Raw genomic sequence first — 287,133 nt, 5'->3', positions numbered from 1 at the left:
TAGAGCTGTGGCTCTGTGATAACTCACTGTTCTGATTGGGTAGATATAGGCCCATGGGGTTGATCTCAAGCCTTTGATTGTTTTCTGGAGGACAAGGGGACAAATCACTCTTGAATGACCATGGCTACTTTATCTCTAGGCACCATGGATGGCCCTCATTAAAAATTAGAAGTTTCTATTAATACTAAAATAAAAGAAAAGAAGATTCTAGGCTAGGAGAAATCGAAATGGAAAAGAAGGGAAGGCTCTCTGCCCTATCTCCACTTCTCCCCAGCCCTTGACCCCTGCCAGAAAAGAGATACTCAAACTATTTATCTGTTTATCGATTTATTCCTGGACTCCCACCCCCAGTTTACTGAGGTATAATTGACAGATAAAATTGTACAGTTGAACTTCTATTTTTATTATTATTATTATACTTTAAGTTCTAGGGTACATGTGTACAATGTGCAGGTTTGTTACATATGTATACATGTGCCATGTTGGTGTGCTGCACCTGTTAACTTGTCATTTACATTAGGTATATCTCCTAATGCTATCCCTCCCCCTTCCTCCAACCCCACAACAGGCCCCAGTGTGTGATGTTCCCCACCCTGTGTCCAAGTGTTCTCATTGTTCAATTCCCACCTATGAGTGAGAACATGTGGTGTTTGGTTTTCTGTCCTTGCGATAGTTTGCTCAGAATGATGGTTTCTAGCTTCATCCATGTCCCTACGAAGGGCATGAACTCATCCTTTTTTATGGCTGCATAGTATTCCATGGTGTATATGTGCCACATTTTCTTAATCCAGTCTTATCATTGATGGACATTTGGGTTGGTTCCAAGTCTTTGCTATTGTGAATAGTGCTGCAATAAACATACATGTGCATGTGTCTTTATAGCAGCATGATTTATAACCCTTTGGGTATATGCCCAGTAATGGGATGGCTGCAGTTGACCCTTTATTTCTGTGGGTTTTGCATCCATGGATTCAACCAACCACGGTTTGAAAATGTAGTTAGGCCTGTAATAGTTGCATCTGTGCTGAACTTGTAGGGACTTTTTTCCTTATCATTATTCCCTAAACAATACAGTATTACAACTATTTACATAGGATTTGCATTGTGTTAGGTATTATAAGTAATCTAGAGATAATGGGCATAGGTTACATGCAAATATGGACCATTTTATATAAGGGACTTGAGCATCCTCAGATTTGGTATCTGCAGGAGTTTCTAGAACCAATCCTCTGTGGATACTGAGGGACAATTTATGTATTTAAGGGATATAATATGATGCTTTCATATACATATATGTTGTGAAATTATTGTCACAATCATTAACACATCAGTCACCTTACATAGTTACCTTTGTGTGTGTGTGCTGAGGACATTTAAGACCTACTGTCTTAGCAAACTTCAGGTATACAATATGGTATTATTAACTCTAGTCACCATGTTGTACATTAGATCCCCAGAATGTGTTCCTTATAACTGAAAGTTTGCACTCTTTGGCCAACATCTTTTCATTTTTCTCAATTCCCAGCCCCTGGCAACCACCATTATTCTACTCTGTTTCTTTGAGTTTGACTTTTTTTTTTTTTTTTTTTTTTTTTGAGTCAGAGTCTTTCTCTGTCGCCCAGGCTGGAGTGCAGTGGTGCGATCTCGGCTCACTTCAACCTCTGCCTCCCAGATTCAAGCCATTCTCCTGCCTCAGCCTCCCAGGTAGCTGGGACTATAGGCATGCACCACCACGCCCAGCTAATTTTTTTTGTCTCTTTAAAAGTAGAGATGGGGTTTCACCATGCTGGCCAGGCTGGTTTCGAACACCTGACCTCAAGTGATCCTCCTGCCTCAGCCTCCCAAAGTGCTGGGTTTACAGACGTGAGTTACTGCACCTGGCTGAGTTTGTCTTCTTTAGATTCCACATATAAGTGAGCTTATACATTTCTCTTTCCTTGTCTGACTTGTTTCACTTATTAGCATAATGCTCTCAAGGTCCTTCCATGTTGTCACCAATGGTAGGATTTCCTCCTTTCCTTCTTTTTAATGACTGTACATGATGGCAAAAACTGCAGTTACTTTTGCACCAACCTGATACACACACACACACACACACACACAATTTCTTTATCCATTAATTCATCAATGGACATTTAAGTTGTTTCCATGTCCTGGCTATAGTGAATAATGGTGCAATGACCATAAGAGTGCAGATATATCTGAAGCTACTGTTTTTATTTCCTTAGGATATATACCCAGAGGTTGGGTTGCTGGATCATAAGATAGTTCTATTTTCAATATTTTGAGGAACCTTCATACTGTTTTCTATACTGGCCGTATCAAATTTCATTTTCACCAGTAGCATACAATGGTCCCTTTTCTCCACATCCTTGTCAATGCTTTTAATCTTGTCTTTTTGATAACAGCTTAACCTAACAGATGTGAGGTGATATCTCCTTGTGGTTTCGATCTGCATTTCCCTGATGACTAATGATGCTAAGCACGTTTCATATACCCGTTGGCCATTTATCTGCCTTTGGAACAATGTCTATTCAGGTCATTTGCCCCTTTTTAAATGAGGCTTTTTTTTTTTTTTTTTTTTGCTATTGAGTTGTATGAGGAGTTCCTGATATATTTTGGATATTAAATCCTAATGGGACATATGCTTTGTGAATATTTTCCCTACTTCGTAAGTTACCTTTTCATTTTTTTGATTGTTCCTTTGCTGTGAAGATTTTTAGTTTGATGCCATCCCATTTGTTTATTTTTGTTGTTGTTGTTGCCTCTGCTTTTGAGGTCATATCCAAAAAAATCATTTCCTAGACCAATGTCAAGGAGCTTTCTCCTAGGTTTTGTTCTACATGTTGACAGTTTCAGGTCTTACATAGAAGTCTTTAATCTATTTCAAGTTATTTTTTGTGAGTAGTGTAAGACGGAAGCTCAATTTCATTCTTTTGCATGTGGATATCCAGTTTTTCCTATGCCATTTATTGAAGAGGCTGTCCTTTCCCCATTGTGTATTCTTGGCACCTTTGTCAAAGATCAGTTTACTGCATTAAATATTTACTTATTTTGGAATATTTATTTTTGAATGGGACCTAATATTTCTCAAGTACATATTCTCTTCCAGAGGCTTGGCTAGGTCACAGGAGAGGTACAAAAACCCATGCCTTCTTCTCTCTGGAAACTTGCAGTCTACCTGATAACTCAGGGCTTGGTGATAGGTAGACAAATCCCCTTGAAATTGTCCATGAAAAGTGGTTAACAAGAGTCAGTAGTTATCTCCAAACGTCTTTCTTAAGTTAACATCTTTCTTAAGTTTTCTGAAGCATTCTTAAGATCAGCTAAACCAGGTTTCTTCCTCAGATGTCTTACTTTATTTACTTTTTATTTATTTTTGCTTTTCAAATATTTAAAAACATAAGTAATACTTGAACATGGTACAAAGGTAGACAGTCCAAGGGACCCTTTCTCTTATGTCTCTGTATTAAGTCATTCTTGCATTGCTATTAAGAAACACCTGAGGCTGGGTAATTTATAAAGAAAAGAGATTGAACTATTTACAACAGCAAAGACTTAGAACCAACCCAAATATCCATCAATGAGAGACTGGATAAAGAAAATGTGGCACATATACACCATGGAATACTATGCAGCCATCAAAAAGAATGAGTTCATGTCCTTTGCAGTGACATGGATGAAGCTGGAAGCCATCATTCTCGGCAAAATAACACAGGAACAGAAAACCGAACACCACATGTTCTCACTCATAAGTGGGAGTTGAACAATGATAACACAGGGAGGGGAACATCACACACTAGGGCCCGTTGGGGGATGGGGGGCGAGCGGAGGGAGAGCATTAGGACACATACCTAATGCATGTTGGGCTTAAAACCTAGATGACGGGTTGACAGGTATAGCAAACCACCATGGCACATGTATACCTATGTAACAAACCTGCATGTTCTGCACATGTATCCCAGAACTTAAAGTAAAATTTAAAAACTAAAAAAAAAAAAAAAAAAAAAAAAGATTTAATTGGCTCATGGTTCTGCAGGCTGTGCAAGCATGGAGCCCACATCTCTTTGCTTCTGGGGAGGCCTCAGGGAGCTTTCACTCTTGGCAGAAGGTGAAGCAGGAGCTTACGCATCACATGGCAAAAGCAGGAACAAGAGAGGGTGGGGAGGTGCCACACACTTGTAAACGACCTGATCTCGTGAGAACTCACTCACTGTCTTGAAGACAACACTAGGCCATGAAAGACCTGCCCCATTGGCCCAAACACCTCTCACCAGGTCCCACCTCTAGCACTGGGGATTAGAGTTCAACATGAGGTTTGGGCAGGGACAAATATCCAAACTATATCAGTCTCCCAGGCCACCAGTTGTCCTTTTTAAGGTGACTAAAGTTCAGTTTCTTCTATGTTCTTCTAAGTGCATATTTTTCTCCCATGTTTCTCCCTGTGGACATAGGTCTTATTTTTCTTCTCTGGGGGATTTTGGGGGAGTCTTAAGATTTGAATCCCTCAAGAGACAGATTTTTAAGACAGCATATTTACTTCTTGTCTGTGAGGTCTCAGGCAGAAGAGTGGATGCACAGGCTCAGAGTGAGACTTTGGTGAAGGTATGGTTGCGGAATCTCCTGCTGGGGCTGCAAAGTAAAAAATCTCCATGTCCAGATCTAGAAATCCTGCCAATTCCCCCCGACCCATGGCATAAATCGAAGCTCATATGAGGGGCAACCCAGGTACACAGCTGGTACTGAATTATGTTTTAGGTCTCAGGCTTATAGTTCTGAAGATAAGAGGACCCTTCCTTTCTTCCTGATACATCCTTGTGGATGCTCAGATGCCATTCTGCTTTATTTCCCAAAAATGCCTCCTAGCAGTGATGCCAGAGATGAAGTGGCACTGTCCAGGCACTGCCCATTATATGGACAAGTCTCAGGACAGTTGGACTAAGCCTGTGGGCCCCCAAGCTCCCTGATGCAAAAAGCATCAGAAATGATGTGATGGATCCTGGCTGGGATCACATCCAAAGTCATGTCTACCTGGGACCTCTGAAACATGGGGTCCACAGGCAGGGTCGCCTGCATCTGGAGTGCTGCTTTCTGGTTTGGGCTGCCAACCTTTCCATCTGGGGTCTGGGCCTCAGCTCAGCCCTTGGGGGATCTGAGGGTAGTGAGCCAGGGCATACACTGCCCTGGGGGCTGCATGGACAGGAGACTGATGTGGCCAAGGCACCCTGGGAGCATGGGTTTCAGAAATAATGGGGATGGGAGGCAGCCCATGGCTTCCTGCGCCACTCAGCTGTGGCCTTCTCCATATTTGCTGCAGGTATGGGTCTCAGCAACTTTTCTACCTGCACCCTGTTCCTACCTTTTATACAGGAATTTCTGTCTCTGCTCCTGAGCCTCTACACAACACTGCCCACCTCACCGAATTTGTCTTTTGGTTTTATTTGGGTTGGGGAAGAGTACTCAGATGAGGGGGAGAGAGTGCACATCAAAGGATATCGGGGGACTTGCCCTGATAATCACGTAGGTTCTTTTCTATTTTTCCTAAGTGTTGGCCAGCTTGAGAAATAAAGGGACAGAGTACAAAAGAGAGAAATTTTAAAGCTGGGCATCCGGGGGAGACATCACACGTTGGTAGGATCCGTGATGCCCCACAAGCCACAAAAACCAGCAAGTTTTTATTAGAGATTTTCAAAAGGGGAGGGAGTGTGCAAATAGGTGTGGGTGACAGACATCAAGTACTTAACAGGGTAATAGAATATCACAAGGCAAGTGGAGGCAGGGCGAGATCACAGGATCACAGGATCACAGGATGGAGGCAAAATTAAAATTGCTAATGAAGTTTCCAGCACCATTGTCATTGATAACATCTTATCAGGAGACAGGGTTTTGAGATCAACCCGTCTGACCAAAATTTATTAGGCGGGAATTTCCTCTTCCTAATAAGCCTGGGAGCACTATAGGAGACTGGAGTCTATTTCACCCCTGCAGCCTCAACCATAAGAGCCGACCACACCCCGGGGTGGGGGGCAGTTTAGAGACCCACCCCAAGGTGCGCATTCTCTTTCTCAGGGATGTTCCATGCTGAGAAAAAGAATTCAGCTTTATTTCTCCCATTTGCCTTTGAAAGAAGAGAAATATGGCTCTGTTCCGCCTGGCTCACCGGCGGTCAGAGTTTAAGGTTATCTCTCTTATTCCCTGAACAATTGCTGTTATCCTGTTCTTTTTTCAAAGTGCCCAGATTTCATATTGTTTAAACACACATGCTGTACAATTTGTGCAGTTATTGCAATTATTACAGGGTCCTGAGGTGATATACATCCTCCTCGGCTGACAGGATTAAGAGATTAAAGTAAAGACAGGCATAGGAAATCACAAGGGTATTGATTGGGGAAGTGATAAGTGTCCATGAAATCTTTGCAATTTATGTTTAGAGATTTCAGTAAAGACAGGCATAAGAAATTACAAGAGTATTAATTTGGGGAACTAATAAATGTCCATAAAATCTTCACAATCCATGTTCTTCTGCCATGGCTTCAGCCGGTCCCTCTGTTTGGGGTCCCTGACTTCCTACAACAAAGGAAGCTCAGTTATTCTTTGCTATCGCATAGGTTTATGCCTCCATCTTCTTCCTTCCTTCCTTCCTTCCTTCCTTCCTTCCTTCCTTCCTTTCTTCATTCCTTCCTTCCCTCCTTCCTTCCCTACTTCCTTCCTTCCCCTTACTAGGGCTCTTGGACACTTAAAGGTCCACTGTTAGGGCCCTTGGAAGATACTAAGGGTCTGAAATGTTGAATGTATGTGCATTTCTGTTGAAAAGATCCATCTTATGCTTTTTTCAGCAGGTTCTCAAAGGGATTTCCACTACTTAAGGTAGCTAATCATTTCATCTTCTTGCCTTTCCCTAGGCTCCCATTCTGTGTGTTTTTTTTTTTCTTTGAGACAGAGTCTCACTCTGTCACCCAGGCTGGAGTGCAGTGGTGCTCACTGCAACCTCCTCCTGGGTTCAAGTGATTCTGTTGCCTCAGCCTCCCGAGTAGCTGGGATGACAAGTGCATACCACCATGCCTGGCTAATTTTTGTATTTTTAGTAGAGATGGGGTTTTGCCATATTGGCCAGGCTGGTCTCGAACTCCTGACATCAGGTGATCTGCCCACCTCGGCCTCCCAAAGTGCTGGGATTACAGGCGTGAGCCATCGTGCCTGACCTTCCCAGGCCCCCATTCTTACCAGCCGAGCCCTAGTTCCTTTGTTATGTGCTCTGAGAAACTTCATTCCTCCCTTTACAGCAGAGATGAACAAGCTTTTTACATAAAGGGCCAGATTGTGAATATTTTAGATCGGTGAGCCAAGAGGCAAAATTATGTAAGTACTTACATTACAAGAGAAAACAAATTTCCACCACTTTTATTAATAAAATTCTAAATATTGTAATAATAATAATAATAATGGAGTACAATTTTTTTTTGTAGTACAGGCCTACCAGTGAGAATAATGGAGTTCTGTTTTAGGGGTTATAACATTTCTCTTAATTGGAAGTCAAATTTAGTGTTTGCTATAATCAAAACTGATCATAAATGTTCATCTATTAATGTTGGACAGTAATGAATTTTATATATTAAATTTTTAAAAATAAAATTTTTATGTGTCATCAAATATTCTTTGTTTATTTTTCTATTTTTTATTTATTTTTAAGTGTTTTTGGAGACAGGGGCTTGCTTTGTCACCCAGACTGGAGTTCAGTGGCATGATCATGGCTCACTGCAGATTTAACCTCCTGGGCTCAAGTGATCCTCCCATCTCCACCTTCTGAGTAGCTGAGACCACAGGCTTGCACCACCATGCCTGGTGAATTTTTTAGCATTGTTTGTAGAGACAGGGTTTTGCCATGTTGCCCAGGCTGATCTTGAACTCCTGAGCTCAAGCAATCTGCCTCCCTCTGCCTCCCAAAGTGCCCAGATTATAGGTGGGAGCCATCACACCTGGCCTCTTTGTTTTATTTTTATTGAAACATTTAAAAATGTAAAAATCATTCTTAGCTTATGGACTGCACAAAAATAGTCTGTGGGCTAAATTTGTTCTTAGGGCCATCATTTGCCAACCTTTGCTTTGTAGTACTCACCACAACTTATGCTATACTCATTTGTTTTCTCCTCTTCCTCTTGCTTTAAATATCAAATAATCCTAAATGGCTTTTAGCAAAAAACAGCAATTTCCTGCTCTACTTTTTTCCTGTTCCACTGCTCATCTCCAAAGGTAAGCACTGTAAATTCTTAGCTGTTTCTTCTGATATTTATCTACATATATCTAGAAAGAAATAAAGGAGGGAAGGAAGGGAAGAAACAAAGAAGAGAAAAGAAAAAGGAATGTAACACTGTTTCTTGACTTATCAGTTTGAGACACTATTCCTACTGATTTATTACTGTGAAATGAGGATTAATTCTCTTACACTCTTTCTTTTCTTCCCACTTCCTTTTTTACTATCCCCTTGATACAGTTATATCATAGTTTTTGGTTAAATTAATATGATTGTGATCATATAGTTATTACAGCAGAGCCATATAGTATACTATACTTCCTATCTTCTCCAATATTTGTTTTTCCTGAAAATAATAATTGCCTTTTACCCACTTTGGCTTAAGTATCTTTGTGCTTTTTGGCAGATCCTGTTCACAACCTCCCAGGCCATGTAATGCTGGAGATAACTGTGCCTAGTAATATTGCTACGATTTTGCCATACAACTATGCATGGGTGATGCCTGTTATTTTCAGTATAACTGGTAACAGTGTAGCAAGATGGAGCTGTGGTATGGTATGAAGTTGTACCCTTGACCTAGATGTTAGATTCTGCAACTTATGCAAGGTGGTTTTGCAATCATGTATAGTAATGATGTTGAAGTTTCAGGATGACCAGACTGGAAGCAGCAGAGACTTTGCAAATGCCCCTTTAGGCTTCCTGCAGGATGTTACTGTAGGCAAGTAGAAGGTCTTCACCACCTTGAGCATGCCTCCTGTGAGGACCTGGAAATTTGAGGAGCGACCCTCATCCCCTACCCCAAACAGCTGACATCTTTCTTTCCTTCATTCCTGGCAGCATATCCTTTCAGCTTGCTACAGTGAAATACTGTTTGTATTAGGTGTTGTTGTTGTTGTTGTTGTTGTTTTGACAGAGTCTCACTCTGTCACCAAGGCTGGAGTGCAGTGGTGAGATCTCAGCTCACTGCAACCTTGGTCTCCCGGGTTCAAGCAATCTGCCTGCTTTGGCCTTCCAAAGTGATGTGATTACAGGCATGAACCACTGCACCTGGCCCTAAATCATGCTCTTAAAGGCAAGAGGCATGTCTTTTCTTGTTGCCTGGAAGGAACATGGCTATAGTGGTGAGCTAGCCTCAACCATGCAGAAGAGAGTGGCATCCTGGAAAGGCTGAGCACCAAAAGGGAAGGATATGAGTTTCCAACATTTTAGGGTACCCTATTAGACTTGGCCTTTTTTTTTTAAGAGATAGGGTATTGCTATGTTGTCCAGGCTGGCCTAGACCTCCTGGCCTCAAGCAATTCTCCCACCTTGGCCTCCCAAAGTGCTGGGATTACAAGCGTGGACCACCGTGCCTGGCCATCTAGGCCTTCTAATGCTTCTTGTAATATGGAAGAGAAGTACAACTCCATTTTATTTCATTCATTATCAGTAGAATCTGCATCCTGACTAATCCATTACATGTGTTTAATCTGCCAAGTTGTACTGGAGGAGATCCTTCATTACATGTAGAATAAAGATTTCTTGTCTTTTTCACATAAAGGAAATAAAAACCTCAAAAATGTTAAACAGTGGAGGAAGAAGCGTATCTCTCAGCTGGATGAATAGATGAACTCTTGGCATGCTACCATACTTCCAATTTATTTTATTTTTATTTGCATGGTTCGTGGAAGGAAGAAGGAGCTTAGAAACTAAAGACTCAGTTCTAGTTTTAATTGTCTAGTTCTAGTATTAATTGCCTTGGGCAATTAATAGAATCTCTGAGTTTTATCATCTACAAAATGGTAATAGCTAACCACTATTATCCCTTTACCCGAGGGGGGCTGTATACCAGATTCTACTTTTGTAATGATGTCTTTAAATATTTGCTTTACAAATTCATTTATTTACAATGAATCTAAAATTAATCTTTAAAATGAATTATTTATTTATTTTACTTAAAATGAATGGCATTTAATACATAAACTTACATGTATTATAATATTATTGATGGGCTGGGGGCAGTGGCTCATGCCTGTAATCCCAGGACTTTGGGAAGCTGAGGTGAACAGATCACTTGAGCTCAGGAGTTTGAAATAAGCCTGGGCAAAATAGGGAAACCCCATCTCTATAAAAAAAGAAAAATAAACTTAAAAATCTTGATAGCTGTTATTTATTATACATTTTCCATATGTCAGGACCTGCAAAGCACTTTAATAATGGTAGTGATGTCGATAGTAATGAACTGTTATTGCATGCTTGCTATATGCTATATACTACACTAACTGCTTTACGTGTATTAGCTCATATACTGCTTACATCAACCCCTTATGATGTTCTGTTATTAAGCCCACTTTACAGGTGAGGAAAGTGAGACCGGCAGTGGTTATGTAACTTGTCTAAGACAAGGATACATATCCATGTGCAGGCTGACTTTAAAGCCTTTGCTCTTATGCTGCTATGTTGCTTTCTCTCTTTTTTTTTTTAAGAGACAGAGTCTTGTTCTGTTGCCCCATGATGGAGTATAGTGGTGCAATCATGGCTCACTGCAGCCTTGAACTCCTGGGCTCAAGCAATCCTCCCACCTCGGCCTCCCAAGTAGCTAGGCTGCAGCCTGTATTTCTTTTTAAATAAAAAATTTATCAAGAAAATGGGCAGGTAAGATTAGAGAATCATAAACTGAACCTTCAGCAAGATTTGCCTCTAACTTGAAACTTACTGTTTGGAACCCACGGCCATGACACAACTTAGAATCATGGAAGGGATGTAGGGTCATCCCTTGTAACCCCCACCCAGTGTGAAAATTCTGTCTGTGATAGCCTGGACAGATGGTCACCCTGCCTGTGTTTTAACACCTCACTGGCTGAGCTTCCACTGCTTTTTTATTGCCTGTGCCACTGTTGGGAAATCTCAACAATGTTGGTTTTCAGACTCAAGCCCCTGTGTTTCTTGCTGCCTTTGCAAAGCTAAAGCCATCAAGTGGCAGCAAATCTCTCCCTGGCTCTCATCCCTCTCCCTTTTCTGTCTCCCAGCCCCTTTGATAGAAAATTTCATAAAGAAGATGGCATTCGAGCTGAATGTGGAAGGCTGCATGGGATTTCAGTAGGTGGAGATGGGAGAAGGCAGGATTAGAGGCAGAGACTGGAAGTTGGCCAGGTGGGGGTGTGGCTGGTGTGCCAGCCTAGCAGTTCATTCAGTGCCTGAGAGCAGGTTCACAGGAAGGTATCTTTGGAATGGCAGGCTGAGGCCTTAATATGAGAAATTATCTTGAATAGACTCCAAAGTGATTCAACTAAGAATTTTTGCAAGTGTGCTTTATGTTGAGAAGTTAACACAGCCCGATTGCCTTATTTACACATGCTTATTTTCATAAAAAGATACTTGCTGTGGTCTGAATGTTTGTATCCCCCAGAATTCATATGTTGAAACCTAACCTCCAATGTAATAGTACTAAAAGAGGTGGGGTCTTTAGGAGGTGATTAGATCATGAGGACGGAGACCTCATGAATGGGATTAGTGTCCTTTTGAGAGGCTAGAGGAAGCTTGTCTTCTCTTCTGCCATGTGCGAATGTAGCAAGAAGGTGCCATCTCTGATGAGCAAGCCCTCACCAGATGCTGAAGTTGCTGGCACCTTGATCTTAGGTGTCTCAGCCTCCAGAACAGTGAACAATAAATTTCTATTGTTTATAAATTACCTAGTCTAAGGTACAGTCATCCCCCCATATCTGTGGATTCTGCATCTGTGGATTCAAGTAACCATGGATCAAAAATATTTGGAAAAATTATTGCATCTGTACTAAAAATGTACAGAATTTTATCTTGTCATTATTCCTTAAACAACACAGTATGATGATCATTTACCTAGCATTTAAATTGTATTAAGTTTTATAAGTAATCTACAGATGATTTTAGTTATATGAAAGGATGTACCTAGGTTATATGCAAATACTACACCATTTTTTAACAGGGACTTGAGCATCATCGAGTTTTTGTATCCACAGGAGGTTCTGGAACCAGTACCCCATGGATATCAAGGGACGAGTGCATTTTGTTATAGCCACTCAAAAGGACTAAGACAATACTCTTCAAAGAGGCGTGTTAAGTAGATTTACTGATGAGTTATCTGTACAAGGTTGCAGCAGCCTGTCCGTTGCATCAGGTTTTGTCAGGAGGCCCACTTCTCTTTCTAGTACATCATGCTGCCTGTCTCTCTGATTGTCCCTTTCTTCCAGCTTATTTGATAAGAGTATTCGCCACTTCATTTTGTGTTGCTGATCATGAAATTGAGTGCTCCTAATTATATGACAGGTGAGCAAGAAGAACCTTACTTAGAGCCAGAGGGGAAGGTCACAATTAAGATCTTTAAGAACTTTCAAAAAGACATCCCTGCAGAATGACTATGACAGCTGCTGCTCATTGAGATTAGGAACCATTGGCTTGAAACCAGCTAGTGCTGAACAGCAGGACTTCCTGCTCTGCTCCAAAGTGTTTATTTCATTCCACAGCGGCTGCCGAAATGCAGCCTCTAGGAATCCTGCTTTAAATGTGCCCCTGGAGACCCTGGGCTATTAAGGGTTATTGCTAGTGGTCCTCTGTCTAGGAAATGATTCCAGTTCTACGTTATACATCTTTGAGTTGGCTTAAAGCACTGCATATGTTACTACAAAGTGTTGCAGTGATGTATATGTTTGTTTTGGTAACCCATATAGTCATTTTTCAGGAAAATTATGTTGGGGACATTATGGCACATAACCCAAGGAAGCAAATGTTCACCCATCAGATTTTTTCTTTTTAGAATAAACCCTTAGAGTAACTCTCACGTGTACATGTTTCTATTTTCCAAACAGAATGAGTGTCCAGATAACCTTTAGCTCACACCGATACACCCTTAAAATGGTTATATCTATGCATGATTCAATTAAATTAATAGCCCCCAATGCCTCTTGTGGAACTAGTTTCAATTTTATTTTCTTAATTTATCATTTCTTTCTTCATTTGTAGAGATGGGGTCTTGCTTTGTTGCCCAGGCTAGTCTCAAACTCCTGGCTTCAAGAGATCCTCCTGCCTCAGCCTCCCAAAGTGCTGGGATTACAGGTGTGAGCCACTGCACCAGGCCTAAAATTTTCTTATATTGCTCAAAGGTTAGATAAAATCCTAATTTTTGAATTCTGTTACCATGAAACAGACCCTGCATTATATATACTTACAATACATGACATCCCATGTACCATACTATACTTCTTTTCACATTTGTAAATTAAAAGAAAATCAATAATCAAACGGGGCATCCTCACCCCCCCCCCCTTTTTAGTGTGCTGTAGTCCCTTTGCTAATCTTTAGAATGTGTGTGGTGTTCTCTTGGGAACTATAATAGGGCTGATATTCTATATGGCTAGCCTTACTTGACTCAACCCTAGCCATTCACAAACAATGGACATTAATGGTATATTTTTCACTTTCCTGCTTGCTCTCTGAGCAATTAACTGTGCAGTAGGATATGTCTTTATCAGGTCCTCCGATTTCTAGTTAAACCTAGTATTTTCCTTGTGCTGATACTCTCTCCCTTGAGATACAGCCTTTTGCTGATGCTAAAGGTTTGTGGCAGTCTTCATTTAGGCTTGTTCTTATTTTTGGATACAGCTAATATAGGCATAAGGTTTCTGTCAGATGAAATTTAGAGGCACTCTATATTTCTGTTTAGAGTATTAAAAACACAGAGCTGTTTCTACAGCATTTGTAAATGCAGCACCTCCTTGCTTACAAAACAATCACAAGATCCTCTGAACCATGCAAAGTCTCCCAAAGAAATCTCCAGGGTAGCAGATTGCAAACTGGCTTTGAGATAACTGTTCTTCCCCTCCCTTCTCTCAGCCAAACATTATTATCAGCTAGAACAAGAAGTTCTTTAAAAGTGTAATTGTAGCTGTTTTTATTTTGATTCTGTACATGAAAGTTTAATTATTTAATTTTTTTATTTTTTTAGAGATAAGATCTTGCTCTGTTTCCCAGGCTAGAGTGCAGTGGTGCAATCATAGCTCACTGCAACCTTGAGCTCCTGGGATCAAGTGATGTTCCTGCCTCAGCCTCCTGAGTAGCTGAGATTACAGGCATGCATTACTGCATCTGGCTAATATTTTTATTTTTTTATTTTTATTTTTTGAGATGGAGTCTCGCTGTGTCACCCAGGTTGGAGTTCAGTGGCGCAATCTCGGCTCACTGCAATCTCCATCTTCTGGGTTCAAGCAATTCTCCTGCCTCAGCCTCCCGAGTAGCTGGGATTACAGATGCATGCCACCACGCCCAGCTAATTTGTTGTTGTTGTTATTTTTTAGTGGAGATGGGGTTTTACCATGCTGGCCAGGCTGGTGTCGAACTCCTGACTTCAAGTGATACACCTCCCAGAGTGCTAGGATTACAGACGTGAGCCACTGTGCCCAGCCAATAATTTTATTTTTTGTAGAGGTAGGGTCTCACTTTGTTGTCCAGGCTGGTCTCAAAATTCTGGCTTCAAGTGATCCTCCCACCTTGGCTTCCTAAAGTGCTGGAATTAGAGGCATGAGCTACTGTGCCAAGACTGTACACAAAATTTTAAAAATGCCTGCCAGTTCCTTAATTCTGGTTGCTAGTACATACCACAGAGCAATGCAGATAGGGATGGACAGGACTGATGTAAAAATGAAAGCAAAGAAGCCAAGGTAGTGAAGTAAGCGCAAAGGTATAAATTTTGTTCCCAAGGAAACATATACAATGAAAGTATTTCCATTGAGAATATTTGTTTTTACTTATTTTTCCTCATTACAAAAGTAAATAATATTTATATAGGCATTTTGGAAAAAATAGAAAAGTAGTCCTCATCCTTAATCTCAATACCCATGTAATAACTACTATTAATCTTATTTCATATCCTTTCTGTACATCTATATAGTTCACAAAAATGAAATGATTCACTTTCAATTGCTCTTAAAGATTTTGTGTTATAAAACACACAAATGTATGGCTTAACATGAGTTATCACAAGGTGAACACATTTGTAACCAATACCCACATAAAGAAATAGAACCTTGTCAGCCATTCCAGGAATTCCTGAATCTGCCCTATCACCAGCTCAAACCACCTGGTTTCCCACATGAGTAGCCACTGCCTTGGCTTTTATCATAGGTTAATGTTTTATCATTTATAACTTCTACATATATGTTATAGGCCCCATCATACATTGTTATTATTTTTTCTTTAAACTGTCAGTGATCTCTTAAAGAGATTTTTTAAAAACCACTTTTATATTTACCCACATATTAACTGCTTCTGGTTCTCTTCATTTCTTTGTATTGACCAGATTTCTGTCTGTTATAATTGTCTTTGTTCCAGAAGGACTTTAACATTTCCTGAAGTGCAGGTCTACAGCTAGTAAATTCTTTCAGTTTTCTATGCCTGAAAAAGTCTTTATTTCACTTTTGTTTTTTAAGATATTTTTGCTGGGTATAAAACTATTGGATGACAGCTTTTTTTCCTTCTCTAGTACTTAAAAATTGTTGTTTCATTGTATTCTGGAATGTATTATTTTCAAGATATATTTATTATCAAGAAGTCAGCTGTATTCTTATCTTCGTTCCTCTTCTGTTTATAAGACTTCATCTTTTTCACCAGTGTTAAGCAATGTGGCTATGATATGCCTTGGTAGAGGTTCTTGTGCTTTGGGTTCATTGGGCTTCTTGGATCTCTGGGTTCAGTAATTTTAACCAAACTTGAAAAATTTTCAGCCCTTATTTCTTAAAGAAAATTTTTTTTTGGCCCTACTTCCTCCTGTTTTCTGTCCTTCAGGGACTCCATTTTTAGGCTGCTGGAAGTTATCCCACTGCTCAGTGATGCTTCATTTGTTTGTTTCAGTCTTTTTTTCCTGTGTGTTTCATTTTGCATAATTTCAATTGCTCCATCCTCAAGTTCATTACTCTTTTACAGTGTCTAATATGCTGTTCATTTGGTCCAATGTGTTTTAAAAATCTCTTATGTTGTAGTTTTCTAGAAATTCATTTGGATCTTTATAAAAAAATCTATCTTTCATATCTCTATATGTTCAATCTTCCTTCTGTATCATTGAATGTATGGACTATAATTATAATTGTTTTATGTTCTTATCTACTAATTCTATCATTTTTTGTGTCATTTCTCTATCTTCTCAGTATGGAAGCAGTTTAATTATTTTGATGCTTGTTTTTCAGTTTTGTTAGGTGGGATCAGAGCAGCTTTTGTTCTAGGGCTGATTTTGCCTCACTACTCAATGCCTCATGAATTTTGAGGTTGTCCACTCTGATAGATGAGACTATGGACTTTTTCTGGTTCTATGCAAGCTCCAAAAATGTTTATCTTACTTGTTTTGAGTGGTTCTTTTCCAAGCTTTGGGTAGTTGCCTCACACACATGTGCTGATGAATACACAAGGGGTGCCGCATGCACATCTCTGGAGCTCTCTCTGGGCACCTCTCTCACCAGTACTTTGCTCAGTGGACCCTAGCCACATGACTTCCATGAACTCCCAGTTTTGCCTTCTCAACTCAGGGAGACTGTTGGGTCCCCCTTCTCTGTGCTCTGGCCTGAATATTCTCTCTAGGGAGTAAGCTGGGGCCATTTTACCCCTCTCTCAGGGATCACTATTATTTGAAGCCAGATATCCAATGTGTGAAAACAGAGATTTGTTTCTTTCCATGTATTTGGTCTAGTATTTTAGTTCTTTTGAGCAGGAAAGTAATCTGGTCCCTGTATTGCATCCTAATTAGAAGCAGAAGTCCTTTTCCTGACTTTTTACAGTGATCACTTCCTTATGTTAGTTTGTAGTTTTATCACCTCAGTGTACATTTCTAGACACTGTAGTTTAGTCTCGCCTACTAAAAATTGTTATATATCTTTTAAATCTCTAACATACAGAATCCTTCTCCATCCCTTTCTTTTTCTTTCATTTTATCTATTGAAGACCTGTACCATTTGACCTATAGTTTCCCACTGTCTGGAATTTGCTGATGCACGTTTGCAGTGCAATTCAACACATTGTTGTAGTCTTTTGTATTTCTTGCAAATGAGCAGCTGAATCCAGAGGTTTGGTAAGACTGGGGTTCAATACCTTTGACGGGACTACAGGGCTGCTGTGCTCTTTCATCAGGAGGCACATAATTTCTGATTATCTCTCTTTTTGTAATACTAGCAGCCATTAATTCTACATACTTACATTTATTAATTCATTGGGGATGGAAAAATGGTGGTATTTGAATTCTTTAATTTTTTCACTTATTAGATAGAGTACCTTTATAAAGAGACACATATCCTCATTAGTATTTGATTACCCATGGTATGTTTTATACAGGAAGGCAGAATAAATGCTTCATTTAAGATAATGAATTGGTTTCATATCATTCTCTCAAGGTTACCCATTAGTTTTCAAAAAATCATTTTAAATATTATTAACTCACTGATTGATGGGTTTTAATCAATTGCAATTATTATCCTTTAGAAGCTCAAATTTTCCTATCTCTGGCTGATGGGAGCCCCTTCAAGTTGGCACTGAGTCCTTTTTACACCTTAGTAGCTTGGTAACTCCCTCTTTTCCAGTGTAAGAAAATGCCCCAGGCCCATCTTGCACATTTTCTGCCCCAAATCAGGAATCAACAATTTCCCCAAGAAGTCTTAGTTTTATTTAGTGGAAAATAGTATTTCAACCAATCTGGGTGCTAGGGATAATCAATGCTATTAGGTTGGTCATCATCTTCAGGCTCCTTTAGTGAACAGAGCTAAGATATTATATGTATGTGTACATTTTTTTTCCTTTTAAAAGATAAAATACATTTGGGAGGCCAAGGTGGGTGGATTGCCTGAGCTCAGGAGTTCCAGACCAGCCTGGGCAACGTAGTGAAACCCTGTCTCTACTAAAAATACAAAAACTTAGCTGGGCATGGTAGTGCACACTTGTAATCCCAGCTACTCAGGAGGCTGAGGTGGGAGAATCGCTGGGTCCTGGGAGGCGGAGGTTTCAGTGAGCCAAGATCGCGCCACTGTATTCCAGCCTGGGGGACAGAGCGAGACTCCATCTCAAAAAACAAACAAACAAACAATCAAACAAACAAACAAACAAACAAACAAAATCCAAACCAAAAAAGAGATAAAATACAATTAGTCATCTCTTAAACAATGGGGATACATTCTGAGAAATAAGTTGTTAGGCTATTTCATCACTGTGTGACTATCACAGAGTGTACTTACACAAACCTAGATGGTATAGCCTAGGTTTGGACATATCACATAGCTAGGCTATGTGAAATGGACACATGTCTAGGTTGTGTGGTATGTCTTAATACTCCTGAGCTATAAACCTATACAGCATGATACTATACTCAGTACTGTAGGCAGTTGTACCAGAGTGGTAAGTTTCTGTGTATCCAGACATAGAAAAAGTACAGTAGAAATATAATATGAAAGCTCCATTATAATCTCCTGGGACAATCATTATACACGTGGTCTATTGTTGACCAAAACATTGTTATGTAGTGCATGACTGTATCTTCTGAGTTCAGATTGATACATCTAATTCATTACTACAGAGTTATAAAATTCAACCTCTTCTATATCACATTTGTACCTCCTTTCTTTTACACGAAGAATCTTGTTTCTCAAGGACACAAGACATGATAGAGTTAGAATATGCCATAATCATTTACTTCACCCCATGTTTACACGAATTACCCTCAGAGTAATAGTAATACCACTGCCACCAATGTTATTACTGAGAGCAGTTAAAATACATTTTTGCAGCCGGGCACGGTGGCTCACGCCTGTAATCCCAGCACTTTGGGAGGCCAAGGTGGGCAGATCATGAGGTCAGGAGTTAGAGACCAGCCTGTCCAACATAGTGAAACCCTGTCTCTACTAAAAGTACAAAAAAATTAGCTGGGCGTGGTGGCGCACGCTTGTAGTCCCAGCTACTCAGGAGGCTGAGGCAGGAGAATCGTTTGAACCCAGGAGGCGGAGGTTGCAGTGAGCTGAGACCGCTCCATTGCACTCCAGCCTGGGCGACAGAGTGGGACTCCGTCTCAAAAAACAAAACAAAACAACAACAAAAAACCCCCAAAAAACAAAACAAACAAACAAACAAAACATTGTTGCATATTGTATCCTCATTCTACCCCTATTTAAGAATAATTATCTACATTGTTTGAACAGCCATTGTATACTATAATCTTCCCGTTTTAGCTCTCATTTAGTATTAGTTATATAACTAATACTGTAACTGCATGTTTATTACTCGTCACCAGTCATTATGTTAAAAGTTTCTTTAGTCATTTTGCATGGCTGAAGCTCATTCTGTAGTATATTTCTCAAAAAGAGTTCATGGGACCAATATTCCCTACTTTTTTTTTGCATATGTTGATAACAGTTTATGCCCTTTGCACTTGAATGTCAGTTTTGCTGCATATACAATCCTTGGCTTGCATTTTCTTTCTTTGAGTATCTTAAATATGTGCTCCATTTGCTTCTGGAGAAACACCGGTATAGAAATGCTTCAGGATAACCTAATTTTCTTTCTCATAACTTATTCACTGTTTGATTAGATGTCAAAGGATTTTTCTTTTTTCCTTTAAAGTCTAGTAATTTTATTTGAATATTTTGTGATATTGGTCATTCTGGGTCAGTATTCTCAGGTACATGGTGTTTTGTTTTGTTTTGTTTTTTGGGCATTTTTTTTGTTGTTTTTGAGACAGGGTCTTGCTCTGTCACCCAGGCTGAAGTATGGTGGCACAGTCTTGGCTCTCTGCAACCTCTGCGTCCAGGCTCAAGCAATCCTTCCTCCTCAGCCTCCTGAGTAGCTGGGACCACAGGCATGCACCACTATGTGTGGCTAATTTTTGTATTTTTTGTAGAGACGGGGTTTCACCATGTTGCCCAGGCTGGTCTTCAACTCCTGGACTCAAGTGATCCTCCCATCTCAGCCTCCCAAAGTGCTGGGATTGCAAGTGTCAGCCACCATGCCTGGCCTACATGGTGTGTTAATTTTTTTTTTTTTTAATTTTAAGGTCAGTGGCTCATGCCTGTAATCCCAGAACTTTGGGAGGCTGAGGCAGGCAGATCACTTGAGGTTGGGAGTTCGAGACCAGCCTGACCAACATGGAGAAACCCCATCTCTACTAAAAATACAAAATTAGCCAGGCATGGTGGTGCATGCCTGTAATCCTAGCTATTCGGGAGGCTGAGGCAGGAGAATTGCTTGAACCTGGGAAGTGGAGATTGCGGTGAGCCGAGATTGTGCCATTGTACTCCAGCCTGGGCAACAGGAGTGAAACTCCATCTCAAAAAAATTTTTTTTAATATTATGGTGCATAATAGGTGTATATGTTCATGGGGCACACATTATGTTCTGATAGAGGCATACATTGTGTAGTAATCACATCAGAGTAGTTGGGGTATCCATTACCTTAGCATTTATTGTTTCTTTGTGTTAGGAACATTTCAATTCCACTCTTTTAGTTATTTTTAAATACACAATAAATTATTATTGACTATAGTCACCCGTTGTACTATCAACAGCTAGATCTTGTTCATTTTATCTAACTATATTTTTGCAATCCAACATGGTGTGTTCTTTTAAAATATAGTTTCAGAGCTTTTATTTTTAATTTGAAGAAAGTTTTCTTAAATTACAGTATTTTGGCATTTGTTTTGTTCTCTTGTTTTAGTTTTCTTCTTTGGAGACTCCTATTACCCATATTTTGAATCTTCTTTGACTGTCTTCAATATTTGTTAGTTTCTCTCTCATCATTTAAATCATTTGAAAATTTCTTTTTAAAATAGACTTTATTTAAAAATTTTACTATTAGCCTGGGCGACAGAGCGAGACTCAGTCTCAAAAAAAAAAAAAAATTTCAGTAGGTTTTTCGGGGACAAGTGGTATTTGGTTACATGAATAAGTTCTTTAGTGATGATTTCTGAGATTTTGATCTGAGATTTTGGTGCACTCATCACCCGAGCAGTGTACACTGTACCCAGTGTGTAGTCGTTTATGTTTATCCCTTACCCTCCTCCCACCCTTCCCCACAAGAACCCAAAGTCCATTGTATCATTCTTATGCCTTTGAGTCTTCATAGCTTAGCTCCCACTTGTGAGTGAGAACATACAATCCTTGGTTTTCCATTCCTGAGTTACTTCACTTAGAATAATGGTCTCCAATTCCATCCAGGTTGCTGCAAATGCCATTATTTCATTCCTTCTCATGGCTGAGTAGTATTCCATGTTGTGTGTACACACACACACACACACACACAACATTTTCTTTATCCACTCATTGATTGATGGACATTTGGGCTGGTTCCATATTTTTGCAATTGCGAATTGTGCTGCTACAAACATGCGTGTGCAAGTATCTTTTTTGTATAATGACTTATTTTCCTTTGGGTGGGATTGCTGGATCAAATGGTAGATCTACTTTTGGTTCTTTAAGAAATCTCCACACTGTTTTCCACAGTGGTTATACTAGTTTACATTCCCACCCTTGTGTTCCCTTTTTACCACATCCATGCCAACATCTATTTTTTTTTTATTTTTTGATTATGGCCATTATTGCAGGAGTAAAGTAGTATTTCATTGTAGTTTTGATTTGCATTTCCCTGATCATTAGTGATATTGAACATTTTTTTTCATATGTTTGTTGGCCATTTGTATATCTTCTTTTGAGGATTGTCTATTCATATCCTTAGCCCACCTTTTGATGAGGTTCTTTTTTTTTCTTGCTGATTTGTTTGAGTTCCTTGTAGATTCTGAATCTACATCTGTCCTTTGTCAGATGTAAAAATTTAGCCCTTTGTCAGATGTATAGATTGTGAAGATTTTTCTCCTGCTCTGTGGGTTGTCTGTTTACCCTGCCGATTATTTCTTTTGCTGTGTGAAGTTTTTTGTTTAATTAAGTTCCATCTATTTACCTTTCTTTTTGTTGCGTTTGCTTTTGGGTTCTTGGTCATGAAATCTTTGCCTAAGTCAACGTCTAGAAGGGTTTTTTTGATGTTACCTTCTAGAATTTTTATGGTTTCATGTCTTAGATTTAAGTCTTTGCTCCATCTTGATGATTTTGTAAAGGTGAGAGATGAGATCCAGTTTTATTCTTCTAAATGGGTCTTGCCAATTATCCCAGCACCGTTTGTTGAATAGGGTGTCCTTTACCCACTTCATGTTTTTGTTTGCTTTGTCAAAGATCAGTTGGTTGTAAGTATTTGGCTTTATTCCTGGGTTCTCTATGATGTTCCGCTGGTCTATGTGCCTATTTTTATACCAGTACCATGCTGTTTTGGTGACTATGGCCTCACAATATAGTTTGAAGTTGGGTATTGTGATGCCTCCTGATTTGTTCTTTTTGCCAAGCCTTGCTTTGTATGGGTGCTCTTTTTTGGTTCCATATGAATTTTAGGATCATCTTTTCTGGTTCTGTGAAGAATGATGGTATTTCGATAAGAATTGCATTGAATTTGTACATTCAGTAGGCAGTATGGTCATTTTCACAATATTGATTCTACCTATGCATGAGCATGGGATGTGTTTCCATTTGTTTGTGTCATCTACAATTTCTTTCAGTAGTGTTTTGTAGTTTTCTTTGTAGATGTCTTTCACCTCCTTGGTTAGGTATATTCCTAAGTATTTTATCTTTTTGAGTCCTTGATTTGATTCTCACCTTGATTGCTGTTGGTGTATAGCAGTGCTATTGATTTGCATACAGTAATTTTGTATCCTGACACTTTACTAAATTCATTTATCTGTTCCAGGAGCTTTTTGAATGAGTCTTTAGGGTTTTCTAGATATGTAATCATATCATCAATGAACAGGAGCAGTTTGACTTCCTCTTTACTGATTTGGTTGCCCTTTGTTTCTTTCTCTTTCTGATTGCTCTGGCTAGGACTTCTAGTACTACGTTGAACAGAAGTGGTGAAAGTGGGCATCCTTGTCTTGTTCCAGTTCTCAGGGGGAATGCTTTTAACTTTTCCCCATTTAGTATAATGTTGGCTGTGGGTTTGTCACAGATGGCTTTTATTACCTTAAAGTACATCCCTTCTGTGTCCATTTTGCTGAAGATTTTAGTCATAAAGGATTTGATAGATTTTGTCAAAAGCTTTTTCTGTGTCTATGGAGATGATCATGTGATTTTTGTTTTTAATTCTGTTTATATGGTATATTACATTTATCGACTTGCATATGTTAAACCATCCCTGCATCCCTGGTATTAAACCCACTTGATCATGGTGGATAATCTTTTTGATATGCTGTTGATATGTTTGATATGATATGTTGGTTAGCTAGTATTTTGTTGAGGAGTTTTGTGTTCATCAGGGATATTGGTCTGTAGTTTTTTGTTGTCGTTGTTATGTCCTTTCCTGGTTTTCGTATTAGGGTGATACTGGCTTCATAGAATGATTTAGGGAGGATTCCCTCTTTCTCTGTCATTTGGAATAGTGTCAATAAGATTGGTCCCAATTCTTCTTTGAATATCTGATAGAATTCATCTGCGAATCTATCTGATCCTGGACTTTTTTGTTGGCAATTTTTGAAATTACCACTTCAATCTTGCTGCTTATTATTAGTCTGTTCAGTTTCGATTCTTTCCTGGTTTAATCTAGGATGATTGTATATCTCCAGGAATTTATCAATCTCATCTAGATTTTCTAGTTTTTGTGTATAAAGGTTTTCATAGTAGCCTTGAATGATCTTTTGTATTTCTGTGGTATGGGTTGTAATATTTCTTGTTTCATTGCTTTTTTTTTTTTTTTTTTGAGACAGAGTCTTACTCTGTTGCCCAGGCTGGAGTGCTGTGGTGCAATCTCGGCTCACTGCAAGTTCCGCCTCCTGGGTTCACCTCATTCTCCTGCCTCAGCCTCCCAAGTAGCTGGGACTACAGGTGCCTGCCACCATACCTGGATAATGTTTTGTATTTTTAGAGAGATGGGGTTTCACTGTGTTAGTCAGGATGGTCTTGATCTCCTGACCTTGTGATCCGCCTGCCTCAGCCTCCCAAAGTGCTGGGATTACAGGCATGAGCCACTGTGCCTGGCCTCCTGTTTAATTTCTAGTTGAGTTTATTTGATTCTTCTTTCTTCTTTTCTCGCTAATGGTCTATCAATTTTATTTATCTTTTCAAATAACCAACTTTTTGTTTTATTTGTCTTTTGTATTGTTTATTTTATTTCAATTTCATTTGGTTCTGCTCTGATCTTTGCTATTTCTTTTCTTCTGCTGGGTTTGGGTTTGGTTTGTTCTCGTTTCTCTAGTTCCTTGAGGTGTGACCTTAGATTGTCTATTTGTGCTCTTTCAGACTTTTTGATGTAGGCATGCAATGCTATGAACTTTCCTTTTAGCACTGCTTTTGCTGTATTTCAGAGGTTTTGATAGGTTGTGTCACTATTATTGTTCAGTCCAAAGAATTTTTAAATTTCCATCCTGATTTCATTGTTGACCCAACGATCATTTAATTTTCATGTATTTGCATGATTTTAAGGGTTCCTTTTGGAGTTGATTTCCAATTTTATTCTGCTGTGGTTTAAGAGAATTCTTGGTATAATTTTGATTTTCTTAAATTTATTGAGACTTGTTTTGTGGCCCATCATATGGTCTATCTTGGAGAATGTTTCATGTGCTGGTGAATAGTATGTATATTCTGCAGTTGTTGGGTAGAATGTTCCGTACATAACTGTTAAGTACATTTGTTTTAGGGTATAATTTAAGTCCATTTTTTCTCTGTTGACTTTTTTTTTTTGAGACGGAGTTTCACTCTTGTTGCTCAGGCTGGAGTGCAATGGCATAATCTTGGCTCACTGCAACCTCTGCCTCCTGGATTCAAGTGATTCTCCTGCCTCAGCCTCCTGAGTAGCTGGGATTACAGGCATGTGCCACCATGCCCAGCTAATTTTGTATTTTTTTTTTAGTAGAGATGGGGTTTGGTCAGGCTGGTCTTGAACTCCTGACCTCAGGTGATCCACCTACCTCCACCTCCCATAGTGCTGGGATTACAGGTGTGAGCCACTGAGCCTGACCTCTTTGTTGACTTTTTGTCTTGATAACCTGTCGTGCTGTCAGTGGAGTGTTGAAGTCCCCCCCTATTATTATGTTGCTGTCTATCTCATTTCTTAGGTCTAGTAGTAATTGTTTTATAAATTTGGGAGCTCCAGTGTTAGATGCATATATATTTAGGATAGTGGAATTTTCCTTTTGGACTAGTCCTTTTATCATTATATAATGTTACTCTTTATCTTTTTTAACCATTGTTGTTTTAAAGTCTGTTTTGTGTAATATAAAAATAGCTACTCTTGCTTGCTTTTGGTGTCCATTTGCATGGAATATCTTTTTCCACCCCTTCAGCTTAAGTTTATATGAGGCCTTATGTGTTAGGTGAGCCTCTTGAAGACAGCAGATACTTGGTTGGTGAATTCTTATCCATTCTGCCATTCTGTGTCTTTTAAGTGGACCATTTAGGCCATTTATATTCAAAAGTAGTATTGAGATATGAGGTACTATTCTAGTCTATTCATTGTACTGTTTGTTACCTGAATACCTTGTGTGTTTTTTTTTCACTGTGTTATTTTCTTATAGGTTCTGTGAAATTCATGCTTTAAAGAGTTTCTATTTTGGTGTATTTCAAGGATTTGTTTCAAGATTTAGAGTTCCTTTTAGCAGTTCTTGTAGTGCTGGCTTGGTAGTGACGAATTCTCTCAGCATTTGTTTGTCTGAAAAAGACTGTATCTTTCCTTCATTTATGAAGCTTAGTTTTGCTGGATACAAAATTCTTGGCTGATAATTATTTTGTTTAAGGAGGTTAAAGACAGGACCCCAATCCCTTCTAGCTTGTATGGTTTCTGCTGAGAAATCTGCTGTTAATCTGATAGGTTTTCCTTTATAGGTTACCTGATGCTTTTGCCTCACATCTCTTAAGATTCTTTTGTTTGTCTTGACTTTAGATAACCTGATGACTATGTGCCTAGATGATGATCTTTTTGTGATGAATTTTCCTGGTGTTCTTTGAGCTTCTTGTATTTGGATGTCTAGATCTCTAGCAAGGCCAGGGAAGTTTTCCTTGATTATTCCCTGAACTGTGTCTTCCAAACTTTTAGATTTCTCTTCTTCCTTGGGAACACCACTTGTTCTTAGGTTTGGTCATTTAACATATTCCCAAACTTCTTGGAGGCTTTGTTCATTGTTAAAATTCTTTTTTCTTTGTGTTTGTCAGATTGGGTTAATTTGAAAGCCTTATCTTTGAGCTCTGAAATTCTTTCTGCTATTTGTTTGAATTTATTGTTTGAGACTTTCCAGTGTATTTTGCATTTCTCTAAGTATGTCCTTCATTTCCAGAAGTTGTGATTGTTTTTTATTTATGTCATCTATTTCCCTGGAGATTTTTCTGTCCATATGATTTAACATTTTAAAAATTTCTTTAAGTTGGTATTCACCTTTCTCTGCTGCCTCCTTGAGTAGCTTAATAATTGACCTTCTGAATTCTTTTTCTGGCAATTTAAATATTTGTTTTTCTTTTGGATCCATTGTTGGTGAGCTTAGTGTGATCCATTGTTGGTGAGCTTAGTGTGATCTTTTGGGGGTGTTAAGGAACCTTGTTTTGTCATACTACCAGAATTGTTTTATGGTTTCTTCTCATTTGGGGAGACTATGTCATGGGGAAGACCTGGGGCTTAGGGGCTGCTGTTCAGGTTCTTTTGTCCCACAGGGTGCTCCCTTGATGTGGTACTCTCCCCGTTCCCCTAGGGAAGGGGTAGGGCTTTCTGAGAGCTGAACTGCGGTGATTGTCATTTCTGTGCTGGGCTCCAGGCTGGTACTGGGGAGTGTCTGCAAAGAGTCCTGCGATGTGTCTTCAGGTCTCTGAGCTGTGGATACCGGCACCTGCTCTGGTGGAGGTAGCAGGGGAGTGAAGTGGACTGTGTGAGGGTCCTTGGTTGCATTTTTGTTTGGTGTGCTGGTTTTGTGTTGGTTGACCTCTAGCCAGGAGGTGGTGCTTTCAAGAGAGCATCAGCTGTGGTACTATAGAGAGGATACAAGTTTGCCCTAGGGTTGCCTGGATAAGTATTCGGGTTTCTCAGGTGATGGGCAGGGCCATAGAGCTGCCAAGAGATTATGTCCTTTGTCTTCTGCTACCAGGGCAGATAGAGAAAGACCATCAGGTGGGGGCAGGGTTTGTTGTATCTGAGCTCAGACTCTTGTTGGGTGGGGCTTGCTGTGACTGCTGTAGGGGATAAGGGTGTGGTTCTCAGGCCAATGGAGTTGTGTTCCCAGGGGGATTATGGCTGCCTCTGCTGTGTCATACAGGTCGCCAGGGAAGTGGGGGAAAGCCGACAGTGACAGGTGTTACCCAGCTCCCACGCAGCTGGAAAGGCTGGTCTCACTGTCAGCATGCTCCCCCAACAGCATCAAGTTTATTTGCAGGCAGCAGGCAAGCAGGGCTGAGAACTTGTCCCAGGCTACAAGCCTCCCTGCTGAGAACACAAGCAGGGCTTTCAGGTTTTATGCCTCCCTGCCTGCCACAGCTTCTGTGCTTGTATTTGCACTACCCGTTTGACCCCTTCCCCAGATTCTGTCCAGGAAACTTCATGTTCGGTAGAAATTGTTATAAAATTCAACTGGAAGTTTTCTTCTCCTTCTGGTTTTTCCTCAATTCCACTGGCAGCCCTCCCCAAGGACTCCTGCAAGATAAAGACAGAAATGGCCTCCCTGAGGACTGAGAGCCCACAGGGCTCTTGCTGCTGCTTTCTCTACCCCTATATTTTGTGTGGCTCTCTGTATTTGTCTCAGCTCCAGGTAAGGTCAAATCCTTCTCTTATGATCTGGACCTTCAGGTTTCCCAGTGAAGGTATGTGTTTGGGGGCAGACATTCACCCTCTCATGCTTTGGCACTCACAGTTTATTGGCTGTCTCATGGAGCCTGCAGTGGCAAGCTGCTTCCTTCAAAGGGTCTGTGGATTCTCTTAGTTTTCCTGGTACATTCCTGCAGTAGTTCTTGGAGCAAAAGTTCATGTTAGTCTCCATATGCTGCTTTGTCTGTCCAAGTGGGAGCGGCAAGTTAGTCCTGCCTCTTATCTGCCATTTTCAAACTTTATTTTTTTTTAGAGCAGTTTTAGGGTCACAGAAAAATGGAGAGGAAAGTAGAGAGTTGCCACATATGCCCCTTCTTACCCCAGGTATCCTCCCTCACTAGGAACATTAGCCCAGAGTGGTACATTTGTTAGACTTGATGAAGCTACACTGACACTTTGTCATCACCTGTAGTCCATAGTAGGGTTCACTCTTGATGTTGTCCATTTATGGGTCCTAACAAATATATAATTACATATATCCACTATTGTAGCATCATGCAGAATATTTCACTGTTCCCAAAATCTGTACTATGCCTATTCATCCTTCCCTTCCTCCCTCCCCTCTAACTCCTGGTGACCACTGATCATTTTACTGTATTCATAGTGCTGTCTTTTCCAGAATGTCCTATATTTGGAATCATACAATATGTAGCCATTTCAGATTGGCTTCATTCAGTTAATAAGATACATTTAAGATTCTTTCATGTCTTTTCATGGCTTGATAGTTCATTTATTTTTATTGCTGAATAATATTCCCTTGTAAGGATGTGCCACAGTTTATCCATTCATCTACTGAAAGACATCTTGGTTGCTTCCCAGTTTTGACAATTATGCACAAAGCTGCTCTAAATATTCGTGTGTAGGTTTTTGTGTAGACATATGTTTTAAACTCATTTGAGTAAGTAACCAAGGAGTGTGATTGCTGGATTGTATGGTAAGAGTATCTTTAGTTTTGTAAAAAACTGCCACACTGTCTTCCAAAATAGCTGTGTCGTTTTGTGTTCCAAACAGCAATGAATGTTCCTGTTGCTCCATATCCTCGCCAGCATTTGGTGTTGTGTCTTGTTTTTTTGCCATTCCAATAGATGTGTAGTGGTATCTCTTTGTTGTTTTAATTTGCAATTCTCTAGTGACATATGATATGGAGCATCTTTTCATATGCTTATTTGCCATCTGTATATCTTCTTTGGTGAGGCATCTTCAGGTCTTTTGCCAATTTTTAAATTGAGTTCCTTCCTTCCTTCCTTCCTTCCTTCCTTCCTTCCTTCCTCTCTCTCTTTCTTTCCTTTCTTCCTCCCCCTCGCCCTCCTTTCCCCTCCGCTCCCCTCTCCTCCTCCCCTCCCCTCTCCTCCCCTCCCCTCTCCTCCCCTCCCCTCTCCTTTCTTTTCCTTTTCTTTCCTTTCCTTTCCTTTCTGAGATGAGGTCTTGCTATGTTGCCCAGGCTGGTTTTGAACTCCTGGGCTCAAGCAATCCTTTCACCTCCGCTTCCCAAAGAGCTGGAATTACAGGCATGAAACACCATGCCTTGCCCAATTGTTCATTTTCTTATTGTTGAGTTTTTCTCAATTTTAAAATTGTGTTAAAATACACAGAAGATAAAATTTGCCATCTGAACCATTTTAAGTGCATAGTTCAGTGGTATTAAATATATTCATATTGTTGTGCGACCACTAGCACCATCCATTCTAGAGCTTTTCCATCTTGCAAAACGAAAACTCTATATCCATTAAACAATAACTCCCTATTCCCCCCACTCCTCAATTTCTGGCAACCACTGTTCTACTTTCTGTCTCTATGAATTTGGCTACTCTAGATATCTCATATAAGTGGAATCATAGAATATTAGTATTTTTGTGATGTTAGTTCTTTTAGATATATACCCAGGAGTGGAATTGCTGGATCATATGGTAATTCTATTTTTAATTTTTTGAGGAAGTGCCATACCATTTTCTATGGTGGCTGTACCATATACATTTACATTTACATTTCCACCAATAGTCCACAAGGGTTCCAATTTCACTAACGCTTATTATTTTCAGGTTTTCTAAATAGTAGCCATCCTAATGGGTATGAGGTGGTATCTCGTAGTAGTTTTGATTTGCCTTTCCTTAGTGATTCATGATGTTGAACATCTTTCCATGTGGTTATTAGCCATTCTATACTTTCTTTGGAGAAATGTCTGTTCAACTCCTTTGTCCATTTGTGAATTGGGATGTTTGATTTTTGTTGTTAAGTTTTAGGAGTTCTCTAGATATTTTGGATATTAATCCTTTATCAGATATATGGTTTGCAAATATTGTCTCCTGCTTTGTGGGTTGCCTTCTTACTTTTTTGATAATGTGTTTAGATGCATAACATTAAAACATTTCGATAAAGTCTAATTTGTCTATTTTTTCTTTTGTTGCCTATGCCTTTGGTGTCATATCCAAGAAATCACTGTCAAATCTGATGTCATGAAGGTTTTGCCCTATGTTTTTTTCTAAGAGTTTTATAGTTTTATATGTTATGTTTAGATCTTAGATTCATCTTGAGTTAATTTTTTAAATGGTGTTAAGTAAATGTTAAACTTCATTCTTTTGCAAGTGGATAGCCAGGTTTCCCAGAACTATTTGTTGAAAAGATTGTTGCCTTCACAATTGAAAGATCTTGATATCCTTGTCAAAAATCATTTGACCATATACATGAGGGTTGACCATTATTTCTGGGTTCTCTATTCTATTTTATATATATATATATATATATATATATATATATATATATATATCTGTTTTTATGTTAATACCACATGATTTTGATTATTGTAGGTTGGTAGTAAGTTTTGAAATCACGAAGTGTGAGTTTTTTAACTTTGTTCTTTTTTTTTTAAGATTGTTTTCACTATTTGGGGGCCCTTAATATTCCATATACATTTTAGGGTGAGTTTTTCTATTTCCACAAAAACCAAATCACTAATTTTTTTTTTTTTTTTTTGAGATGGAGTCTTGCTCTGTCACCCAGGCCGGAGTGCAGTGGCACAATCTCAGCTCACTGCAACCTCTGCCTCCTGGGTTCAAATGATTTTTCTGCTTCAGTCTTCTGAGTAGCTGGGATTACAGGCTTGTGCCACCATGGCTGGCTAATTTTTGTATTTTTAGTAGAGACAGGGTTTTGCCATGTTGGCCAGGCTGGTCTTGAATTCCAGACCTCAAGTGATCCGCCCATCTTGGCCTCCCAAAGTGCTGGGATTACAGGCGTGAGCCACCGCATCCAGCCTGAAATTTTGATTACATTGAATCTGTAGATCACTTTGGGAAGCATTGACGTCTTAACAATATTGAGTCTTCCAACCCAAGAATATAGAATGCATTTCCATTTATTTATGTTTTAAAAATATTTTTCAGGCCAGGCGTGGTGGCTCACGCCTGTAATCCCAGCACTTTGGGAGGCCGAGGCGGGTGGATCACGAGGTCAGGAGATTGAGACCATCCTGGCTAACACAGTGAAACCCCATCTCTACTAAAAATACAAAAAATTAGCTGGGCGTGGTGGTGGGCACCTGTAGTCCCAGCTACTCGGGAGGCTGAGGCAGGAGAATGGCGTGAACCTGGGAGGCACTCCAGCCTGGGCAAAAGAACGAGACTCCGTCTCAAAAAAAAAAAAAATTTCAGCAATGTTTTATAGTTTTTATTGTACAAGTCTTTCACCTCTTTGGATAAGTTAATGCCTAAGTATTTTATTCTTTTTGATGCTATTATAAATTATTGTTGTGTTTTAAAAGGTTTTTGTAAATTTTGGATAACAGTTCTTTATCAGACATATCTTTTGCAAATGTTTTCTCCCCAGTCTGTGGCTTGTCTTCTCATTCTCTCAACAGTGTCTTGCAAAGCAGAAGATTTTAATTTTAATAAAGCACAGATTATCAGTTATTTCTTTCACAGATTGGGGCTTTGGCATTGTATCTAAAAATTATGAAACTCAAGGTCATCCAGATTTTTCCAGTTTATCTTCTAAGCATTTTATTGTTTTGCATCTTACATTTAGGTCTATGATCCATTTTGAGTTAACTTTTTTGAAGAATGTAAAGGCTGTGTCTAGATTCCTTTTTTTGTTTTGCACTTGGATGTCGAGTTGTTGCAGCACCATTTGTTAAGAAGACAATCTTTTCTCCATTGTATTGCCTTTGTTTCTTTGTCAAGGATCAGTTGACTATACTTGTGTGGGTCAATTTCTGGGCTCTATATTCCATTCCATTCCATTGATCTATGTATCTGTTCTTTTGCCAATATCACACTGTCCTGATTACTGTGGATTTATAATAAGTCTTGGACTTTGGTAGTGTCAGTTCTTCAACTCTATTCTTTGCTTTCAACATTGTGTTGGCTATTCTGGGTCTTTTGCTTCTCTGTGTAAACTTTAGAATCAGTTTGTCAAAATCCACAAAATAACTTGCTGGGATTTTGATTAGGATTCGTTTAACCTAAAGATCAAATTTGGAAGAACTGACATCTTGACAATATTGAGTCTTTCTATCCATGAACATGGAATGTATCTTAATTTATTTAGTTCTTTGATTTCTGTCATCACAGTTTTGTAGTTTTTCTCATATAGATCTTATACTTACTTTATGAGAGTTATACCTAAGTATTTCTTTTGGGGTGTTTCTAGTGTAAATGGTATTGTGTTTTTAATTTCAAATTCTACTTATGCATTGATGATATGTAAGAAAACAATTGACTTTTAAAATTTAGCCTTGTATGCTGCATTCTCTCTCTAACCACTTATTAGTTTCAAGAGTTTTTTTGGGTCAATTCTTTTGGATTTTCTACATAGACAACCATGCCATTTGTTAACAAAGAAGCTTCTATTTATTACTTCCCAATCTTTATATCTTTTATTTCCTTTTCTTGTCTTATTGCCTGAAGTGCAGTGGCATGAGGATGGCTGACTGCAGCATCACCTCTCAGGCTCAACTGACCCTCTTGCCTCAGCCTCCTGAGTAGCTGGGACCACAGATGCATACCAATATACCCAGCTAATTAAAATAAATTTTTTTTGTAAAGATAAGATTTTGCCATGTTGCCTAAGCTGGTCTCAAACTCATGGGCTCAAACAATCCTCCCATCTAAGCCTCCCAATGTGCTGGGATTACAGGCATGAGCCACCCTGCTTAGCTTTCAATTTCTTTAATAGATATAGCCCTATTCAAATTGTCTATTTCTTTTCATGTGAGTTTTGGCAGATTATGTCTTTCAGGGAATTATTGGTCTATTTCATCTAGGTTAGCATTTGTAGGCATAGATTTTTTTTTCATAGTATTCCTTTATTATCTTTAAATGTCCATGGGCTCTGTAGTGATGTCCCATCCTTCATTTCTGATATTAGTAATTTATGTCTTATCTCTATTTTTCTTAGAGGTTTATTAATTTATTGACCATTTCAGAGAACTAGCTTTTATTAGTAATTTATGTCTTATCTCTATTTTTCTTAGTTAGAGGTTTATCAATTTTATTGACCATTTCAGAGAACCAGGTTTTATTGATTTTTCTCTGTTGATTTCTTATTTTCAATTTCATTTATTTTTGCTCTAATTTTTATTATTTCTTTTCTTCTGCCTACAGTGGATTTAATTTGCTCTTCTTTTTCTAGTTTCCTAAGATGTAAGCTTAGATTATTGATTTTAGATATCTCTTTTTTTTCTAATATATGCATCAAATGCTATACATTTCTCTTTATACACTACTTTTGCTGCATCACACAAATTTTGATAAGTTGTATTTTCATTTAGTTCAAAATATTTTTAAATTTCTCTTGACATTTTTTCTTTGACCCATGTATTATTTAGAAATGTGTTGTTTGCTGGGCACAGTGGCTCACACCTGTAATCCCAGCACTTTGGAAGGCCAAGAGGGGAGGACAACTTGAGCCCAGAAGTTCAAGACCAGCTTGGGGAACATATGGAGACTACATTTCTAAAAAAAAAAAAAAAAAAAAAAAATTAGCTGCATGTGGTGGCACACACCTGTGGTCCCAGCTACTTAGGAGGGTGAGATGGGAGGATTGCAGTGAGTCGTGATTGTACCACCACACTCCAGCCTGGGTAACAGAATGAGGCCCTGGCCAAAAGAAAAAAAGTGTGTTGTTTAATGTACAAATATTTCTGTTATTGATTGCTAGTTCAATTTAATTGGGAGTATACAGTGTATGATTTTTATTCCTTTAAATTTGTTAAGGTATATTTTATTGTTCAGAATGTGGGTCTAAGTGAATGTTCCATGTGAGCTTGAGAATAGTGCATATTCTGGTATTGTTGGATAAAGTATTCTATAGATGTCAATTATATCCAGTTTATCAATGGTGTTGTTGAGTTCAACTATGTCCTTATGATTTTCTGCCTGCTGGATCTGTTCATTACTGGTAGAGGAATGTTAAATTCTCTAACTGTAATAGTGAATCCATCTATTTCTTCTTGAAGTTCTATCAGTTTTTGTTTTATGTACTTTGATATTGTGTAGTTAGGCTCTTATGCATTAAGAATTGTTATGTATTCTTGGAGAATTGACCCATTTATCATTATGTAATGCCCTTCTTTATCCCTGACCATTTTTCTTGCTCTGAAGTCTCCTCTGTCTGAAAATATAACTACTTCAGCTTTCTTTTGTTAATGTTAGCATTGTATATCTCTCTCCATTCTTTTACTTTAAAAAAAGTTTTTAACTTTGATAAAGAATACACATTGCCCAGCATGGTGGTGTGTACCTATAATCTCAGCTACTTGGAAGCTTGAGCTCAGGAGTTTGAGACCAGCCTGGGCAACATAGTGAGACCCTGTCTTTAAATAAATAAGTAAGTAAATAAATAAATAAATAAATAAATAAATAATGTATTAAATTATCCACATAACATAAAATTTACCATCTTAACCACTTTTAAGTTTACAGTTTATTTATTTATCCATTCACCCATTGATGGACATTTTAATTGCTTCCACCTCTTGGCTGCTATAAATAATGCTGCTATGAACATGGATGCATAAATATCTCTTCAGAATCTTGCTTTTAATTCTTTTGGATTTGGGCAATCCCAGAAGTGGATCATATGGTAATTCTATTTCTAATTTTTTGAGGACCCATCACACTGTTTTCAATAGTGACTGTACCATTTACATTCCCACCAACAGTGCACAAGGGTTCTAGTTTTTCCACATCCTCATGAACATTGATTATTTTCTGTTTCTTTTTTAAAAGTAGCCATCCTAGTGAATATGAGGTGGTATCTCATTGTAGCTGTGATTTTCATTACTGTAATAATTTACAAAGATGATATTCAAATGTCCAAGAAGCACATAAAAAGATGAACATTTGAATATCATGTAAAAATATGATCTTTTTTATATGCTTCTTGGACATTTGAATATCATTTTTGGAGCAATGTCTATTCACATCATTTGACCGTTTTAAGATCAGTTCTTTTTGTTGTTGTTGTTGTGGAGTAGTAGCTCTTTATACATTGTAGATATCAACCTCTTATCCATATATAATTTGCAGCTATTTTCTCCCATTCTCTAGATTGTGTCCTTTGAAATATGATATTTTCAAGCTGGATATAGCACCATTTATCTATTTTTGCCTTTGTTGAATGTGCTCTGGGTGTCATATCAAAGAAATCATTGCCAAACCCTTATATGCCTTTACTTTTAATTGATATGTATCTTTACATTTAAAACAGGTTTCTTGTAGACAACATATAGTTGTGTCTTGTTTTTTCATCCACTCTGACAATCTTTGTCTTTTAATTGGTGTATTTAGACCATTAAAATTTAATGTGATTATTGATATAGTTGGGCTCATATCTACCATAATTGTTACTGTGTGCTCTTTGTTGCCTTTGTTCTTTGTCCTTATTTTTGTTTTCCACTCTGTTCCTGCCTTTTGTGGTTTTAACAGAGCATTTTATATGATTCCATATTTTTCTTTCTCAGTGTATCAATTATACTTTTTTAAAAACTTTTTCAGTGGTTGCCCTAGAGTTTGTCATATACATTTACAACTAAGCCAAGTTCACTTTTAAATAACTCTATACCATTTCATGGATACTGCAAGTATTTTATAATAACTGAGTATTCTTATTTTCTCCTCCTGTATTATTGCTGTCATTCATTTCACTTATACATAAGCTATAATCATCAAATGCATTGTTACTATTACTATATTGAACAAACTGTTACATGTTAAATTAATAAAAGAGTTTTTAATTTTATCTTCACACTTATCTATTCTCTAATGCTCTTCCTTTCTGTGAGAAACATCTGAGTTTCTCACCTACATCATTTTTCTTTTCTTTGAAGAATTTCTTTTAACATTTCTCACAAGGCAGCTCTACTGCTAACAAATTCCTCCAATTTTGTTTGTCTGAGAAAGTATTTCTCCTTCACTTTTTAAAGATAATTTTGTAGAATACAGAATTCTAGGCTGTTGGCTTTCATTTCCTCAACTCTTTAAATATTTCACTCTACTACTCTACTCTCTTTTTGGCTGCATTGTTTCGCAAAGTTGAATACAATTCTCATCTTTGCTTCTTTATAGATAAAGTGTTCCCCCTGCAACCCTCCCAGCTTCTTCCTGCAGTTTGAATATAATATACCTACATGTCATTTTTGGAGGCTTTTATTCTGCTTGGTGTTTTCTGAACTTCCTGGATTTGTGGTTTGGTGTCTGAAATTAATTTGAGGGAAATCCTCAATAATTATTGTTTTAAATATTTTTTTCTGTTCCTTTCTCATTTTCTTCTCCTTCTGGAATTCCTATTCTGCATGTTATAACTTTTGTAGTTGTCCCACAGTTCTTGTAAACTCTGTTCCATTTTTCTCCCAGTCTTTTATCTCTTTGCTTTTCAGTTTCGAAAGTTTCTATTGTTATATTCTCAGGTGCAGAGAATTTCTTTTCCAGTCTACTAATGAACCCATCAAAGACACTCTTCATTTCTGTTTTTGATTGCTAGCATTTCTTTTATGCTGTTTCTCAGAAGTTCTATATCTCTGCTTACATTACCTATTTGTTCTTGCATGTTGTCTACTTTTGCCATTAGTTCCTTTAACATATTAATCATAGCTATTTTAATTAATGGTCTGATAATTCCAACATTCTTGACACTCCTGGGGGGTTTGATTCTGGTGTTTACTTTGTTTCTTCAAACTGTGTAGGTATTCTTTTAGTATGCCTTGTAATTTTTTGTTGAAAGTCAGACATAACGTGTTGGGTAAAAGGAACTGAGGTAAATAGGCCTTCAGTGATGTGGTGGTAAGGTGTTGGGGAGGGGAAGTGTTGTATAGTCCTGTGATTAAGTCTCAGTTTTTTTTTGTTTTTTTTTTTTTGAGGTGGAGTCTTGCTGTTGCACAGGCTGGAGTGCAGTGGCATGATATCAACTCACTGCAAGCTCCGCCTCCTGGGTTCACACCATTCTCCCGCCTCAGCCTCCCGAGTAGCTGGGACTACAGGTGCCCGCCACTACGCCCGGCTAATTTTATTTTTGTATTTTTAGTAGAGACGGGGTTTCACCGTGTTAGCCAGGATGGTCTCGATCTCCTGACCTTGTGATCCACCCGCCTTGGCCTCCCAAAGTGCTGGGATTACAGGCGTGAGCCACCGTGCCCAGCCAAGTCTCAGGTTTTTTTTTTTTTTTTTTTACCACTTTAGGTGGGACAGGATGGCAACAGGGGCCTGGATTTGGGTATTTGCCTTCCCTCAGGTTTGTTAGGCTCTGATAAGATCCTAGTAGGGTTAGGCTTTGGTAAAATAGTTTCTCTTGAGGACAGGCCTTGTTAAGAAGAACAGAATGTTCTGGAGTATTTCAAAATTACACCTTTACTTTACTATTGCTCTCCCTCTTACCATTACTTTTCCCTCTTCCTGCTGGAAGCCCAAGGAGATTTTTCTCTGATGTCCACTGTGAGAACTCAGAGGAACTCCTGGAGGTAAAGTGTAGGCATCCGCCTTGCAAGTGGGCCCTCCCGGAACTTTAACTCCCAGACTTGTCCACATGGAGCCTCCAGCAATTCACCAACTACAGTTCAGGTTTTTCTAGCCTGGTATTTGTTCCTGCACAGATTTCTTTTTATGAGTTTCTGCTCCTATAAGTTGATTCTCTGTATCCTCCTGTCTAGGACTACTGGTTTGCTCTGCAAATTTAATTTTCTAACAAATCCAAGAAGAGTTACTGATTTTTGTTTTGTCAAGTTTTAACTTGTTAGGACAGAGTGATGACTCCTAAGGTCCTTATGTGCTAGATGGGGCAAACTTCTATTTCAAAGGCTTTTCTAATTTTCTCTTAAGACATTATACATTGTGATTACTTGCTCTTGTGTTCCTTATAGTATAATATTTATTCTTGAATAATGTATTTTAAAATTTGAATTCTTTGCTGAATTGTGTCACTTCATTTTTTTTTTTTATCTTTTTGTTTTTCTTTTTTCTCATATAGGAAGTACTGTCATTCTGACAGCAGTTCACCCAAAGGGTACACCTTGACTTTGTAATAGTATCCAGGACTGTTCTATTAAATTTCAAAATGAGAAAACTCTTTTTCATCTATTGGCAGATAATGTGCACCCAAATTAAGTGTGAGTGGGGGTCTGACTGTATACCTAAAGTGTACAGGCAGAAGTGAATGTGCATGGCTTTAGCAGACCCACACTCATCCAGAGATAACTGGACCATGGAGGCAGGGTGGGAGTGGAGAGAAGTCAGGTGCTTGCAGGGAGAAGAGAAGGAAAAGCAGATGAGTGAACAGGGGCAGATGGTGTTGGAGAATTCCATCAAGTGGACATCAAGAAGGGACTGGAGGTTAAAACCTTTGGGATAAAGAAGAAGAAAAAAAGACAAGCTGGTAAAAAGTAAGGTCTGGGGGGTGGAGGCAAGAAGGGGAGTTGCTGAAAACTCTAGAATAAGCAGTAAGACATCTTTCAATAAAACTGCCCCTTCCCAGATGGCACCTGGGCACTGTTTGCTGGGCACAAACATGGCACTGTTTCCTAGGAGATGATTCCTCTAGTTCTTTAAGGTAGTAATGAATGACAACAAGAAGTTACTTCTCTATGCTAGACACGGTGTAGAATCCAGAGCCTGACTGGCTGTGATGCGCCCATGGTGACACCAAGGGGACTCTGCATGGGCACATCCCGGCCCTCCTCACTGCATGTTCTCCAAGCCAGGTCTTTGAAACCGCCAGTGATGGCAGGTGTTAACTCCTACGTGTAGGTGGTTGGCTAGTGACCCCAAAGAGCCTCTGAGAAACTTGGAATTCCCCTTCTCTTTCCAGGGAATGACAGAATCTGGGATGATTTTCTTCTGTTTCTTATCTAAAAAACAACAAAAAGCCCAGCATACACTGACTCACACAAACCTTTTGCTAGAGGCAGCTCTGTAGACTTAAGACGCTGTCATTTTTCAGAAGATCCCAGCTTGCTTTGGAACTACAGTCAGCCCTGCAACCCACCCTCACCTTGGACCCTGCCGCTGCTGTCTGTAAAGGTGAGTGAGATAATACCTGCTGCTCAGCTCAGGTCCCTCTGTCCAACAACCTGGGTCTGCTGTTGGGAACAAAGAACAGGAGAACAAAGAAAAACTCCCAGCAGCCTTACGGACCACATGGCTTTGCAGCAGACTCAGCCGAGCAGTTGTCGAAACACCTGTCACCAGTATGTGGATTTTAGTGATGAGCTGTGGCTGCATTTCTGAGTTGCTCTAGTTCTTACTTATGTTATTGCATGTGTTATATCATTTAAAAATGCCACTTAGTTCATTTTGAAATGGAAGATTACATTTTGATCAATTTTGGGACCTATTTTAGTGGCATATTTTCATGATCTGTAGGAATGTTATTTTGTTCCTGATCTTTTTTCTTATAATAACTTTATATGGACTTTGATGTACATGCTTTTCTGTTATTCGATTTCATGCAAAATTAATTTCTTAAACTTTTGGAAGAAGGTATGATGCAGAGTGGCTTTGCTAACTTGCTAGAGCTCCCTCTTCTGTTGTTTTGTGAAGTGTTAAAAAATATAGTGATGTCCTTGCTGAGATTTTGTGGCTCTGTTCATCTCCTCTATTTTCATATGGATCTTCTCTTTTCTTCACCTCCATTGTCCTGCAAGGTGGGGCCCTGTCCTTAGAGGGAGGCAGGTCAATTTTGAGAATTCATGAAGAGTTGACTGCCTCTGGTCCTTCAGATCTTACTGGGGACCCCTTGCACTCACTAGCCATTGGATTGCGTAAAGCACTCTCTTTCAGGTGCTAAATTAAAACTGACCTATATACTTTCCAACCAATGCCTACTGGATATTTTGGGGGTCTCCTGTTTTCAGGTTTATTGTGTGTCCCATTGTTTTTCTCTGCTCTCCTCTGCACCAATGCTAGTGCAGGTCTTGTGGCTACTAAAGTTTTGTCCCCAAGTGTATGTTGATGTTGTGGGGCTAGCTTACCACCCAACGTTTTTTTTCCAATTGAGGTATAATCTACAAACAACAAAATGCACAAATCTGAAGTGTTACGTTGAGTGAGTTTTGGCAATGTGTGCCCTCACCTTGTCACCTGATTTTGAGATAAATATTGTCCACAGTTTTTTTTTAAATAGTGATAAAATTCACATAGCAAAATTCACCATGTTAACCATTTAAAAGTGTATAATTCTGTGGTTATTAGTATATTCACAAATTTGTGCAATCATTACAACTATTTAAATCCAGAGCATTTCTATCATCCCGAAGAGAAAACCCATACTCCCTATTGCTCCCAGCCCCTGGCAACCACTAATCTGCTTTCTGTCTCTGTGGATTTGCCTAATGAGGACATTTCATGTAAATGGAATCACACAATACGTGGCCTTCTGTGTCTGGCTTCTTTCACTTAGCATAATGTTTTAAAAACTCATCCATGTTGTGGCATGTATCAGCACTACATTCCTTTACTTGGCTGAATAATATTCCATTGTAAACATATACCACATTTTATTTATCCATTCATCAGTTGATGGACATTTGTCCCCCCGCCCCCTCACTTTTGGGCTGTTATAAATAGTGCTGCTATGAATATTTGTGTGCACGTTTTTGTGGGAATGTATATTTCATCTCTCTTGAGTATATACCTAGGAGTGGAATTACTAGGTATATGGTAACTATATCCTCTTGAGAAACTATCAGACTGTTTTCTAAACTGGTGGCACTACATTACATTCCAATCAGCAGGATATGAAGGTTCCAGTTTCTCCTCATCATGCCAACCCTTGTAATTATCGATCTTTTAAGTTAGAGCCATTCTAGTGATATGAAACAGAGTATCATTGTGGCTTTGATTTGCATTTCCCTGGTGACTAATGATGTTGGGCATCTTGTCATGTGCTTACTGGCATTTGTATGCCTTTTTTGGAAAAATGTGTTTTGAGATCCTTTCGCTACCTTCTATTTGGTTTATATGTCTTTTTTTAATCATTGAGTTGTAAGAGTTCTTCATATATACTAGATAAAAGTCTCTGATTAGACATACAATTTGCAAATATTTTCTTTCACTCTCTGGTTTGTCTTTTTTCCTTCCTTCCTTCCTTCCTTCCTTCCTTCCTTCCTTCCTTCCTGCCTCCCTCCCTCCCTCCCTCCCTCTCTCTCTTCCTCTCCCCCCTCCCCTCCCTCCATTCCTTCCCTCCTTCCTTCCTCCCTCCCTCCTTCCCTTTCTCCCTCCCTTCCTCCCTCCCTCTCCCTGCCTCTCTCCCTTTCCTTCCTCTCTCTGTCTGTCTCTCTCTTTTCTTTCTCTTTCTGTCTTTCTCTTTTCCTTTTCAATTTCCATTTCCTTTTCCCTTTTCCCTTCCTCCCCTCCCCTCCCCTCCCCTTCCCTTCCTTTCCTTTCCTTCCCTTTCCTTTCTTGTCTCACTCTGTTGCCCAGGCTGAAGTACAGTGGTACCATCTTGGCTCACTCCAACCTCCACCTCCTGGGTTCAAGGAATTCTCCTGCCTCAACCTCCCAAGTAGCTGGGATTACAGACATGTAATCCCAGACCACACCCAGCTAATTTTTGTATTTTTAGTAGAGACAGGGTTTCACCATGTTGGCCAGGCTGGTCTCGAACTCCTGACCTCAAGTGATCTGCCTGCCTCAGCTTCCCAAGTGCTGAGATTACAGGTGTGAGCCACCATGCCCAGCTGTCTTTTTCACTTTCTTGATGGTATCTTTTGAAGCATGAAGTTTGGTATCCTTTGAAGGATGAAGTTTGGTATCCTTTGAAGGATGAAAGTTTTAAATTGTGATAAAATTCAACTTATTCTTCTTCTGTTGCTTGTGCTTTTAATGTTATATCTAAGAAGCCTTTGCCTAAATGAAGGTCATGAATACTTTTCCCTATATTTTCTTCTAAGATTTTATAGCTTTAGTTCTCACATTTCGTTTTATGGTCCATTTTGCATGTTTTTTGTATGTGTATTTTATGTGAGAGGAGTCCACATTTATTCTTTTGCATGTGGATATGCAGTTGTTGGAGCACCCGTTTTTGAAGACCATTCTTTCCCCCTTGAACTGTCTTTGCACCCTTGTCTAAAATCAATTGGCTTGCAGTTTTATTTTTGGACTCTCGATTCTATTCCACTGATCTATAGGCATATCCTTGTGCTAGTACCAAAGTATCTTAATTACTGTAGTAAGTTTTGAAATTGGGAAGTGTGAGTCTTCCAACTTTGTTTTTCTTTTTAAAGATAATTTTGGCTATTCTAGATTCTTTGAATTTGCATATGAATTTGAATTTGCTGTGTTTTTTGTAAATTTAAATACTTTTATGCTTCAAAGGATACCATCAAGAAAGTGAAAAAGACAAACCAGTGAGTGAAAGAAAATATCTGCAAATTTTATGTCTAATCAGAGACTTTCATCTAGAATACATGAAGAACTCTTACAACTCAATGATTAAAAAAAAGACACATAAACAAATTAAAAGGAGGTCAAAGGATCTCAATACACATTTTTTCAAAGAACACATACAAATGCCAGTAAGTGCATGACAAGATGCTCAACATAATTAGCCATCAGGAAAATGCAAATGAAAGCCACAATGAAACTCTGTTTCATACCACTAGAATGGCTGCAATTTAAAAGATGGATAATTATTAATACAAGAGCTCATGAGATAAGGAAAAATTAGAACCTTCACACACTGCTGATTGGAATGTAAAGTGGTGCAACCACTTTAGAAAACAATCTGATAATTTCTCAAGAGGATAAACATAAAGTTACCATATACCTGGTAACTCCACTGCTAGGTATACCTAAGAGAAATTAAATAGAATCCACACAAAAATTTGTATGCAAGTTTCCATAGTAGCATTATTTTATGGTAGCCAATTGTGCTATGAGATGTCTGGTTGTGGATCTCTGCATTTATTCTATTTGGAGTTCTTTGAACTTTTTGGAAATATAGAGTAATACTGGCTTTCATCAAATTTGGGAAGTTTTTGCCATTTTTTAAAGAATTTTTTTATACCATTTTCTCTCTCTTCTCTTGGTACTCTTATTTATCATATGTTGATGCAATTAAAGGAGTCCCAAATTCTTTGAGGCTTTGTTCATTTTTCTTCATAAGTTTTATCTGTTCTTGAGATTGCACAAGCTCTATTCATCTACTTAATGTTCTCTGATTCTTTATTCTGCTAGGTTAAATCTACTGTTATGCCTTTTCTGTGAATTTTAAATTTCAGTGATTGTACTTTTCAACTCAAAAATTTCCCTTTGGTTCTTTTTTGTACTTTGTATCTTTTCATTGGTATTCTCTATTTGATGAGACATTGTCATCATACTTCACTTCTTTATCATGCTTTCTTTAGTTCTCTAAACATATTTATAATGGCTGCATTTCAGTCTTTGTGTGTTAAGTGTAGCCTTGGGGCCCTCCCACAGGCAGTTTCTGTTGCTTGATTTTTCCCCTCAGGTATGGGTCACAACTTCCAGTTTCTTTGCCTGTCTCATAATTTCATGTTAAAAGCTGGGCATTTTATATTTTATTTTGCAGTAATTCTGCATACAGATCCTTCTTCTTGAGTTTGTTGTTGTTATTTTTCTTATTATTTATTACTCATTTGGCTGGACTATTTAGTAGTCCACAGCTGAAGTCTTTGGTGTCTCTCCTCAGAGGGTGCAGGCTTAGCCATGCTCATGGTCACCTTGGAATAAGTAGTTTTTTTTTTTTTTTTTTTTGAGACAGAGTCTTGCTCAGTTGCCCAGGCTGGAGTGCAGTGGCACGATCTCGCTCACTGCAAGCTCCGCTTCCTGGGTTCACGCCATTCTCCTGCCTCAGCCTCCTGAGTAGCTGGGACTACAGGTGCCCACCACCATGCCCGGCTAGTTTTTTTTTGTATTTTTAGTAGAGACGGGTTTCACCATGTTAGCCAGGATGGTCTCGATCTCCTGACCTCGTGATCCACCCGCCTCAGCCTCCCAAAGTGCTGGGATTACAGGTGTGAGCCACTGCACCCGGCCCTGGAATAAGTAGTTTTAGCAGGGCTATCTCTGTCTCTTTTCCTCATTTCTTTGTTATGCTGTCTGCCTCTGTTGGTATCACACCCAGATGTTGGGCTCCACTGTTAGCTAATTCCTCTATTTAGTTTTTGACAATGTCCTAGGGCATAAATTGCTCCACAGTTTTATTCAATTAAATTTAAACTCCTTGGCCGGGCATGGTAGCTCATGCCTGTAATCCCAACACTTTGGGAGGCCAAGGCAGGTGGATCACTTAAGGTCAATAGTTTCAGACCAGCCCGACCAACATGGTGAAACCCTGTCTCTACTGAAAATACAAAAATTAGCTGGGCATGGTGGCGTGGGCCTGTAATCCCAGCTACTTGGAAGTTGAGACAGGAGAATTGGTTGAACCTATGAGGTGGAGATTGCAGTGAGCCAAGATGGTGCCACTGGACTCCAGCCTCGGCAACAGAGTGAGACTCTGCCTCCAAAAAAAAAAAAAATTAAACTTCTTTGCAGGAGTAGTTTTTGAGGCCAATCTCTGAGGTTTGCTTTAATCTCAGGAGGACTCTTAGCTGTCTCCATTCATGACACTTTCTGGTAAATTAGCCGGACTGTAGTTTAGCTTGCTGCTCTCATGGAGCTGCCAACCTTTCCTTAATTGCTTGCCACCAAAACTTCCACGGTTTTTGAGAGAGCCCTTAGGTTGAACTTCCCTATATTCTTTTCCAAAAAGTCAGTTCCTTTGGAAAGTGCTTTGGAGCTCTCTATTCTTGTAATCTGCCTTGTCTGCTGGGCAGAATCTCTGAGCCACTATTCTGGAGCTGGAAGCAGTGATAGTAGCCCACTTCTTTTGCAGTTACAGTTTGGTTGAAGAGTAGGGCACTGGGCCAGGGCAGTGGTAGCCTCTGGTCTTCTTGGCTTCCCTTTCCTGGCATGGACCCTCTGAATGATGCCTTTCCTGGCATGGACGCTTTGAATGATCTGGAGCCTGGTGTTCTCAGCCTGCTGTTCCTGATGTTGAACCTCTGCTTTACATTTAGGGTGTGGAGGAAGGAAGGGAGCCTCCAGCTTGTCAGCTGTACTTGCCCAGAATTTAGCCTTTGCAACATGGAGCTGCAGGGATGGGAAATGTTGTCCACTTGCCTTCCCTAGGTATATACTGTGGCCCTTGAGTGGGAGCTGAGGGAATGGGGAGCTTGTCTTCTAGGCCACACCCACTCATAGTGGAGCTTCCATTACCCTGACCTGTGGGGCAAGGGTGGATAGAGGGTGGGTCATGGCTGAAGTGCCACAGACTTGCTATTTCTGCTATGATTTAGTAGAATTTCTTGAATAAAGCTCTCTACTTGATATATTCCATTAAGAACATTTCCAGATAATTTAAATGATTGTTTTTTTTCTTATAATTTTCACCAATTATAAAAAATTCTGTGGTGGTTTCACTGTGGGGCAGGTCTGTGAAGCTCCTCACAATACCATTTTCATTTAGAAGTGGAATCACTAGTTTGAGTTAAAGTTTGTGTCTAATAACTAAAATATTTGAATTTCCTGTTTGTTCGTTTCTGTTGTTTTTGCTTTTGTCTTGATTTTTAGTCAATATTTATACTTTTATCTGCTTGGTTATCTTTGGTGAAATGCCAAAGATCACACACAAACATTTTAGAGATAAATTGTGTCTCTAAATGATTTAATTTCCTTCCAAAGAGAATTTACTTTTGTTTCTGGCAAGCAGACTAGTGGCAGATAACCTTAGTTCAATTAGAAATTGAAGGCCAGGCATGGTGGCTCACACCTGTAATCCTAGCATTTTGGGAGGCTGAGGTGGGTGGATCATTTGAGGTCAGGTGTTCAAGACCAGCCTGGCCAACATGGTGAAACTCTGTCTCTACTTAAAATACAAAAATTAGCCAGGTGTGGTGGTAGGTACCTGTAATCCCACATACTGGGGAGGCTGAGGCAGGAGAATCGCTTGAACCTGGGAGACAGAAGTGTCGTAGTGAGTGGAGATCGCACCACAGCACTCCAGCCTGGGCAACAGAGTAAGACTCTGCCTCTAAATAAATAAATAAATAAATAAATAAATACAAATTTTTAAAAAATTTAAAAAATTAGAGATTGATATGATATGAAGGTAGTTGTGATGATTAATTGCATGTGTTAACTTGACTGGGCTAAGGGATGACCACGTAGCTGGCAAAACATTATTTCTAGGTATGTTTGTGAGGGTGTTTCCAGACTCAAATTGCAACTTGCACCATTGACCTCCCTGTTTCTCAGGCCTTTAGACTTGTCCTGAATTACACCATCAGATCTCCTAGTTCTTTGTCTTGCGGATGACAGATTATGGGAATTTTCAGCCTCTATAATCGTGTGAGCCAATTCCTATAATAAATCTCCATCTATCTGTCTGTCTGTCTATCTCTCTATCTCCTATTTGTTCTGTGGTTATTTTATTTTATTTTATTTTATTTTATTTTATTGAGACAGGGTCTTGATCTTAGGCTGGAGTATAGTGGTGTAAACACAGCTCACTGCAGTCTTGACTTCCTGGGCTCAAGTGATCTGCCTGCCTCAGCCTCCCTAGTAGCTGGGACCACAGATATACACCCTCAAGCCTCACTAATTTAAAAAGTTTTTTTTTGTAGAGACGGGGTCTCATCATGTTGCCCAGGCTCGTCTTGAACTCCTGGCCTCAAGTAACCCTCCCACCTCGGCCTCACAAAGTGCTAAGATTATAGGTGTAAGCCACCATGCCCAGCCTTAGTTCTGCTTCTCTGGAGAACACTAATACAGTAGGCTTCAATCCTTAGAAGGGCTGGTCTACTTTGGCTCACTCTTTCTTTCAGGGTATAACCCTTCAGGGTCTCATTTGAAATGTCTTACCTCCTTGGTGGCCTAACTCCGATTTTTAGGCTCCCAGTCAACTTGAAGTCAGTAAGTCAACTGAAAGATTGTTCAGCTCCTCAGCTATTGTTTTCAAATTGGCAAATACTTTAAGGGAGGAAGTTATGTTATAGTCCCCTTTCTGGAATTTCCTTTATTTTGGGTCTTTTGTTCTATAAATCCTAACTATTTTGATAGTTCTCCAATGCCTTCAAACAGGTTAAAAATATTTAGTCTAGCTTTTATAGCTGTTCTCAGTAGAACAAAACCAGCCAACCCACTTATTTCATCACTGAGTTTTAATTTTAATGAATATTTAAATATTTTCCAGAATTTTTTCTTTTTTCTTTCTTTCTTTTTTAGACAGAATTTTGCTCTGTTCCCCAGGCTGGAATGCACTGGTGCAATCACAGCTTATTGCACCCCTGATCTCCTGAGCTCAAGCAATCCTCCTATCTCAGCATCCTGAGTAGCCAGAACTATAGGCACACCACTACACCTAGCTTTTTCTTTTGCCAGGTTTAAAATTGTTTCCTTAAAAAATATTGCCCAATCTTTTCTTTTGCATAGTGTCTTGTCCACTTTGTATAGTTTCTACAGTAAAAAAACCTTTCTATTTTTTAAATTTTTTTATTTTTTGAGGCAGGGTCTCACTCTGTCACCCAGGTTGGAGGGCAGTGGCTTGATCTCGACTTACTGCAACCTCTGCCTCCTGTGTTCAAGCGATTCTCCTGCCTCAACCTCCCAAGTAGCTGAGACTACAGGTGTCTGCCACCATGCCTGGCTAATTTTTTTTTTTTTTTTTTTTTGAGACGGAGTCTTGCTCTGTCGCCCAGGCTGGAGTGCAGTGGTGCAATCTTGGCTCACTGCAACCTCCGCCTCCCGGGTTCACGCCATTCTCCTGCCTCAGCCTCCCGAGTAGCTGGGACTACAGGCGCCCGCCATCATGCCTGGCTAATTTTTTGTATTTTTAGTAGAGACGGAGTTTCACCGTGTTAGCCAGGATGGTCTCGATTTCCTGACCTCGTTATCCGCCCACCTCGGTCTCCCAGAGTGCTGGGATTACAGATGTGAGCCACAGCTCCCGGCCTAATTTTTGTATTTTTAGTAAAGATGGGTTTCACCATGTTGGTCAGGCCAGTCTTGAACTCCTGACCTCAAGTGATCCACTTGCCTCAGTCTCCCAAAGTGCCGGGATTCAGGCATGAGCCAGTGTGCCCGGCAAGAAAAAATCTCTTTAAACATTCTTTTTTTTTTTTTTTTTTTTTGAGACAGAGTTTTGCTGTGTTCCCCAGGCTGGAGCGCAGTGGTGCAATCTTGGCTCACTGCAACCTCTGCCTCCCGGGTTCAAGCAATTCTTGTGCCTCAACCTCCCAAGTAGATGGGATTACACGTGCCCGCCACCATGCCCAGCTAATTTTTGTATTTTTAGTAGAGATGGGTTTCACCATGTTGGTCAGGCTGTTCTTGAACTCCTGACCTCAAGTGATCCACCCGCCTTGGCCTCCTGAAATGCTGGGATTCAGGTGTGAGCCACTGTGCCTGGCCACATTCTTGTACATATGTTCTTATGGGCTAATTCTTTTAGTTCTTATAAAGGGGAGTCCTGTAAGTTGGACTGTTGTGTGAAATGTATGTGCATTTTGAAAGTCAAGAGCTATTGCCAGATAACTTTTTTAAAATGCTGTAGCATGTCGAACTTTCCTTAGCCATGTAGGAGAATGCCCATTTCCCTGAGTCCTTGCCAGTGCCATGGGAGCTGTTGTAGCCTTCTCTCAGCTTGGCATGAGAAAGAGCCCACAGCACTTTAACCTGGGTAAGCTTCCAAGAGGTCTGTAGGTAGTGGAGGTGGAGGAGGTGGAGAGAGGATACCTCAAGAGGGATATGTTGGACTACTTCTAATTGGGCAAGTCGTTCTCTGCATAATTAATTTTGAGAAGGGAAAGAAAATTTATAGTTTGTGAAGCAGGTGTCATCAGTTGTGGAAGATCTACTTCATACTAAAGTTTGGATCTATTCATCTTTTAAAGCGTATGCTTTTAAGTCGTGCACCAGGTGTCAATTTGTTCATAAAGATAATTCCAAGGCCCCCATTAAAGTGATTCTAGTAACTGTTTAATTGTTTTGGCATTGTTGGAGCTTTAACTCAGTTAATTCAGTTTTGGCCTTACTCTTTGAATCTACCTCTCAATTCTTATTCGATTGACTTTGGTAACTATGCTTGCTGGCTTAGGCTCAAGACTTTCCCCTTTCAGAATGCTGACCTTGTTCTTCTCTCCCAGTTTTTTACTCTTTTGGGCTGTGACCCTTGATTACACTATGTTGGCCACCCCTAAGTTCTATTCCTGGCCCACTTGTGATGACCTGGGGTTGGAGGAGAATAGCCATCTAGATGATGCAGGGCAGGTGAGCTCTAAAATTGGGGCTTAGCCTACCCCTTACCTGTTGAAACCTATGTTTCATTTGCTGTCATGAAAGATAGCTCAGGAAGTTAAGGAGAAGATATATTATAAAGATGAATGTTATCTTGAGAATATTCATATGTGAAATTAACATTGATGTTTTTGAATGAATGGTAAGGGAATGGAGAGAACTGGCTGATGACCAGTAAGATAATGAAACTGTGAGTTTCAAGCAGAGTGTTTAGCAGAAAAAAAAGTTATATTGGGCAACATTTTGCAGCTTATTTTGATAGGTTTTAAATTAGAGGAAATGCAGTAGATGTTATATGCGTAAATGTTAGCAACACATTTCAAACAGTGTTTGGAAATTTTACTAGTGAAATTTAAGATGGCTTGGAATTAGAAACAGTCACATGGTTTGCAATCTGCTTAAAAGACTGCAAATTGCAAATGGTATTGTTTAGTAGTTGGCTGAGAACCTTAACAGAGGTTGTAGAGTCTGAAAATTATCACTGGCATCTCTAATTCTTAAGAAAAATGTCTTGGAATTTCAGGAGTTTCTAAGCAGTATATTTGTAAGAAAACAAAATAATTTCTGTCCTCTGGGGAATCTCAAAGTGCTGAGAGCTGACTTCTTAACAAAGTGGTAGGAGTAGACAGTGCTTTATGAAGACGGACATTTTATGTTCAGCTGTGGCAACCAGCCTGGCCCTAAGAGATGCTCTGTAGCAATTAATTCTCTTTGTGGTGGCTGATGGCTTCATACTCTGTGTGTTGTAGGGATTTAGAAAGGTTTTCCTATAAAATAGAGTTGACTGTATTCCAAATCCTTGTGGGTTACTTTGTGTAAATTATTCCATTTATTTTCTTGAATAACTTTTGGTATTATTTGCGTGTTGTATTGATGTTATTTTCCATGATTAAAAACAACACAATTTCAGGCCAGGTGCAATGGCTCACACCTGTAATCCCAGCACTTTGGGAAGCTGAAGTGGGTGGATCACTTGAGGCCAGGAGTTTGAGACCAGCCTGAGCAACATGGTGAAACCCTGTTTCTACAAAAAATACAAACATAGCTGCGTATAGTGAGTACGCACCTGAAGTACCACCTATTTGTGGGGCTGAGACAGGAGAATTGCTTGAGCCCAGGAATTTGAGGTTGCAGTGAGCCATTATCGTGCCACCTAACTCCAGCCTGGGTGACAGACTCTGTCTCAAACCAAAAACAAACAAAAAATTCTGAACCATTGATCAGAATTTGTCTGTTTTATTGTATTCCAGGGAAATTGTTTCCCACTTATTTTCTGCCTGTTTCCCCTGCTCCATCATTGATTTTTATCTATCCTTAGAGCAATCTTAAAGGATATATTGACCAAAAAAACATTCATAATCCTATCACTCTACCTCAGAAACATTCAGGGAGCTACATTTTTTTTGAGTTACATGTGTTAACTTTGTCCATGTGTAATTAGCGTCTACAGTTTTGTTTCTTGCTTTTATTATTCTACTTAAACCCGTCAAGAACATTTCCTCCTATAGCTATAAAGTCTGTCATCATCATCTTTATCATCACCACATGGTTTTAAGATTAAATGATAATCTGAAAAGATGAAAGAGCAAATTTACTTAACCACTTTGTGGAAACCATCCTAAAATGCAGTAGAAAGGTCCTCATCCTTTTTCCCAAAGGTACATAGGTCTGTTGGTTTCTATTCAGAAGAGCGAGCCTACTTTTCAGGAAGTGAGTTGCAGAAATACCAGGCGCTCAGTCAGTTTACTGTCCAACTCAGAGACAAGTTAAAAAAAATTTTTTATTCTGAAAACAAATAAACTATTGCAGAAAATTTGGAGAGAAAAATCAGCTTTAATTTCAAGATTGATACTACCATTGTATTATATCTCTTCACTTTTTTTTTATTAGTACACCCTCCTTCCCCAATTTGGTTTCTTTTCATTCCCTGTCTTTTGTTTTTTTAAAAAGTGGAATACATGAAAACATTCTTACTGTAAAATATTAAAATAATTATCAAGTGGATAGAAAACAATAAAGTTTGCTTCTTTCTAGCACACTCATCTCCCTGCTCTAGGGATAAGTTATTGCTGTTTGGTGAGCATAATTCCCATTTTATTTCCATGTGGTTTCATATATACTAGTATATTCGTAGGACAATTATATATTGTCCTATGAATAGGATCATTTGTATATTATTGTGTATCTTGCTCTTCCAGTTTGCTGTATATCCTAGAGCTAGTTTCCTGTTAGTATTACATTATTCTCTTTTACAGCCATTTAGTAATCTATAGAAGGAATTATGTCAGAATTTAAGATTATTTCCTCTATTGATGGACATTTAAGTTTCTTTCTTTTTTTTTCCTGTAACAGACAATGCTGCGATGAATACAACAGTGCATTCTTTTTTAGAACAAGTGTAAGGATTCCTATGTGGTAAGTCTGTTTAAAGAGAATTTCAGATTCACGTGGTAGATGTGTTAAGTTTGAACGATGTTGCCAAACTGTCTTGAACTTATACCCTCTGTAATAGTATATTGGGATATTTGTTTCCTTTTATTCTTGTCAGTTTTCATACTATAAAACTTAAACATTTGACAATCTGACTGGAAATGGCTTTTTATTGTTTTAATTTACTTTTCTTTGCATTATGGTAGATATCTCTAACTGTCCTCTAGTATCGACCTTCTTCCTTTTAGTGGTTAAAGACTACATTTCCCAGCTGCCTTTGCAGCTTGCTGTGGTCATGTGACTTAGTTCAGGCCAATGGGATGAAAGCAAAGTGATGTATGGGCTTGCCTTGGTCTTCCCCTTTTCCTCTTTCCAGCAGCTGGAAAAGTGCTGACCAGCGCATTGTTGAAGGCCATATAGTAAGAATGGCAAAGCTTCCCTACCAGCCCAACTGACTGTTTTGTGGCGCAGAGCCCATCTATTACGTGAGAGGGCAATAAATATCTTTTTTTTTTCCTAAGAGACTGGAGTCTCACTATGTTGCCCAGGCTGGCCTTGAACTCCTGGCCTAAAGCAATCCTCCCACCTCAGTCTTCCAAGTAGCTGGGACTACAGGTGTGTGTCACCATGCCCAGCTCTATAAATGTCTATTTTTATTGAGTCCGTATGTGAGATCATTTTCTGGTAGCAGCTTACATTCTGTACTAAATTATACATGCATTTTCTCAAATGTATGGACATTTACACTTTTTCTTCCATGACTTGCTTGTTCAAACCATTTGCTTGTTTTCCAGTTAGGTTTTGCTTTTTACATATTTTAATGGGTATTCTTCAAATATTTTGGAAATTTCTCTACTGTTAAAATGTTACAATTTTTTTTTCTCTTTGTCTTCAACTTTGTGGTGTCTTTCCAGAGAGAACAGTTAAATTTTTTTTTAAATGAGCATGTATTAAATCTTATAGTTGATTAATTTTTTAAATGAAGGAAATGGTAAGATATTATAAGCAGTTGAAAGGATAATCCAACAGACATATTTATATATCAGAAATATTGAAATCAAAGTGCAAATGGAAAAATAACTGGCTTTCTGCACAACGGAAGATGAAAATCAATGGAACCTTCACTGAATATAATTTATTTTCATGTTTATACAAGAATTATTTTGCATTAATATCAGTTATCTACAACTTACAGAGTTGTAAAGTAGCTCAAAGGCAATGATAAAGTTAGATTTAGATTACCTGTAAGAGTGTGCACTAAAAATGCATAGCTTTTTATTAGAGACACCAAGTCCTCTTTTCTGCCTATTCCGAAGTTCCTTACATTGTCACATTCTGGTTGATAGGTTACCTCCATCTCTGATTACTTACTGTATATTTGTGAATCTTTTCCTCACAAGCTACAGATTGAGCATCTCTATCTGGTACTATTTTTGTCTCCCCATTTTTCCAAATATAGTATTAGAAGAAAAACTGGTGCTTCTTAACTATAATACTTAGTGTAATTAACTTACCAAAACTGCAAGTTATTGGTCAACCACAATGACTGTTTGATCTTCATGACATGTTCCAACAACATGAATGTATGTTTTACTATGCATTTTTTACTATGCATTCATAGTTAAAAAATGCCCTTGGAGGTCTGTGGAAAGTGAAATTTTAAATTTTAATGAAGCCAACTCTGTAAATCTTATACTTTATGACATCTACATTTTATATGTTCTTAGAAAAAATTATTCTACTCTAGAATTATAATCTTTTTCTTTCCCCTAGTAGATTTTTTTCAAAAAATTGTCTTAATCCCTTTGGAGTTCATTTTGGAAAAGATGAAATAAGGGCTAATTTTATTTTACTTTTACAAATGGATATTTATTGTAGCACTAGATATTGAATAGTTCATCCTTCACTGATTCAAAATGCCAACATTTTATATAGTAACCACTCACATTTACACATGGATCTGTTTCTGGATATCTCTTCTAGTCCATTACTTATTTATCTTAGGTTGAACCATCAATAGTCTGTTACTTAGATATTATTACTTATGAAAAATTTCAAGCATACATAAAATAAAGTAGTATCATAAATACAACATATCACTGTCTCAGTTTCAGAAATTATCAACATTTCCTTACAATTGCTTACTGTATCCCTTTTCTCTCTCTCTAGTTGCTGTACTGTTTTAAAGTACATCTCAGACATCATACCATTTGACCCCTGAATACTTCCATATATAGCTCTGAAATAAAAAATTATGGCATTTTCCTATATAACTGTAATACCATTATCACCTCTGAAAAATTAAGAGTAACTCCTTAATGTTATTGAAGTTCCTACCTACGTTCAGGTTTCTCTGGTATAACACACTATTTAAAATATCTCTGTATCAACATACGATGCTTTTATACCTTGCAGGGCAAGTCTCCCTTGCATTATTCTTTTAAAAACATTTCATTGCTCTTCTCGCATATTATTTTCTGTGCCAGAAAATTATTTCCAATCACTGTGTCAAATTTCATAACAAGTTCTGTAGAAATTTTGCTTTGAATTACATTAAATTTATAACTTCATTTGTGGGAGCTTTACAGTATTGACAGCTTTACAGTATTGATTCAATTCATTCAGAAACATAATGTCTCTCCATTTATTTAGGTCTTCTTTCATGGCTTCAGTAAAGAGTTAGAGTTATTTTTCATAGGCAGGTTACATTTACTTCTGTTTGCCTCCTCTGTGTTCTTCCATTTCTCTTGCTTTCTTTTGGATTGTATTAAAACTGTTTGGACTTCTATTTTAATTTATCTATCAACTTTTTAGCTACTCCTTTTTATATTACTTTTTATATTACTCCTTGTATTACTTTTTAAATAGTTCCTCTAGGGCTTACAACATGTTTCTTCAAATCTTCACAATTGGAGTATTGTACTACTACAACTAATGGGAGTTAGTATTGTGCTACTTTATGTGAACCCTAAAATCTTGCAACTGTATAGATCCAATTATGCCTTCTCATCCATTATGTATATAGTTGTCATATGTGTTGCCTTTACATATGTTATGGATCACATGTCATGATTTTTAAAACCGTTTTTTGTAGTTGAAAAAAAGAGAAAAATGTTATGTTATATTTACCTAGATACTTGCCATTTCCAATGCTTCTCACTAATTCCTGAAAATCTAAATTTTCATTTCATCTGGAATCATTTTTTTCTTTAGCATTTCTTATAACGTGATTTTGTTGGTTCTTAGCTTCTTTCTTTCTTTTGTTCTTTTCCTTTTCTTTTTTTTTTTTTTTTGAGACAGGGTTTTGCTCTGTTGTCCAAGCTGGAGTGGTGATGCAATCACGGCTCGCTGGAGTCTTGAACTTCTGGGCTCAGGCAATCCTCCCACCTCAGCCTGCTGAGTAGCTGGGGCCACAGGTGTGTGCCACCATGCCCACCTTTTTTTTTTTAATTTTTTGCAGAAACAGGGTCTCCCTGTGTTGCCTAGGCTGGTCTTGAACTTCTGGGCTCAAGCCCTCTTTTTGCCTGGGCATCCCAAAGTGCTGGGATTACAGGTGTGAGCTACTGTGTCCGACTGTTATCTAAAAATATCTGTTTTTCGCTTTCATTCTTGACATGATGAATATTATAGAATTCTTGGTTGATAGGTTTTTCTGAAACATTTTAAAGATATTGTTGCATTGTCTTTTGGCCTTAATGATTTATGATGTCAGCAGTCATTCAAATAATTGTTCACTGTATATATGTGTCACTTGTATCTGGTCACTTTAAAAATTTTATCTTTTTTTTGGTTTGCAGAAGGTTGATTATGATCTTCCTAGGTGTGGATTTTTTGTTCTTTTGGGGATGCATTGAGCTTCTCGAATATATAAATTTACTTCTTTTATCATATTAAGAAAATTTTGGTCATAATTTCTTAAAATATTTTTTCTGCTCCATTCTCTCTCCTTCTTTTGTGCAACTCCAATTACATGGATGTTAAACCTTTTGATATAGTCCCACATATCACTAAGTCTGTGTTCATGAAAAAATGTTTTTCTCTGTGCTCTTCAGATTGTATAATTCTATTGATCTATTTTTAAGCTCATTGCTGCTTTTGTCCATCTTCCTCAATTTGCTGTAATTGTTTTCCAGATATTGTATTGTTCAGTTTTAGTATTTCCATTTGGGTTTTTTTTTCTGTAGTTTTTATTTAACTGCTGAGATTTTCTATTTATCATTTATTGTGAGCACATTTTCCTTTATACCCTTAAGCATAGTTATGATAGCTGTTTTAAAATCCTTCTCTGCTAATTTAAACATCTGGGTCATCTTGGCGTTGCTTTGTATTTATCAACATTTTTCATGAGAGTGAGCCATATTTTCTGTTTATTTGAGTATCAAGTAATTTTTTATTGTCTATTGGGCATTATAAATGCTATGCTATGGAGATCTAGATTTTGTTATAGTCCTATGAAGAACCTTGATGTTATTGTTTTAGCATGAAATGTATTTGGTTTGACTCAAATTATAAACATCGTGTCCTTGTGTCTTTGGTGACAGATTAAATTTCAGTTTGGTTCTTTTAGCCTTAGCTGGCTGCTGAAGTCTGTCCACATATGTGTGGTCCAGGGGTTAGGAAGGGATTTAAGTAGAGTTTATACACGAAAGTTAGGGCACTACCTCTGTGACTCTCTCTTTTCTGGTATTACTGCCTCATTGTATAGTGGCTATATTTGTCCTGAACTCTGTCTTCTAGGTTTTTCAAGTCAGAAAGACTGCAATTTTGATGTTTTAGTCACCCTAAATGGCATAGACTGAAGCCTGCTGTCAGGCTTGAAGCCATGAAAATGTGAAACTCACCCAGTGTCATTCCTATATTTTAACTGTCAACTCCGCTCCAAAATCTACCTGCTTTTGGTCTTTTCCCAGTGCCCTCAAATATTTGTTTTTCTTTTTCATATTTTGTCCAAAGGTTATTGTTTTACCTGTGGAAGGGTTGGTTCATTTAGAGCTTACTTGGTCATTATCAGAAGAAGCTGGAATTCCATATTTCTTGTTTGGTTAATTGCTAGGCTACCCTTCCTTCCCTTCCTTCCCTTCCTTCCCTTCCCTTCCTTCCCTTCCTTCCCTTCCTTCCCTTCCTTCCTTTCTTCCCTTCCTTCCTTTCCTTCCCTTCCTTCTCTTCCCTTCCTTCCCTTCCTTCCCTTCCTACCCTTCCTTCCCTTCCTTCCCTTCCTTCCCTTCCTACCCTTCCTTCCCTTTCTTCCCTTCCTTCCCTACCCTTCCTTCTCTTCCTTCCCTTCCCTTCCTTCCCTTCCTTCCCTTTCCTTCCTTCCCTTCCTTCCTTTGTTTTAGGTTTGATAACCTTCTGAAGGGAATTTCCCCCCATACAATGTTTTGCCACTGGTTTTTACTGATATAGAAAAAATATTAAATTTTGTTCATAATATTGTATCTGGCTACTGTACTAAACCCTTTTATTAATTTTAATGATTCATTAATCTGTGCTCTTGGGATTTTTCTAGAAAAGTGTCATAATATTTACAACTGAAGATGTTTGTCTTGTTCTTTCTACAGTTTATACTTTTAATTTTTTAATTTGTTATTCCATTGACTAGGACTTTTAATACAATGTTACCTCTAATACTTCACCATTAAGAAGGATGTTTGTGTAAAATTCTTGTAGATATTCATTCTTGAATGAAGCTTTCATTTTTAAATTCATAAGATTATATTAGTTTTGATTTATGGGTATTGAAAAGTATCAAATACTTTTCCTTCATCTATTACAATGTTCATTTTTTCCTCATTAATCTATTAATATAGTCCTTGCATTCCTGGCATAAACCTCACTTGATTCTCATGGATTAATCATGAAATGCATTGTTGAGTTTCATTTCACAATGTATTATTAGGGATTTTTGTTTCTATGTTCATGAATAGAGTGGATCTACAGCCTAATTTGGGGGCTGTTCTTGTCTAGTCAAGTACAGGGTTATGTTAACTTCATAGTTTAAGTTCAAAAATTTTTCATCTATTTTTATATACTTTTATAGTTGATGTACCACGGCAATTATCTGTTTCTTAAAAATTTGGTAGAACTTGCCTTTAAAACCATTTGAGCCTGGAGTTACTTCTATTAATACATCTTTGACGCTTCTTACAGTTGTTTGTTTATTCAGGTTATCTACCCCTTAGTTGTGCTAATTCTAATATACTTTATTTTCCTTGAAAATCATCAATTTCATCATCATCAAATTTATTGGTATAAAGTTATATATAATAATATCTCGGCCAGGCACGATGGCTCATGCCTGTAATCCTAGCACTTTGGGAGGCCGAGGCGGGTGGATCACCTGAGGGTCAGGAATTCCAGACCAGCCTGGCCAACATGGCAAAACCCCGTTTCTACTAAAAATACAAAAATTAGCTGGGCGTAGTGGTGGGTGCCTGTAATCCCAGCTACTTGGAAGACTGAGGCAAGAGAATTGCTTGAACCTGGCGGGGTGGAGGTTGCAGTGAGCCGAGATCGTGCTACTTCACTCCAGCCTGGGCAAAAGAGCGAGACCCCCGTCTAAAAAAAAATCATATATAATAATGTCTCCTAAATTAAAAATTCTCCCCCAAATTTGTAATATACTTTCTCATTTCTAATATTCTTTATTTTTGTTTTGTTTTTCTCTTTTTTCCTAATTATATAAACTTATCAGAGTTTTGTCTATTTTATTGGTCATTACAAAGAACCAGATTTGGATATTACTAAATAACTACTCTTTTTCTTTCATTTGTTTATTATTAAATTGATTTCTGTTTTTTAATAATTATTTTCTTTTATTTTCATTGAATATTTTGGTTATTCTTTTTTGTAGCTTTTGGGTTATTTTTATCCTTTCTTGTTTTTTACTAATAAATTAATGTTTTAAATTTTCCTGTACTATTTTGTTTTCATGTACAAATTTTGTGTGTTCTTAGTGTCACATATTTTAAAGTAATTTATAATTTGTTTTGATTGCTTCTTTATCTAGTTACTAAAAATAGTGCTTAAAAATGTACACATGAATAAAAATACATGTATTCTTTAAATATCCTTGTTATTCATTTCTAAATCGATTGCATTTTGGACAGAGTGAATGAAACCTTCATGATTTCTGCTTTTTATAATAGATTGAATAAGGTTTTAAAAGAAAGTAATCTGTTTTGGCAGTGTGATGCCTATAACTAATAAAACGTATTGACTAATTTTAATCTGTATTGTTATCTCTTTTTGTTTACTTAGTCTGAGAGAAGTAGATGAAAACTATCCTATTATGACACAGTGTGGTGACTCACACCTGTAATCTCAGCACTTTGGGAGGCCAAGGCAGGAGAATCGCTTGAGCCTAGGAGTTCAAGACCAGCCCGGGCAACACAGTGAGATCTGTCTCTGCAAAAATTTAAACAAAATTAGCCAGGCGTGGTGTGAGCACACCTGTGGTCCTAGCTACTCTGGAGGCTGAGGTGGGAGAATTACCTGAGCTAGGGAGGTTGAGGCTGCAGTTACAGCCTGGGTGATTTAGCAAGATCCTGTCTCAAAAAAAAAAAATCGATGATGTAGCATGGATCAGGACTTCATTCCTTTTTTTTGGGTGAGTAATATTGTACTGTGTGGATATACTGTGTTTTGTTTATCCATTCATTAGTTGATAGGCATCTGGGTTGTTTATACTTTTTTTTTTTTTTTTGTGACAGAGACTTGCTGTGTTGCCCAGGCTGGAATGTAGTGGTGCAATCTCGGCTTGCTGCAACCTCCACCTCCTGGGTTCAAGCGATACTCCACCTCAGCCTCCCGAGTACCTGGGACTACAGACGCCCACCACCACACCTGGCTAACTTTTTTTGTATTTTTTAGTGGAGATGGGGTTTCACTATGTTGGCCAGGCTGGTCTCAAACTCCTGACCCCAGGTGATCCGCCTGCCTCAGCCTCCCAAAGTGCTGGGATTATAGGTGTGAGCCACGGTGCACGGCCTGTTTATATTTTTTAACTACTAAGTAATGCTTCTGTGAACATTAGTGTACAAGTTTTTTTTTGTTTTTTTTTTTTTTTTTTTTTTTTTTGAGGCGGAGTCTCACTCTGTCGCCCAGGCTCGAGTGCAGTGGCGCAATCTCGGCTCACTGCAAGCTCCGCCTCCCGGGTTCACGCCATTCTCCTGCCTCAGCCTCTCCGAGTAGCTGGGACTACAGGCGCCCGCCACCACGCCCGGCTAATTTTTTGTATTTTTAGTAGAGACGGAGTTTCACCGTGGTCTCGATCTCCTGACCTCGTGATCCGCCCACCTCGGCCTCCCAAAGTGCTGGGATTACAAGCGTGAGCCACCGCGCCCGGCCAGTGTACAAGTTTTTGTGTGAACATGTTTTCATTTCCATTTCACATATACCCAGGGGTGGAATTTCTGGGCCATCTGATAACTCTATGCATAACTTTTTTTTTTTTTTGAGACAAGGTCTCACTTTGTCACCTAGGCTGGAGTGCAGTGGCATAAACATGACTCATTGCAGCCTCGACCTCCTGTGCTCAAGTGCTTCTCCCACCTCAGCCTCCTGAGTAGCTGGGACTACAGGCATGCACAACCATGCTCAGCTAATTTTTAAAAACTTTTCTGTAGAGCTGTAGTCTCACCATGCTGCCCAGGCTGGTCTTGGACTCCTGGGCTCAAATGATCCTCCTGCCTTGGCCTCCCAAAGTGTATGCTTAACTTTTTGAGGAACTGCTAAACTGTTTTTTTAAAGTGGCTGCACCATTTCACATTCTCATTAGCAGTTTATTAGGGTTCCAGATGTTTTCATATCCTTGATTTTCATTTTTTTGTTCTGTCTTGTTTTTCCAGATTTTTTATTATAGCCATCCTAGTGGGTGTGGAGTGGTATCTCGCTGTGGTTTTGATTTGCATTTTCATAATGATTAGTGATGTTGAACATCTTTTAATGTGCTTATTGACCATTTGTATATCATCATTGGAGAAATGTCTATTACAATTCTTTACCAATTTTTCAATTCAGTTATTTGTTTTTTAGAAGAGGTCTTTAGTTCTTTTTTTTCAATATTGTTTTAGCTATTCTGTGTCCCTTGCATTTCCATATGCATTTTAGTATCAGCCTGTCAATTTCTACAATTTCTATAGCTTGGATTTTGACAAGAATTGCACCGAATATACAAATCAAGTTAGGGAATATTGCCATCATAACCAGATTAGTCTTCTAATCTGTGAACACAAACTATCTTTCCATTATTAGATCTTCTTTAATTTTTTTCAATAATGTTTTTCTGTTTTAAAGTGTATGAGTCTTGCTCTTTTTGTTTAATTTATTTCTAAGATTGTATTCTTCTTCTTCTTTTTTTTCTTTTTTTTTGAGACGTAGTCTTGCTCTGTTGCCAGGCTGGAGTGCAATGGCACAATCTCGCCTTACTGCAATCTCCACCTCCTGGATTCAAGTGATTCTCCTGCCTCAGCCTCCCAAGTAGCTGTGATTACAGACCTGTGCCACCACACCCAGCTAATTTTGTATTTTTAGTAGAGACGGGATTTCACCATGTTGGTCAGGCTGGTCTTGAACTCCCAACCTCAGGTGATCTGCCCACCTCAGCCTCCCAAAATGCTGGAATTACAGGCATGAGCCACTGCGCCTGGCTGATTGTATTATTTTTAAAGCTATTGTAAATGTAATTGATTTTCATATGTTAAGCCAATCTTACATTTCTATGATAAATCTCATTTTGTCATATTGTATAATTCTTTTTATATGTTGCTGGATTCAATTTGCTAGTATCATATTGAGGAGTTTTGCATCTATATTCATAAGGAATTTTGATCTACAGTTTCATTTTTCAGTAATATCTTTGGTTTTGGTACTAGGATACTACTAACCTCATAGAATAAGGTAAGAAGGGTTTCTTCTTTCTTCTTTTCCCTCTCTCCCTCTCTCTCTCTTTTCTTTTCTTTCCTTTCCTTTCCTCTTTCTTTCTTTCTCTTTCTTTCTTTCTTTCTCTCTCTCTCTCTCTCTCTCTCTCTTTCTTTCTTTCTTTCTCTTTCTTTCCTTCCTTCTCTCCTCTTCCTCCTCCTCCTCCTTCTTGCCATGTTGCATAGGTGTCTTGCCATGTTGCATAGGCTGCTCTTGGGCTCCTGACCTCAAGCAATCCTCCTGCTTCAGCCTTCTAAAGCATTAGGATCACAGGTGTGAGCTATTGTCTAAATTCAAGGTTATTATTGATTCGTAAGGACTTATTCTTGCCATTTTGTTAATTGTTTTCCAGTTGTTTTGTAGATCCTTTGTTTTTTTTTTCCTTTCTTGTTGTTTACCTCTGTGCTTTGGTGTTTTTTTTCCTGTGGTGTTGAGCTTTGTTTCCTTTTTCTTTCTCATTTTTGTATCTGCTGTAATTTCTTTCTTTGTGGTTACCATGGGGTAACATAAAGAGTCTTATAATAGACTATTTTAAGCTGATAACAACCTAACTTTGGTTGTTTACAAATACTCTAGACATCCCCCCTTCCCCTTACTTTTGTTGCCTTAATTTATATCTTTATCTATTGTGTGTTCTTTAGTCACTAATTGTAGTTGTTCTTTTTGACCATTTTGAATTCAAACTTTCATACCAGAGAATTGAAAGATTTACATAGCACCATTATAGCATTAGGGCATTCTGAGTTTATGAATTTACCTCTACTGGTGAATTTTATATTTTCATGTGTTTTCATAATTGTAATTATCATCCTTTGTTTCCAGTTGTAGCACTTTCTTAAGCATTTCTTTTAAGTTCAGTCTACTTGTTATGAATTCCCTCTGCTTTTGCCTGTCTGGGAAATACTTAATTTTTCCTTCATTTCAGAAGGATAGTTTTGCTGTATATAATAATCTTGGTTGGTGGACTTCTTTTTATTTTTCTTTTTTTTTTCTTAGGGTCTCACTCTGTCACCAGGCTGGAGTGCAGTGGTGAAATCTTGGCTCACTGCAACCTCTGCCTCCTGGGTTCAAGTGATTCTCCCACCTCAGCCTCCCAAGTAGCTGGGACTACAGGTGTGCACCACCACACTTGGCTAATTTTTGTATTTTTTGTAGAGATGGGGGTTTTATCATGTTGCCCAAGCTAGTCTCAAATTCCTGGCCTCAGCCTGCCTTGGCCTTCCAAAGTGCTGGGATTATAGGTGTGAGCCACTGCACCTGGCTGACAGTTTTTGTTTTTTTTCTTTGAGCACTTTGAAACATTATCTCCCGGCCCGCAAGGTTTCTGCTGAGAAGTCTGCTGATAGTCTAATGAGATGCTTTTCTCTCATAGCTTTTAGAATTTCCTCTTTGTGACTTTTTTTTTTTAGTTTAGAAGCAGAGGTTTAATAGGCAGAAGAAAGAGAAAGGAGAACAGCTTTCTCTCTACTGAAAGAGAGGGGCTTCCAAGAAGAAAAGGCCAGCCAGTGGCAGAATTCACTGGATTTTGTAGGCAGGCTTGAAGGGGCAGTGTCTGATTTATGTAGGGCTCAAAGATTAATTCCCTGAACTGTGAAACTTCCCGCACATTGCATACACAAGGAGGATAGGAGACATGGTGGTTGTTTACAGGAAAGGAAGAAATTATGATAGGAAAGTTGGAGATCCTGTGGCTGACACACCATTGGTTGGTCAGAGGCTGGGGTCAGTCCAGAAGTCTTTGGATAACACCAGCGGGTAGCCCCAGCCAGAAATCCTTAGTTGCTCCAGGACCTCTTCCAGCCCCACGTGACAGCTATGTCCTCCATGAAATGAAGCTGGTTCAAACATGGCCAATATGCCCAGCAACTTGTGGGTACTGGGGGATTCTCCATGTTCTCCTCAGCAAGCCTCACATCCAAGTCTGTAAGAATTGCAGCCATGCTAATTGTATTCTTTTTTTTTTTTTTTTTTAGCAATAAGATTTCAAATAAATTTTTTTTTTTTTTTTTTTTTTTTTTATACTTTAGGGTTTTAGGGTACATGTGCACAATGTGCAGGTTTGTTACATATGTATCCATGTGCCATGTTGATTTCCTGCACCCATTAACTCGTCATTTAGCATTAGGTGTATCTCCTAATGCTGTCCCTCCCCCCTCCCCCCACCCCACAACAGTCCCCGGAGTGTGATGTTCACCTTCCTGTGTCCATGAGTTCTCATTGTTCAATTCCCACCTATGAGTGAGAACATGCGGTGTTTGGTTTTTTGTCCTTGCGATAGTTTACTGAGAATGATGGTTTCCAGTTTCATCCATGTCCCTACAAAGGACACGAACTCATCATTTTTTATGGCTGCATAGTATTCCATGGTGTATATGTGCCACATTTTCTTAATCCAGTCTATCGTTGTTGGACATTTGGGTTGGTTCCAACTCTTTGCTATTGTGAATAGTGCCGCAATAAACATACGTGTGCATGTGTCTTTATAGCAGCATGATTTATAGTCCTTTGGGTATATACCCAGTAATGGGATGGCTGGGTCAAATGGTATTTCTAGTTCGAGATCCCTGAGGAATCGCCACACTGACTTCCACAATGGTTGAACTAGTTTACAGTCCCACCAACAGTGTAAAAGTGTTCCTATTTCTCCACATCCTCTCCAGCACCTGTTGTTTCCTGATTTTTTAATGATGGCCATTCTAACTGGTGTGAGATGGTATCTCACTGTGGTTTTGATTTGCATTTCTCTGATGGCCAGTGATGATGAGCATTTCTTCATGTGTTTTCTGGCTGCATAAATGTCTTCTTTTGAGAAGTGTCTGTTCATGTCCTCTGCCCACTTTTTGATGGGGTTGTTTGTTTTTTTCTTGTAAATTTGTTTGAGTTCATTATAGATTCTGGATATTAGCCCTTTGTCAGATGAGTAGGTTGCAAAAATTTTCTCCCATTCTGTAGGTTGCCTGTTAATTCTGATGATAGTTTCTTTTGCTGTGCAGAAGCTCTTTAGTTTAATGAGATCCCATTTGTCGATTTTGGCTTTTGTTGCCATTGCTTTTGGTGTTTTAGACATGAAGTCCTTGCCCACGCCTATGTCCTGAATGGTATTGCCTAGGTTTTCTTGTAGGATTTTAATGGTTTTAGGTCTAACATATAAGTCTTTAATCCATCTTGAATTAATTTTTGTATAAGGTGTAAGGAAGGGATCCAGTTGCAGCTTTCTACATATGGCTAGCCAGTTTTCCCAGCACCATTTATTAAATAGGGAATCCTTTCCCCATTTCTTGTTTTTGTCAGGTTTGTCAAAGATCAGATAGTTGTAGCTATGCGGCATCATTTCTGAGGGCTCTGTTCTGTTCCATTGATCTATGTCTCTGTTGTGGTACCAGTACCATGCTGTTTTGGTTACTGTAGCCTTGTAGTATAGTTTAAAGTCAGGTAGCGTGATGCCTCCAGCTTTGTTCTTTTGGCTTAGGATTGACTTGGCGATGCGGGCTCTTTTTTGGTTCCATATGAACTTTAAAGTAGTTTTTTCCAATTCTGTGAAGAAAGTCATTGGTAGCTTGATGGGGATGGCATTGAATCTATAAATTACCTTGGGCAGTATGGCCATTTTCACGATATTGATTCTTCCAACCCATGAGCATGGAATGTTCTTCCATTTGTTTGTATCCTCTTTTATTTCATTGAGCAGTGGTTTGTAGTTCTCCTTGAAGAGGTCCTTCACATCCCTTGTAAGTTGGATTCCTAGGTATTTTATTCTCTTTGAAGCAATTGTGAATGGGAGTTCACTCATGATTTGGCTCTCTGTTTGTCTGTTATTGGTGTACAAGAATGCTTGTGATTTTTGTACATTAATTTTGTATCCTGAGACTTCACTGAAGTTGCTAATCAGCTTAAGGAGATTTTGGGCTGAGACAGTGGGGTTTTCTAGATATACAATCATGTCATCTGCAAACAGGGACAATTTGACTTCCTCTTTTCCTAATTGAATACCTTTTATTTCCTTCTCCTGCCTGATTGCTCTGGCCAGAACTTCCAGCACTATGTTGAACAGGAGCGGTGAGAGAGGGCATCCCTGTCTTGTGCCAGTTTTCAGAGGGAATGCTTCCAGTTTTTGCCCATTCAGTATGATATTGGCTGTGGGTTTGTCGTAGATAGCTCTTATTATTTTGAGATACGTCCCATCAATACCTAATTTATTGAGAGTTTTTAGCATGAAGGGTTGTTGAATTTTGTCAAAGGCCTTTTCTGCATCTATTGAGATAATCATGTGGTTTTTGTCTTTGGTTCTGTTTATATGTTGGATTACATTTATTGATTTGCGTATGTTGAACCAGCCTTGCATCCCAGGGATGAAGCCCACTTGATCATGGTGGATAAGCTTTTTGATGTGCTGCTGGATTCGGTTTGCCAGTATTTTATTGAGGATTTTTGCATCAATGTTCATCAAGGATATTGGTCTGAAATTCTCTTTTTTGGTTGTGTCTCTGCCAGGTTTTGGTATCAGGACGATGCTGGCTTCATAAAATGTGTTAGGGAGGATTCCCTCTTTTTCTATCGATTGGAATAGTTTCAGAAGGAATGGTACCAGTTCCTCCTTGTACCTCTGGTAGAATTCGGCTGTGAATCCATCAGGTCCTGGACTCTTTTTGGTTGGTAAGCTATTGATTATTGCCACAATTTCAGAACCTGTTATTGGTCTATTCAGAGATTCAATTTCTTCCTGGTTTAGTCTTGGGAGGGTGTATTTGTCAAGGAATTTATCCATTTCTTCTAGATTTTCTAGTTTATTTGCATAGAGGTGTTTGTAGTATTCTCTGATGGTAGATTGTATTTCTGTGGGATCGGTGGTGATATCCCTTTTTCGTTTTTTATTGCATCTATTTGATTCTTCTCTCTTTTCTTCTTTATTAGTCTTGCTAGCGGTCCGTCAATTTTGTTGATCTTTTCAAAAAACCAGCTCCTGGATTCATTAATTTTTTGAAGGGTTTTTTGTGTCTCTATTTCCTTCAGTTCTGCTCTGATTTTAGTTATTTCTAGCCTTCTGCTAGCTTTTGAATGTGTTTGCTCTTGCTTTTCTAGTTCTTTTAATTGTGATGTTAGGGAGTCAATTTTGGATCTTTCCTGCTTTCTCTTGTGGGCATTTAGTGCTATAAATTTCCCTCTACACACTGCTTTGAATGTGTCCCAGAGATTCTGGTATGTTGTGTCTTTGTTCTCGTTGGTTTCAAAGAACATCTTTATTTCTGCCTTCATTTCATTATGTACCCAATAGTCATTCAGGAGCAGGTTGTTCAGTTTCCATGTAGTTGAGTGGTTTTGAGTGAGTTTCTTAATCCTGAGTTCTAGTTTGATTGCACTGTGGTCTGAGAGACAGTTTGGTATAATTTCTGTTCTTTTACATTTGCTGAGGAGAGCTTTACTTCCAACTATGTGGTCAATTTTGGAATAGGTGTGGTGTGGTGCTGAAAAAAATGTATATTCTGTTGACTTGGGGTGGAGAGTTCTGTAGATGTCTATTAGGTCCACTTTATGTAGAGCTGAGTTCAATTCCTGGATATCCTTGTTAACTTTCTGTCTCGTTGATCTGTCTAATGCTGACAGTGGGGTGTTAAAATCTCCCATTATTATTGTGTGGGAGTTTAAGTCCCTTAGTAGGTCACTCAGGACTTGCTTTATGAATCTGGGTGCTCCTGTGTTGGGTGCATATATATTTAGGATAGTTAGCTCTTCTTGATGAATTGATCCCTTTACCATTATGTAATGGCCTTCTTTGTCTCTTTTGATCTTTGTTGGTTTAAAGTCTATTTTATCAGAGACTAGGATTGCAACCCCTGCCTTTTTTTGTTTTCCAGTTGCTTGATAGATCTTCCTCCATCCCTTTATTTTGAGTCTATGTGTGTCTCTGCATGTGAGATGGGTTTCCTGAATACAGCACACTGATGGGTCCTGACTCCTTATCCAGTTTGCCAGTCTGTGTCTTTTGAATGGAGCATTTAGCCCATTTACATTTAACGTTAATATTGTTATGTGTGAATCTGATCCTGTCATTATGATGTTAGTTGGTTATTTTGCTCGTTAGTTGCTATAGTTTCTTCCTAGTCTCGATGGTCTTTACAATTTGGCATGTTTTTGCAGTGGCTGGTACCGGTTGTTCCTTTCCATGTTTAGTGCTTCCTTCAGGAGCTCTTTTAGGGCAGGCCTGGTGGTGACAAAATCACTCAGCGTTTGCTTGTCTGTAAAGTGTTTTATTTCTCCTTCACTTATGAAGCTTAGTTTGGTGGGATAGGAGATTCTGGGTTGAAAATTCTTTTCTTTAAGAATGTTGAATATCGGCCCCCACTCTCTTCTGGCTTGTAGAGTTTCTGCTGAGAGATCAGCTGTTAGTCTGATGGGCTTCCCTTTGTGGGTAACCCGACCTTTCTCTCTGGCTGCCCTTAACATTTTTTCTTTCATTTCAACTTTGGTGAATCTGACAATAATGTGTCTTGGAGTTGCTCTTCTCGAGGAGTATCTTTGTGGCGTTCTCTGTATTTCCTGAATCTGAATGCTGGCCTGCCTTGCTAGATTGGGGAAGTTCTCCTGGATAATATCTTGCAGAGTGTTTTCCAACTTGGTTCCATTCTCCCCATCATTTTCAGGTACACCAATCAGACGTAGGTTTGGTCTTTTCACATAGTCCCAAATTTCTTGGAGGCTTTGTTCATTTCTTTTTATCCTTTTTTCTCTAAACTTCCCTTCTCTTTTCATTTCATTCATTTCATCTTCCATCAGCGATACCCTTTCTTCCAGTTGATCGCATCTGCTACTGAGGCTTCTGCAATCTTCGCGTAGTTCTCGAAACTTGGCTTTCAGCTCCATCGGCTCCTTGAAGCCCTTCTCTCCATTGGTTATTCTAGTTATCCATTCTTCTAATTTTTTTTCAAAGTTTTTAACTTCTTTGCTGTTGTTTTGAATTTCCTCTCGTAGCTCAGAGTAGTTTGATCGTCTGAAGCCTTCTTCTCTCAACTCATCAAAGTCATCCTCCATCCAGCTTTGTTCCGTTGCTGGTGAGGAACTGCGTTCCTTTGGAGGAGGAGAGGTGCTCTGTTTTTTAGAGTTTCCAGTTTTTTTGGTCTGTTTTTTCCCCATCTTTGTGGTTTTATCTACTTTTTGTCTTTGATGATGGTGATGTACAGATGGGTTTTTGGTGTGGATGTCCTTTCTGTTTGTTAGTTTTCCTTCTACCAGACAGGACCCTCAGCTGCAGGTCTGTTGGAGTTTACTAGAGGTGCACTCCAGACCCTGTTTGGCTGGGTGTCAGCAGCGGTGGCTGCAGAACAGCAGATTTTCGTGAGACCACAAATTCAGCTGTCTGATAGTTCCTCTGAAAGTTTTGTCTCAGAGAAGTACCGGGTTGAATGAGGTGTCAGTCTGTCCCTACTGGGGGTGTGCCTCCCAGTTAGGCTGCTCAGGTGTGAGGGACCCACTTTAGGAGGCAGTCTGACTGTTCTCAGATCTCCAGCTGCGTGCTGGGAGAACCACTACTCTCTTCAAAGCTGTCAGTCAGACAGGGACATTTAAGTCTGTGGAAGTTCTTGCAGAGTTTTTGTTTGTCTGTGCCCTGCCCCCAGAGGTGGAGCCTACAGAGGCAGGGAGGCCTCCTTGAGCTGTGGTGGGCTCCACCCAGTTCGAGCTTCCTGGCTGCTTTGTTTACCTAAGCAAGCCTGGGCAATGGCGGGCGCCCCTCCCCCAGCCTCGCTGCCGCCTCGCAGCTTGATCTCAGACTGCTGTGCTAGCAATTAGCGAGACTCCGTGGGCATAGGACCCTCCGAGCCAGGTGCGGGACACAGTCTCCTAGTGTGCCGTTTTCCAGGCCCGTTGGAAAAGCGCAGTTAGGGTGGGACTGACCCGATATTCCAGGTGCCGTCTGCTTCCCCTTTCTTTGACTAGGAAAGGGAACTCCCTGACCCCTTGCGCTTCCCGAGTGAGTCAATGCCTCGCCCTGCTTCGGCTCGCGCACAGTGCGCTTCACCGACTGTCCTGCACCCACTGTTAGGCACTCCCTAGTGAGATGAAACCAGTACCTCAAGCAGAAATGCAGAAATCACCCGTCTTCTGTGTCGCTGGGGCTGGGAGCTGGAGACCGGAGCTGTTCCTATTCGGCCATCTTGGCTCCGCTAATTGTATTCTTAAATGGCTGAAGGATGCCTGTTGTTGATTTGATTTGGTTTAAAATGGAGGTTGAGAGCCCTAAAATGAAAGGACAGAGTTGGAGTTCTGTCCTCTTCTCACCGTTTTGATGAATGTTGTACTTTAGGATCCTGGATAATTCCCCCATTATGAAGCAGCTTTGTCATCTGGGGTAAATACCCAGGGTTCATCTTCTCATGCCAAGAAAATTTGGGACAGAGACATACACGAGGAGTTTAGGAGCAGAGGTTTAATAGGAAGAAGAAAGAGAAAGGAGAACAACTTTCTCTCTAGTGAGAGAGAGGGACTTCTGAGAGGAAAAGGTCCCTCTTTGTGACTTTTGACAGTTTGATTATAATGTGCCTTGGAGAGGATCTTTTTGGGCTGAATCTAACTGGTGTCTTTCAGCTTCCTGGTTCTGGATATCCGTATCTCTTCTAAGACTTGGGAAGTTTTTAGCTATTATTTTGTTAAATAGGTTTTCTGTGCCTTAATCTTTTCTCCTTCTGACACCTCTGTAATGTGAATATTTATATGCTTAATGGTGTCCTATAACTCCCATAGGGTTTCTTATTCTTTTTATTAGTTCTTTTTTTTTTTTCCCTCTCTCTCACTGGGTTGTTTTAAGAGACCTGTTTTCAAGTTCAGAAATTCTTATTTTCTGCCTGATCTAGTCTGTTGTTGAAGCTCTCAATTGTATTTTTTATTTCATTTATTGAGTTCTTCAGGTCCATGATTTCTGTTTTTTTTTCTTTTTTTTCTTTTCTTTTTTACGATAACTCTCCCTTTGTTGAATTTCTTATTCAGATCATGAATTGCTTTCCTGATTTTATTGAGTTGTCTGTATACTATTGTATCTCACTGATATTCCTGAAGATCATTATTTTGAATTCCTTTTTGGGTATTTTGTAAATATCCATTTCTTTAAGGTCTGTTACTGGAAACTTATATTGTTCTTTTGGGTTTTTTATGTTTCTTGTGTTCCTATGTTGATATCTGTGCATCTAGTGGAACAGTTGCTTTTTCCAATTCTCTAGACTTACTTTTATAGGGAGAGGCTTTCCTGTAGATGGGTTCTAGATTGATTGGGCACTGTGTTAGCTTTGGCTCTGGGTGGACTCAATACTGTGGTCTCTGTGTGTGTGTGTTTTTTTTTTTTTCAGCTATAATCTCACCAGTAATGTCTCTGATTGCCTCAGTGGTCTAAACTGCAGAAGTTTGTGATGGCAGTGGCATGGTTTTGCTGGAGGGTGGGGAGTCTGGGCAGGTTTTAGGTCAGGCATGTTTGGGCATGGTGGGGCAGCAGACTGTATGGTGGGCTTTCTAGTGGGGGCTTTTCATGCTGCCAGCCTTGCTGTCAAGCTGGGCACATACAGGTACAGCAGTCTAACCAGCTATGCAGTGGGCTCTCTGGGAAGGTAGGACCACTGCTATACTGGCTGTACAGCTGGGCATGAGTGCATGCTAGTGTGGCAGGCTGGTTGGTCTCTCTGTGAAGTTGGGCTGCTGCTTTGCTGGCTGTCAGGCTTCGCATGGGTGTGTGCAGGCACAGCAGGTTTGCCAGCTGTGCAGCACAACTCTGTGTAAGTGTGACAGGCTGGCTGCCTAATCAGTGGCATTCCTACTATATGGGTTCACCTGTTCCCTGGGATTCGGGTGGCAAGGAGTGCTCTGTGGGTTTGACCACCAGAGTCTCCATCATTCCATTGGTTCTAGGTTCCGTGCAGCTGGGGTTGTGGTGTTACAGTCACTTATGTGAACATGTTGGAATGATAACAGGGTCTCATGGATGGAGAAAGGCAGTGGCCACTAGCCCCTAGGGCAGGATGCACTCTAGCAGTGTGTCCAGCTTGAAGATGGTACCATGTCAGAGCAGCTCAGGTTGTGGGGATAGGTGGTGCACAACTTGGGCTCTTCCTCCCGGGCAATGCAGCCACAGAAACTTCCAGAACTCCCCAAACTGGATTCAGGGCCTGTGAGGACTGAGAGACTCTTTTCTAGCAATAACTGCTGGTGTCTGTAGTGGCTATGAGGACCACTAGGGATCTCCAACTTACCTTCTCCCTGTAAGAAAAAGTACCCCCTGACTCCTAGCCAATCCTGGTGGGAAAGACAGTGCTACAGATGCAGGGTGTGCCACTCCTCTCTCTATGATGCTATCCTGGCTTCCATGCTCCATGGGGTTTTCCTATCCTTAGGTGCTCTCCAACATACTTCCTTAGTCACTCCAGTTGTTTATTCATTGTTTTGGTCCCTTTTTGTCGGGAGAAAAAGTGCCAGGCAACTCTAGTTAACCATCTTGCTGACATCAGTGGTATAATGACCATATCTTCTTGATGGATTGACTCTTTTATTATTTTAAAATGTCCTTCTTTGCCCCTAGTAACAATTTTTGTCTTAAAGTTTGTTTTGTATAATGTGAGTATAGCCACTCCAGTTTTCTTTAGATTATCGTTTGTTCTATTTGTGTCTCTGAATTCAAAATATGTCTCTTGTAAATTACATATAGATAGATCATATTTTTATCCATTCTGATGATCTCTGTGTTTTGATTGGCATGTTTAATCCATTTACATATAATGTAATTGATAAAACACTATTTACATCTGCCTCTTTGCCATTACTTCTTTCTTTCTTTTTTTTTTTGAGACAGAGTCTCACTCTGTCGCCCAGGCTGGAGTGCAATGGCAAAATCTCGGCTCACTGTGACCTCTGCCTCCCAGGTTCAAGTAATTCTCCTGTCTCAGCCTCCCGAGTACCTGGGATTGCAGGCACCTGCCATCATGCCTGGCTAATTTTTATATTTTTCAACAGGGTTTCACCATGTTGGCCAGGCTGGTCTTGGCCATTATTTCTTTGTATATTCTTTCTGTCTGTTTCTCTTCCTTCTTCTCAGATTCCCAGTATGCATGTGTTGATATGCTTGATGATTTCCCTTATGTCCCTGAGGCTTGTTTAGTTTTATTCATTGCCTTTTCTTTCTGTTCCTCAGACTGAATAACCTCAATTGAACTATCTTCAAGTTTGCTGATTCCGTCTTCTGTATGCTCATATGTGCTGTTTAACCTCTTTAGTGAAATTTTCAATTCAGTTGTATTTTCTTTCTTTCTTTTTGAGACAGAGTCTTGCTCTGTCATCCAGGTTGGAGTGCAGTGGTGTGATCTTGGCTCACTGCAACCTCTGCCTCCCAGGTTCAAGTTATTCTCCTGCCTCAGTCATCCAAGTAGCTGGAACTACAGGCACCTGCCACCACTGTCAGCTAATTTTTGTATTTTTAGTAGAGATGGGGTTTCACCATGTTGGCCAGGCTGGTCTTGAACTAGCCTCAGGTGATCTGCCCACCTTGGCATCCCAAAGTGCTGGGATTACAGGTGTGAGCCACCACACCTGGTCCAGTTGTATTTTCTTAACCTTAGGATTTCTGGTTGTTCCATTTTATAATTTCTATCAATTTATTCATATTGTCTATACAGTGAGATATTATTCTCATATTTTCCTTTAGTTCTTTACCCATGGATTTTTTTTTTGAACATGTCTAAAATAGTGATTTTAATGTCTTTGTCTAGTAAGTCCAACATCTGGCTTCCACAAAGGTAGTTTCTATTACCTGCTTTTTTCTTGTATGTAGGTTTTCTTTCTTTTTGCATATTTTAAAATTTTAATTGAAACAGAACACCGTATAATATTAGGTGTCATCTCTGGGAATCAGATTCTTTCTTCCCCCTCCCCACTCCATGTTTTGCTGTCCTTGCTGTTTGTTGTTATTATTGTTTTCTTTTGATAGTGACTTTTTTGAGGTAATTCTATAATGTCTTTATTCATCATGTGTAGTCACTGATGTCTCTGCTCAGTTAACTTAGACATCAGCTAATGATTACACAGAGATTTCCTCAAATGACTAGAACAAGTAAGTCTCCCATTCTGTGCTAAGAGGCTCTGTATGCATATTGAGGCATGCCTTTAACACTCAGCCAGGGATGACAACTCTTGCTTAGTGTTCACTTACTGTTTGTGTAGGGCCTCAAGGTCAGCCAGAAGTGATAGCCTAGGGCTTTCTCAGATCTTTCCTGAGCATACCCACAGCCCTGTACATGCACATGTTTTTCTAGACTACTGTGAGTATGTTGGAGTTTTAAAAAAATCCCCATGGATATCTCATTTCTCAGATTTACCCTTTAAACATTTTGGTTGGAATATTGTTTGTCCCAGCTGTTAGCCACCACCCAGGCAGCCACCATATTAAATAGTCACTGCTGTTTTTTTCTGACAAATTCTCCTGGAGAAGAGGCTGTTTACACTGGGCTAACCCTGATCTGGGTCAAATAAGATAAGTGTTGTGAATAGGGTCTTCCAGGGAATGACCAGACAGGTTAAGTAATGATAATTCTCTGGAAGCATGGCCTTGAATGAGCTCCAAGCTGGTTCTGCCTCCCACATAACCACCTTCCCTCCTGCACCCCACTTCCTGCCCAACCCCAGGGCGTCTGGCTGCCAGGCTGCTGGTTTCGTATTTTCAAGGCTACTGCTGAGCTGAGGAGGGTCATGGAAATAGGCAAGTTAAAACTCCACAAAACTCCCTGTTCTTACCAAGTTTCAGCCAATTTTCTTGAATAAATGCTCCTGGATTGCTGTAAGCCTTTCATTAATTTTAGAGTCCTGAAGAAGTCGATTCTGAGAATTTTTGCCATTGTTTTAGTTGATTTTATGGAGGAGAGAATGTTCAGAACTCCTTACTCCTCCATTAGTACTGATGTCACCCTGAATGCCTTTAAATTTTAGCACATGGTATCTCCTCTGTATGACCACAATTAATCAGTATTTCTCTCTTCCTCTTATTCAGAATAAGGGATAAACTAGGTATGATTTTACTTTCTCCTTCCCCAGGTCTCTGCTACTTTCCTTGCTGAAACTACTTGGGATTTTTGTTTCTTCTAGATTCTATCAATAAAACAACAATTATTTAGGCTTAGTTACACATTTTACCAATTTCTATGGATATAATAGTTTCTCGTATCCCATGTCTTTTTATTTGCTCAAGTACATTTTCTAGCATTAATTTCAGTGAGAGTTTATGGCCAAAGAAATATTCTAAGTCCTGCAGTCTGAACATGTTTTTATTTTGTCATAATACTTAAATAATTGATTGCATATAGAATTTAGGTTCAAAATTATTTTGTCGTAGAATATTGAAATTATTTCTACACTGTCTTCTTTTTAATATATTTTTGTAAATAATTTCAAACACAAGAAATAGCTACAGCAGTGTAAAGAACTCCTGTATATCCTTCATTCAGATTTGTCCCCCTTTGTCTTATTTCCCACAATTGTTTTCTTATTTTCTTTTTCAGTTTTTTCAACTTATCTTTTTATCTTTTTTCAATTAAATTTTTTTTTCCTGAGTGATTTGAGAGTAAGTTGTAGACATCTTTCTCCTTTACAGCTAGATACTTTGGTGTGTATTTTCTAAGGACAAGAATATTCACTTATATATTTCAGTATGTATTTTCTAAGGACAAGAATATTCACTTATATATTTCAGTGTGTATTTTCTAAGCACAAGAATATTCACTTATATAATGTCACACCATATTCAAATGTTGCCAATTGCCCTATAATGAACTTTTTGTCCATTTTTTTTCTGGCCCTGAATGTATTTTCCATGTCTCTTTAATCTTTACTCTTTGTTATTCTGGATCAGTTCCTCATTGTTCTTTGTCTTTCATGACACTGATATTTTTGAAAAGTACAGGCCAACATTTTTGCTGAGTGTCTCTCCATTACATTGTATTTTTATATCCATTGTTGGCCGGGCACGGTGGCTCACGCCTGTAATCCCAACACTTTGGGAGGCCGAGGCGGGCGGATCACGAGGTCAGGAGATCGAGACCATCTTGGCTAACATGGTGAAACCCCGTTTCTACTAAAAATACAAAAAATTAGCCAGGCGCAGAGGCGGGCGCCTGTAGTCCCAGCTACTCGGGAGGCTGAGGCAGGAGAATGGCGTGAACCCAGGAGGCGGAGGTTGCGGTGAGCCGAGATTGCGCCACTGCACTCCAGCCTGGGCAACAGAGCGAGACTCCATCTCAAAAAAAAAAAAAATATATATATATATATATATATATCCATTGTTGCCAGTGAGAATGTGGAGGTAGAGGGGCTGAACAAGAATGTATTTAAGTCGGCATAACCCATCCTCACTCTTCAAAAGCCGTGGAGATAAACAATCTATTTTTGGAATATCCAGTACCTAAACTCCTGAAGGCCTGTTCAAGCTCAGAATCCTTGGAGATGCCATTTAATAGCTTGTTTTTGGGAATTTACTACTTTTCTCAAATGAGGCATGAGTTAGGAAAGAGATCTCTATATGATTGGAGTTATCCAAACCAATCTCTTTCCAATTCCCACATTAAAATCTTACTTCTGAGAGGGTACATTGCCGTTTTCCAATCACACATACAGGCTGTCAACAGCTACTATAGTCACAATATATTAAAGACACCAATGGCCACAATATATCACCAGCTATCACTGTAAACCATGATAGAATCAAAAAAGATTTAGAATTCAATGTCTTCACTTGTATGAAGAAGAGGCCTTGGGAGATGAAGGGCTGGTGAAGGCACATAACTTGTTAGTGCCACAGCCACATAACTTCTTAGGGTCACAGCCACATCTTGAATTAATATTCTGATTTATTATTTTAACGGGAAATGATCCATCAGTGCTAAGGAAATCACTGTATCCTTAGCAATGGCAAGAGTATAATGACCACATTAATTAATACTGAAAAAGTGGGGAGGGAGACATAGTTCATGTCTCCAGGACTAAGATACTATGATTCTGCCAGCCCAATTAAAAAGAGTGGGTGGATGATAAGCATGAAGTATCATTGGATGGACCTCTGTGAGGTCAGGAGGGAGACTGCATGGGGGTGTATGAGGTCAGGAGGGAGACTGCAATTTATTATTCTAAGAGCATCTTAGCTGTTGGCACATTGAATTAAGAGGCCAGTAACAAAGATGTTCTTCCCAGTGAGCAGCCACAAATGTGAAGGATTAGTGGTCTTTAATTCAGAGGAAAGACTCTAGCCATATAAACATAGAGATTTATTACTCTCCCAGTGATGGCTGCTATGAAATCCGGGGTCAACATCCTTCACTACATCTGCTTTTGATCAGCTCTGCAGAGTTAGTATTTATGTCAAGAGTTCTTAGCCCCAAGCTAAGTGGGGGTGGGGTATGGGGTGGAGACAGTGGATAGACAGAGGAAAAGGGCTCAGAGAATTCAGAGATCAGAAGCTTAACACTCAAATACAGGGCTCCATCAATATCTGCCCAGGGGTTTTTCTGATTACACATTTACCAGCCTAATATATGAGTTGAAAAGGATGATGTGTTTTAATGTCTGTGAAATAAGTCTAGGTATTAAATAAGGCAGAGCATTGCTTTACAGTTGTAGGAAAAAAATTCTGTGCTTTAATGGAAAATGATGCCACATCTATAGCATATCCTTCTGGGGTATCAGGTTCTATACTATTCATTGTCTTTAAGCTATTTTGCAGCCCCTTCTAATTTGTAGGTAACTGATAATTATATAAATTATATACTGTCTGATAGTGATAATTGACTTTGTTTCCATTTGCAGTTCATCTCAACCTTCCTTTACTGCATATAATTTGTGCTTGTTTGATTTTTCCTTTGGACCGGTGAAAACATCTGTCTGGTTCCCTCATCATATGAGTCACATAAAATCTTTAACATGTGTTCATTTTTGTATCAGTGTAAGAGTATGATATTACCTTTTCCTGAACATTATCTTTTAGCAAAAATCCTTCCAAATCCTGATTGTTTGTGGAAAGATTCAGCCACTTGTTTTTCCTGTCTTTCCAAGATTTGGTTACCCAGATCAATTTTCTGGAGACTTTTAAACTAGAACTTTTAAATATCAGTCATTTAAAACAAAACACAGCTGAAATTCTTTCTAATGCCATTTTCTGAATTGTTGGGTTAATTAATTGGAAATCACAGGACTGTGTATCTAAGATAACTTCCTGTTTTACAAATTCTGCATCAAGGGTCTAATAGAAGTTCAGGGCTGGCAGTGAGACAGGAAAAGCCAGGAAAGAGAAAGTGGAGAAGGTGCTTTTAAATGCTCAGTGCTAGCATTTCACAGAAGGAAGGGCTCATGATCATGCTTAATGGAAGACTCAGACCTGGAACCCACTTCTTCAGGGACTTCCCAGTCCCATCCTGCTTCTCACAAAAGGAGGAGAGATGGAAGCTTTTACTTTTATGACACAATTGTCCTCATCCACAGACAAGATCCCCAAACTGTACAGTGCAATATCTGTATTTCTGATGGTCTCAGGGGAAGATGGAGGGCCTGTACGTGGCTGAGAGATGAAAGCACAAGTTCCCCTCCACCTGCCTTCCATGTCCCTCATCCTGAGCTGAAGGTGGAGCAGGTGGAACCACAGCTGCTGAGAAGGACTATATTGTCTCTTTATCCCTAGCTGTTTTTCTCATGATCTGGATGGCCCATGATTTTGAATGACCCTGGATGGGTCACATAAATTCCAAGACTCTCATTTGTAAGATGCAAGGGGTGCAGATGATCTTCAAGGCTTCTTTCTACTCCGACATGGCAAGAATCCACGGTCAAGCCTTTTGGTCTGTTGAAGTGTGAAGTAAGCTGCTAATCATTGTGGCTTTCCTGTCGGTTGAATTGGTTCAGTTTGGTCATTTACAAAGGAAAAGAAGGCACTTCTCAGTTTGATGTATTTGTATATGTGAGTTCCTTGGATCCAAAGTAGAGTTTGCCTGGGACATTCCTTGGGATTCTTTCCCCCTTTGGATGGATTGCCAATTCCACATCATTTGATTACATTTCTGCCTCCAGAAAAGCCTTCCTCATGGAATGTTAGGCACTGATGAAGACATTTTGGTCAAACCAGGAACATTCAGACTTAAGAATTTTGTCAAAGATTGTTGAAACTTATTTCTTCCCCAGTGCTCTTAAAGGTCATAAGATGATTATGATTATTAATTATGGGCCTTTAGAAGTACCAGTAGAAGTTAACTTGACATTCAATTTCTGTTTGGTTTTGTCCCAAAATAGAATTCAAGCAAAATACAATAATTAAACAAATTTCCTATATATAAAATTTTCATCCCTCAACCAATGGACACAATGACAGTTAAGACTTAGTAATTCCATGCCTTTGAGTACAGCTTTTTACTTTCAAAGCATTTTGCATCTATTACCTTATTGAGTTTTAAAACAATGTTGGCAGCTGTTTTCAGTTTTAGATGAAGCTCCAAGAGGTTAACTGACTTAGTCAGGGCCCCACATCTGTTAATGAAAAAGTCAGAGCTAAAACCCACTCTCCTGACCCTTTATCTTTTCCTCTTATATGGCACCATCTTACTTCCATTAGTTAGGAATGAAGTTTCTCTTTAATCATGAAACTCTTTCTCTTCTGAAGGACAGTAAAGGTATATAAGTTCTAAACAAAAAAAAAAAAAAAGAACAAGATATAGATGATTTGTAATTTATTACTTGGATCAACTTCCATTTTAGAAAAGACAGAAACAAAAAATATAGTTAATATTTACATTTTTTACAATGAAAAGTATTTACATCATAGAGAAGTATAAAATGGCATATAAAACTCTAGGACAACACAAACAGCAAGGACTACAATTTCAGCAAAAAATTATCTGTCCATTTTTTTTCGTTGTAAGTTGGAGTGTGTCAGGCTAACTGTTGTCTAACCATTTTGCTAATTTAGCCAGTTCCTGCTTCATCTTTTTCATTTGATGGCTTTTTCAAAAGGGCCTTTATTTAGTGCAATTAGTAATTGATCTTCCCACATCACTCTTTTGGGTTCACCTTTGATCTTTAGGATACCTGTTACATTACTGTGGTTCAAGTCATTGGCCCCTGTGGTTCCCAGTGGGTAGGACCTCTTACTTAAAAGAGCAGTTGTGTTCATTTGCTAAAATCCTCCACATCTGGGCAGTAGCAAAGCTACATTTCAAAGAATAGGCTATTTTGTTCAGCTAAGTCTTTCCATACAGAATATTTGTGTTGCATTCAAAGTCTAGCCCTGTATTTTATAGGACCAAGGCCCAGAAAGGCTGTCATTGCACCAGTGACAGAATTGGAACCAGAACCTAGGTCTTCTGTCTCCCCATGCAGGGACCTCACCCTGGTGTCACACTGCCCAGGATGGATGTGTTCAGGTCAGGGAGAAAGGTCTCTTCTGAACTGAGACCACACTGCCTGTCTCTGTGTGTGCTGACTCACTGGTAAGCAGGGCCTGGGTCAACAAATATTTCTAGAATTCCAGGTTGAAGTCTACCTGGAGGTGGAGAAGTAGGAAGCAAGAAGTTTCAAACAGATGTGGCTATGGGCTAGCTGGATAGTCTGTCCCCCACTGCCAAAACACTTGAGGAGCCATTTGTGAAGCTGTCTGCTCAGTAGATTCTTAGCAAACCCTGGCCACTTGGGCTGTTTTTCTTGCTATTCACTCTCAGCCTGGAAGTTAGCAAAATGGAGAGAAGATGCCACTGTCAAGGGAAATATCTGTCTTTGATGTGGTATATTCAGGCATTGGCAAACCGAATCACAGGCAATTAAAAATTAAAGTCAGAAACAGAAAGGACAGAGTAGTTCAGCAGAGAAACAAGTTTTGTTGAAATAGCACCTGTTAATTGGAAGAAAACCATATAGGTAGCATTTAAGAGGACCAAATTTTAAGGTCAATATCTGTCTATCAGAGAGCTTACAGCTTAATTTAAGCACAGCACTTTCCTATGTCTACGTACACAAATAGCTAACATACTTTCAAAATATCCAAGGTGATTAAAAAAAGAGTGCACCAGAAAAAAAAATCCAACATTAAGAATGATAACAGAATCATGGTGATAATTGTCACAATAAAAGTAGAGACAGAATTTGAAACACCAAAGTATGTCAAAAAGTATTTACATATATGAAGTTAGAAACAGCACAACATATATAAAGTGGGTGCGAAGATTTGAACATTTCTGAATTATCTGAAGACTATGAGAAGGAAGAGAAACTCTGTTCTATAATTAATCTAATTATGGAGATAAAATACTGTACATTTAAATATTGTACACCAAATAACAAGAAAAAAAGTTTAAACAAAAGAGCTAAAGTATCAAATGTATAAAATCCAATTGCTTTAATAAACAGGCAAGATCATCCTGGGCTGCCGTGGAAGTTTGCAATGTTCAGTTGGGCAGAAAGGAAGTATTAAGAAGAAGGGAACCAGGCACCTCCCCTTAGTATTCTTTTCCCAGCAAAATGCTATTTTTACTAAATTGCTGAAATATGATATGAGATTCTATACTCTTTCTTATAAAGAAAACTCTCAAAATTATAGACTAATTAAAATTCCTTGGAACCCCCTTTTTAGATTATCAACCAAAGAGGCCACGGGATGATTTTGTGCTTGGTGGAGTCTGGCGTAACAGACTAAAGTAGTTATGGATTGTTGGAGAAAAACTGTGGTTGAAGGCACAGGTATTCTGCACAGGAGGGGTCCCTTTGGTCAGCACCAAGAGGCTGCATGTGTGGCCAGGGCCATGGGAGGCCCACAGAGACCACTATGCTCTGGGATTACTACCACCCAATGGAATGCTGCTCTGGGGTCGCCAGGTTCTGCAGAAGACTTCTCCCTCATACTATGGTCAGCAGCCTGGTGTGGACAGACTGGGGGCTGTGGGCACTGACGATCAACACCACGCGTATTTGGAGAACCCTATGTGAGTGCCTCAAGACCCGGAAGGACACCTACACAAGTGGCTATTTCAGAAAACAGCTGGAGAAATCAGACTTCCTTGAGGGCTCCTCTCCAAGTGGGGAGGGACATCTTTGGTTGATATTAAGTTAATATTTCGATAGGAAGACTGGAGGCTGTGTCTCAATATAGAAGCAGCCAGTTCCCGTGAGTTTGTGTGCCAGTTAACAGCGTATTTTCTTGCCAATTAATATAGTAGGACGTTGCTCTGTTCTGTCTCTACCCCTGCTGGGTGACAGCTCATGTGACACCTGTTTTAACATGGTCCCTGCACAACCATATTCCCAGAGACATCACTCCATTCTATATGAACCCTGCAGTAACACCACAGAAAACACAGGTGCTGATTTTCTCTTCAACACAATCTATAAACTCTTTTGGCAACAGAACCACTTAGAGATTGACATTTTTACACTGATCATTCCAGAGCGTATACACTGAACTCAAATGGCTTCGGTGATGGAAACTCTGTAGACCCCTGATCATTCATGGGAAATATTGGTGGGGGATCTTCTCTCAGGGTCTTGGATGGCCATGGAACTGGCTTGCTTACTTTTGGCTAAACCATAAACTGAAGAATTGGTTAAGAAAAAGATGAGTTATTCTATATTCTGCCATAAACACCAGGCACTCCGTTTCTCTGGGTGTCTCATCGCTTACTGGGGATCTAATCCCAGATTCCACCAAGCCATGCACTGAAGGGAAGCCAAATGGATTCCCTCTCCGAAAGGAAAGAGCATTTCTGGAAGCACTTGCTGGTCTTCTCAGCATGGGGGAATTGTAGCCCTTCTTTGTTCACTGTAACTTTCTGCCCGGGTTTGGTGGGGAAAGGGTGGGTATCAACTCAAGCCTGAGCCAGAACATCTCTTTAAATCAACAAAATCCAGTAGGCCTAAAGAAAAGTGTGTTTGACTTACTGAAATCAACAGAAAAGTTACTGAATTATAGAAGCACAAAGTAGGACACCTGGTCTTCCCCTTTGGTTTTAAAGACCGGGAAGCGGAGTCCATCCCTTTGCATTGTAGTTGGCTGCTGCCCTCTCCTGAGCTGAGTGTGTCACAGGCCTGTGCTGAGGAGTTTGCTGTGACATGTCAGACCTGAAACCAACAGGAAACCCTAGACACTTTGCTTATGACCATGAAGCCAAAAAACAAAAAAACCCAAAACATTTCTTTACCCGTAGGACCTAATAACGGTGTTTTATGAGACTTAGAACATAAATTAAAACTAAAAATTTTAAAAATGTACATTTTTTCCTCTGAAAGGGAACCTACTAAGATATATCTGTCAAAGAATCTATTTAAATGAAAGGCACCAGGAGTGTTTGACAGGAAAACAAAACTGTCACACAGGTTGACAATATTGTCGATGTTTTCTCCCTGGGTGTCGTTTTGCAGAGGTGAGCTGTGGTAGTGATCAGTGGGCTGCACTGAAAGAAGTGTCGGGAGGCCTTGGGGGCAGAAGGAACGGGCAAGGACATCGGAATGGAGACAAAAAGAGATGGAGACAGGAACAGGGGAGGGAGCCAAGGGGTCTGGGCATGAGGAGCCGATAAGAGAGTATTGAAAAATAAAGAAAACAGAGAACAAGGGAGGGGGATGCAAGAGAAAGGGGTGAGGAATCGTCAGGGGACACCACAAGGAAATGGGACTGTGCTAGGGAGAGCTATGGCCAAAGGAACCATCAGAGCTGAAGGGCTGGGGTCAGATTCCGTGAGGGGTCAGAGTTTGCTCTGGAGCTTTGGAGGCCATTTGGTAACATGCCAAAGAGCAGCAAGAAGGTAGAAGACTCTGAAGCTCTCCTACCATCTGCTTGGTACCATGAGGAGATGTGAGCCAGGGGCTCCGTAAGGATGTGAACATGGCACACACAGAGATGGTGACTGACCTGTCAGCCCAGGAAAGGCCCTGGGTTTGGGGAAATGACTTCTCTTTGGTAAGAGGCATGAGGGTGGACAGGGGGCTCTGGCAAGGGTCAGGTTGGGCATGTATGTGGTTGGGAAACCTTAGGTGAGGAGCCGGGAAGGCCTCACATTGGGGGCTTAGCACCAGATGGCCTCACCAGGGGCGCTTCTGTCCCAAAGGAGTGTTCAGGGGAAACAACTTTTTAAAAGTCATAGGAAATGTACAACAGTTAGCAAAATGAAGACCCTTGCCTTTACATTGAAACAGAAATGATTAAAAAAACTTCAGCAAACTATATGCAGATAAATGTTTTCTTCTTCCATACAAAATACCCACTGCCTGCAGTATGGACGGGTCCTTAACAAAAATAACTACCACAAGAAAAAAAGTAATGAGTTCGTGCTTTCATCATCTAGGGATTACTCTGGAAAATCTTTTTTTCCTAGTGCCTAATCCGTGGAACCAGTCGGTCAGCTGTGACCATCATTATGCAGTTCTGAAAATTAGGTTCTGCCTTACTTTCTTATATATATATATATATATATTTTTTTTTTAGGCGGAGTCTCGCTCTATTGCCCAGGCTACAGTACAGTGGTGCAATCTTGGCTCACTGCAACCTCCACCTCCTGTGTTCAAGCAATTCATCTGCCTCAGCCTCCTGAGTAGCTGAGACTCCAGGCACCCGCCACCACACTTGGCTAATTTTTTGTACTTTTAGTAGGGACGGTGTTTCACCATGTTGGCCAGGCTGGTTTCGAACTCCTGACCTGAAGTGATCCGCCCGTCTTGGCCTCCCAAAGTGCTGGGATTACAGGGGTGAGCCACTGCGCCCAGCCTGACTTACTTTTAAAAGTATACGAAACCCTCCATTAACCGAACTGAAGTTTGCCACAAGACACAATGAAATAGAACTTTTTCTACTGATATACTGAGGTAATGACGTTTAAACTTAAGACATCAGATTGATCACATGGGGAGTCTGCCCAGCGTGTCTCCAAGGGCACAGGGGGGCAGGAGAAAGAAGGAGGGAGGTGGGGGCAGGACCAGGATGGAGGAAACATCACAGGCTGGAGCCCTCTGAAGAGAAAAACCTCTTTTAACCAGCAATATGGGGAACTGGAATTTTAAAGCAAAAATAATTTGTTTTAAGTTGCTGACTTTTCTAGGAGAAAGGGAAAAAAATCCCTTGTGAACATTGATTGACTTCAGTTTGAAGAAGCAACTTCCTAGATCTATCCTCATGTCTTTCCCCAAGCTGGCCACCATTTCCACATCTTCATTACTCAGTGTCCACAATGTTTATCAGTAAGGCCTTCTTCATGCCTCCAAGAAGGGCCTCTTTGAACCTAATTGCACCAGAAATTTTAATGAACCATTCCTCAAGTGATTCCATTTAATTGAGGTTTGTCTATGAAAAGCAAGATTATTTTTTGTTTTTTGTTTTTCTGAACAGCAAACACTAGCAATCGCATTGTCTAGCCTTTGCATGGCTCTTTACCGTGTTCCAAGTGCTTCCACAGAGATAGCCCTCACATCACCTGGGAGGTAGGCAGTGCCTGCCCCAGGTCACACATGAGGGACTGAAGGCTCAGAGCATGGGCGGCACTTGCCTACGGTCACTCTGCTAGCACGCTGTGGCCGGAGCAAGCACCCGATATCCTTACTCTCATCCCAGCCCGAGTGCTTTCCCACTGGCTGGGGGAGTTGCAGGCACGTTTATTTTGGCAGACTTTGCAGTACAGTGCTTTGTCTTTGGAATGAGTGGAGTGCAAGAAAAATGTCTCTTAGCAAGCAGTTTCACTGCGTTTGTGATCTTACAGTGAGCCCTGGGACTGGGCTGTGTCTTCTTAGAAGGTGGTCGTGATAGGTTTGTCTTCCTCGACTGTTGTAGGTTTAGAGCGGGGTGGTTTGCTGGCAGGAGATGAAGACCATTTGACTATATACAAACGTACAGGATCCTGTGAGTCATTTGGAATCCTCAAACCCACTCAAACGTGTGTCATTTTAAGTAGGGATGCCTTTTATTTCTGCCATGCCCTGGGAAGGGCAGGAGGGTTGGGCGACTGGTTGACTTGGCTGTGAAACATCTCTAAGTACCCACTGAGCCTCACATCACATCTGGATCACCATCTGGGTGCATTAGCTATGACTTTTGCCACATCCAGTCATGCACATGTGCCCTTGACCCCAACGGGGCCGCAATGGACCTGTGCAATTTGTTTGCAGCCCTGGACATACTGCTCCTCCCCATGTAATGAGGCTGCTGTTCCTACTTTACAATAAGGACAAAAAGAGAGGAGAGAGCTGAGGTTATCAAATGAAGATCAGGAGTGTACTTTAACCCACAAGCCTTGTGGGCCAGATACTATGAATGGGAGAAAACACTAAATTTGCTCTAAAGCATTTTCTTTAGCCCACCAGGGCCGAGGAAAGATGTTATGAATTTAAAGTCAGAATCCCAGAATTTAAAGTCAAATCACCAGAATGGTCTGGTAACCCTGGCGACCCAGCCTCTCCATCTTAAAATAGTCTCGGGGAAAAATTCCCTCCAAATGTTTGTTTATTCAAGATCTTTCTTTCCTTTGAATGTCCCCTGCTCTTCATTTCTGCCTTCCGCTGGCCTGTGTGTCCTGCCTTCGGTGAGAGTTGTCATTTGTGTTCTGATCATATCCCACTCCCCTAGGTGCATGGAGGTGAGAACAGGGGCATATTCACCTTTGTTCTCCACAAAATGTCCACCTGGCCCTGTGGACACCTGAGGCCATCAGTGAATAGCTGCAGCTACAAGGCATCAGGAGGGGTTGAGCTGTTGCCAGAGCTTGGCTTGGAAGGGCTGGAGGATGACGTGGGTATTGGGTCATTGTTACTGTGACCACCTGCTGGTTTGCCAGGTTGACATCTGCGGTCACAGCCTAATGACTACCAGGGCCCTTCTTACTTGCAAAGTGTCCTGGATAGAACAAGAAAATATGATCATTCTATTCATTGAAGAAGCAGGCAGCAAGGTGGTTTGAGTGTCATGACAAAGGGAGATATAAGGTGGTTAATTTCCAGCCACTGTCCCTTCAACAATTTTGCTAAAAGAAGAGAGTTTAATTCAGACCCTCCTGAAACTACATAGACTGCTGCCTCCGTCCGTGTCAGTTTAGTACTGGCTGGGGCACCTCTGGGCACCGGACTAGATGTGTGAGGCTCCTGGTTCTGAGGACCAGCCCAGGCGCCCGGCATGGCCACCCAGTCTTACTCCTGGGCTTCTCTCCTCCATTATGTTGCGGTTCCATCCTTTCTAAGACAAACGCTCCTTGCTTTTCCAGCTTGGTACATTTGTCTGCTTATGACACTGGAAAGAGCCCAGGAAGTAACAGGGTTGATGGTGGCAGCACCAAAGGAAATTGAAGGAACTCTGTTGAGAAGAGGTGGGAGAGGTGACAGCTGCCTGGCCTGCCTCGGGAGGAGGCTTTCCAAGTCAGATCAGGATGGTGCTGACAGCCCCTTCTGCAGAGAGGTTGCTCACAGAACCACAATTCTTCATGAGCAAGAGGAGTCCGAGAGCCCTCAAAATTGCAGCAACAGCAGAGGGCCCTGGCTGGGGCTGCAGCAGACACCTCAGCAGGCCACGAGAGCTGGAGGTGTGTGGATGTGGGGGCCTCGGCTTTCCTGGCTGAGCTCTAGCCCTTGGAGAGGACAGAGGCCCATCCATGCACTCCTGAAGTCACAATACACTTTGATCATCCCCTCAAACCAGGTATCCCCTGGAAGGATTCGGCCGGCGACCCTCTGTCCAGGGGCAGCTTCTCCACCTCCTTCCTCCTCCAAGGCAAGGTGCTTTCCCCAAGGCTCTGGGCTTGCTGGCTTCACTTCTTGGCGACTAACCAAGGACTCTGGCCCTTGAGAAAGTATAGAGAAGGGGCATTTGAGAAGGAACTTCTCTGATGATAGGCACATTCGAGGGTGCCTCCCTGGCCAGTACATCCCCCCACCCCCAGCCACTGGCTGCCAGACTCCCAGCCCCTCAGAGTTGGGAGGTGCCCTCTCTACCCTCTTCCTTCCATCGCCATCCCACTTGTCCTCCCCTACCTGAGAAGCGAGCATGGCCCAGGCTTGAGCTCACTGGAAGATTCTATCGAGGAAAGGAGCTTGAGCCCAAGGTGGGGACTGCCTACGTGCAGGGCCAGCTTCTCCATCTCTGCTTTGTAACACCCCTCTCAGCTGACTCAGTCATCTGCTCATTCTGTCCACACTGGCCACCACAGGAGCTTCTGTCCTCAGCACCCCTGCCCTAGCTGGCTGTACCCCTCACTTAGCACTTAGCACACTTGTCCCTGATGGGTGTGCTCCTGGTGGTTCTGGTGAAGCTCCTGGAGGGTGGATGGGTGTGCTCTTGGGTGTGCTCTGGTGAAGCTCCTGGAGGAGCTGGGTCTTACACTCCTAGGGGCCTCTTCCCTCTCCTTCCCAGCCTGGCAGGAAGCACAGTGTCTGCACACAGCAGGTGCTTAACACAGCTGGCTGATAACTCAGCAGGTGGTATATGTATATGAGGCCCCGTGGATGGCTGGATTGTAGGGGAGACACTGCGCTAGGTCCCTCCTGAGCCTGGGAATAAGAAAGTCCTTGCCCTTTAAGAGTTCACCATCAAAAATGGAAGAGCCCCTTTGCACACTCTCACATAAAGTGGAGGAAGAAAAGAATACTGAGTTCCAGGCAGTTGCAGGGAGGAGAGACTCCACCAACTGAGGAGCCCAGAACCATCTCTCCAGGGCCATGGGATCTGAGCTGGGCCTGGAAAGGAGGCAGATAAAAAGAAATGGCATCTCCAGGTAAGGGCCTGGCTCAGGCAAGCATGTGGAGGGGCAGCAGAGTGTGTGCGCAGGGCGAGTGGCAGGCCCTGGAAAGGAGGTGGGCCTGCTGGGGAAGGCCCTGGGGTGCAGGGGGCCGTGGCCCTCTACCTCCCTCTAAGTCTCCTTCCACAGGTGCTTGGCTGTTTCTCAGAGACAAACTTTTCTAGCAGCCAGAGGCCACTTCGCATGTGGATTGCACCCAATTCTGCCTGAGTGGCTAAGACATGGCTCCCTTCCCTGCACCATCTTCCCATTTCCTTCACCACAGTGAGGGGCTTCCTGCTTCAGCGACCCCTTGGGAGTTCTGCTCCTTTGAGAGGTGAATGGCTGCTCCTGCCCTTGCTTTCCTTCTCTGCTCCACATCTTGATGTGGTGTCCTTTTTTCTGAACACTCACAGGGAGCCTGCTCTTTTCTTTTGAAATGATGTGGAGTCTTGGGTGCTTGACGTCTCAAGCTGGCTGAAAATGTGTCCAAGTCCAGGGCAAGGGGAGAGACGCGCTGGGGGAGTGTGTGGGGTGGTGAATGGGAGGGACACAGAGGGCCTGAGAGGAGGGAGGTGGGTGGGCCTCCCCATGCCAGTGCAATGTCCCTGAATGTTTATTGGGGCTTTGCAGGTGGCCAGTGCTGTATTGCTTTCTCTCTGATACATCCTCCATGTCGACACCAATGTGAGAAAGAACTCCTACAGCTGTTCTTGCCCTAAGGTAAGCTGACCCCGCTCACCCTACTCCTGGGTGGCACAAGCCTACTCCGAGTTTTGTTATTTGGGGTTACAAAGCACACACATGCCACACACAGTTTTGCAAAACCAGTGCCATGCATAATGTCACAGCCAAATAACTCTAGGTGGTGGGGGACATGGAGTACTCCAGTCTCCACGATCCTCCCAGGAGGTGACCTGCCTGTGGGGCCAGAGGGCCTCAGGGTGTCGGAGCTGGAAAGTTTTATGGAGGTCACCCATGTCCAGCTTCTTCACTTGACGCTTGGGGAAACTAAGACCTGGAGTAAGGTGCCCAAGCCACACAGTGAGGTAATGGTAGAGAAAGAACTAGAAGCTGAGTCTCTGGACTTGCTGGCCAGTGCCCTCCTCCTCTTATGGGCTAACGACAACCCTCCCCAGCTCCATCCTATCCCATTCTGCCAGGTGAAGGCAGGGCCGGGGAAGGGAGGCCAGCACTGGGTGGGGCTGAGATGGGGCGGGGTGGGCATGTGTGGAAGGAGCCTCCTCTTCCCTCGGCAAGGGAAGCAATGTGGCTTCCCTTGGCTCACATGACCACAACCACATAAGTCTCATCCTTGGGGAGAGGCACCATTCGGGCCCAGATGACCCGGTCACACTGTCACCCATGGGGTACTGGCTCATTCTTTGCAGGTGTCCAGGTGGACAATGCTAGGCATGTGTCCTGCTGTGCCAGAGCACACAGCCACAGGCACTGGAATGACAGAGGAACCACAGGAGACAAACGGCCTTAAGACCCAGTGCCTTACAATTTACAAAGAACTTTCACCAACATGCTCAGTGGGCAGGGCTCGGTGCACCTCTGGCTCCCTGGGCAGGCAGTTCTCACCAGGAGGTGCCGCAAGTCCCCCAAAACAGACAGCATGTCTTTCTCCTCTGCAAGCCCTCTGTGGCCCCTGTCCATAGGGCTGGCCTTTCCCTGGTCCCTCCTGCAACGTGCCTGCATCTCCCGTTCCATCACTGGATTGTTCCTTCTCGCCTGGTTGTCCTGGTCTGCTGGGCGTTAGTATGGACTCACAGCTACTGTGCAAACTCTTTGACCACGTGTCTTTTTACTTCTCTTCTCCCTGTACTGCATTTGACACACGGCCAAGATTCAAGTGGAGAGGCTTGGGGGCAGGGGCCTGAAGTCAGGAGCCTGGGGTGCAGTCCAGTGATAGGGTGGGGTCCTGGCTGAGTACTGTGGCAGCAACAACCGTGTGGGGAGACAATGTGTTTACACACACGGGGCTAAACCTCAGGGGGCTGCAATCCACTGGGCAGGGCAGTGTGGGCTCCGAAACCAGGCCGAGCCTTTTTTTTTCTGTGACCACTAGGTGGCCTGAAGTGATGTGTGTGACCCTGCCTCAGTTACGGCAAGGACCTTCCCCATCCCCTGGGCTTCCCAGCCACCACTGTCTCCTCTCTACTTGTTTTCCTTGACTCTGACTTTTAAACTTCTCTTTACACACATTTCTATTTTATTACATAGATTCTTGTGACTTTGAATCCTTTGTGGCAGTAGCTAAAGTGTCATAAGTAAATGAATAACCCCAGGACTGGAACAAAAGAGGTTTCTTTGCCCATTTACCCAGGATATTCAGCTAACACCGAATCTCCCCTTTCCGGGTTCCAGTGAATGTTCTACTCTATTCTGAGATTATCAGTGAGCTGTGATTGCCCTGGCCAGAGCCTGAAAGGGAGGGGGTTAGAAGAACAGGGTCACACCCTAATTGCTTGGGCCCTTGCCTGGGAGGGGAGAAGTGTGGCCTGGAGGTGGGGACACCCGCAGCTAGGGTGACTGTGAATTCTAAGGGGCAGAGGATGTGGGCTGGGCTGCATTATGACTTTTGGGGGCCCTGGGCAGTTTTGCCTTCCTCCATTAAAAAAATACAAAAAATTATATTTTACAATTGTGCTGGTAGAAAGACAAAAACAATCCTGGCTGGATTCATTGTTACATATTCACTTTTTTTTTCTAAATTTAAAAAGGTGAAAAATTAAGATATTTTTGTGGCTTCTAAAAGTACTCCATGGCTGCTGGAGAAGTTGTCCCTGGGCTACAGGGCCATGAGAACCCGACCCAGGGCAAGAAACATCCCTGGGTTCAGATGAGCCCTCTTTGTGCCCACAGAGATCAACTCTTGTTCACCACTGCATGGCTTCACTTTTCTTTTTTCTTTCTTTCCTTTTTTCTTTTTTTTTCTTTTAAGGCAGGGTCTCACTCTGTTGCCCAGGCTGGAGTGCAGTGGTGCGATCATAGCTCACTGCAGCCTGAAACTCCTGGGCTCAAGCAATCCTCCCACCTCAGCCTCCGGAGTAGCTGGGACTACAGGCGAGTGTCACCACACTCAGCTACATTTTGAAAAATGTTTTTGTAGAGATGAGCATCTCACTATGTTGCCCAGACTTGCTTCACTTTTCAAATGAGGAGCCCAAGACTTAGAAGAGGAAGTTGTCCAAGTTCTAAGCTAAGCTAGTGACATTTAGAGTAAGAATGTTGGTATAGACGTTTTGGGTCTGAGCTGCATGTAATTTCATTACCATGAGTGCTTGTGAGTGTGACCTCATCCCCACACATGGCAGGGTTCTGTCTAATGACTGTGAAGCCCACTAATTTAGAGTTTTGTGTGACAGCATGTGGACAGAGTCTGAGGTTAAATTTCCACTTGCATTGTCTAGGAAGAAAGGATGTGTAAAGAAAATGCAAAATGTAAACCAGATGGGGATGTATGTAAAGTACTGGAGTAATTTGTTGTTTTCAAGCTTTTAGAAGCATGAATTTATGTTGTCAAACAGCTAACAATAAACCTGTATGCTACACCATAGGTAAGACTTAACTGGTCATTAAAACCGGTTTCCTGAGACCTTTTCTAGGCAATGCTCTAAATATGGAAAGCAATATAACATTATTTCTTAAAAAAATAAAAACAACTTCAGATTGGCCCAGCCCAAGCCCAGATCTAGGCATGTTTCTGAATGCCCTTTGCTGGAGTGGAACATCAGATGAGGCAAAGCTCCTTCAACTGCTAGTTGTGAGTGAACCCACAAACTCATATCAAGTCAACAGCCATGATTAGCAATAGCTGGTACTAGGGACTGTAGCTCAAAACAAAACAAAGCAAAACAAACAAGCAAAAACCTACCATAACCCAACAGCAAGAGCAAATGGCTCCTCTGAAACCCTGGGGGCCCTTAGCACAACTGAACCTAAATGCTCACACAGCAAGCACTGTGATAAACTTGGGATCTGTAACAACATACATTGCTCAATAAAGTTCCCCTCCCTCCCTTTGTTGAACCTCACATTTCAAAACCTTACTCCATACTTCTGAGGACCCCTACTTCTGGGAATTGCTGCTTGCACAGGAGTGAATGTATTTAATATAATGATTAATCAGGATCATGAATTGCCATGTTTCATTTTTAATAATGAAAATCCATAAGGGTTTAAAATATTCTTAGACACACCTAGCTTAGCAAATATCATGGACCTCTACATTTATGTGAATTCACATGTGAGCTAGCCAGCACCTCAGTTCTGGCTGGCCCCCTTTGGCACCAGGACACAGTAATTTATTAAGCTTTGATACTTAATAAGTGTGCACAAATATCATGCAGACATTATGACCAAACAAAAAATGTATTAGAGACATGGGCTTATACAAAACATCTTGTAAACAAAAGGGAAGAGGTTGATATTTTCTGTACAAAATATGCAGGTTTTTCTTTCTTTTTTAATAATCTGTAAGATGCATCATACTTCTGGCATTTTCAAAAAGTGAAAACTGTATAAAAATAAATATTCTATGTACAAACACACACAGGCCAATCCAAGGTTAGAGGCATCACTGCAAAACAAAAACAAAACAATGTTCTGTTAGTTTCAGTGGGTCTGCAGAAGTTTATTTCCTTTGTAGGAAGGGAGGTAAATCTTGTCCTGGACAGGAGAACTGTGGGAACCCTGAGCCCCTAGGTGGAAGAAACTGGTGGCTACCTTAGCTCCCTGAAGGGAGGAAACCAAGTTCACCTCTCTGTGAATCCCCTTTGTGGTCACTAGAGGGCACTCTCTTTCTCTGCTGCCTTTGGAAGCCTGATTGTTGTAACCACTGCATTGTCCCAGATTGGACTTAAGGTGTGAATGAGTAGTCTTGAAGCTCTCTGGTTGCTTCTCCAAGACATTGCAGCTCTTGGTAGTGGCTGTTCTTCCCCTGCTAAGCTCAACCATTTCTATCTCCTAACCATTGGCAGCAACCTTAAAGAGGAAATTTTTTTTAGGGGTCAAGGGTTCAGAGGTCTTACGACACCTCTGACCTGCTTTTGTGGCGCTTTAACTAGGTCTAGGTGGAGCTTGGCAGGAGGACGAGGCCAGGCTCCAGGGATAGATTCTGGGGAGGCATCTCTCTTGAGTGTTGAGCTTTTCCTTCTTGGGTTAGGGGGTGCTTTAGGTATCCGGGCAAGTAGGTGGTCAGCGTTGGCCTGGGGTCTTGGTGGTTTCACCACTTTTACACAACCCAGTGCACTAATGAGATTCTGGCATCTTAGTACAGGGGAGCTTGTTCATCTCATTGTAAGTGTGACTCTGCTGTCACTGGAACAGGACTAGATTCGCTGAGCACAGATTCTTGAACAGGTTGGAGTCTCTGGCCCCTTTATGAGGATGAACCTTGAGACAGTGGTGGTGGGGGGTTGGTGAGAAGACTTGGAGTAAGAGGCAAGGTGGAGGGAGATGGTATGGGGCAGCATAGCAGCTGCCACCATTGCTGGGGACCAAGGTGGGGCATCTGGATTAGTTAGCAAGCAGATGGCCCCTGTCTGCCTGGGCAGCCCTGTGCTCTGGGAGCCATGGTTGAATGGAGCGATCACATGCAAGGGCACAGTCCTATGATGTCAGACTGCTCTAACGATGGCAAATGCCAAGGCCAGTGTGAATCAATGAAAACTCATTGTTGATAGGAACTCTGGGAGCCCAGGAGAGATTTGGCTGCAGGTGACATGTGTGGTGGCATGAAGCTCTGCCAGCTTAAATGCAAGGGGAGTGGTAGGGTGGTGAGGAGCACAGCCCCTACAGGAGGCACAGTAGCATGTGAGTTCAGAGTGAAAGCAACTGAGATATCCTACATCTAAGACATGTCATCACATGGCATAAACGACCTTAGAGGAACTCTATGAGTGATGATCTGGAACTCCTTGGGGAAGTTCCTTGGGGGAAAGACACTACGTACATTGAACACACAAAGCATAAAGATGTCACCTGTGTGGCTGCACGGACATTCCGCGTAGGGTTTGCTGATGTTCTAAGAAGCATTTTTAAATGTTCGTTAACAGCATGCAGTGTATGGGATGTTTAATGGGCACCCTGCCTTTGAGACAGTGACTATTTGACCTATGTCTTGCTGCCTCATCTGTAGCAAGGCAGAATGGAAACTGTGGAAGCTTTATGGCACTGTTGAGAATGGAGCCCCAGTGCAAACCGATGGGAAGCCTTACCTTGTTCCAGCAGCCTTGGACTGGTAAGCCATCTTCGCCCTGCAAGGAGAAAGGAAGGCAGAGGGCTCAGACTTCCTGCAGTGGTCCACCAAGCGGGCAGGATGGGGGTAACAAGGGCCACACACATTTTGGCAGCTGATCAGGATATGGCTCACCCACTCTTGTCTATTCCTTTTCTCTACTACAGGTCAGAACCTCAGAAGGAGGTGGAAACAAATCCGGCTATTTTTCCATTGGTTGAGGTCACATGCAGCTACAGTGCAAGGCCAGTAGGGGCTATCCTAGCCTGTGGGACCAGCAAGCAGAGATGTCCTTGTGTGCCATGAAGGAACAGTCTCTGCTGTGGCCCTATGGAGTGCTGGCTGCTCACGGGTAAGCCACTCAGCACAAGGGGGCCTCAGTTTCCTCCTCCATAAAACCTTGGCAAGGACAGCTGCTTGAAGTGACCTCTAAGGGCCTTCCCAGCCTTCTCATTCTCTTATTTGTCTCTCTTCCTAAGCAGAGAGAGGAGGACATATAGACAGTCCTTCTTTGATGATCAATCCTGGGGTGGGGTGAGGGGCATGAAGGGACAGGCAACCTCATGAGTATTGCAGGACGGCCCCGAGATGCCTTTGGCAAGAAGACAAGGGTTCCTGGCGAAGCCTTAGACCTTGCTGGGAATTTGGGGGTGAAGTGCAGTAACAACATGGGAGTCAACTGCACACTGTCGGTCTCCTCTGTTGGTAGCAACCATGCAGCTCCTTTAGCCTCAAGATGTTCGTGTTCTGCCCTTGGTGACAGAAACCTTCCTGAGTTTTCTCGGGCCCTCATATCCTCTCCTTGCTGGCATACCCTGTGGGGAATCTAGAAATCTAGAGACCCGGTGGGGAAGGTGAGGCTGGGCCAAGGGCAAATGTCTGGTTCTTAGCCCAAGTCTGCTAGACAGGCAGGGCAGACAAGGAGATGGACACGGGGCTTCAGGAGACCCGGAGCAAGTGCTCAGTGCTGAGGGAGCTTGTGGAATGAGAGTCCTCTGCTGCCCTGGTCTGACGTCATCCACCCACGCCAGGGGCTGAAACCTCTCATCACCTGGCATTCAGCAGGGATTGGTCCCAATATGGAGGGCTTAGGAAGTCTGGTTATCTTGTAGTAAAAGTCATGAGCAATAGCTACCCCTGCCCCCCAAGCCCATAATAACACAGAGGAGGAGGCAGAGTGAGAAACAACAAGGGGAAGACACTTCCCCAGTAAAATTAATAGAAAATTGACATATTGATATGGGATGTTATGGAAGAAAATGCCATTTTACACGGAGAGTCAAATCAGGGTGACCTTCATTTTCCCCTCTGGGTTGGGGAGGGGATTGCAGGGGGAGGTGGTACATTCCACAGTTTCAGGGTGACCCTGTGCCCCTTCCCCAGCCTGCCATGGTGTGGTATGACACACGTCACATGGATGCTGGGAGGGAGAGGAGCCTCTGCGGGCCAGAGCGGCATTCCCATTGGTGTGTGGATGGTGGCGGGGGATATGGAGGGCAGGGCAGGCAGAGAATGAAAAGTAATGTATGGTGAGGAACAGAGAGGCCAAAGCAGCTGCTGGCAGAACTAAAGGTGCCCAGATTGTGGGAGGGGATTGTGGCCAAGGGAAGACCTGGTCGGTGCTCAAGGGAGCCTCTGCGGGCCAGAGCGGCATTCCCATTGGTGCATGGATGGTGGGAAGTCCTGGCTGAGAAAGGTGGCTGTGCAGGCTGCAAGCGCAGGGTTTGGCAGGACCAGCAGGGACAGGAAGCATGCTACCCGCCTGCTTGCTCTGCACTCTCCTTTTGTTGCCTACGCTCCTCCTAAAAAGTCCCTACTGCCCTTCAAGGGGCTCTACGACCACCTCTCCGGGTCACACAGCATAATTTCTTATATCTTTTCCTCTTTTGTTCAAGAGAATTCCTGTGTGACCCCAGGGCGGGGATGTGAGACCCCAAATTCTCTTATTACTGGTATGATAAAATAGCTCTTGAACTCCAAACCTATTGGGGAAATTTGGGGAGAGCTGTAACCCCTTGAGCCTTGGAGTGAAGTGTTCCCTTCAGCTTCTTTTGCAGTAAGAGGATCAGCGTGGAGGCCTAGACTGTCCATGCCTAGAGAGGGACTGGGCAGGCGGGAATAAACTGCTACCACTTTGCCTGGGACGTGCTTGGAGGAGGGGTCCTTAGCTGTCTCCCTGCCTCCTCCTTAACTACCTTCTTGACCTTTCCGTCTCTCCCAGACTCTTCAGTAAGAAGCCATCCGACCATGAAAGAAAGGGACAAGGAAGGGTCTGGTAATGTCTTTGGAGATTTAAGCAAGAAGGACAAACCCTTTAGGATCCGAAAACCTAATCCTGGACCATCCCCTAGTTCTAATGGTGTCACCTGGGCAGCGACCCACGATCCAACCTGGAAGAATAGGCAGGTGGCCCCTCCTCCACCTCACTTCTAGAGCTTCTCAGTCTACTCTGTAATCATGCCCTTCTGTCCCCCAGATCATGTGACAGAGGGGCAGGGGATACAGGGCTGATCAGGCATCTCATTCACATGTTTCAGTAGGTGTTCAGCCAGTGATTCTGAACTAACTTCACTGCCTGAAGGAAAAGAAGTAAGTCATGGTTCTGAGAACCAGTCCAGAGAATCCAGTTTCCTAGCTGGTCTCTGGTGGCAGCTTTGTCTAGAATCAGCTTGGAGATGAGTATCAGAGGCAGCCAAAACCAACTTCAGGGTGGGAGAGCTGGCTTGCATCAGGTGGCTGTGCTTTAGAAGTAGCTGCAGCAGGAAGCCAGGAAACATCCCGGTAAACTTTGCATGCAAGAGGGTGGCATGATGGGAGCCCCCAGAGTACTAGCCCCGGTGGGGTGACCCTTGGCATTTACAGAGTGAAGAAGCGGGAAGTGGAGACTGGGTGGGATGGCGGAGGAGTGTGGAGGGTGGCTGGGGAGGAATGCAGTATGAATCACACACGTGGGGAAGCCCAAATCGGCCATGCAGGCAAGCAAGGGCAATGCCATACCAATGGGCATGGGGCATCCAGTCCGTCCAGCCCTGGTAACCCCGGCTCCCCTTTCTCTCCTTTAAAACCTCGGTGTCCCTGTTCACAAAACCAACCACGATGATTATTCAGGTCAAGGTTGGCCAGCTCCAACCATGGAATGGAGAGGCCCAGTCCTACCCTGGCCAGGATGCAGGACCCTTGAGGCATCTATAAACAGGGGCTAAATCCCAGGTGATCCCCCATCTCCCAAATCCAGCTTTTGTGCTCTCTTTGTGCTCTGGAGAGTTCAGCTTTGCACACATACAACCTGCCCCCTCTCTGTTGATCCTCCTCTCTTTACAGACTCATTTAGTGTAAACACAGACAAACTTCAACTTTAGTGCATCAAAATTTTTAGAACCTTCAAATGGATTCAAAGGCACTTGAGAAACCCAGCAGAAGTGCCTCATCATTAATTGCTGGCTCTTTTGAGAAGGCTTCCCATGGGGTGTCTGTCTGACTACCGATTCTAGTCTGCAGCTTTAAAGGTTTTAGCTGGATGGCTGGTGAGTGTTGGGAGGCTGTGCATTAGAAGCCCCTCATCTGGCCTTGTTCTGCCCAGTTTTGAGCATCAGTGGCCCTGAGGAGATGCTAACTCTGGTGTCCTGCATCCTGACCAAGTGAGGATTCAGACAGCTTGAACTACCGGCCCACAGAGGTGGCCACGAAACAAAGAAAGCAAATCCATGGCTCACAAATGCTACACTGGCTTCCAAAGCCATCCTGGAGCTAAGAGCCGAGGCCTCCCCTAAAAATCCCTTTCCTAGTGGTTTCTTCACTTCCACACATCGATTGCTCTGTATCTTCAAAGGAAAAGGATTCAAAGGCAAGGGATTTAGCCAGAATTACTTGCAGCTGTGGTTATAAAGCAACTCCAACAGCGGGCAGAATTTCACCAGTCAAATGAACAGATAGATTTTGGTAGCATCAGTGTAGACATTTGGTTCTCATCTTAGTTTATTTGCCTTCTTTGTTTCCAGCTTGCAAACCTCAAGGACAGAAACCAGAACAATGCAAGTGATAAACAAAAACATACCAATGGGCAGGGGGCATCTAATCCAGGCGCTCCTTGGTCTCCCTTATCCCCTTTAGGCCCTCTAGAGCCTTTCTTCCCCCTCTCCCCCTGTAAATAATGGTTTAGTCCGAGAAAAAAAACAACATCAAAACTTTAAGATCATTCATGTGTTAAGGTTAAAGACAGAAAAAGAAAAATAAAATTAAAAAGGGAAAAAGAGATGCTTTAAATTAGGATATTCTCCCCAATAGGATTTGGAGTCAATACCCACCTCCTCCCCACCCCCAAGGAACCTGAGAATTTGGCTAAGGTGGGTGGGACGGGGAGGGGAGGACAGGCAGAGGGCTCAGAGCTGCAGGTGGAGGGAACCACAGACTGAAGATTTTGGTGGCCAGTTTTGCTAATACTAAGCCCAGCGTGGGTCTGTGCTGAACACAGTGGCTAGGGACCAACTTCCTTCTCTTTGAGTCTATTTTTGAAAGGCTTTGGGGTGAAAACTTTTTTTTCCCCAATTAATGTTTATCCTTTTGACATTCTATTAGGAGGCAAGGTGATTTTGCTTGGAGCCCTGGGATGTGTGTGAACATAGCATGTATGAGTGTATGCATATATGTGCTTGTGCATGTGCGTGTATATGTATGTACGAGTATACAGGTATGTGCTTGTGTGTATGTTTGTGTGTGCCCACGTTTGAGTGTGTGTGGGTATGTGCTTGGGCACATGAACACGTGTGTGCCTGTATGCATGTGTGTCCATGTGCACATATGTATGTGTGTGTCCAGAGCTCACAGATGGCCCCTGGTTCTCAGCTGGGTTCTCCTGTTCTATCTGTGTCTCTGGTTCATCCTGGTCTGAAGTCAGACAGTTATTTGTATATGAATATGTTGGTTTAAGGAATTCATTTGTTTCTGAAAAGCTACAGTAAACATCATTTTTCTAAATTGATTCCTATACTGTATGTGTCAGAGTCTATTTAAAGAAGGGCTGTGGGGAATTCTTTTTAAAAGTGAAGTATCACCTCTGTAATGAATTTGCATTTGCATTTTTATATGTGTGTTTCCTAAAAAGGGGGCTTAGTATGCCCCTAGAGAGTCTTCCTGGGAGCTCCCTTCCTCTATGGAAGGGGGATTATCTAATGCTTGGGGACTTCAACAGTGTCGCTCCAGGGTGACATTGAAGGCTGGGTAGCATATTAGAACAAAGGCTTGAAGTCAGAGTTGGTTCTGACAGTTAGCTGCATGACTTTATGAAGTTACTTCTTTGAGCCTTAGTTTCTTTACCTGTAAAATGGGTACAATAATACCTGCCTCGAAAATTTGTTGTGAGGTTGGGCATGGTGGCTCATGTCTGTAATCCCAGCACTTTGGGAGGCCGAGGCGGACGGATCACTGGAGGTCAGGACTTCGAGACCAGCCTGGCCAACATGGCGAAACCCCGTCTCTACTAAAAATACAAAAATTAGCCTGGTATGGTGGCACTAGCCTGTAATCCTAGCTACTCGGGAGGCTGAGGCAGGAGAATCGCTTGAACCCAGGAGGCAGAGGTTGCAATGAGCTGAGATTGTGCCACTGCACTCCAGCCTGGGTGACAGAGTGAGACTCTCACAAACAAACAAACAAACAAAATAATATTTTTGATGTTCCTCCAGATCTTCGGAAATTACTCAAATTTCTCTATTCCAGAGGTTGTCTGCAACTGCCAGTGCATTATTCTAAATGAATTTTCTAAAAATGCAAATTGTTACTTAGAAAATAATGACATGTGTTTAAATATGTATGCACATATTAGGTATATTCCCATCGGCCTGAAGTTTTGTCTGCCAACAAGGACATCATGGCACAAATCATCCCCAGATGGTAGACCAGCAAAACCACTAGCTATTTGGGTGGGGAAGCCCCCTGGTAAATGCTCTCAGGAGTGTGGCCCCTCATTCTCTGGGTCATGAGCAGTTTCCTAATGAAGAAGGTGGGCAAATCTGCCAGAGTGGGGGATCCTAGTCCAGGATACCCCGGGGGTAACAGAGGGTTGGCGTGTTCCAGACTTTCACAACAGGTAACGGACACCATGGAGCACTGTGTTCTAAGAATCTGCGCAATTGCCCCAAATCTGGTGTCCTCTGAGGCTATTAGAGTAGTAACATCACCTGCATTCTCCCTGCCTCCCACCCCCAGACAGTGACACAAAAGAGACCCATTGCACAGAGGGAACCCTAGCTGGTAAGGGAGAAAGGGGCAAATAAAGCCAAGGGGCAAAGGCTTCTTAAAAACATAAGTAAATGTCTAACAGTGGACTTTGGAGGAGATAAACTGAAAGCTGGTGAGGGGGAGGGGAAAGGATGAAGGACGTGGGATTATTATAATGGAATGAACATATGTGGGGGGAGAAGCAGTAAAGGAGAGGCCAAAAGAGATAGTGGAGGAGGAAGAAGTGAGGAGACAAGACGGACTTAGGAAGTGAGACACACACACACACGCGCGCGCACACACATGCACACACACAAACATGCGTGCACCCCTCACCCCCCAAAGCTGGGCATCTCAGAGAGCAGAAGCAGCCTCACTGCATGCACACAGACCTTTTCAGCTGGCTAGTTTGCAGGCAGCTCCACAGTAACACCCAATTTTCCTGAATGATTATATTGCCAGATTCATGCCACCCTTTATCCTTTGACTGATTTCTTACCCTAAAGGAGGCTCCTGGGCCAAATTCACAGAGCTGCTTAGGGCAAAAGGAAGCACTCTTAGTGACAAGGTCAGGATATTCTTTCCACTGGTGTGTGTGTCCTTAGAAAGCTCCTGGTCTGGGGCTCTGGGCCTTTGCCCACCATGACAAGGACTTTCCTTCCGTGAACAGGAAAGAGGCTCTGAGACCATCCTTTGATGGGACATGGAGAAGCATACTTGTAAGGTTGTATCTTGGTTCACTGTAAGATAAAACAAATCTCTGGGCCAGGCACAGTGGCTCATGTCTGTAATTCCAGCACTTTGGGAGGCTGAGGCAGGAGGATCACTTGAGGTCAGGAGTTTGAAACCAGCCTGGCCAATATGGTGAAACCCTGTCTCTACTAAAATACAAAAAATTAGCTGGGCATGGTGGTGCACACCTGTAGTCCCAGCTACTCAGGAGGCTGAGGCAGGGGAATTGCTTGAACCCGGGAGGCAGAGTTTGCAGTGAGCCGAGATCGCGCCATTGCACTCCAGCCTGGCGAGAGAGCAAGACTCTGTCTCGAAGAAAAAAAGAAAGGTCATAATGGGAGGCAAGATTGAGGGGAGACTCTTCCAGGACATTCGGGCATCCTGAGAGTCAAATCCCTGGCATGAAGAGGACAAGCTGCCCTTGAGCTGGAAACCTGCTCTTTGGGAATAAGTCAATTGGCTCTTTATGGTGTGCTCAATAGAAAGGTGTGTGCCACCTCATTGTTTTCTGAACTTGACTTTTACTAAGTGACACATTCCTAATTTGTAAAGGGGATGGAGGAAAGTGTGTCAAACATCAGAAAGGGGAGGGGGAATAGAAATACTTTCCCACTGATTCCTGGGGCCTCCGTGGATGACTCGATAACCTCAGCTGCTGCAGCATCAGAGCCGCCAGCCCCTGCCCTCCCTGTCTGTGACAAGGGTACTTGTCCTGCCTCCACCTCTAGAGCAACATGGTCACCGTCCCTTGAAGGACCAATTTTGCAGCCTTCAAACGGTTCAGTGTCTCCAGCCAACTGAAAAAGTCTGAAGAAGGAGGTTTAGAAAATACTAATTGAATATAATAAAGAAAACTAGAACATGTCAGAAAGACATTTGAAAGGAGTTAGTATGCCAATGAAGAGGTGGAATGATCAAAGATTTTAGAGGCCTAAATCCTTTGATGCTACACTGAGGAAAGTCCTTCCCAGCGTGCTTAGAGCATCTGGAAGCAGGTCTGTTTATTCTGGCGGTTTCCAGACCTGGTTTTGCCATGGGCAGGGGTGGCGCTGCTCCTCCCTCTTGTTTATAGAAGATGCGGGACAAACGGAGTTGCTTTTGAGCAGCTGCCAGTGAAGAGCACTTAGGAAAATGGGAGTGCTCAGTAAATAGATCTTGAATTGAAGAGAATGGAATTCACTGTTGCCACATAGGAGCATAGGCATTCTGGCACTTTCTGTGCATGAACATGGTATCAGTGTGCAAAGATCAGCCACAAGACCTGGGTTCTGGAGACCGTATGCTCTGCCTCTAACTCTCCATGGGAACCCAGAACACATAATCATCGTCTGGGCCTTGTTTCTCCATCTGTTCCTTCTCCTCTAAGCGCCTTGGATTTTAGGACCCGCTAGAAGACACACTTGGCTTCTAGGGGTTGTGCCCCTCACTCCAGGAAGCCCCTTTGATGCAGCAGCAGATGAGACCCTCCAGAGGGGAACCCAAAGGCCATCTCTTGGTCAGATGTAGTTAAATTCTCCCTGCTGGGCCCAAATGCTGAAGGCCGTGGCAGGTGCCACACCCTGTTACGTGGCTGTGGGTGCCGTGGGCATTTGGTAAGTGTGTCCTGGTGAAGATGGAAGAAACCAAAGGGACAGCAAGGGTCTGAGAAGGCGCAGTCCTTTCAGAGCCCTGCCGACTCTTTCCAAGAGAAATAGTGGCTGTAATATTTTTTAAAAGGGTTGGCTGCTTCCAACAGCTGTCTGCTTGTTCTTGGAGCTGGAATTTATTTTCTCTCTCACCAGTGGCCTGGAATGTCTGGCAAAACCAAGTTTCAGAAGGCGAGGGACAAGGTAGCAATGGATCTAAAATGATCACGTAGGGGCCCACAATCAGGGCAACCTAGAAAGAGCTGGACACACGGCTCTTGTTGCTGGATGGCAACGCTAAGCTGGTGACTGCCGTGGGATTCAGTCTCTCCTTGCTGTGGGGAAAAATACAGGCTTCCATGTGAGGATCAGGCCCCACGCTCCCTACATGCAATGGGTTAAGATCTTCCTTGTAAAGCCTTTCAATTTAGGATGACTTATCAGGAAAAACTGTTTGCCATGTTGGTCAGGAATCACCGATTGATCATTCCACTCCAGCATGAAGGCATTAGTAACCAGAGCACGAGTGCAGGGGCTCAGACTCACCCGGTTTCCCTTGTCCCCAGGTGGTCCGTGTAAACCCTGCAAGAGATTAGGGGAACAAAGGCATGTTAATGAGGACACACAGGCCGGCTGTACAGTGCTTTCTTCCAGGCTCATCAAACTCTCCCGATGCCTCACTCACCAGAGACAGGTTTAATTATTCCCATTATACAGAAAGCGGACAGAGAAGCAAATCGCTCAGAAAACTTGACCTAGAGGCAAGTGATGAGTTCTGAGCAAAACCAAGAACACACTTCAGGCCGGGCGTGGTGGCTCACGCCTGTAATTCCAGCACTTTGGGAGGCCGAGGTGGGCAGCTCACGAGGTCCAGAGAGATCAAAACCATCCTGGCCAACAAAGTGAAAGCCCATCTGTATGAAAAATACAAAAATATTAGCTGGCCGTGGTGGTGGGCACCTGTAGTCTGAGCTACTCTGGAAGCTGAGGCAGGAGAATCACTTGAACCTGGGAGGTCGAGGTTGCAGTGAGCCAAGATCATGCCACTGCACTCCAGCCTGGCAACAGAGTGAGACTCCGTCTCAAAAAAAAAAAAGCAAAAAAAAAGAACACACTTCTGGTTTTCTCGCCTCTCTGGCCCAGGTCCTGGCCTGTGGCTGGGTTTTCCCGAGGTCACTACCACGGGTGAGGGGTCAGTTCTGAGGATGCGCTTGTGGGGGCCAGGAATGCTCTTGGCAGAGGTGAGTTCCCAAGGCTCTCCTGCCAGGCTCTTGCTAGACCCTCTTTTCAAGGTGCAAAATGCTCTTCATTCTATAGCTAGAGGAATTTACCACGAGGCAAGGCTGGCCCAGATGTGTGTACCTGACCAACACACACAGCCTCCAGTGGATGGGAAACTAAAGTGAGGGCTCTCTCAGGCAGACACTCAACTTCTGTAACAAAGTGGTGGGAAGGCATGCTGCGATGGAAAGCCAGGTGTCCCCTGCAAGGCCCAGCTCCCCTGGGAAGCTGCTCCGCTCATGAAGCCTCTCCTATCACAGGGGTCTGGATTTGATTCTGCCCCTTCTGAGAGCAGGGGCCGTGGCACACTCATTGCTGAGGGAAGGCTGCACTTAACAAAGTGGGAGGGACTCACATCCCATTACAGGGTCCGCATGGCAGAGGCCCTGGTCCTCTCACAGCGCAGTGCCCAGCAGGGCGTGCTAGCCCATCACCAGTTGCCTCTTGGCAGCTTTGTCTGTCATGGAAATGAGAGTTCTCCCTTGGCCCTGGATTTGTGCTCCAGGCCCTAGGTGTTTTGTTTTTGTTTTTGGTTTGTGTGTTTGTTTTTTTGAGATGGAGTCTTGCTCTGTCACCTAGGCTGGAGTGCAGTGGTGCGATCTCGGCTCACTGCAACCTCCACCTCCTGGGTTCAAGTGATTCTCCTGCCTCAGCCTCCCGAGTAGCTGGGACTACAGGTGCACACCACCATGCCCGGCTAATTTTTGTATTTTTAGTAGAGACGGGGTTTCACTGTTTTGGCCAGGATAGTCTTGATTTCCTGACCTCGTGATCTGCCCGCCTTGGCCTCCCAAAGTGCTGGGATTACAGGCGTGAGCCACCATGCCCAGCTGGCCCTGGGTGTTTCTAATGGGGGCAGGGGTAGGAGGAGAGGAACCTCTGATCCCAAGAGACTCACAGGAAGCCCAGCTGCTCCCGTTGGTCCTGTCATCCCAGGGTCTCCTTTGCTGCCCTGAAATGGGAGAAAGAAATACATGAATCCTCCCAGACGTGGTAACAATCTTCCTTGCCATTTTCTACTTTGGTATGAAACACAGGAAACCTCTCCAGTCCCCTCAAGAGCCCTCCAGGAAGCAAGGGCTATGGGAAAGGTGGGGTGCTGCTGATGTGAACACTGCCTTGGGGAGGCGGCTCAGAAGCCCCCCTCACTCTCCCTCCAGCAGAGCCTATCCCCCAAGGCCCCCCAGAATGACCTGTGGTGTCCTGGGCCTGGCTGGCCTGAGGCTGAAGCTGGGGAGAAGAAAGCAGAGCAGGAAGGCAGGGAAAGAGAAAGGGAAGAGAAAGAGAGCTTTGCTTTCTTCTCTGGAGCCTCAAGGGTCACCCCTCAGGGCAGCCTCCTGGTTTCCCCAAGCTGGTGGTCACGGAGAAGCTTGCACCCTCTGCAGAAGCTCCTGCCCTCCCCACCTGAGATAGAGCCAGCAAGGTGGGCAGATGGGGAGCGCAGGGAGCTGCCCACACAGGCAGAGAACTCCACGGATGCCCACGCAGGGACCTCTGAGCCCTGAGTGTGTAGAACCCAGGGCCTGGCTGGGAAGAGCTGATATAGAAAGACACGCAGCTCCCCTGCCTCCACTCAGCCGGCGCCCTCCACCCTTACCCTCGGACATGCCCATTCCAGCAGGACAGGCCTGGAATTGCAAGTCCTGTGACATGGCCAACGTCCCTTGACGGCGACCATGGGAGCTGGCCTATGGCTCTGGCCTCCTGACTTCTTGCTGTCCTCCAGGAATTATCTAAACACCACCTGACCCTCTGTTCCATGCAGTTTCCCTAAATCATTACAAAGTTTAGGCATGTCCAGTGACAATGGCGCCCAGGGCCTTGCCAGACTGAACCTGAGATGGACACAAGGTGGCCAGAAGCCAAAGTGGAGGAAGTTCTCCAATTCCTTTTTTTTTTCTTTTCCTCTTTTCTTTTTTTTTTTTTTTTTTTTAAATAGAGATAGGGTCTTGCTCTGTCTCCTAGGCTGGAGTGCAGTAATATAATGTTTCACGGCAGCCTCCACTTCCTGGGCTCAACTGATCCTCCTGCCCCAGCCTCCCAAGTAGCTAGGACTAGAGGTATGCACCATCATGCCTGGCTAATTTTAAAACAAGTTTTTGTAGAGTTGGGGTCTTGCTATGTTGTCCAGGCTGGTCTCAGACTCCTGGACTCAAGTGATCCTCCCACCCTGGCCTTCCAGAGTGTTGGGATTACAGGTATGAGCCAACGTGCCTGGCCTCTCCATCTCCTTGATCCCTTCAAGTCTTGTCCACTCACAGCTATACAACCAGCACCCCCTGTCCCAGGCTGCTGTGAGGATGACCAGGAGAAGAGATGGAAGAAGGAAGGCATGAGGGCTGAGACCCCTGGTGTTGGGTTCCAGGCATGCCCCTCCCTCCTGGCCGCCCAGGCCCCTGGCTCAGTGACACTCACCCTCTCGCCCTTTGGTCCCGCTGGGCCTGGAACTCCAATTGGTCCTGGAGTACCCTGGGAAGGGGAAAGAAAGCAGAGGTGAGGGTCCCCACATGCTGGGGAGCCCTGGGTGCCCCACCCGATGCCTAGAGATGAGCAAGGTCCAAGGCCCAGTTTTCAGGGTTGGCGAGGCCAGGCTCGTTCAGGGCAGTCATTCGACTGGGCGGTGATCCTCTTTGGGTTCAGGGGCTGTTGGGGAGAGAGCACCGCCCCACGCCTCAGAGCCAGATTTGTGGACTGAAGCCCTTTTGCTTCACAACCAAGCTTGCCAAGGCTGAAAACGGTGGGAGAATGGTTGCTTAGTTTTGCTCCCAGAAGCACTTGGGAGGGAGTGGACCCATCCCGGGGTAGGGGCCGGGGGCTGGCACCCTCTTTGCTTTGCAGCGCCACATGCAGCGGGAGGGTCTTCATGCCACAGAGATGGATGCGGACGCACACACGGGGGCAGATGAGAGAGGGTTGTTCAGCCAACACCCACCCCACCAGCCCACCGCAGACCCACAGCCCTGGCCTTAGCCTCTGGCCGGGGCCTTCTCTCCCCACTCGCAGGCCTGCGGAACTGGCTGGATTGCGGGTGAATATGGGTGGCTCAATGTCTGCACCGACACTGGCCTGGCATGGAGGCGTATCACGAGCTCCACTAGCCCGGGGCTGGGGGCGCTGGAGCCATTGGAGCTCATGGCTTAGACACGGAGCATCAGGGCTTGCTCTGGCCTCATCCAACATCTTCCCAGGTTCCCAATTCACAGCCTGGCCAGACCAAGTCTCTAATTCAGCATCTCCTATTGTTGGCCTCAGATGAGGACAAGAGGAGTTGAGTTGGGCTGTGGGCAGTTTCCGGTGCTCTGAATGTATCTGTGAATGGTGGGGCATGACTTACTTCACGTGACACAAAGAGGAGAGTAAGATGTCCTCAGGGCCCCTCTTTGCAACCACAAGGGAGGAAGGAAGGCTGTAGGCATCCATAATAGCACAGCAGAAAGAAAAAGGAGGCCGGGCACAGTGGCTCATGCCTGTAATCCAAGCACTTTGGGAGGCTGAGGCGGGTGGATCACCTGAGGTCAGGAGTTCAAGATCAGTCTGGCCAACATGGCGAAACCCCGACTCTACTAAAAATACAAAAATTAGTCAGGCATGGTGGTGGGTGCCTGTAATCCCAGCTACTTGGGAGGCTGAGGCAGGAGAATCGCTTGAAACCTGGAGGTGGAGGTTGCAGTGAGCCAAGATTGCGCCACTGCACTCCAGCCTGGGTGACAGAGCGAGACTCTGTCTCAAAAACATTGAGGAGTCAGCTCGGGCCAATGGTTCGGCACAGTGCCACAGAGTCACCTGGCTGGCCTTGCCTCAGAGGCCTACAAACTCCTGGGTATTGGAGAAGCTCCTTAGCCTTGCCGAGTGTCAGTTTCCCCGTGTGTACCACGTGTGTCTGCCTCCTCGACCATGCCAGGTTTCCATGCATGAATGCATAGCAAGCATTTGGTGCTGAGCCTGACACGTAGGAAGTGCTCAATAAATGTTAATATTGGCAGGGAAGACTTATTTTTTTCCCCACATTTTCCCTTAAAGTTAGGATACTGATTTTATGAGGAAAATAAAGCCTCAGTTCCAAAGGGACAGAGTGTATGAATTTGTACTGCTTCCCTTGATCTAACATAAACGGGAGAAGCCACTGAGAGGAAAGTCTTGGTTTCTCTGATTGCAACCACAGATCATCGCCGAGCCCTGCCCCGCACCTGAGACAGGTGTGCTAGGTGGGGAAGGATGGAGAGGGAGGGACCGTGGTGAAGGAGCAAAGCCATAATAGCACCTGGAAGCCGGGGCGTGCTCTCTGCATGTAAGGGTTTAGGGTGTGAACTCCATCAGTGCAGGGAGGTGGGGGGCTCTGAAGAAGTCTGTCATCTTGGGCAAGCCATGTCACCTCCTATTTATGAGGGCACAGGATAGGCATTCAGTAGGACGGGGCTCTCACAGAGGTCACTCTTGACCCTCCTACCTCTAAAAGCTCTGGGCTTCTCTTGGTGCCAGTTCCAAGTGCCCCCGGCCGCCTGGGAAGACCCGTGAGCCTGTGCTTCAGCGCGTCCCCTACGCTCCACACACGAACCCTGGCAAGGTCTCGCCTCCCCTGAGGGTGGCTCCAGCCAGCTAACTAGAACTCCATGCAGGCCATGGGCAGACATGGCCTTGAAAGCCCTCTGCAGACAGAGCAGGGCCTCCCTGGCTGGAAGGGGCTGGGTGCACAGAGCTCTCGTGATGGTGCCTGAGCAGGGACTCAAGACTTGAAGGCGAGTGAGCTCAACACCCTGGGAAGGTTGACCTCAGAGGGCGTTCAGGGGAGGGACCGGAGGTGGACAGGAGGGAATTTTCCTCTGATCCTTCAGTTGTTAGTCATAAGCAGAAGGGCCAGGTACTTTCTAGTCAAGAGTAAATGATGCCTGTTTTCTGGAATCAGAAAGAATGGAGGAAGAGAGGACCCAAGTGTGCCTCACTTGCTCTGTAATGAACCAGCTTGTTGGGTTGCAGGGTGGCTGTGCCATCACAGGCAGTGCAAGGGTGGTTAGAATGTGCATAAGACACAGAGCTGGGACTGGCTTCTGTGCTCCTACAGGCTACTCCTGTGCTCAGCCACATATACTAGACTAGTGGCTGCACAAGACTAGGAGGCCCTCGTGGGAAGACAGGAGATGGACAGAGCTCACAGCATGAAGACAACACAGCATGACGGGCACACACAGACACTGGTGTGTTTGGTGGGGAGAGGCCATGGCTCAAACCTCCAGGGCTGGGCACCTAGGCTGGACCCAGCATTCCTTTGGAATCAGGAACGGTGCTGCTGGAGTGGCCTCCTACCCCACACCTGGCAGGTTTGAGGTCCCTGGGTGTATTCTGTGTACAGGGGCATTCAGATGAAGGCCAGCCATATTTGGTCAAGAGGCCAGAAAAGGCACTTCAGAGCATCAATGGCACCTTTCTGGTGTCGGAGGTGGGACCAGGCATGATTCACTGGGAAAACAAGGCCACGGTGGGACAGACAAAAGGGATCACAGGCCAGGTGTGGAGTGGGGTGGGGTGAGGGGTGATGGAGAAGTGACACTCACCGGTGGCCCAGGCCTGCCGTCCAAACCTGAAGCTCCCTGGACGAAGGGCACAGTTTGACCAAAAGAAGGGGAAGAGAGGATTGGGAGGGAGAAAAAGGGAACAATGGGGAGGGAAGAGGTGAGTAAAGCAGTGACTCTGGACAGACATAAATGCTGGTAATCAAACACAACTGGAGAAATAAGCTTGGGAGGACAGGGAATGGTATTTACATGGAAACCAACGAAAACATGGAGACACTGAATGCAGTGGCTGGCTGCTGAGCAGGCTGGGTGGAGGTCGGTGTGGAAGGCCACCTGCTCCTCCCGCCCCCTCCTCTCCTCTCTTCCTTTATTCCCTCTCAGAAACCCGTCTCCCTTCAGTATTATGGGGAAAGGGATACAGAAAGGAATGCTGGGAGAGATGTCTTGGAATCAGAGCTGTGCACCCTTCCCAGGACAGGTTTCACTGGGGAGGGTCCCCAGGTGAGGACGGCTCTCTCAGCCTCTTTGCATTCCTGTTTGGATCAGGCCATGCTGGGGTGCCCCTGAGGGTCTCAGCCCTGGGTGACAGCACCCAGTCGTGAAATCTGGGTAGGAGTTGGTCTGCTTATCCTTCAGCCTGGGGGAATGAGTTGGCTCTTAGATGATATTACAAATGACGCCTGACATTTCGCTGGCACTTTACGGTCTGAGATGCTCAGCCTAAACTCGATCCATTCATATGCTCCCAGACAAGGGCTCTTGTGTAGGCAGAGGCTTTGGAGGCAGCGGACTGGGACAGAGGTCTAAGGCCATGTATCTCCCAGAGCAAATGGGCAGCAGGTGGGAAGCTACTGAGACCAACCTGCTATCAGCACCCTCGCTTGCTCTTGTCCAGTGAAATACATGGTTGGTGGGGGGAGGCGGGGCACTCCTGTTCCAACCCTGGGTTATGAAGCTGCCTCTGAAACCCACCCAGGAAAACCCAGGGACCCTTTTCTAATGATTCCAATGTGACAAGTCAGGGAGAAGGCAGTGGCAATACTCTGGCCTGGTAAGGACTGAGTGCTTGAAAACTGCTTCCAACTAAGCCTCAGCCTCAGAATTTCAAATGAAAAGAGATATACCTAATGTTAAATGACGAGTTAATGGGTGCAGCACACCAACATGGCACATGTGTATATATGTAACAAACCTGCACGTTGTGCACATGTACCCTAAAACTTAAAGTATAATTAAAAAAAAGAAAAAAAAAAAGAAAAGGAAGTCCCTAGAAGATGGAGGCAACGAGCTGCTTCTTCATGGAAAAGGTGTTGGGTAGAAGGACTCTGCAGGGACTCTTCTCAGATTTAGGAGCACACGATTCTGGGACCAACCTTGACTCACTGGGCTAGAAAGCTGTGGTTCTCAGTCCTGGCAGCACGTTAGAATCTCTTGGGGGGCAATATTAAGTAAAATAGATGCCTGGGTCCCACCCCATCCCAGCCCAATCCAATTCAAAATCTCCAAGAGGGAAGCCCAGGGTGATGGTAAGTTTGAAAAGCCCTCAGGGGATTCCAGTGTGCAGCCAGCATTGAGAATTGCTTCTGCAGGGCAAATGGGGGAACACTCCAGGATATGCCTGGAGAAGCAGGCTGCTACTATGTGGAATAAAACATCCAGGTGAAACCTGGAAACAGAATGGTAGCTAAATATCCATATACTTTAAAAAAATGCAGCATTAAAACTCAGTTGTCTTGAGAGGTCTGGAGCAGAAAGCACAAATTAGAGGCTTTCAGGCCATATGTGGGCCACTGACATATTTTGTATGGTCTGCAGTGTTGCAAATAATTTTGATCTAATATTAGAAAGTGGAAAGATTTCACATAAAACACCAGATGTTTAACTTCCTTTGAAAAATAGGAAGATCCAGAAATACCAGCTCCGCCTTCCTCCAAGGCAACAGTCAGCTGAGCTGAGAAGGGACAGTTCCCCTTAAGAAGGGATACACGGTCTCTAGTGCACCACAGTCCCCTCCACTCCCTAGTGTCTCCCTCAGGTTTGTGTCAGTTGTCTCGTATGAATGCTTGTTCTGTTGTTTATGTAAACTAAAAAAAAATACTTCTCTGTACCCATGCCTCTATCAAAAGTGAGAAAATTAATGATAGAGTAGTTACTTTGTCTTTCGTCTGGCACTTTCCTTGTTTATATTAATATTACCTGTTTGGTCGCTGTGCCTTTTGCATTTCAACCCCTGACTGAATTCTCGAGTGTTCGTCAAGGTCGTTGGGGCCATGAATGCGGATCAGGAGAGGCTTGTGGTTGAGTGGGGCAGGAAGGCTCTTTAATAGTAAGGAGCACTTAATCATTCCAGACACAGCTTAAGACATGGGAAAATGCCTGCTAAAGTCATCAGTTTTCTGTGGTCTGTCAAGCAAATTGGCTTCTTAAATATTCCTACCTCGAATGCATTCATGAGGGTATAATTATACCTCTTGCATTTGCTGTTTGGTTGCTGTGATTGTATTAACCAGGCCTTCAAGCTCTGCCAAGTGGGGTTAACTGGGCTTTCCATTGTTTCTCTGCTCTTTATGGCTACCTGGAGTGGGAACTGGCCTTGAGCCCAGGACAGAGGAACCCTGAGTGGCTGGAAGGAGTCACTTTGCAAGGCCATGGCCACAGAGCAGCCTCTGGCTTGGCCACCAACTTTGTATGTGACCTCCAGTGACCCACTTTCTTCTCTGGGACCATCAGTGAAATGATGAGATGGATTGCTAACATCCCTTCCAGCTCTTGGAAGAACGCCAGCCTCAGTGGAGGGTTAGGGGGCATGGAGCCCAGGCTCTAGGGAGGGTGGTGGGATGCGCTCACCTGTACACAGGTGAGGCAGTGAAGAGGCCATCAGCCCTATCCAGCCCAGCCCCATATCATGACATGTGAACACCTTCTGAGCAGCTCCCCACCTCTGACCTGGGGCCTCTGGCTCTGGGCAGGCTGAGATCAGAGATCTCCAGGAACCCAGGAGCTGAATGGCCTTGGCCTGCTGGGACCACAAAGTCCGACTTTGTCTGTGCCTTTCTGCCATGACCAGTGCTTAAGAGGGGAGAGCAGGAGTTCTCCTGGGGTCCCTCTGGGAAAATGGACGGTAATGGAGACTATCTTCTTGTCCCACTACTTCCAAACCCTCCAAGCTTGGCCCCCATAAAGGCAGCAGGCTTTGATTGCTTCTGAACCAGGCTCAAGCAGGGTCTGAAGCTGCCCTCCCAGCTCGGTGCCCCTTGGGGTGGGGGAGCCTGTCTTCTTCAGCATTGCCTTTCCTGAGCACCAAGGTGGGGCCTGGGCCCAGAGGAGGAAGAGAATCAGAGCCTGTGGTCTTTCCCAGGTGGGAAAGCCAAACCACGTGGAACTCTGGATGCTCAGACTCTAGAACCTTAGCTTTCCAGTGGCTGTCTCCCGGTCCCAGCCCACACCCCTGGCCCGTCAAACCCACCAGTCTTGCTGGGTCCAAGGTACTTACGGGTAGTCCCAGGGGACCACGGTCTCCTTTTTCTCCCTGGACGCCTTTCTCTCCTTTTGCTCCATCTAGTCCTGCTTCCCCCTGGAGGAAAGGGAGAGGGGACGAGATCACACAAGGACATGTCCCAGACAGTTCATTCTTGCATTCTGGGGTCCTGGGGGCTGGGGTGACATTTGTAGAGGAGGGAGGGGTCGGGGTGGCGGGCTGAGGATACCAAGAATCCCTGAATTCTTAGCCTACTCCCACCTCAGTTAGTGGCCCCTGTATCCTGTGGGAGCTTTGAGAGCCCCGCAGAGAAAAGGAGTAGGTGGCATGGGGACAAACCCACAGGTCAGGCCTTGGCACAGGTACCCAACTGCATGGCAGGAAAACGGGAACCTTACAGAGATTTGCTCAGATGCCTGAGATGCCACCTCCAGAGCCCTGAGGCTCACAGCCTAGTCGGGAGAACAAACTGCCCTGAAGTCTCTTGAATACCAGGGCACGAGGAAAGGGCCATTGTCACACCAACAGCCTCCAGCCCCCTCATCCATTTGAAATGCTTGAGGGGAGGCCGGGAGAGCCCAGTGCAGAGTTCCCCCAAGCTTGAGCCGGGGAGGGGTCCCACCCTACGTTGCTGTCTCTCTCCCACCTCTACTCAGCATGAGTGAAGGGGCCAGGGCAGGTTTGATGGGAAAAGGATTTTAACCATTGGCTAAGAATCTAACCTGTCCCTTTGCGGGGTGACAGATGGGAGGCTTCTGAAGCCCAAGCACACCAGGTGTCAATGATGGATGCTAAAGGGAACCTAGGATTTCCTCCTGCCCTGACTGGACCCCCTTGGCTGGAGTGTCACCTAATGCCTTCTAGGAAAAAGGGTCAGCTGGTCTCGGGTGCACTTTCCCTCTTTTCTACTAGCACTGACACAGTGCCTGTCACATGACTTCTCCTTACCTTTGGTCCAGGAACACCTTGGAGCCCCTGCATTTGGAATAAAACAAGGTGCATTAGAACTGCATCTCTAGTTAACACAACTGCCTAGTCCACAAATGGACTACAGAAGAACAAGGGTTTTGGGTGCAGAGTATGGTTTGGGGTTCCTGCCCCTGAGAGGTAGAAAGAAATGCTAAGTGAGGGTCATGCTTGGGGCTTCCTAGGGAATAGTCTGAGCCAGTCTTTTCCAGCCAGGGCTCACAGAAAATCTCTCTGTGGTCCTCATGTTTGACCCAGAGTCTCACGAAAGAAAGACGCAGAGGTAACACAGCAAACATTAAATTAATACAGGCAAAGTGCTTGAAACAGTGTCTAGCATCCAGTAAGTTTCAATAAACGTTGGCTCCTATCATTATTCCTACTGCTACTTCTACCATCCACAACAGAGGACACACAGTGCCTTGGGGACCACGAACCACACAGAGGCATGGGCCAGCATCTGTTGCTTCAGGGTGCTTGGGGGCCCTCGAGGGGCAATGCACAGGGGCCCCATGGTTACATTTCTGTAGCCAAGGAAAGCCAATCCAGTGGAGCTGGGGCTCGCCCTTCCCCCCTTCCTTCCTTCCTTCCTTCCTTCCTTCCTTCCTTCCTTCCTTCCTTCTTCCCTCCCTCCCTTCCCTCGCTCCCTCCCTCCCTCCCTCCTTCCTCTCTTTTTTTTTGAGACAGGGTCTCACTCTGGTTGCCCAGATTGGAGTGCAGTGGTGCGATCTTGGCTCACTGCAACCTCGACCTCCGGGGCCCAAGTGATTCTCCCACTTTAGCCTCTTGAGTAGCTGGGATTACAGATGCGTGCCACCACGCCCAGCTAATTTTTTGTATTTTTAGAAGAGACAGGGTTGCATTATGTTGCCCAGGCTGGTCTCAAACTTCCGGACTCAAGTGATCCACCTGCCTCAGCCTCCCAGAGTGCCAGATTGGTATCACAGGTGTGAGCCACTGTGCCAGACCGATGAGTCACTTTCAAATGAGGAATGGGAGAGGCAGATGTTTGATGGCAAAGGGTGAGGTAAATGTTGGGCAGAGCTTAGAGACAAGGGACCCTGGGGCTGCCCTACCAGTGAGCTATTTCCAGGAAACCAGGCAATGCTTGGGCTCCTTGGTGTCCCCAGGATGGTGCTGTTTAACATGGGAGGGAAAAGGAGTGGGGAGGGGTTTGTAGACCAGAAAATCCCTCCCTGGGAGGAAGAGGTGATAGTGACTAAGGCTGAGGTTGAGCCCAGTGACTGCCGTGGAGAGGGGACATTAGTGGACTGGCCACTGACAAGCCCTCCAAACTTACCGGAGGTCCGGGAGGCCCCTCTGGCCCTGGCAGCCCAGGAACCTAAAAGCCAAAGGGGAGCCCTGTTACACTTGAAGTGGCCCTCCCTCCTGATAGGGCCTAGGGCCCAGCTGGAGACTGCAAGGCCAGAGGAGGACATGGCTGCCCAGCACAGTATCCCCCAAAAAAGGCTCAGAACAAGTCAAAAACTCATAGCAACCCGGTGGACTCCTCAATGTTGAAAAAGTAAATTTCCAGGAAGTGTCCCTAAAGATCTATTCTTCCAGATTTTTCTTGGAGAAAAAAAAAAAGAAAGAAAAACACCACAAGATCTAGCAGCACTAGGTTCTTGTTCATGCATGGCAACAATTGCCCGGAGTGGAATAAGAGCTCTCCCCTCTAGGTGGGGCATGGCATCTTCGGTTTACCCCAGTCCCCACCACTCCTTATTGTCTTTGATCCAGAGCTCTTGCAGTCATTTTTTTGCATGCCTGGCCCTTGTAGACATTTGAGTTTTGAGACCCTTGGCTTAGAGAAGCAGAGATTGGTTATCTGGAATGCGGGGAGACTGAGCTGTTCCTGAAGATTGCTCCTCAAGTCCCCAAGGTTTGTTACAGACAGGATGGGGACTGCTGGTCTCTGTTTCCCTTGAGAGCTGATGCAGATTGTGGTAGAGGAGATTCTGACTGGACAGTGAAGATGGAGGAGCTCAGGGCTATCTCCTCTATGGAGGGTGGTGCCCATTGCAGCTTCTGTCTCTGATGAACACACACATCCTTTTGTCCACAGGCAGCCACTGCTGGGTCCTTCTGAGCTGCTCACCCCGCCTCGGCTTCAGGGCTCTCCTTAGGTGCCTCGTCTTCCCAGGAGTAGAATTCCCTGGAGCATGGCCAGGGGAGTGACTCCTGTGCCAGGCCACGACAGAGGGCACCCCTACACTGGGCAGAAAGAAGGTCCCTATTGTTTCCTGGACCCGTGGACTTTGTTGCTCCATCACAGTCTCCTTGTAGGGAACACAATCTTTGGAAACTCTGCCTTCTTAAAAAAAGCTTCCCATTTTTAATAAAAGTTTACCACTTTAATTCTTATTATAAGTAAGTGGTTTATGTATCCTAATCATGGTATTGGTTATACAAATCTCTACATGTATTAACATCACACAACTGGACACGTTCCAGAAGTCAATTTTACCTGGGTGGCAATTTTAAAAATAATAAAAAGGCTTCAAAAATTTAAACATTTTCTTGATGTATCAGATGTGCTTGAATATATGTATATACTTTTGATATTTATATATAATATGCATATAATTGTATATACATATATGTATATGCTTATGATTTCATATAAATATATAAAATTTGGTTTTTGACTCTTTTTCACTTACTGTGAAACTGACGTTTCCATTTTTTATATGTTCTCCACCAGCTTCCTGGTAATGGTGCTGTGCTATTCATTGGGTGGTGTGAAAATCAGTTGTTACATACTCAGGGCTTAGTGCGGTGCTTGGCACGAGGAAAGTGCTCAGACGTGGTGACTATTATTACTATTAGTATTATTACTATAAGTTATTTAATCCTTTCCTTCTTGATAAAATTTAGGCTGTTTCCAATGTTTATTTTAAATACTTCCGGGAGGGACAATGTGCGTATAATGCTTTTCCTGAATTAGGATCATTTCTTTAGGAGGCTATCCATTTCAAAACAAGTACCACACACATTGTACAATCAGGCCTGTTTCACTACATTCAGACAGGGCTTGGCAAGGTGAACCCACCCTGATGGGGACTGAGAAGGCTTGGTGGTCTCTCCCATGGGTCTGAGGTGCTATTTGGGTTGCCCAGACCCTGCCACCAAACATCCTGTCTCTCACGCATCCTTGATCTCCGTTGCTTTCCCAGTTCTTGCCCCTGAGCCTACAAATATGCCTGATTCTCTGCTGTCTTTTGAAAACCTTGCCTCCATCCTGACTATTCTCACTCAGCCATTCTGTTTTCTCTTACTTTCACCACACTTCTCAAAAGAATAATGCCTCTATCTGGAAAGCCTACCTCTGAAACTCTGTGGCAAACTCCTACAAAGCTGTCAAGACTCTGCCCAAATAGCACGTCTTTTGGGATGCTTGCCTGATTCCCTGAGTTGCTCCCGTGCTAGTGCCCATTATGGGGTACTGTGAGCTGCGGAGGGACGGTTCTGTTTTTTTGTTTTTTTTTTTTTTTTTTTTTTTGAGGCAGAGTCTCACTCTGTTGCCCAGGCTGGAAGGCAGTGGCACAATCCTGGCTCACTGTAACCTCTGCCTCCTGGGTTCAAGCAATTCTCCTGTCTCAGCCTCCCGAATAGCTGGGATTATAGGCACCTGCCACCACTCCTGGCTAATTCTGTATTTTTAATAGAGACGGGGTTTCACCATGTTGGCCAGGCTGGTCTCAAACTCCTGACCTCAGGTGATCTGCCTGCCTCAGCCTCCCAAATTGCTGGGATTACAGGCATGAGCCACTGTGCCCGGCAAGTTCTGTTTGTTTTCGTATCTCTAGATTCTAGCACCAGGATGGAAGCACGGAGGTGCTCTGTGAAGGTTGCTGAGAGATGTGGTTTGGGAAGACTGGAGCAGTCCAGAGGATCAGTGCCTGACCTGCGGTGGTGCTCAGTAAACGTAAACGTCAGGCAGTTGCAAGCTTCACTCTAAAGCATAGAAATACTGTGCATTCTGCAGAGACTGTCGTTTGATGAGTCTCTGTCAAATTATCTCTCATGTACCTCTGCTCCTGGATCACCCTTCTCCCCAGCTTCTCCTTTCTCTCCCTGTGGGCACAAAACACCACTGCATGAAAGCCAGCCCTTGGGAAAGCCTGGGACGGACGCACCCTCACATCTGTGACAAACTAGACTGGGACGCGACTGGTCTAGGGGTCAGCAAGGAACACCATGGAGGATGTGGAGGTGTCAGCCTGCAGGACAGAAGACTGGGCAGGGACTGTCATCACCGTCTTGAAGAATCTGAGGCTCTAGTACAGGGGAGGAGAGGCTGATACTCTTTATGGACTCTGCAGTGGACAGGCCTTAGGGTGACCTGTGACTTGTTTCTTAGCCATGGAGTAAGGCACATGGCAAAGGTGGTGGGACCTCACTTCTATGATTATGTTGCAGATTATAACATACATGTCATACAGATGGTGACATATAACATACGTGAAGATTATGTTACAAATATGTTACATGAACACACAAACACACAGGCACACAGCTCTGTCTTGCTAGCACTAGACACTAGAGAGACCCTACTGCTGGCTTTAGCCTTGAAGATGCCAGTTGCTATAATGTGAACTGTCTACTCTGCAGGAGCGGGGGAGGGCAGGGGCGCAGGTGGCAGGAACTGTAGGTGGCCTCTAGGAGCTGAGTTCTGTTCCAGCAAGGAACTGGATTCTGCCAATACCAGTGAGCTTGGAAGGGGATCCCTAGCTCCAGATGAGAATGCGGTTGGCTGAGACATTAATTGCAGCCTCATGAGACCATGGGCAGGGGACCCAACTAGGACGTGCCTGAATTCCTGACCCACAGAAACTATGTGCCAATAAATGTGTATTGTCTTAGGCCGCTACCTTTGCAGTGATTAGTTATGCAGTAATAGATAATAAATATGGCTTCAGAGGCCAGAGGCTCTGAGGGGTCAACTGGGGGAGGCTGACAAGGGAGCTTCCATACCATATCCAGGAATGCTCCCTCCATCCTGGGGCTGTTCCATGGTGCAGTGGACAGGTCTGGAGGCAGTGAGCTGCCTGCCTGTGCCGGCTGAGTGAGGGAGTCCTGCACTGGGTCAGACTTGGGACTGGTTGACCACTGAGGCTCTTTCCACTTCCTAGAGGAGAATTCTGAGACCAAGATTCCAGCACCATCGAACTAGGTTGGTGCTTCTAGAGGCCATCATACTGTGAGCCAAGGAAGTTGCAACTCCCGTTTACACTCAAATGAAGTAGCTGCTTGTTAAGAGGACCCCTCCTGCCTGCTCCCAGGCCGGGTAGGCAGGCTTGGGATTAGGGCAGCCTCATCACAGTGCCAGGCACCTGCTAGGCTGGTGGCCCCAGGGAGGACCCTCATCTGTGGCTGCCTGCAGACAACCTTGACACCCAGCCCTCTGGCTTCACTGTAAACCTCAGGAGCCCAGATGGATTAGGCAATCCTGCCACTCTGGGTCTGCTCTGGCCACCAGGTCCTCCTTCTCTCCCCAATTGGGCCGTCTAGACCCTACAGACTGACAACGATTTCTGTTAGTGGAGCTCAAGGTGGTCTTGCTGAGTGTGACCAATTGTGGCATGCACAGGATGTGGCTCCCTTGCTCCAAGGGTAGGTGTCTAGGATGGCACCCATTTCACAGATGGAAACCCCTGAGACCCAGAGAAGGCTCCTAAGTCAAGTTGGCAGCCTAGTGGACTGGGTGAAGGTGCCGTTTCTGTACCTGCAGCCTCTCCTGGGTACAGGGCTTCTGTACACTTTCCAAAGAGCCAGCTCTAAACCACGACTTCATCTCTTTCCCAACAATCCAGTGAGGTATCCAGGGAAGACATTATTATCACCATTTTAGAGATGAGGAGACGGAGGCTCTGCAACAGTGAGTGGCTTTCCCAAGGATACAGATAACAGAGCAGGACTCAGGTCTCCCGAGCTGGGAAACTGGGCTTCATAAAGTAAGTAACTTGAGGGGAAGCTGAGTGAATCCTCCACCCCTAAGCCCTGGCCCCAGGTTTCTAGCCCAGGCAGCAGCTGACACCATTCAAAGTGCAAAGCCCTGCAAAGTTGGCATCATGCTTGGGAGTGGTGTATGCACGGAAGGGCAGCCAGCCCTGCCACTCACCGGTGAGCCTGCTTGTCCTGTCTCCCCTTTCTCCCCCTTCTCTCCTGGGCTCCCTGGGTGCCCGTTTTCTCCCTTCATTCCTGGAGGTCCATCCTTTCCTGGGGGGCCTTGGGGACCAGGAGGGCCCATGTCTCCTGGTTTACCACGAGGTCCCTTTAGAAAATACCAACAACGCTTCTTAGACACATTAACGGAGAAAAGAGGGGAGAGGGAGAGAGAGAAGAAAAGTCCAAAGGCCTTGGCTCTTTGGTGCTTGACTGAGGCAGGCACAGAGAGCCCAGCCTGGGTCTGCCTGGCTCCTCCTGGGGCTTGCAGGGTGGGCCCCTCTCCCCGCCCCTCCCCATCTCCCCTTGCCCACTGGGCTCACACCAAGGCCAGTTCTAGAGCCTTCCTGCCCGACCTCCTGCCCCCAGGGCCAAGACTGTCTTCAGAGGTTTGACTGGAGGATGTCTGTTCATACCTTTTCCCCATGGTGTCCTGGAGGGCCTGGCAGTCCAATCTCCCCCTGTAACCAGAACAACTAAAGGTGACTCTCAGGGCAGAGACCATAGCAGCCATCAGTTACACATTGCTTAGTGCACCCGGCATCCCACTCCACACTTTCCCATAGAGTTTGCTCATTTAATTCTCACTGTGTTGCTGGGAGGTATGCACTTGCATGGCCTCTCTTCTACAGACAGGACTCCAAAGCACAGAGCTATGTGCCTGAGGCCCATAGTTAGTGAACTGGGGAGCCAGGATCCCAGTCTGGGCGCTCTGGCTCCATGTCTGTTTTAGCCACAACCTCCCACTGCTGCCTCTGAGAGCCCTAGGCGCCCTTGGCTCCCTTGCAGAAGGGTTCTTGCCTTCCTGTCTCCCCTGAATGCAGAAGCCCTGCCCTGGCTGCTCCACAGGGTGCTCCTTTCATCTTCACACAAATCAAGCCCCTTCTTTGGGTCAGGTGGGGAGTTAAGAGAGGTGGCAAAATGATGTAGGTCCTACCCAGAGAAGCAGAGGAAAGGGCAGGGAATTCTGCCTGATAGATCGGGGAGGCTTCAAGGAAGAGGTGGTCTTTGAATTGGGCTTGAAAGATGAGAAGGGCTTTGAAAGAAAGGTAAGAGGGAAAAAGACTTGCAGGGGAGAGGACCTCATGAGTGGGAGACAGAGGGGCAGACCTTCTGAGAAAAACACAGGTAGGTGGAGTGTAAAAAAAAGCAAGGGCAGGGAGTGAGGTGGGAGGATTGGGGAGGATCTCAAATGCACTGGTCCCTGAGAGGGTCCTCACTCCCGCTGTGGGTCTGGCTGGGGCAAGGGCAGGGGTGTGTCTAGACCCAGGCCCCACGGCATCAGAAGGCTCTGTGAATTACAGGAGCCCAGGCAGATGGCAAGGGTTGGATAGAAGAGCCACAGCGGCTGGGAGGTGGGTGGGCGGGTCCCTTGGTGCCTTGGAGCAGCAGGAGGGTATGGTGGTGGCGCTGGGAAGATGAGAGGGTCACAGGAGGAGGGGAAACCCTGGGGTCACTGCCCTTGCAAGGTCTTCACCCGTTTTGTCAAGACAAGATTTACCTTCTGTCCTGGAATCCCTGGAGCTCCGGGTGGGCCAATTTGCCCAGGAAGACCAGGAGGCCCCTAGGAAAGAAAGGAAAGACACATGGAAGAACTGTCCCACCGAGGAGGGTAGCCTGTGCCCTGAGGGCTATATGTGGAGGCTGGCTTGTAGAGATAAGTTGTTTACAAACCTTTCTCCAGTGATAGAAACACATTTTTTGCAAAGAAAATAACATGGGGAACCCAAAATGCAAAACATATAAGCACCAAGTGTGACTGGGTTGAAGTGGAGGTGGGGTTCAGAGAGCCATGTCCAATACCCTCTCCTTCTCCTTCTCTCTAGGGCGTCTCTGGTGGCCCTTTGGGCTCCAAGAAGCTAAGTCTGACCTTCCCCAACAATGACTTAAAAATGTCTCCAGAAAACAACCCAAATGCACACCAACAAGGGAATGCATGGTACATCCATACAATGAAATACTACTCAGCAGGGAAAAAGAACCAAGTGCTGATGACAAGGGTGCATCTCAAACACATTCTGCTGAGCAAAAGCAGCCAGGCACAGATACTGTTTAATCCCATTTACATGAAACTCTAGAAGAGACAAAAGACATATCTAATCTACACTGACAGAAGTGACGCAGAGCAGTGGTGGCCTGGGGCTGGGAGTGACTCCCAAGGTGCATGAAGAAGCTTTCTAGAGTGATTGGGTGGTTGATACTTGGGTATATATACTTTTCAAAACTCATCAAACTCTACACCTAAAATGAGTACCTTTTCTTATGTGTAAGTTACACCTCAAGGTTGATTTTAAAGGAAAAAACATGTTTCTGGGAAAGTTTTATTTCCAACAGCTATTTCACATTATTATTATTATTATTATTGTTAAGACAGAGTCTCACTCTGTCACCCAGGCTGGAGTGCGGTGGTGCAGTCTCGACTCACTGCAACCTCCGCCTCCCAGGTTCAAGTGATTCTCGTTCCTCAGCCTACTGAGTAACTGGGATTATAGGCACCTGCCACCATGCCTGGCTAATTTTTGTATTTTTAGTAGAGGCACCATGTTGGCCAGGCTGGTCTTGAACTCCTGACCTCAAGTGATCTGCCCACCTCAGTGTCCCAAAGTGCTGGGATTATAGGCATAAGCCACTGTTCCCTGCCAAATAATATATTTTAATGTCTCCAAATGAAGCTCATTGATTCCAGAACCACGTCATTGATAGCAATTTCTGGGATTGGGATGTCACAGAAGTGGTGTTTGATTGTGAGTTTGTGCCATCCCTAAGTGTGTTCTGTGGCTCATAGCCATGAAAAAATATTAGGTGAATTGAAATTTCAGTAGTCAGAGAACCTCATGATCTCTCCTCCCATCCTCTACTTTAGAAGTTAAATGTGGTGGTAGTCATTTTAACTACAAATATTTACCAAGAGTCTGTCACTGGTAGGCACCTGTACAAAACCCAGGCTTGAAATTCCCTGGTTTTCCAAGTACAGATAATGAAACTGATTTCCAGGAAAGGGGGATATGTGGGAGGTTGCTACTAGTTTTTCAGGATTTAATTAGCTAAAAGTTGGGAAAAAAGAGAAACATTAAAACCATCCTCCTCAGTACTGCTATTTCCTTGACGCAGCTTAAATAGAATCCAGCATTTGTATTGTCACCAGAGAGCACAGCTGTATTGGTGAAGAGCCTTTACACAGAGGACAGCCATGACCCAGGGCACGGGCAGCTCTCGAGGCCCACGTACCAGTCCTGAGCCGTCACCTCCAGCTCAGATCATCGTCTGCCCCAGCCCTGTTGGGTCAACCCTAATCTGCAGCCCAGTACCTGCTTTCTGGAGGGGAGAAATCAAGTCCTTGCTTCCAGGCTGCCGTCCCCAGCCCCCAGCCCAATGCCCAAGGAAAGCCAGGAGGAGCAAGACTTACCATCAAGGCCAGCGTCCGGATCTCCTAAAAAACCAACACCAGGCAATCAGTTGAAGAGCCAACTGGAAGGTTCTCACTGCACAGTCATGGAAACATGGGAGCTGGGCCCCTCAAAGGAGCATGGGTGGAGGGAGACGCTCGCAGGTGGGCTCCATGGCCCCCAGACTCACACCACCCCCACCCCACCTCTTACTGAGGTTTATAATCACTGGACAGAGAATACGTAGCATCTCCTAAGCATGATTATACTCTGAGGCTGTCCTACAGTGGACTCAGGCACACCTTAAATGGACTGCAACCTTTACTTCACTTTACTGAAGGGAAGGAAGCACCACCTCTTATTCTTTCTAGTCACCTTCTGAGGACCCTCCCTTGTTCTTTCCTCTTCTCCCACAACCCAGATTTCAAAGTTGCCACGCACCTCCCTTTCAACAGACACAGTATAGCAAAATACGGAACCACTCAAAAAATAGATCAGAGAGATGATTGTTGGCTTTAAAAGAGGATTTTACACCTTGCAAATGGAGTCACATATGGACACAGACTCCTTTGAAGAAGTGGTTCTTGAGCAGGGGCAATTTCTTCCCAGGGATAATTGGTCATGTCTGGAGACATAGTCTGGTTGTCACAGCTGAGGCTGGGGTGCTACTGGCATCTAGCAGGTAGAGACTGGGGACACTGCTGCACATCCTACAACACACAGGACTGCCTCTCCCCCGACCCGCCCGCCCCACAAAGATTCTCCAGCCCCAAATGTCAACAGTGCCAAGACTGAGAAACCCTGCTTTAAAGGATGGGGAGTGGGAGCTCATGAACTTGAAACAGGATTAAACTGACATGAAAGGAGATGCATTCCAGAAAGATTTTCTGCTGCGTGAAAGGGGGTTATGCACGCATTAAAGAAATGGGACCCCAGCACCCTGGATGGGCCGTACCTTGGGTGCCAGGATAATTCCACTATGGCACTCAGGGGCCCAGAGGCAGGATAACTGGCCAGCTGGGCCCAGACAGAAAGCCCAGCCACCTGGATGCCAGTAATGGGGCCATTTGCCAGGAGGCTACACAGCGGGAGGTCAAAGGAGAGAAAGCGAGGAAGCAGCTCTCCTGGACGCGCTGCCTGAGGGCCTAAGGGCAGGGCCCCTACTCGGCTGTGTGGAAGGGCCCCCTGATCAGGGCGTGGTGCAGAGCCCTGAGGTCCATGACGATCTTGGCCTCTGGGCTGGACCCTGCTCACCTGGAGAGCCTCATTGATGTTTCCATTGTAATCCACCATCTCTCCTTTTCCTGGTTCTCCCTTGGAGCCCTAGAAGGCAAATGAGATCTCAACCCAGGGCCTGGACTGGGAGGGCCGGGAGGGCAGCTGTGGCCTGCTCTCTATCAGCCCACACTGGCTGCACCTGGCTGCACACAGGTGGACCCAGAACAGCTAGCGGGGATTCCGAACACTCTCAGAGGATGCTGGGGGATTGCAGAACAAATCGAGAAGACTCCACGTGAGAAGTCTGGGCTAGGCCGACCTGGGAAGGTTGGGTCCACCTGTGCTGCCAGTCAGACCTCCCACCTGAGGGCCAGAATGCTCTTCCCCTCCTTCCCCATCAAGACCCCAAGGTCAAGCCTGTGAAAGGGAGATAAAAACTCGGGACCCCAGTTCACTCTGCCAAAAGAAAACAAGTTCAGCTGAAAGCTGAGTCATGCAAGAAGCTGCCTTTCCTTTTGTTCCCAAGCAGAGAGCTACAGATAAAAGGTTAAATATCCCCACAGGTAGCTGCTCCATGTTCACCTTAGCTTACATAAAGTGCCGATTTACTGAGGGTGAGACTAATACATAATCAACTATTCCGCTACTTGCTCCTTTTCCCTTGCAATGTGTGGATTACCATACCATTCCTCTTTCCCCTCCAGCCTGCTTTTCCCCTTTAAATACTGAAGCCCTCAAAATCATCTTTGGTAAAAGGCACAGACCTGTCTCTTGGGCATGTGCCCTTAACCTTGGCAAAATAAACTTCTAAATATTAATTGAGACCTGTCTCAGATGCTTTTTGATTTATCAGCCGCTTCACGCCGTGATTCCAGGCGAGAGAGGCACGTACCTTGGGGCCAGCTGGTCCCTGTTCTCCAGCTGCTCCAGGCTCCCCCTGTTGCATGACAAAATTGGAGTGAAGTGGGGATAAAGTTGGTACAGAGAGCCTGATGTCCCTAGATGGGCCACGTGATAAGGGCCAGGAGGCTCATCTTAGCTCTTAGTCCATAGAAGTGCAGGTTCCGCCCCTTCAGGAAACATCCAGGGAACACCCACCCACACTCCTGTCCCTCTGAGTCCCTCTGGGCTGCCTCCCACTTCAGACTCAGTGGCGTTCTTTCTGTTCTGTGTTCATTGTTAGTGACTCCCCTTTGTCTCTCTCGCACCTTTTCCCTAGTCCCCTAAGTCAGTTGCCTCCATCGGAGCAGGGACGTTTGCTTCTCTTTAATTCCATCCTGCTCAGGTATCCAGGGCTCAGCAGCTTTTTGCCCATTGTCTGGGTGTCAGTTGCCATCGAGAGCCCACACGGTTCTTTTGCTACCCACTCTACTTGTGAAAGACCCAGAATGCCGAGTGAAATGTGGAGGGCCAGAAGGGTCTCAGGAAGACATGGGTGTATGAGCACCCACCTCCCAGAGTGGGCGGGTGGAAGGATTTGTTCCCGTTGCAAACAGGACAGAGCCATGGAGAATAAATGAAAAAGCGGTGTAACTCATGAAAAACCAAGCGCAGTTTCAATTTTTCTGGGATAAAGACAATTGAAAAAAATCAAGATAGAAAGTAAAAATAAAGGAAACAGGAATACTTTGGTGTGACTCCTGATGACCCTGCTCACGGGATGTGGAGCCACTGCTGCCCCAGGTAACCCACTCACTTTCTCCTCCACTGCCACAGCACTTTAGCCACTGTGAACTCATGAGGGATGCAGCAGCCTTTCATAGGGAGTAGCCAGAGAGAAGCAAGAGCCCCTCATTTACCAATGGCTCAGGAAGCCCTGTGTCACTCCCTGGTTAAGTGTCCCATCCCTAGACTGCCTTTTGCATGACTGCTGTCTCAGTGCATGGCTCTCTAAAGCCCAAGCCAACCAGGAAATAGGGAAGCCAGTGGTCATGGCTGGTCAGCCTTGTGCCCTGAGGGATACCCCTAGGGCCGGCTGGGATGATTCTTGACCTCCCAAGCTGACCCTCATCTTGCAGCTCTGGGATGTGGGGGTCTCTGTACCTTGTCTCCTTGCCGCCCTGGGGGGCCAACCTGGCCATCGACACCTGCTTCTCCCTGGGGAAGAGGAGAGAGTTGGGATGAGGGCATGCTGGGCACCTGGACAGCTGCTTATGAGAGAAAAGATGGTCTTGTCACTCATGCCCGGGTGTTGCCTTGGACTTCTTTTTCCCCGATGGCTTCTGCACCTCCCACTTGTCCACCTCCCTCACTCCTACCCACCCTTGGGCCCAGCCTGGGTCTTGCTTCCTCTGGAAGCCCACTCCTGCTTTCCTTCCCTGCATTCTGTACCCTTTACTGGTGTCCCCTCTGCCCTGCCAGGCTCTCCTAGGCCCACACAGAGCCCAGCCCATGGCAGGTGGGTGTGGGTGGAATGAATGAGTGTATTGCCCCAGATCATGTAGAGTAATTCATGCTTTCCTTCTGAGCTAAGAAAGAGACTCCCTTCATTTCTCAGTGCTGCTAAAGTAAACCAAGCAACGCAGGAGGCATCTGCTTTGGGAAACCCAAATCTTACCATTGCACTTTTCAAGCAGCAAAAGGAAAGTGAGGGCAGTTTCCATTTGCAGCTGCCTCCACTGCTGACATCTACCAGATATGCTGGTACCAGGTGGGGCCCAGCTGATAGTTGACCTGCAAGCTACTCAGAGCCAAGGTGGGGGGCCTCTTGGCTGTCCTAAGGCCCTGAAGCCATTGGTCCCTCGCTCAGTTACAGCATAACCATCAAGGTCCTGCAGCCATCAATCCTTGACTCAGTTACAGCATAGCCATGGAGGTCCTGCAGCCATTGCGCCCTGACTCAGTTACATCAGAGTCATCTGAGTCACTGGGACCATCCATCTGCCCAGGGAAGATATTTCCTCTGGAAGGTCAAACTGTTGTCTGCTTGGAAGCAGGAGCTGGGTCCAAATGACCTTTTTGGAATCCATGGGGAAAACCACACATCTGGAGCAGGGGAAGGCTAGACAAGGCAGGATGTCCGGGACGTAGAGTCCCCAAGAACAGGCTGAAGACAAAGTCCCCAGGTAAGCACCTCCCCAACACCAATTCCAGGGAACACTCACCTTTGGCCCTGGGGGCCCAGGGAGCCCTGGAGGGCCAGGTTCCCCTCTGCCTCCTCCAATGGAGTTGCCAGCATCACCTTTCTCTCCCTGGGGGTGGAAGGTGGAGTTAGCATCCCTGGTGTGGAGGAAGGTCTAGGCTGAGCACTGGAGGGACACTATGGGTTGTGGGCCTCAGGATGTCTGGGGACCAGGGGCCTTCAGAACCCCGGCCTGGTCTGATCCAGCCGTGGGATTTGAAGAGAGATTGGAAGTGTTTACTGAAGAGCAGCAGGTTTACAGCTGACACAAGGGACCCTTCAAAACTGGGTCTGGCACAGTGTTTCTCAAAGTGTATTCCACAGAACACTGCTCAGTGGGTTGAGAATATTCAAAATGTGGAAAAACATTGTTACTGGTGGCCAAACTATGTTAAGAAATGCAGTGTTAAATAAGGCTTTGCAGACCCCGTCACTGCAGGGTGCTCAGGCCTCTAACAGGCTGAGAAGCACTGTGACTTTCCAAGGGGCCCATCTTATTATGCATGTCTCCCCTTATTTTGGCCTCATCTTTGGTTTTTAATTTTTAAATTAAATATCTTACAGAGCTCATGAACTTTGGATGCATTTGCAGAGCCGGTACAAAGAAATCTGACCAGGTCATCACTACCAAATTCTTCACATTTAGGCATTTTATTTTTGCCAATCAGGGCCTGCCTATGGCACCTCTCCCCCAACAAACAGAATCTGGCTGTGTTCCAGCTGCCTTTCCTGCAGTCTGGGAGGCAGACACGTCCAATGCTGGGGCCCGTGTGGATGTGCAGGGCCGGCTATGCGATGTGGGTGACGAAGGACCTGAACCCTCCATTCAGAGCAACACCTACCTTCTGTCCCAGGAGGCCAGGAAGCCCAGGGGAGCCTTCAGCCCCCTTCTCACCCTGCAGGGAGATGCAGACAGTGGGGGAGGTTAGGAACTGTTTCTGCAGCAGGTTTGGGAAGCCACCAGCCCCACAGCTTAGGGCCTTGCCTTCCCTTGCTCCTGCCTCTCTGCCCCTGCCCCCGGCTGGCTTTCCGAAGGGCTCCACTTCCTCCCGGCCCCCATCCTGGCTGGCTACTTCCATGGGCCACTTCGCATTGGTGACACCTGCATGACTGCTTTCCTTATTCCCATGTGGCCCGGGCCCTTGTCATTCATGCTGGGGAGAAGTCACACTGGCCACAGATCATAGCAAAGGCCAGAAGCATCCAGTCCATCCTGGGGGTCTGCTGGGAGAGGTGAGCAGTTCAGAACACCAGTGGTTGGGCAAGCAATTCCTTTTCACCACTCTGCTCTTCTTCAGATTCTTAATGCTTAGCAACTAAGGGCCCCCAGTCTTTTCTGGCACCCCCCTCTCTGCCTCTAGCTCTAACCAGCTCACCTTATTTGGACATAGGGTCATTGCAAATGTAATGAGTTAGGATGAGGTCCCACGGGAGTAGGGTGAGCCCCTATCCAATGTGCGGATGTCCTTTTTATAAGAGGGAGAAATTTGGGCACAGACACGCACACAGGGAAATGCCATGTGGAGATGGAGGCAGAGATTGGGGTGATGCGTCTATAAGCCAAGGAATGCCAAAGATTGCCAGCAAGCACGAGAAGCCGGGAGAGAGGCCTGGAGCAGATTCTCCCCCTTGGCCCTCAGATGGAACCCGCCCTGCTAACACCTTGCTTTTGGACTTCCAGCTTCCAGAACTGTGGAACAATGAATTTCTTCTGCTCAAGCCACCCAGCCTGTAGTACTTTGTTACCACAGCCCTAGCAAAATAATACACTTCCCTACCCAACTTCTTCCACTACAGAAGAACTCTTTTTTCCCCCAGGACATGAATCAAAGAGCCCCTTAGAGATACTGAACCCCATTCTCGTTTCACAGATTTGGCGAGGGAAGCCCCAAAAGGTTATGTGACTGGTGGCCAACCCCTTACTGAGTCAGTGGCAGAGGCGGGTTGAGCCCCTGTCTCCCTGATGCTCTGCCTTCTCTTCACAGAGCAGCTGTCTTGGTCAGCTCAGGCAGCCATAACAAAGTCTGGGTGGCTTTGACAGCAGAAATGTATTTTCTTACAGTTCTGGATGCTGGAAGTCTGAGATCAGGGTGCCAGTATGGCCAGGTTCTGGTGACAGCCCTCTTCCTGCCTTGAAGATGACGGCTTTCTTGCTGTGTTCTCACAAGGCAGAGAGGGAGAAAGGTCTCTCAAAGGTCTCTCTCTTTCTTCCCCTTCTTCTAGGGCCTCCAATCCTATTGGATTAGAGCCTCGACCTTATGGTCTCATTTAACCTTAACGACCACCCCAAGGCCCTATCTAAATACAGCCACACTGGAGGTGAGGGCTTCAACATATGGGTCTGGGATGGACATATTCAGTGCATAGCAGTGTCTAATATCAGGTGAGCGTCCAAGAGCACCCCACCAGCAGGGCTGGGGTATCAGGTCAGCACAAGAAGCTTCTCTTCCCACAGCCCTGGGGAGAGGCAGCTCTCACGTGTAATAATGTGAGCTGAGGGCTCCGGGCTTATAATTTGGTCAGATGTCTCAATGAACATTCATTCCAGCTGGAGCCACAAAAGGTGCCACACCAAGTCTTTCGGTGTCGTCTCCTTGGCACCTGCCCCGGGGTAGCAGCTGAACGGTAAAGTGGCCTGAGGCTGGCCAAGAGGGGTTGTGGAGGGCCAGGCAGAGGCCCTGGCAGTGGGAGGGAGCCCCTGCTGCCCGGTCTTGCCTGGGCTGCTCTTGCAGTTGTGCTTAGTCTGGGCATCCTTCAGAAGCAGGCCAGGTGGAGAAGGAAAGGATGTGGATCCTGACCTATGGAGAGCCTCGAGGAGCAGAGGTGGAAGGAAGCAGGTTCCTCCTTCTGCTGGGCTTTCTGCTGGGTAATCAAGGCTGCCCAGGAGAGTGGGTGTGCTCTTGAGTGTGGGTTTCTGAAGCTTGGCCAGGCCGTCCTGCCACTCCCCTTGTCTTGGGACACATGCACCAACAGCACACTGCAGGCGACACACCAGCCACGGAGGAAGGCCGGGGAGTAGGGGAATGGCGAGGCCAGGATGAGGGGGCACACACTCAAATACACGATATCCTACCCTCTGCCCCCTCTTTCCCAGCAAACCTGGGGGCCCCGGCTTCCCTTCTGCTCCTGGGTCTCCCTTTGGGGTAAGAAGAGAAAGTCACTGATAAGAAGATGGGGCAGGGAGTGAGGGGTAGGATGGGCAGTGATCATTGACCAGCATTTCCAGAATACTTGTCCCTTAAGCTCTTCCTCTTTAAAAAAGGGTGTTCTGGTCAAAAACGTTTTGAAAATGCCACATAAGATATTTCCTTTTGAGAGATCCTCAATTCACATTTAGCAGATTAAAAGTTCTGAGAAGGTCTGCAGCAAAGAAACCTGTGTAATATTTCTAACCTAGTATTTCTCAAACTTTTTTTCTTGTCACACATCTTATTGTCACACAAGAGGGAAAGAGAACCCTGTAGGTGCAGGGGACAATAGTCACTGCCTGCTGCAGCTGGCATGCCTGCAGGCCAGGACCCAGGGAGGGGGAAGCATTTGCAGTATGCTCCTGACCAGTGGGCCCTTCTCTGCTCAGCCAGGTCCCCAGCCCCAGGCCAGCCTCAGGGAGACCAAGAGCAAAACAGCAGCAGCCCCTCCCACCTCTGCCCATGACCGATGCTCTGTGCAGCCCAGAACATTCTCTCTGCATCAGTACCTTGGTTCCTGGGATCCCTGGCTCACCCTGTGTGGAAAAAGAGAAACAAATGTGAGAGATAGAAAAAGCAGAAACAAATAAGCAAGGCACCTGTTGGTAGAGGTGGGGTGGGGGGGCAGTCAGGGTGAGGTTAGTGAAACATCTGGCCAGCCCAGCTCTTCTCTGTTCAGGCATTGGGTCCCAGGCCAAAGGAGGCCTATCAGGCTACTGACCCTTAGAGGGTCCTATTCTTCCCCAGGTGAAGGGTGTGGCAGGTGGGATCATAAGTGAGGCAGCCCAGGAGGAAGGAGAGGAAGGAATGGGCATTTGGTTTGGACATGGTGCCCCCTGTAAGTGCACCTGCTGTGAAGATAGAATTTGAGCACTTGTTTTTCTAGGCTGTCCTCACATCTGCCTGCCAACCAAATGGGCAGTTAGGGTGGGGGTTCTGGAGATGAACTCCTCCTCTCTCTGAAGCTTTGGAAGCATATAGCTACTGAATTACAGAGCATAAAGGAAAGATCTGGGTTGCCTTCCTGCTGCCTTGGTGCATTGGCAGGCTAGTGAGTCGAGGTAGGAAACCATCGCTACTTACTTGCAAGGCTTAGTTATACATCTGTGGCTCAAGGTTATGCACCTGGCACAAATGTTACTTTGAGAAAAATGTTTCCAAATCCTGTCTGCCCCCTCGTTGCTCTGGCAGCAACCCCACTGAGTCTAAGATTTCCAGCTCTGCCCGCTCACTTCCCTCCCACCCTGTCCCTGATGTGTTGGTTACAACAGTCCACTGACCTTCATCCCAGCCACGGCAATTCCGGGAGCCCCCTGGCAGAGAGAGAAAAAAAAGGTCTGAAGACATTCTGCAGCGAGGGGGCAGCAGGGGGCGGGGGGCAGTGGACAGCCTCCCCGTGGTGTGATGGGAAGGAGGACTGCTCACTCCTCCCAACCCCGCAACCACCAACCCCACCTGGGAGGTGGGGGCGTCTGAGCTGACGCCACGAGAATGGACCCTGAGGACGGGGCTTTGTGTAGCTCAGTCTGCGGGGCTCCCTGGGCTTCCCAACCACCTGCACAGCTCCTGGCCTCTCCTGGGAGGCACAGTGGGGACTGTGGGCACTAGATGGGGCTGCGAGGGGGTCCCTGGGGTGGAAGGGGGAGCTTCGTTGGAATACGAAAGGAGGAGGAGGAGGAGATGGGAAGGGAGAGGGCAGGAGGATGGAAAGCCACGGGAGAGGGGTGCAGAGTAGATGACAAAGTGAAGGGGCTGATTTCACCAGGGACAGTTGCCCCCAGTGTTTGATTGGCATTACCCTCACAGTCAGCTCTGTGCACCTCTGCCCTCATGGACTGGGGAGTGGATGGAGTGAACTCTGTTTTCCTATCAGCCCAAGGCCACCTACTTTGAGAGACAGATGATGCCTAAAGTGCCCCTTAGCAAATCTCAAGTGGAGGTGATTTTTGGGGGTCCTTACTCTCCACTTGGGTCTTAGGACGGCAGTGGAGCTAGGGGTACCTGAGATGGCTTTTTAAGACCCAGAGATGCCCAGGAGGAGGCCGCCCACATCAGGAGGCACTGATGAGAGACCACAGTGCTGCAGCTGGGAGAGCCAGGGCAGGCAGAAGGAGGCCCAAACAGCTGGGACTCCAGAGTGTCCCTGGAGCTGGGGAGAGAGGGATGGGCACTGGGGGAGGGGCCTTGGGGCTGCCTGGGATGTGGTGAAGGGGGAGGTACCTTGGCTCCATGCTTGCCTGGCATCCCTGGCATGCCCCGTTCTCCCTGGAGGAAGAAATGAGAAAGCATGAGGAGAGGACCAGACTCGGGGCCTGTCAGCCTGCAAGGAGGTCGGTGAGAATGGCTTGTCTGGAGGCTGGGATGGTTGTCCCATTCACGTTGAGCTCTGGGGACCCTGCCCTGGTGGCAGCCATGTGGGCCCCTGCCCTCAGCTATGTGAACTTGCAGGAGGGCCCCAGTTACAGGTCACAGAGCAGCATAGGCCCCCAGAGAGAGAGGCTCACCTAGTGGAATGCCAGTTCAGTAAGGGACGTGACTGGCCCAAGATCTACTTACCACTCTGTGGTTGAGCTGTACCTGGAACTTGGGCTGTGGGACGGGACCACCGGCAGGAGCCACCCATCGGCCGCTTACCTACTGCACACCTTCCCTCCGGTCCCTGCCTGGGACTTCTTGCCTCGTTTTCACTCCAGCAGCTTTGCTAGGATTGTACCTTCTGGCTGAGCCAGACAGGAGCTCTCTTCTCTTTTCATCTGGGGTTCCTTTCCCTTCCAAGTCCTCTGGGTCTAACTCTTCCCAAGGGCATGTTTCCCTGCCCATTTATCTGCACCCCATTTCTGACCCTACTCATCCGGAGACACAGGTAGGGTCACCTGTCCATTGTTGTTTCTCTGGGAGAGCATGGGGTCGCTCTACCATCTTGGCACTGCCCTATCTTTATGTTCAACATCTTTACTTCCCCAGGAAAATGCCAAGTCTGAGAGTAGGGTGAGATCAGGAAGAAGGATACACCACAAGGAGGTGGAGTTGGAGATGACAGCCAGGGACAAATGGGAGGCTAAGAGCAGGTGAGTCAGGACTATCATTGGCTACATCAGGGGAGCGGGGAGGGCAGCTCCTGGCTCCAGGAGTTGAATCCTATGTAGCGCCTGAGCACGAAGCCCCAGCTGGGGCCCGGGATGGTGTCCAGCAACAGGTGACTGTGGCCAGCCTGCTGCCACTTCCTCCATCTGAAGGCCAGCGCTGTGGATGGGCAACACAGAGTGTGACAATCCTGCTCCCGGCCCAGCTGCCCCATTGGGTGTGACTGCTGTGGCTGCCAGGCCAGGCTGCAGTTCCCATAGCCTTAAAGGCAGAGGGGATCTGGTGTTCCCCGGCTTCCTTCTCAGCTGTCCACGCTCTCCCTTTCCTGCCATCCTACAGGAGATCCTGGTCCATCCTTCTCCTTTCCAAGACTAAAGTACTTCCACCCTCTTCCTCCATGATGGGTCTTCCATGCAAGTGTCCAGTTAAGCTTCCTAACATACAGGCTGGATAGTGAGACCCCTGCCTTAAAACATCCCTGGCCTGCTGTTGACAGTAGGAAAAGGACCAGGTCCCTGAGCATGATGTTCTGACCCCCACTTCCTTCCTAGCCTCATCACCCGATATCATGTCATGATATCACTAGTTTCTGTGTCCCTGAAAACACCACCCATTTCCACGGTTCTGTTTTTCTTACATTTCTTCAACTTGAAACCCTATTCATCGTTTGGAGTCTTGGTTGATAGAGCACCCAGTGCTTGTCTGGTGCCCTGGGCTGAGCTGCCCTTGCACACTGACTCCTGCACCCCTATGGACCACAGACCTGAGGGCCTCTGAGTAGAGAGGGGCTCTGCCCTGTTTTCAGCCTGCAGAGGCTGTTTGATGGGAGTGGGGCCCTTTTATCTCTTCTATGAAGCTTTTTGCTATCCCCTATAGCTCAGCGCTGCATCCTCAATGCGACAGGGACCACTTAGGGTTTGTAATCTGCACACACAAATTTATGTCTGCCTGAGATGGCTTCACTTTTATCCTCTTTGGGCCAAGTCTCTAAATTCTACAAAAGGCGTAGAATCTTTAGTTCCCAATGCCAGAGCCCTCTCTCAGCATGACCCCACCAGTGACCCCTGAACCACAGGTGGGATGGCAGAGCTAAACTCAGGAAGTTACCACGGCTGAAAATCCAGAGCCCAAGGCCTGCCCTAGACATTAACTTCCTTCTTGTGGGACTGAGAGAGAAGGGCACAGCCACTTACAGCAGCTGCCATGTGTCTGCACTGGACTGAAAAGCTCTATTCCATCTCCAACAATCCCTTCCAATGTGGGAGTGGACGTTATCCTTGTTTCACAAGTCAGCTAACTGTGGCTCACAGAGGACAGGTATGATTGCCAAGATCATGCAGCCTAGGGCTTTGGATAGTCTGTTGTCTGTTATGCCAAGGTGCTCATTTCTCTTGGCCAACCCAAATATCAGATGGACTGATGTTCCGTCTGCTTCCATCAAACAGCCTTTGCAGGCTGAAAGCAGAGCAGAGCCCCTCTTTGCTTAGGGGGCATCCTTAGGTCTGTGGCCCATAGGGGTGCAGGGGTCAGTGTGTGGGGGCCGCTCAGTGCAGGATGCCCAGAAAAGCTCACTGCCTGTGTGCACAGCCGCTCTGTGGCCGGCAGAGGGCGCGACAGTACCTCATCTGAAGTCTGGCTACTCCGGCCACAGCGGTCTCCAAGCCTTCTCAGTAGCACCAGCTGAGGGCTCCTGTCATTCTTTCCTTTGGAGGGTCCCCTGCTAACATTCTGAATGACCAAACCAGTTTGACTCAGTACAGAGGCCCCCCACAGTCCTCTGGTGTGGGTGCAGGTGAGAGGTCAGCTTGGGAGTCCTTGACGATTCAGAGGCCCCCGTCATCCCTCTCTTCTACTTTCTCTGTCTTTTCTCTTGCTTTCCCTCAATGCCCCTGCCCTCTTCTTCCCACCTCCATTTCGAGGAGCTGGGCTGGTGCTGCAGCCCACAGATAAGCCACTTTCTCCCACAGGTCCAGGGTTCTTGGTTGCAAAGTGAGGTTAGATCAGATACCTCCCATCCACTGGCGCTGTTGTCTCTTCCCACCTACCCCAGCCCTGTCTCTGCTCCCCTGCACGGCCCTTTGGAAGGAGAGAGGCCAAAGCTGGAGAGGTGCCATTTGGCTTGGTTGGCAGCTCCAGAAAAAGGCTCTGTGGGGTCGGGAGAGACTTTTAGCTTTGGTTAAAAATGCAGCTCTAGGAGGGGTCTCAGTGGGTCTCTGCTCTCCCTTCCTCCTGCCTACAGGGGTGCTCCTGCAGGGAGGAGGTGGCATCTGCTTCAAGCTTGTCTCTGGGCTTCTGTCTCCAATCCCAGAAGAAACTGTGCAGTGTGAGAGTCTCCAGGCTAATTGGGGTTGTCCTCAGCCCCTGTTGATGTGAGTGTGTAAAGACACAATCAGGCACTCAGGGGAAATCGGAGCCCCGGGAGCCTCCTCGGGAGGCAGCCCTCCTTGTTAGGGTGGCTGACCTTCGCCCCTTCCCTCCTCTCTGGGTCAATTCTCTTAATTCCGCAAATGACCCAGGCTTCCTTGATCCCCATCAAAGGGCCTCCCTCCCTCCCACCCCCTTGCTTGGCAGGAAGCAGGGGCGCCCCCACTGGCCTCCCCCAGCTGACCTCGCTCTGCCGCTCACTCCACTCTCATTAGGCTCACTCCCCGGGGCTTGTCTCTAGGGCCCTAACCCTGCCTGACCTCTGAAGTGGGGAATGGCTTCTCCTAAAGCCAAAAACATTGGTTCCTGGATGATGGGGAGGTGAGAGTCATTATCAAGGACTCCAGCGTCGCTGTGGCCGGGACCCATGTGCAGGAGGCAGGAGGCAGGGGTAGGGGGAGGGCGTGGTTATTGCCCAAGGAGGACGGTGGCCCACCTCTGTTCAGAGGACTGTTCCTTAGGGCACGTCTTTGTGCAACCCTGTCTAAGGGCTCCTTCTTTTCTAATTCCCCTCCTAGGTTCTCCTATTTAAAAAGTGTATTAGTAATTGTGCTCAGTTTCCATCCACTCACTCATCACTGTCTTGGTTTTTGGAGGGCCTGGCTCACGCAGTCCAGCAAAGCCCACAGGCCTCAATTCACCTCCTCTACCTCTGTCCCCTCTTGTCTCCCCAGAAGGGACTCAGAGGTTCCCCTGGGGGCTCTCAGCTGCCTTACTTGGGCTGTGGAAGTAGGTGCTCTGAACCTTACAAAAGGTCTCGGCCATGTGCATGGTGTGATGGCAGAAGCTGTGACTCCTGGGCCAACATCCAGCCACCCCTCTGCAAGGCTGGCTTTTTAACCTCAGTGCCAAGAACCAGTGCAGGAAGGGGTAGACTGTAGTCATTGTGGCTGAGAAGGCTCCAGGGGAGCACAAGTGGGTAGAGAAGTGTTTGCTTTGAATGACCTTGAAGGCCTGTCCCATCCCTGATTTTGAGGCTGCCACTCAGACTCCCCAGCTGGGCAGTGCACCTGAGCACCATACAGCACAGATAGGTCCTCTGTTCTGGTCCAAGATTCCAGGTGGGAGGATGCATCCTTTACAGAAATGATAGAATGGAAGTGAGCTCCTTGGAGCATAAACCAGCCACCCTTTGGTCCCGTGGGAGTGGCCTCTTAATTGGCGATTTACTGTTTGTTGAACAAGCTGGGCAGGGACTTGGCAAGAAAGCACAGTCTAGAGGAAGAAAGGGGGCTTTAAGGTCAGCTCCCAGCCAAGGTCAGGCCAGGGAAGCACGGGGAAGTAAATGAAGTTCTCTAAGATTAGGCCTGGTTTCTGCTGCAGCCAGGTCTGGGTTGGAAGGCCCTGAGCAAATGCATCTGGTGGCACAGGCTCTTTGTTCTCTGTAACGGAGGAGGAAGGCCTGCCTGAGAGTGTGGGGAGTTTGCGGGGAGGGGTGGGGGTGGGGGTGGGGGGCGGTCGGTGGACGGCTCAAGCCTCAAGCCTGGACCAGGGTCTTTTCCCTAGGCCAGAAAAGCCAGGTGCGGAGGGCTAATGGTTTTCTCCCTATAAAGAGTTCCCAGGTCTTCCTTCCGGGAAAAAGGCAGCTCAATTCCTGCTTCCCTGCTCCAGCCATCTTCCACACCAGAGAGGACCGGAACCGCGGAAATCCCAGTTCCTCCGGTAATTAGGGCCGGCAGGAAGTGATCCGGGGAATTACCGGGGTCGGGTGCTCCACTGAAGGCCAGGGCTTTGGAAGGGCAGCTGGCTTGTAATCTCAATTTGAGATCGGTTGATTTTGTAGTTAGTTCCAAAAAGAAAAGTCAGCTCTAATTAATCTTGGACTTTGGAGTGCATGAAAACCAGAGCCCAGAGTGCTCAGGGTGGGGGCTGGGGTCGCTTTAGTCTCCACAAGGTCTCAGATCAGAGGCCCAGATCTTAGTTTTCTTATCTTTAATGCGAATGGTCCCCACTAGGATTTCACAGCTTTCAAAGAAAATGCTGTCCGCGCACTAGCAGGCTCCTGCATCTATGGCTTCCATCTGCACGGAGCACTCAGTGGGGGTGGGAACGGCATGGACTACTCAGGTCCTACAGGAGCCGGAGGGGTGCAGGAAGGTTTCAGGAATAGCTGTCGTGGAAAGTTGGGGCAAGCTGCCTCCTCCAGGCTTTACTGGGAGTCCAGAAACCATCCCAACTCCCTGAGGGACTTATTTGGGTGGAGTCAGTGCCAATGGGCAAAGCACTCCACTTCCTTAATTCTTTGGCCAGAGCAACACACCAAGTACTCCCTGTTCTCTGCTGCAGACTCTGCAGACGCTGCTCCCAGGGAGCCTGGAGGCTCAGAGAAAGGCCTGAATCCAGACTTCTCTTGTAAGAATGAAAACAATTCAGCTGCCACCTCCTTTCCTTCCATTCATGGAGGGTTTTGGGGGAAGGTCTACTGGAAATCATCATGGGGTCCCCCAGGGCTGCTAAGAGGCAGATAGTAAAGTCATTCAGAGCAAGGCTTTGGGATCACACGGACCTGGCTTCTCTATTTCCTAGCTGTGGACCTCAGGGAAAATGGCCTCCGTGAAGCTCAGTATGCTCATCCATAAGTTGGGAATTGAGTAAAACCTACCTCACAGGGTCATTACAAGGATTGAGTGAGTTGATGCATGCAGAGTGCCTAGTACACAGCCTGGCTTGTTGAAGAAGCCAGTAAGGTAGTTACAATTGCACGAGTTATCATTCTACAGAAGTGTGTCCACCACATGGGCCCTTGCTCTGGCTGGCAGATCAGAATCCTTGTGCCCTTTGGCTGAAGGATTGAGAAGGGGCAAGGAGAAGGGCCAGCACAGCCACAGAATGAAGGCTGAGATGGCTGGGTGGGTGGGCTTCTGTCCCCGTGCTCTTCCCCAGCCCTCTAGCCATCTCATCATAGGGCCCATCCCATCTCCTCCCCAGGGCATCCCTGTTTCTGGGGAGCCCCAGTGGCCTCCAGGAGGGGTAGCTGCAGTTGCAAGCAGCTCTAGCCTGAAGCTCTCATGTTCCTCCTCTGGTCTGAAACCCACAGCCTGAAAGAGGGAAATGTGTGTTTCAGCCATGGTCCTTCATGTAAACCATGAGGCTTAACATCCAGACCACCACAGGCATCAAATGTGCCCCCAAAGTGAGACAGACAGACCAGTTCTGCTGCACTTAGAGATAAGCTCTCACCAGGTTTTGTGATCCACATACAATCTGACAATACTCGTCAACCCTCTTGAAAGAGAGCCAAGGTTGTAATGTTTTAAACACGCTTTGCATCTTGCAACATATTTAAAGTAGATCAGTGTCATAAATTTGGATCAAATAGACACCACATGGGTGCACAACAATACTCGCAGTGTCTAGGCAGGAAGGCTGGCCCCGACTGGGGCATGGGGGCAGCACAGGGGCCGCTGGCCACACTGGGCTTTGATCTCAAGGAACTGATGGAGAAGCCTGCCTTGCAGGTCTGGCTGGCCTTTGAGAGGATGCCAGGCCCAGTCCAGCTGCTGGGGGTGGTGGTGGACATTAGCAAACTTCATAGGCTGAGAGCCTGTAGTGTCAGAAGGGTGTCCAAGGAAGCTCATGTGGGGGGCCCATCGGTTACCCCACAGGTCCCGCTCACATCCCGACCTCAAGAGGCAGTCACATGGCCCCTGTCTCAGCTTGGCATCCCCAGCTGCTGGCACTGCTTCTCCCCAGGGTGGTAGGGGAGGGCAAACTCATCTTCCCAGCCCCTGAGACTAAGCCACCCTTCGTGTTAGTGCCTCCTCTGTAGGCCTTACTTCAAGCAGAGAGCAGAGCATGGAGGAGAGAATAAGAGAGGACTGATGGGCAAAAGAAGGGAGGTAGGGGGACAGTCCTTCACATCCCAGAGAAACCATTAGTAGGTGGAGGTTGGGAGGGTTGGTCTGTGCAGTTAGCTTAGCCTGGGGTGAGTCCCCTGAGCAGAAATTCAACTTCTGCACCAGGGTGCAAAGACGGACTGGCCACAGGGCTTGATGAGGCCTGGTTTCTAATTCCAGCATGGCTGTTTACTAGCTGTGCAACCTTGGGCAAAGTATTAACCTCTCTCATTTAGACAATCAGGATAATGAGTTCTAACCACTGAGCCATGGTAAGAACTGAATAAGGTGGAATAAATGAACTTTCTAAACTAGAGATGTGAAATATTGCTGCACTGCCCAAAGATGAAAAATCGCTTCATCTCAAGATTCAGAGGGGAAACAAACTTCTGCCTGATCGTGGTGATCACTGGGGTCAAGACACCTGCTGTCCCAGTGAGGCTGGGGCAGTGGGATAGGCATTTGTAGCCTCCCAAGGAATGACCTCAAGTCCTTGGTGGTGGGCCATCTGCTGCTGGTCATAGTTCCCAGTGCCAGCCCTCTGACCTTTGGTGGACTTGGAGGCAGTGGAGAGTTAGTGGCAAGATAAGGGTCCCAGCAGCGTAAAGGCCAGCACAGAGGAAACGGTGCCCAGACCAGCCATGGGCTGTTGGCTTTGCAAGGCTAGTGGCTCCAATGGCACCCACTGAGAAGACTCAGTGACAGGTTGGGAGCAGCGGAGGCAATGGGAACTTTCCAGTGACCCAGAGAGGTGGTGATGGGGCATGATGGTCTCACAGCCCCTCCAGATTCCATGAGAAGAGGCTACTGGAGAAGAGCAGAGAGGGTGGTCTGGCAGAGAAAGAAGGGTTGGGAGGCAAGAGTCCAGCATGAAGGGGAAGGGTCTTCTCCTCAGTGCCTCATGAGACCTAGGGGTGGGAATGCTTCTGACAAGCCCTGGATGTGGATGGAGAAAAGACATGGACGAAGGTTCAAGGAGACAGAGCGTCCTCTCAAGGCCAGGGCTCAAGGCTCAGAGCTGCTCCTCTCTTAAGGCTATGGAGCCAACTCTGTCCCCACGAAGCTATGACTTCCCTGAGCTGGAAGGGATTTTCAGTCTCCCAGCTGATAGAGACTTCTCTAAACACATCCCAGACCAGTCATTATCCAGCCTCTAATTGAACACCTGTGGTGACCAGAACTCCCTCCCTGCCTCCCAAAGCATCTGGCGATTAGGAAGCTCCCTCTTCTGGAGCTGGAATTGCTCTTCTGGTTGAGTTTATTCATTGGCACTTGCTCTACTTCTAGTCATGCAAAAGAAAGTATGATCCTTCTTCCACACTAGAGCAGGGAGTCTCTGGGCAAATCTCCTGCTTCCTGGGGACAGGAAGTGCTCCCCCATCAGCAGGGCTACACTGGTCTTCTCTGCAAATTCACTGTAGCCCGGGTTAAATGTTTCTTCCTACAATCTGAGTCTAGGATTGCCACTGTCCTGGGACCAGGCCCTCTAGCATCAGGACACCTTAACCCCAAGCAGAAGATTCTCCATACTCAGGACAGCAGACCCCATGCCCCTTTCTGGATGAATCACTCTTCCAGTTTGCAGCAGAATGCAGACACCTGTCATGGTATGATGCCAGCCAAGGGCATTGCCGTGATGCCCGGAGACCCTCTGCTGCCCTGCAACTCCTTCACAGCTTGAAAGGGCTGGCCCGGCTGCTAATGAAAAACCGACCCCGCGTTGCACAAGGAGGCAGTAAATTTTATGAGTCTGTGTGAGTGGATAGAGGCAACTGCGGGGGCTGATTTCCACTTCCTGATACAATACAAATGTCTTAGTTTATGTAGAACTAATTAAAGATCTCTCAGGTCTTGCCATTTCATTCACCAGGCACCCATAAAGCCATGTGGTTATGGCAACCTCCTGACTGCAGCGTGCGAGGAATGTGCTTTGGAGGGAGTGCTTCTTCCCTTCCCAACATTTCTGCCCCCCCTCCTGCTGCTGCCTTTCCTTCCTGCCTCTTTTCTCCTCCTGGAAGGCTCTAGCAGCTTCTCAGCCAGGGTCTGGGGGGCAGGGTTGCGCTCCTTACAGCAGGTGGTACCATAGGAAGGACCCAGACCTGGAATTGAACTCCTGCTGTGCCACTTATGAGCCAGGAGACTTTGGACAAGCTCCAGTGCTATGGTTTGAATGTGTCCCCATAGCTCTTGTGTTGGACACTTAATCCCCAATGCAACAGTGTTGAGAGGTGGGACCTTTAAGAGGTGATTAGATTATGACAGCTCTGCCCTCATGAATAAATTAATGTTGCTGTTGCAGGAGTGGGATAGTTATCATGGGTTAGTTATTGTGGGAGTGAATTAGTTATTGCAAGAGTGGGTTAGTTATTGTGGGAGTGGTTTAGTTATTGTGAGAGTGGTTTAGTTATTGTGAGAGTGGGTTAGTTATTGTGGGAGTGGGTTAGTTATCATGGAAGTGGGTTAGTTATTGTGGGAGTGGGTTGGTTATCATGGAATTGGGTTAGTTATTGTGGGAGTGGGTTGGTTATCATGGAATTGGGTTAGTTATTGTGGGAGTGGGTTAGTTATCATGGAAGTGGGTTAGTTATTGTGGGAGTGGGTTAGTTATCATGGAAGTGGGTTAGTTATTGTGGGAGTGGGTATGTGATTGCGAGAGTGGGTTTGTTATAAAAGCAAGCCCAGCCTTCTCTTGCTCGTGTTCTCTCGCCCTCTCCTGCCCTTCAACTGTTCACCATGGGATGACACAACAAGAAGGTCCTCACCAGATATGGGCCCCTTGACTGTGGGCTTCCCAGCCTCCACAATGGTAAGAAATAAGTTTCTTGTCTTTATAAATTACCCAGTCTGTGGTATTCTGTTATAGCAACATGAAATGGACTAAGACACACAGTTTTCTCATTTTTTAAATAGGAGAATAGTCATATCAGCCTCACAGAGTGGTTTTAGGGCTAAAAATAATGCAGTTTGTGTTGAAAGACAGTGCCTAGACCGTAGTACGGGTTCAGTAAGTAGTGACTACCGTAAAATTATTATTGCTATTATAGTTATTATAATGACTGCTTCTGGGTCTTTGCTCAAATTGTTTACCTATCTAAAATATTATTTCCAATCAGATTTTCTAGTTGAAGGCCCAGAGTGGTAGATTAAAAATGGCCACAACTGGGCGCAGTGGCTCATGCCTGTAATCCCAGCACTTTGGGAGGCCAAGGTAGGCGGATCATGAGGTCAAGAGATCGAGACAATCCTGCCCAACACGGTGAAACCCCATCTCTACTAAAAATACAAAAATTGGCTGGGCATAGTGGTGCGCACCTGTAGTCCCAGCTACTCAGGAGGCTGAGGCAGGAGAATCACTTGAACCTGGGAGACGGGGGTTGCAGTGAGCCGAGATCATGCCACTGCACTCCAGCCTGGTGACAGAGTTAGACTCTGTCTCAAAAAAAAAAAACAACCAAAAAAAAAACCAAGGCCACAAATGCTTTCTACTCCTCCAATGAAGAAGTAGAGCGTCAGACTCTTCCCACACTGACTCACATGACTTGGTCATGTGACTTGCTTCAACCAATAAGACATTAGAAAATGTGATACAAGCAGATACTTGACAAGTCTTTATGCACTGGGACCTGCCCATTTTGAATGCTGCCCTGGACGTGCTGTGCTGTAAGGAAGTCTGTCTAGCTTCCTGGAGGATAAGAGGCCATGTGGAGAACAGGGGCCCCCAGCCCACAGCCAGCATTGACTACCAGACATGTGAATGGGGCCATCTTGTCCCCTCTCACCCTTCTATCTGTCATTTGGTGTGACTGCATGAGTGAGCCCAGGTGAGATTAGCAGAATTCCTAGACTGTCAATCCACAGAATTGTGACAGAGAGTCAGTAAACTTGGAATGGTTTGTTACATGGCAATAGATAACTGATACATCCGCCCATTCATCAAGGTTGAGTTCTCAGGCTGTCTTCTCCCAGAATACTTCCCAAGCTTCTCTCAACCTGAAACTTGTCTCTCCACCTCCTGTAATCATGCAGTGCACTTAATAAAGTCTGCCTTCACTGGGGTTATTTGTGCAGGACTGCTTCTGACTCTCTGGCCTGTAAGAGCTGGACCCCTCCACGTCCTACATCCTTGCTCAGCACAGAAAGAACTCTGCCTAGGTGGATCCCAGTAATCTGGCTGCCATTTATCCGGCCCTCGGGGGGCCAGTGAGAACCTGGCCTGCCTCAGTACAGGCACAGCCACCTAGGTTGTAAGGGAGAGACCCTCTTGGGTCTGAGGTCCAGTAGGCCACTGATTTGTCCAAAGTCCTGCCCCATTTGGGTCCTCCCCCTCCATCTTACCTTCCGGCCGTGGTAGCCCTGGATTCCTGGGTCTCCCTGGGGAAACAAAGAGCAGGCCATGAAAGAGGTTTTCCCACTGCCAAACTTTGACTTGTGCTGTTCCCCCACACAATACCATCTGTCTTCCTCTCAATGACTCCAAGTCCCACTGCCCCTTCAACACCCATCTCCAGCCTTCCCAGGAGCAACAGCTCTTAGCTTCCTCTGAGGCCAACACAGATTGTTCTACTCTTGAGAACAAGCTCCACTTTGCAGAGGCTGAGGAATGGTGGGAAGAGTCACTTGGGTAGAGACCCAGGAGACCTGATTCTATTGAACATGGACAAGTCACTTTCCCTCAGAGCTCTTAGCGTCTGCATTTATAAGATAGTTGGGCACAATCGGTGCTTGGCATCTTCTTGTCCTCAGAGCCCCAGGGTCCCCAGCTTCAAAGGGAGAGCCTGTTTGACATTGTGGGCTTCTGGGTGAGGGTTCACAGGAGACTGGATTACACTAGAGGTCTCTTCCCATTCTGACACCTTATAAAACACTATTTTATTGGGATATTGTGATGGTGTTCTGGGCATGAGCTTAGAGTTTCCAGCTAGACGTTATGCTCCTTGGAGGGTGGACTGTGCCTTCAATGCTGGCCCGTAGCACTTGCTTCATTGGCCTGAGCACACAAGAAGTGCAATTCTTGTTGGAATCAAATTAGTTCCTGAGAAGGGTGGTGTTTTGGAAGTGGGTCAAGCTTGATCTGTCTCTCAGCTGAGATCCCTCTCTGCTCCTGCCTCAGTCACTTTCTGTGCCGCCTCCCCCTCCCTCCTGCAGGGAATTCTCCCACCTGTTCAACACATCACCCAGAAGGACACTCACCTTTGGTCCAGGAGGCCCAGGTAAGCCCTGTGGAAGGAAAAAAAAAAAAAAAGGTGAGTAGAGCTGGCTGGGGCTAGCCATAGTTACAGTGGACCCTAGGGGCAGAGCAGCTCTAATAGCTATGGCAAGAGAATAGGCATGCTGTAGCCAATAGCTCTAGTGGATCCCAGAGGGGGATCTGAAACCTGCTGAGGGCACGTGGGGATAACAGGCTTATGTCCCTCTTTGCAGCCATGTGGGCGCCATGGGCAACTCTGCTGTGCTCGCCCATGGAAAGTAGGTCAGCGGCATCATGCTAAATTGACAGTGTGGTTTGGTCCAGATCCTCATTCACCCACCTCCTAATTGGAACTCCTCCCTAGAAAGCTGGCCTTGCCCAGCAGAGCCTTGGTTTTGCCCTTGGTCCTGCCTGCCGGTGGAGAAGCCCTCTGTCTCCTTCTGCCCATGGTGCTGTGGGCATGGCAGCTGGCCACGGTGAGGTGGTGTGAGCTGAGGGGGAGAGGCCAGGGAAGGCTGGCTCCACCGCAGCCTTGGGCGTAGGTGTGGACAGCAAACGTGGGCTGGAGAAAGCCGTGATGCCTGAGTCTGGTCTGTTGCAATTGGTTTAAGAAACATGCTCTCTGGTTTTCTTTTTTTGGTTGTTGTTGTTGTTATTGTTATAAACAACCTAACAAAGAAAACCACCTGGCTTGGGTTCAGTGAGTGAGAGCCCAAAGTGTTAGGAGGGGGGTGGGGTGGAAAGGGCAGCATTCAGCAAAAAGTGAATTTGGAGCACTTTTTGGTTTTCTTCCCTTAGTTTGGTTCCGTTTCCTAAGTTTCCCTTCCTTTCAGGTTTTCCCATCTAAAAACTGGTGGAAATAAGATTAACCCCCCTCTCTGGGGTGCTGGGGAGAAATTGTGGAAAAATTTAAAATTCATTTCAGGGGTCAAGCATTGCAGGGGTCATTGTGCTGGCCTTCCCAGCCAAGGTGGGTGCTCTGTTTGGCCATAGCTGTGGCCCAGCCCAGGGAGACCCTATAACAAGCTTTGAGATTGAAAGCTGGGCAGCCAAGGGGCCCAGACGTGCAACCAGGCCATCTAGAATGTGGCCGTCCACACAGGGTGCTATTTGTTGGGGACACCCTGGCCCAGTGATTCCACCTCTGGGACTCTATTCCAGCAAAACTATCAGAGATGCGCACAAACATTGTTTCTTTGTCTATGTTCCATTCTTTTCACAATTAATTTATGGTGCTTTTGTCATAAGAAGGAAAAACAGGTTTTGTTTTGGTTTTTCTACCACATGGGAAAAACATTATTTAAAAAGCATTTTGCCCTTTACCTGCCTCTCCAATAACATTAGTCTTATGGGTGGGTGGAAGACCCGTTTTCTCTGAAGTCCAGGTACCCACTGAGTTATTCCATCCCGGGGCTTTGTTGTATAAATTGGGCTGGGAAAGAGTGGAGTCTTAGCCAGGGCTTGAACATGGGTGACTTGGTGGCCGCTGGACTTGACCTGTCACTTGAATGTGGTCCAGCCTGGAGAGGTGCCAGTTGGCCTCTCTGGAGTCCTCCAGGCAGTTGCCCTGCAGGCCCCGCAGGCTTGATGCATCCTCAGGCTTGACACAGGGATCTTGGCTGACTGGACCTTCAGCTCAGCTGGCAGGTGGCCCAGCAGTGTGAAACCTGCACACACCCCTGGAAGGCATGTTCACTGGGGTGCCAGGTAGTTGGATGACCCCTCACTACCTCCTTCAGAACCCACTGCCCCAACTCAGGTTTTGCTAAGGGGCTCAGGGATAGCCATCAGAGGTGCCCTTGGGAATTCTCTTTCCAAATTCCTCTCTGCTGGGGCTGGGAACAAGGCAGGCAGACCATTGGCGGTCTCCTCCCTGGAAGGCAGGGGACATGGCCCAGGTTGCGTTTCAGAGCCAGAGTGCAACAGGTGATGAGTGTGATGGGGATGAATAGCCCCTTGCATGGTTCACCCACATGCAATGGCCCTGCCAAGGCATTTCTGCTTTTTGTAGGGGACCCACTGCCTATTCAAGGTTTGGAGGTTTCCAGAGAGTTCTTGGGACAAGTCTTGAAGGAGAGAGGAAGGGAATACTTACGGGTGGCCCCATAGGCCCTGGCAGTCCTGGGTGCCCCAGAGGTCCACTTGGTCCAGGGGGTCCTGGGGGCCCTGGTGGACCTTGGATGCTGGCCTGGCTCTGCTCACCCTGAGGTTCATGGAAACGAATGTTAGAGCGAAGGCCCCCAGAGCTGCAGATTGTCCCCCACCCTTAGACCATGCAGCCGGTGAAGGCCTGCTGTGATTTCTGCTGAGAAGGCATGGTGATGGGGGGAGGAGGCGGTGGCGTGATGGTGATGATGCTGTGGTAGTGGTGATGACATGCAGGGGCTGGTGGCAGTGAGAATAACGCCAAGATGTTAAGTCCCTGAAGTTGGGGCTTCCAAAGAGGACTTGCTGCGGAGAGACATTCTGCGGGGAGCAGAGGCAGAAGAGGAGGTGGGAGACAGCCCCTAGCCCAACCAAAGGCCTGCTCCAAGCCTGGCCAGATGGCCTGAATCTTCAGCCTGGGCCTGCCTCTGTCACCCTCCCTGTGTGGCGAGGCACAGGTCTCCCTAAGCCCCAGTCTCTCAGCCGTAGAATGGGAACAATAGCCCTCGTTTCCTGTCTCAGCTTTTTGCTGTCTTTGACTATCTGACCCAGAGGATCAAATGGGATCCTTAGGTCAAAGCCATGGAATTTTGTTTGGCTCACTAAACAACTGAGCAAGAGACTTTACATACAAAATTTGAATTGGTGGCTTCTGATGAAACACTGGGAACCCTGCCTGTGCTGGGCCCACATTTCTACATCCAAGGAGTGGCTGCCTGTTAAGTGGGGCCTGAGTTCTCTGGCTGCTTTTGTCCTCTCCCTCCTAGCCCTTCTCACACACAGCCTGCTTCTGTTACTTAGGTGATCTGCCTGGCCTCGGAGGGCAGTTGAGCCTGCAATCTTTGGTTTCGTTGAAAGAGTTTGGAAGCTGTGTGGAAGTGCTTTATGCTGTGTGGAGAGGCTGTTATTATTCCCTTGTCTCCTCAGCCAGTTGCTCTGAGCCCAGCCTTCCCACCATGCCTGTCCCCAGGATGGACTGTGAGCCCAGGGAGGTAGGGATGGCATCATGCTTCCCCTGGAGGAGGAGACGGCCTGGTGCACGTGACCCAGATTTCAGGGCTGGGGCAACACAAAGTCATCTTAGATCTAAACCAACCCTGGCTCCTTGGTTTGTTATTTTCTAAATGACCTCTCTGGGATCAATCTGGGCTTAGCTCTTGTGAGGAGGGGCCCATCCCTGCAGATGGGCTGAAGCAGAACCTCCTGGCAGGTGTGGGAGCTCCAGGGTGGAGGCTGGGGGATGCAGGCGGCCGGAGTTCCAGGCCGGCCCACCTTTCTCAGAGGATCTCAGCAAGCCCCTATGAGACACTGGGTCTCCTGCTTCCCCATGTGAGGAAGGCAGCTGATGATGCTTGCTGCAAACTCTAGAGGGAAGTGGTGGTGATAAATAGGAGTGCACAACCTGGGAATGAGAAATGTAAGCTTTCAGCAAGACCTGCTTGCACCATCTTTTGGCTGGAAAACCTGTAGGCAGATGGCATCTAGCAGTGTCACTCTGGGGCCTGGGCCCTATCCTGCCACACCCTCTGAGAAGCCACTTTAGGGCTCAGGGTGTCCATGGCAGAGGAGCAGGTGTTGAAATCACTTTGGCAGCTGCCCTGACTGCAGGTCCCCCACCCGGCTGCATGTTGGTTGTTGATAAGTCTCAGGTGTCAGTGTTTCTTCTGAACCGAGAAAGGCTTCACTAAGCCTCGGGCCTTAAAAAGGGACCAGTGCAGGCTCCTTTTCAACCACATTAAATCTGATTCAGCTGCTTGGGTCTCAGAACCTCCTCAGAATCTGTACTTTCTGTGTTTATATTTTTTGTGGGTTTCTACATTCACAAGATGGGGGAGGCTTAGTCTGAAGCAAACTCCTGAGGTCCTTTCTGGCTGTGAAATTCTAGAATCTTCATAACGTCACAACTCTTATGTTACAGAAGAGAAAACTGAGGCTCCAAGAAGTTGAATTCCCTGATCAAAGTCACATGGGAATTCAGGGTGGCGCCAGGACCCAAAGTTGGAACTGCAGACTCTTCCTATTCTTTCCAAGTAAGCCCCCAGCAAAAAGGCTCACTGTCTACACTTTCTGCTCTTTGGAAGTGACCTCCAGCGCCATCTGCTAAGCACATCATATCTCACAGAAAGCTTCCTTTTTCAGTGAATTTTAGACCCAATGTTTAAGCAGTTTGCAGAGCCTGTAAAATCAATATTGGTTTATTGATAAGAAATGGACAAGCATTTTTATGTCCCATAGTGGCTGACAGCATAAAAAACCTGATTCTGGAGGCAGAATCTTCAGCAGGTAGCTCAGAGGTGCCTCATCTTCTTTCTCTACTTTGGAAACCAGGTCAGGGTAGCACAAAAAGTTCTGGCTTCACCACCTCTTGCTCTTGAAAAGGGAGGCAGTAACATGCAGTGGCCTGGATGGAATCCTACACCCCTCTCGATTTTTTCCTTTGCAAAGTGGGGGATAATGAGGTGGCTGGTGTGGGGAATGCATGAGATAATTTGCATAGAATTCTCACAACAATGCCTGGAACCCAGCAAGGGCTCAACAAAGAACAGCTGATACAACTAAGGCCGGGAGGTCGCTGTTGGGGCCCAGGAGAATGGCTATTCTGAGAGCGTGGACTCAGCTCTCCTGGAATGGGGTCCGGCACAGGCTGGGGTGGGTGACAGGGGTGGGCCTGGTGCTTCTCTGAGCTGCCAGTGGGCCTCCTGAGTAGCCATGCTCCAGTGAGTGCTCAGGCACACGGAGGCTCTCGAGGATTTAGCCAGGCGTAATGAGATATGTGGCCTGCAGGCTTGGATGGCACTGGAGTCACGTGTCCCTCTGTATTTTTAGCTGTTAATTGGAGGGATTTTTCAGCCTTGTTCAATCAGGTGCCTGAACATCCAGGCCCTTGGGCTCCTGACTCCTGAGTCAGGCTGGATGGTTACTCGAGGCTCTGCGGTCAGGCTTGTAGAAAGCAGCTCAGAGCCCTGCCACTGCTAGCATCCCTGTGCTGGGCAGGGGACCCGGTGCAGCACGAGAAAGGTGAGGAGCACAGGGGCAGCCACGGGCCACCCAGCCTGGAATCAAGCTGTGATCTCTTGAAGAGCAGAGGCCAGATGGCTTTGTTCTTTGTGATCTGCTCCTATCCAAGCCTCCTTGGGTTAGGAAGGCAGGAAGAAGAAGGAAGCACTTGCTCACAATGTGGGTTGTGGACTACATTCCCTCCACAAATTCCCTTGCTCCCCAAACTCAGGTTATGAGGGATCAGATGCTAAGCAGTCTGCATTTCTAAGTAGAGAGGAGGTAGCTCCAGCTGAGAGAGCCCTGGATATGGGTTCTGAAGACCTGACTTCAATTTCAATTCTGCTTCAAGGCCAGTTTCAATTCTGCCTCTTACTCTTAGTGTAACCTTGGGCAAATCAATTCACTTCTCTGAGCCTCAGTTACCTTATCTCCAAAATATGGATAATAGTAATAATAACAGCTAACAATTATATTGCTTAAACTGTGCTAGGAACTACTCCAAGTGCTTTACGTATCAACAACAGCCCTGTGAAATAGACACTGTTATTATCCTTATTTTATAGATGAGAAGGCTGGGACACAGAGAGGTCAAGTAAGTTGCCCCAGATGACACAGCTAGTAACAGGCAGAGAGACTGGGTACAAATCCCCACTCTGCAATGTACTGGCTGTGTGACCTTGGCAACTTGGTTAACCTCTCTGAGCCTTGATTTCCTCATCTGTGAAATAAGGATGATCATGCCTAATTCATAAAACTGTTGGCGAATGAAATATAACCAGGCCTGTGAAATGGGTAACAGGTTGCCTGGCACACAATGACAGCTCTTGTTGGTGGCTGTTGTGAGTAATCATTGTGTGGTGGTAGTTGTGGGTCCTCTGGGGTCTGTGTGTTGTGTATTTCCATGTCTATGGTATACGTGGGCCTATTTTTGTCTAATTTAATTTCACTGAATTAGAGTGAGGTTCTTGCTTTGTCTGCAGCCCCAGCAGGCTTGCCAGGCCCCTTGGGAAAGCCACACATAGTCTGGACAAACGGGAGGTGTCTACCTGGAATGTCCGCCTTTTTATGACCGGGGGTGGAGCCAGTCGCACTGAATTGAGGAGAGGCAGCAGCTGAGGAGAAAGATGAGTTGGAGGGCCAGAGGGCAAAGGCCAAAGATCACAGGTATTCAGATCGATGCCAAAAGTCGCCAGGAGGGCAGGGCGGCCAAGAGGGACCGGAGCAGAGGAAGAGAGAAGAGAGATTAGCGTGCACATGAGAAGTGGGAGGGAAGGAGTGGACAGGGCACTCTCACGGCTTGAAGATGCAGAGTGGAGCTTGCCCTTGGATGGCACAGCTGTCCCTTGGGAGGAGTTGTGGCCCTCAGTCCACACCCGGCCTCGGCCTCCAGGTCGGAGTTTGGGGTGTTGACCAGCAGCCCCCGGAATGGGACAGTGGCCCCCCACGGCCAGGCTTGCCCTCCGTGGCCATGCTGGGCTGCAGAGGCTGCTGGACACGCAGCCCAACGTTGCACTGCCAGCCCCACCCGTCCCTGCTTGGTGGACAGAAGGGAGCCAACTCAGAGGCTCTGGCCAGGGAACCACCGGGCCCGTGAAATTGGTACTTGAAGTTGGGCTGGTGTGCGGCTAGTGGGTTCTTTTTTTGGTTGAGCAAGAAAGGCTAGTGTCAGCGCATCTGGGGCGGGTGGTCAAGGGCAGTGCCAAGCCCAGCTCCCCGGGGGTTGAGCTGGCTGAGGGTGCGGCCAGTGTGGGCACATGCTAAGTGCTGCTGAGGGCTCACCCTGGGGCTGTGGGGCCTGGAAAATAGAGGCTGGGCAAAGATATCTCCAGAAAGCTCAACCACGTTTTTGCGGGAGGCAACTTGCAGTCATATTATCTAATGCGATTTTCATTTCTGGAAATTCTTGCAGCTTCCAGTCCCTCTACCCATTGAAGCTGAGCAACCCATGGCTTTAGGAGGCCATCAGAGCCCAGGTGAAAACAAAGATGGCATATACTGCCATCAGCCGCTTGTTTTTGAAAGCGCTTAAATCACATGAGACTCCTGGGATGAGTGTTAAGAACCAGGAGCTGCTTGGGCTGCGAATGCGCCCAGCTGGGGATGGGGAGCCCAAGTGTGGCCTTTCCAGGTCACAGCTGCTGCCTTCTTGGACAGCAGTCGCACACAGAGCTCCACCCGCTCCCGCTGCCGGGGCCTGGGGATGTGCAATGTTGGGCTGTATGTTCAGGAAGCCTCTCAGTGGAGAGGGGCCCGGAGACCTTCCAGAACCTACAAACCTTCAGGGCAATTATCTGGCTGGAGCGTAGAGCTGCTGGCATGCTGCTTAGGCACTCCTAGTTTGGGAGGGGATGGAGGTGGCAGAGACAGGGTGACAGGGACCGTGAGGGGAGAGCCCACAGACCAGCTCCCCTGCTCCCCACCCCTCTCCTCTCCCTCCCTGGGGAAGCCACAGGCTGGAATGGAGGAGGGGCCACCTGGATTTCTTGGTGTCTTCCGGGCCCCGAGACCTGCCACCCCAACCCGACCCCTTGGAAAGCCAACAGATCTCTAGAAGCCCCCTGATTTTCTACCCTCTTCTAAATAAACTTGCTCTGCCCCTCAGCTGGGATCCCAAATCTACGCCCCTGCCCCACGCTTGACATGTTCCCCAGAGTGCCACCGTCATGAGGTCAGGCTTCATTGCACCCTGTGGCCAGGGGTATTCTGCAGCCTTCTGTCACTGTGCCCTTCCCTTTCCTTGTGTTGGGCTCAGGGGCAGAGAGCCCTGCCCCCACCCCACTCCAAAAGCTCACTAAGGACGGGTGACACACTACCAAAGCGTCTGCAGTTGTGTTGTCTTTTGTGCTGGGGGATGTTGTCTTTCTTTCGGGTAACATAACAATCCTGTGAGCCCATCGTTTCAAATAAACACAGCTGACCTTCTATTATTGTATCAGGATCAGGCTGGCCGGAACACCAGGGCCCCTGCATCCCTGGAGCACATGCTGCTGACAGGCTGGCTCTGACTGCGCTGCTGCTGGCCTGCCTTCCTCAGCCTGGGCCCAGCACTGCCGTAGCCTTAAACCCATCCCAGCCTCTCACGTACCAGGCTCATAGTGGTTCCCTGGCCCAGGAACCCAGACCTCAGGCCTGCCTTCCAGCTTCCTGAGGGTCTGGGCAGAGGCTGGACCCTGCTAGCATGGCCCTCCTGACGGCCTTCTAGAGTCAAGCTGACACTGAGCCCAGCTTATGTCTGTCTCCACTCCCAAAATCGCACCACCCGGACCTGCCTGGCAGGAGTGGGCAGCCAGGGAAGCTGAGCACCATGGGGCACATGACAGAGGGGAGAGATGCCTAAAGATGCTCATCTTCCATCCCTGCTGTCCAGGTCTGGGAGCAACGAGGCCAATCCACTAAATGAGGGGCATTTTTTTCTGGGTCCAGCTCACTGGGGCTCCTGCTGGAGGAAGCTGTGTGTATCTTGCTCTCCCCTGTCCCAAGATCGACCCTGCTGCTGGAACACAAGTTTGAAGATTCCTAACAGGACAACAGCAGTCTTTTGGGTTCTGTGTCTTGGGGTGGAGCAAGGAAAAGGAAGGAGCAGGCGGGGGTGGGCAGAGGAACCATCTTAGCCTGAAATCCCCACCCTGCTTGGAAAAGGGCTTCCTCTGTTTTTAAAGAGGCCAAGGAGAGATTTTATCCTTGAATTGCTGCAGTCAGTCCCCGATTATCTCCCATCATCGAGGTTTGGATGTGAAACACCATCATCTGATACAGTGACTAATCGAAAAGTCCCACTTTTTTGGCCATGGCTAGGCTGCCAGACACCACCCCCCCACCGCCACACACACGCACACACTTGCACACACATGCTGGTTGGGTGGGGAGACAAACAGACTCACACAAGTCACGCTGCCACAGAGGGCCATGTGCAGAGGAGCCACAGAGCTCCAGACACACAGCAGGAGACTCCAACATACCAAGTCGGACGTACGTACAAAGGGGCAGATGTACAGACACGCACAGGTGATGAGCAGCTCCACACAGCACATGGCCGGAGAGACACATCAGCTGTTCCCACCAGACGCACCACCACCCCAAGCTCCCCTCTCTGACTGCTCAGTGCAGAGGGCACTGGGTGCTCCTGTTCCCCCATGATCTGTTAGTAACTGGAGACCCCAGGGAGATGAGGCTGAGCTGGGCGCTGTGCCCCAGGGATGGATCAAAGGGCCCTGCTCAATTTTAGGGGTTCACTTACCCGGTGTGGGTACTCTCCACACTGACCCTGGGAAGGAGAGGGAAGGGAAAGGTGGTGTTAGGCACTTGCTGGGGGTACCTGTCTCTCAGGGCACCCCCAGCACTTCAGGACATGCCACACATCTCACAGCTCACCAGCTCTCCTGCTCTAGTTTTGGTCTGAGCCCTCTGAGGCAGGAGAACTAAGTCCCTCCCTTGCCCCTGGCTAGCAGCAAGGAAGCAACTTCCAGGGCCTGCCTGGAAGTGGCCCCAGGGAGCCTAGGGGCGGGGCTTCGCCTTACACCACTTGCCATAATGGCAGAGTCGGGAGTTATGCCCTGTGCCTGGCGAAAGGTTGACCCTCTAGGCAGGCCCACCAGACAGCCCTGAACAGGAGCCACTGGATGGGAGGAGCCACTGGAAGGGGGCAGCCGGCACCACGGGGGCCCCCAAGCCACCTTCTCTGAGCTGGGAGCGCCAGGCCCCTCTACCAGCGGCCCAAGGGCAAGCAAAGCAGAGTCTCTATCAGAAATTCAACAAGACAGAGAGGGCAGGAGGGCAGGAGGCCAGGCCAGTGGTTTACAGATTGATGCTTCAGAATCCCAGAGGCTCATGGAGGTGTCAGGGAACACCATGGAGTGACAGCTGGCAGGGGCCCAGAAAGAGGCTGAAGAGGGCCAGGCTCCAGGAGGATCCCTGGAAAAGGATGTCACCCGGACCAGCCTCCAGGAGGACCCCTCACTCCAAGAAAAGGATGTCCCCTGGAGGGTGTCAACTGAATCTATTATGCGGCACCTTGGGGGCTTTCCTGGTTCTGTCAATTACAACTAAAGTTTGAAAATAACCATAATTGACCCCTTTCTACCAATTGGGAGGCCATTTCCTGAGATGGAGACTCTAGGAAACCTCCACTGCTCTTACCTTTTCTCCTTTTTGTCCCTGGGGTCCCTACAAAGAGACGGAAATGAGAGAGTTAGAAACCAAAGCTAAGTTCACAGCCACGTGAAGCTTCTCTGCTGGGAAATAGAAGGATGAGGTACCAACCGGCTGTCCTGGGGGACCCGTCAGACCCTGTGGGAAGCAAACACACACAGGTCAGTGGGCAGAGAGAAGATGGGCAATCAGGGACACCTGCCTGGGTGGGGATTGGGGCTGAATCCCGAAGGCTGGGCTCTACCAGCCATGGCCAGGTCTTCCCATGCCCACCACATGCAAGGTGGTGTGGCCTCATTCACAGAGTCTCAGCTGCTTCACCCCCCAGTGGGCAGGACTAGGGCTGTGATGAAGAACAGATGGCATCTTTCATCCATTCCTCCAACCACCAGCATCTCATGGGCCAGCTATGGAGGGGCTGTACCTAGAGGTCAGGGAGTTTTCTGCTCCATGGGACCCCCTACCTCACATGCATCAAGCCTCTGGGAGACACTAGCACATTCCACCTCCTGCCTCCCAGGCTGCAGTGAAGCCCACAGAACCAGAAGAACTTCTGGCCTGGGGGGCTGGGCCAGTGCCTCAGACAATGGGGGCCTTAGAGAAACCTTCAGCAAAAGAGAGAAAGCAGGAAGTTGGCAACTGAAGCCATGTTCCGGACTTCTCCAAGGAATATGAGGGGTCTTGAGGTTTCCTTCAAGGTTGTCTTGTCCATGCAGGGCTAAGAAAGGAACCGGGGTTGGGAGGGACCCTTGCTGTCTGGGGAGGGCCCAGCATGCTCTAGCTCTGTTAGGAAGCTGCACCAAGGCTGGTGGAGGGAAGAGGAGAAAACAAATGCCTTATGAGCTGAGGATCCACCCTGAGGCTGGCTCTTCAGGTATGTGCCTGTGAGGGAGATGCTCATGTCCACTCCAGCTCCCGAGAGAGGTGACAGAGACAAGGCCCCGTGGCTCAGTGAATGGTGGCACTGGGACAGGAGCCCAGGTTTGTCTGATGGCCAAGGTCCAGCTGTTTCCACTCTGCCAAACGCTTGGAACTGGGCCGGACCTTGGGAGTCAGGGCTTCTAGACTTGGCTAGAGCCATAAGCAGGTCCCTTTGAGCCACCAGTCTCTTTGGGGCCTGAGGCACCGTGGATCCCCATGGGTGGGTCCATCTGGGAGGTGGCCGCAGCATGCTGTGATATGCCAGAGCCTTGCTCCTGCTCCTGACACTTGCCAACAGGACCACCTCCAAACTGGGAAACTCCCAAGAGCATCACTGGAAGGGAGAAGTGGCCTTTGGGACCATCCATGTGGCACTCCCAGCCCATGTGGCTGGCCAAGTGTTTGTTTATCTTTTATTGTTTTATTGAGACAGGGTCTTGTTCCATTGCCCAGAATGGAGTGCAGTGGTGTGATCTCTGCTCACTGCAGCCTCTGCCTCCTGGGTTCAGGCAATCCTCCCACCTCTGCCTCACAAATACCTGGGTCTACAGGCACACACTACCGTGCTTGGCTAATTCTTCCATTTTTTTGTAGAGACAGGGTTTTGCCATGTTGCCCAGGCTGCTCTCAAACTCCCAGACTCAAGCAATCTGCCCGTGCTGGCCTCCCAGAGTTCTGGGATTACAGGTGTGAGCCACTGCGCTCGGCCTGGCAGAGTGTTTAGAATGAAGTTCTGCAGCGCGTGATTCATCCGGCGGGGAACCCGGGCCCAGACCCCAGGTGACCAGGTCATCCTCTGTCAGGACAAGATATAAGTGTGATGGGGGAGGGGCAGGCAGAGTTTCAGGACTGCAGAGACTTGGACGATTGAGACCAGACATCCCAAGTAGTGGCCCAGGGGACAATCGTGGTCTTCATAGGGATTTCGTTTGTCCCACATGGTTTTATTTCAACTAGTTGCCAACACTTAAGAGCAAGCAGAGTGCAAATAAAAATTTCAATTTCAAGTTTCTCTTAAATATGTCGAGGCCCAACAACACATGGTACCAGTTATCTTCAGCCAGGCAGCACCTGCCCCTTTAAGGGCCATGGCCACGGGTGGTGTGCTTAGCACTTGCCACCAGGCCTCTGCTAACCGCCACTGAAGCATAGCTAAGGCGCCTGTCTGCTTCTGGTGTACCAGGCATGTTCTGAGTGCCTGGCGCTCCTCACTCTTTCGACAGCCCTGTGGGCGGTGGGTGAGATTTGGACTCAGTCCAGGCCTTGCTTTACAGCCCTTATGTCATTCCTGAGTCTCAGACCCCCAATCTTGTCCACCCCCCAACTGCACTATTGTACAACTGTGTCCTCCTAACACTTCAACACCTTATTTCAGGTTCTTGGGAATAATGTGAAGTCGGGGGTCGGGGCAGAGGTGACTCCCTTTTGACAGGTGAGGACACAGGTTAAACAATGAGGGTGAGTGCCAGTGTCCCAGTGGGACGCCAGTGGAGGGGACAGCATCTGGGGCAGGAGACAGACAGATGAAGAGCAGGGCAAGGTAATGATGCTGGACAGCGGTGGGCAACTAACAGCTCGGGTACCCATGCCAAGCCAAACAGGAATCGGATGGCTGTGTGGCCTGCTGGATTTGATGAGGCAGACAGGGGATCTATCCTACTGATGTGGGCTCACGAGAGAGGGGGTGGGCCTGCCTTTTCTGTTGAGTTAGCTGTGATCCCTGGACAGGCAGTCAAGTACGTGGGACAGAGGGACGGTGTGGCAGAGTGAGGGCAGGAAAAGCGGCCCCATGGAAGGGTCCCTTTCCTCCAGGACAAAGTGCTGGCAGCTGAGAAGGGGTGTGATCGAGGGGTAAGACCCCACCGCGTGGGTCTGAATCTCAGCTCTGGTATTTAGGAGCTCTGTGGCCTCAGGCGATGTACTTAGCCACTCTGTGCCTCAATTTCCCCTCTCATGAAGTGGGGATGATAAGCTGTTATGAGGATGACAGAGTGCTGCCTAGAGGATGACCATTATTATTACTTCTGGGGGGGCCATGGGCTACCTTATGGTAGCATAAGGCTGCCAGAGAGGGAAAGAAGCTTGGGCTGAAGGGATGAGCACCCCAAGCCCTTTAAGCCTCTGTAACAATGCGGCATGGCAGTTTATTCCTGCATGGTCTCCACTACTCCATGCATGTGCACAGCATGCCTAGGAACGGGGCAGGGGCCGGAGGAAATGCATTTGCAGCAGAGGCAGCTGTGCTGGAGAGGAAACCTTGCTGGGGGACCTGGATTCCAGTGCCAGCTCTTCTGCCACTGCCTCCAGGGCCTTCTGCCTCCAGTGCCCTTCCTCCAGTTCTGCAGACATGTCAAGGATTTTCCTGCCTCAGGACCTTTGCATGTGCTATTCTCCCATGTCCAGAAAGCACATTCCCATCCCCTTTTCTATTTTCTCTCGGTTGAATCCTCATTCTTTAGGCACTAGTTCAAAATTCTCTTTCTCAGAAAAGCCATCTCCGACCCTTGGCCTGGGTGAGGTTATTGTTATACCAAGATTTCCAGGGCACTAAGGATTATCTTTTTATAGTACTCATTGCAAAGCAACTTGTTAGTTATGTGAGTGATTATTTAAAAGGATGTCTCCCTACTAGACTGTGAGCTACAGATGGCAAGGACAGTCTCTCTCTTTCTCCCGTCTGTATCCCTAGCACCTGAAGCAGTGCCCAGCACGTTTTAGATACTCCATAAAAAATGCATTAAAAGAAGGAAGGTGGCAGGAAGACTGACAAAGAGTGAGGGGAACAGAAAGGGAGGAAGGTAATAAAATGTGGAGGGAAGGAATTTAAGAACTGTGTTCGATCTTGTTTTGGACACTTAGCTGTGTGACTTCAGGCAAGTTACTTGGACTCTCTGAGCCTTGGTTTCCACACCTGCCAAAGGGGATTCTAGTAAGACCTGGGGCACAGAGTTACGCTGAGGATTGAGACAGTCATGCAAAGTGCTTAGCCCAGTGCCAACCACGTGGCAAACCCTCAATAAATGTTAGCTGGATCTGACTCAAGAGGACAGGTTGGGGCCCAGAGGGAGCTGGCAAATTAGGCAGAGCTAGGCTGGAGCCCAGGCCTTGCAGCCAACACTCCACCATCCCCCTTTCCATCCACGAGATTGCCTGCCTCCCTCGGTGCCCTGGCAGTGCCCCAGTCATGGGTCAAGGGTTGTCTTCACGCCAGCGCTTGGAGCAAGGCATGAGCCAGACCCCTGCTGAACAGGGACAGGGGGAGCCTGCTGCGTTGCTTTCATCACCCTGCACAAATTCCTGGCCCACTGACCTGTGGAGGAGGAGGTGGTCCCTCACAGTGTAGGTGTGACCTGGAACTTAGGAGGCAGAAATGCACCCCAGCCCAGGGCTGTTTTGTTTGTTTGTTTGTTTAAAGCAGGGATTTATTGAAAACCAAAATACACTCCACAGTGTGGGAGCAGGGGCCCATTTGCTCTTAATGGCCCATCAGTCCCTGCTGAGACCTGGCCCACCGTGAGAGTGGGCAGCCCCTCATTCCCTTCTGGAAGGGATGGTCTGTGGGGATAGCAAATTTATTTCCAAAGCTATGCAGAAGGTAGGGGCCAGGAGAAAGCTGGGGCAAAGGTTGTCTCTCCACCTTTTTGGGGCCTGAGGCACTCCGGTTACTCTGGGCAGATCCATCTGGGTGGTGGCCATGGGATGCTGTGACATGGAAGAGAAGACCTTGCTCCTGCTCCTGACTTGCCAAGTGGCCCAACCTCCAAACAGAAACTCCCAGGAAGGCATGGGGAGAGGGGAAGGGGTCTTTGGGATGATGCATATGGCATCCCCAGCTGAGATGATCCACTGGGCACCACCAGCCCCAGTGGAGCAGGAACCCCTGGAGTCCTGGGGTGGCTCAGGGCACAGCCAGCACCGGGAAGGGGTTACGAGGCCTTGAGGGACCTCAGGCTCAGTAGAAATGGTGTCTCCTAGAGAAAGTGTCCCCTGTGAGTGCAGATGAAACCTTGTCTCCCAAGGCCCATGCGAGTGTGGTTTCAGAGCACTAAGCTGGGACACTGACCTCTGTATGCTACCAACCAGGTATGCACTCTCTCTGGATCTCCCATCCTCATGCTTCAGATGGAGAAGCCCCTGCCCATTTCTCCTCCCTGCATATTGATGTGAGGATCCAGGGCATGTGGTTTACACAGCTGGGGAGTGAATAGCATGGGCAGCCACTCCTGTTGTCCCTGTGGGACCCACTTTGCAGTGCTTGGCTGTGCCTATGAGGCTGGGCCAACCCCCACCCATCTCGGGAAGGCAGGAAAGCTGGGCTCTTACCATGTCGCCCTTTGGTCCCGGGTGGCCCTGGAAGGAGAAGAGGGTGAGTACCAGGTGCAATGTTTGCAGCCCAGAAGTTCCACCCTCTGTCCTTCATGCTCCTCCCTGCCCCCTGTGCTCCTCCCTGCCCCCCGTACTCCTCCCTGCCCCCCGTGCTCCTCCCTGTCTCCTGTGCTCCATCTGCACCTTCTGGCTTGTGCACTCCTTCACCCAGTCCCTAAGGCCAGGTCATTTGCTCACTGCCCCTCACTGGGCCTCACTAGCAGCTGCCTGCCCTTCAGAGAGCAGGGGTGGGGGTAGTCTCCCTAGACCCCGACTCTCATGCCATCCACATGTCCAGGGTAGCTTTGGGGGATGCCTGGTCCCATGACATGAGTGGAAATGATTGCTGGCACCCCTGGGCTGCACTTAGCTCGCTGGCCTGCAGTTGGAGAGTGACTGGGTGGTGCTAGGGTCCCTCAACTGAGAGAGGCGAGTGGTGGGGCCAGGCGTGGCTGTGAGTGGGGCTGCATTCCATCCACCCTGAGGGCTTTGGATGGGTCATGCTCCCTTCTAGCTGACTTGCTCCTAGGACTGGGGAGGGGACTCCTTTCCCCCATGAACATTTGTGTCAGCGAACCAAGTCCAAAGGACTGAAATGAACAAAGAGAGGAGCTATGGTGGGAAGCAGTCTCCACATGGACTTGAGCACACATGTGGGGTCTCAATCGGGGAGGGAGACCCTGACCTCCAGGACAGGGCCATGGGAGACACAGGTGCTGGGGAGCAGGGGCAAGCGTGTGCATGAGTAGCCAGGCTCTTCAGACCAGCTATTTGACCTCCGTACCCTCCACTCTCCTCATTGCCTCCTGACCTCACCCCCACCCCACCCAGAATCACCCATTCTAGGGATGGCTCTCACCTGGACTTTGAAAGCCAAGCTGGGCAGCTGGGGACCTGTGCCCTGGGGAAGGCCACTGGGGTCAGGGGTGACTCAAATGGCCCCCTCCACTTCCCACTAGTGACAATGCTTCAGCCCCAGGACTTTTCTTTCTAAGTAAAGCATTTTCCAAGGATTCAGGGTCTTGCAGAAGGACCAAGAGATCCAGGATCACTGACCTGCAGTGAGGGGAGGAGCCCTCCCCGACAGCGGGTCCACTTACCGGTTTGCCGTCCAGCCCAATGGGACCCTGAAACCAGAAAGGCCAGATGTAAAGACTAAGCATCACAGGACTCCTGCCAAAGAGGCTGCCTGGGCAGTGGGGAAAAGCACAGATTCTGGATTCTGATAAGTTGGAGCTCAAGGCCCTGCTTGACCACATACTTGTTAATGTGTCCATGGGTAAGCCTAGGCCTCAACTTCCCATCCTGAAATGGGGTTGAGAATAATAGAATGTTGGATGCCAGGTGCACAGCACAAGACAGAACCCAATGGCTGGCCTCCCCATTAATGTCAAACACCTAACCCTTGCCCTGAGTGCAGAGTAGGTGGTGTGTTCCTAGAAATCAGGGGCTGGGCTGCATTGAGGCCGGGAGAAAAGGGGAGCTGCTCCCTCTGCTCTGCCTGTCAGAACCTGCCTTAGGCCCCATAGGCAGAGGTCAAGGACACCCAGATGGCCACCCCTCTGCCTCCCCCACGCTGGATCTCCTCTCAAAGCTCAGGCACAGGCTGAGCTGCAGGGTGTTCTCCCACAGGGCATCATCCATTCTATATTCCCAGGTCATGCTGGGGTTTATCAGCCTGTGACTTCGCTCACCTGGGGCCTGTCCTGCTGCCCCTTAATTTGTGTATTTTCTTCCCTGTGTTTATTCCTTGCATCATGACCTGACTGCTGAGCTACTGTCCTGAGTTGGCGTCCATGAATGGCTGTAGAAGCAAGTCCTTAATGACCAGGGTTTGGGAGAGAAAGAATGGAACCGGGGCTGACCTCAGATGAAGTTTAACCCAATCAGGCCTACAGACCACCTGGGACACAGCTAACTTCAGCCTTCTCCACTTACCGGAAATCCAGGGAAACCTCTAGTGCCTGGTTGACCCTGAAAAAAAAAACAAAAAAAAAACAAGGGACACGTGAGATTGAGCAAGGAGGAGACGCAGCCAGTCCCTAGCCCTCCAGTTCATCTTTGCTCCCATCCCTCTCACTTTGTGTGATCGTCCTTGGGGGACACTCACTGTGGTTAGTGGGTTGGGAGGGAAGATGGAGAAAGATGAAATGGAACATCATAGGAAATCTCCTGCGGGGGCTGGGGGTGGGAAAGGAACAGGAAGGGGCCAGCGTCCTTTGGGTCTACTTCTGGGAAGTGGCTCCTGGAGAGCTCCTCACCGCTGTGGATGCATGGCTTGTAAACAGACACATGGGACAGTGGGGCCAGCGGAGACTCAGGCTGCAGCACATGGAACTCTTGGACTGCGATCCTCTAAGTCCCTTTTTATTTACACAGTCATTGCTCGTGGCCACTTATCTACGGATGGCTTGGATATCAGAACCTGACCTTCAAAATGTGTGTATTCAGGCTAGACTAGGTCAGATTGCTCCTGTTCCTCTCACCCTAGCCAGCAGGCTTCTCCTAGCAGTTGGGCAATCTCTGAGCATCTCCTAATCTTTGTGGGATGCAGAGCAATCTATTCCTATTTTCCTGGAGGTGCAGAGTGCAACACAAATAAATATTTAGGGTGGAGACTAGAAGCAGGTTCACTGGCCACAGTGATTTATGATCCAGTGGTTTATGATCAAGATTCAGGACAAAGGGGATGTGATGAGATTAGAAGAAGCACAAGGCTGTGATGATGCACGGCTGAGGAGGGATGGCCAGGTGGTCAAGGGTGATGGAGAGCTAAGAAACATGAGTCTTGTCACTCTCCTTCTCAAGAACCAGGAACGGCTCCTTTCTAGCATGTTCAAGGCCATCCCTTAATCCCATCCCCAACAACCATGTTAGTTTCCTTTCCTGCCACATCTTTCCATCTATTCTATGCTCAGACACACTGGCTCACCTGCTGTTCACCACCAAACAAACATGCCCAGTTCTCAGCTTGGGGTCTCCTTTGGCTGACACAGCCAGACTCTCTTCCCAAGCATGGACTTTCTAGACTGACAGACTAAATTCTAATCCTGCCTCCAACTATGACTGTGTGACCCTGAACAAGTTGTTTAACCTCCCAGAGCCTCAGTTTCCTCATCTATAGAATAGAGGTAACAGTATAACCTCATAGGATCATCAAATTACATTTAATTATGTTTGTAAAGCCTATTGAAATGGTAGCTGCCATCATCAGACACTTGTTGAATTGAACTGAACAGGGAAGCTGCAGAATAGAGCAAGGTTGCTTTCAGGCCCAGTATGTCTTGTGATCAATGAAAGTTTGTCCTTGTCAAGCAGCAGTTTTAGAATCAGATCCTCTCCAGAAGATTTCTCTGGATTCACATGCTATGACCCTAAAACATCTCCAGGCTGCTAGGGTCCTCCTTGAAGCCACGAATATAAGTGCCCAGTGGCCTGTGCTCAGGGAACACGTCAGCTGGGTAGGATGGGCACCCTGCCATCAGGGTGGGTGCGCTGGTTCAACAGGGAGTGAGTTGAAGTCTGCCGCAGGCTTAGGATGGGCTTGTGGCAGCCATCCAAAAGGGCACGAGGGAGGAGATCCCACTCATCTATAGGAAGGGCCCCTGGCTCTTCTCCTCTCAAGGATAAGTGATGCTAAAAATAAACCAAGGAGAAAACCCGGAAACCATACAATGTCATCTCCGAAACCTCCCAGTGTAAACTTTCTGTAAACTACTCTGCACACCAAGAGGCCTGAAGAAAAGGTCAGGAGGAGAGGATTCCAAGAAACATCTTCAATCCCGCTAGGGACAATGTTTACGTGGTAGGGATAATCACACAGTTTGTTAATTACAGAGCCTGCCCTGGTAGCAGGATGCATCTCTCCAACCAGGATCAAATCCAGGGCTAAACCAAGGCTTTTTCAGAGATCTGGGGAAGAATGTTGTCACAGACCAAGTGGAAACGGGAACACCACTTTCTGGAGAGGCTGGGCCTGGGAAAGGCATGTGGGGAGACTTGGAACTGGACTTTAATTTATATCTCTTCAATTATATCCTGACGTTAGACATCTCTTCCAATATTTCTCTGCCTGTTTCTCTTTACCAATGTTTTCTAGTAGGTTGTTTGTTTTTCTCCTGCTGATATGAGTGAAGCACTTTGTCAAGAAAAATAACTCTTTGATAGTCATATATGTCATGACTATTCTTTCTAATTTGGCATTTGTCATTTATTTTGTTTCTGGTGTGTTTTATATTTATATAGACAAATTTAATCTTCTCCTATGGCTTTTGGGTTTTGTGTCATGTTTAAAAGGGGCTTCCCCAGTTTCAGAATTATAAAATGTTCACTCATGCTTTGTCCTTATATTTTACGGTTTCAGGTTTTATATCTAAGTATTTTGTTCTTTGGAGTTTATTCCGATATAATGAATAAATTGGCTTTAATAATAAAAAAACCAAACAACTGTCTTTCATTTTACCTTTTACTAAGTGGCTTATCGGCTGCCCCAGCATCATTTCTTGAACAATTGATTTTTCTCTTCCTATTGTGAAATGAAGCCTTGATCATGTACCAAATTGACACATGCATTTGGCTTTATTCCTGGCCTCCCCATTCTGTTCTGTTCATATGTTTACTTAGATTGTCCTGTCTTTATAATACATTTTGATATCTAGTAGAATTTTTTTGGATTCCCAACTTCATAAAACATGCGCAGGGATTAGGATCACATTAAATGTATACAAAATAGATGTATTTGTACATTAATTCATGGATTAATATTACATCCTTCTGAACCAGAACAAGGGAAATAAGCTTTACATTGATCTCTGAAATCTCCTCTCTTCATTCAAGGTCAGAGTGAAAAGGGAGCTGAAGGAGGTCCCCACTTCTGAAAGCAGACCCCTATGTCTACTCCTCCCTGTCTTTCTCCTACTTGCAAATACACAGACAGAAGGTTCTTGTTGGAAAAAGCCTACCAAGAAGTCTCCCTTCTCTTATTTGACCCTCGAGAGACGGTCAATTGTGTCTCTGCCCAGGGGCCGCCTCATTCTGCCTCCCTCAGCAACAAGACTCCATGCTGGCAAATGTTTAACCATTAGCTGAGTGGGGGAGGGTGGAGAGGCGAGCCCTGCCTTGTACAGCATCTGCCAATGTCTGTGGTGTAAATACACCCACCATAGCTGATTTCAAGCTACCAACATGAGGTCACTGAACGCAGCTGGGAGGAGGTGAGGTGGGTATGGCCCACTCTTGCCAGCCGTCCAAGCCAGCTCCAGCGGACCACATGCTCTGACCTCCAGCAGCAGATGACAGTTCCCGTTGGACATTACGGCATCTCTAATTCATCACGCTCAAATTCAACTCATCTCCCCTGGCAAAATCTGCTCTTCCTTCTGGGAAAGGGTACTCTGTTACTCAAGTGAGAAATGTGGTGTCATCTTGAGCTCTTGCTTGTCCCTCAATCCTCATTTTTTATCATCATGAAATCCTTCAATTCCACCTCTAAAATAGCTTGCAAGTCCAGCCCTCCTGGTCAGCCCCACCGATTCTGCTCCAGTCCAGGCCTTGGTTGTTGCAAGTGCCTTCCAGCCAGCCTCCCACTGCAGCCTCTTCTAAACATGCTGCATGCTGGACCTTCTAAAACCTTTTAAACTACAAATCTGGTCATGCCCCACATCAGCCTAACACAACCTACAGGCTCTTCACACCCTCAGGACAAAGCCCAACCCCTTACCATAATGTAAGGGCTTTTCATGGGTCCTTGATTGCAGTTATTATCCCCTCCTCCAGGAAGCCTTCCCTGCCTGCCCTCTTTCCCCAAGGCTGGTGCCTCCTCCTTGTCCCACAGCTCTCTAACCATCCCCTGGCTTAGCACTTGCTGTCTGCATTGTCATGGATTACGTGATCGCTGGTCTCTCCCTCTAGATCATGTGCCCAGAGGGCAAGCTGACAGAGGTTGGGTTTCTACGCAGCACCAAGCAGGCACTGGGTTCTTAACAAATATGAATGGAGTGAACTGAGACACACTCAGTAGGTATGTCTACCTGGTGTCGGGTGGCTCCTAGTGGGTGAGGACTGGAAGTTCAGGTATCTCCTGGCCCCAGAAGAGAAGCTAGAGAGCTCTAAGAGGGAATGGGCACACTTTGAGATAGGGCATTTCCTAGGACTGGCAGATCCCCTGCCTAGGGCCTGCTGGGCCAGCCAGCATCTTGGAGGTCCAGCCTCCCCCTCGATTTACTGAGGCTCCCTTAAAGTCAACGTGCCCCAACACTGTATTCCAGCTTGCTTCATTAGAAAGTGAACTCCCCTCCAAAGTGCTTGGAGGGGTCCCCCTTTGCTTGGACCATTTATCAAACTCCAAGAGGGGAGGCAGGTGGCCCCTGAGAGTGACAAGGCTGGTTCTTATTAGCAGCATCTATGCTGGACCCTTCCTGGCTGAGTGGAAAGCCACATGTTCTCCATCATCCGTGGCTGCCACCAAGGGTGCCCACTTGACTTCTACCCCTTAATGACAAAAGGACCCTTTGTCTTCCCCTGTCCCTGCTCCCATTAGCTCAGGGCAGCTTCCTGGAAGGAGCTGAGGGGGCTGCCCCTGCTGTAGTGGGGACTCAGCAGGGATAGCTCGAGCCACTGGGTGATGGGGGCCAAAGTCAGAGGATGCTGGGCTTCGTTAAGACTCCTAGTATGATAAAACCTTTCCTGGTGCCAATGTAGGCAGCCACCTGGAGGACTTTTTTCTCCTGAAGTAAATATCATTTTAAACGTAGCGTTTCAAACATGGAACAGGGTATTGAGGCAAGAATGCAGGCTTTGGGATGAGGATAACCTGGCCAAACCCAAGCTCCAGAACTTACTAGCTGGGTGACCACAGGCGAGTTAGGAAACTGTTCTCTCCTCTGTAAAATGGGCTGGTGGGGCCTGCCTCACAGCTGTGAAGGAGACCTATTATGTGACAGGTGCCTGGGAAACAGAATCTCTCATTGCTACCTGAACAGAAGGTGCTTTTCACTATTGGAGTCAAGTCCAGTGCAGTAGGCATGTTTCTGATTAGGTTATCCGTGCTGGGCTGAGGCCAGGAGGAGCAGAGGCTCTACTGCCCTGAACACATCTACAGCAGTGGAGCTTTTCAATAACTTTTTGGTAGCCTGTTGACATAATTTGCTGAAAGGGTGTGAGAGGACCAGCAGGATCCACACAATAGAACATCTGACGCCAGACCAGAAGGTGAACAGAGATGGCAGCCTAGGGTAGGGCCTGTATGCTGTGTTACTTCTCTGTCCTCCTAACACACCAGGCTGGGTCCTCGATGTTAGAACCTGGAGGACTGTCTTCTGTTTCTATGACCTTCCCATCACCACCTTCGTCAGGACCAGTTTGGCCAGGGCATTGGTGCTGCACCTCCTCCAGGACACAGGAGGCTTGAAGCCCATCGGGGCAGCCACCTTGTGAGCCCAGGAGCACATGCAACTGTGACATCAGGCCTGGCCCGTCCATGACGGCAGCAGGAACCAGAAGCAGACTGGAGCCAGATAGTCTGGCTGAATGATCAGCTACCAGTGTAGCCACGTGCCAGCCCTATGGCTTTGGGCAAGTCAGTCAGCCTCTCTGTGCCTCAGTTTCCTCATCTGTAAAATGGAGGTGATCACAGTCCCTGTGTCATGGGGTTCTTGTGAGGATTAAGCGAGTGAATACGTGTAAAAGTCTTAAGATACGACCACCACAGAGGAAGTGTTAAGCGTGGTCATTATGGTCTGAACCCAGAAGAAAACCTTGCTGTAAAGGCCACGTCTACTCAGCCCAGGGCCGCTCAAGTTCTGCCTCTGACCCAGCCCCTGACATGTCTGCCAGCCTGGCTCTCCTGCCCCTGCTGTCCTTCCCAAACTGGCTCTACCTCTCAGCTCCCCGCACTCGCCACAACCCCTTGCTTGGCTGTTCAGCTCACTGCGGGCCCCCTCCCTTGGGTGTAACTTAGCCATTCGTTCTCCGGCCCCTCTCCCTCTGCTATGGGTCTCAGTCTCCCAGAGGCTAGCCCTCTGCTCCCACCCCTCACTGAGCACGGCGGGTCAGGAAAAGTGCAGAAGGTGGAGCCGGTGGCCTGCTGCTGTGGTGAGGCCGGGGGCTCTTCGGTTCTAATCCTGCCCAGCCTCTACATGGGAGGGCCCTCCCCCTCTCTGAGCCTCAGTTTCCCCTTCTGAGAGGGCTGTGTTAGACCATCCCTGGGATCCTTTCCACCCTGACACGTGGTGATTTTATTAAAGCCCCGTGGTTCAGGGCTCTGGGAAAATAACAAGCCCTTCCTCCCACAGCCTCGATATCTTGCTGGCTTCATCACCCACACCCCTGTTTTGGTCCCTGAGGAAGCACATGTGAGGGGAGCCTCGCTGGTTTTCTCAAGCTCCCAGCTATGGGGTGGAGGGTGCTAGTGAACACACAGGACCCAGCACTGCACAGAGGCATCTGTGAGGGTGAGTGTGGGCTGGCCCTCTGGCAAGACCAGTAGTGCATGCCTGGGTCAGTGAACCCGGACTCGTATCTGCTCCATGCGCTTCCAGAAACAAAGGCCGGTTCCCGGGAAAGCCGGATCACCCCATCCGGAGGAGAGCGAGCCCTTTCTCCCTTCTGTCTGTAAACAGCAGGGCCGCCTCGCAGCTGCTGTAGTTTCGTGGCTAGAGGGCAGGTCCCTCAGAACCCTCCCAAGGGACTGTAATTTAGGTATATTTAGCCAGGCCACTTTCCTTAACATCAACATTGGCACCCGAGGCCTGGTCGGGCTGACCACATCACATGCGGTGGCCTCCCCATCCAGGGGCACAGCCGCCCTCGCTGTCCCTTCATCCCCAGCCTAAAAGCCCTTTTCATCAACTCACCCATCCCCCCAACACCCCGAGGAAAAGTAAAAACAACTTACAGGGGGGCCGCGGGGACCAATGATGGACAGCCCAGCGTCTCCGGGGGACCCCTGCGGGGAGAGAGGAAGGGGGAGAGGGAGCGAGGGGCAGGGAGGTATGGAGAAGAGGAGCGGGAAAGAAAGGAGCCAAAGGGAAGGAGCTGGCAGGGGGCCCGGAGCAGGACGCCGGCTCCATGGGACAGGAGAGGGATGCCAGGGGACGTGGAGGGCCATGCGGGGATCAGCAGAGTCAACACAGAGGGCACAGGGGCAAGGAGGGAGCATTCAGGATGGGTTGGGAAGGGCAGGTAGTAGCGGGAAGCAGCAGGAGGGAAAGGAGAAGATGTGTCGGTGAAAACGCAGGACATGGGGTTCCGGGGAGACAGGGTGGTGGGACCCCAGGCCGGGGAAGCGAGAAGAACAGGATCCATTGGAGTGGCGGGAAACAGGGAGACACAGGGAGAGAGGGGAGACTTAGCAAGGCTGCCCAGGCCCGAGTCTCTCCCCGGCCCAGCCCAGGATGCTTTCCAGCACCCCCGCAAATACCCATCTGGCCGCACACCCTGCAACTGCTGAACAGTGACCTGCCCGAGAATGGGGCCTGTGAAAACAGAGGAGGGGGACACGAGCAGCATGCGTGCTGTGTGGACTCAGCATCCCTGACCCTGAAAGGCTGAGCTGCCTCCAATTCCCCAGTCCCTGTTTCAGAATGCCACAGAGGGGTGAAGGCCGGGGCAGAATTGTCAGCTCTGAGAGGAAGGCAGATGCTGCTGAATGAGGAGCTCAAAGTGCTGTCAACGGTGGCTGAGCTAGCTAGACAAGCACGGTGTGCGTGTGTGTGTGTCCCCAAGTTCAAAGTCCTACTCTGCCAGGAAAAGTCACAAAACCTCTCTGAGCCCACATACCTCCTCTGTGAACAGGGATGCTGAGAGCGGCTCTGTTGCCCTTACGGGAAACACATTTTGGAAAATGTCATACCTTACAGGCAGGTGAGGGGTGATTTCAAATTAGTAACTGTTTATGTCATGGCAATGACACAATAATTTTTATACAAGGCGGTGTAGTGTCATGGTTAAGAGCCAGAATGCTTGGGTCTGAAGCCCAGCTCTGCTACCCACCAGCTGTGTGACCTTGGGCAAGTGACTTAATGTCCCTGTGCCTGTTTTCTCATCTGTAAGGATACAGATAGCGCCTGTCTCATAGGGTGGATGTGAAGATGTCATGTGATAATGTAAAGTACTTAAAACGATGCCTGGTCCATGGAAGGGGTCATGTGTCTTTCTCCTAGGCAGTTTAGCCTCATGCCAATGCGGAGCTGACAGTCTAGTTCCATTTTGGGGACTGAATAGCATGGTAGCTAGGGGCCCCAGCCTTGGAGTCAGACACACTGGGGCACCTCTCCATCTCTATGACATTCTAGCTGTGTGACCCGGGGCATGTGACTTGGCCTCTCTGTGCCTCGTGTAAATGAGAATATTAAAGCTTCCCTGAAAAGGTTGTCAGTGCTAGTTGGGAATACAGACAAAATACTTAAAACTGCACCTGACACAGTTTGTGTTTAATACATGGCAACTGTATTATAATTGTCGAGATTGTTATTTTGGAGACGGCAAACTATTGCAGAAATACTGCATTACGGACAGGGAAGTACAGAGCCGGGCACTGGGACGTCTTGGAGCCCCTGCTCATCACTATTGCTGTGCGATCTTGGGCCAGCCCTGCTCCTTCCTTGGGCATCAGATGAGTTTCCTCATCTGCAGGGTGAACTCTTTAGAAGTGTTGTGGTTGGCCAGGCATGGTGGCTCACGCCTGTAATCCCAGCACTTTGGGAGGACAAGTGGGCAGATCACCTGAGGTCAGGAATTCGAGACCAGCCTGGCCAACATGGTAAAACCCGGTCTCTACTAAAACTGCAAAAATTAGCTGGGTGTGGTGGCACATGCCTGTAATCCCAGCTACTTGGGAGGCTGAGGTAGGAGAATTGCTTGAACTCAGGAGACGGAGGTTGCAGTGAGCCGAGATCTTGCCACTGCACTCCAGCCTGGGTGACAGCACGAGACTCCATCTCAAAAAAAAAAAAAAAGAAGTGTTGCTCTCAGAAATCTCTGAAGAACCCCCCAGGGCTGATGTTCCAGGATGGCTTCTGGGTTCTGACTTCCCAGGGGGGCTCTATTCCATAACCTCAGGGGTCCCCCTGGGAAGTTCCAGCTATACAAAAGAGCAATTGGCCAGAGCGATGAGGCCTCATGCTGTCAGGGCAGGGCAGGGCAGGGGAGACCTCCTCAGCTGGGAAAGCTGGGACCGCCGCCCAGGAATCCTAAGACTGCTGCCCAATGTTATGGAAGCTGTTAGGAAACGGGGCCGTGAGAGGCGGTAAGGGCAGCAGGCCCAGCCAGCACCCTCTGCTGGGGCTTTCATGGAGGGGGAGGGCTGAGAGGCTCCCCATCAAGAGTCCACCTGGAGGAGGAGGCTGGGTGCAGGGCAGAAGGGGAAAGCGTGGACTCACCTTCTCGCCTGGTTGGCCCTTTACTCCCTGGGGCAGCCACATGCAACACAGGGTGCAGGAAGGGAAAGAGGGGGAGAGAAAAAAGAGGGGATGAGAAAGAGGCACCCACACGAGAATCCATGTTCATGGCACAACAACCAAACAGAAGAAATCACTGTGAAATAAGAAACAAAGCAAAACACAGATGCTGACACATGACAGGTCCACGTCCAACAAGCACAGCATGTGGCATGTGGAAGGCGGCTGCTGCAATGTGCAGCTGCTCCAGATAACTGAGAAACAGTGGCTGGGGCTGTAAGAGGCCTTCTTGAGGCACGTACGTACGTGTGTGTGTGTGTGTGTGTGTGTGTGTGTGTGTGAGAGAGAGAGAGAGAGAGAGAGAGAGAGAGAGAGAGAGAGAGAAAGCCAGACAATGGGAGAGAGACAGAGATAGAGAAAAGAGAACAAGATCCCACCTAAGTCAGGAAATCCTCCCCAGAAGCCATGGCCCCAGCTGGCCAGGACACTCTGAGGTTGGGGTGGGGATCGGGGGGAGTTGCCCCAGGAATGTGTTGTGATGCTGGTGTCTAGGAGGTTTGCAGGTCCAGGTGAACACCAAGAACAAAGCTTTGCCAAGCTAGACAAGCCTGGAGTCCTTGGGCCTGGCCGGGCAAGGTGGAGGGAGGGGGCGTGGAGAACCACAGGAGGCCAGAAGGCAGGACACACACCTCTGGAAGGATGGAGCACGGGTCAGTGATGCAGAGGAGGCTGGTTAGGCGGCCAAGGGTCCCTTGCAACCACAGTGACCAGTAGATGGACAGTCCCAATCCACCCTGCTCTGGACAGGCCAGTGGGGCCACCTCTGGTAAACCCCAGGGATGACCCAGGCATGTCACACCTACTGGCCACCTCACCGCTTATCAGGCGGCTCATGCCAGGACCCCTAATGGGTAGCCAAATGGGCCCATTGTCTCATTTAAAATAGCACCAGCAGCCAGAGTAGCTTGAAAATAGACCTGCTAAGAAGGAAGTAGGGAGACCTCCTGCAGCTCCCCTCCTTCTTCCTCCACTGCTATGGGAGGGAAGTATGGACACTTCCTGGGGGGAGGTGTCCACAGGGCCCAAGAAGGAGGACAGGACGGACAGGATGGGGAGGCCCAGAGCTGCCACTTTGCATTTTGCAGCCTTCCCTGTGGGCCTGTCTCTGCACTCAGAGGAGAGGCTCCTGAAGCTTCCCTGGGAGCAGGGACTTTGGGGTCCCACAATTGGCTTGGGCACAAAACCCAACTCCACCCTATTTCGGGTGCAGTGAGTCTCAACATCTTCATTTGGAAGACAGGGGCTCAGGGGGCTATGGTAACATAGCTCAGGTCCACATGCGCAGGCCCTTGGGAAAGGATGGCTGAATCATGTTTCCCTGCTGTGTACAGAGCCTGTGACGGCTTGGGAGGACTCAGGATCTGGAGTTAGAGAATGGAAGAAAACAGACAGGGCCAGGCAGCAATTCCACCGTGCTCTGCTCTGGGAAGTGGTGGGAGAGCTTCGCGTGGGGCGGCCCAGGGCTCCCAGCCTCCATGCCTCGATAGACAGGCCTTGGGTGGGCCCTGGGGAGAGCAAAGCTCTGTGACACGGAACACTTGCCCTGAACTCTGAAATATCCCAGGCGTCTGGGACTTCATTCTAAGGATCAGACCCTCCTCAGAGCTGCAAGGCCAGTGGGGGTGGGTGGTGAGTGGGGAGTAGTAACATTGTCAGGATCAAGAGTGCAGGTTTGGAGTTGGGCTGTCTGAGTTCAGATTTCTGCTCAGCCACTTCCTGACTGTGCGACCTTGGGAAGGACAGTTAGCTTCTGAGCCTTAGTTTTCTCATCGGAAAAGTAGGGGTGGAAACTGTGTCTACCTCATGCAGTTCTTATGAAGTCTGAGTAAGCTAACGTAAGGCTCTTAGCACAATGCCAGCAAGCAGTTAGCACTAGCAAGGGTCAGCTATCATTTGGATGCCTTTTCTCAACCTCTGAGCACCGGCAGACTCACACCAGGCAAGCAAATTCACACAAGGTTGCTACACCCACTCCTACGGCCAATCCCATGAGATTCTGAGGCAAAGCTGAGAATGACATGGGGGTGTTCGGGGGTCCTGGGGAGCCAGGTGAGGCAGAGGCTGATGGGAAGTTAGGAGTTACATGGGGAGAGTGGCTGAGGCCAGTGTCCCAGCCCAGGCTGCGGAGTGGTGAGGGTGGGGCATGGCCATCACTGCGTTAGGCTACTGCCTTTATAGCCCTTTGTAGACACTCAGGGGCTGATGCTGGCCTTCCCATTTCTGGGAAACACCCTCTCCGTCAAACATTCTCATCTCCCCTTCTCTATCTTCATTTTCCAGCAAGAAACAGGGAATGTTTTAACTCTCAGCCTCCTCGTGAGGACTTGGAGGTGCCACCTGGGACCAAGCCCTGTCTTCACCATCTCTTAGTGCATCTCTGTCTACAGAGAAGGCCTCTGGGAACTCTGGCTCCACCGAGGGGTGGTTTCAGGAGCAGCTGTGAATCTGAGGGTGAGCTGCCAGCTTTGGGGGGCAGAGTGGGAGTCCTCCTGATGTCGAGGCTCAGTTTGTTCCTGCTGTTCCCAGCAGGTGACTGGCAAAGGGCTTTGTTCACGCAACTTGGGTTTTTCCTTTGCTGTGGCAGCTCTCTGGAGAGTAAAGCCATACTGTGAGGTCTGAAGGACTGGAATACAACTTCCCTTCTCCTTCCTTGTCCCTCCCTAAAGCACACTGGGGACTGGGGAAGGGAAAGTGCTGACCCCCTCCTTGGGCCTGGGGTAGACAGCACATTGCCATGGTTTAGAGGACAGGCCAGCACGGAGAAGCAAGCAATGGCCACCTGAGCAGGTGCAAACGGGCCAACTCACCACACGTCCAGGCATCCCAATGGCACCTTTGTCCCCCTGATGATGAAGGAGGCAGAAACAGTCAGATGTGGTTGGAACCAGGCTAGCATGTGAAGGACCCTATAGGCAAGCTGTGCACCTGATTTAGGGCACAGCTAACCCAGTTTGCAGCGGGGACGACATCCCGTATGATGCCCAAGCATCATGTAGGTACACTCCCTATGCAGCTCCCAAGGACTATTCAGCAAGCAGCCACTGCTACAGCTGTGTGTACTTAGGCATGAGTGTTGTGGAAAGAGCAGGGAAGGATGAGTCTGGTCCCAGCCTGGGCCTCAGTTTCCCTATGCCTTTCCAAGGCCCTTGCTCCCTTAGACTTCACTGTTGCATCGATTCCAGCTGTGGCCAGGATGTGCCTCATCTTTATCACGCACAACTTCAAGGCACAGAGCAGGGTGACTGGCAGCTCCCATGTGACAGATGGGTGAATCACTTTCCTCGGTCTGTCTCTGCCAGGGCTGGAGAGCAGTGCTCCTCCCCAGTCCCTGGTTTGAGAAGGCAACCTCTGGAGTCTTTCTCCACTCCTCCCTCCTCTCGGCCACCTCCAGTACTGACAGGAAGGACCACGAGCCATGTGGATTCAGCCGAATCACGAGTTGCAGATGCTCCAAGGGAAACGCTTTGTTTTGTAGCCAGGGGTTACATCTTCTCACTCTGGAAATCTGCTTATTAAGTTTTGTTCCTCCCGCTTTTGGTAGAAAAGATTTTTTTGCCATCATATGCATGCAGACATCATAAAACCTGGGGTGGGGCCTAGAGTTTGCTAGGAGCCTGGAAGGATGGAAAGCAATAGGGTGCAGAGAATCAGGTGGTTTGTCCAGCCTGCTGGACAGGAGGCGACTGCATGGGCATTTCTGGGGTGACTCTGCATCTGCTAACCCCACTGAGGCACAATGCCTTGAGGAACAATGAGCATCCACCATGTATGTGGGACACACCTGAGAGAAGCAACTATTTCTGAACTTAGGCTCTTAAAATTAACACATAAGGTCAAGACCAACGGTGGCTTTGGGTAAAAAGTTTCGCTTTTGCTAAAGAATGGCAGGGTAGCAGTGTAGATTAGAAGCACTGACTCCTCCCTTCACCTCCCTGAGCATCAGCTCTGTGCAGTGGGGGTGATAAGAGCTTCTTTCTCATGGGGTTGCTGGGAGGATGCCACAGGATGCTGTCTCTGAGAAGCATGTCTGGCCTTTGATGTTGAGTAAATGGCATCTGCTCATGTAAAGCCTAGCACAGCCATGGGTAGGTGAATTTCATCAGCATGTTGGTACTCCACACCTTTTGCTTTGTACACCAGGGACTCACATCCACAGTCTTTTTGAGTGTTACTCCTAGGACCCTTCACACGGAAGCATCAACAGGACCATGATCTGTGGATCCGAAATTGGCTCTGCCTGCGAAGGACCCCAGGCCAGGGCTGGTCATCGGCTGTGGCAGCCCCAAGGTCCACTCACTCTTGGGCTTTTGAATGATATTTCAGGATGTGTGTTTTGGTTTCTTTTTCATTTCTTTTTTAAAACTAATGCTCTTTGCAGTCCTGGCCATAAAATGCTTGGGTTAGGGATGGGTGTGGAATGGCCAGGGACTGGAAACTATGTGCAGCAGCCCCTGCTCTGTCAATTGCCCCCTAAATGCTTTTTAAAGGTGGATGTTGTAAGAAAAAAACAAAGTCTGCCCACATTCCCCTCGGTCATCTGATGTTTCCCCTCCTTGGATTTCATGGGACCGATTCACCCGTCCTCCTTTGCGCTGGGGCTCTTACTGGGAGAGTTTCCATTTGCAAGTCTGAACATTCCCCCACATGCATTTCATTAAGCAAGCCACTGCTAGGCATGAATTTTAGAAGCCGTTGGATTAATCCAAAGGTTACAGTATAATCCATGTCTAAAAGGGGAGTCATCAGGTAATAGGGAGGAACATAAGGGTCTGGAATCTCATGGATGTGGCCTTTGGTACAGGGAGACAGGGCAGACTGGGGCCAGCCTCAGGCCAGGGTGCTCTCCATACCCGATTCCGGCCCCCTGACTGGCTGCAGCATCTTGCCTGGGTCACTCTGCATCTGAGGGCCCATGGTACACATACCCAGTACTCAACTCATCCATGCCCCAGGCTAGACTCCACAGAGCAACGTCTTAAAAGACTTTAAAGATGGGTTTTGAAGGTGGAGCACAGACCACAAGCAACAGCAGTATGGAGTGGTGTGTGATGATACGGGCCTCTAACAGGTCCCCACCTGAAGCTTGGACAGATGGAGAAACTATTTTACCTTCCTGACTCTCATGTATAAAACAGGTTTATAATCATACCCATTTCACTGAGGTCTTGAACAAGCCGAATGTGTGAAAGGTGATAAATGCAGTACCGGGCTCCTCTTACGGTTTCAGTAAGAGATGGCTATCTTTTTTGTCCCAAAGTCCCCGTGGTTACTTGGCACAGCCTCTCTAGAATTGGGACATGGTAATTGAGGGAAAACAAAGTTTTTGAGTCTGCTCTCTTACCAGCAGGCAAAGGAGGAACAGTGGTTTGAATGTCAGCTGGTATGCAGGGGGATAGTCAGTGTGCCAGTGGGCTGCCCATCCCTGCAGCTGCCCATGGTAGGGTCATCAGTCTGGAAGTCAGCCGCAGCTTTGGAAGGATCTGCATGCTGTAATTTGTCTGCCTGGGGCAAAGGGGCACCAAGGGCTGCAGCTAAAGATGTCCCAGCAGGGTCCTCTCTAGATCTCAAAGGAGGAAGGAGCTGAGGTGACTTCACCCTAAGCTATAGATCAGGGACTCTGGAGAGTGGCCTGTCACCCAGATACACCTGAAGAAAAACCAGCCACTTAACCTAGCCAGTCCTCAGACTGAGAAAGAGCACGTAAAAGAGATGCAAAGGAAAGAAGAAACAAAAGTGACTTACTGGGAGTCCGGGTCTTCCAGTGGGACCCTGAAATGAAGAGTGGCGTTTACATAGGTCAGGCAGGTAACGTAACACCTAACTGTTGAACACTGTCCCAACCAGCTGTGTGACCTTGGCAAGCCACTTGGGTGAGCCTTTGTTATTTTATGAACAAAATGAAGGGGGAGCCTTGATCTCTAAGGCTCATGAAGCTTCCTTCCAGTTCTGGCTCTGAAGACAGCCCACCTGTGTTCACCTCTTGGCTCTGCCACTTACTACTTGGGTAACCTTCAGCAAGTGTCTTGGTCTCCCTGTGCCTCAGTGTTCTCATTTTGAAAATGGAAGAATAATCATTACCTATCTTTTAGGATCAAATGAGAGAATGTATGTAAAGCACTGAGCACAGCAGCTGGCATACAGCAAATCCTAAATACATGCAGCTATTACCATGATTATTAGAAGAGAGGGGGACTGGCCAGAGACGGGCATGGGGCTGGCCTCAGTTTCTCCCTCCAGAGACCCTGCTGTCACATACAGTTTCTCTCCTTCCAGACATTCCACTTTTCCCATAAACCAAAGGCAGAACCAGGAGTAGGTCTTGCGGTATTCCCTGGGAGACAAGTCCATCCCTCCAAGGCTGCTGAGAAAAGTTCAGGCAGCACCAGGAGTAAGTCACCCCTTCTAACGTTCGTTCCTGAGGACATCCCCTCAGTGGTGGTGCAGTGACACCCGCCAGTCGGTGGGGAGTCCTTGGGGAATGTGGGGCTACAGCGTTCGTGGGGACAGGACTAGTTGCCATCCTGCCACGTTGTTGGTTTTGCCCCATAGCACTAAAATGTGGGCTCCTGAGGTAGGGACTTTTCCTGTTTCATTCATGAATGTGTCCCCGGTGCCTCAGCAATGTGGACCTCTCAGTAATCCTCAAGACACATTTACGAATGAATGAATCTGCCTGCGGATACCAGGAACCTGGCAACACTCCTGCTTTCCCAGGCCCCCACAAGGACAACCCAGGCACGGCGTCCCTTAAACCAGAGCTTTAGTGCTCAACCAATGCCCTCTTCCCCTTGCTTCTAAACTGCCTGTCCCCTAATGTCACAGAGTGGGCTGAGAAGTGGGGCAGTGACCTCCCATCCCAGGGAAGGGAAAGGGCCAGGGTGAGGAGGGACCAACCTCATGCAGTGGGTCTACTCTGAATAGGAACAGAAGGGGCAATTTGCTTACTGTGTCCTTACAACCGACATCATCCACATCGTGCCACCCTTACGAGGACACATGAGGGAAACTTATTTCAGGCTCCATTCTCAGGAAAAACTGTGCTTCACCCAAACATCAGGCGCGCTCCTACCTCACTGCAGCCTGACCCTTGCCAAAGCTCTGCTTTCCTCTTTGCTCTGACCACTGAGAAGCTCAGAGCCAAGTGTGTGGCTCATCTGCACAGGATGCTGCAGTGCCATGGCTCTGGATTCCCTTTGCTTTCCTGCCTCTGTTCTCCACCCCTCACCTCCTGTTTCCTTATGTAGCTTGTCAATCCCCCTAAAATGTTTCTTGGAATGAGATGGGGTAGAAATAAATAAAACAATAAAATTCATTAATAAAAATTCACAAAATCATAATTTCTTCCTTAAAATGTAAGGTTTACCCAGCCACTTGGGAGACTGAGGCAGGAGGATGGCTTGAGGTCTGGAGTTCATGACCAGCCTGGGCAACATAGCAAAACCCCGTCTCTAAAAAAAAAAAAAATTAAAAAAAATTAGCCAGGTGTGGGGGCATACGCCTGTAGTCCTAGCTATTTGGGAGGGTGGGGCAGGAGGGCCACTTGAGCCCATGAGACTGAGGCTTCAGTGAGCTTTGATCGCACCACTGCTCCCCAGCCTGGGTGAGAGAGTGAGACCCTGCCTCTCACTCTCTCACCCAAAAAAGTTTTTTCTTTTTTTTTCTAAAAAAGAAAAAAAAAATTAAAGGTTTGCAAAAAAACTTTGGGCATCATCTAGGGAAGCCTTATGCTTTTAGGATTAAATGAATTAATATATCCTAAGTAAAAAAATATATATATATATATATACAGTACACACAGACAGACAGACAGACACACACACACACACACATATTCCTTACAACATCCACATGAAGCAGACACCATTACTGTTCTAATTTTACAGATGAGGGGACTGAGGCAGAGAGAGGTTAAGTAACTTGCTAAGGTCACACAGCAAAAAGTGGCAGTGCCAGGATTTGATTGCAGCTGGTCTGGCCCCACAGCCCATGCTCATAATCACTATGTTGCACTGCCTCCATAAAAACATAACAGTGTCTAACACACAGTAAGTGTTAGCTACTATTTCAGCAAGGATCATATTCAACAAGGCCTGGCAGCTGCTGGCAAATATTTCCCTATATTCCTTCAGAGAAAGATACATCCCTGCTTCCCTTGGTCATCTGTTTTCAGTCTCACAGTTCCCAGTATTAGGAAATTCTCCCTTAAATCAAATCCAGGGATGGCCAATAGATGTCAGCTTGAGCACTGACGCCAATGGTTTGGGAGTAACTGACTAATGCGTTATGTTAAAAAGCCTCCTAAATTGATTAGCAATGTCTGCCGGGGCATGATGGGTGGGGCAGTGGTGGCTGAAAATTTGTTTCCACCTAAATGGTTCCTGCTGCAGCTTTAATCCATCCTGCACGGTTGTGTTCTCCAGGCACTGGCCGACCTTGTGCCCACAGAAATCTGGGTCTTCCTGTTGGAGGACAGAGCCAGCCCCCAGGATACACCCAGATGGCATCAGACAGGCATCTCAGAGCCCCTCTCTCTGGCCACCAGCATTCTTCTTTTGCAGGAAGCAGAGATAGCAGGGCTGAGGAGGTGATTTCTGCCCTGGCCAGCTTCCCATTTCCTCCTCCTGCCTTGTGGTTTCAGCCATCACTGGGCAAAGGTTCAGGGCTCCTCTTCTGAGCTGGGCTCAGAATGTGGGGAAAGCTACCTGGGCCTTTGTTCTTCACTCTGTGGGCAGAGACTGAGTGAAGACTCATCCCCTCCACCTCATGGGCTCCTTCAGCACAGACCCAAAGGGGTCTGGGAACAGTCCCTGGGTCGGGCCAGCACAAGCTCTCAGAATGCAAAATTCCTATTGAGGAAAGGACCCTCAAGTCAGGCAGGGACTCAGAGCTGTCCTGGCATCCTGGCCCTGGGGGTGAAGTGTGTGCAGGAGGCCCCAAGGCAGGGTGGGGGCAGTTGAGGGCTCTTGTGGCTTCCTCAGAATAAGACAGGGAAAAGCAGCACATTTCCCACAGGTGAAAGCTCTCTATGGCAGAGTTTATTTTGGAAGATGGATGATAGGAATTAAGATCTGACACACCAAACATGCCATAATAAATTATCCTTCCTTTCAAGTAATGACATGACAGGTCCTGCCTCACTGTGATGTGTCAGGAGCCATGGGATCCTCAGCGTGGGTGCAAGGGCCTTTCAGGGCACAAATGGAGTCTTCGATAATGGCCTTTACTAAAAGTGAAGCAGGCGGCTCCCACAGGTACGCATCAAGAGGAAAACAACTATGGAAACGACTTCTCCAAGGAAGGGATGATGATAGGGTTGATTTCAGCAACCTTGAGAAAGATCTGATGCGAGGGCTGGGCCCTTTCAACTCCTATCTCCAGCTCCCCCAGCGCCCTCTGGTCTTTTGTTGGGCTATCAAAGACAGGTGCTCCTGTTCTCTGGATCCATTACTTGAGGGAGGCAGTCTCCTTGGGCTCTTCTCAGGTTCTCTGGAAGTGGCTCCACTCCCCGCCCCACCCTGAGCTTCCTAGCAAGGCCAGGAAGGAGTGCGGCATGCTGCCTATAATTTATGTGCTGTCTCCCAGTCTAACTGGCTGACACCACTCTCTCTTACATAACCATTGCCACCACCACCACCACCTGCCCAAAGTGGCCAGAATGGAGCTGCCCACTCAGGGGTGTGGACGTGAGTCCTCTGGAGCAGACCACGCTTAGAGCCAGCTCGATGACCTGTTTTCTGAGACCTTTCAAGGAGCAGAACTGAGGAGAGATGATTTCTTTTCTTCTAATACCTGGTGCTTTTTTTTTTTTTTTTTTTTTTTATTCCAATAGCTTCTTTGGGGACAAAGGAACTGAGCTAATTAGAGGGAAAGCCACTCTTTTATATTGAAATTTGGGGCCTGCTTTGCCCTGGGGGCAGCCATTGTCTTGCCCTGGAGGGGTGCAGAGGTGGGTGAAAAGCAAAATGGTGGCCTCCTCCCCACAAGAGGCATTCTGGAGGGACCCGTCAGGAGCCTGCATAGGCCCCCCACAAGACAGCAGGGGCCCAGCTTTCAGTGCTCCCACCCAGAACCCCATTACCAGCAGGTGACACAGGCCTTTCAGATGCATGAGACCCTCGGCTTGAGTACTTACAGGAGGTCCTGAAAGAGAGAGAGAAAACGCCTGGGTCAGTGTCATTGCTGTAGCGGGCGGTGGGGAGGCTGGCTTGGAAGCAGTGTCCAAGGATTCATCCGCGGAGGGGTTTCCATCTGGTCTTCGAAGTTTGTCTTTTCCTGGCCCACTTTCACCAATATAATCTCTTCCCCCTTTATTTCATCTCCGTATTTTCATAATTGGATGAGAAATCCAGAGGTCTGGGCCCCAGGCTCAGCCCTGCTAGGGACCTGCCGGTGGCCCTTCTGCCTCAGCTTCCCACCCCACAAAATGGGCTCTTTGGGACCTGCCTGAACTTGTGCACAAGGCTGCTTTGCAGAACACGAGACAGTGGGCACCGAGGCACACTGAGAAAGGCGGAAATAACAGATCCTGCAGAGATGAGGATCGTTAGCATGCCTGTGTCCTCGTTGTGCCACGTCAGGGAGGGCCAGCAGGCAGGCAGGGGCAGGCGTGGATGGCCACCGTGCACCCTGCCTGAGGCCCATCGACCCGTCCTGGTTCCTGTTTAGCAGTGAGTTAGGCATTTCACCCCTCCAGGGTCTGCCACCCACAGCCTCTTTCTCAAAGCCCCCTCTCGGGCTCCGGCCCCACCCTCCTCCATGCCTCTCTCTGTTCCTTTCTCTTTCTGGTGTCCACTCCCCACCTACCTCCCACGGCCGCAGCAGCAGCCCTATCTCATTACTGGCAACAGCCAAGAATGACAAATTCAAGTGTTCCGAGAGGGAGAAAAAAGGAGTAGGGGTGGGGAGCGGGAGGGAAGGTTTAGAAAAGCAGCCCCAGAAAGATAGGGAAGGAAAGGCACTTCTGCGGAACATGAGCCACGAAACCCCGCCCTCCCGGCGATTCCCAGCTGGGCCTGGTGCGTCTGCCCGGCCCCTAGTGCCCTGGCCACGTTAACTCAGCTGCGACTCCTGTTGCTTCTTTTATGCTCGGCCAATAAAGGCTCCTATGTTTCCCTGTGCTCCTCCCGTTCCCAGAGCCGGCTTCCTTCTCTCCTCCTTTATCTGTCGGCTTCTCTGCCCTGGTCACCATCCAGGAGGAAACAGCCTCTTTCATGCTGGCCTCTGTCAAGCCATCATGTTAAGGGGGAACAAAATGTTTTAGATTAAAAGCAACAGAAAAAGTCAAGAGGTGTAGAGCCTGGGTGAGCAAGCCCCAGGCCTGGGCCTTGCATGCAGAGCCCAGAACAAGTGGGAGGGAGCACAGTGCAGGGGGAGCATCTGGGAGCCATTAGGCTGAGTGGCAGAGGAATGTCACCCAGAATCTGAAAATATCCCCTGAGCGCAGCCTGCCAGAGGGGCCAGCCCAGCTGGGAAATCTGTGCCTCCTGGCTGGGGGAGATGTCCTCTGCATGAGAAGCAGGCTGGTGACAAAATTCAGCCTGTGGCAATTTTGGGATGCTTCAGCCACATGGAGGGCAGATGCCTTGCGACTGCCAGGCCTGACGGGGCCCTGGCTCCCACTGTGGCAGGCTCTGATGAGGCCCCCAGTGACACAGGCTGGAGCTCTGATATGTCCCCAGTGACACAAGCTAGAGTTCTGAGGGCAGCCCTGCCTGTTGTTAGCAGTCTCGGCTGCATAGGTGTCACCAGATGCAGCCAGGTAGCTGGCACAAGACTCAACGCTCAGCCGGGTGGCAGGAGGAGCAGTGTGCTGCGTCCACCCCTGGGGGATATAAATTCTGAAGATTTTGAGGGTTTTTACATCACGACCACTGCCACCACCATTGTCACTGCATACACTTCTGTGGTCCTTATTAGGTGCCAGGCACAATTTGAGGGGTTTTCCATTATGCAATAGGTTCTATCATTCCCGCCTTGCAGATGAAGAAACTGAGGCATGGGAAGGTTGAGCGACTCCCCAGGGCCATGCAGCTAGTAAATGGTAGAGCTTTGGACCCTTCTCTACAGTGCCTCTCTCTCTCTGTCTCTCACTCAGAAAGCAACCTACCCCCCACCCCGCAATTGCCTGCAGACCAAGTCCTCTCCAGGCCTCCCCCTGGGATGCCTGTCATGGTCAGCCTCCAGCCCCCTTCTCTAGACTCAACCCTCTCATCTGTCTTTTACAGGCACCTTTGTCTTATGCAAGGGAATTTGGCTCTTCCAAGCTCAGCCGGGCTGCTACTCCCCATACCTGTCTCTTACAGGGATTTCAGAAAGAGGAAAATCTTCTTTGTGAGCTAATGCTGTGCCATAGAAGGAGAAGAGCTATACGGGTGCTATAAAAGAAGACTTTCTCTCTCACAAACCTTTTTTCCCCTGTTAAGGATGGTCTTCATGAGTCCCCCTGGAAAATCTTCAGGTGCCTTGAAAAACTCAACTGCCGTCCTGCCCCTGCCAACTTTCATCAAACAGGCCTGCATTGGGACAGCCCTGGGTTTCCAAGCAGATGCTTCCCCTGATGCTGTGTTCAATGCCCGGCAGCTCTAAGATGCTGGGGAACTGATGGCTTTGCAAAATCTAGCAGTGCCTGGATGTCACTAGTTGTTCTCCCATGTGGGCCACTTGGCTGCGGCCATTACCCTGGCCAGGCACCAAAGGATGGAGTCACTCCAAGGCATTACCAAGTCCCCACAGTACAGATGGAGAGAGAGAGGCCCAGGGAGATTCGTGACCATCCATGGCCACGTTGTGGGCAGGTGATGGCGGTGGGACCAACATTCAGTCTCCTGACTCCCCATCCTGGGGTCTTCCTAACAGAGCACACCATATCTCATGCTGATCCTGCTGAGGTACAGCCCACACTACCACATCTTGAGAGAGGAGGAAGACACCTGGACTCCACCCATGCAGCTGCTGCTTCCTCAGGAGGAACCTGTTTCTTGCAGCAGGGAGAACTATGAAGATTGTCCCAGCCCCCTCAGGTGGGCTAAGCAGCCTGCAAGCAGGGCTGTCAGAGGAGGGTCACAACAGCCATCCAGGGTGGGGACATTCTGCCTGAGACCTCCCTGCTGATATCTGTCACCCACTGCCTCAGCTTTCTGCTAAGGCCACTACTGTTCTCCCCCGGGGTTTGACCCTCCTCCGAGCAGGGCAGCCATGCTCCCCCAAAATGGACACATAGGGATGGACCCCCATGAAGAATTCTGGGGTAGCATTCTGGGTGGTGCCTTTTTTTCAACCACTTTTTGTATGTTTGTTCATTCAACAAACACTTAAAAATGCCTACTGTGTGAGTCACTGTGCCGGGCTATGGCTCTCTAAAGATGAATAAAGTATACTCATTGTCCTCTGAGGAAGGAAAACTTCATTTTTTTTAAGCACTTATTATCTACCAGGCCTGATGCAAAGCTCTGATGATACAGAGATGAATAACTCATTTCCTCCTGCTGAGAAGTCAACAGTTTCCTATGTTAGAAAGCTGGAGAAATTCCAGAGATGAGAACTAAAACAAACATGAGGGTTTAAGGGAGAAAGGTTTGCTGTAGGAGGATTCATTTTTTCATTCCTTCATTCATTCAATCGACATCTCCTGAGTGCTCATTATGCAGCAGACATAGACAGTGCTAAGCATGGTAACTATAACACCGCACTTCGTCTTTACAACAACCGTGTGAAGTTGGCATTATCACCCCTTCCATAGACTTGGAACCTGAGGCTTAGAGGTTAAGCAACCTGCCTAAGGTGGTCACCTTGCTCTTAGATGATGGCATCTGATTCTTAAAGTTTAAAAAATTTAATTTATTATTATTTTTTGAGATAGGATCTCACTCCGTTGCCCGGGCTGGAGTACAGTGGTGCAATCATGGCTCACTGCAGTCTCAACCTCCCTGGGCTCAGGCAATCTTCCCACCTCAGCCTCCTGAGTAGGTGAGACCACACACCATACCTGGCTAATTTCTGTATTTTTTGTAAGGACAGAGTTTCACTATGTTGCCCAGGCTGGTCTCAAACTCCTGAGCTCAAGCTATCTGCCTGCCTCAGGCTCCCAAAGTGCTGGGATTATACGCATGAGTCACCATGCCTGGCCTAAGTTGATTGTTTAACTTTTATTTCCATATAGTAGGGCCTGGATTTGAACCTGGTCTCTCTTGCTGCAAAGCCTGTGTTCTCCTGGCTGGAGGTCATGAAGTTCTCAGGGGGTGGAAGGGGCAGCTGGGCCCTCAGCCCCTTCTAAAGTGGTCAGGTAAGTCCCCTCCCTTTCCACCCTGGACTTAGTGCCACCCAGTCTCTGGATCCAGTCCTGGTCCTGGACAGGGGGCATCAAGAGTGGCAGCGTGCTCCCAAATTCAGCGTCATCTGAGCCATCTTCTGACCCTGCTTGACCGCTGGGCTCCCAGAAGCTGGGGTCCTAGCCCCCACCCATTCCTCCTGGTGCCTGCAGCCAACCACCTACCACCAGCTCTGCCACATGCCCGACCCACCCATCTCTGCCAGGACAGGTACTCTGCATCATGGGCTCCCCTCAGACCTTGGGTGACTAATGATATTGGTTACTCTCTGCCTGCTGGAGCAGGGGTTCTCAGCTTGGGGGACTTTGGCTCCCCAGGGGATAGTTGACAATGTCTGGAGACATTTTGATTTCACAATTGGGAAGCTTCTACTGGTCTGTAGTGGGTACAGGCCAGGGATGCTGCTAAAAAGACAATGCACAGAGCCTCCTACCACAAAGACTCATCCAGTCCCATATGTGAATAGTGCTGAGGATGAGAAACCTCATGCTGGACTAATGGCACCAGACCTGCCTCGGGGCTCCCCCCGTGCTTCAGTCCCTACGATGCACGCCGTCACCCATGGCCCAGCCCTCACCGACCTGTGGTTTGCCAACTCTTGAGATCCCATTCTTCTACAGTTTGGCCTGTTCCACCTCCACTCAAGACCTCATTAGGACAAATTGTAATTTGTCTGTTATTCATCTATTGAGCATGTACTCTGTGCCTGACACTATGCTAAGACCCTTATTTCACTCGGTCTGCCCAACAACCCAGTGCAGTATTGTTGGTTACTGTTCCCACTCTACAGATGAAAAAGCTGAGGCCCAGAGAGTTTATGGTGTGTTCAAGGCTGCAGAACACATGCATCACTGGGCTGGTACTTGGCCCCAGGTCTGCCTGCCTCCCAGGACCATGGGCCCCCGAAGCTTGAAGGAGGCACATAGAGAAATAAAAGGAACAGCCTCCACCTCAAAGAGCAGTGAAGAAGGGAAACATGAGTAGCTTTAAAAACCATGAAAAGCAATTTGTCAGGGGTAGGCATGATGGCCTGGGAAGGGACACTGCTGAGCTTTAAGGCAGCCTGTGTCTTCTGGGGTTAACTTCAAAGAGAACACCCAAGCCCTGTCTCGTACAGCCCTACGGCCCAAACCCTGACTTTCTAGGGAGGCCCGAGGCAGATTTCCGGGGTAGACCATCTGAATTTATTTGATGTCCCAGAAGCATGGTTGACAAATCATGCTTTGTGACTGGCAAAGCACTTCCTTATATCACAGTTCACCACAACCCAACTCCCATTTTATAGATGAGAAAACTGAGGCTCTGAGAAGGATGCAACTTGCCTATTATTCACGGCTGGTAAATGATCCTGAATCCTCGCCTAGTGCTCTTCCCAGAACAGCCCACCATTAGCAAAGCTTTGAGAAGCTTTACATTTCTTAGGAAAAATGTCTGGCTACTCAGAGCCAACTTGTGCAGTCTTGCAAGAGCCAACTGTGCGCATCTCTTTGTAACTTGGCTCCCAGTGACTTCACACTGGCAGCTGGAAATTGGCCATGGTGGGAGTATTCACACCACAGAAATTGGCAAAAGCTACAAAGCAGCCCCACCTTACCCCAAGAGCCACTTCTTAAACGTTTGCCAGCACACCACAGCTCACATCTGTCCTATGATGATATCTCTCGGCCACAAGACACCCCCAGACCTTTCCAGCCCAGGTTGATGGGGTGTAACAGGTCCTGGGAGAAGTGGGCAGCAGTTTAAATCACACACACCTACAGTCTCTCTGCCTGCACTCATGGCTGACACTGATAATCAATCACAGCTCCTTAATGAGCCTAGACAAGATTTCACAATTCTTTGCAACACAGCCACTATCAATCACAGAAATTGGCACATGATCTGGAACCTATTAGTCATCCTGGAAACTAGAGCCATCTGGAGGTGAGACTCAGGGGAAGCAAGTAGGTGAAGCAGGAGGACCGTTATCTAACTAATCAGGCAGGACTGAGTCTAGCGTTGGGGAGTGGCAGAGACAGAGGTGGAGAGGCTGGGTGTCCTGGACTCCCCAGACACCTCTCATACCAGGCATGGGGACTAGCATTGATTGCAGCCCTCTCTCCCATCCCCGTTCAGCTGTTAAGGTTGGCAGAGAGACTGGAAGGTATGAACAAGGAAGGGACAGGAGCCAGTAAGATCCCCTCCAGCTTAGCTCATGCCCTGGCCCCAGGAGGTCCTCAGAGGACCCCACACTACTAGCTGTGCCACTGCCACCCCTGGAGCCACCCGAGAGCAACCTGAGTGGCCACCTTCCTGTAAACTCCATGGAAGTGGACTTCACACCTGGCAGCCTGGCGGGGCACTTGGTCCGGCTCCAGGGGCTTCTTGACACTCTGCCTTTGGCTAACCCCTGCTTTCAATCTGGAGGTGCCCCCTTCACTTCCTTGCTCCTTGCATTGTTTGGCAAGTGCCTGAGGGCCAGTGGGATGGGGGAGGCTCAGATGCCCAGCACCCAGGGTTACTCCTCTCTGTGGACACAGGAGGGTGTGCCTGAGTAGCAGACTTGCTTGGTTACCTCCTCTGCATCCATTCTGCCTTTCTCCTCCCAACAAAACCTTAAAGTCCCTCCAGCCTCCTCTCCTTCCCGATGCAGTCCTGTGTTTCCAGGGAAGCCTTTCCCCAGCCTAGCTAGCAATGGGTGAGGGTACATGCCTGGGGCCTGGGGCCTGGAGCCCTCGTGGAGATGGCTCTGGTGAGACGGTTTGAGCAGGCAGAGAGACAGGAGATCCCCTTACCACCCCTGCAGCTCCCTTGATGCCAGAGTCCCACATCCCTTGGAATGGGGGATAACAGCCCTGGGGCTCAGGAAAATGGCTGCAAAAGGCCACAGGCAAGGAGGGCATGGGGGACCTGGCTGCAGGGTTCTGCCCAGGAGGATGGAGGGTGATGCCCAGCCCCTGGCGAGAGGAACGACAACCCAGACAGAAGATGGTGCCAGGCCACCTCTGTGCCCCTGCCCCACCCAGCTGTAATTCTGGGTGAATGAAAGGGAGAGAGGGGAATGGTGTCTCGACAGCTGATGAGAACCTGAAAGGTTAAGGGTTGAGCAGGAAGTGGCTGAGTTCCTCAGAATTATTTTTCTCATTCTTCAGCAGAAGTCAGGCACTTAGAAGCACGGCTCAGTGTGGTATGAGGGAGTAAACAAGATTGTGTCCTGGCACACTGGAGCTGTGTCTCCCTCATGCCTGCTTTCAACACCTGCTCAACACCAGCTATGCACGGCTGCTGTGCAGGAGGCGGTAAAGGTCACCCGCTGTCCCTGACCTTGGGGGCTTCTTTTCTAGCTCAGGAGACCGCCCCATCCGAGTACGCTGACACTTCATCCTGAGGCTGGGGGCTGTGGCAGCTTTTCCCTGGAGCAGGGCTCATCTGCTGGTCACGGTGCCTACTGCTTCCTGCAGACTGAGGCCGGGAACCCCAGAGTGAGACTGCAGCCCCCACGCTGCCCACCAGGTGCAGGCCCCCTGACTCTGCCTTCCGTCCAGCTTAGAGGTGGGTGTGCCGCTGGTCCTGGAGTAAGCCGGCCCCACATTGGTCTCGACTCCCAAGCAAGCTCCTGCCTGGGGGCACTCTGTGGCTGACATTCAGTCCTTCTTCCTTCTCAGGGCTTTGTTTTACCTTTTCTCATTTGAGCCACAAAACAGCCCTGAAAGGCTGGAGTAGGAGTCAGCAGCCCCATTTTCTGAGTGAGGGACTGAGATGCAGAAAGGAAATGTGCTGTCTGGAAGCTCGCACAGAATTCCCAAACTCCAGTCTCCTCTGGCTGCAGCCCTCTGGGCAGCTCCCCTGCCTGTGGCTCTGGGCCTTGTGACCAGCGACTGGACTCGGAGGGGCAAGTGGTCCTGACAAGACCCTTGACCGCCAGCCCCAGCCCTTGAGTCCCAAGCCAGGGCTGCTTTCTTCCACTGAGGTGTCATTCAGGTCCCTGAAGGAAGACGAGTCTCCGGGCATCACACCTCTGACCTGGGACTTCTTCCTGACACCGGATCTCACCAGTGTTCCTGTGCAAGCCCCTGCCTGGGGAAACTCAAACGTCACATCATGGCTCTGCTGGCCAGGGCCCTGCCCGGCGACTGCCAGAGGAGAAGAGAGGAGGAGCCGGGGAAGGGTCATAGCTCAGGTCAGACTCATGCCAAATGCCACCCCTCCGAGGCCTGGGAGGGGCTGCAGGCTTCATAGGTCTTGCTTTGACAACCAGGCCTGTATCTCTGAAGGATGAGCTTTTTGATTTTAAAGTCACATTTATTATGGTGGTGCAAAAGTAATTGTAGTTTTTGCCATTAAAAGGAATGGCAAAACCCGCAATTACTTTTGCATCAACCTAATGTTAATAACCCATTTTGGTCTGGCATCGTGCTAACCTCTAACCAGCGCCAAGCACCTTACACATATCATTTCCTCTTCACAGTAACCCTATAAGGTAACTATACAAGGTGTGCTATTTTCCACACCTAACAGTGAAGGAAACTGAGCCACAAACAGGTCAAAGTTCTGGCCCATAGTCGTACAACTGAAATCCAGGCATGCCCTTAGCCCCAAAGGCATGCATTATCTCACTGTCCTGACAGGCAGGTTTGGTACTATTATGCGCTGTTTTGCAGGTGGGGCTCTTGCGGCTGTGGAGAGAAGTTAAGTAATTTGTCCAATGTCACACAGCTGGTAAATCGGCAGAGCCTTTGGAATCAGCTACACCCTAAAGCTTTCTTTCTTAACCTTTACATTTATTGCTTCAGCTGCAAAAGCAAATTAAGAGTCAACAAGACTTAGTGGTGGGGGGAGATGGTTAGACTGCTGAGAAAGAAAACCTGCAATGAGCCCTTTCAAGTTCCTTTGAGGACCATGTGGCCTCATTCCTGGGCTAAGTTCAGACCACGCTCGTCTCTTGCCTGAAGTTGGCTCCCAGAGCCCCCAGTGAGGACTGATCACGAACCCCATCCAGACACTGCCCATCTTAGGAGGAACTTCAACTAGACACACGCACGCAGTCTCGTAGTTTCACTGTTCTTCCTTTTACTTAGAAGGAATGGGGAACTGCCCAGAATGCTGGACAAGAGCATAGGCTTTGGAGCCCAAAAGCCACAGGTTCAAATTTCTACTTTACTACTTACTAGCTGTGTGACCTTGGGCAAGCTTCTTAACCTCTCTGAGCCCAGTATCCTCTGTAAAATGGGGGCAATAAGAGTATCTACCTCACTGGATCTGGGTGGTAAATGAGAGAATACAAGTAAGATATTTAGCACTGTCCCTGGCTTAGAGTAAGCACTCAATAAATATAGCTATGACAATTGTTATGGTTATGAAGTCAGAAATAATGGCGTCCAATCCCAGAGGCGTATGACACTGCCCACTGTGTTCTAACCAGAAGAATGGCTAATAAGAGCTATTCTCATGTGCCAGGCACCAATCTTTTTTTTTTTTTTTTTTTTTTTTTTTTTTGAGACAGAGTCTTGCTTTGTCACCCAGGCTGGAGTGCAGTGGCACGATCTCAGCTCACTGCAACCTTTGCCCTCCGGGTTCAAGCAATTCTTCTGCCTCAGCCTTTTGAGTAGCTGGGACTACAGGCATGCGCCACCACGCCTGGCTATTTTTTGTATTTTTAGTAGAGACAGGGTTTCACCATATTGGCCAGGCTGGTCTCGAACTCCTGACCTCGTGATCCGCCTGCCTTGGCCTCCCAAAGTGCTGGGATTACAGGCGTGAGCCACGGCGCCCAGCCAACCAGGCGCCAATCTTAATACTTCACAGGTATTACCATATTTAACCCTTATAAGCCTTTTAAGGTGGACATCAGGAGGCTGAGCAGAGAGAGGCAGCATCTCCTGCCTTACATCCCAACCTGGTGAGGGGCAGGCTGACTCTAGGGCAGCAGTCCCTAACCTTTTTGGCACCAGGAACTGGTTTCCTAGAAGACAATTTTTCGGGGTGGGAGGGATGGGTTCAGAATGAAACTGTTCCACCTTGGCCCATAAGGAGTGTGCAGCGTGGATCCCTCACATGCACAGTTCACAATAGCATTCTCACTCCTGTGAAGATCTAATGCCACCACTGATCTGACAGGGAGCAGAGCTCTGGTCATAATGTGAGCAGTCGGGGAGCAGCTGTCAATTCAGAGGAAGCTTCGCTTGCTTGTCCACCCCTCACCTCCTGCTGTGTGGCCGGGTTCCTAACAGGCCATGAGCTGGTACTGGTCCATGGACCAGTACCAGGCCTTTAATCACCCTGTTGCCCTGCCTCTCAGATGAGCCCTTAAAATCCTGGAACCCACAAAGAACACAGGCAGGGCTCAGGGTGAGCTGAGCTAAGCAGAGCAGGCTGGACAGGGCTGGGTGACCTTTTGAGTGAAATAGTACAGATTTAAGCCATCAGCTTTGAACTGTTGGGACAAATTGCACATTTTCTTACTTCCGTGGGCCCCTGTCGCTTCCAGGTTGGGGTCAGAATCATAAGTCCTGACTGAGGAAACCTTGGGGGTAGGTCTTGCTGGTAGAGACTGGAGTCCCAATTTTACAGATTCAGGCCAAGGGCAGGCATTGTTCTCAGGCTGAACAGTTTCCTGGCCAGGCCTCCAGCACAGGTCAGAGGGGCTGGGCTGCCACACACAGATAGGGACAGTGGGCCCAGGGAAGGTGGAAAAGTTCTCTATCAAGTCGGCCCTTGTGTGGGCGAGGTGGAAATCAATCAGGGGCGGGCCTTGCCCATTGCACTCTGCTGGCTCTGACCCCTCAGCTCTATTTTGATAACAATCTGGAGTGTCCACACTTGAACTTGTCACCCTTGACTGAGTCTCCCAGAAACAGTGAGATCCTCTCACAGGACCTAGAGATACCTTCTCAAGGGGAGGGACTTCCTGCTCCACCCCCAGCCCCTCACCTTGGGACCTTCCCAGGAAATCAGCGGTTGTGCAAGCCTTACTCCCTTTTCCACTTCCAAAAGGCATCAACAGTTCTCCAGCAGAGGTTGCAGTACGCACATCACGGCTTCACATCCTCTCCTCCACACAGCTGGCTTTGATTTACCACAACCCCACGACATCAAAATATTCAGTGAATTATTCTCATTTTTATGTGTGGATCTCAGTTCCGTGTTCCATGTCCATGTTTTTCTACCTTGTCTTTTGTTAGACTGTAAGATTTATGATGGGCACAGTCCTTAATTCTTTAGTCACTACTCTAAGAAGAGCTGAGGGAGATTAGGTGCCACAAACTCCAATGCCTACAAGGAGCCAGCCAGGTCACATAAATGAATGAAGTAGGCCAGGTGTCATGTGATAGGGCATGGTGGAGACTGTGGCAAAGTGCTAAGGGCTTGCCTGTGTGCCTAAAATGGACTGGATACCCCTCAGCTGCAACCAAGTATTGCCAGTTGAGGATGCAGACCTTGAAATTGTTCAAGAAAAGCCAAGAATCAGATATTTTCTGCAAAATCTTCTCATTCCATCAAATGAGATACTGCAAAATCATCAAATACTAATACTAATTTAAGAACATTTAAAAACCACTCTGCAGGCCAAACAAAACCTGTGAAAGAGCTGCCTTTGGTCCTGAAGCTGCTAATTCGCAATACACAATCTCTGGGGACCTTCCAGGCCTGAACTTCTCCAATTCCACAGCCCAGAACTTCTGGCCCAGAGTGTGGGCTCAGTCAATCTTTGCTGAATGCATGAATGAGTAATTAAATGAATGGATGGGTGGGCCCACTGGCTATCATCTGACTATGGATCTGTGAAGGAGCAATGTCATAACAGTGTTTGGACATTGAACTTGTATGTGAGAGTTAGTTTGACCAAGAGTGGAATTGTTTGGGTACACTAAACAATTACAAGCGCGCCTGTATCCCTCCCTCTTGGATCTCTCCCTCCTTCTACTGGGCATGGAGCCCAGAGCTGAAGACAAGCCCCACACAAGTCCCCGGCCCCAGGATGCCAGGTGAGTTAGAAGGCTGCTTTCCTCAGGCCCGGAGGTAAAGCAGGACTCCATGAAGCAGGGACAGGGAATAATTAACAATTAGTAAGGTACTTAATCACCCCTGGGTATCTATTTTTCTTAAATCTTACTTTAAATTGCACACAATTAACAACATATACAGCAATTAGTAATTAGCAAATGTTATTAGTTGATTATAATATGGAGTGTTTTAACTTACAATAGCACAATCAAGTGAAACATCATTTTTGTCCCTGTCTCTCAATGAATCCTGTCTCAAGCAGCTGTGTCATTAGTCCGGGAGGGCATGGTGAAGGCGTGCATGTGTAACTGTGGGCCAGGAAGAAATAAAGAAACACACAGCCTCATGGGTGGCAGCCTGGCAGCCCCATGGCCTGCTTCCATGGCTGAATGACACCACCAACCCCTCTGAATGTCACAGGTGTCCAGGATAACAGCTACCCTAACACCTACTGTGTGCCAGCAGTAGACTGGGCACTGTGTCTATTTCCTATTTCTAATCTTTATAACTCAGCCTATCTGAGTTCTAACTTACAGATGTAAACACCCAGGCTCCATAGGTTACACAGATTGTCCAAGGTCAAATTACAAGTAAACGGTGGAGCTGGGATTCTTGCCGAGGTCTGTGAGACTGCAAAGTCCATCCTCTTTCCAGAACAGCACGCAGCCTGGAGAATGGGGAGCCTCTGCTTTTCCTTACACACATGACAAAGCTGTACAGTACCCAAGGTTCTCCAGGGAAGCCCTGGCAGTGTTGAGATGAAAGCCCAGATGTCCAAGCCCTGCGTTGAGTACCTGTCTACTCTGGAATTGCAAATATCACAGGACATATAATATTCCTTTATCTAGGGCCCATGGCAGTCATAACTGATCTATTTCAGCACTGTTTCTTGTACTTCTTGGCGACCACAACCAATCAATCACAGCTGCTCCCTGTGAGGAAACGTACTTGGCATCCTTGGCAGGTCTCAGTACAACTGCAAGTGAAAGAATTTTCATAACTGAGGATGTAGAACCCCTAACCAGAGTCTGGTGACAAGCAGAAATGACAGAAACCACTTTTTTTTTTTTTTCTTTTTGAGACAGGGTCTCAAAAGACTGGAGGGCAGTCATGTGATCTCGGTTCCCTGCAGCCTCAACCTCCCAGGCTCAAGCGACCCTCCCACCTCAGCCTCCCGAGTAGCTGGGACTGCTGGCACACACCACCATGTCCGGCTAATTTATTGTTTTAAAATTTTTTGTAGAGATGGAGTTTCACTGTGTTGCCTAGGCTGGTCTTGAACTCCTGAACTCCAGCGATCTACCAGCCTTGATCTCCCAGAGTGTTGGGATTACAAGCGTGAGCCACAGCACCTGGCTGAAACCACTGTCTTTTGAACAGAAAGGGCCCTAAGCATGTGGCACGAGAAGGGGCAAAGGGAAAATGAAAGGATGAAGCCAAGTTCTGACATCTCACACACCGTACCATGTAGGCTGAAGACTGAGGCCCAGGCTGCACAGTGAGCTGCATGGCCTCCTCTGTACGTGCCAGGGATGTGGGGTTCTCGGGAGGCCGAGGAGTCCAGGAACTGGATCCATCTGAACTGAGAGGAGTGGAAACACTTTGGATTTTACATTTGGCTTTGCTTTAAATTTTTTTTTGGTTTGTTTTTCTGACATAAATTTATTGTTCAAACAGCTCTGTAAGAACATTAAAGGACATTTTGTGAAAGAAAAGCCATCATCCATAATCCCCCAGCCCACTCTCAACTGTTTACATTTTCTCTTCCCCCCTCTGATCCTCGTCCACATGCATACCTATGTCCGCAGAGCAGAAATCGGTGTGCACGGAATATGGTCCACTGCTTCCTTCATTTACCATGACAAGGTAAGACATGTTCCTGCATCAGGGCAGCCTTGGAAATGACATCTTTAACATGGCTGCGTTTAAAAATCATTTACCGTGATTTATCTTTGAGTTGGTTACTAGATCACGATGTTTCTGTGTTTTTTATATTCTATGCTGCAGTGAATATCTTTGTGCATCCAGTTTTCCTTTTATAAATTATTTTCTGATCCTAAGGGAGGGAGCCTGTGTGAAACCTTTGTGTGAACATCGTTATGGTTTTTTATACTTGCGTTGACCTCACATGTATAAAGTCTTGAAAGTTTTGAGAGCATCATACTTCCCTAGATCCTATGGCAATCGTAGAGGGGCACATGTGTTCCCTCACAGGAATGAGGAACCAGAGGCCGGAAGGTTAAGAAGCTGAGTCCAGGTCACTCAGCAGATAAGAGGCCTCATTGGAAATGGCAGTTGTGTTTCAGGCTCCTTGTGCAAAGCTCTCTCACACCTAGAAGCCTGGGGTGCCAGGTGGGGGATGGGATGGGGGGGTGGGTGCAGTATCCATAGGAAATGGAAACAGCAGGACCAAGAGGAGGGTGAGGCCTCTCTGGTGGTTTCCTCTCCTCATGGAATGTCCCTTCCAGACAGAAGGCTCCGTCTGACTTTTTAATTAAGAGAAGATGCTTTTTAGAGGGGGCAGGGGCACCCTGGGGAGACCAGGCTGTGTTATCAGATGCTGATCACTAGGAAGATATCTCCCCACTGCTGGGCTGCACAGAGCCCCCTCCCCATCCCCCACCCCCTGTAGCTGGACAGCCCCAGGCAAGGGCTCTGCTGGGGAGGCCAGGCGGATGTCAGAGCTCTCTGCAGACAAAAAGTCTGGGTGGTCTCCATAGCTCTGGTCCCTTTCTGTCAAGGCACTGGGAAAGCCGCAGCCCCAGCCCCAGCAATGGGCCAAGTCCACCTTGGCCACTAGCATCATTCACTGCCCAGGAGAAGGGTTTGCCAGTTTTGCCCAGCAAAGTCCATTCCTCTCCCCTCCCAGCCCAGTGGGGTCTCCCAAAATGGGACAAGTGACCTGCAGGCCACACTTGGCACCACCCTTATACTTGCCACCAGCCCACCATCCCAACCAGGGATCCCATGGGGCTGCAAGGCCCGTGCCCACACTCAAGATCAGAGGACTTCCTGGGTCCACACCAGCCCAGACACCCCACCCTGCTGAGTCTTAGCCAGACCGGCAGTCAAGGGCCATGTACTGAGCCGTTGCTTGATATATCTGGCACTGCTCTATGTTGGTGCTGGCACTACAGAGGTAGAAAAGACATATTCCAGCAGGTGAGCTTGGGCAAGTCCACCTCTGAGCTTTAGTGTCCTCCTCTGCAAAATGGGGAAAAAGCAGCACCTGTCTCACAGGAGAGTTGAAGGAATTAGATGAGATTATATATGTGAAATGATAAACCAGTACCTGACACATAATAAGCACCATACAAATATTGGCTTATTATTATTATTTCTAGCTGTAGGTGATAGACAATAAACAGAAATAAATAAATGGGAAAAATTTACACACTGATGACTGCTATGAAGAAGTTACAACATGCAAATATAGTAGACAGGGCTGGAATTTGGGAAAATGCTTTAGCTTGGATGACTGAGGAAGGCCTTTCTGAGGAGGTGGTGTTGGAGTCGAAACCTAGATAATGAAGAGGTGACACAAGAGGGTCCAAGGGATGGTCACAGCACACCAGCACAGCAAGTGCAAAGGCCCTGGGGTGGGAAACAAAAAAATCCTCTGTGGTTGGAGCTGTGATGTCTATTACAGTAGCTGCCAGCCACCTGTGGCCCTTAAAATAAAATTGAAATAGGCCAGGAGCAGTGGCTCACACCTGTAATCCCAGCGCTTTGGGAGGCCGAGGCGGGTGGATCACCTGAGGTCAGAAGCTCTAGACGAGCCTGGCCAACGTGGCAAAACCCCACCTCTACTAAAAGTACAAAAATTAGCTGGGGATGGTGGTGCAAGCCTGTAATCTCATCTACTTGGGAGGCTGAGACAGGAGAATCACTTGAACCAGGGAGGCGGAGGTTGCAGTGAGCTGAGATTGCACTGCTGTACTCCAGCCTGGACAACAGAGCAAGACTCCATCTCAAAAAAACAAAACAAAACAAAACAAAAAACCACAATAAAATTAAAATAAAATAAAAAATTCAGTTCAGTTCCTCAGTCTCACTAACCACATTTTAAGTGGTTTAAGTTGAATAGCCACACGTAGTTGTGGCTACTGTATTAGACAGCGCAGGTAGAAAATATTTCATCCTGGCAGAAAGTTCTATTAAGCAGCTCTGCCCTGGAGTTTCCGGAGAAGAAAAGAAATGGACATGAAATGAAGCCGGAAAGGCAGGCAGGGGCCAGACCTCAAGGGATCTTGAAGGCCAGGGCAGGGAGGAGCTTGGCATTTTTCCCAAGGGCACTGGGAAACCTTTGGGGTGTCCAGACGTTGGCAAAATTATTTTGGCTTGGGGTGGAGGAGGAGCTTCCTTCCTGATTTCCCTGATTCTCCCACTTCTCAGAACCTGAGAAATCTTCAGAAATCAGAGCCAAAGCTGAACAGATGTATTCATTGAGCCCAACACTCCCGTTTTCTTGAACCTACAGTTGTGAAGCATACGCAGGAATGCCACAGAAACTCCCAGGACCTCGATTCTCCTGAGGGGTGCATTGCTCCCCTCAGTGAAGGTGGAGGTGGAGCCCTGCTCTCAGGACCCCTGGCCCATGTGCTGGCCCCTGTAGAAAGGACCCTGTAGTGCCTGCTGTGCTGTGCCATCCAGATTCCCCTTTAGGGAATGAAGGACTTGTCCCTTCAGATGCTAGGGTGCTGCCTGCACATAGCTCTCGGGCGTCAGTCCTCTGCAGGAGTGCCTTGGCTAAAGACAGCCACCTTGTCCAAGAACCCCCTTCATGGCCTGGCCCCCTTGGGCAACTCTGAGGGGCCATCCCAGTTCCAGAGCTACCTGGGTGGGCTGAGGCCATCACTGAGACTTGGCACAGCTCATCATCTTCCTTTGCCCAGGTCTGTTGCCTTTCCCTTCTCTCTCTTCCCCTCTGCTTTCAATGGTGTGTATGTAGAGTCTGTTAGCTGACAGTCAGCTTCCCAGGGAACCTGGTCTGCCTCAGCCGCCCTCAGCATCACAAGGAGAACAGCCTGCCCTTTGCCCACTGGTAAAAGACAGCACTAAGAAGAGCAGTACCCGAGCAGGCTGGCAGAGACCTCTCAGGAGGTGGCTTCTTCCAGACACAGGAGGCCGCTGGAAGGCCCCTGCATTAGACATGTGCCATAGGGTAAGAAACCCTGTTTCTCCAGTGTCACCCCATGCCAGGCAGTTTAACATGTGGCTCCAGGTACTCTCCTGATGTCTCTTAAGAGGATTGTTATCCTCATCCCACTAGAGACAGGGCCGAGGCTTTGAAAGAACCCAACTTCCTGCAGCTTCTTGATGCCACAGCTGGGATTTGAACAGATCTTGTGGATTCCAGAATCTGCCTTTTGCCCTGTATTGTACTGTGTCGCACAATCTAAACTTACCTAGAGTTCCAAACTCAGTGGTTTAATGAGTTAATGTACAAATTCATTTACAAACGTGGACATTTAGATCTCATCCACGGACATTTGGATCTCGTCTGCCTTTGCTGTAGTCGAGAACCAAAGTGATCAGCGCCTCCCTCCACCTCCAGCTCACCCAGTGGGAGTTTTATGGCTCCAGGGCAGCCACCAGCTAATGTCTGTCACAGTCACTATGTGTCCAGACTCCGCAAATCCTGCTTTGATGTGCTAACAGCTCCTAATGGGAACAGTGGCTAATAAATCATTAAGAGGAGCCCAGGATGACCAACTCGTCCTACTCTCTTGACCTCTGACCTTACTCGGGAGCTGGCCATGGGGCCCCGTTTCAGGCCTATCCCAGAAAGCGCTGGGTTCAAGGAAGCTGGAATCACCTGGGCAGCCCATACCGGGTGGGGAGGCCTGGAAAGTGGCCAGGGACATTATGAGTTCTGCAGATGAGAAAAAACACCTGTAAAGGAGTCACTAAGGGAACCACAGCAGAGGTCTGCGCTGGGGACAGGTCGAGGCAGCCTGGGAAGACAGTGGGGAGCCGCCATCCTTGTCTCCAGTCCCTGAACACAACAGAAGGCTACACACAGTTGGTCCCACATGCTAGGAGGGTCAGGGAGTCCCACAGAATTGAGGCCAGGGCTAAGATCAAAAGGAGATGTGAAAAAGAAGGAAACAATATCCTCTCTTTTTCTTAAAAATAAATAAAAATAAAAACGTGCCATTTTGTAGGCATCATACCACCACTCTCCCCAGAGACAGAGCAGAGAGGCTGCCGAGCTGGCTGGTGACTGCAGACTGTGGGCCTCCATGATGGGGCAGTGGGAAATGATCAGGGGGCACTGCTGCCGAAGTGCCCCTCACCCCCGCTCCCCGTCTCCTGCACCAGGCTGGGCTGCTGGGCCTCTATGACAGCCCCCAGACCCCTCCTGGAGGAAGCAGGAAAGGGATTGAAGGGGAGGGCAGCTGCTTCTGTCTCTGATGGGAAAGAATAATGGAGTTGAGACCTGGAAGTGACCTTCTACCAGTTTAGGGTCAGAAACCCGTTCTCTGTAAGCACTGTGATGTCAGAACCTTTGAAAATTCTAAGACATTTTAAAAATGGTTTAAACACTTCTCTTTAGGTTTGGTAAAATTGTTAAGAGAATTCCAGCCTGTCTGAGCCAGAGGGGAGGTGGAGATGAATTGCCCACATGGGTCAGGTGGAGCAGCGGGGTGTCAAGGCACCCCGGGTGTCTGAGTACAGAGGCAGCGGCAGGAAATCTCATGGGGACAGCACCACAGAAACAAAGGCAGGCTGCAGGCTGCAAGCCTTGGCTATGCAAATATCCATGCTAGGTAGCATCTGAGCCACAAGGAGAAGGTGAGTTGTGGAGGGGACTCTTAGGCCCTCACTTGTCCTTAAGTGACCCCCTTGGTACCAGCTGGCTCTTCTGTGGGGAATGCTTCCATTTGTTTTCATAAGGGGAGGGCATCCCTTTCTGGTCCAAGAAACATCCTTGTCCCTTTGCCTCCAGAAAGACACAGCAGAAGTGTGGCGTGGGGAAGGCAGGTGAGTCAGGCGACAGGTGAGAGGACGGTGCTTGGGTCCACACCTGCTGGCTATTCTTGCTCTCACTCAGTAGTGTTTTGCTTACACACTGAGCGATCCTCTGTATCGGAGGTTCTCTCAGGGGTATCCTCGGGATGAGCTTTGGAGCCAACAGACCTAGGTTCAGATCCCAGCAACTCTGTTGTTTTTTTTGTTTGTTTGTTTTTTGTTTTTTTTTTGTTTTTTTTTGTTTTTTTTGAGAAGGAGTCTCGCTCTTTCACCCAGGCTGGAGTGCAGTGGCGCAATCTCGGCTCACTGCAGGCTCCGCCCCCCGGGGTTCACGCCATTCTCCTGCCTCAGCCTCCCGCGTAGCTGGGACTACAGGCGCCCGCCACCTCACCCGGCTAATTTTTTGTATTTTTGATAGAGACGGGGTTTCACCGTGTTAGCCAGGATAGTCTCGATCTCCTGACCTCGTGATCCGCCCACCTCGGCCTCCCAAAGTGCTGGGATTACAGGTGTGAGCCACCGCGCCCAGCCCCCAGCAACTGTTAATAGCTCCAGAGCCCCAGGCAAGTTTCTTTTAATTTCTCTGAGCCTCAGTCTCTTTATAAAGTGGAACTAATAGTACCAGCTTGCAAGGTTGTTGGCAACATATACACATATGTAAGGGTCTTGCACTTAATAAGTGCTTGGGAAATGGCAGCTTTGCTTCTTATTACTAAGCCACCCTGTGGGTATAGGATGATTTTAATTCAGCTCAGGCCGGCAGCTTGCTCACACTTCGCCAGCAACCTCAGCTGGACTGCTTTGTGACACTCGGATCAGATGTGGCCATCTGATCCATCTTCCTGGCAGCCTCTGCAATTGTCCTGACCCCTCCCCCAGAGCCCCTCAGTCTCAGCTGGTTCCAGTGGCTTCTTCACCTCCGTGACTCAGAGGTCTTGAGCAAATGACTAGAGACTCCATCTGGCCAGACAATCCCCATTCAAGGGACCCAGACAAGCTGGGAAGAGGAAGAAGGTGGGCCAGGGGGCAAGAAGGGCAGTTTCCTGCCTGTGTTCCAAGCATGCTAGGTCTCAGAAGGGTCTCTTATGCCTTCGGGTCAGGGTCCAGCCCTTTGCAGGAAGGGGAACGCCTCCCTCCCAGACCAGCCCCACATCCACTGAGGACCTTGACGGCAAAGTTGTTGGGTTTTCTTTAGGTTTCTTTGCTGTTTCTGTGGGGCCACAGATGGAAAGGAGAAAGAGAGTGAATCAGAGCCTCTCCCCTGCTGCTTTGGAGGGAGGCCCTTGTCCCTTCCTCCCAGGGCTCCTAATCCCTCCGCCAGCAAACGCCATTCCTCCCAAGCTGAGATGCTGCAGAGCCGGAGGCTTATATACAGACCCCGTTATTTATTGGGAGGCTTAGGGCCAGGACAAGGTCTGTAGGCCACAGCCACATTCTCTTCTGTCCTGGCTCTTCTCACCTGTGTCGTAAGCCTGGAGGCAAGGAGAAAGAGCAGGAGGAGAGAGACAGAGTAGAGAGAGAGACAACAGGATGGGAGGAAGGAAGGGGTACTCGTGCTGAGGGCCGACTACGTGCCTGGTCCTGTAAGAGATGTTTACAGGGTGACCTCATTTAATAGATCACAGTAGGTCACTTTTATCTAATTTGCGTACCTGTGTGAGCAGTTCAGAAATGTGTGTTTTGGAGACAGAATGGTATGGTGGTCAACAGCAACAGTTTGGACGGTGGTCCACACCCCAGCCCTAACTCATATGGGATTACCTTATATACACAGACACATCATTTCACTTCTCTGAGCCTCAATTTTCTCATCAGTAAAATGAGTATAAGAATTTCTAGCTGTTAGGGTTCTGAAGGAGCTGGGGTCAGGCCCTAAGTTTGCGGTGTAGCACCCTGTAAAGCAGATGGAAGCTATGATGAGGAGGAAGAGAAGGAAGAGGCTAAAGAGAGACACAACAGAGAAGATGAAGAAGCAGGCGAGGGTCAAGAAAGAGTGTCCCTCTGCTGGGCAATACCTGGGATTTGGCTAACTTCAGTTTTCTAGCAGCACCCTAGGGTGAGCCCCTAATGAGGGCCATGGCTCCTGCTGGGAAGCACCCCCACTTGAATCAGGGGGTTTTAAGCTGCCAAGCTTCAGGCTTGGCTGCAGCGGCAGTCACTGCTCCTGCCCCACGTGCCTGCACACCCAGGCTCACCAGCAGCCACGGCAGAGGAGGGACCTCCAGGGAAACTTCTCCGCCCCTGTGGGGATTTGGTCCCTCCTGGTGCTCCTCTCTGAGCATCAAAAAAGCACCCTGTGTCTTTAAGGAGGCGCCTATGGGGAGCACAGGAGGGAGGAAGGTTAAGACGATTAGCTGGTGCTAACAAATTTAGGATGTGGAAGAAGTCTTTTCTTGGCTGTCCATCAAAGGAAGGATTGAATGTCCCTGAGCTTGGAGAGAGCAGAAGAAGGGGAGGGCAGGGTGGGGGAGGGGGGCAGAACGGTGTTCTGAGCTCACCAGCTGAGCCTTCTCCCTGGATGCACCTTCCCGGGGCAGTGGGGGTGTAAGGGAGTTGGGCAGGCAGGCGTGCTGGGCTGGCCGTCTGTCCCAGTGCTGGCCTCCCCATCAGCCTGTCTGTCACCGCCCCTCCCCCCAACCCCAACTCCAGCTCGGGTTATGTCCAAGCAGCTGGGCTGAAAAGTGATCCTGGAGGCAGAGGCCCTTCCTGTTGATTAGGAACCAGGACACTCTCCCCCAGCCCCTCCAGTGCCACCAGACCCTTCTTCATCCAGGACCCTGTCCTGGGACCACCCCCAGCCCCTTGTTACCGAGGGCTGGGCTGCTCTTCCTCTAGGTTCCTCTCTTGGTTAAAAGAGACATGCATGGCCTCCCAGAGAGATCACAGACTACTCACAAAAGCCTTCATAAAAGTTTATTTCCGGCACGGGCTGGAAGGAGGGAGGGCACGGGAACCGTGTCATGTCCAGGAATGGTTCATTCAGGACTGCCTGGGCACTGGCCTTGCGCCAGGCCTTGGGGAAACAGACAGCAAAGCACTATCCCTGTCGCCACCCCCAGGAAACCCTTGTCTAGTGGAGGGAAAAAGATGCAAACAAAAAGATATGCTACAGTGAAATTTAGCAGTTCAGTGACTTTCTGAACTCATTGAGCAAAAGGATTGCCTGGATTGCTATCTAAATGCAGATTTCCAGACCACAGGATTGGAGATTCTGATGTTGTAGATCTGACCTGGGCATCTGCATTTTTAGCTGCACAGGTGATTCTGTGGCAGGTGAGGTCAGAATTGATTTGGAAAAAGGCTGAAATGTCTTTTTCCAAATCAGAGAGCAGGGTTACTGCTAAGAGGGGATGCAGGGACCTTGTGGGAGGCAAGAAACGCTTCCCAGGGAGGCACCTGAAGCTGGTTCCCACTGGGGAGGGGCTGCAGGCTGAGGGAGGGGAAGGAGTGACGCAGGCTAATGGGTTGGGGATGCCTACTTTGGTGCAGCTGCAGGGGTGGGGGTATTTAGGGGGTGTAAGAAAAGAGGATGAGGGCCGGTGCGGTGGCTCACGCACTTTGGCAGGCTGAAGTAAGTGGATCACCGGCCAACATGGTGAATGAATCCCTGTCTCTACTAAAAATACAAAATTAGCCGGGCGTGGTGGTGGGTGCCTGTAATCCCAGTTACTTGGGAGGCTGAGACAGGAGAATCACTTGAACCTGGGAGGTGGAGGTTGTAGTGAGTGGAGATCACGCCACTGCACTCCAGCCTGGGTGACAGAGTAAGACTCTGTCTCAAAAAAGAAAGAAAAGAAAAGAAAAAGAAAAGAAAAGAGGACGAGGCTCAGCAAGAAAGCACAGTGAAGTCTTGGAGGCATCTTGAGGGTGTCAGATGTCAAGCAAGGCAGGTCTGGATGGGTTTTGTCTCTATAGGATAGAGAATCCTATAACTAGTTAAGTACAGGACCTTAACATAGTATGGTTCTCTTGCTGGCCTTTCCAGCAAGCTCCTACTCATCTCTCAAGATCCTTAGGAAAAGTCACCTCCCGGATTTCCCAAAACAGAGCCCAGGCTCTCCAGAGCAAAACCACTGCAGACAGTAAATCAGCTCAGGAGCAAAGCTCAATCCCATCTGCCTGCCCACTGCTGCTATAATTGACAGTCTGGGGCGCCAGCCTCTCCAGTTTGCATTCACCTGGCATATGTACTTTATGGTCTCAAAAATCCTTCAAGGCAGGTGAGGTATGATGGGCCAACATGATTTTAGGAACTTATAAGTCCTACTCAAACAGGTCAGCCAACACTTCCTTTCTCCATGACAAAAGCAAGGATATCTGTCGTCGCCATGCCAACATTGCTAGTTAATCCTTCTCTAGGGTCACTTTGTGCCTGCTACTGTTCTAAACATGCCACTGTATTAACTCTTTTAATCCTTACAATGGCCCAAGGAAGTGGCTACTATTATTACCCTATTTTACAGGTGGGAAACTGAGGCACAAAGTTAGACCACCTTATGTTTGTGATGGAAGCATGTTGTCCTCTCATCTCTCTGTATCTCCACAGGCTTGCTGGGGGCCGGGGTGAGAAGCTGGTGAAGTGTGAGCAGGCAGGAGGCATAGGGAGGTCAGATAACTTGCCCAGAATCACAGTTATGAGCTTCATTCCACTTGCTGATCCCACAAATAGTCAGTAGTGTCTGGCATTTGCTGAGAACTGGGCCTATGGCCCATCCTCCCTGGACAGCCACACTGAGCCAGCCATCATTTCCAAGCACAGATAACTTTTCAGGCCCCTCCTGACAGCCCATGATGTTCCCTTTGTTTGGAATGTCCTCCTGCCCTCTCCGACTCAAATCCTATACCTCCTTCAAGACCTAGAGCAAATGCTGCCTCTTCTGGGAAGCCCTCAGGGCTTGCTATTCCTTTCCTTTTTATTCTGACTCTCTTGGGTGTTTTCTGTGCTTTATTGGTGGGCATCTCTCCTGCAGGATAAAGACTATGTCTTGTTTGACTTTGTGACATATCACAAACCTACCATGGCACCTGCCCACAGCATATGATAACAGCGCCTGGCCCACAGCAGATGATCAACACCTTCTTATTGATAAATAAATCCATGTGCACGGCTGCCTAGCTCTAGCACCTTTTTATTGGGCTGTAGCACCTCTCGTCGTGGACACAGTAGGACACCGAAAATGTACACGGAAGCAAATGGACTTCACCAACCCCATCATCACCATCACCGTCATAGCAAACATTAGCTGAGCACTTAATATATGTTGAGTGCTATACCAGGTTGCTTTATGTACATTATCTCATTTAATCCTCACCACAGTCCATAGAACAAACCTTCCCATTATCCTCATTTTATAGATCAAAGCTGTTGGATAGAACATTTTGCAATAATGGAAATGTTCTATGTGTGTGCTGTCCAATACAGTAGCCACTAGCCACAGGAACACTTGAAATATGGCTGGGGAAACTGATGAATTGCATTTTACATTTTATTTAATTTGAATTAATTTAAATATAGAGTCACGTGTGGTTAGGGGCAGTCATAATGGACACTGCAGTGTAGATGAAAAAAGACCCCGGAGGTTGAAAAATTTGCCCAAGAGGCCACAGCTGACAAGTGACAAAGGCAGGATTTGAACCCATGGTTGCCGGGATCTGAAACCCAGATTTTGCTCTCTCACCCTTTAACTCCTCCTCCTCTTCTTGCTCCTAGGCCGTGGGTCGACAGGGAAGAGTTTAACATCATCACACCAGCTATCATGCGGGCCGATGGCCTCCATGTGGAAGCCGAATCTTCTGACCACTTGAGCAACATGACATGGTGAGAATCTGACCTCTCTGGGCCCCCTCTCCTGCTGTGATAGTGGGCGCTGGACGAGACAACCCCCACCCTCCAGCACTGACAGCCTAGGAGCCATGATTTCTTTGCAGAAGGCCTTTAGTCACAGGCTCAGCAGCCGGAGAACATAAACAGTTTACGCTCACTGTGTTTCTGCAGCCCAGGCAACCTGGAGGATTAACCTTACCGGGTCCTGACACCAACTTCCACGAGTGTAGACCTGAGACATGTAAAGGCTGCTGCTCTGGCATAAATGCTGCTGCTGGGCCACTGCCGGGACCCTTTCTGAAACCCTCACACAGCGGAACCCAGCAGGCTTGGCAGGGAGCTGGGCTCTCTGCTCCTCAAAGAAGCAAACTCTGGGTGAAACAGTCCTCATCCGGTGGGTGCTGGTGCTGACTCTGGCCCCTGGCAGCACATTGAGGCCAGCATCTGGGCATGCACAGCCTGTCCTGGCTACTGGAGACAAGAGTGTAGTGTACACTACAGCCTCATGGAGCACAGCTGTACCAAATGCCCAGGAAAGCTAGCACTGAAGCCCAGCCCTTGCCTTTGGGTGGGGATGATGTTAGTGCCAGAATGAGCATGGGCAGATCAATGCTTTGGAGTGGGGGAGGTCCTTGGACATGTAGTGGCCTGGAGTAGGGAGTAGGGCTACAGAGGCTACAGAACATGGACATCCTGTAAGGGCTTAGTGTCAGGGCACCTGGTTATTGTTCCTGCTCTGTACAGAAGCCAGTGTATTAGTCCGTTTTTATGCTTCTGATAAAAACATACCTGAGACTGAGTAATTTATAAAGAAAAAGAGGTTTAACGTGGTTCTACACGGTTGGGGAGGCCTCGCAACCCTGGCAGAAGGCGAAAGGCACGTCTTAATGTGGCGGCGGGCAAGAGAGAAATGAGAATCGAGTGAAAGGGGTTTCCCCTTATGAAAGCTTCAGCTCTCATGAGACTTATTCATTACCACAAGAGCAGTATGGGGGAAACCACGCCCATGAGTCAATCATCTCCCACCAGGTCCCTCCCACAACACGTGGGAATTATGGGAGCTACAATTCAAGATGAGATTTGAGTGGGGACACAGCCAAACCATATCAGCCAGTCTGAGCTTTCATAATACCAGTCTGGTTAGGTCATGGTCCTGCTCAGTACTCTCTGGTGGCTCCGCACTGCTCTTAGGATAAAGATGAAAGCCTTAACGTGGTCCATAAAGCCCTGCAAATTCCAGCTGAATCTCATCTCATACCAGTCTCTGTCCCGAAGCTCCCTGCCCAGGCCACACTACTCCTGCCTCAGTTCCTCATCCTCCCTTCCCACTGCGGGGTCTCTGCCGTTGCTGTTCCCTCACCTGGAACACTTTCCCTGCCCTTTACCTGGTCAATTTGTACTCCCTTGCCAGATCTCTCTGCTCCGGGACGCTTCCTCAGAGAGGCCTCCCTAGGCCTCCCTGACTGAGGATTTTTTTCTAGTTTCTCATGAAATCTTGCATTGCCTTTTGGTGGTGCTGATCGCTATTGCAATTTTATATTTGCTGGGGCAATTGGTGGAGGCTGCCTCCCTGACTGAACCGTAAATTCCATGAGGGCAGGGGGCATGTTTTGCTCACCCTCGGGTTGCCAGCACCTAGCAAAGTCATGGCATGGAGTGAGTGCTCAATAATATGTGTTAGGCCGGGCGGGGTGGCTCACGCCTGTAATCCCAGCACTTTGGGAGGCCGAGGCGGGCGGATCACGAGGTCAGGAGATCGAGACCATCCTGGCTAACACGGTGAAACCCCGTCTCTACTAAAATACAAAAAATTAGCTGGGCATGGTGGCGGGCGCCTGTAGTCCCAGCTACTCGGGAGGCTGAGGCAGGAGAATGGCGTGAACCTGGGAGGCGGAGCTTGCAGTGAGCCGAGATAGCGCCACTGCACTCCAGCCGGGGTGACAGAGCAAGACTCTGTCTCAAAAACAAAAACAAAATAATAATAATAGTAATAATAATAATAATATGTGTTGAATGATACATGAATGATGCTGTGATTTTGTGCATGGCAATTCCATTCTCTGAGCCTGACACCTTAAATGATTATTGAAGAGCATTTATTCCATGCCAGGTGCTGGGAAGACACAGAGCTAACTGTCCAGAGGGGAGACAGATTGAAACTAGTCCCTGATGACACAGTGGGATAGGTTTATGCTTGGAGGCCGGGCTGGCTCTAAGGAAGCTTTCGGTGGTGGCAGGTGACCTGAAATTGGGGAGGTGGGGGCAGGGGTGGGAATCAGGGATGTCTATCTAGGAGTTTACAACTAAGGCCAAATTGGAAGGGTAAAGGAGAGTTAACAGGCAAAGGTGGAGATGGGGTGTTCCTGGCAGAGGGAAGAGCAGGGGCGAAGGCCCGGTGATGAGAGTCCTGCTCCTAAGCCCTGGGCTGGCTGTGCTGCAGGGAGTCCAGGGAAGTGGGGCAGGGGCCAGTGGGGAGGGATGGAGTCCGATGGGGCATGCTGGACGTGGTTGTGAAGGCACTGGCGCCACTGCAGGGCTTCAGGCAGAGGGGCGACAGAGGTGTGTCCTCTTGAGTGATGGAAAAGGACTGGATGGGGCAGAGCCTGGGGCCCCTTCCAGCTCTGGCGCCCAGGGTTCTGAGAGCCAGGGGGCAGGGGAACGCTGGGTTGGATTAGGATGGTTCCCGACTCTGTTGCCAGCAGAAACCTCAAGAGACCAGTTTTCCTCCCTGACGTCAACTTAAAGGTCACACAGATCCCAGGTTTCCTCCCAGGGGCCTTTGAGGGCCCCTCATTTTGTTCTTTTACCCAGATCCCTCAGGAATCCCATGACATTCCCAGCCTGGACCACCACTCAGGGTAATGAGTCCCCAGAGGTCCTAAGTTGCTGTGAGAAGCAGGACTTCCTTTAATTTGTCCTAAACTTACCTCACTCAAGTTTCAAAGGGGGCCCCATCATCCCAGTATTTCAGGATTTAGTGAGCAAGGAAATGCACTGCGAAGCTGCTGAGGTGGGGAGGGGAACTCAGGACATCTGACTCCAGAGGGACCCCCTCAGCCAGGCAGACAGGCCACAGGCTCTGCCTCCTCCATCCAGCCCCTCTCGCTCCTAAGCTGGTGAAGTGGAAGGGGAACCAGCAATTCAACAAACTGCTCACTCTAGCAAGTGGACTCCACGCTGGGGGACATGCAACTTAAAGGACCCCGAGTCACCGAGTCACCGGGCTCCTTCAATGCTGCTGTCTGTCCCTCCAGCCCTGTCCCCATCTCTCCAGGAAACCTGCCCCTGACCCCTAGCACCTGGGCTAAGCACTCTCCAGCTCCAGCAGCTTCACAGCCCAGCCCAGTCAACATCTCAAGTCAAGAAGCCTTCAGCTCTGCCTGGCTTCTCTCCGTCTCTCACATGACAGCCGGCCCATTAGCAAGGCCTGCCAGCATCACCTCTAGCACATACCCAAAGTCTGCACACTCTCCCCATTTCCTCTGTCACCACTGCCTCTCACCTGGACACCGCAATTGTCCAGGACACCTATTGGCTCCTCTCCACTCTGCCTCTGTAATCCATTCTCTGCCGGTGCCAAGAGGACTGGAAAATGTAGCCCAGAGCCTGTGGCTTCCCCTCCTAAAACCTTCCCTTGGCTTCCTGGCTCATTGAGGGTGAAATGTACAAATGCCACAGGCCAGAGTCACACGAGGCGCCACAGGACTGCCGCGCCCTCCCTGAGCTCTCTCTCTGCTCTCTCCCTGTCACTCATTTCACCTGGCCACTCTGACCTTCTTTCTCTTCTTCAGACACGCCAAGCTCATTCTGACCTCAGGGATTTTGCACTGGCTGTTCCTGCTAACCAGCATGCTCATTCCCCATCCTCTGATTTAATTCTTTAATCAATTTATCTCATGGACACTCTTCTAGTGCTATGACAAGTTCAGGCACAGCACTTCTCATGCTCAGGATCATCTGTTAGCTCTGCGTGGTAGGCTCCCCTTGTCATTTAGATGTCACCTTCTCACAGATAACACTGCCCCCCACCATGCCCTATTGAAAATATCCCCTGGATCACATGGTCAGCATTAAATAGATACAGTTTTTAATTGTCAATTGTACCTCAGTAAAGCTGGGAGGGGAAAAATCCTTTAAAATTGTCTTAATTTATTTTCTTCATAACAATCAGTGGATATTTTCTTGTTCATTTCTTTATGTGCTTATTTTGTTGATTTCTCTCATTACACTGGAAGCATGAAGAGGTCAAGACCTCTGCCAAGTTGGTCCTCATATCACTAGAGCTCGGTGCCACTGCACATGGCAAGCGCTCCACAAGCATTTGTTGAACGAACGAATGAATGAATGAATGAATGAATGGGTCATCTTTCCCCTGGAGACTTCAAAGACCATTGCATTCTCCAAATACCACAGCTGACACATCCAGACTGCAGGATATAACTGGTGAAATACTTCCCATGGACACTGCTCAGAGGCCCAATCAGGGGATGGGTTTCTAGAGACAGTGTCAGGTCTTGTCCATTATTGTGTAAATGCAAAAATAACAACTGGCACGTGTGTAGCAACTAGCAATCCACTTCGAACTTTCAATGGAGCTTCACACGCAGGAACTCACTGGCTTCGCCGAGCTACTCAGTGAGGCTGTCTCAGCCCCATTTTACAGAAATGGGAGCTGAGGCCCAGAGACTCAGGGCCACACAGTGTGCACAGAAGCCATGCCTCACCCCATTTCCCAAGGTAGATCTGAACTCTTTGTACAAAGGCCTGTATATACCTGCATGCCTGGTGCTCTGTATACAGCAGGAGCTTAGTGGAGGTAGCAGCATTTGCTGCAGTCAAAAAGCAGCTTAAAGGAGCCCCTGTCTGAACAAATTCCTCCGGAAAGGGCCGGTCCCCAGGGCAGTGTTGTTTCAGAGGCTCAGGAGGAAGGGAAATGTGGGTGGTCAAGAGAGTCCTGGCCTGCGGTTCAGGAGAGCTGAGTACCAGCAGCTCAACACCACTGATTAAACTCCTCCCCATGCCAGGTACTGTACCACATGCTTTACATACATCTCCTTCATCTCAGGACAGTGCATGGAGGTGGAGGTTGTCATTATCCCTATCTTAGAGGTAAGAAAGCTGCAGCTCAGAGATGTCAAGTCACTTGCCCATTGTAACACAGTTGGATCCCAGAACTCAGCTAGCAGATAATCCTGCCACTTTGTTAGTCTAGGTGTTTCCAGTATTGCCTGGGTGACCCTAGAAGAACCCCTTGCCTTCTCTCAGCCTCAGGCTCTGTCTCTAAAGCCCAGGCTCCTACCAGATCCTGTCTAGGTCTGTACGGCTTTGACACAAGTGGGACCAGGAAGGCACCAGGCTGTGGCTGCTGCTGTCTCCTGTGGCCCCTTGAGGAGGGGGCTGCCTGGATGCCTTGGAGCAGGGGCAGACCTTGCCCTGCCCAAGGCACTGTGGGTAGAATGTCCAGGGGTGACCAACCCACAGGGCCCTGGCCTCCTGTGCTCACTGGGTGACAAGACCAGGATGGCCACAGCACTGGGAGATCTTGGAGCTTCCCAAGTTGAGAAAGTGGCTCGTCACATCACAGGGGGCTTTTAAGGTGGGCAAATGCTCTGAGGAACATCCAGCCCCACTACAGTGCCACTAAAATGAACATCAGAAATTGGCCCCAGCTTCAGCTTCCTTTGGATAATGGAATCTGGCTTCTTCTCTGCGTTTATTTATTTATTTGGCAGGATCTGCCGTTCCACAGGAACATGATCCCACTGCCTTAAGGGGCCACTCCACAAGGGGGACAGCATGGAGGATGACGAAGCGGGAGGGTCAAGGCCCACTTCCAGCTCCCCAGGGATTCTGCCACCCTCCACAGAAGTGAGGAGAAAGGGCAGTGGGAAAATGCCCCAGGGTAAGCGCAGAAGAGGCTGGATCTGACTTCATCCCTAGAAATAGTTGTGTGGTGGGTGGTGGCTTCAGGGTCCAATCAGTTTCTGTGGCAGCATCTTTTGCTCTCTTTTAATGAACAGCAGTGGTGTCACCTGTCAGGAAGGACAGGCTGTCTAATGGACAGATGAAGCCGGAACCAGGTGCCCAGCTTGGCTGTAGCTCTTAGCCTCAGAAGGCGTCAGGAGTCTGTGGCATTGGCTGACGCAACAGTGCCTCTGAGTGCCAATGAACAAAGAACAATACAGCTGGAGCTGATGTGGTCAAGCATTTGGAACTAGAACTGTACAGAGACCCACCAATCAGAACCGACAGCAGCCAGGATCATTGGCAAGGTCCCCCATGGGATGCTGATGGGGCCTCATTGTCCAGATTCCCCAACACCCTGAGGGAAAGTACGTTCTTCATTGAGAAGGACTCACATCCAGGTTCTAAGCCTATAGGACAATGAAGAGGACATTCAGGCTGTCAAACCTCTTGGGCCCTGGGCACCCTGGAGCCGGAGCCTGGGCATGGAGGCTCCTCCCTGCCCACAAACAGGCAGATCTTGGGAACACATGGCACAGCTGCCCAGTACATGCTGCCCCTGGGAGGTTGGGACCTGCCCTACCCTCCCTCCGGCCTGTCATGGTATGCCAGGTCACCCCGTGACAGCTCACATAACTACGTGGGGAGCTGGCATCCACTTATACCCCCACCGCCTGCTGGGCATCTTTCTGTGGCTGGCATTTCCTCCCCAGTTGGGGTTTAAAGAGGCAGGCAGGCACGGAGGGAGCCTCTGCCCATACTTGGTCCTCATTGTAGCTCTAGGAGGCTCCCCAGGGTCTCCACAAGGCTAAGGAGCCAGCCTGCCAAGGATGTAGCTCTGTGTGCCCCAGATTTGCCCATCTCCAGCTCTGTCAGCCACACACCTTGCTCACTGGAGACATTCCAACAGTGCCCTGCCTGGTGTACCTGCCACACAGACAGGTGGCAAAGGCTGGAGGGGCGGGAGGAAGTGAGTTTGTGAAGTGAGCTGGAAAGAGAATGAGCAACTGGTGCTCTGACCCTCCCCTCCCTCCACTGCCTATATGTGCACAGCCAGCTCCCCTTTGCAAGGGGTCGGGGGGCTCTCACCAGGAAGCCGAGTCAGCTGAGCTGTGGGGTCCCTTCTGAGTCCCAGATCTGATGTCTCGGGGCCAAATGCCAGCTGCACAAGCCACTGTCAACAGTGTGGTTCTAGACCTGTGTCCCTGCCTTGGCCCTGCCTTGCTTAGGGTCGGCCTCATAGGGCTGGAATCCTGGAGGATGCGGCCCTAGGACTGTAGCCCACACTGGGCACCGCCTGGCCCCACCGGAGCCCTGGGTCTCTGCACAGAACCTCTTCGGGCCCCAGTCTTCTATGGAAATGGAGATGATAATAGTACCTGCCACATAAAGTAATTATGAGGATCAAATGAGACAATGCAATAAAGTGCTTATCACACTGCCCGGCACAGAGTAAGCCCTTAATAGATGTTGTTGTTATCATTACTGATTAACATCCTCCAGCCTTATCTGAACTCTACGCTCCCTGGACAAGCATCACGGCCACTTCCGAGTCCTCGGTTTCCCACTGTGCTCCAGGGTAGCACTTGGGTCCCTGGGGGGCATTTGCCTTCTGATGTTTCAGAGCTTATTTCCAGTCCCAACCCTGCCACTGCCTAACCCCGTATCCTCCAGCAAAGATTCTGAGCGTCAGGGTCGTCATCAGGAGAATGGGGCAGTGTGAGTCGTAAACTGGAGAGCTGGCGGGAGGGTGCAGTGAAGAGGGCCAGATGTGTGGGGCCAAGAGTGCCACTGCCAGCAGAGGCCACCCAAGTCACCTCAGTGGCTGAACAGGACTTGCCAGGAAGTAAAAGGGGAGAGGCTGGCTGGGTTATGACAAGAGTGGGGGTAGTCATTGAGGGAGTGGGCCGCCTGGGTGGGTCCAGGAGGAAGAGCCAGGGACTACATCCGTGGGTCTGGCATGTCCCACCTTCTAGTCCCTTATAACTGCCCAAGCAGAGGTCGTGGGCTCTTCCTGCTTGCTGCCCCTTTCCTCCAGAGGAGCATCTGGCATTCCTTTAACATCACTGTGGCAGAACCTTCTCCTTCAGGGCAGAGCAGGTGGTGGCAAGATCAAGGGACCCTCCACTGGGTCTAGGGCAGGGAGCTCCTCTGCCGCCAGCAGCCTGGGACAAGCTGCACAGCACCCAGGGGTGCTGCGGGCAGGATCGTGAGTCCTGGGTGAAGGGGCACAGGGCCCTGGGCTCTGGGCATGTCCTGGGGCAGAAAGTCTCCCACCTCAGTGCTTCTAGCCAGCTCTCCAGCAAGATGCACCCCTGTTCTCTCTCTTCTGTGAGCAGTGTCGCTGGCAGATGGCTACAGGTGAGGCCACCTCCCTGAGCATTGTCCCCAGACTATGGCTACAGGTAAGGTCTTTCTTCTCTAAGTCCACAAGCTCAGGATGGGCTTCTAGCCCCTCTCCCTCTGGATGAACTGTTCCAGGGCCCTCAGCACTTCCATGAGGCATCCTGCATCCCCCACCTCCCAACCTCCAGCTTGTCCCAAACAGAACTTTGACCCTTCCTCTCCAACCTACTCCCCTTCTGCTCTGCCTTGTCCGGAGGGCAAAGGCACTGGCATTGAAAGTCCTGGGTTCAAGTCCTGCCTCTGTCCCTTAGCCATGGACCTCAGGCAAACCCTGAACATCTCTGAGCCTCAGTTTCTTCATTTTTGAAGTGTGGATAGCCATAGCCTTACATTACAGGGTGCTTGATCAGAATGTAAGTGATATTGTATTTAAAGCACAAGGTCCAAGGTCATCTGTTGAATATATGCCATGGTTATTATTAGTTACCTGGGCGCAGAGGCTCATAATTGCCTCAACCCCTCCTTGGCCCACACCTAGTAGGTAGCTAGAACTTGCTAATGTTACCTCTGCAACCTCCCTCTCGTTACTCCCCTCACCTGCTTCCTCTGCTGCTCTGTGTCTTCTCTTAGAGCAGGGGTCCCCAAGCGCTGGGCCATAGATCAGGACTGGACTGTGACCTGTTAAGAACCAGGCCTCACAGCAGGAGTTCAGCGGTGGCAATAGATTCTCATAGGATCCCAAACCTTATTGCAGACTGAGCATGTGAGGGATCTAGGTTGCAGTTTCCTTGTGAGAATTGAACTAATGTCTGCTGATCTGAGGTGGAAAAATTTCATCCTGAAGTCATCCCCCCATCCCCATACATGGACAAACTGGCCCCTGGTGCCAAAAAGACTGGGGACTGCTGCCTTAGAGAGACCATTGCTGCCCATTGAAGTCATCCCCCCATCCCCATACATGGAAAAACTGGCCACTGGTGCCAAAAAGATTGGGGACTGCTGCCTTAGAGAGACCATTGCTGCCCATTCCCAGCTTCTCTCCTGCCCCTAATTCACCCTCTACACTGAGCTATACACAGCTGGATACATCACATCCCTCTGAGAAACCTTCCGTGATTTCCCACTACCCACCAAATAGAAGCTGGCTTTCAGGGTGGTGTCCAACCCCCTCCACGGTCTGCCTCCCCAACCCCCAACTTTTCTTTCCAGCCGTACCTCCTACTCCATCCCTCCCCGTGAGCTTACTACAACCACTCCAGATCATTCCTCATTTCCCAGAGTGGGGTGTGGGGTGTGGGGGTGTGTGTGGAAAAAACACGGTTGTTCAGGTCTCTATTCTTTATTATGTTGTTTCATTGTTTTAAAATGTCCTTGTGTACATTCTCATTTACTGAAATCTTACTTGCCATTCAGGGATTCCTTCAAATGCCACTTCTTCCATGCAGCATTTTCTGATTCCTCCCTTCAGGAGTAGTCACTCCTTTTCTTGCATTTTCCAGATGAGATGCCTATGCTTCTGTTTAGCACTTGCCCAGCCCTGGACCAAGGAACTGTGCCTGATCACCTTGCATCCCACGGTGCTGAACACAGGGCGTGGAGCAGCCATCTACCCACATGTGGACCCAGGATGCTTGTTGATGTAGTCCATGTTCATCCTGGAGCCCTAAAGAGCGCATAGCCAGTCCAGAAGTCTGGCCACGGATTCCTGGCCTGGGCTGAGGTGAGGAGCGGAGAGATGGGGGAGCTCAATCTAGCTATTGTAACTTCCAGTTATTGTAACTGCCCAGAAGGGCAGTCCTTCTTCACTTAACTCCTCTGGCTGCAGTTTCCACCCTCACAGGGCAAGTGCTAAGGGAAAGGCTTCTGATGGGTGAGGGTGTGATACAAACACATGGAATCATTGTGGGAGTGAATGACGCCCCTGGGAGCTGGAACAGGATGGTGTCTTTCTTCCCCAGGTCTCCTCCACTGGTCTCTCTGAGACAGGCAGCCTGGCAGACAGGGAGAGGTGACCAGGCAGCGCGTGCTGCGGTCTACCTTCCAGGCTTGAGTTGCCCCGTGTTCTCCTACTGACTGTCCCTGGAGAGTTCCTTGGAAAATGGATTTCCTGCAAAATCCAGAATCACTTCCAACCCAACTACAGCTGCTACGAATGTAGCCCATTCCCTCTCAGGATGCAGAGAGAGGATGCTCGACTCTGTCTGGAGAAGGGGCACAAACACAGCCTTTAAGGCAAGTCCCGCTCTCTAGAAGCTCCTGCTCCGCGTGGTGGCTGGTTGGAGTGGGGCGAAGGAGGGCGAGTCCTTCTTCATAAACCGGGGGTTCCAAGGCCCTCCAACACTAAGTATCACCAGCAAGTTCCAGTGTCCACTCCAAGGAATCAATGGTCACCTGCACTTGTAATTCACCCTTCCCCTGCCCTGTCCACAGCCCTTTATTTATATCCCACAGCACTCAACAAGGTCTACCTTCTACAAAATAACTGGATTGTGCACCAGTCCAACTCCCCTCCCATAATATCCTCTATCTGGAGTCAGACGTACTACCATTGTGCCACGAGGTCGGCCAAATATCCTCCATTTGTATCTCCATGGTTGACCAAGAACTTTCATAATAACCCTGTAAGATCCTTATTTACATGTAAGAGATGAGCAAGTGAAAACTCAGAGAGGGTAGGTGGCTTTTGCAGTGCTTGAGAGCAAAACAGAGAGCTGGGATTCCAACTAAGGCCCCTAAACCTGCGACAAATCCCATATCACATCCTTAAGGGCGGATGTATCTTTCGCCCATCTCTTGCAGTGCCTTAGCACAGTGTCTCAAAAATAGAACATCCAGCATTTTTCATAGTGTTGGAAGGGCCTAGCCTTCCACAGGGCAGATCAGGGAAGTAGGAGTAGGCCAACGCTTTGAGCAGCCATACCACATTACCTTCTTGCATTCAGTGGCAAGCATGGCATTGCCTTCGGGATCTCACATGGCTGAATGCAACTGGGCAAAGACTATGACCTCTCCTCACAGCCCCATGTCACCCGAAGCCCTTTTCCACTCATGTCATCATCACCATCATCATGGCAACTAACAATCATTTCCAGCCAAGTGTGTGTCGGGCCCCACATTGAGCCTATCAGTCCAATAAGGTAGGTGCTGTCATTACCATTTTACATGAGGTCAAGAGAGTAACCCATCCACAGTACCATGACTAATAAGGAGTAGAATTGGGACTACTGGGATTTACTGGGAAGTCAGAGACCACACCTGTAACTGCTGGGTTAGCCTGCCTCTCCCAGGGCAGTGGGTATTGCAATTCCTGCAGCCAGCCCATTGCTCCTTCCTGCAGACAGCACAGCACAGCTCATGCCCAGGACAATCTTCGTGTCCAGTGAGTGAGTCAGAGGCATAAAAGCAAATCCTTCACCACCCCTGAAAAATTTCATACATAACTTGTCTCCCTGTCACCTCGAGTCTATCAGGCAAGCACCAACATCTTCATTTTCCTAGGGTGAGGACTGATGCTCAGAAGCTTAAGAAGCTTGCAGGGCTGTAAGCCCGGCTGCTGCTCTCTCACCAGGGGGCCAAATAGCCACCCCATGGTGAGTTAGTTTTCTAGCTCTAGGACCTGAGAAAAAAGGCCCCCAGCTGTGTCTGGGAGATTCAAGGGAGACATCTCAGAGGAAGTGACACTGAGCACGGGCAGAGGAAGAGCAAGGGTGCTTCAGAGCACCACAGAGGGGGTCAGGTGTCAGAGTCCAGCTGAGCAGGCCTTGACCCCCTGCATCTGGGTCCTGGCAGGGTTAGAACCATTGCTACCAGCCCACAGGTGGCCGAGGGTGCACGCACACAGGATTTAGGCAGCAAGCAATGATACATCCTTGCTGCTGAAGACCGCCAATTAGGTAGAGGCAGACATGAAGGTTTCCTTCAACATCCCCTAATTCAACAACATCCGTTCATTAACTCTATGATTTAAAGATGTTTTATCTTGAAATGTTTCAGACATTCAGAGAGGTTTAAAAGCAATATAATGTATTATTTGGCAATAAAAAGGAATGAAGTACTGATACACGCTACAACATGGATAAACCTTGAAAACATTATGCTAAATCCATAAAGATGGAGAGTAGATTAATGCTTGCCTGGGGCTGGGGGTCGGGGGGTGGGCGAAAGTGGAGGATGGCTGCTAAAAGGAATGGGGTTTCTTTTTTTGGGATGATAAAATGTCCCAGGACTGATTGCGGCGATGGTTGCACAACTGTGTGAATGTAAGAAAACCCATCAAACTGTACACTTTAAATCGCCAATTGTATATGGGAATTACATCACAATAAAGTTATTACAAAAAAAGTGTACTGAACCTGGCATACCCACCACCCAGCCTAACAGCTACCCATGTAGCTGAACCTCCCTAAGCACCCCAGTCTCTACCCAATCCCTCCTTCCCGCTGAATTTGATGTTTACCATTTCCATGCATTTCTTTACATGTTTACTATCCATGCATATAATTGTTGAAGATTGTATTGTATTGTCTTTATGTTTTTAACTTTAGATAAATGACTTATATTGTAAATATTCTCTTGTCATTTGCTTTTTTCCTTCCAGAGGAGGAGATCCAGCCATGGAATTGCTGAGTCTGGAGGTCTCGTTTATCCTGTTTACTGTGTGTGGATTTTCACTGATGAAAGTACTGCAATTTAAACTGCACAACATATCTCTGCACACTCCTGCTGACAAATATTTAGGCTTTTCTTTTCTTTTCCTTTTTTCTTACTACAACAGTGCTGCAGTGAGCATCTCTTCTTCTTTTATGCACAGACGAGCGTTTCTCTCAGAAGGGCCTAGGAAGGGAGCTGCTTTACTGGACATGATTCTTTACTTTACCAGATACTGCCAAATGATTTTTCAGTCATTCACCTTTTTATGTCAGCGAGGAAACCAAAGCCCAGAGAGAGGAGAGCAATCTGCTCAGAGTCCCTCAAGGTCTGGGACTGATTCCCAGTCCAGGGCTCTTCTGGCCTTTCCGGAACCCTCCATTTCCTTATTTTTATTTCCCTACAAATCTCAGCCGACCACCCCAGTGTTATCAGAGCGGATCTAGGAGAAACACATTATCAGCAGCGTCCAGGAGGGCTGGGGATCTGGAAGTGCTTTTGGGAGGAAATGGGGAAGAAATGAACTTTGGAGAATTCCCCAGGCATTTCTGAAATGCAGAGCCAGAGGGCTTTGAGAGAAAAGGCTCTTCCAGGGGCGGATGGTGGAGCATTTTAGCAGCCGCACAGCACCTGGTCTCCCAGCAGCTGTGGTCATTTTGGCCTCACCCATGCCAGTTACCTGACCCTCCACCCCATGAGGGGCATAGAGAGCTATGGCTGTGGGGGGCGGGGAGTGTTTTTTAAACCCAGGGCCCTCTCCAAGGTGATGGCCAACCTTCGTTGTGGAACAGGCCACTTGCCTGAAACGGGGCTGCAACGGCCAAGGAAGGGCCTTCATTTGGAGCCAAGAGTCCAAGCTTTATGGACTGGCTGATTTCTAAAGCATAACGTTCTGTCTGGCTTGGCTGGGGCTCCCTTCAGCCATAGTCTGTCACTCCACATGTGGTCAGACAACCAGCAGCACCAGTGCTGCCAGGGGGCCTGCTGGGAATGCAGAAGGGATCATGGCGAGGGGGGTCAGGGCAGGTAACAAGCTGTGTTAGGGATTCAGGGCTTTATCCTAAGGGTGATGGAAAGTATTGAAGTGCTTTTGTTAACTGGAGTTATGCATCAATGTTAAAAATGCCATTCTGGCTTCTGTGTAAAGAAGGGTTTGGAGGAGGTCAGGTGGCAGCAGCCTGAACAAGGGTGATGACGGTGGAGGTGGAGGAAATTGACAGAGTGGGATGAATGAGACTTGGTGATTGACGGGGTGTGAGGGAAACGGTGGTGTTCAGCCTGATGCCCAGGTCATGGCTTAGATGCTGGGAGAGGTCGAGAATGTTGGAAAGGGCCAGGTCGGGGGAAGGTGCTGGCTTTCATCGTGTGCCCTTTGAGGATCCAGGCGGAGATGGCAAGGAAGCTGCCCAGTGTGGTTTGTAGGTGGTAAGGCTCTCCCTGGCTGGAAACTCACAAAAGCTAGCTGTGTAAGAGACTCATACTACATGCTGCTCTCAAGCACCTACACCATCTAAAGCAAATGGTTAATGCTAGCAGCGAGGGAGAAACCTCTGCAGGTGTATACATTTTGGTCTGTTTGCACTTCTCATTTTAGGACAAATTACTTGTCCCAGTGGGTGGTTTTGCCTGGATCGTACATCGAGCATACACCAGGCATTATGTTAATATACTCATCAAATAGCAGAACTCATGGCCAAGGCCAAGTGGGGAGGAGAGGATGGAAGGAGCTGCAGGGATGATGCAGCTGACATGGAGGGGTCAAGAGTTCACTAGGTAGAAACTGAGAACAAAGATACCAGAATAGCATGAGTTGTGTGCAAGTGGGACACTATAAGGTCCAGCAGGGGAGCAGCCCAGTTTTACTGAAAGAAAAGGAGGACAGCGGAAGACTGGTCAGAGATCAGGCTAGAGAGACAAAGTGGGCTTATCTTTGGGGTGGGGGGGTATGAGCACTGAGGAGCCATGGATGGTTTTTGAGCAGAGGAGTGGAGTTGACAGAACCTGGCTGATGGAGTGCAGTGGGTGAAGGCGAAGGGGCACTGATGTTGCTATTGTGGGTTTGCACCTGGGTGTCTGGGAGGCCAGATGGGACATGCGGTGGGGCTGCAAAGTCAGGAAGAAGAGATGGGGGTGGGGAGGACTGAGGCTAACATCGCAGGGGAAAGCACACCACTTTGGCTGCCCCAGAACAAGGGGGGTCTGAATATTGACAATAACAGCAATCGAACAGTAGGATCTCTTAGCAGCCTGGCCCCAGGGGATCTGCTTTAAGAAATAGCAAGAATGACCCCGAAGTAGCCCATCAATTATTTGCATGTAAAGCAGGGTTTTGGAGCTACCTGAAACAGTATACCTTTAGTTTAAATATTCTCCCTAAAATAACCATCAACTCTTGAATCTTTTCTTCACTGATGGAAACAAAGGACGCTTTGGTCTGCAGATTCCTGAGATCTGAAATAAATCAAGTCTGAAATAAGAAGGACCACAAAGAAGGGGGGCCATGGGTCTGCTCTGTTGCAGCACAGGGAAGATAAGAGGAGTCTGGTTTGCGACCAAACTCTGGCTACAGATCCTGCCCATGTAAACGTCATGAGGCTGTTGGGGGCAAAGTCTGGTGCCAGGGAAAATAGGGCAAGGCTAGCTAGAGAGTAGGGTTCAGGATGTGTGGGCACCAGCTCTCATCAGCTGTGGAAAAACAACCAAGGCTGGAGAGGCCATTACAACCCGAATGTAAATAGCAGCTCATAGGAAAATAAAGCCCTATTCATAGGATTGCAGACTATCGTTGCTGGAAGGGGCTGCTCTCCCCTCTAGGCGAGGCTCCACATCACTGCTAGTTATTGTTCTAGAATACAAATTGTATCAGGTGACATCCCTGCTGCCCAAACCTTCTCTGATGCCACATCATCTCCTGTGAGGACAGCACAGCCAGGGCAGAGGCACTGCTCCCCCACCACTCCTGTATCCAGAGCAGACATGAATAAGCGATTACCACATTTTCTGCTGAACCTGGATACAGCCTCAGAAGCTGACTCAGCACAGCCCCCCAATCAATCAGGCAGCCATTACCAATCAATCACCCTCTGGATGAAATCATTTGCCTCCTACTGGACAGAGGGAGCTGGGCAGCCTCAGCCTGGCCCTTTGCAGTCTTGACATCTCCTCCCACCCTCATTTCTCGTTACTGCTCTGTGCTCCAGATTTCTTCAACCGCATGTCATCCCCAAACTTACTGCCTTTTTCTTGCTCCTTCGAGTTTTTGTCCATGACAGTCCTTCAGCCAGCCTGGAATGTCCTCTGTGCAGCATGCTAGTTGTTCTTCGATATCTGTTCTCCCACCCGCCATCGTAATAAAGTTCTATCTGGGCATATCGCCACCCACAAAAAATATTGCCTGGCCTCCCTTGAACCTGGGGGTAACCACGTGACTAAGTTCTGGCCCATGGGTTGTGAGCAGAAGTGATCTGTGTCTCTTTTTTCAAGTTTCGCTCTTGAGGGTTTGAGCACATACTCCACTTGTCCTGTTCCCCTTTCGTGCTGGTCATGGGGTGGCGAGAACGGAAGCATCTGCCAGAGGAGGATGCCACAAGATGAAGATCCCAGCCCTGGCCTGCTAGGGAAGGGAGACCTCCACCTCCACCTTGTCTAAGTCCTTGTATTTGGGAGGGTCTCTTGTTATGTGTCTATGTGGACACCGTATGGAGTCTATGATGCCCTAACAATATGCCTTCCCACTTGCTTATTTGTTCCTTATGAACAACCTCCAAGGCCACTCCTCGGTGAAGTTTTCCCAGAGCCCCAGCTCCTTTGGCTCCTGGGCACTTCATGCACCCCTCACCAGCACACTGACCTGGAAGGCAGCTGTGGCCTCTCCCATTAGGCTGGCTGAAGGCGACTTCTCCGCTTTCATCCATCCTCTCTGCAGCGCTGGCCATGGCGCTAGTGCACAAGCCTGACCACATCAACCCCATGCCACCACTGCTGCAGTCCAAGCCCTTTGGCCTGGTGGTCAGGGCATGACTCTGGCCTACCCTTTCCCTTGGAGATGAGGCTCTGACGGCGAAGTGATTTCCTTCAGCAGCTGAGCTAGCCATTCTTCCCTCTGGGTGCAAAAACATGTCATCCTTCACACTGCCTGCCCCACCCTGGACTTGACACAGGCCAGCCCCACCCAGCCCCAGTGTGGCGGGCCTGAAGTAGCTGCTTCCTTGCTGGCTAGACCTATAATGTCCTGCTCCTCATTTGTTAATAAGAAAAGGGACAGAGAATGGGAAAGTTTCCTTGGTCTCCGTATTTTTCTCAAGTGGCCTAGGAAATCTCATGGTATGTATATCTGTTCCCAAGATCCTTCTCCTGTCCCACCAGGCCATATGCTGTGCAAAGGGCTCACACCTATTCCTCTGAACTTCTGGCAGCCATGACCCTCCTAATTGAGGGTTGACCTTTGGCATCCTTCTCAGACCTGCAAGCCCATCACTCCCTTGGCAAATAGTGCATGCAGCCCAGAAGCAGGATGCAGCCAGATCTCAGCCAGTAGATGGCTATTTTGGGAAAGGGAGGATCCCAGGAGGATGCTGGCAAGGTCAGATAGAAAGGGAAAGAGGCAGGTTTTCTGCCCATGATTATGTGTCCCAGGCCTTCTGGGTGCCGCCCAGGGGCCCACCAAGGCTGCCACAAGGAAGAACACACCCACCGCAGGACTCTGGCTTGGCCTAGCTGGCCACAGAGGGCAGGCACCGGTTTGAGGATCTAGGCTTCCATCTCAGCAACCACAGTGGGCAGGAAGAGTGTGTTTGTTTTGTCCCAATAGCAGTGAATTCAGCATCAGGCAAGATTTGGGGTGGGGTGAGGGATAAGGTGGCTGATGGCAGAGGGAGAACACCAGGAAGCAGCCGGTCATCAGCAATGACTACTGATACTCATTTATTGAACATTCACAGAGCATCTACTATGTATGGGGTACAGTATTAAGTGCTGGCAAGACAAAATGAATCAAGCTTTGAATCTGTATGTGGCGCTTGACAATTGTATGAGTCCTTCTTCAAGGATCGGGAGCCTTAAAGTGGTTTATAAACTCCGAACCCCAGGAAAGAATCAGAAATGCATGATGTAAGGGCAAGAATGACGGTGATGTTCTCTTTGCGAATTTGAGGATATTCAAACATTCCAGAGTGTTAGAACTGAACTCCCTTCTATGTATTTTTAGCATTTTGAGGAAGGTTACCGATGCACATGAAGTGCTCAGTCCTGTGCCTGGCACATAGTAAGTGCTCAAGTGGGACACAGCAGCAGTAACTGCTGTTATTTATAATAGGTTGGATTTGGTGTTGAGGAGGTTACTGTACCAAGGCATGAGAAGCCTCAGGTCAGTCAGAGAGAGGCAGGGCAGGGGACCCAGCAGGACCCAGCCCATCCTAGGAGATTTTGCTGTGATTCCATGATGTGAGATGCTTCGTGTGGCCATTCCAGTCCTTCCCTGCCTCAGTTACGAAAGGCCAGAAGAGCATCTTAGTTCCCTCTGATTTTGCCTCTGTTTGGGGCCTTCTCTCTAAATTCTTCAGGTGTTGCCCACTGGCTCTGATGTATGCTTTGGGCCAAACTGCCTTCCGAGAAATTCTCAACATGCAGGGGTATCCCTCCCAGAAGCCCCTGCCCACTATCCCTCTATGCCTGGCCAACTCAGTCCCTGCTGCTGTCCCCTCCCCGCAGAGGACCAGTGTCAAGCCCTTTCTTCTCCCCATGGCATTTCCTCCTCCCCCAACCCTGTGAGCTGCTTCATGGTCTTCTCCTCACTGCCCAGGACCTGTGGGTTCCACACAGACTCCCAGCAGGCAGGGAGAAGAGAAGCACTCTCCCAAGTCCTTCCCCCTCCTGCCACATTCCTCCCCAGCTCCCAGCCTCCCAGGACTGCCTGAGCCCAACTTTCTGAAGCACAATACTGAAACTGATTAAGAGCCACCCACTCTGATGATGGACAGGACACTTGAAGGCCATCAGACAACTGATGTGCTTTCCCCAATAAGTCAGGGAAGGGAGAAAGGCAAGCTTCTGCCTGGCCACAAATGTGCCCCCAACACTAGGACATGGCATTTGATAAGGATTTCTCTGAATCTTTGAAGTGCGAGAGGCAGTTGAGCAAATAATAGTAATCATGCTTACTAGGAATCAGAGAAGATGCTTATTAGGAATCAGAGAGAAGTTCCCAGGATTATCTCGAGGAGTCTCTACCCTGCCGGTGTCTGTTGTCCCTGTTTTTCAGACAAGGCAACTGAGGCACAAGGAGGTTAAATAACTCTCTGAAGGTCGTAAGGCTGGTCCATGTTGGAGATGGAATTCAAACCTACATCTTCTGTGGCTTCAAATATCCTGCCCTTAACCAGCATTCTATATGCTGAGCAAAAATCGGTTGTCATTGCCCAAGAGTTATAAGGGCAACAGACACAATCCTTGGAAACATGGGCTGCCCCACAAGCCCTGATGTGAACGGTCTCTCTGCCCAGGCCCCATCACCCAACCCTCGCCTCCACCCCATCTCATTAATCTTGGCATTCCTCTCCCGAAAACTTTCCCAGACCCCTGGGCCCAATCTTCTGGGCCCAGAGGGAGGGAGGGAGCTTCCCAGGGCTTCTGGACACCCTTTTAATTAACCCAGACGACCCTTTTCTCACCGGGTCCAGCTGAATCTTTTCACAGTCTCCTTGTCTCCCAGGGCAGCATCCTGGAACTGTGACTCCCACCCCAGCCCATTCACTCTCCAGCAAATGCGGTCCCTCATTTCCCATATGCTTAACATCTGTCGGCCTCTCTTCCCTGGCTTGGGGACCTGATTGAGGGTTACTTGGGTCCCTCGGCTTCTGGGGCCAGAGGAGTGCCTGCCAGAGAGCCCAGTGAGCACCCTGCCAGTGCCACCTGCCACTGTGGGTATCAAGGAGGCCACATGCTGAGCTGGCAGAGGCCAGTAGCAGACCCAAACTCTCTGCCATTACTTAAATATGATACCTTGTCTCCCCCAACTCTTCTTTAGGCCTTCCTTCCCCATCTCTAAAGAGGTACAGCGCATTCTAGTTCCTCAGGGAAACAGTGAAACTTCCTCATCTGTCATTCTTATGGCTTAACAATAACAGGCACCTAGAAAAGTAACAGGCACCTAGAAAAGTTCTCATAAGCTGTAACTTATCATTTGCATTCATGGTGGACAATGTACTTGAACCCGACACACTGCATGGTGCCCAGCAGGTCCTTACTACACAGCTGTTACACAGATGAATAGACACAGTTGAGGAGCAGGCCTAAGGATACAGAGGAAAGCACTAGAATAGACAGGTCAGGGGTCCGCCCATACAGAGCTAGTAAGGGGCAAAAGCTGATTTTTGTTCTAGATTAGACCAGTTCATTGTATTACACAGTATCACCTTGTGACCTTTGGCTTGTGCCTTCATTCCTTGCATGTAAGCATGTGTGTGTTGCATGTAGCCTAGAGGCCATATAGTGAACACACATTGCCTTAATCCAGCTAGCTATAGAAAATAAGATCTTACAATTATGGGGTCATTCATTCAGGTAACAAACATTTTTGTGTACCTGGGAAGCTGGGGACACAATGATGAACACAGCAAGCAAGGTACCTCCCCTTGACGGGCCGATGGTCCCTTTGACGCTGCATAGCACTTCATAACTTTCAAAACAGTCATGCCCATCATCTTATCTGACTTCACCACAGCCTGGTTCAAAGAGTATCAGGCCCATAAAATACTCTATGAACAAATGAATGGTGGGTGGACTGATGGATGTTGGGCAGGCAGGCCAATCAGTGAGTAGATGGAAGGCAACCACAGATATTGTCACTCCTGTCTTTCAAATGAAAAGTGACGGCCTGAGTGAGATGTGGCTAGAGCATGGCCATCAGGAAGAGCCTCTGGTCCCAGTCCTAGGAACATCCGTGGTCACCTGCTTGCAGGGCTGCTTACCTGGTGGGCAGTTACATCCTGGAGATGTCTTTGGGGCCTCCCGGCGCCTCCTTGAGTGGAGCTTCCATTTCTGTACAAGGAGACAGACAAGAGGAGTCACCAGGAGCTCGTAGACACCAAGCCCTGGAAAGCGGCTGTGGGCTGACGAGGAGGGCAGGAAGAGGGGGAAACTGGCAGAACTCTTCCTGGATCAAAGACAGGCAGTTAATGGCCTTCCACTGGCCACCGGGCATCTGGGTAATAAGAAGCAGACAAGAAAGCCCATCCTGGTAATCACAGTGTCTGATGTCTTTGGAGCACTCTTAAAGAAATTAACCCCAAACACAGGACCCTATAAACCAGTTGCATCTTCCTGCACCTCACGCTCATGTGCACATTGACATGCTTTTCTCAGCTCTCTGCTAATTGTTTCCTGCCTTGGACTGGGCTCCTGATGGACCCCTGCACAGGGACAGTGCCTTCTGTTCTTCTGGTGTCCCTTACAAAGCTAGCATTTGCAGGCGGGGCAGGGGTGCAGGAGTAGGGGGATGGCAAGGCTCTCTGCACCCCTCCACCAAATATCTTCCTCACTTCCCTTCAAATCACTGAGCCAACCTGGAAGGTCCCAAAGAGGTGGGAGCATCAGAGAGGTAGAACACTCCGACCCTCGGGGAGTTGTCATGTTCATGGTGGCAAGTGGAGAAGAGCATGTGTAATGACCTTGCATGCAGGATGCCCCTTTGTGTCAACTCTGCAGGCTTACGCTGCACAGGGCAATGTGACAAGGGTCTCATAAGGACTCTTACTTGATTCTTGCAACAAAGTTGGCCAGACTAGCAGTTAACAGGGATACTTCTAGAGCCAGGCTGACTGGACTAACACACAGTTCTCAGACTCTGGGTTAATAAGAGTCCTCACTTCATTGGATTACTGCAAAGTTAGAAAGATTATTGCACAGAAAGAATGGCACCTGATACCCAGGAAGTTCTCAATGAATGCTAGCTATTACCATATTCATTTCACAGGTGAGGGACTTGAAGCACAGAGAGGAGACTGCACCTGGCCAAGGTCAAGGCTGAAGTAAGGAACAGAGCTGGGATTCAAACCCACACAGTGATGCTCATGCAGCCATAGGAAGCTGGTTGCCCCAGGGCCAAATAGGCCTTTCAACGTATTTTATTTGGTTCCCACAGTGAGCTTTAAATCATTATTATTATTGAATTTGTTGCCAATATTTTGAAGTTGGTGGTTTCATATGCAAATCTGCATTTGTAATTTCTCTTGAAAAACTAACTGAAAGATCTGGCCACATGAAGCCTGTACTCTGGCTGCCCAGGACTCACTGCACCTGATGTACTATAGTCCCCACCCCAACAAGGTTGACCAGTTAGGATGACAGCCAGAGCTATTTGCTTCCTCACTACTGTGCAATTTTGCCACTCAGTGTGGGCCACAAGAGAGGCGAAGAAAGTAATATGGGAGGTGTCATAAGGGTGGTATCACCTCTGATTTGGGGGTGGGGAGGGGAGGTCAGAAAGCTTCACAAGGATTCAGAGCAAGTGGAGTGATTTGCTGAGGGTCACACAGCCAGGATGTAGTGGATCTGAGGTGTGAACTCATGCCTCCTGGCACAAAGCCTGCTCCACCTGCTGGAGGACGGTGAGTGCAAATGCCTGGGGAGGGAACACAGTGACAGATGGGATGGGTGGCTCTGAGAGCAGAAGGGGGCCGAGATCAAGGCAGACCAGAAGAGGGGAAACACCCCAAAGTGGGGACCCTCACTTAGAAAGGGGAGGCTGAGTAACAATTAGGTGGATGGATGCTGAGGCCAAGGTACAGGTGGGCACAGAGCGGCCGCTGGGTAAACAAATGAGCACACAGGCCAAAGTCTGGTGATAGCCCCTCTAGTGTCAAGCTCTGAGCCTGGCTCATGAACGCTGCTTTCCTGTAAGGGACTGTACGAGCCTGCCTCCACATCCCTCCCCACCAATCACCTGGGGGTCTGGCACCCAGAAGGCACATGACACAGGTCTGCTAAAGGACAAAACCAGTCAATGACTGACAAGCCAAGACCAGAGGAGTCGGTACATTTTGGCTAAAGGTTGTAACCATCGGAGTTGTCACCCACTCAGCAGCAGCACTGAGCAAGCTGCCATCACAGGGTTGGGCTGGAGACAGAGCTTGTGGCATGAGTGGGTGGCACCCCTGCTTCATCCCCATGGGGCACACCCCTAGAGGGGCATAACTTCTTGTGGAAGAAAAAATCAGTAGAAAAACAAAAAATATGTAACAGGCGGTGATAAATGCTGGGAAAAAAATAAAGTAAAGCAAGGGGACAGAGAGGGATGGAAGGTGGTTTTTTTCTACCACGGGGTCAGGGAAGGTCTCTCTTTGAGGGGACTTTGAGCAAAGACCCAGAGGAAGGTAAGAAAATGAGTCATGCGGTATCTGGAGGAAGTAAGAAAATGAATCCTTTGGTATCTGGAGGAAGTGTGTTCCAGGCAGAGGGAACAGCAGAGGCGAAGGCCCAGAGACAGGATTGTGCATGGAGCATCTGAGGAATAGGAAGGGGTGAAGTGTGGCTGGAGTGATCTGAGTGAGGACAGGGGATAGGAATGTGGGGGGGCAGGAAGGCAGGTCATTAAGGCAGGGGCAGAGACTTTGAATGTGTAACATGGATCCCTGCCACTGGTTCCGGGGCTTGTTGACAGCCATAAAGCACCACAGCTCGTGGGTGCTGTGGTGGGCCATCCAGGCTCCCAGGATTAGACCAGTGATTTAGCTGTTGGGAGTGTTGGCTGCTGATGGCTGAGCCTCTTTCTGGGAGCTGCTCTCAGCTCAAGGAAGCAGCCTTGATTAGGGTCACACTCTCCCCCAAAGGCAACCCATATTCAATTACTGATAGATGGGAGGAATGCAGACCTGGCCCCTCTGCCTCAATTTGGACTGACTCTAGGGCCACCCCAGCTACGGAGCTCCCACAGGACCAGCTGGGGCCTCTGTCATGACTCTATCACAGCTCAGCCCCTCCTCTGCCCAACTCTGCTTCCCTCACTCCCCCTCGTATGTTGATGCCAATAAGTCAAATAAGTAAGTCATCTACTCGTAGACCTCCACTTTGGAGACTGTTCCCTTGGGAACCCAACCTAAGGCAGAGACCTCCATGTGACTTTCACATTTCCTGAGACTTCAGGTTCAATGCTTTTGTTCAATAGATCCTATATTTATTTTCTACTAATTGTGAGACTGCAAAATAGAGAATGAGTCACAGTCCATCAGCAAACAGCTGAGCTTGGGGTGGGAGAAGCATGCTCAGATGTGTGCAGGTGACTGTAGACTTTGGAGGGCTTGGGTGTTGAGTCGGGAGTGGGAACTGTGAGGGTTAATTTTATCGGTTAACTTGCCTGGGCTAAGGATGCCCAGATAGCTGGGAAAACATTCTTTCTAGGTATGTCAATTAGCACTGGAATTAGTAGACTCAGGAAAGAAGAGCGTCCTCACCATAGTGGGTGGGCATTATCTGATCTGTTGAGAGCCTGAGTAGAACAAGATAGAGGAAGGGAGACTCTGCTCTCTCTGCTTGAGCTGGACCATCCATCTTCTCCTGCCCTTGAACATTGACTCCTCCTGCACCACAACTGGTTCTTGGCCCTTCAGGCTTGGACTGGAATTTACACCATTGGCTCTCCTGGCTCTCAGGCCTTCAGGTTTAAGTGGAGCTACACCACTGGCTTTCCTGGGCCTCTTTCTTGCAGATGGCAGATTAAGGGACTTATCTCCATAATCACATGAGCCAATCTTTTCTGATAACTCGCTTTCTGTGCATCTATATACAGCCTATTGCTTCTGTTTCTCTGGAGAACCATGACTAATAACCGGGCCTTGTGTGCCCAGGTAAGGATTCTAGCATGGAGGAACCATTCAAAGGTTTTAAGCAAGGAGGTCATGTGGTCAAATTTGGGTGGTATAAAGGGCACTCCAGCAGCCTGTTGAGTATAGACCAGTGAGACCGCTTGGGCTGAGGTCCTCTCTGGAGGATGTCATGGTCATCACCCAATGGAGAGATGTGGGAGGAAGAAGGAACTGGGCACTGGATGGATTTGAGGTGGTGGTGGGAGCCAGGCCCTGCCTTGGGCAGCCAAGATGCCACCCCTAGGACATAACAGCGGCAAAAGCAGGTTGCAGGAAGATGGCGAGTTTGTGGATCCCAGCAGGGTAGGCACGGGCAGCTCTGGAGTTTGGGAGAGAAGGCAGATGGGAAAGGTGGACCCGGAAATCGGGAGCCTTGATTGGAGGGGATGGAGACATCTGAGCAGGCAAAGCTACCACAGGCACAGCTAGAAAACCAGGTCAGTTCAGGGTGTAAGTGTTTTCTTGGCCTGCCCAGAGTTTATTTTGAAAGAGTATTAAATCTCAACAGCACCATGACCCATCCACAGTCTAGGCTTCAACACTCTGCCCACGGATCTCCATTTCCCAAGGACCTAACACCCCGGCCCCAGGGACCCTCGAATCCCACCGGGCCTTCAACCTGCGGGTCCTACCAACTTTTTACTGTCCATCACCACCATGTGTCACTTCCCTCCGTGCCCGGCTCAAATTCTGTGGCCAGTGATTATTACCACCCTCTGTCTGCACCCTCCATTGCCTTGACACCCGCCCCATTCACTAAGCCACAAGCCTGGCTAGATCCAACATCTCCTCCTACCTCACACCTGCACACAGGCAGCAGGGTAAAGCGGGAGAAACACACAACCTCGATGACTGATCTTACTTTAAATTCACGATCCAGATCTCAAACGGAAGCCGAGCAATCATTCTGTGGTTCCCTCAACCCTTCACCATTGCACTGTCCTGGGAGTTTTCGCACTTCCTCTCCCCAAACCACCAACGCCCCCTCCCCCAACTTCATTGTCAACTGATGACCTTGAGAAGAAAAGCAAGCAGAAGAGGGCTTCCAGAGGCAGCCACCACTACACGTGCCGTCCATCTGCATCTGCGCCTGCCAGCACCCTTCTCTCCTCCTGAGCTCCCCATCTGTGCTTCCACGAAAGCCAACCCCTCCTGTTGCCAGCAAGTCCCCTGCCTTCCTGACTCATCAATCCCCTCCTCTAGATTGGATCATTTACATCAGGGGCCAGCAAACATAAATATTTGAGGCTGTGTGAGACACATGATCTCTGTCACACCTACTCCACTCTTCCATCGCAGGCCAAAGCAGCCATAGTTTGGAAACAAATCAGTGTGGCTGTGCTCCCATAAAAAATATATATTTACAAAAACGGGCTGCAAGCTGGATTTAGCTGTAGTTAGCCCACCCTCACGGAATCATTATGCAAATATGCTGTTGTTGTTCCCAGGATAAAAATGGAAAAAAGAAGAATAATTCTCTTTTGATTCTGGTTAGCTCTTTCCCTAGAAAAACTCCTGGATGACAACCTTCGCTGCCTCCTACGTCTCTCCTGGACCACTCCTACCTGGCTCTTCCCCTACTGTCCCCTAAGAACTGTCCTGCAGGTTGCCAATGACCTCCGGGTTGCCAAATCTGGTGGACAGTCCTCATGCCTCCTCTCAGCCAGGCTGCAGTCTTTGCTCACCCCTCCTCCTCCTTGGGGCACTTCCTGCCCTTGGCTCCCAGGACATGCACTCTCCCTACTTCCCTTCTACCACCCTGGCTATGCCCTCTCAGTCTTGTGTGGATTCCTTCTTATCTACTTGATGTCTAAATGTTGGAGGTCACAGGGTCCACATCCAGGGTCTCACTTCTTTCTCTAGACACTGGCTCCCTAGGGTACCTCATCCAGTCTGATGCCTTCAAAGCCATCTATGCAGGATGATGCCCTCCAACCTATACCTTCCTTCAAAACTTCAGATGCATCTATCTGGCTGCCGGCTTGATATGGCCATTCATAGGCATCTCAGAATTAGCCTGGCAAAACTGAGCTTCTGATAGACTCTCCCAAGTCCTCCCTGGACCTGCCCCTAGCATCAACTTCCCCATCCCACCAGTTGCTCAAAACCTCACAATTATCATTGATGTCTATTTCTCTCACCCTACACCCATTCCATTAGCAATTCCTGTTCTTTACGTGCCAGACACATCCGAGATCTGACCCCTTCTCACCACCTCCATGACTACCACCTGGTCCAAACCTCGTTATCTCTGGCCTAATTACTGTGATAACCTTCTAACGAATGCCCGACTTCTGCCCGTGCCCCTGCAGACCTTTCTCAACACGGCAGCCAGGGTGATCACACAGGCCTCTGAAGCTCTCATACGTGCTAGGCTTTCTTCTACCTCAGGGCCTTCACACTTACTGGGCTTTCTGCCTGGGTATTCTCTTCCCAGCTACCTACCTGGCGTGCTGTTAGGCCTTCCTCACCTCCTGCACCCCTTCCCCCAAAATTCTTCCTCCCCCAGCATGCTCCCTTGTTTTTCCTTAGGATTTTTTTTTTTTTTTTTTTTTTTTTGCTTATTTATCTTACTTATTGTCTCTTTGTACCAGTAGAATGTAAGTTTGACAAGGACCTGGATACTTTGTTCTGTTCTGTTCTATTCACTGTGCCTAAAACAGGGCTTGGCACATAGTAGGTGCTCAATAAATATTGGTTGTTCACACATCAGGAGATTTCACATCCAGTTCTGGTCTCTCTTGCACGATGGGAGACCTGGCAACACTGAGCATGTACAATCAGGTGGTGCTGCATGGTGGTTGCCCCTTTCAGATGGATATGTGCCATCTAGGCTATGAAAGTACTCTCTCTCCAAAGCCAGCTTCACCTACTTAGGCCACCAGCCTGGCCCCCTTGACATCTGACTTTGAGACCCATGGTGAGACACCCCCAAGATGAGGCCCTAGGGTGGACCCTCAGCTACTCTGGGCAGAGAAGCCTTTTTTTTGCCCCTGCTGGCAGCCAGGGCCTCCTGGAATGCCCTATGTGGCCAGAGCTGAAACATCACCTGCCTAATCGGTCGCAGCTATTAAAATGCCTGTATCAGTATCAAAGGGAAAATGCCAGGCAGCTACTCACTCCCCCCAGAGAATATGGCTCCAGCCTGGCCTTGGGTTTAGGGAACACTCCCTCCCTGTGCCTCAGCCTCAGGGCTTTTAAAGGGTCCTAGCTCAACCCGGGCTTCTGCAATATGTGGGGTGAGTCCAAGCTGTGGCATAGACACAGCCCAGAGGGAGAAGCCAGGTGAGATCTGCAGCCGTGACCTTGAGCCTGGCACGTGCCTTCAGGGGAAATCTACAAAATAGGGATATGACCCACCACCCCCTGCCAACCTCCTGAGTGCCGTCGTGGAGACTGAATGAGACAATGCAGAGGCAAGTGCCTGGGAAACCACGGAGCATTGATCAATTTTTGGGTTGAATGATTGAATAAGAGTTAATATTAATTATAACAGCTATGCACATTGAACACCATATATCAGCCACTGCGCTAAGCACTTCAGGTGGAAAATATCATTTAATAATTGATTTTTGATATTATTAGTGCATGCCTCCTATTCCCTTGGAGGCTGGAGTGGGACTTTCTTTTGGGTTGGCACAGATGGCCCCCAAACTCCAGCAAAGCATCTATTGTAGGCAGAGCTTGGCAGTGCTGAAATCATATATCAGCTTGACTATACTTGGGAGTGCCAGAGCCTTGGGGTCTAGTCCCAACTCTCCTGCTAACTGTGTATTAAGCAAAATCTAAAACCCCTCTGGACCTTGATTTTCTTATCCATAAAATGGAGATAATCTAAGTGATCTGCTAGTCTGCTAGACTGCACAAGACAGCTGGCAGGATAAAATGAGATGAGGCCAGAAAACAAACAGAGGTATCCAGATGTGAGGAGGGTGAGCACCTGTTTTGCCAGCTTGTTTTGCCTGGTGGCCAGGTGAAGGCCACTTCTCTCTTGAGCCAGTGCTAGGCCTGCCTCCTCCCACCTGCTGTAATGAGGCTGGCCTGACCCCTGCTGCCCTGGCTCCATGGCGTGCACCACAGCGACAAGTGGTCAAGTTTCCTGCACTTGCCATGTCCCTCCTCCTCCTGGGAAACTCAGAGCCCCTCTTCCGGAAAGGGAGGGTGAGTGAGGAGGGTCTGACCTGTAGCCCTGCCTTTCGACCCTGAGAACTAGGAGTTGAAGGAAGAGGAGGTGCCCACTGAAATGACCACAGCAGGCAAAGCTCCGGCCCCTGTGCCAGCACTCTGATCACAATGCCTGGCACAGGGCGGGGGCTTGATCCCATCTGCTAGAGGCCTTTTGGTCATCCTGCAGCATAACTGCTGCTGGGCTGGCTTCCCCTCTGCAGACTGAGCTGGCCCTCAGATGTCGGGGGCCCGGGTCAGATGTCTCGATCCACACTCGAACCGAATTACTTACTTTTAGGTCAGCCCTCTAGGACTCATCCTTGTGGTCCCAGGAGGAGGTGGGCTTTGGCAGAATTGGGATAAATGGGCATGGGGGAGGGCGGGCATTTCCGTGAGGAGGTACAGAGGCAGGATCTGGCTGCTCAGTGCTGGCTCCATGGGCTACATCCCAGGGACTGCAGGAGAGGGCTGGCTCCACAGAAGAGGCTAAAGGGACAGGCCCGCATGTAGCCACATGCCCCAGGACACAGGCAGCTTGGCAGGGTGAAATCAAAGTGGAGGAAATCAAGACATCCAACCCACACCCACCAGAACTGGACTTGCATGGGCTGCTGCAGGGGCTTGTGTGCTGGGGACAGGGAGGGGGTGCCACAGGGTTGCCTTAGGAGCTGTCTTCTCCCTACCTCAACAGTTCCCTTCATGCAGTGGACTTGGCACCTGATCATAGACTCCCAGGGCCATGAAACAGGGGCCTGCGGGTCCTCCAGATACCACATACTGCCTCTGTCTCCCTCTGCCTCCCTGTCTCACCAGAACCACAGACAGATGTGGCACCAGGCTCTCTCGTGCAGGAAAAAAGTCAGGGACAGGAGGCATATACCCCTGTGAGCTTTGCAGCCTTCATAGGAGGAAGTCCTTCCTTCTAGCTAACCCAAGGCCCTGCTGCTGCCACAGGGAGTCAAGGAGCCAGGCCCCAGAACTGATGGTGTACGTGGAAGGCAGATTGGCAACGGGCCCAGGACCTCAAGGATCTCAGGGGTTCAGGGGTCATCTCTGGGCCTGGTGCAGGATAAGGCAGGGGCCCCCCACCACAAAGAGGTCCTGGGGTGAATGTTGGGGACCTCTTTCCTCTTTTCCTGCCTTTCACAAATGGGTATTGACTATCTACAGTGTGCTAGGGATTAATGTTGGGAACCTTGCTATGCAAAGCAGACACTGAGGCTGCTCCCATGAAGTTTATACTCTAGGGAGGGAAGCAGAAGAGCCTACAAACCACACACATCAATGTGGAGCAGCCATTGTCATCAGAGCTGTGGCCAAAAGGGGCAAGGTGCTGAGAGCCAGCCGGGGCATGGACTAGTCTGGCTCATGGCAGAAAAGTGAGACATGAGCCAAGATCTGAAGCTGAGCAGTAACTCACCAGGTGAGGGGCCCAGGCACAGGGGAGAGGCTGAAAGCTAACCCAATAATGCGCTTCTTAGGAGCCAGGCAAGCATCTTGCATGGATTAGGTTGGTGCAAAAGTAATTGCAGTTTTTGCCATTACTTTTAGTGGCAATTAAAAGTAATTACTTTTGCACCAGCTTAATGTTAATTCATCCAGCACTCACTGCAACCCATTTCATGAGCAAGGCAACTAAGACAGAGAGGGGCCAAGTAACCTGCAAGACAGCACACAGCCTGGAAGGACAGAGGCAGAATTTGAACGCAGGAAGCCTGGCTCAGAGCCCACACCTTGACTCTATGCCTGTGAGAGGTGAAACTTGGCTCTTTCAAGGAGATTGGATAATCTATTACTGGAGTACCAGTCACTACTCATAGCACTTTATATCTTAACTTTTTCTAATCCTAAAAACAACCCTTATAAAAGTACTCTTATTATCATTACCCTTATTTTACAGAGGTATAACCTAAGGCACAGAGAGCTTTAACCTGCCCAAGGTCACATAGCCAGTAATTGGCAGAGCTGGTCTTGAACCCAGCCATCTGGTTCCAGAGTCTGTGCTCCTAGCCTTGACAGCGTGCCACCATGTAGCTGGACTCCAGAAGCAAGGGCAGGTGAGCCATGAGGCTGGAGAGAGTGACAACGGCTGCACCTGAAGGCCACACGGGTCGCATTTAGCAGCGCAGTCTCTAGCCTGAGAGCAATAGGGAGTTACTGAAGAGTTTAATCAGGGAGATGGCGTGATTGCACTTAGTTTTTTAAAAGGTCCCCACTGGCTGCTGTGTGGATAAGAGAGTCAGGACAGCATGGGTGAGAGCAGATGAGTTAGGGGGGCAGCTCGGGCCGGGGAGGGCAGGCAGGGATGGAGAGGAGAGGACAGGTCTGCAGAGGCTGAGAAGGTGTGGGCAGGAGGGCCAGGGTGGGTGTGGCTGGAGGTCAGTGTCCTCACATAAGAAGGGATGCTGGTGAGGGGTGGATTTCCTGCTCAGTTTAGACATGTAGAGTTTGAGGTGCTTTCCAGACATGCTGGAGTTGTGGGTTGGTGGGTGTAGAGATTGGCTGGGCCTCTGATGACATTAAGAGCCAGAGATGCCCTACCATGGAACAGTCAGCCATATAAGGTAGTGAGCTCCCCATCACTGAGGTGTGTAAGCTTGAGGACCAAGGCTGCTGTAGGAAATTCCTAGAGCAGCACCTGACTTATGAAGGCCCTTCCTGATTCTATGGAGTCGGGTGAGGCTGGAGGTGTCAGGAGCACCCTCTGACCTCCCATGTCACAGAGCTTCCCCCAACCCCAGGAAACCTCAAGTGCCAGTTCAGGGGGAGGTGGATGAAGCTATTCCTGGAAGAGCCCTGGCAAATGCCCCTTTAACCCAGCCCCCTTTCTGCATCCCTGTCACAAGAGGTCACCCTTTCTGACCTGCCCTACAGGCCACCTTATCAGAGCATGACCTGGTGCCAAAGAGGTGCCTTCACAGAGCATCTACAGCCTGACAGAGGGCAGCATGTGCAAAGTCCCTCTATGGCAGAAGCTCAGGCCCCACAACAGCCTTTAGGGGCAGCAAGCTTCTCCTGCTGCAACCCAAAGAACAGAAAAAAAACCGAAGCGCCTGAAGGGAAGGGGGGTGGGCAGGAGGAAGGAGCGTGTGGGCAGAGGGAAATGCCTGGACGAATGCTCAAAGGAGAATGACCAAGACTTGAGGAGGCAGGCAAGGCTGGGGTGGGAGTGAGGATGAGAAAGGGCCAAGGAGGCAGAGGCCCAGCCTACATGGGCCCCAGCCATGTAGGGTTTCAGGAAAACCCACAATAGCCGCCAGGCAAGGAGACAGGGGCCCAGTGTCCCCTCAAAGGCCATGCCCAGCCTCTCTGGCAGGCAGTTCTGCCCCTTTGTGCTCAGCTGGCCCTTGCTCTTTGAAGGACCAGGGGAGCACCCCCTGCCAGCAGGCCCACCCCTTCCGCCACAGACAGCGTCTCTGCAAGGAGGCCCCACACCCAGGGCTGTGGATGGGAGAGCGGGAGTGTCAGCAGGGGCTGCTGCTGGGGCCTGCCAGCGGCCCAGACAACACCCAGTGCAGCTGGTGACCCCATCCACCCTAGCCTCCCCAGACCCAGGCCTCAGTTTCCCTTAGAGAAGCCTGCTGACTTCCCTCTGACTGAGGGCTCAATAGACTATTTCTGGGAGGGGCAGAACCCAACCCAAAGAGGTGGGAGAAGGATTTCTGAGGCTTCCTGGAGGGCAAACCTCAGTTGATTTTGTTTTTGGAAAACAACAGCGAAAAGCCTGCTGCTTGCCCTTCTTCAAACCTCCCAGTGCACACAGAGACTTTTGTTGACATCTCACCGTGAGCCTTATCACTGCCCCTCAGCCCCTTGAGCACTGCTTGGCATCCAGGTAAGGGGGTCTGGGTTTCACTGCACAGGGAGCTCCAGGCACTGGGCCACACAGACTCTCTCTCTCTCACTCTCTCTCTCTCTCATTCTCAGGGCCTGCCAGGTCCAGCCACAGAACACGATCACCCATGGAGCTCGTTAGACACTTACAGCCAGGCCCTACCCACAGACATCTGCAGCAAGTATTGGGAACAATTGGCCTGGGATGTTTTGAAAGCTCCCCAGGTGATTCTAATGCAACCAGCATCACCTGTACAAGTGCAAGCCTTTGAGGACATCTGGATCAGATGAGAAGGAGCAGAGAGTAGCTTTAAAATGTTTAGTGACTTCAGATCTTTTACCCCTCTCTGGCTCTAAAAGGGAGCATTCAGGCAGCTGATACAAACAGACAGACAGACACTACACAGTACGGTAGAAGAACAGCAAAGGCGGAGTGATCAAATAGGATCTGGGATCAAGGCTCATACAAAAGCCTTTGCCACTGGCTGAACCCTAGATTTGCTGCTAAGCTTCCTAGTGGCCAGTTCAGAGTCCGAGAGACAGGAACAAACCCATCCATCCTGGGAAGCCCAAGCATTCCAGGGGCCAAGGCTGGACAAGGGCTTCCCTCAGGGTACTCATCACCAAGGCCTGATGTAATTAGCAACACTCACAGTGTCTTTCTTGCGACAAAGATGGTGGTGCGGCCCTGACGCCAAGGCAGTTCAGTAAACACTGCCTCTGGGAGCCAAACCAAACTGAACAGATCCCCAGCCCCTGGCTGGTTTGACTGGCCTCAGCAGAGTTAGAGACGTATGGTACTTCATACAGACAAGTATATCCTAGTGTCTGAGGATGCCAACTGTGGGCCACACTGCCAGATTTCAAGGCCTGGGCCACCGTGCCGGATATCAAGGCCTAGCTCTGCTACTCACTTACTGTGTGATCATGGGAAAGTTGCTTAACTTCTCTGTGCCTCTATTCTCTCTTCTGTAAGAAGGGAATAGTAACAATAGTAACTATTTCATAGGATTATTGTGAGGATTTAGTGAATCAATAGATGTAAAGGTCTTTGAATAGTCCCTGGTACACAGTGTAAGTGTAAGCTCAATACACAGTGTAAACTCAGCAAATATCAGCTACTAATAAAAGTTGTGGACAAGGTGCATGCAGCCCCATATTACCTCCTCCAATGATGAGCGAGGTGGCAATGGTTACAGGTGCCATTAGCCAAATGATTTCATTTAATCCTACAACAACCCCGTAAGGGGGATGTCATCATCTCCATTTGTCAGATTAGGGTACTGAGGCTCAGGTCACACAGTTAGTGGCAGGGGTTCAAATGCTATGGTGTTGCCTGCTTCACCATTTTGCCACCCCCCGACTCTGTAAAGAAAAACCTTGGCAGGCAGCTGGGGCAGGTAAAAATGAAGCTCCTGACCTTGGGAGTAGAGGATGGGAGGGGGTGGGTGCCCCCACCTTCTCTGCCCAGTGGGGAACACATCACTGAGCCTTTCCTGCTCTCCCAGCCAGGACAAGGCACGCAGCCTGGACACACAGAGGTCAATCATCTCATCCTCTGCTGGTTGCTGAGAAACACCCGCTGAGCAAATGCTGAGCCTATTGCTGGGTCCAGGGCTGGAGACGTTGTGAGGAGAGCTGACTAATAAACCTTCCCCAGCCTCTAGCAGGGGGACCTTATGTCAACAGCTAATTTGTGAGAGCTGCCTACTATGTGCAAAGTCCTGGGCTAGACTTAATAAGGGACCCAAGACTGCACGCATCTATCCCTGTCATCGGGTCATGTGTGGTCACATGGAGAGACTGCTGTACAACGTGGTTGGGTTGAACCATCAATGGCAAATGGATTTCCTCTTGTGCACTGACTCTAATGGACGGGAGCGGCAGCCTGGTTTGCCGTTCTCTGTGCCACTGGGGGACTGTGCCGAGGATTCTGAGGCCTACCTAGGCTGAATGGGAAAGAGCGTGTTGAGCGATGAGTAGCATCTGCTATGGTTTGGGATAAGGAAAGCCAGCAACACATGCTATGTCTATTTTCCTTCTCTGAGCTAAATGTCTGGCACAACCAAGGAAGAGCAACAGGAAGTTGGAGCAGGGAGAGGGCCCACACTGGGTTGGAGTGGTTCAAGGAGGCTTTCCAGAGGGCAGTGGGGCAAGTCTAGAGTGATTAAGAAGAAGGGGAGAAGACATCTTTCTGGGAGTTACCAAACCGTAAAGCTGTGCTTACGCAGATGGAATGGTGTTTGAGATGCTTTTGGTTTTCCCCACCACCTTCCTATGAGGGTTGGCTGCCTCCTGAGGTCCTCAGTCTGTTCAGAGCTATCTGCTAGTTCGAAGACCTTTGGAGAAGCTGCAGAGCTCTAATAATTCTCCCTGCCTTTATAGTAAGCACCTGTTATTAAAAAAACAAAATCTAGAGTTATGAAATAGCTTTTCGTCTTGAACACCAACTCTCACTAGTAAGTAGCAGCTTCCTGGAACACCGTTGAAAAGGATTCTGAGGCTGCATGTAAGCTCCATGGGAAAGTGTGCAGCAATTGATTAATAATGTCTGCTGAGGGCCCTGGAATGGGGAGCAGTGCACACCCAAGCCATGTATGGGCCACTGCTGACCTAGTTAATTGTCTGGAAAGGGGAAGGTGTGGTGGAGGAGAGATGCCTGCTGGGGGCTGGATCCCACCCCTGACTCCTCTGGTACCACCTTGTGCTGGCTGCATTTGAGGAAACCTGGATCCAGAGTCTGTCCATATACTGAGGTCCAGGCAGCTGGGGTCAGCACAGGACACTGTGCACAGGTTACCCACCCCAGCACACGTGTACTTCCCCTTTAAGAGTCTCTTCCCATCTTCATCCCAGCATTTCAGTCCTGAAGGACCCCATCCACAGCCCCAATCTTTCAGCTGCTGCTTTGATCCCTCCCCTACATCTGTCCCCTATATCTCTTTGCCATTACTTTCAATGGCAAAAACTGAAATTACTTTTGCACAAAAATCACACACCGTATAAATGTGAGACACGTTATTATAATTGTTGTTATTTTTAGGGATGAAGGGGTCTTTCTGGTGTTCCTCAACATTTTAGCCTGGAAGTTTCAACCACTTCCTCTCCCAGGAGATTCCTTAACATCCAAAGGAATGAATCACAGATAGTGGGAGGGAGGTACAGTGACATCAGTCTTCTCATCTGTAAAAGGGGATGGTGTGAATGTCAGTCTCTTAGGGAAGTTGTGAGGACTGAAAGAGATATAGTGGTGACATGCATAGCATTGGCCCCGTATGTACCCTATAACTACGGGACATTTCTATTCATTTCTGATGTTATTATTGGGGTTGGGGAGTCCACCTGGCATCTCTCAAAACTCACCTTAAAGGTGGCTGCTGAGACCCTCTTCTGCTTCCCCTTGGGCCTAGAAAATGGACTTGGCTCTTTTTTTTTATTTTTATTTTTTGAGACGGAGTCTTGCTCTGTCGCCCAGGCTGGAGTGCAATGGCTCGATTTCAGCCCACTGCAACCTCCGCCTCCCAGTTCAAGCGATTCTCCTGCCTCAGCCTCCCGAGTAGCTGGGATTATAGGCGCCCGCCACCATGCCCGGCTAATTTTTGTATTTTTTAGTAGAGATGGGGTTTCACCATGTTGGTCAGGCTGGTCTTGAATTCCTGACCTCAGGTGATCCACCCACCTTGGCATCCCAAAGTGCTGGGATTACAGGCGTGAGCCACTGCACCCAGCCCAGCATTTGGCTCTTTTAAATTCCACTCCCTTCTCATTCACTACACATGGCTGCCCAGTCCTAGGTGTCATCTGATTTTCTCCATTTGGGACATTCCAGCTTCTTTCTTCACAGCAAGCAAATCAAATAACAGGCAGCTGGAGTGCTCGTTAAGGGTCCCAGACCAGGAGAGAGGCGCTGATGGGGGAAGAGTTGGGGCCTGAGGTCTGGAAAGCACACTCCTGGTTCCCCCACAGAGCCGGCTCCCGCCATCCTCCAATCCTGGCTCTGCACAACCCCCGTCATGGGCTGGTCCCCTCGGATCTGCCTCTGGCTCCCCTCTCAGGCCTCCCGTCCTCCTGGGTCCCCTTGGCCGGCCCTCCCTGCAGCTCCCTCTCTCTTCTGCCTCATAGACACAGTCTCTGTGCCCTCACCTGCTTTCCCCATTGGCATGGGAGTCCCGCCCCCAGGCCATTGCACAGGCCGTGTGCCTCACCAGGCTTGCCCTCCCCAGTGTCCTTCTCCCATTCTTTAGGAAGTGGCCCAGTCCTGCCTGTTCCAAAGATTGCCTGCCCCAGATCCCTAAGAGCCCTCCCTGAGCACTCATCTGGTCTTGTGCATGGCCTTTGGTGATGGCACCTTTTAGTGAAGTCTCCGATCTGCCCCCAATCCCAGGAGGGAGGCAGGGCCTAGATTTTATGGGAGATGAACCTGAAGTGCAGGGGTGTAGCATGGCTTGCCTAAGGCCACACGACTGGCAAAGCCCAGCTAGAATCCTGGTCTTGGCCTCCAAACTCACCAGGTGCCTGTGTGCCCCATGAGGACAGGGACCTTCTGCACCTCCATTTTGGAGAATTGTTTTGTAACAAAACCATTTCCCCTCTTTTGTCTCTGAATTTTCCTCTCCTGTGGCAGGTTTCTGCCTGTCCCAATTCTCTGCCTTACCCATTGCTCTCCTCTGCCCTTTGCTCAGACCTTTGCTCAGACCTGGGAGAACACACCTACACAGGGAAAGGCCCAGGATGGTCCCCTCAAGTTGCTCTGCAGGCCCGGAAGCTGCTCGTAGCACAGTGCTGGCCAATAGAACTTTCTGCGAGGATGTACAAGTTCTTTCTCTCTACTGTCCAGCTCCATAGTCCCTAGCTGCAGTGTCCACTGAGCACTTGAAACCAGGCTGTTGCAACAGACAAGCTAAAATTTAAATTTTATTTAATTTTAGTTAGTTTAAATATAATGAGTTGCATATGACTAGCAGTTACTGTATTGGACAGCTCAACCCTATGGTGTCCCTCCAGGAGCACAGACAAGTGCCCACAGATAAGGCCACTCACAGACAAGCCCCCACAGATAAGGCCACTCACAGACAAGCCCCCACAGATAAGGCCATCCACCTTTGGGACAGCTCCCTTCCTCTGGCTCCAGCATCTTTCACTATTGACCTCAGCCACCATTTCCAGTCACCCCTCTCTGACCCTACTTTCACCCCCACTCATTGTCCCCTCTGGCCTGCAGCAGCCTCCTGTTTGGCCTTACTGCTTTGCCAGCTGTAAGCACTCACTCTAGAGGCATAACTGCCTTCCTCAAAACCCTTCAATGGCTCCCCATTACTCTTATTTAGATGTAACTTTCTCTAAGGCCCCTCTTGAACTGGGCTGCCCGTGTCTCTCCAGCCACATCTCCTACTTCCTCACACTCCCAGTCCTCAGGGGTCCTGGACTTCCCCCAGTTCTCCCAATTCCCCCTGGCCCCCAGCCTCAAAGCCTGTTCCGTTTGTCCCCTTAGAACAAGGCTTCACATTCACCCGCTTTTGCCTAGCAAACTCCTATTCATCCTTCAGCTCTTCATTTGAAAATCACTTCCCTAAGGAAGCCTGCCATGACTGCCACCACCGTCAGACAATGTTGCATGTAATGCATTCCCCAGGCCCCTCTCTTCTTTCACTATTGTAGTTTTTTTTTTTTTTTTTTTTTTTGCACACGACATGGTCACTGCCCATTTTCTTCTTTGTGCACTACTTCCCTGTATGTAAGTTTAGGAGGGCAAAAGTGTCTCCCACAATGCCTGACCCACAGCAGGCTCTCAGTAAACATTTTCTGAATGAATGAATGAGAATAGGCCAAAAAAAAAAAAAACAGGTGGCAGGATACAGTGCAAAGAACATTGTATACAGGACCAGGAGGCTGAGGTTCTAGTCCTGGACCTCATCGTGTGACTCTGGGCTCAATTTCCCCATCTGAAAAATGGGGTTCAGTTCAGATGCTCTCTGGGATAACTTTCATATCTAGCAGTTGAAAAGATTACATTCAGTAGGGTAAATATGGAGCTGCAGCTTGGAGGGAAGGAACGAGCATGTCGGATACAATAGTTAGCCCCAAGGCCCCTAGAGTATGCGACTTGGCATGGCTAAGTCTGAAGCAACGGAAGCAAGAAGGTGGGAAAGGCCAGGGCATGGTCAGGCCAGCAGGAAGATCTGGGAAGGGGAAAGCATGGAGAGAGGGGCTGCACTAAACCCTGAAAATCAGATGCTTATCCCTCAGCAGCCAGGACCACCAAGATACCTGGAGGAGCTCTCACTGCCCTGACACCTTCTTCACCACCCAGCCAGTCTGGGCTCACACTGCCTGACCCAGAGATGCCCCACCTCCACCCCAGGCCCATGGGACCATGGGCGGCCCGATGGAGTTCTCCGGATTCCCTGGAGCCTGGCAGGGCATGGGAATGAGCTGATAGCAGCAGTCATGGGTGCACCACTAGCACCAGTATGCTTGCCCTGTGACCGCCCTCTCTGCTCTGGCCCTGCAATCTCCTTCTCCTTGGCCACCCTGGAGAACTGCTCCAGCAGGTGCCAGCCTGGCAGAGGCAGCTGAGAGGAGCCTGGCTGTAGGGAATTGGTACATCTTGCCAAAATGCTCACAGCACCCCACCCACCACAGTTAGAGCTGTGCTCCAGTGTTTGCTACATCAGCACTGTTTTGCATGTTCAGAGGGGTTGGAGCGCTTGTCCCAAGCTTCCAAGTAGCAGAGCGGGGATAAAAACCCAGGGTTGCTGAACTCTACCACCGTGATCTTTGCTGCTGCACACTCCCTCCAGCTAAGTAAGAGATCCTCTCCCATTTCTTCTCCATGGAAACCTTCCATGGCCAGGATCTGCTCCAGGACCTCTTCCCAGACTGCTGTGGTCCCCACCTGCCTGTCCTCCTCTCTATCTGGGCCCTGGATCCCTTGTGCTGTCCAGATTCCCACAGACCATCAGGCCTCACCCTGTGAAGGCCCAGCCTTTCCTCTGGTGGCACAAAGAGGCTGCATGTCCCTCCTTCCTGGGGAGGGGACAGCCTTTTCCTGTATTCCCAAGATTGCCATAGCTACCTGACACGCTAGTAGCGTTTAATCTACTTGGATCAAGAAAATTTGGAGAATGGGAGAAAGCACCCTTTCTCTAGAAAAATAAGAAACCTGGTTTAGGAAAAAGAAGGTGTGGACTAATTTGTGGCCAAGGACAGCAGAGCCAGGCGACCCACACTTGGACCCTAGCGGCCTGGGCCAGTGAGCAGAGACCAGGGCACCACCCCCTGCAAGAACTGTCCCCACTCCCCGCACCCCTCGGGTTCTTAAGGGGTGGAGGGGGAGGGCCATGGGGGCTCAATAAGCCTCGGCCTGGGCCTCTGGGCGGGCTTCCCGCTGCGTGGGCGCGGGGCGGCTGTCACACCACCCCGGCCGGGTCCCGAAAGGGAGGAGTGGAGCTTGCCCGCCTCCGCGCGCCTCCGCGCGCCCAGCCTTCCTCCACCTGCCCGGCGCGCCGAGGGCGCTCCCAGCGCTGGAAGCCGGGAGCGCTTGCCCGAGGCGGGAGTCGCGGGGTCATGCTCTTGCCCACCAGGTCCTCCGAATCTCTGGCAGGGCAGCGTCTGTCCGTGTCCCCGACCCCTCCCGCAGACAACTCGCGCGAACCTGGGGCTCGCAGAGAGCGATCGCCCGCTGACACGGGCTGAACAGTCTGGAGGCTGCGCGAGGGGGCGCCGCGGGGAGGGATAAAAGCCAGCAACAAAGAGCACAGACCTCGTCCAGCAGTTGATTGACTCGTCCCAAAATAGCCGTCTCCATTTGCTGCTCCCCGCGCTCCGCTTCCAGGCGCAGCACCCGGGCCTGCAGCTCCGCCGTCCGAAAGTGGGCGAGCAGGCTGAGTGCCAGTGAGCAGAGGGCCAGGGCCAGCAGCCCACACGACCCTGGACTCGGCAGCCGTGCGCCGCGCTCCGCCCGCGCCGCCGCCAGAGCCACCGTCCCGGGCGCGCCCAACTCCCCAGGGCCGTGGGCACCGGTGGCTGCCGCTTTGTGGGTGCGCTCCGCTACCATCCTCTCGCGTCTTGAGAACCAATAAATAAATAAATAGAATAAATAAAGGCGAGAGCCGCTGCCAAAAGGCTCTATCCAAACTGCGGGGCAGGGGGAAAGGGCTTGTATCGCTGGAAAACGTCCCTTTCCGTTGCTCCCGGCAAAGAGGACGGAAAAATTAGCCGTAGGAGGGGAAGTGCCGAAAAAGCACAACCAGCGGTAATTGGGGTACACCTAGGTGAGAAAAAAGTTATTTCGAAGAACGTTCCAAGTCCAGGAAAGTTAGGGGAATCTGACCGGCTCTCCTTCTCTCCGCCCAGTCTTTCCCTTCAAGTGTCTGCAGAGCAGTTGGTGCCGCGCTGTCAGTCCTTCTGGGCGCCTCGTGTCTCCCGGGCCAGTCAGTTTCAGTCCCCGGGCTAAGGGGCGCACATGGAGGGCCCCATGGGCAGAGGTGGGTCGTGGCGGCTGGCGAGGAGCGCTGGGGCCGATTCCGGCGCCTCTGTAACTTGACACACTCCCTGCGGCGGCACGGATCGGATGAGCAATCCGTGCTACTTCCCAAACTAATCTCTCCCGCCCCCCTCCCTCTTCCTCCTCCTCACTCCTCCTCCACCTCCCGCGGGGCCGACGGCTTGGATTTGTTTATTTATGCAAACTCGCCCGGGGTGGGGGGCGTGGTGAGCAGGTCCGGCGGCCCCAGCCCGCCGGCCCGGGAGCCCCTCTCCCGCGCTCCCCGTGGTCTTTGAAGTGACACTTGGGGTTATTTATAGGCAGGAAGCGGGTGTGGAGTGGAGCTGGGGCTGCACTTCTCTCTCTTTCTCCGGATTCACACTGAGGGCTTGTTTGGCCTTCCACGGAGGCGGTGGGGCAGGGACCACTCCACCTTTCCCAGCTCTTGAGACCCTCCAGGAACTCGACTGAGTTATTGTCAGGGCTTGTGGGTGGATCTCCACGTCCTGATCAGGACTACCTGATCCCTTCAGCCACCGCTCCTCTACTCCCAAGCCCCCAACCTCTTTCCCCTTCCTTCTCCCCCTGACAACCGACTCCCTGGGGGACTCTGTACCTCCTGAGGTCTGCAGCTCCTCCAGTGCCGGGTGGCCAACCACATCTTTACTCTGGGGTAAAAAGTCAGCCCTCCAGGGGGCAGCAGAGCTGACGCCCCTTTCTCTGTCAGGACCAAGACCTGAGGTAGTATGAGACTGAAAACTGAGCAGAAGAGCTTATTCCAGGTATCTGAGAGGTGGCTCAGTGGGGCCGCCTGCCAGTCCTGACATCTCCCCTTCTTGCCTGCCATTAATCTGAGACCCATGTCATCTATCCCTGTGTGGTGAGACCAGCCTGCCCCAATCATCCCAGTCATCAAAGGTGAGCAATTCCTACACAAACTCAGGCTCCATCCCTGCGGGAGGCTTAGGGCTAACCGGGCTCTCTCCTGTTGTCATTTCCTATATTCCACTAGAGAAAAACTGGTAGCCTGAAGGGCATTTGGTAGTTTTCTCTCTTCTCTTGTCACCTCCTCCACCCCCCACATTAAGTAGCATTTGTATCCCAAGAGACTTTATCTCCTTGTGCCTGTTAACATTCCGGTGAATGAGGTGGTGGGACTGAGTTTTTGGGAGAAAGCCTGTCTTCCTGGAACAGCGGGCAGAGGAGAGAAGACTGGGTTTTCAAATATGCAGTGGAGGTGGCGGCAGCAGTGGTGCTGGGATTCCATTTCAAAATAACAAGGCATGCCAGTACAAACTTCCCATTTTCTATATTGACCTGATGGATCTTGATATATAATACAGTGTCACTGCGCTTCTAATAGAGTGTGGCACACTTAATAGTGTGTACTGGACTTGTAACATAGTAAGTACTTAGATCGTATATAATAAAGGTAACATTGACTGCTGGGCCAGTCAGCCACTATGGAGGACAACAGGAATAGAAGGTAATGCTGCTGAAACAGCCGGTGGCCAGGAGCTCTGGGTTCCAGTTGCAGTTCTAGGATTTCCCTGGTGGCTTCAGTGGGCAAGGGCACTCTATTTTCTCCATCCCTGTGATGGGATGTCCCAGTCCACTCTACAGAGGAATCTTTGGGAGAATTCGATGGTATTGAAGAACACCAGGGGGCGCTGGAGAGTTTCTGCACTGGGAGGGACAGGCCAGGAAATTCAGGGACTTTGGACTTCCCCCCCTCCCCTCCCAGGCTAGTCTGAATGGAGGAACTGAGGTGGGGAGTTAGTTTCATTCCCTCCTTATTCTGCAAACTGATCTTTTCCCTTTCAGGACTTTGGAGGCCCTCAGGAATGCTCAGGCAGTAAAATCTAAACAGTTTGGAGCTGGAGCATCCTTGTGATTGGGAACTGAAAAAGGAGGGTGTTGCGCTAGCCTGACCTGACCCCAGCATTGCAAACCCTGGAGTTTCCAGGGGGACTCTGGAGTCAGAGAAACCCGGGTGTAAATCTCCCTTTTGTCAATGTGGAAGCTGCTGAACATCTCTGAGGCTCAGTTTTCTCATTTGTAAGATGGGCTGATAATAAAAGTATCTACCCATCTGGAAGGACTGAATGAGGTAATGCATGTAAAGCAGTGAACACAGTGCCGGCACATGGCAGGCACTCAATAAAGGGCATCGGCCTCCTTCTTTGGAACTCATGGCTGCTAGAGCCATCTCAGATACAGCTAGCTCTGGGCTCCCAGTTGTGAAACAGGAAAAAGTTTCCATCCCAGAGAAAGCAAATGGATCACAGTTAACCTCCATTTTTTCCCTACCCGATAGCTGAGAGTAGCAGCTTGTGAGCAGCAGGAGTTAGCCTGTGTTGAGGGGCCTGATCCCCAGGTATCCCTCTTCTTCTTCCTACACTGTTTAGAATTCTTACTCAGGGAGATTTTTCCTTCAAGTAGAGCATTGTCTACTCTAGGCACAAGTTACAGCCTCATGTGGCTTATCTTGAACCCTTCTTTCTTCATAGATGGGGGCCAGGACCTGGGGACACTGAGGTGAAAAGAGTGCCTTCCAGGAGCTTTAAAAACAGTTGATTAAGGAAGACAAGTCATGTTCACATAAAACCACCACAAAAGGCAGAATAGTGAAAATCCACAAAACATGTAAAGACCACAAAAGCTGCTTCAGGACTCCCAGAAGAGAGGTGGGGATTCAGATGCCTCAGGAAAAACACCAGGAAATAGATTTTCTTGTTTGCAGTAAGAAGAAACAGGGCCTCCAATGCTAACCCAAAGACTTTGATTTTAAACTGTGGTCTTGTTTACACGCCTAGACAAAAATGAAGAAAAAATGCCCCAGGCGTAGAGCCTGTACTGTTCTTCAAGTCTTTTCTGTGTTTTTCCACTTGTTTGCTCCTGCTAGACCCTCTGCCAGGAAGGCCACCCTTCTCTCTCCTGTCTTCTGCACCTTAAAATCCTGTCATTCGCTCCCAGCCCACTTTAACTGAGCAAACCCCATTCCTCTTCCTGCACTGTGGCTTCGACAGCATCAAGCTCCTTCCTGAAACCAAAACTGCCACCGTGGCATCTCCGAGGCCCTGCTGTGCTGTCTCCCACTGCCTCTTCCACTGCCTCTCGCCAGCTTTTCAGGCTTCCCCAAAGACTCTGCTTCTGCTCCCCATGACAAAAGCGAAGGTCAGCCCTCCTCCAGAAGGCCGCAGGTCCTCCGTCCTCTGCTTGGCTGTTCTGCCCATGGCTCTTGACCTGCCTCTCCCATTTCTTCCCAACGGAAAGCTTCCATGGCCAGGACCTGCTCCAGGTCCCCTGTAGAGGCCACAGGGTAGCCAACACCCGTCATTTTATTTGCCCTGAGCCTAGTCCCCCTATTCCTAGTAACTGTGACTCAGTTTCCTTTAGGGAACCTTCTTCTCCCCAGGACATATGGCTCTGGTGGGGTTAACTCCATACCTGGCATGTGAATAGGAAGTAACCTCACCAGTTGGCCTCTCTTATCTCCCCTGGCTACTGTGACTAGGTCAGAGAGGACATGTGGCCCAGTTCAGGCCAGTAAGAGTGGGGCTGGAGTGACTGGGAGCTAGAGCTATTTACTCAGAAGGGTTTTCTAAAGGGATGAGCTGGAGCTGCTGCTGGCATCTTGCCACTGTTGATAAATGAGGATGAAGCCAACACGGAGGCAAACAGAGGTGGAGAGTGACTGGGTCCTGAAGACATCATCGAAACCCTTCAATCAAATTGTGCCAGAAGCCTGGTGACAGGAGTCCTTTCTGTTCCAGCCAGTTTGAGTTGGGTTTCTTTTCTTGCAAGTATAAGAGCCCAGTCACATATAGAGCCTCAGGCTACCTTTCTGAGTCAGAATCTCTTTGTGGTTGGTAGGAAGAGATGGCAGGGAAGTCCAGGTTCCTGCCTGCTTCTGAAAGCTTCCCAAGGGATTGGGAGGCCCATCTGGGGAAGAGACTGGGCTGAGCACTCGCCCTGGGAGAACTTGTCCATCGTAGGCTCCAGTTTCTATCTCTCTGTGGACAGCTCTCCCACGCAAACACACAGTTCATGTCCCACCCACAACTTGCTCGTGGTAGCTCTTGGAGCGCCCCTCCCCTCCACCTCACACTCAGCTTCCCCACACCCTCCCTGCCCTTTGTTCCCTCAGTGCCAGGTATGGCATCACTCTGTGCGCAGCCGGGATATTTGCTTTCTCCCCTGCCCTCACTTCCCTCACTCACTTGAGTAGGGACTAGTCCTGGAGATTCCACCTCCTTCCCTTTTTTTGGATCTGTTCCTCCTCTCTGACCTCTCTGCTTCTGTTGTCTGCCCCAAGCCTAAGGGTTTTTTTGTTTTTTTGTTTGCTTATTTGTTTGTTTGTTTGTTTTGAGATGGAGTCTTGCTCTGTCCCCCAGGCTGGAGTGCAGTGGTGCAATCTCGGCTCACTGAGGCCTCCACCCCCTGGGTTCAAGCGATTCTCCTTCCTCAGCCTCTCGAGTAGCTGGGATTACAGGCATGTGCCACCGTGCCCAGCTAATTTTTGTATTTTTAGTAGAGACGGGGTTTCACCGTGTTGGTCAGGCTGGTCTTGAGCTTTTGATCCACCTACCTCGGCCTCCCAAAGTGTTAGGATTACAGGCGTAAGCCACTGTGCCCAGTCCAAGCCTAGGTCTTTAAACAAGCCCAACTTTCCCATATCGTAGCTAGAACAGGCAACACCACGGAGGTGTGGACGGGGACCTGCCAGAGCCTCCCCAAGGAGCTCCAGACTTTCTGTTTCTTACTTCTGTCCCAGGCTTTATGATCCCTGGCATGACACTCAGTGTTCTAGCTCTGCTTCTGACTCCTGCATCAAGCAACAAGACAGAAGGGTACCTGGGCCCCTGGTGGCTTCGTGGAGTCAAGTTTCCAAACAAGTCTAGATTTTCACATAAACGAGAAATAATTGAGTTCATTTGAGCTGCTGTTATTCTGGGTCTGTCTTCTGTAGTGTAAGCCACATGTAACTGTGACTTGCATCTGTCCCCTCCTGAGCTGTGAGTTCCCAGGGGACAGGGATGACTGTACTCATCCCCATATCCTCAGCACTCAGCATAGCATAGATGCCCAAGGAATGGCGGAGTGAAGGAATGAGAGAGCAAATGATGGAATGAATGGATGGATTCTAGCTCTGGCTCTCTCCTATCTCTGTTACCTAAGGTGTGCATCTACTTCTTCTTATATAACATGTAGAGATTGATGGGCAAGGGAGGAAAGGAGAAGTGGAATGGCTAAGGGCCTTCCCAGCTCAAAAATCCATTCATTCAACAAATATTTATGGAGTGCTGTCTAGTGCCAGCCTCTGTGCTGGTGTTGGAGACAAAATCGTAAATGAAACAAGGCTGGTGGTGAGGGCCAACTCTGAGAAGCACTACCATGCAGGAAATAGTGGGAGCGCAGAAGAGTAGCCCCTACTAGGCTTGGGACAGAAGACTTGAAGGGTGAGTAGAGTGGCCAGATGAATGGGGTATAGGGAAGGCATACCAAACAGGGGAACCTGCCTGTGCAAAGGCCTGTAGGTGAGAAAGTGCATAGTGCTTTGGGGAAGCCAAGTGGTTCATCAAGGCTGAAATGTGGAGTGCAGAGGGAAAGGACTGAGGGCTTCTTCACTCTCCTGTTTTCTGCACCTTTGGGTGCTTATGGTTTCAGGCCGTGAGTGACCGTGTTCACATATGTGTGTGTGACTCCCATCTGCCATCAGTGTTAAGATTTTGTGGTGTGTTCATGCCTTTTCTGCTCTTGTGTTTTGCGACACAGAAGATCGTGCACATTTCTGCATGCACAGGCAAGCAGGCACGTGTAGGGGAGTGCAAATGCTGTGGGTTACCAGGGCTGCCTCAAGGTACACACGAGTTGGCTCCAAGCCATTCCCTGTGTGTATGAGTGTTTGTGTGCGTTGGCAGAAAGGGAAGTGTGCTGAGCTCTATGTATGTAAACTGCTTTGGTTGAGATGTATATACAAGAGCATGTAGGTGCTTCTGAATGGTCAGGACTCCAACCATGTCTAGGAATGATGGTAGCCGTAACTAGGGACAATATGTCAGTCATCTATAGCTGCATAACAAACTGCTCCAAAACTTAGTGATTTAAACAGTGATTTATTATTTCTTATGATTCTGTGTATTGACAGGGCTCAGCTAAAAGGTTCTTCTGCTTTAGGTAGTATGGCTACAGTCTATCCTGAGCCAGCATGGTCAGGACCCCAACCATGTCTAAGAATGATGATAGCCATAACTAGGGACAGTATGTCAGTCATCTATAGCTGCATAACAAACTGCTCCAAAACTTAGTGGTTTAAACAATGATTTATTATTTTTTATGATTGTGTGTATTAACAGGGCTCAGCTAAAATGTTCTTCTCCTCTAGGCAATGGGGCTATAGTTTATCCTGAGACAGCATGGGGGCTGGCTTTCATGAGGAATGTTCCAAGACTGCTTATCATGCCTCTGCTTGTGTGACAATTGCTAATGTCTCATTGGCCAAAACAAGTCACATGGCCAAGCCCACAGTCATGTGGGAAGAAACTAATCAATGTCATGAATACTGGGATGTAAGGTCCACAAATGTAAGTGTTTACCTGAGCAAGAACGAATGCCTGGTAGGGTGGGCTACTGGATCTGTCTAGAGTATTATTTGACCCTGAAAAGTAGGATTTGGGGAATGTCGTGGTTAGCAAAGCCCATGCCCAGCTGTCAACCCAGTGCCCAGATGCTGCCCAGACCCACTGTCTTTTGTTGACTTCTTCCAGGAGCAGCTGGAGGTACTAAGCAGCCCATATCCCTCTGGACCTGGATGGTTTGAGAATAATTCAGCAGAAGTCTCCTACCTGGCACCTACCTGGCCTTATTCCACGGTCGGGTGTAAATGGCTCTGAAACTAATTTTCTATTCACTTGGAGGCTATTTCAGGTAGTTTCAGGTTCTGGCTCCACTGTGTACTACCTATGTGACTTTGCAAATTCTGTGGCCTCTCTACGTCTGTTTTTTAAAGTGTGAACTATAAGGAGAAGAATTCCTATCTCCTAGAGTTATTGTGAGGATTGGATGCAATAGTGGATGCAAAGTGCTGAGTCAGGACTAGGTTCATGGAAGCCAACCTTGCCATTATAATAACTGTAGAGACTGGGCAAGTACAACAAAAACCAAGCAGGGGTTCTTGCCTTCTCTCAAACCCTGGGTTCTGGCAGTGGAGAGGAAGACTACTGCTTGCCCATTTGCATGGTCTAGGTCATTGATATAAATTAGTCAGCATTTATTATTGAGCCTCCTAGTGGCAGCAAAACCCAGAGTTTGGTACTCACAGAACTCACAGTCCTGAGGGGCATCTGTAGGGACTTATGTGTGCAGAAGAAAGAACAGTAGTGCCAGGCGGCGTAAGCTGAAGGCCAAACAAGCAGGCAGATGATTAGTGCCTTGGGACTCAGAGAAGGGAAGTGGGTGGAGACTTAGAGTTGAAGTGAAGGTTCAGGAAGGCTTCCTGGAAGAGGTGAATTCTAAGCTGGTCCTTGGAGCATGGCAGGATGTAGACAAAGAAAGGGACTGGGAGAATAGAGCAGAAGTTCCAAGGTTATGCGGTCCATCCTTGCCTGGGATGCATCATGTGATCTCCTGAACCCCAGTAACCCCAAACACCTGCCCTTCCATTCTTCTTAAGTGGTATGGTCTGGTCGTGTTTCACACACATGCCAATACTTCCATTCCCACGCCACTGGCAGACATCACTATCAACTATAGAACACCACTCCCACCATACACACACACACACACACGCACACGCACACACAATCCCTTATGCTCCTCAAAGCAGAAAGCTATTATCAATCTAGTGGGATTAGTACTTGAGATGAAACCATTTTGCTGCCTCAGGTTGAGTTGAAACAAAGCACCAGAAGCTTTGCTTCTTTATCTACAAATTGTGTGCCTTTTGGTAAATGCCTTAACCTCTCTGGAAGTCCACCTCCTGCCCAGGCAGGGGAAGATGAATTCTTACTTAGGGGAATGCTGGAAGACTCAAATGAGATCATGTGTGAAAGGCCCTAATCAAGTTCAGAATACAGAAGAGATGATGGTGATGGTTGTGCTGCAACCAGGCATCAGAAACCACAAGCCAATGCAGCCATTAGGGCCCGATTTGCAGCTTTTTGGAGAAAGGACAATCAGTTAAGGAGAGAGAGTGAAACACAGACCCTCAGAGCTGTCAGTCCATGGAAACAAGGGCTCAGAATCTGGGCCTCAGAGTTAGTGGAAGGGCACCCCAATTATGTGCTCAGAGAAGGAACGCAGGACTTGAGCTCTCCCTGACAGACAGGAAGAGCTGTCGGAAAGATGGGCAACTGCGGTTTAAGAGACAGATGTTTCTGGTTGATGACCGATGGATAATGAAGAGCCCAATTAGTTTACTGATCCAGATCCCCGCTTACCAGAATTTGAGGTATGCAAGTTATAGCATTGTGTCTCTGCTCTCTTTCCTGTCCCCCAACCCTCTGCCCACCCCCACCACTGTGGAACTCTTGGTCTTGACCACAGAACTCAGTAGTCAGATCTTATCTTAGGGGCTACTCTCCTGGTTTGAAGTGTGGGGCACCCCCACCCCTTGCCCAGAAGGACCTTTGTCAATCCTCCAAGGCTCCACTAGTATGTGGCATCTGCAGAAACTGAATACAGAGAGGTCAGAATGTGGTCCAAGGTTACCTAGCATACTAGTGGCAGAACCAGACCTGCCACTCAGGGCAGGTCTTTTCCCGGCCAGGCAACTCACAGCCTCCAGGTTCAGGCTCAGCCCATTGTCTGGACTGTGGCCAATGGCCAATGAATCCACAGGAGGCTTTGCACTCATGACTGAGCTCTTCTCCCTCCAGCTCTTTCCCCAGCAGTAGCTGTGAAGGCAGAACCACCTGAAACATTTGTTCCTGTAAACCTCATTACAAAGGCCATTTTTTTCTTTTCTCTTTTTCCTAAAAACTGTTGCTTTGTTAAGGTCATTTCTGAAATGGGGAGGGGTGCCCTGTTTATCTTTCCCGTACACTTCACCCCCATCAGGAAATGAGGGGTCTTGCTTTCCTTGAGTGCTCCATTCCTGACATTAGCTAGCCGCTGACAGGCAGGTCTGTGGATATATTAACTTGGGCCTTTCCGAGACTTTATTAGGCTCTAGGACAATGTCTAGAAACAGATGTTTGCTCAGAGGTGGAGCAGGAGTAGGGGGAATAGAGCCAAAAGCAAGTCCCAGCCCCCGAGGGAACAGGGTAGATGTGCTGAGGGCTCTGGTAGAGCACAGGGCAGTGGGCTGGGGTGGGAACTTTGTGAGTATGAAGGAATGGCTCCAGCTCCTGGCTGGGCACAGGCAGCTATTTGCCAAGTGGCCTGGCCATCACAGCACAGCCTTGTTAGCTTCCAAGGACTCTGGGTCTGTTCAGGGCTTAGGGCCAGTGATGAAGAGGTGCCAGATGCTGTCCCTACAGCTTCCCTTTCTGCTCCCATCCTGTGGCCAAGGACTAGAAGTCTAGCTCCTTGAACAAGTCAACTTTCTTGTTTCCAGAGACAGTAAATTCCTGCAGGGCTGGAGATTCCATCAAACTCGTATTTGATGTAGTTCAAAAGTGAAGTTCAAGGCTGGGCACATTATGGTTCTCAGAAAAAGAGTGATGATGGTGGCGATGGTGGTGGTGGTGGCAGTGATAGTGGTGGTGATGGTGGTGGTGATGGCAGTAGTGGTGATAATGATGCTGATGGTGGTGGTAGTGGTGGTGATGCAGTGGTGGTGGTGATGGTGGGTGGTGGTGGTGGTGATAGTGATGATGGTAATGATAGTAGTGGTAATGGTGGTGGAGGCAGTGATGGCAGTAGTGGAGATAATGGTGGTAGTGATGGTGGTAGTGGTGGTGATGGTGGTGGAGATGGTGGTGACGGTGGTGGTGGTGGTGATAGTGATGATGATGGTAATGGTGGTAGTGGTGATGGTGGTGGTGATAGTGATGATGATGGTAATGGTGGTAGTGGTGATGGTGGTGGTAGCAGTGATGGCAATAGTGGAGATAATGGTGGTGGTGGTGGTGATGGTGGTAGTGGTGGTGATGGTGGTAGTGGTGATAATGGTGATGGTGGTGATGGCAGTGGCAGTGAGGGTGGTGGTGGTGGTGATGGCAGTGGTGTTGGTGGTGGTGCTGCTGGTGCTGGTGATGGTGGTGAATGGGATGTATGTCAACATAAAGTAGAGTACTCACCTGTTCACCAAGTTTCCCCCCAGTTGCCATGTTTTTACTAGGCACACGACCAAGCGGGGTCAATGACAGAACCACATATTTCTAGCCACTATGATTGGCCCAAAGGATGGCCAAGTGAAACCAACCAGGGACTTCCATTAGAATTTTTCAATCAGAGCTTGGGAGATAGAAATTCATTTTCTTTTGAGTCACTATGCAGCCGTGTATAAATCCATGAAGCTCACATAGACAAGAGTTTGTCTGCAGAAGAGAATAAAATTGACTCTGGAGAGAAGTGGAGATGAGAGATGGAGAAAATGAAAGCTTTCTGTTGGTGTTTGAGTCCCTTGGGCACAGTCATCCCTCGGACAGTCTCACCCTTTCTAGTTTAGATATGTGAACCACAATCCTTTCCATCTCTTTTCTTAAGTCAGTGGACTTATATTTCTGTCACTTACCACCAAAGGGTTCTGTCTGGCCCTGAGCATAGGTGATCTTAAAAGTGCAAAGATTATCATGTAAGAGAGATCCTAACAGTGACAATGGCTGAGAGGAAGATGAAAAAGGTGAAGACAACATCAATGATGGAGGTGGTTGTGGGATGGGATGGTGTTGCTGCTAACAGAAGTGATGGTAATCATGGTTTAGATTAGATGGTGGCATTGATGGATGACATTGGTGATGATGTCACATTGGTGGTGTGATTGGTAGTGAGGATCATGAAGATGCCAAGGCTTTGCCAGCTTAGAAACACAGGCCCAAACAACCCAAGAAAGGACCACCTAGAAAGGGCAGGGTGTTGGGGGTGCAGACAGAGAGAACAAATTCTTCCAAAATGGCAGGTGCTGGTTCTTTTTTAAGCTGGATAACTCCTAGCTAAACCTGGACCTGGAGGGGTAGAAGGACCACAGGTGGTATCCCATAGAGCTTCAGAATTATATTGAAACCTACCGGAACAGAGAGACCTGGGGTCCCTAACCTCATCAGGTCCTTTTGAGAATTCCAAGTGCCTCTAGTCAAGAGGAGTAGCCAGGTTCAAACAACAGGCAAGATGAACTTGGGCGTAGGGGCTGCATTTTTGGTCAGTAGGAGAACGATCATAAAAAAGCACTGTGTCTTATGTCTGACCATTTATACTTCAGCTGTATATATCTGTGAATATTTGTTCACCATGGTCTACTTGGTGAAAATGAGTCACTTCTGGAGGATAATAATAACTAATTTTTGTTAAGCGTTACTATGGACTGTTCTATGTGCTTTATTATACACATCATCTCGCAAGATGAAATCTGCACAAGAGTAGGTATTTCTATTTCCCCATTTAACAGATGAGAAAAACCAGGTACAGAGAGGTTATGTAACTCACCCAAGGTTACACTCTTAGGAAGGAAGGGTGGGAAGCGAAGTGGCCTGGGCCCTGGATCCCACCTCCAAGTCACCACAGTTACAGGAAACTGCCTCCGCCACCCCCACAGCAAGGCTTTTGATACAACCTCTTGCTCAGGGGCCTCCTCCTTTATACCCTGCTACCCAAAAGAGCATTTTCCGTAGGAAGGCTTGCGGCCAAGAGGGAGGAAGTAAACTTCTGTGCATCCCACCAAAGAAGCTAGGGGGTGGACTGGTCCTAGCATCCCCCATGTGGAGAGAAGAAAGGACCCCGCCTCTTCCTTGGGGTACAGTCTGTCCTCCCACACAGTGGGCTCCTGCTGACAGTAGTGACCACAGAAGTCCAAGATTCTGCCACAATAGAAGACTATAGTTATGACTTTGCAGTTAGTCAAGCCTGTGTGTAATTCTTGCTTTACCAGCCTGGACTGGTAACTACTTCTCTGAGACTGGATTTTCTCACCTGTAAAATAGAGACAATGAAAGCTATTTCCTTGGGCTATCATAGAATACTTTGCACAGTATTCAATTTGCAAAGCTCCTAGCCCAGTGCCTGGTGCAGGATAAGTGCCTGATAAATGTCAGTCACCGTTATTTTAGTAATATTTTAATTATCTGGAATTCATCTCTCCTCTTCGTCATTCTCCTTCACATCCACAAGCAAGATTTCTGTTCTGCTTAAAGGAAAGAGGCCTAGAAGGGAAGAATCAAATGGCAAAAGAAACGCAGACCCAGCTTTCACAGCAGGAGGGTCAGTATTGGCCCTTGAGCCGTCTCCCTCCCCCAGAAGTTATATATCCCTGTGGCTGGATTTTTAAAAATAAACACATGCCATTTCCACAATGGAAAGTTTTCTTTAAAAAAAAAAAAAAAGAAAGAAAGTAAAACATTCCCCTGTCGTCTCCCTTGGCCAAAGAGAATTACAAAAGATAAATTAAGCCTTTTACACAGACACACCAGGTTCCAGCTCTGGGGCTCCACCCTGTCACGGTTCTGGCTTTGTTGGAGGCTCCTGCAGCCCCAGGAGCCCCCTTCCCCACTGCCCCGGGAGGCCCACGGGGGATCCACTATGGGAATATTGTCTTCTGTTAGAGGAGGGTTGTCCCAACTCCCCGATTTTAGGGCTTTTCTTCTCAGTGATGCCCCCTTCAGGCAACCAGAGCCACTGCACTTGCTAACCCTATCCATTTCCATAGTGCCCAACACATTGCTCATAGACCCCACAGCCTTCCCTACACAGAGGCCCCAATCAGGAGAAAATACCTGTCTAAGATCAACCAGCAAGTAAATGGCAGAACCGGGATGACAGGGAGGGTCCCATTTTCTGGCCTAGGAACTTTCTTCCATATTTGCCACCCTCTTCCCCATTGAAGAACACGCTCAGAAAAGCTGACATCAACTTGGTGGTCTGGGGTGTGATGAGGAAAGCTCTGAACTTGCAGTCAGAAGCTCTGTCCGCTGGCTGTTTGCCCTCTGTGTAACTCCACGGTTCTGAGTGTCTCAAGTCTCATTGGCAAAATGGGAATAATGAGGTCTACCTCATGGGGTTGTTGGGAGCCTGAATGGCCTAGGATGTAGGAAGGACTCCATACATAGTTTCAAATTCAAATGCACAAAGTCATCATTGTCTTTCATGGAAGGATGTGGCGTCTTTTAATTACATGATTAATTTACTTGGCTTTTTGGAATTTTCCAGTTTTTTTTTTTTCAATGAGCATACATTGTTTCTCTAATAATAGAAACTTCTTTTAATTTTAAATAAAACATAAATAAGCCCGGCACGGTGGCTTGCACCTGTAATCCCAGCACTTTGGGAGGCCAAGGCAGGTGGATCGCCTGAGGTTGGGAGTTCAAGACCAGCCTGGCTAGCGTGGTGAACTCCCATCTCTATTAAAAATACAAAAAGTAGCCAGGTGTGGTGGCAGATGCCTGTAATCCCAGCTACTCGGGAAGCTGAGGCAGGAGAATCGCTTGAACCAGGGAGGTGGAGGCTGCAGTGAGCTGAGGTCACACCATTGCACTCCAGCCTGGGCAACAGAGAGAGACTCCGTCTCAAAAACAAACAAAAAAAACCCCAAAAAACATAAACAAGAGGGTCTGTGCTTCTCAACTCCTTCTTTAGCACTATTCCCATCAGTGCAGGAAAAGAAGTGATTGGGATCCAGTCTCTCATATCAGGCCGCACAGACACCACCTGCCTCACCTGGTGCCATGGCTTGGACTCTTGAGGAGGCGGACTCTGGGACACAGATTTGCATGCAGGGGATATACTGGGCAACATGGGAAGGCCAGGGCAAAGGATGAAGTTTACTTGTAGTGCGGTAGCAAGAGCGGTCGCAGCCAACCCTGAGGGGAGCTTGTAGCTGGGATGCCCTTCAGAGTTGGCCTGGATTGAGCCCAACTCTGGCTGTCTGTGTAGACACTGGCTTTCTGTGTCTACACCCCAGCACGAATCCTAAGGTGCAGGCTACCCCAGGGGGGAGCGTGGTCTTGTGTGCAGCTGATCCCTTTAGCTATGTGTGAGCCATCAGCAGTTGTCACCCTACCCCAGAGGGACTCTGGGTGGTACATTCCAGCACCCATTATACCAAGATTCAAGCTGGCCCTGCAGGAGTCAGCAGGAGCAGAAGCTGACTCTTGACGAAAAGGCCCCAGTCCCTGCCTGAGCTCTCAGACCCATGTGCACACACCTGACTTCTTGCCGTCACATAGGTGGCCACACAAACCAGAAAACTTAGAAACGAGGCATTTCACCAGCTGCATCTAAGCTCTTCCCTTCCCCACTTTCCCCATCGGAGCCCAGACACTTCATCCACAGGGCACCTGGGGATGCAGGCACACAGCTGCCCACCTGAGGAAGTCTAACCCTCTTGCCACAGGACCTTAAAAGGGATGTATGTTGAGCATCTTCTCAAATGCTCAGGAGCACTGAATCTCTAAAGGAAAGTCTGCCGCTCCACACCTCTGGCTCCTCCCAGGAACTCTGTGGGGAGTAGCCCTCTACCTTCTATCTGTCACACCTGGGGCAGGCATCTCTCTATACAGCCATTTTCATGGGCTGCCTAGGCTTGGAAGTAGCTCACAAGTATTTTGAGTGAATCAGTTAGAATGCTTTGGATTGCAAGTAACAGAAGGCCTGACCCAAACTAGCTGCTGAATTGGATTTTTTTTTTTATTTAGTTTTTAGCAATGGGGTCTCACTGTGTTGCCCAGGCCTGACAAACTCCTAGGTTCAAGTGATTCTCCCACATCACTCTCTCAAGTATCTGGAACTATATGCCTGTACCACCTAGGACTTCAGCCTGGCTTGCTGAATTTGACCCTGGGAGGTATAGCCTGGAGCTGCTGACAGCCATCTTACCCCAACTTGAAAATTAAGACAACTGGAAGAGAGTAGGGCTGAGAAATGGACCAAGACTGCTCCCTAGTGACAATTTGAAATCCTGGAACAAGCTGCACCTGAAGCTAGAGCTATGTTGGGCTTTTTAGGAGTGTGGTCCAATGAATTCTCTTTTGGCTCAAGCCTGATGAGTTGGGTTTTCAGTCACTGGCAACCCAAAGAGTCCTAACAATAGGGCATGCAGTTGACTTACCTCCACCCCCACCTTGCCTGACCTAAAAACTCCTGATGTGTTTTGTGTGAGGCTCGGACTTTCAACGAGAAAGCTGTTTCCCTGCCAAATGCTTCTGCTTGGGGGTGCTGAAACATAGGGCCTGTAAAGAAGGAAAATCCAGTTGTCCATAATGGGTCGAAGTCATACTGTCAGGCAATCCCTTTCTCCTAGGTAGGAACGTGGTCATTACTGTGAAATGCTGGAGAAGGAGGTGCTCTAAAGGGAAGCAGGAGAGAATGGCAGGCAAGTTCCCCCTTATGAAGGCATCAGCGGGGAGCTATATATGGGTCACTCCCTGGGGAAACTGGGACTGGCTGTTGGGAATGTTTCCCAGGAGAATGCACGGCTCTGCTGCACATTCCCACTCAGGCCCTTCCTCAAATGGCTAAATAAACCGAAGGGCTTTGCTATGTATTTTTCATTCCACATACTATTTGCTCTGCCTGCCTGCCCCAATTTTGCTGGCTGCCCAGCCAGCCAAGTTTAGCCCAACACAGACGTTCTTCTTACAGAATTCAAATTAATCCCATAACTCAAGGCACCACATGTCAACTGTCACACTGTGTAGCTTTGTGCCCAATTCAGCAGATATTTCTGAACATCTTCAGCCAGGCCCAGGTTTGGTCAGGCCCTCCATGAGCAATGAAGTGAGTTAGATGCAGCTCCTGTTTCTCAAGGAGCTCAGAGTTGGGGGAAGTAGGATGTGGAAGAAATGAACTATTACACAAGGCGGAGAGAAGTAAGGGCAAGTGAGAATTGGGGTTGGAGCCCTGTGTTTTCAGAATCTTGGGGAAAGGGGTGTGTGGGGAGGTAGGGCTGGCAAGATTCATGGTGAGGGGTGGCTTGGGGCTTACCCTTCGAGGGTGAGAGTTTCACTCTGGGGAGAGGGTAGGAGACTTCTGGGCTGAGAGGCAGTGGGAGCTGAGACACAGAATGATCCAAGGCCACATGTTCATCCCTTCTTCCGTCTTCCTCTGGCCATGTTTCCACCCCTGGGTTTCTGCCTCTAAAACTCAAAGGGGATTGTGAAAACATCATACTCAAGGGGCGAAGGGTTGAAACTGAGCCTTCATGGGTCACATTATGGCCCTTCTCCCTAATTAAGTTCTTGTGTTTTTGGTTAGGCGTCTTCTTTCTTTGAGCCAATCTGACAAGCTCAAAGCGAAGCCAAGAATTACATATCTTTATAGTAGCATGATCTATAATCCTTTGGGCATATACCCAGTAATGGGATCACTGGGTAAAATGGTATTTCTAGTTCTAGATCCTTGAGGAATCGCCACATTGTCTTCCACAATGGTTGAACTAGTTTACATTCCCACTGACAGTGTAAAAGTGTTCCTATTTCTCCACATCCTCTCCAGCACCTGTTGTTTCCTGACTTTATAATGATCGCCATTCTAAGTGGTGTGACATGGTATCTCATTGTGGTTTTGATTTGCATTTCTCTGATGGCCAGCGATGATAAGCATTTTTTCATATGTCTCTTGGCTGCATAAATGTCTTCTTTTGAGAAGTGTCTGTTTATATCCTTTGCCCACTTTTTGATGGGGTTGTTTGATTTTTTCTTGTAAATTTGTTTAAGTTCTTTGTAGATTCTGGATATTAGCCCTTTGTCAGATGGGTAGACTGCAAAAATTTTCTCCCATTCTGTAGGTTGCCTGTTCACTCTGATGGTAGTTTCTTTTGCTGTGCAGAAGCTCTTTAGTTTAAGTAGATCCCATTAGTCTATTTTGGCTTTTGTTGCCATTGCTTTTGGTGTTTTAGTCATGAAATCCTTGCCCATGCCTATGTACTGAATGATATTGCCTAGGTTTTCTTCTGGGGTTTTTATGGTTTTAGGTCTAACATTTAAGTCTTTAACCCATCTTGAATTAATTTTTTATAGGGTATAAGGAAAGGATCAGTTTCAGCTTTCTACATATGGCTAACCAGTTTTCCCAGCACCATTTATTAAATAGGGAATCCTTTCCCCATTTCTTGTTTTTGTCAGGTTTGTCAAAGATCAGATGGTTGTAGATGTGTGGTATTATTTCTGAGGGCTCTGCTCTGTTCCGTTGGTCTACATCTCTGTTTTGATACCAGTACCATGCTGTTTTGCTTACTGTAGACTTGTAGTATAGTTTGAAGTCAGGTAGTGTGATGCCTCCAGCTTTGTTCTTTTGGCTCAGGATTTTGGCAATGTGGGCTCTTTTTTGGTTCCATGTGAACTTTAAAGTAGTTTTTTTCCAATTCTGTGAAGAAAGTCATTGGTAGCTTGATGGAAATGGCATTAAATCTATAAATTACCTTGGGCAGTATGGCCATTTTCATGATATTGATTCTTCCTATCCATGAGCATGGAATGTTCTTCCATTTGTTTGTGTCCTCTTGTATTTCATTGAGCAGTGGTTTGTAGTTCTCCTTGAAGAGGTCCTTCACATCCCTTGTAAGTTGGATTCCTAGGTATTTTATTCTCTTTGAAGCAGTTATGAATGGGAGTTCACTCATGATTTGGATCTGTTTGCCTGTTATTGGTGTGTAGGAATGCTTGTGATTTTTGCACATTGATTTTGTATCCTGAGACTTTGCTGAAGTTGCTTATCAGCTTAAGGAGATTTTGGGCTGAGACAAGACGGTTTTCTAAATATACAATCATGTCATCTGCAAACAGGGACAATTTGACTTCCTCTTTTCCTAATTGAATACCCTTTATTTCTTTCTCCTGCCTGATTGCCCTGGCCAGAACTTCCAACACTATGTTGAATAGGAGTGGTGAGAGGGCGTCACTGTCTTGTGCCAGTTTTCAAAGGGAATGCTTCCAGTTTTTGCCCATTCAGTATGATATTGGCTGTGGGTTTGTCATAAATAGCTCTTATTATTTTGAGATACATCCCATCAATACCTAGTTTATTGAGATATTTTAGCATGAAGCGCTGTTGAATTTTGTTGAAGGCCTTTTCTGCATCTGTTGAGATAATAATGTGGTTTTTGTCTTTGATTCTGTTTATATGATGGATTACATTTATTGATTTGCATATGTTGAACCAGCCTTGCATCCCAGGGATGAAGTCAACTTGATCATGGTGGATAAGCTTTTTGATGTGCTGCTGGATTTGGTTTGCCAGTATTTTATTGAGGATTTTTGCATCGATGTTCATCAGGGATATTGGTCTAAAATTCTTTTTTTGTGTGTTTGTCTCTGCCAGGCTTTGGTATCAGGATGATGCTGGCCTCATAAAATGAGTTAGGGAGGATTCCCTCTACTATAAAGACACATGCACACGTATGTTTATTGTGGCACTATTCACAATATCAAAGACTTGGAACCAACCCAAATGTCCATCAGTGATAGACTGGATTAAGAAAATGTGGCACATATACACCATGGAATACTATGCAGCCATAAAAAGGGATGAGTTCATGTCCTTTGCAGGGACATGGATGAAGCTGGAAACCATCATTCTGAGCAAACTATCACAAGGACAGAAAACCAAACACTGCATATTCTCACTCACAGGTAGGAATTGAACAATGAGAACACTGGGACACAGGGTGGGGAACATCACACACTGGGGCCTATCATGGGGCGGGGGGATGGGGGAGGGATAGCATTGGAGGAATACCTAATGTAAATGACAAGTTAATGGGTACAGCACACAAAGATGGCACATGTATACATATGTACCAAACCTGCACGTTGTGCACATGTACCCTAGAACTTAAAGTGTAATAATAAAATTTAAAAAATAAAAAAATAAAGTCTATTAAAAAAAAGAATTACATATCTTGAAGCATCATGGTGGTTTCTGAACCAGCCTGGTATGTGAAAACCTGCTAGCAAATATTGCAGCTACCAAGTCTACCTGTCACAAATTGGCCAAGTTGGATGACATTAGGCACAAGCTGTGATCATTACCATCTCCACGTTGTATGTGGCTAGGTTTTGAGCACAAAGGATTTGAGAAGAGGGGAGAAATAAACCTGTTTCCAAAAGAGGTGATGATGGTGGGGACATAGGAGCATGGGCTAAGTGAAGGTATGGTCTAAAAACGAGAGAGGTAGGTAAAGAGGTGAAGCAGATATAGGAACTCTATATAAGAACATAGAAGCTGAATATTGTATTGAAGCTCTGCTGTGTGACCTGGGACCACCACACAACTTCTCTATTCTTTATTTAGGAGGGATAAAAACATTGGAAGCTCTGATAGTGGGTGGTGATGAATTAGTGATCAAATACTGCATAAGAACCCCCCAAAACTTTGTGATTTAAAACAAAAATAATCATTCATGATTTTTCACAGTTTCTATGCATCACAAATTATTTGTGACTTGGCTGAAGTTCTAGCTTGGGTCTCATGTGAGTCTGCAGTCAGATGTCAGTGCAGGCTATACTTACCTGAGGCTTGAGTGGGGCTTGAGGATCCACTTCTAAGGTGGCTCAATGGTGTTTCATGGCAGGACTCAGTTCCTCTGCATGTGGGCTCCAAGGCTTCTTGAGTATCCCCAAGACATGGCTGCTGTCTACCTCCAATGCCAGGTATCCAAGAGACCAAGATGGAGGCTGCAATGTCTTTTATGGTCTGCCCTTGGATGCCACACACTCTCACACAAGTCAGTCCTGATTTAATGTGGGAGGGGACTACCAAAGGCATGAATAGCAGAATATGAAGATCACTGGAGGCTAACTACCATAGTGCTCCCTCTAGCTGCAATGATGCAAGACCCTCCCACATGCAAAATATACTCACCCCTTCCTAAGCTCCTCAAAAGTCTCATCCCATTATAGCATCAACTCAAAGTCCACAATCTCATCATCTACAGCAGGTCCAGGTGTGGATAAGACTGCTCAGGGGTAGGTGGCAAGCTGCCACCATGGTAGAAACATAATCACTGTCAATATGGAGTCTCTCTTCTTTTCCATAGTGGCATCTAACTTCCTGGAGGCTCAAGTGGCGTCCAGGCACCTGGTCTTCAATGTCATTTGTGATGCCCATCACTGTGCGTGTCCTTGTTCATTGGTCCCTGCAGCTTGTCCCTTTGCAAGGCCCTTGCTGATCTGCTCTTCTTGTCTAGTCCCACACTGCTGTTATGAGCAATGGGGTCATTCTGTTCTCCAGGTCCATGCTAGTGTTTGGGAAAGCTCTGCCAGGCTGACTAGGACTTTGCTGCTGGAACAGTCCATGAAGCTATTTCTCTTGCCTGGGGTCTTGCCACCTCCCAGTGCTCTCTGGATAATGGGACCCAAGTCTCGTCTCCTCTCAGGTCCTCCAGTTCTCTCTGGTACCCTCTTCTGGAAACCACCATTATCTATACTCTTGTGGCTCCTGACCTCTCTCAACTTTCCACTCCACCGCCAAGATGGGAGCTCCTTTACAAATCTGAGAGATGGAAGCATTGCCTTGCTCATGTTTTCTTCCAAATTTTGCTGGTATGGGGATTTTCTTCTGCCTCACTGGCTTTCAACTCAAAGCCAAGAGACTCCTTGCTCTGCTTTCTGGGGTCACACTTCTCTGAGACAATGAGCACAGGACAGAATTTGGGTGACGGTGAGAAGGAAAGGGGCAAAGTGTGAAAAGGAGAAATGCTAGAGGGGAAAAACATTGGTTAATATTTCCAAACACTAACCTCTGTCAAGATTTCCCCTGAAACTCAGACAGGACCTGTGAAAGTAATGCTACTAGCCACAGACAGATCCAAAATGAGAATCTGGAGCCTCTCTCTGCATGCCCAAATACAGTCTTTGATCACCTATTTGACTTATGCTTAGGAACAGGTCTGGGCACAGAAATGTATTTGAGCACATGGTCTGGGATGAACGCCTCACTTGGGTAGGCTGTCGACAGCAAAGATGCCAAGGGAACCTGACGTCTGGACAGAGAATGATGAGAAGACCTGCAAGACCACCAGTCTGATCAAACCATCCTGGGAAAGGAAGAATTTCAAATAAGTTTCCATCAATTACACATGAACATTGGGTGGCTGCGAATTGCCAGGCAAGCACTTTGGAGAGCTCAGAGGAAGGCAGGTGAGCCAGGTCATGGCTGAATCTTGAGGACCAATATTGCCCTGGAGGAAATCTTGGGGAGAAGGAAGATCTGGTGAGGGGTCAGGAAATCTTGTGAGATAAGGGAGGGTAGGAAAAATGGAACATTTATTCTAGAGGAGAGACTAAGATCTCTGAAGGGCTTCCAGGTAGGACTTGCTCTAGGATTCCCTGTAGGACCTTAGGGAATCAGAGAGTGAGACTTCACTACTGAAGGAAAAGCTTAAGGATTTGAAAATGTTTGGAAATGGAAAGACTTCCTTAAAGGTAGCGAGTTCACTGTCAGTGGGATGATGACGCAGAGGATGGATGAACTATTGATGGTGAGACAGACCCTTGGATGGAACATCACATGAGAACTCAGAGTATCTGCCTTGCTAAGATGTCATGATTCTTCACACCCACTGAGTTCTGATACCTCCCACCTCATTCATTTCCATTCCACTAACCCATACCTTGTGGTAACTCAGGTGCTGTCTGAAGACATCACTGACGGTGAAAATGAGATGCTGAGAGATAGAAAGTATATATGAGATCACAAGGGAAGGGCTTGCCCTGCTTATGAGAACAGACTGTTTCTGAACCTTCCTTCATATGTAAGCAATCACCATGGTAATTGACATCATTGTTCACTCTCAACTCACTACAACCTTGCCTCCTCCTCTTTCCAAGAAAATTGAGGCCATCAGGTATGAATTCTCAATTCCCAGGCATCCTCACCATCAAGTCTTGCCCCAGCCAGACTCATCCGGCCTCCCTCCCTGCAGCCTCAGAGGAAGAGGTGTCTCTCTGTTCAAAGCCAACCAGCTTACCTGTGTCTTTGACCTCCAATTCTCCTGCCTCCTCCAAGAGGCTACCTCATCAGTCATCCTTCCCTCTCCTGGATCTTCCAGGACTGGACTCTCCCAGTCCACTGGCTGCTTCCCCTCTGCCTAAAAATATACTCGAGCTCTCACATCCAAAAAATGAAATCTTCCCCTGTCTTCCTCTAGCTTTTATCCAAATATCCCTTCTCCCCTTCTCATCCAGCCCTCTTAAAAAAGTACGGTTGACCCTTGAACTATGTGGTGCTTAGGAGTGCTTACCCACTGTGCAGTCAAAAATATGCATATAACTTTTGACTCCTCCTAAATTTAACTACTAATAGGTTACTGTTGCCCAGAAGCTCCACCTAAAACATAAATGGTTGATGAACACATATTTTGTATATTTATTATATACTGTATCTTTATAATAAAGTAAGCTAGAGAGAAGAAAATGTTAAGAAAATCATGAAGATGAGAAAACATATTTACTATTCATTAAGTGGAAGAGGATCATCATAAAGGTCTTCATCCTCATCATCTTCACTTTGAGTAGGCTGAGGAGGAGGAAGAGGAGGAGGAGAAGGAAGGAAAAGCATGGGTCTTGCTGTCTGAGGGGTGGCAGAGGTGGAAGAAAATCTGCTTATAAGTGGACCCATGCAGTTCAAACCCATGTTGTTCAAGGGTTGCCTGTAGTCTACACCTGCAGTTCTCCACTTGCCCAGCATTTACTCAAACCTCAGTCCACAGCCAACTGGTCAACTGGAGTTGCTCATAACTGCTCTGAATGTAATGACCCTGATTGACAAATCCAGTGAATATTTCTCAATGCTTAGCTGCTGGTTCTCACTTTTAATTTTAAAAAGTATTGAATGCTTCTCTTCTGGAACTCTCCTCTCTGTGGCCTGTGATAGCAGGTTCTTTAGACTCACCTGAGGTCTCTTGCTGTCTTCTCTGTCTGCTTCAAGGGCTCTGTGGTAGCCAGTTTCCAAGATGGTCCCCAAAGACTCCCACCTCCTGGAGTTCACCTTGCATAGCCACCTCCCCCATTGTACCAGCTGGAAAATGTGACCAATAGAATCTGACTGAAGTAATGGTATGTCATGTCCAAGATTAGCTTATAAAAAACAGTGTGGTTTCCACTTGGTCTTTCTCTCATTCTGTCTCATGGATCACTTACTCTGGGAGAAGCCAGCTGCCGTATATTGAGGACACTCAGGCTTTCAAGTGTCTCGAGAGGCCCACTTGGCACGGAACTGAGTCTTCCAGCCAATAGCCAGTGAGGAATGAAGGACTCCAACTAGCAGCCATATGAGTGAGCCCTCTTGGAAGTGGAGCCTCCCCCAGTTGAGATGACTGCAGCCCTGCCCATCAGCTTGACTGCAGCCTCACAAGAGAGCTTGAGTCAGAACCATCCATCTAAGCTGTGCCCAGATTCCTAAACCTCAGAAATGGTGACAAAATAAATGCTTGTTGCTTTAAACTACTAAGGTTTTGGGGCAACTTGTTACTAGGAACTAGTAAGACTGCCTTTTTTGTACGTGAAGTTCCATGAATGTTGGTGAAATATTGTCATATGATCTAATTTCCGCCAGTGGGACCTGAGGAGTAGCCTGCCGGATGTTATTTATTTTTGTGTTTTTGTTGTTGTTGCTGCTGTCAATAAGTTTATTGTCTTTGTATGAAAATTTCTCACAGAAAATTGGGTTAGCTCTCAGCAGCCCGCTCTTGAGCTCTGAAAAAGCTTGCCTTCTTTTGAGCTATCTGATCTTCTGAGCAAGGGACATTTTGGGGCAGTACCACTCTTCTTTTTAACTTCTTTCTTGGGCTTCTTCTCCCAGGCTGGATTATCTCATATAGCACCATGAGCTTTCTTATACATCTCTTCCATCATGTCTGGGGTTACGCTGTTCTTTATGTATTGAGAGAACTATTCCTTGTGAGCATCTTCATCTTCCTCCATTAAGTAGCAAGAGCAATCTGCAACATTCTGGCCCATGATATGCTTCTGGTGTACTTCCGCATTAAATTCGTTGCTTTCAGAATCATAACCAGGGAATCATTTGGTACTGTGAGGGATAGACAAGCCTCCATCCACACCTCCCTTCAGTGCCCCCAAAACCTTATTGCAGTTCTAGCAAGGCCTGCATCCAAATAGCAGGTAAGGGCACCTGGCTGACCATCAATGCCTTCCACATTATATTCATCTCCAGTCACCTCCACTTGGCGTTCACAGATCTTATCCATGCCAAACCTATTGAGAAACCTGTGGGCCAGCAGCAGGCCAGTACAATACGTTGCAGCGTCATTTGTCAGGCCTACCTTCACGCCATATTTTGGCAGTTCATGTGCATATGCTGTGCAGACTATCATATCCCCTTCTAGATGGGAGTAAGCAATCTGACAAATGATATCACTGTTTGTTACACAAACTATCATCCTGTATTTGGGTGTGTCATGTTTATTTTTATCCTGTATCGCCAGTGTTTCTGAGCATAATAATCAGTTTTACCCTATCATCATCTTCTAAATTTCACTTGGTACCTCTTAAAGTAGGACTTATTCTTAACAACTTTAACAAACCCTATCCTGTGGGACAGAGGCTCAACAGAGACCTGCAGGCCAAGCAGCACTCCTGGGTGTTTTGAGAAAGGTTTCTCTCTGATAAAAAGAGGAAGATGAGTGAAAGACTCTCCTTCTGCCTTCCAGCTTTTAAGCGTCATCATGCAGGTGTGATTTTTGGAGCTACACAATTTGCCATTCTGGAAAGTACATTTTCCCCCCACTATCCTCCTTGGATAAGGTAAGCATGGAAAATATGCCCTTCTTGGGGGCTGAGTAGTTTTCTCAAACTGTAGAATTTTGGAAGCCCAAGAGTTAAACCTCGAACAAAGGTTTAAGTCTAAGCGCCTGATTTTTGCGGGGAGGGGGAAGGTGCAATATAACTAACTTTAAAATGTAACAGTCTTCTTATGTATTTGATTCTGGACAACTCCATGTACCAGTAGCCTCATCCATAGTTTTAATTTTAAACATACATTTAAAATTTTCTGAACCTCTCTCTTGTCCACATTGACCTCTAGTTTCTTTCTTTTGTTTTTTTTGGGACAGAGTCTCGCTCTGTTGCCCTGACTAGAGAGCAGTGGCACGATCTCGGCTCACTGCAAGCTCCACCTCCCGGGTTCACGCCATTCTCCTGCTTCAGCCCTCCCAAGGAGCTGGGACTACAGGTGCCCGCCACCACGCCCGGCTAATTTTTGTATTTTTTAGTAGAGACTGGGTTTCACTGTGTTAGCCAGGATGGTCTCGATCTCCTGACCTCATGATCCACCCGCTTCAGCCTCCCAAAGTGCTGAGAACTCTACTTTCTTTAAGCCAATAAGTTTTGGGGTACTTTGTTGTAAGTAACTTAAACCTATCAGACTTAGGTGTGAGCACATTTCCTCCAGTCTCTTTGCCTGAGTCAGCATGTCTAATAAAAAAGATTCATCTCTTAGTCCATTCACAATTTTCAATAATGGGTATGACAATGATATCATCAATTTGATCCTTGCCACCAGGCTAAGATTTTTCTCTGGCTGCATTTCAAGTTTTTTGCTTCATCATTTGTTTTTAGCATTTTGACTTGATGTGCCTTGGTGTAGTTTTCTTTGTGTTTATCCTGACTGAAATTCATTGAGTGTCTTGGATCTATGGGTTTATAGTTTTCATCAAATTTGGAAAATGTTTGGCCAATATTTTTTCAAAGATATAGTTTTTTGAGAGAGGGTCTTGCTCTGTCGCCCAAGCTGGAGTGCAGTGGCATGATATCGGCTCACTGCAACCTCCACCTCCTAGGTTCAAGCAATTCTCCTGCCTCAGCCTCCTGAGTAGCTGAGATTACAGATGCCCACCACCATGCCCGGATAAGTTTTGTATTTTTAGTAGAGACGGGGTTTTGCCATGTTGGCCAGGCTGGTCTCGAACTCCTGACTTCAGGTGATCCGCCCACCTCGGCCTCCCAAAGTGCTGGGATTACAGGCTTGAGCCACCACACCCGGCCTGTTATCTTTCTTTAAAGAGTGTTGAGTTTTATTCCAGCAACTTATTTGAAGATTGGTTTGGTCCTTTCAAGACTTGTCTTTAAACTTAGGATGGGTCTAGGATAGCCTTCACTCCAGGATGGAGGCTTGTTAGTTTAGCTCTACTTCTACAGTGCAGGCTTTCTGAGTTTTCCACTAAATATTCTGAGGGCTCAATGAGGTCTCTCCACTCTGGTTGGCCTGAACTTGAACATCTCCCAACTCTGAGCACAGAATATTGTTCAGCTTACAACTCCCAAATAAGTACTCTTTCTCCAATATTTTTTCTTTGTCCAGCCTCATGGAATCTCATCCTACTCATGCACACCTAATTTTTAGCCAAAGACTCAAAGTGCCTCCTATGCAGTTTCTGAAGCTCTTTCTCTGCATATGTCTCTTCAGTATTCTGCTCCGCAAATTCCAGCTGCACAGTTCTCAGAATTGTGATCTCTGACTCCTCAAAACAGTGAGGCTTCTGTGCTCTGCTCTCCTTCCTCATACTAGAGCCATGGTCTGCTAATTGCCTCTAGGCAAAAAGTCAGGTTGATCACAGAGTTCATCTTATTTGTTTACTTTCTCTCAGGGAACACAGTCCCATTCTAAGGGTTAGTCAGTGTCTGAAAACAGCTGTTTCATATATTTTATCCAGTGTTCTACTTGTTTACGGTGGGTGACGGCTAGTCCCAGTATCTGTTATTCCATCATTGTCCACAGCAGAAGTCCGCACAGGATAAGTTTAAATCAGCCTTAGGGTTAGGAAGCAGTTGCCTCTTCCAACCCCACAAGCACTAACTAGTGAACATTTAATTCCCTTTTCAATTCTGCTTCTTAACAGGCCAATTATTTTCTGAGCCTATTCCTTTCTTGTATACTACTAAACACAGCCAAAGACAGGCATGTGTTTGTGAACAAATTGTTTCCTAATCTCTTCCCCTGGGGCTACCCATCCTTTGGGTATGTCATCTGCCTTCTATGTTATCACAAGGCATATGCTTATGGATGAACTGAGATGGCAGGTCTGAAATAGGTAAAGATTTGGGTCTCCAATGTCATATTGAGATGATGAAGAAGCTACTTCCAAATGGATTAAGCACCTACTTCCAAATGTATTCAAATGAAATAAATAAATAAATGATCTTATTGTTTGAGCAACTTTTGAGTGTGTTCTGTTCCTCACAGCCTACATCACCTTGATGAACACATAGGTGGGCCCATCCCCTTCTGTTCTTCCTAAAGCTCATGCCTCTCAGGTCTTAACTCCAGCCTGCATCTTCCTCCATAGGGGTGAGTCGAGATATTCACCTGCTGGCTGGTCATCGCCACTGGAAGTCCCACCCGCAGCGTCCTCCAACCCCACATCCAAAATGGATCCTAGTTTTCCCCTCCTAAACTTCCTTCACCCAGAATTCTTCATCTCAGTCAAGGGTAGCACCTTCCACTCATGCTGTAAGTCTGGCTTTCATCCTAAGATTCTCCCTCTTTCTCCTCTCCTCGTATCCGAAAACCACCAAGACCTACTATTTTAGCTCCCTAAGTCTTTCTCAAATACATCCCCTTCTCTCCATTCCCCCCAACCACCTCCCTGGGACAGTCTCCTGACATTTATCTCCTACTCCCAGCTGATCCCCCAGCTTCCATGCATCCTTCATGCCACTTCTGCACCAGCATCTTTTCTAAAACACAAAATTATTTATATCTCTCCCCTGCTTAGAACCTTTCATGTTTTCATGATGAAGTCCAAACTCTTACCAAGGCTTACAGGCCTCCAGGGTCTGGCTTTTGCTGACCGCTCCAGACCCAACATTTGCCACTACCCGTCTTCACGTTACATCCCATCAACTCCAGTTTGGGAGTGTTTTCTTGATTCATCCCACTTTTTCTCCCCTTTGGGCCTTTCTGCATGTTATGACTGTTGCACAAGTTATCTCTCTGCCGGCTCCATCCTACCCTCCCCCCACCGCTTTTCTCCTGTAAGTATCTATTATTCCTCCAAAAGCATGAGCTCCTATTTTCCTCCTCCTAGAAGCCTACCCTGGTGACCCCACCCTCCAACCCTGTTCAGTTCTCCTCTTCTGTGTTCTAGTAATACTCCATGCACAGGGCTCTTGCTGTAGTGACCACTCTGCTTGATACTCATGGGAATGTGTCTATCTCCCTCTCAGACTGAGCTCCTTAAGGGCAGACACTGAGACTGACTTAACCTTGTACCCCAGCCTCTGGCCTGTGGTGGCTGCCCAGTAAAATGTTGAATGACTGAATGAATCCGCAATCAATCTCTTCCAGCAGGTCCCCTACAGACCATTGCTGTGGAGTCCCTCGTGGTTAGTTCACTCGAGTAAGTGGATTAACTTAAAAATAATAAAAACTGTGTTTTGGTAAAATCATTTTTCCACCAGCCCTTTCCTTCGATTAGTACCATCAGGGAAGGGAGTGTATTTGTGGTAAGGTTTCCATAGCACTTCTCTCAGAAGGGGGATTATATTTCCAGAAGCAGAAACCGTGGCTTTAGGAGGAAAAAATGTGGAAAGAGCATGACATGGACCTGAGAAGTCTCTGAAACATGTGTCCAGGCCATGACAATCAGCAGGGACAAGAACCATGCAGGGGGGTGACTGTGGATGTGGGTGGCATCGTTGGTATCTGATAGGCCCTTCTCCTCTAATTGCCATACTTATCAAAATGTTACCGTTAGAGGGGCACTCCTTTTAACCACCCATCACCCTTTCCTGTGGAACTCTTGCAAGCCAAATTTCCTGTGGAAGGAAGTCCCTCTCTCCTTCCGGGGATTGCTTTCTTCTGCCTGGAAAGCGTCCACCCCCGCCCCTCCCCCCCCATCTACCCCAGGTTTTCCTGTTCTTTCAAATGTAGGTGAAATCCGTTCCTGCCCATGAAGCCTCCCTGGATCTCTCTTTTAAGATGGTGGGTTTCTCAGAAGCAGAAACCACATCTCATTCAGCACTGGCTCCAGGTGCTCTTACAGAGCCTGGCCTGTGGTAGGTGTTGAACAAATAACCCGAAGGAACTCCATGCGCAGCCATTTCTCCGTCCTCACATTCCGATGCTTCCATTAATGCTGGTGATGGCTTATGCCTTGTGAAGGTCTTTGGTTGCTCTAAGGAGACATTTCTTCTGATGTGGCTTTTTGATGCTTCCTGAACATAGGCTAGGTTTCCCATCTGGGTGGACAACTCTGAGAAGGCAAGGGCCATGCCTTAGCCTTCTTGGACTGCCCCTGTAGGTGGGGGACTGGGAGGCCCCTTGGCGACAGATGTTTCCCAGCTTGAATCAGATGGTGAGGAGAAAACTTCTAGCATATGGCATGTGGGACACCATTTGTACGCTTATCCTAGACCCCACCGGTGATGGGGCAGACCTGCTCCTGGGTAACTTAGCGAGTAGGTGATGGGATTTTCATCAGCCATGAGCTCAGCAAAGCCCAGTGGCCTGGGGGGGTTGTTTCTCTCTGGACTGATGATCAGTTCATAAGGGGCTCAAGCAAAGTCATGGGTCAACCATTGTTGGCCTGCGCCAGAGTGATGGGAATTTCCTGCTCTTGGGTTGTCAGGTGTGTCTCAGGGCCCATGTGGCTCCCGGACCCCCAAACATTATTTCTCAATGAAGCCTCCTGCCAAGGCAGCTCACTTGACTCTTCTTGGGCAACCTTCCCATAATTGGGTTCCAAACTTTCCCCAACCTCTGATCTTAGACTCTAGGGAAATCTCACCCTATCTTAAACCCTATCTTAAACCCTCTCTTCACTTCTATCACCTGACAACCTTCCCAGAAATTGAAAAACTCATCTCTTTTGCTTGATGATAAGGAGGGCCTAATACTCAACTCTCGAATCCTCAAATGAGGAATCATTTTCATGCAGTAGATTGGATGATTGGCACCGATCTTCACTGGCCTCGCCAGCCAGGCCTTGCCACAGCATCATCGTGATGGAGCCTGTGTCTCTGCTTCTTGACTCTGGGCAGAAGTGAAAATTTACCGGCTCCTTGGGAAGCTTCCTGTGTGCCTGCTTTCCTCTTCTGCTTCTATAGCTGCCATGAGAGGAGCATGTCCTAGCTACTTCCTTGTCCTGGGAGGGTGAGAGACACAGTGTCTCTGGGAGCAGAATGTCACCAGCTGACCCAGAGACCTGCAACAAGAAGCAGCCTGAGGCATAGCCTCTTTGCCAAGCCCAGCCTGGATTAGCTGAGCCACAGCCAACCTCCTTGAGAATAACTGATTGTTGTGTTAAGCCACTGGGTTTGGGATCATTTGTTATGCAGCATTATTGAGGCACTAGCTAGCTGATATACCTATCCTGCCAGAAGACCGGGGTAAAGCAGTTAGTAGGTACACAGCGTGGGTCGAGGGCTTAGTATTTGGTTATCAATTGAAGCTTCCTGGCAGGCGTCATTAAAGAATACTAGAGTATCGGCCCTGGAGTAGCCTCTAAAGGAATGTTGGCTGCAGAGACAGTCCCAAAGTGGAGCTTTGACTTGTCCCAGGCCACATGGGGGATTTGTGCAGAGCCTACACTAGCACTCAGGGCTAGTGGCTCCTCAAGACAGTAAGCTAACTCTCCACTTCCTATGGACCAGGCTGATGATAACCATGTCTCCCTCTGCTTCCTCCTTGGCCATATGTGCAAGTTTCATGTCATCAAGCTGGAATTTTGACAAATGTGAGGTGGTGGCAAGGGAGAAGGAGCAGGAAAAAGGTTTGGCCAGAGACAAGACTCCAGGTGCAAGAGGGGATGTTTTGTCTGTACCCACATTTCCCTTGGGTGCAAAATGCCCCGTGATGGGACCCCCAGCCCAGAGCCCAGGCTTCGGGCCAGCTTCCGCAGTCTCCTCTTGGGAGGGAAGCTTGTGCTCAGGTGCCAGAGACACAATGACTGCCTCACCTGTCACCACTAATGTCTGGTTTCCTCCCATCTCCCAGGAGCCTAGCACAGACAGCCATGGGGATGGACCAGAGGGAGGCTGGGAGAGGAGGGGACTAGAGCTCCAGGAAGGGAGCTGCTGCTCCTTGATGTTTGTGCCTTGCTGATGTCACTTCTGGCTCCAGGGCCTGAAGAGACACCTTTGCACACTCCAGACTTCCTTGGCTCAGAGTGGAATCAGCTTCTGAGACTCTTACAGGGGAGGGGCAGAGCCCATCAATCTCCCCACTGTGCTGGGAGCTGGAGAAGAAGGGGGGCCTGGGATACGGATTTAAGGGGTTCTTTGAGTCCATTCTACCAGAAACTCTGGGCAAAACAGAGTGAAAAAGGCACCAACTGGGGAGTCAGCAGACTGGGATTTTGACCCTAATGTTGCATTTTATTAGCAACCCATGTGACCTTTGGCAGGCTGCTTCCCATATCTGGGCATCAGTCTTCCATTTTGTAGAATGGCCATAATGGAATAACTGCTTTGGAGGGTGCCTTTAGGCCTGATATCCAGTGATGGCATTGGGGCTGGAATATTTCCTCTATTCCGATGGGAAAATAATAGCTCCTATTTATCCAGCCCTCAATATGTGCCAGGTACTGAACTAAGCCCTTGTACATATTAGCTCTGTTCAGGCTCACAGCAATTCTATGAGGGAAGTATTCTTATTGTCCTCATTTTACAGATGAGGAGACTAAGACTCAGCAAGGCTCAGTAACTCACTTATGGCCACACAACTTGATGAGAAGCCATGGTTTCAGACAAGGCTGTCTGACTCCACAGCCTGCCCTCCTAATCTCTCTGTTGTGCTCTAGTGAGAAAGCTCTTTCTCTGGTCTCTTCCTTCCAAGATCCCATGCTCCTTCCAAGACCCCCCCTCCTTGTATACTTCCACAATCAAAAAAAACCTCCAGGCTTTAGGCTGGAAGAACTCAAGATGTCTGAAAGAAATCCCTTCAACAATGGAGATAAACGAAATCTAACCCATCATCCTCTCTATACTGGCCTCCCCCATGAGGCCAGTCCCACCCCAGTGCATGATGCTAGGAGAGACAGAAGGTGGTCCCCGCCATCAGGATGACATGCTGACAGCCTGGCTGGGAACCTAAGACTGACCCCGGGCAATCTGGTTCCTCACCCAGCTTTGGACTTGAGGGGCCCAGCACAGTGCCTGACATGCAGTAGGTGCCCAGTGAGTGCTTGTTGATTGCACTTTGGTGAGATGGAATAAGCAGCTATGGGCTACGGCTGGTAAAGGTGCAGCATTGCTCTCTCTAGGCTGGAAACCTTTGCTTTGCACCTCTGAGTTGCCATAGCTCAGGAAACCGGGAGAACCCGACACCCTGGAGAGGGAATGCCTCTGGGCATCCAGCTCACTGAAGATGAGCCACGAGTGCGAGAGGAGATCTTCTCACCAGCACCCCTTTCCTGGAAAACCCTCTACTTTCTCCCTTGAGGTCAACAGGCCGTTTGCACCCATGATCCCTTAATGAGCTGACCATGAAGTCTGAAGGTCTGGGTGCACAACGCTAAAATGCTGCTTGGAAAGGGGAGGCACGGCGTGGAGAAATGGGTGGATGTCCAAGCCGTTCTTCCTGAATCGGTCTTGACTGTCCTTTAGGGTCAAGAAAACCCCTTTGATTTCATAGTCCAGGCATGGCAGGGACAGGGTCACAGAGACCAACCACTGTTTGATATGATTGGCTAGAGATGGGGACACAGCACCAACCTCACCACCACTAATGAGCTGCATGACCTTTCCTGCCCATCAGAAACAGAAAGTCAAGGCCCTATGTCACTCTGGAAGCTGTGAACTCAAATGTGACAAAATAGGAGAATTGCTAGGAGAAGAAGCCAAGTGCTGCATAGAGGCTAGGCAGGACTGGGACAGCTGGTTCTGAAGAGGCTTGCCCTGAGAATCCCAAACATACGCCCTCGGGTAAGACATGGAGCCTCCCTGAGCCTCTGTTCCCATTTCTTCATTTGTTGGTTCATTCATTCATTCAATAGCAAGTTACTAGTGACTCAGACAAGGGCACGTTTGCTATACCAATCTGGGCAGCAGGGAGGCTGTGGGGTGCCCATGTGGTATTTTGCTGTGTGATCTTGGTCAGGTCACTTCCCATCTGTAAGCCTTACAACCTCCCAGCGTTGCAGGGTCATAAGGCCCTGGAATAAGCCTACCTGTGCTGCAAACAACCTGGTTCCAGAGGCTGCATAGTGTGGTGGGAAAGGCAAGCTCTCCGGAAGCGGCAGGCGCGATCCCTCTCCCAGCACTCCCTCTTGCTCCAGCTGGTTCTGAGTGTCCATTCTGTCTCTGGGGGCTGTGAGAATTCCTTTACTGCAGGAACAGCACTTGGGAGGTACCTGGTACCTAGTCAGTGCTTGATAAGACTTAGCTCTGTCTTTCACAGAATTCGCTCTGATACACTTGCTGAGCTCTGGTTTATGTTGGTCTTACAAAGCCTTGGTTTCATTCAGGGCAGTGTTGGCCCACCCTGAGTCTGAGGATGCTGTGTCCAGCTCCTCCTCTGCCTTTTCTGGATCTTCCCCCTCATGCAACCCCCAACCTCCATGAAAGTGAGACCCTTGCTCTGTGAAATGCAGCGTCCTCATGCTCTGTGTCTTCTTCTCATTCAAACCTGCCATTGGAAAAGGGCTGGATGACTCATTTATATCAAAGAGTAAATGACTGATATGACTGGGGCTTTTTCCTTGCAGGGGGGCTACATTTTGGAAGAAAACAAAGCCATAAATGGGCTGAGTGATTATGACAGTCCTTTGGGCATCGATGTGCAAAGGAGAGCTCTTTGTGGGTTGGAAGGACCTATCTAGAGGGGGCCCAAGAGTCCTGGGACACCAAGGCTCTTGCTGCAAATCGGCACAGCAGGGTGTCCTGGCAATGACTCACCCTGGCAGGAATTCGGTGAGCTCCAGGCGGCCTCAGCCCTCCCCTCTGGCCTGTCTTGGACCTTCCTTCTGGTAGTACATCTGGACCCCAAGAGGCAGCTGTTTCGGGGGCTCCACGGAACCCACAGACCTTCCCTGACTCAACCCAGTTCCCACCCCCACTGGTCTTGCAGCTCCGTTTGTCCCTTTGCTCAGATCCCAGCTTCTAGGAGTTTCCTGGGGTTTGGGAACAAGATGGCCTGATTTGTTCTAAGAGCGTTTTTGTTTATATTCCCTGGTTCTTTCTACTCTTGGGGGAAAGAAAGAAAATAAAAGAAAAAAGAGGGAGGGAGGGAGGAAGGGAAGAAAGGGAGGAGAGAAACTTGTACCTTGACCAAAGAATTGAAATGGGATTTTCCCCCTTTTTCCTTCTTCATTTTTCTCCCCAGCAGCAAACTACCAGACTTGGAAATGGAAGAGTGGGGATGCTTTTGGCTTCCGGATGAGCCAAGGATGGCAGCTCTGCCTGGTGAGAGAGAGGGCCACCAGACCTCCGGGGCAAGACCTGGGCTTCCTGTCCTTCACCCCAGGGGAGCGTTTCGGGGGACAAGCTGACAAGGCCAGGAAGCGTCAGCATGTGGGTCTTCCCGGACCCCTCACCCACCACACCTAAGCGTTTCATCACCTCCTTGCTCTCACACCTCACTTTTCATTCCATGCTGCACTCCCAAAATCAGAGAAGAGGAGGGAGAAGAAAAGGACAGGATGCCCACCACAGCCCCCATTCCATTTTCTTCTCACCCTGCATTATTCTCTGACATCGTGTTGTTGGTTTATTTGTGTGTTCCTGTCTCCCCTCACCAGAACGTGATCCCAAGAGGGAGAGATGGGGTCTTTCTCATGCACATGGTCGTCACAGCACCCATGGCCCAGCTCTGGGACTCAGTGGATGCCAGGAGAGTGAGAGGAGGTCAGCTTACTCCTCACCCTCAGCCTGCTGCAGCCACCAGCAGCCCTGGAAGCTCCAGTCTGCAGATTCCCTGCCCACACATGCACCATATGCACTCACGTGCACACACTCACATCATTGTGTGCACATTCACACACACACGCACATTCACACAGATGCATGTGCGCCCTCACACACACATTCACATGCACACACATACACACATGTCCACGTGTACACTCCCATGCACACGCTCACAGGAACATGTTGAGAGGGGCTCTATGTCTCAGAGCCTCAGAGAAGAGCGAGGGAACCCGAGGCCAGAGCCCTCAGCCCCCGGCCTTTGCCTGAAGAAGAGGAGAGTGACTCAGTTCTGCCTTCCTTGGGGTCTCTTAGCTCAAGGACAGAAGGTGCAGAGCCACCTGAGCTTCCAGGCCCCTCCTGAGAGTCTGACCAGCCGGAGGCCGAGGACGTGAGAGGCGGTGGTGGTGTAACTCTGTTTCTGCCTCACAGACCTTTGGCAGCCAGACCAGACTGGGGGATGTACCCCAACATGGAGGGTTGGGCTGCGCAGGGCAGGGGAGCCAGGAAGCCTCCCTGGTGCTGTCAGCTTCCTGGCCCACCTCTTGCTGCCCTTGGCTGGGAGAATGACATTGTTTGGAGGAGAAAGTGGGGTCTCTGCCAGAGCTTGTCTGGCTGAGCTAGGCTCGGCCTGGGTCCTCAGGAGCCCCTGGCCAAGAGGTGTCTGAGCAGTGGCAGCTCCCACCACGAGGGTGTGAGAGAGACTGGAAGAGCCCCGCTACCTGCTACCTGCTACGTGCACTTTCCCAGCCGTCCTCTGCATAGCTCACCTCTCCTTTCCCAGACTGAGCTGACCATACCCGCTTCAATGTCCTTGCTTCAATGGCTCCATCGTAGCTCCCAGCTCGCTGAGTGTCCAACACTTCCCATGAGTTATTGCAAATCCTTGCAAGGGGTTGTTTTACAAGTAGGGAAACTGAGGCTTAGAGATGTTATGTCATGTGTCCAGAGTTGCACAGCTAGTGAATGGTGGATCTGGGATTCAAAATGGAATTGGTGATGCCCCTGGGTTTATTCTCCATGCTTTGTATTAATGCCTCCTCCCCTGGGAAAGTTTGTGCCTGGCACTAACTGGAGACTTTGCTACCTTGCCCTGTGATACCCCTTCTCCCAGCACAAGCTGAGAAGAGAGTATGGGAGAAGCACCCACTCCTTCATGCCCCATCACAGCCACACTGGGCCCAGAAGGCAGGCGTGCTCCTTAGGTCCCAGAAAGCATCCCTATATTGTGTCTTATCCAACTGGACAGCAAAGTCCTGAAAGATCATCTTTTCGGATTTCTCTTAGGTTTCTTGGCCCTAGAAAACACTGCTACTCAAGTAAACACAGCCCACCATTGCCAAAGGGCCTCCCGCCTGGATGCCACTAATCCCCTCCTCGTATTATAAAAATTAGTGGACATAGTCCATGGCAAGCTCGCGGACACTGTCCAGCACAAAATGCCCTCTAAGAAAATGCTCCTCATCACTTTCATCAAATGACAAAGTGGGGCAGTGGAAAGAAGGCCAGCTTCCAACCCCAGATTTCTCAGTTAGTGGCTAAGCCTCAGCTTCCCCCTTTTAAAATAAGGTGGATGCTCCTGAACACCCATTCAGCCATGTGCTTCAGCGTCCTCTGAGGTGACCAAGGCCTGAACCCTCAGATAATGTGTTCCAGCCTCTGTGAGCATCTGCTTTCCCATGTCAGTGTTTTTCACACATGCTTTCCTCATCTCCACAAAGGAAGAGGGAAAGCAGGGACCAGAAGTTCCCGCTGACAAGCAATGACAAACACCCAGAGAGGTTATGTGACCTGCCCAAAGCCACACAGCAGACTCAACACTGGAGCCCAGCTTTCCTTTCATTGTCTTCCAAGGGCCACAGTGGCTCAAGCTGGACAGTGGGAGCAGAAGCCATGGGGGAGCAGAGTGGAACAAAGCTAGGGATGGGAGCGATGTTGGACGGCTGAACATCATCCCTGCCCCCTTTCCCACGGGGCTGTGGGGGCTTGCCAGCTATTCCAGGGGTTGAGAGAAAGGCGGGCAGCCGAAGAGGCCCTGGATCTGAAGCCGGCCTTTCACCACGAGCAGTAAGCAGAGAGTGCCTAATGATTCCAAGCTGTCCTGGAACGTTCTCTTGG

The 287,133-nt window shown here is 47.6% G+C and overlaps 1 protein-coding gene, 1 long non-coding RNA gene and 1 pseudogene across 13 annotated transcripts; 1 reads left to right on the top strand and 2 right to left on the bottom strand.

Moving 5' to 3' along the window:
- The first annotated feature begins 46,323 nt into the window (after positions 1-46,323).
- Positions 46,324-48,043, top strand: LOC105737812. The gene is made up of 2 exons (XR_001113507.2): positions 46,324-46,476; positions 47,136-48,043. It is a non-coding gene; the product is annotated as an uncharacterized LOC105737812 (long non-coding RNA).
- A 45,051-nt stretch (positions 48,044-93,094) lies between these two features.
- Positions 93,095-250,152, bottom strand: COL13A1 (collagen type XIII alpha 1 chain). 12 transcript variants are annotated; one of them, XM_030797976.1, is made up of 40 exons: positions 249,341-249,748; positions 229,687-229,756; positions 183,786-183,793; positions 179,396-179,422; positions 176,461-176,496; positions 173,576-173,602; positions 171,091-171,141; positions 164,136-164,171; positions 163,298-163,324; positions 162,156-162,182; positions 157,023-157,049; positions 156,900-156,926; positions 156,001-156,027; positions 154,040-154,096; positions 152,810-152,875; positions 148,714-148,821; positions 146,621-146,647; positions 145,766-145,801; positions 134,307-134,351; positions 133,367-133,399; positions 132,596-132,622; positions 129,741-129,794; positions 128,882-128,968; positions 127,821-127,874; positions 126,670-126,714; positions 125,814-125,882; positions 124,580-124,603; positions 122,675-122,737; positions 121,590-121,634; positions 121,130-121,282; positions 119,038-119,082; positions 116,303-116,344; positions 114,985-115,011; positions 114,052-114,132; positions 107,464-107,517; positions 105,947-106,000; positions 104,314-104,349; positions 99,249-99,335; positions 95,175-95,213; positions 93,249-93,535 (listed from the first exon to the last, which is right to left on the bottom strand). In XM_030797976.1, the coding sequence occupies exons 1-40, from the start codon at positions 249,632-249,634 to the stop codon at positions 93,533-93,535; spliced, it is 2,145 nt and encodes a 714-aa protein (XP_030653836.1). In that variant the 5' UTR covers positions 249,635-249,748; the 3' UTR covers positions 93,249-93,532. The 12 variants fall into 12 exon arrangements, with proteins under 12 accessions (XP_030653828.1, XP_030653827.1, XP_030653829.1 ...); XM_030797968.1 differs by lacking the exons at positions 119,038-119,082; positions 154,040-154,096 and having other exon boundaries at positions 93,095-93,535; positions 249,341-250,152; XM_030797967.1 differs by lacking the exons at positions 99,249-99,335; positions 116,303-116,344; positions 119,038-119,082; positions 154,040-154,096; positions 176,461-176,496 and adding exons at positions 98,192-98,269; positions 110,598-110,633; positions 131,972-132,034 and having other exon boundaries at positions 93,095-93,535; positions 249,341-250,152.
- A 23,669-nt stretch (positions 250,153-273,821) lies between these two features.
- Positions 273,822-274,699, bottom strand: LOC100586112 (annotated as a pseudogene).
- Positions 274,700-287,133: the final 12,434 nt, after the last annotated feature.

The sequence above is a fragment of the Nomascus leucogenys genome, chromosome 18, assembly GCF_006542625.1.
Source record: "Nomascus leucogenys isolate Asia chromosome 18, Asia_NLE_v1, whole genome shotgun sequence".
NCBI classification, from domain to species: Eukaryota; Metazoa; Chordata; class Mammalia; order Primates; family Hylobatidae; genus Nomascus; species Nomascus leucogenys.
Note: the sequence above shows the minus strand (reverse complement) of the source record. Positions and strands in the feature narration are given on the sequence as shown.

What these genes read in the sequence shown, in the direction of transcription:
- COL13A1 (XM_030797976.1), bottom strand. Translation starts at nt 249,634, where the DNA reads ATGGTAGCGGAGCGCACCCACAAAGCGGCAGCCACCGGTGCCCACGGC. An exon ending in CGGGACCAAAGGGCGACATG is followed by an intron (nt 157,050 to 162,155) that starts GTAAGAGCCCAG and finishes TGCTTCCCACAG; the next exon opens with GGTCTGACGGGTCCCCCAGG. An exon ending in CAGGGATCCCAGGAACCAAG is followed by an intron (nt 129,795 to 132,595) that starts GTACTGATGCAG and finishes ATCTCCCTGCAG; the next exon opens with GGTGAGAAGGGGGCTGAAGG.